This window comes from Pristiophorus japonicus, chromosome 8 (assembly GCF_044704955.1).
Source record: "Pristiophorus japonicus isolate sPriJap1 chromosome 8, sPriJap1.hap1, whole genome shotgun sequence".
NCBI lineage: Eukaryota > Metazoa > Chordata > Chondrichthyes > Pristiophoridae > Pristiophorus > Pristiophorus japonicus.
The window spans coordinates 106300626-106588983 of NC_091984.1; the positions used below are offsets into that span (position 1 = coordinate 106300626).

At 43.6% G+C, this 288358-nt stretch overlaps 6 protein-coding genes across 19 annotated transcripts in view; 3 read left to right on the forward strand and 3 right to left on the reverse strand.

Moving 5' to 3' along the window:
- Positions 1-18002: 18002 nt before the first annotated feature.
- Positions 18003-20613, forward strand: LOC139268141 (dynein light chain Tctex-type 5). Its single transcript, XM_070886176.1, has one exon. The coding sequence runs from the start codon at positions 18223-18225 to the stop codon at positions 18919-18921; it is 699 nt and encodes a 232-aa protein (XP_070742277.1). The 5' UTR covers positions 18003-18222; the 3' UTR covers positions 18922-20613.
- A 4968-nt stretch (positions 20614-25581) lies between these two features.
- On the forward strand, positions 25582-65377 carry lrrc39 (leucine rich repeat containing 39). 5 transcript variants are annotated; one of them, XR_011594087.1, is made up of 9 exons: positions 25582-26167; positions 26267-26372; positions 39525-39681; positions 49683-49819; positions 57132-57277; positions 62141-62293; positions 63548-63681; positions 64402-64633; positions 65133-65152. XR_011594087.1 is itself a non-coding variant. In XM_070887265.1 (9 exons), exons 1-9 carry the CDS (start codon positions 26040-26042, stop codon positions 65232-65234), a joined length of 1131 nt encoding a protein of 376 aa, XP_070743366.1. In that variant the 5' UTR covers positions 25582-26039; the 3' UTR covers positions 65235-65377. The 5 variants fall into 5 exon arrangements, 4 of the variants coding, with proteins under 4 accessions (XP_070743366.1, XP_070743367.1, XP_070743369.1 ...); XM_070887265.1 differs by having other exon boundaries at positions 64566-64633; positions 65133-65377; XM_070887267.1 differs by having other exon boundaries at positions 26085-26167; positions 26248-26372; positions 64566-64633; positions 65133-65377.
- trmt13 (tRNA methyltransferase 13 homolog) lies at positions 57312-97488 on the reverse strand. Of its 9 annotated transcripts, none has more exons than XR_011594086.1 (13): positions 96157-96580; positions 88233-88279; positions 81912-81978; positions 81612-81653; positions 81002-81064; positions 80825-80894; positions 79060-79166; positions 76834-77001; positions 76655-76727; positions 76468-76542; positions 66775-67189; positions 64887-65746; positions 57312-57797 (listed from the first exon to the last, which is right to left on the reverse strand). XR_011594086.1 is itself a non-coding variant. In XM_070887260.1 (13 exons), the coding sequence occupies exons 1-12, from the start codon at positions 97475-97477 to the stop codon at positions 65551-65553; spliced, it is 1362 nt and encodes a 453-aa protein (XP_070743361.1). In that variant the 5' UTR covers positions 97478-97488; the 3' UTR covers positions 57312-57797. The 9 variants fall into 9 exon arrangements, 8 of the variants coding, with proteins under 8 accessions (XP_070743361.1, XP_070743365.1, XP_070743359.1 ...); XM_070887260.1 differs by lacking the exon at positions 96157-96580 and adding an exon at positions 97439-97488 and having other exon boundaries at positions 65551-65746; XM_070887264.1 differs by lacking the exon at positions 96157-96580 and adding an exon at positions 97439-97473 and having other exon boundaries at positions 65551-65746; positions 81912-81973.
- Positions 96650-164714, forward strand: LOC139268694 (spindle assembly abnormal protein 6 homolog). Of its 2 annotated transcripts, XM_070887254.1 has the most exons (17): positions 96650-96782; positions 101233-101293; positions 108618-108697; positions 109593-109697; positions 110780-110951; positions 114968-115045; positions 120849-120968; positions 125760-125951; positions 126037-126231; positions 128711-128800; positions 140208-140387; positions 144432-144513; positions 160203-160336; positions 162128-162268; positions 162858-162961; positions 163124-163215; positions 163637-164714. In XM_070887254.1, the coding sequence occupies exons 1-17, from the start codon at positions 96718-96720 to the stop codon at positions 163738-163740; spliced, it is 1995 nt and encodes a 664-aa protein (XP_070743355.1). In that variant the 5' UTR covers positions 96650-96717; the 3' UTR covers positions 163741-164714. The 2 variants fall into 2 exon arrangements, with proteins under 2 accessions (XP_070743355.1, XP_070743356.1); XM_070887255.1 differs by lacking the exon at positions 101233-101293 and having other exon boundaries at positions 96685-96782.
- A 1926-nt stretch (positions 164715-166640) lies between these two features.
- On the reverse strand, positions 166641-219767 carry mfsd14a1 (major facilitator superfamily domain containing 14A 1). Its single transcript, XM_070887269.1, has 12 exons — positions 219625-219767; positions 207402-207497; positions 201702-201764; positions 199008-199135; positions 196888-197002; positions 192563-192781; positions 191866-191979; positions 188711-188782; positions 182582-182694; positions 181757-181854; positions 178590-178753; positions 166641-168366 (listed from the first exon to the last, which is right to left on the reverse strand). The coding sequence occupies exons 1-12, from the start codon at positions 219703-219705 to the stop codon at positions 168160-168162; spliced, it is 1470 nt and encodes a 489-aa protein (XP_070743370.1). The 5' UTR covers positions 219706-219767; the 3' UTR covers positions 166641-168159.
- A 19502-nt stretch (positions 219768-239269) lies between these two features.
- LOC139268142 (UDP-N-acetylglucosamine transporter-like) overlaps positions 239270-288358 on the reverse strand; it is a 69359-nt gene continuing 20270 nt past the window's right edge. Inside the window, exons 5-8 of the mRNA XM_070886177.1 lie at positions 267265-267436; positions 249217-249335; positions 243806-243939; positions 239270-241026 (exon numbers count right to left, since the gene is read on the reverse strand). Of these exons, the coding sequence (XP_070742278.1) occupies positions 240936-241026; positions 243806-243939; positions 249217-249335; positions 267265-267436 (516 nt within the window). The 3' untranslated portion in view covers positions 239270-240935. The remainder of the gene's footprint in view (positions 241027-243805; positions 243940-249216; positions 249336-267264; positions 267437-288358) is intronic.

Sequence of the window (288358 nt, forward strand, 5' to 3'; positions counted from 1 at the left end):
GGCGTTCCAAGTAGAGTGCTTGCTTTGAGAGTCTTGTGACTGGCATGCGAACTATGTGGCCTGCCCAGCAGAGCTGATCAACTGTGGTCAGTTCTTCAATGCTGGGGATGTTGGCCTGGACGAGGACGCTAATGTTGATGCGCCTGTCCTCCCAGGGGATTTGTAGGATCTTGCAGAGATATCGGTGGTATTTCTCCAGCGACTTGAGGTGCCTATTGTACATGGTCCATATCTCTGAGCCATACAGGAGGGCGGGTATTACTACAGCCCTGTAGACCATGAGCTTGGTGGCAGTTTTGAGGGCCTGGTCTTCAGTGCAGCCTTCGGCCGCCTGAGGAACAGTGTGTTTGAAGACCAGGCCCTCAAAACTGTCACCAAGCTCATGGCCTTGACCACAAGGGGGCTGGAAGACAAAGGGGAGGAAGTTAGGCTTCAGTTGTATAGGACAAGTTGCATTAACACTGCTTGTATTCCCTTGACTATAGAAGAATGAGGTTTGATCTGAAAAAAGTGTTTCAAATGTTAAAAGGATTGATCGGGTACATACTGAATAATTATTTCTTCTGGTGGGGGAATCAAGAACAATGGGTCATAATCTTAAAATTAGAACCAGGCCATTCAGGAATGAAATCAGGAAGCACTTTTTCCTCACAGAATAGAAGAAATCTGTGACTCTTCTGCAAAAATGCTCTGGATGCTAGGTCAATTAGAGCTTTGAAGACTGAAATAGATAGATTTTTGTTAGGTAAGGGCATCAAGTATGGAGTAAAGGCAAATAAATGGAGTTGAGATACAAATCAGCCATGATCTAACTAAATAGTGGAGCAGGCTTGAGGGGCTGAATGGTCTACTCCTGTTTCTAATGTTCCTATGGAAGATAAATAGCAAGAAGTACTTGTCGTCTGTGAGCTGACAAGTTGCCACTTTGATGAGTTTTACAGCATGGTTTGGTCTTTGCATCACCTCATTACAAGTGCTCAGCTAATTCTGAGCATGACCATTGGCTTTGGGGGTCAGTCTGTCCATTAATAATTGCTTCCTGGAGGACTGATGTCCATTCACCCACAGAATAGGTGATTAATGAGAGGATGTTTTTATCTTGATCAATGAAAGTTATGTATTAGCTGAAAAATAAAATCATCTTGAAAGTTTGTTGAGGAAAATTAAATGTTATATGCTTGGAAGTTCTGATTTGGGGATGTATAACAAAATATTGAAGTTGCAAATATCTATACAAATCTGGTTTTCCAGATATAATTTAGTCACTTATTGGACAAAGTCTTAACTGTGTTCCTTGCAAACATCTGCCCTGCAATTTTAAACATCTTTCCTCCCACTGAAACCCCAAATAATTGCGATCAGGCACCAAGTCTGGGTCTACAAGTCATAATGTTGTGAGTTCCCCTCAAGTCATGACAATTAGGGAGATGGGAGCAGTGTTACAATTCAGGTACACTTTAGAAACTTTCTCATGCCCAACACAAATCAAGCTTCCATAGGTTAGCTCCATGCTATCAACCTAAACCTGACTGTACGCACAAAGCAATCTGGGATAGCAGACTATGGAATGAATAATAAACCCTTCTACTGATGAAGTACATGCTATAAGCTCCTGATCTCACCAACGGATTGATAAATAATACTGACAAACTGTGCATCTGTCTTGGTAATAAATTTACAAAAGTTACATAAGTAAAATAAGATAAATCAAAGTAGTTCAATTAAAGTTTGTTACAAAATCAGAAACTCAATTCTGGCTGTTCTATAGTGTTATACTTTATATTTTGTTATACTTTGGACTAATGTCTGATGGGAAGGTTTTGAATATTAAGGGGATCAAGGAATAAGGGGATAGACATGCAAGTGGAGTTGAGGTAGATGATCAGCCATGATCTCATTGAATGACTGAGCAGGCTGGAGGGGCCAAATGGCCTACCCCTGCTCCTATTTCTTATGTTATGTTTACGTAAGACTGGGCCCCTTTGACGATTTTTATTCACCTCTAACCATGTAGCAGTAAAGCAAGAAGAAAATTGACAAACTAACACAGCTATTTTTTCTCTCAGCCGGGAGCTGGCAATCAATACCGGCATCAGGTATCCTGGCTGAAATATCTGTACAGTAGGTACTAGTGGTGGGTCAGCAATCATAAATGATGAGGGCCAACCTCCTTGTAGCTCAATGGTCAGGCTTTTAAGCCTTAGCAATCTAACAAAAGGTCTACATCTAAAACGTCAACTTGTCTGTTTACCACAGATACTGACTGATCACCTGAGTGTTGCCAGAATTTTGTGTTTCTGTTCTAACTATTGGCATCTTTCTTGACAGTGTGTGTAAATGGCTACTTTCAAGTACCAGACCAAAATAGCCTGACCTGTTCAGCAGCGGCATTGAGTTTCCCAATCTTGGGTCCCCCGCAGCCAGCTACAAACCAAATTGAAAACAGCTAGGACATGTCAAAATCGCCGATCTGCTAAAAATGGATCTTCCCTCCAGCTACTCTTAACCCATCCTGATAGTTTTACATTTGGCATTCAGTTGGCTGAATGAGACTCGTGCTCAGTAAACCTGCTGCCACCAACTCAATTTTAAAGTATCTCGCGAGATGAACAAGCTTCTGCTTACTATAAGTTTGTCTGTAGCCTTGCATTTTTTTCTGAAATGGAGTTAGACATCAGAACAAAAACTCAAGTCATACAGTAGACATAGCTCTGTGCTGTGGATTTTGGGAGTTTTGCAATACTACTGCTTCCACCTGTGTAGTAGCCAATTTAAAATGTCACAATACAGGCCAAAACATTGGCAAAAGATCTAGAGGGGAGATGCAAGATATTTTACTTGGAGTTGCCAGAATCTGGAACACTCTACCTGAAAAGCAGGTGGAAGCTAATTCCATAAATAATTTTAAAAAGGAGTTGGACTGGTACTTGAGGATGAAAGACAAGGACAAAAATCAGGGGAGTGGAACTAAGCACAACTGCTCTTTCAAAGGGACATGACGAGCCAAATGGTGGCCTTCAGTGCTGTAAGTTTCTATGATTCTAACAAAGCCTCATTACAAAAAATTATAGCACTTTATGATTCAAAATGCGCCAGATCTCTGATGTGTCACTAGTGGGTTGATCTTCATTTACTAACAGTGTAAAAAGAATTTTGCCAAGTAGTGTTTGACAACAAAATAGCCTGCATTGTAGGTAGCCACAGCCCAATTCAGTGCTATAACAAGTTTTAGAATAATTCACAAATTGATGGCTGTTTGAAATCTTTTGAAATGGACCTGGGCATTTTATCCCAAGTGAATCAAATGAAGCAAGTTCAACAAATATGATATCTTTGACTGGTATATATGCCAGTGGACTAAATGAATGATAATTTTCATGACACAGGACACTCTAGCCGTCAGAATGTCTAATTGTCCTCTATAGAGAGTGATGTAGCGGGGTGAGAGGAATTGAATAATGTTCATACTGAGGAACTATGTGAGAGGTATTTTATTTTACTCATCTTTGTTCTAACAGATATTTTACTTGTGTGCAGAAAATGATATACTGGCTTTTTCTGTACTTGTGAAACACAGTTGCAGGATCAAGGTCCATAAGTCCAGGACACCAACAAGTTTGGAAAGAAGCTATTAATTTGTTTTTCCATTTTAAATAACCCTCAATTTCTTTAAAGCCAATTTTCTTTCTGACCTACGGTAAGGCATTAACTTCTGCACGGGTACAGCTTCACAGGTGGTACTTCATGCAAGTGGTGTTTCTTCACGTGACCCTACTCACTGACACCAGCAGTGAGTTACTTATACAATATACGTTCCTGATGTTGAAACCAGGGGTTAGCCCGGTGGAGCACACTGTGGTGATGTCATGGGTGTGGGTGTGTACATCTCTGGACTCAATTTTAATCAGGAAAAAAATGACGGCTGTGCAGTTTGGATTTTTAAGGGGAACTGGATCATCTTTAGTGCTGCTGTGAGAACTATATTTTTTAAACTGCAGCAAACGTCAGTCTTTCATTCCTAGTTGGGTATGGAGCAAGGACAGCAGGCACTGACGCAGTTATGACACTGATAATCCCCTGGACACTAAGGTCATTCATCAAGGCTGACTCGGGTCATACGCCAAGGCATCGATTACTGAAAGCAAGTCTACAAGTTTTTAAAAAATTATTATCCCACCATCATAGTGGCTGAATCCACAACAATAAACATGAGTTCTTCAACTGTCTTCAACTTTACTTTTAATTTTTAAAAGCTATCTAAGGTTTAAGTGGGAGACTGATGGCATATCCCATTAAAAAAAAAAGTGTCTCTGTAAACTATAAATAATTGTAGGTTACCATTTAGTTTGACTCTGTCTTTCTTAAGTTCCTTGCTTCTTTTCTTGAATAGTAATGATGTTCAAAATAAAAACATTTTGTGTGATTTTTCTCTGAATTTGCCCAGGTTTTTAGGGTCCAATATTTCCCCACTAATTTTCTCACATTTTTACACTAAAAATAAAACCAGAAAGAAATTGAAAAACCCTAGGTTTTTAAATTGGCAAAAAGGTGACATTAAAGACCATTTTTAATGAGCAGAAATTAATTAGTCTTCTGAATTAAAAATAGAAATTAAATTGGTGCTGTCATTGTGCATTACATCTTACACAGTTTCTAATAACTATTGAAAAGTTAATCTAAATTTTCTTTTATGTCAAAAATAGTTGAGTCCAAATTACTTTTCCACTCTCACACAGATCCCACAATTATGTTTGGTGCCCCTTCTCAAGGGCAATTAGGGATGGGCAATAAATGCTGGCCTTGCCAGTGATGCCCACATCCCATGAACAAATTAAAAATGTTTTAGTTTTAATGAGGCAAAACTTGAGTGTGCAATGTCAGAGATACTGCTGTTGAGCAAATGAATTTGACATGCTCAGTGTGAAACCACACTGAAACATACAAATGTGTCAGAAAACTCTCACTACATTGTAAGTAAATGGGACATGGCAATTCCCCTTCTTTCCACATGGAGATTCAAGCAACAACTAAGAAATTACAAATTTAAGGTTGTTATTTGAAAACATTCTACTGGTTTCTGAAATATGTCCTTACAATGTTCTTATATGCATCTTATGTTATTAAATTATTGCACTTCCTGTCCACAACCCATAATTTTGGCCACATAATAGGCTTCCCAGCAAAGTTGAAGCCCATGGAATAAAAGGGACAGTGGCAGCATGGATACAAAATTGGCTAAGTGACAGGAAATAAAGAGTAGTGGTGAATGGTTGTTTTTCGGACTGGGGGAAGGTAGACAGTGGTGTTCCCCAGGGGTTGGTACTAGGACCACTGCTTTTCTTGATATATATTAATGATTTAGACTTTGGTGTACAGAGCACAATTTTAAAATTTGCAGATGAGACAAAACTTGGAAGTATAGTGAACAGTGAGGAGGATAGTGAAAGACTTCAATAAGACATCTGGTGGCAAATGAAATTTAACACAGAAAAGTGCAAAGTGATACATTTTGTTAGGAAGAATGAGGAGAGACAATATAAACTAAAGGATACAATTCTAAAGGGGGTCCAGGAACAGAGAGACCTGAGGGTATATGTGCACAAATCATTGAAGGTGGCAGGGCAGGTTGAGAAAGTGGTCAAAAAAGCATACAGGATCCTGGATTCATAAATAGAGGCATACAGTACAAAAGCAAGGAAGTTATGATGAACCTTTATAAAACATTGGTTCGGCTTCAACTGGAGTATTGTGTGCAATTCTGGGCACTGCGCTTTAGGAAGGATGTGAAGGCCTTAGAGAGGGTGCAGAAAAGATTTACAAGAATGGTTCCAGGGATGAGGGACTTCAGTTACGTGGATAGACTGGAGAAGCTGGGGTTGTTCTCCTTACAGCAACGAAGGTTGAGAGGAGATTTGATAGAGGTATTCAAAATCATGAGGGGTCAAGACAGAATAGATAGAGAGAACCTGTTCTCATTGGCAGAAGTAAATTTCTGTGATTCTAAGGGTCGAGAACCAGAAGACACAGATTTAAAGTGATTGGCAGAAGAACCAAAGGCGACATGAGGAAAAATCTTGTTTGCAGCAAATGGTTAGGATCTGAAATTCACTGCCTGAAAGGGTGGTGGGGGCAGATTCAAACATGGTTTTCAAAAGGGAATTGGATAAGTACCTGAAGGAAAAATAATTGTAGGGCTATGGGGAAAGGACAAATTACCTCCTTCTGTGCAGTAACCATTCTATTATTCTATGAATGGCCTCTTTTGCCTCAAGATTTACCATTATTTCCATTTTGGTTTATTATGTCAACTGTCACTAGGTGTCTCTGTGGAGAAGATTTCTGCAGTCTATTGCCAACTTATTTGCCATCTTATATATATTTAAAAGAAACCACTTCGATCAACTGACTGTAGGCAAAGTCATGAGCAATAAGAACATAATAGGAACAAGAGTAGGCCATACAGCCCCTCGAGCCTGCTCCACCATTCAATACGATCATGGCTGATCCGATCATGGACTCAGGTCCATTTCCTTGTCTGCTCCTCATAACCCCTTATTCTCTCTGTCTTAAATGTATTCAATGACCCAGATTCCACAGCTCTCTGAGGCAGTGAATTCCACAGATTTACAACCCTCAGAGAAGTAATTCGTCCTCATCTCAGTTTTAAATGGGCGGCCCCTTATTCTAAGATTATGCCCTCTAGTTCTAGTCTTCCCTATCAGTGGAAACATCCTCTCTGCATCCACCTTGTCAAGCCCCCTCATATCTTATACGTTTCGATAAGATCACCCCTCATTCTTCTGAATTACAATGAGTAGAAGCCCAAACTTCTCAACCTTTCCTCATAAGTCATCACCCTCATCTCCGGAATCAACCTAGTGAACCTTCTCTGAACTGCCTCCAAAGCAAGTATATCCTTTCTTAAACATGAAAATCAAAACTGTATGCAGTATTCCAGGTGTGGCCTCACCAATACCCTGTATAACTGTAGCAAGACTTCCCTGTTTTTATACTCCATCCCCTTTGCAATAAAGGCCAATATTCCATTGGCCTTCCTGATCACTTGCTGTACCTGCATACTAACCTTTTATGTTTCATGCACCAGGACCCCCAGGTCCTGCTGTACTGCAGCACTATGCAATTTTCTCCATTTAAATAATAAATTGTTCTTCAATTTTTTTTCTGCCAAAGTGCATAACCTCACACTTTCTAACATTATACTCCATCTGCAAAAATTTGCCCACTCACTTAGCCTGTCTCTGTCCTTTTGCAGGTTTTTTATGTCCTCCTCACACATTGCTTTTCCTCCCATCTTTGTATCATCAGCAAACTTGGCTACATTACACTCAGTCTCTTCCAAGTCGTTTATATAGATTGTAAATAGTTGGGGTCCCAGTATTGATCCCTGTGGCACCCGACTAGTTACTGATTGCCAACCCGAGAATTAACCATTTACCCCGACTCTCTGTTTTCTGTTGGTTAGCAAATCCTCTATCCATGCTATTAGGGTTAACTTCAAACCACCACTTGGAGTCTGTTAGCCTTAAAGTAAATGCAGTTTCTATTAATAAAATATACAAGCCGGCAGGGGAGCTATCCTTGAAGGAATGCTCAAAGAAACTGCCAGAGACATCTTATTTTGTACAGTTTCAGATTATAGCATTACGTAATTACGCAAGTTACAATTAATACGTGCTGATTGATTAACACATGATTGATTGGCAGGGTGTTTCCTCCAATCTGGCTTCTATATGCCTTAATTGGTAATTCTGGATACATGTTGTTATGATTCTTTTTATTTAACTCTTATCTTGTTATACAATTCAAATTCTATGTTATCTGTGTCGGTGCCTGGCTCCCAAGGCCTTTGGTCTATGAATTGGAACAGTTGCTCCTCTGTGGAAGGCATTTCCCACATGCTTCCCACAGTCTGAAAAACAGGCTGTGGGATCAATTTTAAAAACCTGTTGACTCCATTTTAAAACATCCCAATTATTATTATGAATTGTAATTACGATTTGTAATCTGCCCTTTCAGTTCCTCCTGTTGGTCCCTGATTATTTATAAATAATCAGCTGACCACATGTATGTTCTGAGCCATCTGCTGGGAATGGTGATATCAAGTCCATATCCTTGGAATCGCTCATAATTCCGTCTTTTGCGGAGTCTTTACATACTACCCCTGACCATTTCCCTGGGATATTGGCACGCCACTTATATTTGTTTTAGTACATACAGAGCATAAGCTCAGGGGTCTTACTTTGTAACGCATTAGGGAGGCGAATTAGTTGTTTCCCTATCATGCCTACATTACATAGTTAACAAGGCTGTTTGCTGTTCGGCTAGAACCATGCGGTTGTATATCCCTCTGATCTTACACATCAGATACAGTTGGATCACGATACATATCCCTACCACTACCATTATTACCACAATTGGATGCCACATCAATATGAGGACCGCGTAGGCTTTAAGTGACCAGCCCTTAAAAATGTCCCACCATGAACAACTATTTTCCTTTCCCTGTCTTATCCTCTCTTGATTCGTGTGTCTCCCGCCTCAGTTTCATTGATCAGGCGATAGGATTAGGACACTCACGACTCATATCAGGTATTCATGCCATCTTTGTGTTTGATTACCCCTCTTTGGATCTAGCAAAGGCTGTCTGCGTTCCTGGTTATGGGCTTTGGCCAACTTCTTCATTCTGCGTCTCTTGTATCTGCCTGCACATTCTCCCAGGTGCATCAGCACCACTATCAGCTGCACTAGGACTAACACATGGGATATAATTCTAATCCCTATCTTGTAACTTTACTCGGGTATGCCTCGCCTGTCTTTGTACTTGTTACATAACATCACCAACCAGCTCAAGGCTATTACTATCTGTACTGCCACTAGGGTATGTGCAAGGATCCTTATCCACAGATGTATAATCTCAAGTACCAAGGCGGGTTTTTCAGCTTATCTTTTATTTCAGTGTCCAGTTCTTTTGCTTTATCCTTTAGTTCATAATATCTTTTAATGTTATTTCTTAATAGTCCTTTGAGCTCAGTTAAATCTTGATATTGATGTTTACATGTAACAGGGGAATTGGTGGTGCTTGCTCTTTCATGTAAACATCAATATCTTACTTAATCCCATCACTTATGTTTAATGTCATTTTCTTCCTGGCATGTATTTACATCATGCGTGCTCTTCCCACTGCCACCGACAGTCTGGGAGTAAAGCAAAAGTTAGGCATTGTAATGTTTCAAGTCAAGCCTCTGTAATCGTAAGTTCCCAGGCTAGTTACCACACAATATTCTCCTCATCCGGTTCGGGCAGGGCTTATTCCAATGACATATCCTTCCGTAGTATTGTCCAACCCGCAGCTATCCTTGCTCCCGTCTCCCACTGGGTGAGGGCATATAGTTAGGCTTCCTTCTCTCTGGCACCCGGATAAAGATATTCCCCTTGTATTTCCATTCTTTTTGATCTCATACTGGTCCATCGCGGATGTACTCTTCCCCTCGTATTATGTTTGTTTCCCCTCACATCCTCCTGTAACTGCATACACCCTAGTCATTCCTTTCAGTGTGCAGACGTCTAATGGCCCAGTGTGCCGTCCATATCTTTCAACTGGGTGCTATTTATTCAATCTGGAACTTGCCCGGTTTGTGTCTGATCCATATTGTGTCTCACCTGATCGATCATCCATCTCCCATAGGCATGTCATGTGTCTCTTTTCCTGTCCTCTGCATTGTCCTCTCATTCCTGCTTATTTAGCTCGTTAATTGTTCATGCATGGCCTTCCAATACGGATATATCTTCTAGCAGGTTTTTTTTAGATCCTAACTCTGAAGATTCTATCCCTATCCCGGCCTGTTTCCTCATTAGTATCTCATCGTTCCCCTCAAATTATCTACTCCTGCTTGGATCGCCTGTGTATCTACAAGAGAGGTTGCTGTACTTACTCCAGTTAATATGTAATTCCCTGTAGATCTCCTCTGTCTTCCTACTTTGCGTCTAAGCTGCTTGTGATACTCCCTTGCTCCTGATGTGACACTAGTTTTTCTCAGGATTGTGTCTAGCAATCGTGTGTACAACGCTTAGTCTTGGGGCTAAACTTTTCTGGCAGGTATTGGGCTGTTAAATTTATGCTCACTGGTAACATTTCATGCTGCACATTGTCAAATAACAACATTACTTCTGTTCCAGGTTTAACTATCACGCGCTTTCCCAAGGTTAATTCCCCTGGTTTACAATATTCAGGTAACATTTTGTTACCCACTTATCTTGTGGCTTCAAGATAAACTCTCCTGACACTCGGATGCCACCCCCTAGGGGCTGCTTTATGTAGTTGTTGCATCCTCCGGTGTGGGTAAATGCTTCTGGGCCCCCTGGGGGCAGCCTTGTAGCTTGTCCTTGTAGAATCGGAAGGGCGGTGATGATGACGTTTATATTCTGTTGATAAAACACTTCCTGGATATTCCAGGTTTTTAGTTAGAGTCTTACCATTTCTATTTCAACTGGATTGTTTGCACCATTTTTCTGATTGTTTGCACTGTTTCTCCGGGCATGTGCCCTTTTGCAGATCCATTTTATTATAGCCAGTACTCCTAATATTGCAAATATCCATCCTAATCCTCTAAAAAGTCCATCTGTCATACCTTTATATTCTTTCAGCTGGAACCAGTGCTTCCACCGGCCCCTACCTTTCATATTCATGCAAGCACACATATCTCCACTAACTAATACCTCATATGGTCTGCTTCCACCTAGGTGCAAACCCTGGTTTCATTGCATCTCCTCAACCATTACCTTTGTCCCCACCTCGGGGATTATAGCCGAGGCGGTTATCACACCACCTTCGCCCTCCTTCTGCCTTTCCCAGATCTCCTGTCGCATACCTTGCAACTGCTCACCCAATTCCCTCACATACTTTCTGATTCTGTCCCATAGGGGGCCTAAGTCGGCTCCTCCTGTCACTATTCCTTCTGGTAACCTCATTGCCTCACTCAAGGCAGTTTTAAGGATCCGATTCATTCTCTCTCCCACCCCTGAACTCTAGGGGTGATATGGGATGTGAAATTTCTGCTTAATGCCGAATATTCTACAAGTTTCTTTCATCACTTGACCCATGAAATGAGTTCCTTGATCCGAGTCAATCATGTGGTAATAGGACTGCCTCCCATTTAGCATTTCCACCAGTGTGTGTTTTGTGTGCAGTATTATTTCTCCTGTCATTATGACAGGCTCGCTAATTTTGACTGCCCAAGTGGCACAATCCAGTGCGGCCACGCACCTGGACTGACCGGCAACCACTGGTGATTGCTGTGTCGAGTAGTAAGCTACGGGTCTCATCCTATTCCCATGCATTTGTGTCACCACGGCTCCATAGAAGCCTCCCTGGTTCTCACAATATACATGGAACGGGAGATCCATGTTCTGGAGTCCTAGCCCTGGAGCTGACATTAGGGCTTCCTTCAGATTACCGTATGCTGTTTCTTGTTCGGGGCCCCACTCTATAGTTTCTAAGGATGGTCTTCCCCCTTTCACTAGCCGCTGTATTGGTTCTGCAATTGCCGCGGTTAGGTACAAAATTCCTGCAATAGTTAAAGAGCCCCAGTACCTTACACACCCCTCGGACGGTTTTTGGTTGGGGCATAATCCTAAAGGCCTCCTTCCTGTCCTTGGACATGGTCCTAGTTCCTTGGGATATTTCGTGTCTCAGGTACTGTACCACGGCTTGTCCGATTTGTGCCTTTTTGGGATTTACTTTAAATCCTGCTTTCCGTTATCTCAAATATATTTTGCATAACTAGAACAGAGTCTAGCACGTAGGCTTTGAAAGCTGCTTTCCATTATCTCAAATGTTCCAGTTTCAAGGCCTTTACATCTCACTTTCTGTGGTTCTTCAACCCCGTATCTGAAGTCAGAAGTTCAACTTATATTGTCCTTTGTTCTAAACTGCTAAAGCCTGCCGTTTTAACATTTTAATTTTTCAAAAGTCCCTTTTACACTTTCGCAGATAGCTCCCCACTTGCCCAGGAATTTGACCTGATCCCTGAAGGTATTTCTAGATTGTTTCCAAACCTTTTTGTTTTATTTCTTTTTTTTTTAAAGAGATCAGATTTAACCTTTTATTTTAAATGTTTCTCATTTTGTTGTGCCTTTTCTTAACCAGTGGTACTTGAAACCTTCACAACAAAATTAACTCTTCACTGTTCCCATCCACATTTCTGCTCCCCTTTTGTAGTATTTGTATTTATTGTTGGATTACAAAATGTCAAATATGGTAATACTGTTTTTTTTTTATCTGACTTCTCATTTATGCTTATAGTGATTCACAGATCACAGAATGCAAAGTGCTTGTTTTATAATTATGTGCCTAATTTCTGTTTCAGAAGCTGAACATCAAAAACTCTAATCTTTTGCTCTGTAACTTCAATTTTATGATACAGTATCTCATAAATTACATATTTTTAAGCTTCAGCTTTTGACGCAGTAGTTGTGTAATTTTATTAAAAAGGTTTCCAAACCCAAGATTTTCCAATTCAACCAAAATGTTTATCAAGGAGAATCACCTGAAATATCTCAAAATCCCAATTCAAATATTGTACTGCCAATCTTTTATTTAAAACTCTTTTTACTGAGCTAGAAGCTTTCATGTCAAGGTTTTATACAAAGGAAAATGGGGGCGCACTTCCCCAGCCCGCAGCCTTGAGAGACCCACGCAAGCCTTTTTTTAAAGCATTACAATTTCCCTTCTCCGTTTTTTATCTCATTCCGAGACAAAATTTATTGTCTTTCAACCCAATGTAATCAATGATTGCGTGTTTTCTTTTGACAAGTGAACGTGTCGAAAAAATTTTAAAAACCAACAGGACCACGCATTTTTTATCTTTTGCTCAACAAACCTATCCTTTGCGCATTTTCTAGCTCCGTAACTTATCATCCGAGTAAATCCACACCTGCGTTTCTAACTTAAAATGTAATTCAATTCTAGGTTCACACTGTCTTAAAACTTCCCACATACAGGACAACACTGCAAAGGGTTAAAAAAAAAACTTTCACTCTGTCTGAAAAAGTGGTTGGAGCCAAAACAAACAGACAGCTCCAAAACTTTCTCAAACAGGCTTTCAGACACATGAAAAATTCATTAATTCCCACCTCAAATATTCCGCAGTCAAAAATCACACAAGCACTTCCATTCAAAGACAGACATTCACAAAAGTCTCTCTTCATTCAACAGAGTTTATTGTTTGGCCGGCTCTATTTTTGAATCTATACATCACTTAAGATAGTCATTATCAGGTTATTTTATGGTCGTCCGAAAAATATCTACTAAGCGAGCCGTCCGGCCCCCAATCAATTATTTAGTTTCCTCGGGTCCTAATCCTAACCCTGTTAGTGGGGGATACAAATGTGGGCCAAATTCCTCTGTCCATTCCTTTTTGTCATCTATATATATTTTTATACTTATATCCTCTTGCCTTTTGTCACTTTCTCTGACCATCTCACCTTCAGGTATCTTTCTATTCGTCTGTACGGCTGCTAAAATTATCTTTTTCCCTTCATCATATCCTGCCTTAACCGTCTTCTTAACCTTTTCAAATTTATCTCTCAGAAAGTCTTCTGATAGTTTATACCTCACCCTTCCAAGGGCCTTGGCAGTTTCCTTTGCCATTTCTTACACTGGGCCTTTTTCCCCAGTTCCCGTTTTTCCGCCTTTACTTATGCGGAGCTTTTTCCACCTTTTACTTATGTGGAACTTTTCTTACACCTGGGGCTTATTCCCCAGTTCCCGTTTTTCCACCTTTACTTATACGGAGCTTTTTACACCAGGGCTTTTTTACCAGTACTGTTCCTCCGCCTTTACTTATGCGGAACTTTTTACACCGAGGCTTTTCCCCCGATATCCCGTATACGCACTTATTCTCCCAACACACGTATTTACTTAGTGTTCTGATGCGCCCCTCAACTGGATTTACCGGCTGCATGGACTCCGCTTCAGATTTGTTGGCTCTCTGGCCGGCACTTTGGGAGAATTTCTCAAGGTAATTCTCTACTCACTCGGTTTTAGTTTGGTTCGGCTTTTTGAGTCGAATCTGCCCGTCCAGTAAATCCTACCGACTACGCCAAGTTGTTAGGGTTAACATCAAACCACCACTTGGAGCCCGTTAGCCGTAAAGTAAATGCAGTTTTTATTAATAAAAGATACAAGCTGGCAGGGGAGCTATTCTTGAAGGAATGCTCAAAGAAACTGCCAGAGACATCTTATTTTATACAGTTTCAGATTATAGCATTACGTAATTACGCAAGTTACAATTAATACGTGCTGATTGATATATGATTGATTGGTAGGGTGCTTCCTCCAATCTGGCTTCTATATGCTTTAATTGGTAATTCCAGATACATGTTGTTATGATTCTTTTTTTATTTAACTCTTATCTTATTATACAATTCAAATTCTATGTTATCTGTGTCAGTGCCCGGCTCCCAAGGCCTTTGGTCTATGAATTGGAACAGTTGCTCCTCTGTGGAAGGCATTCCACACATGCTTCCCACAGTCTGAAAAACAGGCTGTGGGATCCATTTTAAAAATCTGTTGACTCCATTTTAAAACATCCCAATTATTATTATGAATTGTAATTAGATTTGTAATCTGCCCTTTCACATGCTCATATATTACCCCCAACCCCGTAAACTTTTATCTTGTGCAGTAATCTTTCATGTGGCACCTTGTCAAATGCCTTCTGGAAATCCAAATACACCACATCCACTGGTTCCCCTTTATCCACTCTGTTTGTTACATCCTCAAAGAATTTCAGCAAATTGTCAAACATTATTTCCCCTTCATAAATCCATGCTGACTCTGCCTGACTGAATTGTGCTTTTCCAAATGTCCTGCTACTGCTTCTTTAATAACGGACTCCAACATTTTCTCAACCACAGATGTTAGGCTAACTGGTCTATAGACTGCCTCCTTTTTTAAATAGGGGCATTACATTTGCAGTTTTCCAAACTGCTGGGTCCTCCCCAGAATCCAGAGAATTTTGGTGAATTACAACTAATGCATCCACTATCCCTGCCACTAGTTCTCTTAAGACCCTAGGATGCAAACCATCAGGTCCAGGGGATTTATCTGCTTTTAGTCCCATTGTCCTACTGAGTACCACCTCCTTCGTGATTGTGATTGTGGTAAGTTCCTCCCCCCCCCCCCCACCCCCCCATAGCCCCTTGACTATCCACTATTGGGATATTTTTAGTGACCTCTACCATAAAGACTAATACAAAATATTTATTCAGAGTTTCTTCCATCTCCATGCTCCCCATCATTAATTCCCCGGTTTCGTCCTCTAAGAAATCAACATTTACTTTAGCAATTCTTTTCGTTTTTATATTTCATGCTAGTTTACTTTCATAGTCCATCTTCCCTTTCTTAATCATTTTTTTAGTCATTCTTTGCTGGCTTTTAAAAGCTTCCCAATCTTCTATCCTCCTGCTAGTTTTGACCACTTTGTATGCCCTTGTTTTTAATTGGATACCATTCTTTATTTCTTTAGTTAGCCACGGATGGCTATCTTTTCTTTTACATCCTTTCTTCCTCACTAGAATATATTTTTCTTGAGAGTTATGAAATATCTCCTTAAATGTATGCCACTGTTCATCAACCGTCCTACACTTTAATCTATTTTCCCTATCCACTTTAGCCAACCCTGCCCTCATACCTTTGTAGTCTCCTTTATTTAAGCTTAGAATGCTGGTTTGAGATCCAACTTTCTCGTCCTCCATCTGAATTTGAAATTCAACCATGCTATGATCACTCATTCCAAGGGGATCCTTTGCTAGGAGATTGTTTATTAATCCTGTCTCATTACACAGGACCAGATCTAAGAAAGCCTCAAGGCTACCCTGACCAAATTGATTTGTCCAATCAATATGGAGGTTATAATTACCCATGATTATTGCTGTTCTCTTTTTACAAGCCCCCACTATTTCTTGGTTTATACTCCGACCAACAGAGTTGCTACTGTTAGGGGGCCTATAGACTACAGTCACCATCGATTTTTCCCCTTATTATTCCTTATCTCCACCCAAACTGTTTCAACATCCTGATCATTTGAGCCAATATCATTTCTCACTATTGCATTGATTCTATCCTTTATCAACAGAGCTACCCCACCTCCTTTTCCTTTCTGTCTGTCCTTCTGAATTGTCAAATACCCCATAATATTTAGTTCCCAGTCTTGGTCACCTTGCAATCACGTCTCTGTAATGACTATCAGATCTTACCCATTTGTATCTATTTGTGCTGTCAACTCATCTATTTTGTTACAAATGCTACGTGCATTTAGACAAAGAGCTTTTAAATTTTTTTTTTTTACCCTTTTTCCTGCTTGTTTCCTCTGTCCTTCAAACTGACTTTCTTCATTTTTGCTTTCTAATTCCAGCTTTACTCTCCTCCCTACTGTATCTATTCTCAGGTTCCCATCCTTCTGCCAAGCTAGTTTAAACCCTCCCCAACAGCACTAGCAACCCCCCCACGAGGACATTGGTCCCGGCTCTATTGAGTTGCAGCCCATCCGGCTTGTATAGGTCCCACCTCCCCCAGAAGTGGTCCCAATGCCTCAGAAAACCAAAGCCCTCCCTACTACACCAACTCTCCAGTCACACATTCATCTGCTCTATCCTCCTATTTCTATGCTCACTAGCTTGTGGCATGGAGTAATCCGGAGATTACTACCTTTGAGGTCCTGCTTTTTAATCTCTCTCCTAGCTCCCTAGACTCTGCCTGCAGGACCCCATCCCTCTTTCTACCTATGTCATTGGTCCCAATATGGACCACGACCTCTGGCTGTTTACCCTCTCCCCCCAGAATGCCCTGCAGCCGCTCGGTGACATCCTTGACCCTGGCACCAGGGAGGCAACATACCATCCTGGAGTCACGTCTGCGGCCGCAGAAACGCCTGTCTGTCCCCCTGACTATTGAATCCCCTAACACTATAGCTCTTCCATTCTTCTTTCTCCCCCCTCCCCCCGTGCAGCTGAGCTACTGGTTAAAATAAAAGATATCTAGTACTTTTTACGCAGACCCATTCAGTTTATCCGACAAGTGGTTGAGCCACACAGACTTGGGAAGTCACAAATTTGATCTGTGCTCTCATGGTGATTTAACTGATCTTAGCCCAGGAAATGGCAGCACCAAGCAAGATTGCTGCGATTGAACTCAGCTTGCTCCTTCTCACTATCCAATCACCCCTGCTGGAACTATGTGTGTGTAGTATTCAGGTTTAAACAGGGCTGGCTTCAGCTGTGATGCCACCTGTGATCCAATAGCCAGCCACAATCAAGACTCGTGTATGAATAATGGTATAAAAACAGAAAATGCTGGAAATCTCAGTGGGTCAGGCAGCATCTGTGGCGAGAAAAACAGAGTTAACGGTTGACGACTCTATCAGAACTGGCGAATGTTCAAAAAGAACAGATCTTAAAGAGTACTGAAAGGGGGAGGGGAAGAAAGAATAAAATGGAAGGTTTGTGATAGGGTGGAACGCAGGAGAAATTAGAGCGACAAAAGGGATAATGGGCCGAATTGAAATGGTAATGTTAGAAGTTAGTGGGAATTTGTAAGTAACTATTTGAAGGGGCTGAGTGGTTGACATGGATAGAGGATAGGATCACGAGGTAATTACAGATGAGGACCGCCATTCGAGCCGATATTAGTTGGTTCATCCACACAGCCCGGTCAAACAGGAGTTGTTTCCCATCCAACACTTAGCTGAAGGAAGGGAAACACAAAGCGGGAGATGTGCAATAAATGATCTGCACAGTTAGATATACATTCGCCCTCACATTAACATTGTGAAATAGTACTCTAGCAATGTTTGATGGATGGGTCCGTCTGAATTTAATTCTCTGCACTATTTAGACAGGCAGTAACCGGGTTTAAGGCAGTGGCGAGAGTGACTTCAGTCCAACACATCGCCAGTAGGTCTGTACACGGTGTGATCTGAGGGCCAGGTTGTTGAAAGGAAGAAATTATAAATGAACTTTCGCAGCCCGCCCCCAGACCAGCCCCTGTCAGGTGCTCCTTCTAAATACAGACTGAATTGAAATATTTCTCCCTCCTGACTGGGCTCCCGCACTCGCGGTTATTTCAGGAAGGCTCGATCCAGCTCACGCCTGCCCGATCGGCACCGGCTGAGGCTCCGGACATTGCCGAAGGGTTAACACTAAATGTACCCAGCAACAAAAATATGCATCAGCCCAAATAATCATCTCAGCCAGCGCTTTCCCCGGGACTCCGCCACAGTCCGCCCGCTTGTCGGCGGAACAATAGGAAGCCGCGGCTTCGGCGAGGTGGAAAGGTTGAAGACATGCAGGAGCTTCCAGGGAGTCGGATTCCCCAAGATCTGGAGCGGGCAGACCTCCAAAGGATGGGGTTCGGCGGGTGCAGGCAACGAGGTGCAACGGCAGCAAACCAGAGCCCTGGCCAAAAGGGAGAAGAAGAGACGAGAGAAAGAGCGCTGGGGGATACAGAGCCAAGGGTCCAAGGCCGGCGCCAGCGGCTCCAGGTTCAGCAGTGCGCCTGACATCTATCAACCGCACCCCGCCAGGACCTTCTCGGCTGCACAGGCTCGGGCGGCGATTCGCTCGGTGCTGGAGAGCAGGCTGAAAGATGCCAAGTACGAGCCCCAGCGCTCGGCTGTGGAGGCGGTGGAGCTGGCCGAGTGTGTGAAGAAGGCGGTGAAAGCCCTGGGCTACGAGAGGTACAAGATCGTGTGCTACTTGGCGTTAGGGGCGACCAGAGCCTCCGATCTGTCGTGCTCCAGCAGAGCCGTGTGGAGTCCGAACGCGGACACCTACGCAGAATTTTGCTTCCAAAACGATTCGCTCTTCGCCCTCTGCCTGGTTTTTGCTGTGTATCATGAATAGTGTACAACAGAGCCGCGCAGATCGACCGGGAAACCTGTCACACAACATGAGAACCCCGTTTAATCTCGGCACAACCCAGCGAGCATCTCGCACAGCCAACACCGGATTCCCGGCTCCCCAATACCTGGGAATGTTAGGGGTCGGGGAAACTTCACATCTCAACACTGAAAACCAGGTTCACGTTTCGGCCAGAGACTTTCTCGCTGTATTGCAGCTTTCCAGCATTTGAAGTGTTTTCTTTTAATTACCTCGGTTCCCAAAGTTCGTTAATTCGACTTTCCCATAATCTCCGGCTAGTGTAAGGGTTAACAGCAATATATGTCCAAGTCTGTGTGTTATTGAATAGAAAATCAGCTTATACTGAAATTGAAGACACTCGGGCACCCGGCGCCTGATTTGATCACAGAACTTGCAGGAGTTTTTGAAGGGACCAACATTGTTACACTTTGGTCCAAGATCAGGAAGGAAGGCTGTACATGTCTTTCAAAACTGATCATTGTTTTTGTATTTTCTTTTTATTATCCCGTTTGCTGTTACAATGGGCATTGCTTGAGTATACCCTGCAATGTTCCTGATTTATATATGAACCACATTTAAGGGCGTAATTCATCTCAACCTTTTAGTTCCTCTCACCGGCCCAAGGGTTCCGTTGCACCAAACGGGGTTTTGACCATCGTTTCGTAATCATCGGACCTCTGACTGCCGCAGCCTGGCTTTTTTTTAAACAATAAATATTAATAAAAATAGGCCAATGTGAATCGTGTACATTACACGCTTTTCTTGAAAAAAATGGAAAAGGTCATTGCTATTTGATTTGCTGTTTAATTTCTCCTATTCTCAGATTGGAGATGGGATGGTAGCATAGTGGTTATGTTACTGGACTCATCATCCAGAGGCCCAGACTAATGATCCGGAGATGTGAGTTCAAACTCCACCACTGCAGCTGGGGCATTTAAATTCAGTTGAATACATTTGGAATCAAAAGCTAGTATCAGTAATGGTGACCATGGAACCCATCTGGTTCACTAATGTTCTTTAGTGAAGGAAATCTGCCGTCCTTGCCTGGTCTGGCCTATATGTGACTCCAGACACACAGCAATGTGGTTGACTCTTAACTGCTCTCTGAAATGGCCAACAAACCCCTCAAGGGCAATGAAGGATGGGCAATAAATGCTAGCCTTGCCAGCGACGCCCACATCCGGTGGATGGATTAAAAAATAATCTATCCAACATCACAGTTTCCCAGACCCGAAAGGAGCCTGTTCCCTTCTGCCCCAGGGGAAAGCTTCTGCACGGCAAGTTAGCTGCTGCTTGGGCTCTTATGCCCCGTACCTGGAGCACGGACCAGGCTGCTGCTGCTGCCAGCTGTTATATTAGTGACCAAGCGCAGATTCACGGCAAAGGCATTCTCAGCATTCACAGTTCCCCGCTGTGAAACCATACACAGCCTTCAGTGACCAAGAGAACCAACGTTTGACACTGAAGAATAGGCTTCGCAGAGCAGCTCCCGAGCTACTCGCCCTCCGATTTGCTAATGGTTTTACTTAAGTTGTAACGCTATTTTAACTAAAGTTATAAATTATAATTTCTATCTAGGCTTTTTAAATGAAAAACGAATTCATGTTGTGTCTTAAATGGAAATTGTAATGTTTAAAAAAGAGAATTCTTCAAATTAAAAGCTAATTAATCAATGATTTTGGTGGTTCTTAGGTTTTTTTCAATTGACGTATTAGCCACACTTTCTGTTTAGTTTTGTTAATTTTCTCTGTATCCCTTCCAGTTGTTGTTGCCTTTCTTCCTGTCTTCCCACCAGGCACATTGCACGTTGAAATAAACAAATCTTTAAAACTTCTAACCCACCCTCTTTAACACATTTCTTTCAGACTGGGACTTTATTGCGCTACGATTGACAAAGAGGGGTTATTTGAAGAAGCTATCGGACAGATTACAGTTTCGAGCAGAAAAACTGGCAAATGTTCAACAATTGATTTTCAAGATATAAACATTAATCAAATGAGTGATTTGCACATTAGTGAGTCGGGTTATACAGCATTTCCAGGAGGGCACAATGACAGCGCCATTCTCTGTATTTGTTGGGTAGGTTAACGAGTTTCAGCACCGGGACAGACATCGAGTGCGGGCGCTACAGCCCGACAACGGCGCATAGGGGCTAATAGCTTTTTAAAATATATAATTAGAATTAAAGTACATTAACAGCAGATTCTGAATCGCTAGCGCCAATTCTACACTACCGCCAGTTTCCATTTTTTAAAATGTGTTTTTGTATTTATACTTCCATTTTATCCTTTTTCTTTCTCTCCTCCGGTTATCTTTCCTTTCCTAAAGCGGTTGACTCACCCTGGGATACCGACGCACGGGTACTGGGCATCCTCTTGCACCTGCTCATGCGTGAGTCCAATACAGTGAGTATTGGCAGGTTATTCTACCATATAATGCCAGAGCGGAGCCAGATCCTGTATTCACCTGATGATCACACATAAGCTTTCCCGCAGGAGTCATTGGGCAACAATCAAGATCTTCCTCTTCCTTGCACCGAGTCCAATTGTAGGGCGTCTGGTGGCAAAGCTGAGCTAACTGAGCACAGACTAGGAATGGAATCTGGCCCTTATACTTCAGCTACTCACCGCCTTAACCAGATGAGTTGTGTAATTATCTTATTTTTAAATAACCCTCCAATTTGTTCCCATCCCTTTCCTTGATGCTGTCTCATGTTGTGATGTAGGGTCCCCTGGGTGTTACCCATCTTCGAGTGCCTCCGATGCTTATGGGTGAGACTAAGTAATGAGTGGCATCAAACTACTCTCCCACAAAAGCAATCACAGTGAAATCTGATTATATTCTGAGCCAACATTCATACACAATATACACATACCTTGCAGCAAGTCACTTGTAAACACCTTTAATTGTTTCTAAATTTGTAATGGATAAAGGAAAGAAAAAAAAGACTTGCATCTATATAGCACCTTTCACGACCTCAGGATGTCCCAAAGTGCTTTACAGCAAATGAAGTACTTTTGAAGTGTAGTCACTATTGCACACTGCAAACTCCCACAAACAGCAATGTGATAATGACCAGGTAATCTGTTTTTAGTGATGTTAATTGAGGCATAAATATTGGCCACGACATGGGCATAACTCCCCTACTCTTTAAAATAGCACCATTGAGTCTTTTATGTCCACCTGAGAGAGCAGACAGAGCCTTGGTTTAACATCTGATCTGAAAGAAGGCACCTCCAACAGTGCAGCACTCTCTCAGTATTCCACTGGAATGTCAGCCTAGATTTTTGTCCTCAAGTCTCTGGAGTGGGACTTGAACATACTGACTAAGAGTCACTGTTCAGCACCATCATCATAGGCAGTCCCTTGGAATCGAGGAAGATTTGCTTCCACTTTTAAAATGAATCCTTAGGTGGCTGAACAGTCCAATACAAGAATCACAGTCCCTGTCACAAGTGGGGCAGATAGTCATTGAGAGAAAGGGTGGGTGGGACTGGTTTGCCGCATGCTCTTTCCGCTGCCTGCGTTTGATTTCAGCATGCTCTCGTCGATGAGACTTGAGGTGCTCAACGCCGTCCTGGATGCACTTCCTCCACTTAGGGCGGTCTTTGGCCAGGGACTCCCAGGTATCAGTGGGGATGTTGCACTTTATCAGGGAAGTTTTGAGGGTGTCCTTGTAACGTTTCCTCTGCCCACCTTTGGCTCATTTGCCGTGAAGGAGTTCTGAGTAGAGTGCTTGCTTTCAGAGTCTCATATCTGGCATGTGAACAATGTGGCCTGCCCAGCGGAGCTGATCAAGTGTGGTCAGTGCTTCAATGCTGGGGATGTTAGCCTGGTCGAGGATGCTAATGTTGGTGCCTCTGTCCTCCCAAGGGATTTGTAGGATCTTACGGAGATATCGTTGGTGTCTACTGTACATAGTCCATGTCTCTGAGCCATACAGGAGGGTGGGTATTACTACAGCCCTGTAGACCATGAGCTTGGTGGCAGTTTTGAGGGCCTGGTCTTCAAACACTCTTTTCTTCAGGTGGCCAAAGGCTGCACTGGTGCATTGGAGGCGGTGTTGAATCTCATCGTCAATGTCTGCTTGTCAATGTCAATGCACCATTGAACCATTCACATTACACAGCCAGTAAGTTGAATAGATTTAAATAAAGACATAAAATGCAGGACACACTCAGCAAGTCAGGCACCATCTGTGGCGAGAGAAACAGAGTTAATGTGTCAGGTCGATGGCCTTTTGTCAAACACATTCAAGCACTGACTTTCTATTGTGGCCCAATATAAACAGCAACAACTAATAGAATATTACAACTAAATAGCAGTGTTTTCAGTCAAAATGACAATTGGATAAAGACATTCCTGGATTTTTTCTTATGGATTGGGTGAATACTGTTTTGAATTCAAGTGACTGAACTTTCCTAGTTAGTGTTTCCTTGTTAAAATATCCACCCCCTCCATCACCAGCTGTGTACTATCTACAGGATGAGCTATAGTAACAGGCCAAAGCTTCTTTGACAGCACCTCCCAAACCCACGACTGCCAACAATTAGAAAGACAAGAGTGGCAACAACAACTTACATTTCTATAGCCACTTTAACGTAGTAAAATGTCCCAAGGCACTTCACAGGAGCATTATCAAACAAATTTGACAGTGAGCCACATAAAAAGATATTAGGACAGGTGACAAGAGGTAGATTTTAAGGAGTGTCTTAAGGGAGGATAGAGAGGTAGAGAGGTGGAGAAGTTTAGGGAGGGAATTGCAGAGCAATTCATGAAGCTGAAGGCATAGCCACCAATGGTGGCGCATTATAATCAGGGATGCGCAAGAGGCCAGAATTGGAGGAGTGCAGCGATCCTGGAAGTTTGTAGAGCTGGAGGAGGTTACAGAGCTAGGAAAGAGCAAAGCCATGGAGGGATTTGGAAACAAGGATGGGAATTTTAAAAACCCAGCGTTGCTAGACCAATAGCCAGCGAGCACAGGGGTGATGACTGAATGGGGCTTGGTGAGAGTTAGGATGTAGGAAGCAGCATTTTGGATGAGCTCAAAGTTTGTGGAGGGTGGAAGATGGGAGGCATCCAGGAGAGCATTGGAATAGTTGAGTCTACAAGTAACAAAGGCATGGATGAAGGTTTTAGCAACAAATGAGTTGAGGCAGGGCCAGAGATGGACAATGTTAGGGAGGTGGAAATAGTCGGTCTTGATGTGGAGTGAATATCATCTCAGAAGATCAACTCAGGATCAAATAGAAAGTTTGCGAACAGTCTGGTTAAGCCTCAGACAGTAACCAGGGAGAAGGATGGAGTCGGTGGCTAGGGAATGGAGTTTGCAGCGGGGACCAAAGACAATGGCTTTGGTCTTCCCAATGTTTAGTTGGAGGAAATTTCTGCTCATCCAGAACTGGATGTCAGAGAAGCAACGTGACAAATCAGAGACTGCGGAGAGGTACATATGGAAGCTGTGTTTTCAGATGATGTCGCCAAAGGACAGTATGTAGATGAGAAATAGGAAGGGGACAAGGATAGATCTTGAGAGACACCAAAGGAACGATGTAAGAGCGGGAAGGGAAGTCATTGCAGATGCTTCTCTGGCTACAGTTAGATAGATAAGAATGGAACCAGGCGAGTGAAGTCCCACTCAGCTGGATGACGGCGGAGAGGCATTGGAGGATGATGCCGTGGTCAACGGTGTCAAAGTCAGCAGACAAGTCGAGAAGGACGAGGTGGGATAGTTTAACTTTGTCACAGTCATATAGGATGTCATTTGTGACTTTGATGAGAGCTGTTTCGGTACTGTGGCAGGGTCGGAAGCCTGATTGGAGGGATTCAAACATCGAATTGCAGGAAAGATGTACACTGAGGCGACAAAACGTTCAAGGACTTTGAAGAGGAAAGGGAGTTTGGAGATGGGGCGGGAATTTGCAAGGGCGGAGGTGGTTGCGGGTTGTTTTTTTGAGGCGAGGGGTGATGATGGCAGATTTGAGGGAGAGGGGGACAGTACCTGAGGAGAGAGAACCGTTAACAATGTCGGCTAACATAGGAGCTGGAAAAGGAAGTTGGGTGGTCAGCAGTTTAGTGGGAATAGGGTCGTCCCATTGGCTGGTCTCGCATGTCATTCCGATTATCTTTTCACCAGCTCTTGAAAACGGTGTAAAATATAAATACCACATAATAGCAGCCACCGATTTATTTCCTAAGTCAATTTACTTCTGCTAATTTTTAAACATTTTAAGGACATTTAAAGTCAATTTGTATTACCAATTAAAAAACCCAGGGGTTTTCCTCCATTACAACAATGACTACACTTCAAAAGTACTGCATTGTATATAAAGCGCTGTGGGATGCCATAAAATCGAGAAAGGCGCTAAATAAATGCGAGTCTTTATTTTCTTTTTCTTTCTTTAAGGTTTTATTTTATTGTACAAATGGGAGAAAATCAGTGGAAAATGGACCCTAAAAACCTTGGTAAATTTAGAGAAAATCACAAAAAAAAAATCAGTGATCAGTAACATCCCAGTGGCTCGCCCCGGGTGTAAATGTCAAACTCTGCCTCCCAGGAGGCGTTCGGTCGGTTGGCCGTCTCTATATTTATGTCATTGGTTAAATTTAGCCTGGCATCACATTTCACCCCTGGATCACAGCGTAGAGCCGTTCGAATGAAGGACAAGTAGGTCTCTGGGAGCCTCGATGGCCGAGGCGCCGGGGAGACTGTGGGATTTCACTCCAGCCTCGACCTGTCTGCTCGGGACTGAGAGCAGTACCTGCGGCGTTTAATCAAACCCAACCTGTTCAGAGACAAGTTGGTCTGCTTTCAATATCGCTGCAAAAGCGGACAATTGGAGAGACTGATTGGTAGCAGCAGAGCAACAAAGGACATTACCGAACCGGATTCGGGGCAGGGCCGGGGTTCGGGGGTCGAGAAGCGCTGTGTAGTGTCCACTTGTGGGCTGAAAATAGAGTTCCGTGCATTCCCGCCTGACTGTGTGTGTGTGTGTGCTGGGGGAAGGCGGCGCTCCTGCGGCCGTCTCTCGGGATTGTATTTTCTGGGCTGGTTTGCAGCCCCCCTCCGCCCTGAGCTCCGCCCAGTCCATGCGCTGACCATGACGGGGGTGGCGGTGTGTGCCGGCTCGGTTTGCACTGTTAAAGCACTTTGGGAAGGAAGGATTCAAAAGCTGAAAGAAGACCGCGAGAAGGAAAAGGAGCGCTGGAAGAGGAAGCCGCTGAGGGGGTGAGTGAGCGCTGGCAGCTCCCGCGGGTTTAATATCAGTGCATTTCTGGCGAAGTGATGCTGAAAGTGTCGACTCTCAGTCATTTCTTCTCTGTTCAGGATAACGATGGTGTGGCAGGACCGAATAAATCTGGCCAGGCTTAAAGAGAAAGTGATTACTGAAGAGGGAAGAATTGTGCTGAGGATTGAGAAGGAGGGATGGAAGGTCGGTAACTTTGATCTAAAGTATGAACGCGCTTTGGGACGTCCTGTGGGACGTTGGATAAACACCAGTGAGAAAGGAATTGGATGATCTACCGATAGGGTGAGTTGGAGAGGTTGGGAGGAGCCTCGTCTGGAGCATAACACCAGCACGGACCAGTGGGGCCGAATGGCCTGCCTCGTGCTGTGGAGTCTGTGTAATTCTATGCAGTGAGTTTGAATGAATATATTCCGACCAAAAAGTCGCAGTGACGGGCACTAGTGTGACATGGCTAATCGAACCCCTGCCCCCCCCCCGTGAGAGAATCTCAATCAATCCATCCACGAAAGAGCCAAAATATTCCTGAAAATCAAGATTTCGCTAAGCGGTTGTTTAAAGCAGCTCTCAAACAAGCAGTAAAAAAATCACGGGTTCTCTCGGTGGCCAATTCATTGGTTGGAAGCTGGCTTTCGCCTCTTGTCATAACAAGGGCAACCAATGGTGCCGTCTGTGCCTGGAGTACAGCCTATTAAATATAAATCTGCTCTGCTGCCTATATACTCTGTCAATGTGAGAGCGCAGACTCAGCGATCACCTGTATTCTGATCAGGAATAGGTGCATATTCTGAAATGTGTTATAATAACTGTTTACTACTGAATGTGCAGAGAAGATTTACGATTTACGATTTACGAAGATGTTGCCTGGACTGGAGAATGTTAGCTGTGAGGAAAGATTGGACTGGCTTGGTTTGTTTTCTTTGGCATAGAGGAGGCTGAGGGGAGACTTTATTGAGGTGTATAAATGATGAGGGGCCTAGAGTAGCTAGGACGGACCTATTTCCCTTAGCAGAGGGGTCAACAATCAGTGGGCAATTAAAGTAATTGGTAGGAGGGGATTTGAGAGGAAATGTCTTCATCCAGTGGGTGTTGGGGGTCTGGAACTCACTGCCTGAAATGGTGGTAGAGGCAGAAACCTTCACCACATTTAAAAAGTACTTGGATGTGCACTTGAAGTGTTGTAACCTACGGGGCTACAGACCAAGATTTGGAAAGTGGGATTAGGCTGGATAGCTCTTTGTCGGCCGGTGTGGACACGATGGGCTGAAATGGCCTCCTTCTGTGCTGTAAATTTCTCTGATTCTATAATTGTATGTCCCAGTACACAAATAAAGGCAGGAATCCTAAACTGGAGGTTCACCTATCTGAAAAGTTAGTTTTTTCATTTTATGACGAATCTTGTAGTTTTTGGAATCAGGTTTTAAGCATTGAATGTTAATCTGGATTAAGTAGGTTTTTTATTGCTAAGAGTTTAGTGTATTAATTACAATATCTTACATCCGATACCAGCACTCATATTTAAGTTCAGCATTTAAATTGCTCCAACTACTTGTAGATTGTAGAAAGTTAAATGAGTCTTTTGAGTTGATTTATTTTCTGAAGGAAAAGTTAATAAATATGATTTATGTTTTATTCTAACCAAACTATAGTTTTGGAATTGAGAGAAGAATGAGAGAAAGACAGAAGAGGAATGAGAATGAAAATGAGAGAGAGAGGAATGAGAGAAGGAATGAGTTATAACGGATGGCAGAAAGAATGAGAGCAGAAATGAGAAAGTACAATCCAGATTTCAAGTAGATAATGAGAAAGGAAGCAAGACATCAGTCACACTGGTGGGCTAGGTTTCAAAAGTGGTTGCATGTAGTTAGAGAGAGAATATTATTGAACATACTGATAATTTAAGATGTGTGGCTCTTTGCCCCAATACAATTATTTCTTTTAGTTTTTGAGCTTTGCACTGGGTAGTCAACCTTTCAATGTTGACTCTTGACAGCCAAGCACAACAGTGAGTTCCTTCACACCCTGGTATTTCATAGAATCATAGCAAAAATTACAACACAGAAGGAGGCCATTCACCCCATTCTGTCCATGCCGGTCAAAAAAGAGCTACCCAGCCTCATCCCACCTTCCAGCACTAGGTCCGTAGCCCTTCCGTTGGTTGTTGCACATAAACCAATGAGCGTTACAGAGTAGAGTTTGCTTGATGGCTCCTGCACAAGGATGACACGCAAATTCATTACACGTTCACCAAAACAAAAGAGTTGTAGGTCATGGCGCTTTAAGTGTACATCCAACTACTTTTCAAATGTGATGAGAGTTTCTGCCTCTACCAGCCTTTCAGAACATAAAAACATAAGAAATAGGAGCAGGAGTAGGCCATTTGGTCCCATGAGCCTGCTCCGACATTCAATAAGATCATGGCTGATCTGATCTTGGCCTCAACCCCACTTCCCTGCCCGCTCCCCATAACTCCCTTATCGTTCAAAAATCTGTCTATCTCCACCTTAACTATATTCAATGACCCAGCCTCCCCAGCTCTCTGGGGCAGATAATTCTAAAGATTCACAACCCTCTGAGGCAGTGAGTTTGCTGACCCTCACCACCCTGTGGGTGAATTTTTGCCCCCTCATTGCCTATGCCCCCTGGTTATTGACCCTTCTGCTAAGGGAAATAGGTCCTTTCTATCCACTCTATCTAGGTCCCCCATAATTTTATCCACCTTGCTTAAATCACCCCTCAACCTCCTCTGTTCCAAAGAAGACAACCCCAGCCTATCCAATCTTTCCTCATAGCTAAAATTTTCCAGTCCTGGCAAATCTCCGCTGTACCCTCTCTAGTGCAATCACATCTTTCCTGTAATGTTGTGACCAGATCTGTATGCAGTACTCCAGCTGTGGCCTAACTTGTGTTGTATATACAGTTCTAGCATAACTTCCCTGCTCTTATATTCCATGCATCGGCTAATAAAGGAAAGCATTCCGTGTGCCTTTTTAACTACCTTATCGATCTGTCCTGCTACCTTTTAAAGATCTATGGACATACACCCCAAGGTGCCTCTGTTCCTCCACACCTCTCAGGATATTCCCATTTATTGGTATTCCTTTGCCTTGTTGCACCTCCCCAAATGCATTACCTCACAATTCTCCAGATTGAATTCCATTTTCCACTTTTCTACCCAACTGACCAGTCCATCGATATCTTCCTGCAGTCTAAAGCTTTCATCCTCACTGTCAACCACTTGGCCAATTTTTGTTTCATCTGCAAATTTCTTTATCATGCCCCCTACATTTAAGTCTAAATCATTTATACTGCAAAAAGCAAGGGACTGAGCACTGAGCCCTGTGAAACCCTACTGGAAACAGCCTTCCAGTTGCAAAACACCCGTCAACCCTTTGCTTCCTGCCACTGAGCCAATTTTGGATCCAATTTGCCACTCTCCCTTGGATCCCATGGGCTTTGACTTTTTGATCAGCCTTCCATGTGGGACCTTGTTAAAAGCCTTGCTAAAATCCATGTAGACTGCATCAAACACACTACCCTCAACAACCCTCAATGTTACCTCCTCAAAAAATTCAATCGTTAGTCAGACACAACCTTCCTTTAACAAATCCATGCTGATTGTCCTTGATTAATCTGTATCTTTCTAAATGAAAATTTATACTGTCCCTTAGAATTGATTATAATAATTTGCCTACCACTGAGGTTAAACTAACTGGCCTGTAATTATTCGGTTTATCCCTTCCTCCCTTTTTAAATAATGGTACAATGTTAGCAGTTCTCCAATCCTCTGGCACAACTCCTGTAGCCAGGGAGGATTGGAAAATGATGGTCAGAACTTCCGCAATTTCCTCCTTTGCTTCTTTTAATAGCCTAGGATATATTTCATCCGGTCCTGGTGATTTATCTACTTTCAAATATGCTAAATTCCTTAATATTTCCTCTCTTACTATGTTTAACCCATCCAATATTTCACTCTCTTCCTGCTTAACTTCAATGTCAGCATCGTCCCCCTCTTTTGTGAAGACAGCCACAAAGTACTTTACCCACATCCTCCGCCTCCACTCATAGGTTACCATTTTGGTCCCTAATAGGCCCTACTCTTTTCTTAGTTATCCTCTTGCTCTTTATGTATTTATAAAACATCTTTGGGTTTTCATTGATTCTACTTGCCAGTATTTTTTCATGCCCTCTCTTTGCTTTCCTAATTTCCTTTTTAAGTTCACCCTACACTTTTTGTACTCTTCTAGGCTTTCTGCAGTATTGAGCTCTCGCTGTCTGATATTAGCTTCCTTTTTTGCCTTTATCTTACCCTGTATGCACTTTGTCATCCAGGGGGTTCTAAATTTGGTAGTTCTACCCTTTTTCTTTGTGGAAACATGTTTACCCTGAACCTTTTGAATGCCTCCCACTGCTCTGACACTGATTTATGTTCGAGTAGCTGTTTCCAGTCCACTTTTGCTAAATCACTTTTCAACCTAGAAAAATTGGCCTTCTCCCCAATTTAGAACCTTTATACCTGTTTTATCTTTGTCCTTATCCATAACTATGCTAATACGAATTGAATTATGATTGTAATGTCCTTGCTCAATGGCATAAAACCCACACGAGGCACATTCTATGGACAGGGTCAGTCTACGACCCGAACCTTTATTCACAGGACCAAGAAGTGATGCCCCTGCATGGGACCTCCCTTTATATACCTGGATGACAAGGTAAGGAGTGTCTCCCACAAGTTCACCCCCTGTGCATATACAGTATTGCAGTGGTGTTACATTGAGGTTACATACATGACATCACCTCCCCTCCAAAGTCTTATTGGGATCATAGGTTACGTCTTTCAGGTGGTCTACACTCCCTCGTGGAGCGCTGCAGTTTGGGGCTCTGGTTGTTGAGCCTTGGCGTGAGTGTCTGTCACCTGTGGTGATTACGGCCTGACCGGGCTGACCGCCGGGACTGTGCATGCTGCTGAATGTTCTTGTTGCTCATTCACTGGCGGTATATACTTAAGCAATGCACACCTTGACCACAGGGGGTGAACTTGTGGGAGACACTCCTTACCTGGTCATCCAGGTATATAAAGGGAGGTCCCATGCAGGATCATCACTTCTTGGTCCTGTGAATAAAGGTTCAGGTCGTAGAGTGACCTTGTCCATAGAATGTGTCTCGTGTGGGTTTTGTGCCATTGAGCAAGGACATTACAATCATAATTCAGTTCGTATTAGCACAGTTATAGATACGGACAAAGATAAAACAGGAATAAAGGTTCTAAATTGGGGAGAAGGGTGAGCACCATCTCATGATCTTCCTCGGGTTCCTCAGTGTCCATGCTGAACCTTTTTTTTTACTTGGTCCAGATGCTTATGGCATATCTGCCCATTGTTAAGTTTAACCACGTTGACCCTGTTCCCCTCTTTGTCTATTACAGTAACCTCAAGCCATTTGGGCCCCATGGCATGATTGAGGACAAGTACAGGATCATTTATTTCTATACATCTCCCCCTTGAATTTCGGTCATGGTACTCGTTTTGGGACTGGCGCTTGCCCTCAACTATGTCGGTCAGGACTGGGTGAATGAGGGACAACCGAGTTTTGAGTGTTCATATCATAAGTAGCTCAGCGGGCGGGACCCCCGTGAGCGAGTGCGGTCAGGACCTATAGACCAGTAGGAGGCGCGATAGGCGGCATTGAAGGGAAGGTTCTTGAATCCTGAGCATGCCTTGTTCAATGATTTGGACCGCACATTCCGCCTGGCCATTGGAGGCCGGCTTTGAACACTGCTGTCCTGACATGGTTGATGCCATTGCCCGGCATGAACTCTCGGAATTCGTAGCTCGTGAAACATGGGCCATTATCGCTAACAAGGATGTCCGGCAAGCCGTGGGTTGCAAAGACTGCACGTAGACTCTCCACAGTGGTGGATGTCGTGCACGAATTCAAAATGATGCACTCGATCCATTTCGAGTACGCATCTACCACAATGAAAAACATTTTTCCCATGAACGGGCCCACGTAGTCTACATGAATACGTGACCATGGCCTGGTGGACCAGGGCCACGGGCTGAGCGGGGCCTCCCAGCATTACCCAGCTGGGCACACGTCGTGCACCTGCGAACACAGTGTTCCAGGTCTGAATCAATTCCCGGCCACCAAACATGTGACCGGGCAATGGCCTTCATCAGCACGATGCCTGGATGCTCGCTGTGGAGTTTCCTGATGAATGCCTCTCTGCCCCTCTGGGTCATGACTACCCGGCTGCCCATAGTAGGTAGTCAGCTTGGATGGAGAGCTCATCCATCCGCCTGTGAAACGGTCTGACCTCCTCAGGCATGCTCCGTGTGCGGGCGCCTAATCCCCAGTCAGGACACATTTCTTAATCAGAGATAGGAGGGGATCTCTGTCCAGATTTTGATCTGGCGGGCTGTGATGGGGGAGCCTGCGCTGTCAAAGGCATCAACGGCCATGACCATCTCAGTGCTTTGTTCCGCTGCTCCCTCGGTGGTGGCCAGTGGAAGCCTGCTGAGCGCGTCAGTGCAATTTTCAGTGCCAGGTCGGTGCCGGATGGAGTAGTCATAAGCAGCCAGCGTAAGAACAGATCGCTGTATGCGAGCTGATGCGTTGGCATTGACAGCCTTGCTGTCTGACAACAGGGATGTTAACGGCTTGTGGTCCGTTTCTAATTCGAACTTCCTGCCAAAAAGGTACTGATGCATTTTTTTTACACCATAGACACATTCGAGTGCTCCTTTCTCAACCATCCCATATCCGCGTTCTGCTTGAGAGAGCGACCTGGAAGCATAAGCCACAGGTTGTAGTTGGCCCTCGGCGATACTCTGCTGCAACACGCACACAACCCCATAGGACGATGCATCACATGTCAGAACCAATTTCTTACAGGGGTCGTATAAGGTCAATAACTTATTTGAACAAAGTAGATTCCGCACCCGATTGAAAGCCCGTTATTGACAGTCCCCCCAAAACCAATCACAACCCTTACGCAGGAGCACGTGAAGCGGCTCCAACAACATGCTTAAGTTCGGCAGAAAGTTCCCAAAATAGTTCAAGAGTCCCAGAAATGAATGCAACGCCGATGTGTTGCCGGGCCTGGACACTCGTCGAATCGCCTCTGTTTTGAATTCGGTGGGCCAAATCCCATCTGCAGCAACCCTCCTGCCCAGGAACTCAACCTCAGGAGCCAAAAACACACATTTAGACCCGGTCCAGTCAGCGTAGCACCTCCTCCAGGTTGTGGTGGTGTTCCTCGGTGTCACGACCCGTGATGAGGATGTCGTCCTGAAATACAATTGTTCCAGGAATGGATTTGAGCAGGCTTTCCATGTTTCTTTGAAAAACCGCGGCCACTGATCGAATGCCAAACGGGCACCTGTTGTAAACGAACAGTACCTTGTGCGTAGTGATGGTGGTCAGTAGTTTAAATTCGTCGACCAGTTCTTGGGTCATGTAGGCTGAAGTGAGATCCAACTTGGTAAACAGCTTGCCGCCTGCCAGCGTGGCGAAAAGATCCTCCGCTCTCGGGAGCGAGTATTGGTCTTGTAGGGACACCTGATTGATCGTGGCCTTGTAGTCGCCACAGATCCTGACAGAACCATCCACTTTTAGGACAGGAACGATGGGGCTCGCCCAGTCGCTGAATTCAACGGGCGAGATGATGCCCTCTCTCAGCAAACGGTCCAATTCGCTCTCAATTTTCTCCTGCATCACATACGGCACCGCTCTGGCTTTGTGGTGCACTGGTCTGGCGTCTGGGGTGATGCGTATCACTACTTTGGTACCTTTTGAATGTCCCGACGCCAGGTTGGAATCGTGACTCAAATTGTTGTAGGACTTGTGAGCACGAACTTCGCTTCACAGATGACATTGCGTGCACATCCCCCCCATTTCCAGTTCATCTCAGCTAACCAGCTCCTCCCTAACAGTGTGGGACCATTGCCCGGGACAATCCAGAGCGGCAGCTGGTTCACTGATCCATTGTGTGTGGTCGCCACCTTTGCACTGCCTAGTACTGGAATGATTTCTTTGGTATACGTCTGTAGTTGTGTCTCAATGCATTATAGTTTGGTCTACTGGCTTTGAGTGGCCTTAGCTTTTCGAATTGTTGAACGCTTATGAGTGACTGGCTGGCCCCCGTGTCCAGCTTCATGTCTACAGGGATGCCGTTTAATAAAACCTTCATCATCATTGGTGGCGCTTTGGTATATGAGCTGTGAATGTTTGCCACATGAACCCGCTGAACTTCAGTGTCCATTGATTTGCCCCAAGAGTCATCCTGCGTCACAGACCCCTCTTCTGGTCCATCCGCTTCGTAAATTAGCCTGGTTACAGGCTTCCTGCCCATTCGAGCTAAATGGCCACTGAGGTTGCAATTTCTGCAGACAAATTGTTGAAACCTGCAAGTCCTGGCAAAGTGTTTGCCCCCACACCTCCAACATGAGCTGAGATTCCCATTGTTGTGAACAAAGGAGCTATGACCCGGCATTCCTCGCTGATTGTCTCTTTGACTGCTCTTGAGTATCCTGTTAGTGGGTGTCAATGGCCCCATCCCAGACCGCATTGTCCACCGTGATGGCATAAATGTCCGTTCAGCCTGCCATTGTCTCTGTTGAAAACCTACTCTGGGGTTTATTGCTGCCTGGGGTGTGTCAAACTGCCCTTGTCTGCCTGTGGGACTCTGAGTCGCGTTTATGGGATTGACTCCCTGATCCCCCGCCGTGTTGGAGGCAGAATTGCGCGCGTATATTATTTTGGTTTCGTCCTCCCCCGCCATGAAAGTCTGAGCCATCAACGCCGCCGCTTCCAAAGTCAAGTCCTTGGTCTCAATTAACTTTCGGAAAATCCCCGCATGACCGATGCCCTCAATAAAGAAGTCCCTTAACATCTCCCCCCCCCCCCCCCCCCCCCGCAGGCGTCTGTGAACTTACAGAGGCTGGCCAAACGCCGGAGGTTCGCAACGAAGTCTGGTATGCTCTGTCCTTCACGATATCGGTGGGTATAGAATCTCTGTCGGGCCATGTGTATGCTGTTCGCCGGTTTGAGGTGCTCACCGATTAGTTTGCTGAGCTCTTCAAAGGTTTTGTCCGCCGGTTTTTTGGGTGCTAGTAGGTCTTTCATGAGTGCGTAAGTCTTAGGTCCGCAGCTGGTCAGCAGATGGGCCCTTCGCTTGTCGGCCGCTGCATCTCTCAGCCATTCTTTCGTGACAAAGCTTTGCTGGAGCCTCTCAATGAAATTGTCCCCGTCCTCACCAACACAGTACTGTTCCTCTCTGCGACCAGTGGCCATTCTCATGGATCGTTGATTCCCGTTTCTCGTCGCCAATGTAATGTCCTTGCTCAATGGCACAAAACCCACACGAGGCACATTCTATGGAAAAGGTCATTCTACGACCTGAACCTTTATTCACAGGACCAAGAAGTAGTGATCCTGCGTTGGATCTCCCTTTATATACCTGGATGACCAGGTAAGGAGTGTCTCCCACAAGTTCACCCCCTGTGGTCAAGGTGTGCATTGCTTAAGTATATACAGTATTGCAGTGGTGTTACATACATGACAATGATCACTACCACAAAAATGCTCTCCCACTGATACTCCTTCCACCTGCCCAGCTTCATTCCCGAAAATTAAATCCAGAACTGCCCCCCGCCCCCGCCCTGTTGGGCTTGCTACGTACTGGCTGAAAAAGTTCTCCTGAATGCAATTTAGGAATTATGTCCCCTCTATACCTTTTACATTGATTGTATCCCAGCTAATATTAAAGTAATTGAAATCCCCCACTATTACTGCCCTATTGTTTTTGCACTTGTTGGAAATTTGCCTACAAATTTGCTCTTCTATCTCCCTCAGACTGTTTGGGGGTTTGAATTCCCCTTTTTTTGTTCTTTAGTTCAACCCATATAGCTTCATTTGATGATCCTTCTAACATATCATTCCTTCTCACAGCTGTAATTGTTTCTTTAATTTTGCCACCCCCTCCTTTTTTAACCCCCTCTGTATTTCATTTGAAAACCCTGTAACCAGGAACGTTGAGCTGCCGTTCCTGCTCCTCTTTAAGCCATGTGTCAGTAATTGCAAAGATATCATACTTCCACGTGTCTATCTGTGCCCTCAGCTCATCTGCCTTATTCACTCCACTTGCATTTAGAGATATACCATTAAGCACAGCCAAACTACTTTTTTGTCTATTTTTCAACCTTTGTTTGCTCTGCCTTCCAAACACTCTTGCTACTCTTCTACCTTCCATCTCTAGCTCTGCTTTTCTCCCTTCTGAATCTATGCTCAGCTTCCTATCCCCCTGCCAAGCTAGGTCACTTTAAGATTATCAATAAATTTAAACCATCTAATACTTACTAGAAGCACTCAAAAAGTATGATGAGAAACACAACAGGACAATAAATTGATTCTGATGCTTCTCCTCCTGTCAGAACATTGATGGATCTTCCAAAGTGTTCAAGTCCAGACACTGTTCAAGATCCACAATCGGATGGCAGATGCAATATAGCTGCTCAATGTGAAGAATAGTAAACAGGATTTAGTCTTAAACTGACCTTCAGAGAGCATCTGAGCCTTGAGCCTTTGCTTAATGGTAGTACTCTCACGTCTAAGTCAGTTGGTTGTGGGTTCAAGTTCTGCTCCATAGACTGGAGCACATAGGTAAACACTTCAGTGCAGTACTGAGAGGGTGCGATACTGTTAAAGATGCTGTCTTTTGTGGATGAGACATTAAACTGATGCTCCATCTACTCTCTTCGGTGGACATAAAAGATTCCATTGCAGTATTCAAAGAAGAGCAGGAGAGTTCTCTTCAGCATCCTGGCCAACATTTATCACTCAACCAACATCACTAAAACATATAATCTGATTATAATCTCATTGCTGGTTTTGGGACCTTGTTGACAAATTGGTTAGGGCATTTCACTATTTTACAACAGTGACTACGCTTCAAAAGTTTGTAATTGGCTGTAAAGTGCTTTGGGAACTGTTGAAATCATGAAAGGTGCTACATAAATACAAGTTCTTTTTTACCCCAAGTCATGCAATTATTGGTCCTCATTTTTATGGGTTGGTGTAATAATCCATTCCACTGATCCTCATGATGAATATGATTATTATGCATATAATGCAGAAACTCAAATATCCTTTTATTAAAATGAGGGTATTGTGGGACCAATTTTCTTTCACCTCAAAATTAAAATCTATCATCAGATTTAAAATCTTTTTCATAAACAAGAATCTCATATGAAACAAATTGAATAATTAATACTATAAGGGTTAAGAAAATTTGTGTCTTCTACATCTCAAACACCTTTCATCGTGTTTTTTTTTTTACCCCTTTCTCTTCTGAAAGCATTGATTCTTACTGAGACAGGCATTGGCTGCACCCAAATAGTTCACCTAAATGACTATTGTTTGTGTGGCATATTGAAGTTAGGTAGCTCAGTCCATTTAGTGTAGGATCCACCATTGGAAGGTCCTAGGTTTAAATTCTAGGGGTGCGTGAAACAGGGAGAAAGTGGCCAGGAGACACTTCAATGTGCTTCACAGGATATTTTCAAACAACATTTACATAAGAAGATATTAGGATCGGTGGCCAAAGAAGTAGGCTTTAAGGAACATCTTAAAGGAGGAGAGAGTGGTAGAGAGGCAGAGAGGCTTGAAGAAGGAATGATTAAATGGGGAGGATCCTGCCTGATCAACCTTCTTGATATGAAGTGGCAACTCAAGTTGACTAGTAAACCCTACAATATTGTATAGTTAGATCTTAAAAATTTAGATTTGATAAAGTTCTGCATGAAATGTGACTAATTAAGCTCAAGGCTTTGGGGATTCAGGGCAAAACTTGGAAATGGACAAGAAATTGGTTGAAAGGTAGAAAAAAAGAAGTACTTTTTAGAGGGGGTGACATCAGGGTGGGGCGGGGCAGTAGTACCAAAGCGTAGAGTTGGGATCCTTATTTTTCGAATTTACATCAAGGACTTTGATGCAGAAATACAATGAAAATTGATCAAATTTACAGACAATACTAAACTGGCGGCAGGATGGAAATTACAGAATGAGTTAAACAAAATATGTGAGTGAGCAGATTAAATTTAATGCAGACAAGTATAAAATATGGCACATAGGCAATTTGCATACTTCCATGATAGTATTGAATGAAATAGCATAAGATGAAGTTGAAAGAGACCTAAGAGTCTTAGTAGACTCGACGCCCAAGCTGTGTAACAAGCTGTGTATTAGAATGTTGAATTATCTAGCCAAAATGGTAGAATATCAATCAGCGGGAGTTGTGATCAAGCTGTACAGTGTTCTGGTCAGGATGTACCTCAAGTACTGTGTCCAGTTCTGGTTGTTAAGAAACAAGAGCCACATTCAAGGGTAGGAGACAGTGCAGAGAAGAGCCACAAGCCACACTAGATCCCGAGTGTTAGGTGTCTGAGTTATGTTGAGACTTCAGCCTGCTCAGGATATGCCTGAGAGATGATCATGAAGACGTATGCAAGAGTAAAGGGTAGGGTAAAAGTTAATTTAGAATATTTTAAATTAAACCGTTTAGGACAAGGGGATACATGTTCAAACTAGTTAGAGGTAATTTAGGGCTGATGTGACTACACTTCAAAAGTACTTAATTGGCTGTAAGCGCTTTGAGTTGTTCTGAGGTTGTGGAAGGCGCTATATAAATGCAAGTCTTTCTTTTGTAACTTTATATCAGGAGGTTGTTCTTCATGCAGAGCATGATCAGCATTTGGAATGAACTTTCAGGCAGAAAGGTGGAGGCGAAAACTCTGAAATCATTTTTAAAAAGAGATGCATCAGTGGGAAGAGTATAGGCTTGTTCTGGTTGGCTGAATTGCATTCCTCATCCGTAATTACCTTGTGAAAATCAGGACCTTCTTGTCTGTTTAACTCAGTACCGATCCAATGGTAAATTTACCACACTGGGCCTTTAGGGGACCTCCTGGGTTTCTTTAAACTTCCAGCGCATAGGAACAATGAGTTGGAGAAGTAGAGGGAGAAAACTGGAAGAGATGAAAAAAATCTCGTTCATTTGTTAGATCATTCTGTACCACATTTTGAATCAGGGATAGAAACCAGCAATTAGTTCCAAAGCCTCTGCTCGTGTTATTCTAGAAGATGTATGAAAGTAGCCTAGTTTTCATCTCCTAATTTTTGCTTTTCTCTTTTTCCAGTTGACTGAACGGCTACATTGTGTGAGATAGTACAGATGTCATCTTGTGACATCTAGTCTAGCTTGTTACAGCTACGCCAGCAGAGCTCTTTTAATTTGTAAACTTTACAATGCTGGATGTTAACATTTTACTTATTTTTCAGTCACTACCAGATGCATTACAAGAAATTATATATTTACAAGAGTGGCAGATCCACAGAACTGGCTTGGAAACTATTCCTCGATTTGTTGGAAAATTCGATAATCTTCTTGTGCTGGATTTGTCACGAAATTCGGTCAAAGAGATTCCAAAGGAAATAGGTTTGCATTCATTTTAAGTGAACTTTGGCCAGTTATGGCGAGATGGGGCTGTTCCCCTATACTGTTTGGTGTATTTATATTCAGGAGATGCATCTTGATTATTTTACATTTTTCATCTTGGACACTTACAGCTCAGAATGAGGCCATTCGGCCCATCGTGCCTCTGCTGGCTCCTTGACAAAGCAGTTATGCTTAGTCCCTCACCCTTGCCCTTTGTCATTAACCCTGTAAGTTCCTCATCCTCAAGTACCTGTCCAACTCACTTTTAAAAATAATTATGGAATCTACTTCCACCAACTTTTCAGGTCGAGCGTTCCAGATCCCAACAACTCTCTGAGTGAAAACATTTCTCTCATCTCCGCACTGGATCGTTTGCCAATGATTTTAAATCTATGACATCTGGTTATTGACAAGCTCACCAGATGGAATAGTTTTTCACTATCTACTCTATCAAAACCTCTTATCTTGAAAACCTCTTCAGTCCTAACTTTTTCAACCTCTCCTCATAACTGAAGTCCCTCATCCCTGCTAACATCCTGGTAAATCACCTGTGTACCCTTTTTAATGCCTTTACATCTTTCCTCAAGTGTGGTGCCCTAAATTGTCCACAATACTCCAGCTGAGGTCTAACCAATGATTATAAAGTTCTGGCACCATCTGTTTGCTTTTATATTCCATGCCTCTATTTATAAATCCAAGTAACCCATATGCATTTTTAACCACCTTATCAACTTGCCCTGCTACATTTAAGGATTTACGTATTGATATGTAGTCTCGTAAAGGAAGGAATAACTATTGTATCATTGAATAAAGCCAGCTCTGGCACCTGTATAATAGATAATAGCTGTCGGTCATCAAGGACACTAGCACGCGTATCTTGCATGTTTCATCTTACTTTTAAAATTAGAAATTTGACATACATAGAAACATAGAAAATAGGTGCAGGAGTAGGCCATTCGGCCCTTCTAGCCTGCACCACCATTCAATTAGTTCATGGCTGAACATGCAACTTCAGTATCCCATTCCTGCTTTCTCGCCATACCCCTTGATCCCCCTAGTAGTAAGGACTACATCTAACTCCTTTTTGAATATATTTAGTGAATTGGCCTCAACAACTTTCTGTGGTAGAGAATTCCACAGGTTCACCACTCTCTGGGTGAAGAAGTTTCTCCTCATCTCGGTCCTAAATGGCTTACCCCTTATCCTTAGACTGTGGCCCCTGGTTCTGGACTTCCCCAACATTGGGAACATTCTTCCTGCATCTAACCTGTCTAAACCCGTCAGAATTTTAAATGTTTCTATGAGATCCCCTCTCATTCTTCTGAACTCCAGTGAATACAAGCCCAGTTGATCCAGTTTTTCTTGATATGTCAGTCCCACCATCCTGGAAATCAGTCTGGTGAACCTTCGCTGCACTCCCTCAATAGCAAGAATGTCCTTCCTCAAGTTAGTAGATCAAAACTGTACACAATACTCCAGGTGTGGCCTCACCAATGCCCTGTGCAACTGTAGTAACACCTCCCTGCCCCTGTACTCATCCCTGCGCTATGAAGGCCAACATGCATTTGCTTTCTTAACCGCCTGCTGTACCTGCATACCAACCTTCAATGACTGATATACCATGACACCCAGGTCTCGTTGCACCTCCCCTTTTCCTAATCTGTCACCATTCAGATAATAGTCTGTCTCTCTGTTTTTACCACCAAAGTGGATAACCTCACATTTATCCACATTATACTTCATCTGCCATGCATTTGCCCACTCACCTAACCTATCCAAGTCACTCTGCAGCCTCATAGCATCCTCCTCGCAGCTCAACTTAGTGTCATCCTCAAATTTGGAGATACTACATTTAATCCCCTCATCTAAATCATTAATGTACAATGTAAACAGCTGGGGCCCCAGCACAGAACCTTGCGGTACCCCACTAGTCACTGCTTGCCATTCTGAAAAGTACCCATTTACTCCTACTCTTTGCTTCCTGTCTGCCAACCAGTTCTCAATCCACGTCAGCACACTACCCCCAATCCCATATGCTTTAACTTTGCACATTAATCTCTTGTGTGGGACCTTGTCGAAAGCCTTCTGATGTCCAAATACACCACATCAACTGGTTCTCCCTTGTTCACTCTACTGGAAACATCCTCAAAAAATTCCAGAAGCTGTGTCAAGCATGATTTTCCTTTCACAAATCCATGCTGACTTGGACCTATCATGTCACCTCTTTCCAAATGCGCTGCTATGACATCCTTAATAATTGATTCCATCATTTTACCCACTACTGATGTCAGGCTGACCGGTCTATAATTCCCTGTTTTCTCTCTCCCTCCTTTTTTAAAAAGTGGGGTTACATTGGCTACCCTCCACTCCATAGAAACTGATCCAGAGTCTATGGAATGTTGGAAAATGACTGTCAGTGCATCCGCTATTTCCAAGGCCACCTCCTTACGTACTCTGGGATGCAGTCCATCAGGCCCTGGGCATTTATCGGCCTTCAATCCCAACACAATTTCCCGACTAATAAGGATTTCCCTCAGTTCCTCCTTCTTACTAGACCCTCTGACCCCTTTTATATCCGGAAGGTTGTTTGTGTCCTCCTTAGTGAATACCGAACCAAAGTACTTGTTCAATTGGTCTGCCGTTTCTTTGTTCCCCGTTATCACTTCCCCTGATTCTGACTGCAGGGGACCTTTTCCTCTTTACATATCTATCGAAGCTTTTGCAGTCCATCTTAATGTTCCCTGCAAGCTTCCTCTCGTACTCTATTTTCCCTGCCCTAATCAAACCCTTTGTCCTCCTCTGCTGAGTTCTAAATTTCTCACAGTCCCTGGGTTCACTGCTATTTCTGGCCAATTTGTATGCCACTTCCTTGGTTTAATACTATCCTTGATTTCCCTTGATAGCCACAGTTGAGCCACCTTCCCTTTTTTATTTTTACGCCAGACAGGGATGTACAATTGTTGTAGTTCATCCATGCGGTCTCTAAATGTCTGCCATTGCCCATTCACTGTCAACCCCTTAAGTATCATTCGCCAATCTATCCTAGCCAATTCACGCTTCATACCTTCAAAGTTACCCTTCTTTAAGTTCTGGACCATGGTCTCTGAATTAACCAGTACATAAACAGAACTATTTGTTCGTCAAACCCCTTTGTACGAAGCTGATGCCACTTTAATTTACCATTTTGCCCAGGTTAGAGATTTAGCAGACTGTAAAAAGACCCATTTGATGGATCAGGTGACCTTGTCTCCTTTCAGGCTTTCTCACACTCTCGGCAGACCCCAGAGCGGGCCACGTTTATCTACAGATTGCAGTCACAGGCAGACAGAGGAATTCAGGCTAATGCTGAGAGTTTGGCCTTGATGACCGACAGCTGTTATCCATTGTACAGGTGCCAGAGCTGGCTTTATTCATTGATACAGTAGTTAGTTCTTCCTTTATGAGACTACACATCAATTTACAGTTTTTGAGATATGCTCAACATACTGAATCCATTTTACATTAAAATATTCTCCCTCCCAATTTTCTCCCTCCCCAGTCCGAAAGGCACTGTACTCTGGACGGGGTGCAGCACAAGTGCTAGCTGCTCCTCGCTACCTCATCCAAGTGATAGTGTGAAGTACTCAGTGAGTGTTGGCAGGTTATTAAACTGTGGAGGTATTCTAGCCAGGTCTGGTGCTGCTACTTATTCAACTTCCACATACACTCCCTAACACTGATTTTTAATTCTCCCCTCTTCCATTGTTAGCCATGGCGATGACAGCCCAACCCAACTAAGATTAGTTCGTTCAGTACAGACTGCAACATAATATTTTCCCTAGAGTGCAGGTTCTTATTTGCTATAGTTCTATGGCACTGTTGTACAGTACTTTCATGACAATATGTTAATGCTTTTGACACTATCGTACAGTGTACATAGGATTTCTGGAAAACAAAGGTATTGACATTTAATGCTACACTGAGCTGTTTAAGGAGACCACTTCTACTCATCATTAAAAGTAGTAAATATGAGTAACGTGACTTAATGGGTCCTAACTACCTCAGCGAGACAGAGCAGGGAACAGTTACAGCTATTTGAATCATTTTGCCAATAAATTGATTGAACCATATTGGACAAATCTGAACATAATTACATTGCTGGGCCAAATCAAAATATAGAGGCACTGGAAAGAGTGCAGAGAAGATTTACAAGGATGATACCAGAAATGCGAAGGAAAGGATGCACAGGCTGGGTCTTTTTTCTCTTGGAAAAAAGGCTGAGGGGTGATGCAATAAAGGTCTTTAAAATTATGAAAGGTTTTGATAGAGTGGATACAGAGAGAATGTGGGGAAGGGTATAACTAGAGGCCATCAATATAAGATAGTCACCAAGAAATCCAATAGGGAATTCAGAAGTAAATTCTTTACCCAAAGAGTGGTGAGAATGTGGAACTCGCTACCACAGGGAGTGGTTGAAGCGAATAGTATAGATGCATTTAAGGGGAGGCTAGACAAGCATATGAGGGAGAAGGGAATAGAGGGTTATACTGATAGATTTAGGTGAGGAAAGACAGGAGGAGGCTCGAGTTGAGCATAAACACCAACATGGACTGGTTGGACCGAATGGCATGTTTCTGTGCCTTATATCCAAAGAGTCCATTTCTGAATACAATGGGAGTGGTGCTAACATTTTCCAAAATTATAACAGTGACTACACTTCAAAATTACTTCATTGGCTGTAAATCGCTTTGGGATGTCCAGAGGTGATGATATAGAATCACAGAATGGTTACGTAAGAACATAAGAAATAGGAACAGGAGTAGGCCATACGGCCCCTCAAGCTTGCTCCGCCATTCAATAAGATCATGGCTGATCTGATCATGGACTCAGCTCCACTTCCCCGCCTGCTCCCCATAAACTCTTATCGTTTAAGAAACTGTCTATTTCTGTCTTAAATTTATTTAATGTTCCAGCTTCCACAGCTCTCTGAGGCAGCGAATTCCACAGATTTACAACCCTCTGAGAGAAGAAATTTCTCCTCATCTCTGTTTTAAATGGGCGGCTCCTTATTCTAAGATTGTGTCCCCTAGTTCTAGTCTCCCCATCAGTGGAAACATCCTCTCTGCATCCACCCTGTCAAGCTCCCTTATAATGTTATACGTTTCGATAAGATCACCTCTCATTCTTCTGAATTCCAATGAGTAGAGGCCCAACCTACTCAACCTTTCCTCATACGTCAACCCCTCATCCCCGGAATCAACCTAGTGAACCTTCTCTGAACTGCCTCCAAAGCAAGTATATCCCTTCGTAAATATGGAAACCAAAACTGCATGCAGTATTCCAGGTGGCCTCACCAATACCTTATATAGCTGTAGTAAGACTTCCCTGCTTTAATACTCCATCCCCTTTGCAATAAAGGCCAAGATTCCATTGGGCTTCCTGATCACTTGCTGTACCTGCATACTATCCTTTTGTGTTTCATGCACAAGTACCCCCAGGTCCCGCTGTACTGCGGCACTTTGCAATCTTTCTCCATTCAAATAATAACTTGCTCTTTGATTTTTTTCTGCCAAAGTGCATGATCTCATACTTTCCAACATTATACTCCATCTGACAAATTTTTGCCCACTCACTTAGCCTGTCTGTGTCCTTTTGCAGATTTTTTGTGTCCCCTCACATTGCTTTTCCTCCCATCTTTGTATCGTCAGCAAACTTGGCTACGTTACACTTAGTTTTTTCCTCCAAGTTGTTAATATAGATTGTAAATAGTTGGGGTCCCAGCACTGATCCCTGCAGCACCCACTGGTTACTGGTTGCCAACCAGAGAATGAACCATTTATCCTGACTCTCTCTTCTCTGTTAGTTAGCCAATCCTCTATCCATGCTGATATATTACCCCCAAACCCGTGAACTTTTATCTTGTTCAGTAACCTTTTATGTGGCACCTTGTCAAATGCCTTCTGGAAGTCCAAATACACCACATCCACTGGTTCCCCTTTATCCACCCTGTTCGTTACATCCTCAAAGAACTCCAGCAAATTTGTCAAACATGACTTCCCCTTCATAAATCCATGCTGACTCTGCCTGACCGAATTTTGGTTTTCCAAATGTCCTGCTACTGTTTCTTTAATAATGGACTTCAACATTTTCCCAACCACAGATGTTAGGCTAACTGGTCTATAGTTTCCTGCTTTTTGTCTGCCTCCTTTTTTAAATAGGGGCGTTACATTTGCAGTTTTCCAATCTGCTGGGACCTCCTCAGAATCCAGGGAATTTTGGTAAATTACAACTAATGCATCCACAATCCCTGCCGCTACTTCTCTTAAGACTCTAGATGCAAGCCATCAGGTCCAGGGGATTTATCTGCCTTTAGTCCCATTATCGTACAGCACAGAAGGAGACCATTTGGCCCATCGAGTCCATGCCAGCTCTCTGCAAGAGCAATATAAAGAGGCGCTATATAAATGTAAGTCCTTTTTATTTACTTGCAAACCACAATTTTTTGAAGAATATATATTTTTTTACATTATAGAATCGTGTGAGATTTTATGGATGGGACCTTGCAGCAATTTATGTGTCACACCACCTTTGCCTCTGTGCACATTTCTTCGGCCAGGAGTCTTCCCCCTGCACAGCTGACCCTTTCTCATGCTCTCAGAATTCTCGGTTTACCTAAATCCCTCCCTCTGGCCTCTTACCCTTTCTAGATCTTTTCATTGCCAACTGCCGATGGGACATTGGCCGTCTCAATTTCTCTGCTCCCCTCACTCACTCCAGCCTACCTCCCTCTGAACTTGCATCACTCCGCTCGCTCAGATCCAACCCCAATCTTGTCATTAAACCTGCTGATAAGGGTGGCGCTGTTGTTATTTGACAAACCGACCTCTATCTTGCAGAGGCTGATCGGCAACTCTCTGACACCTCCTCCTACCTCCCCCTGGATCATGACCCCAGCACTGAACATCAAGCCATCATTTCCCAGACCGTCACTGACCTCCTCTCCTCTGGAGATCTTTCCTCCACAGCCACCAACCTCACAGTTCCCCAACCTCGCATAGCCCGTTTCTACCTCCTACCAAAGATCCACAAACAGGATTACCCCGGTAGACCCATTGTTTCAACCTGTTCTTGCTCCACATAATTTATTTCTTCCTATCTTGACTCTTTTTTTTTCTCCCCTTGTCCACTGTCTTCCCACCTGCATCCGTGACTCCTCCGATGCCCTCCCTCACTTTAACAGTTTCCAATTTCCCGGCCCCGTCTCCTTTTCACCACAGATGTCCAATCCCTCTACACTTCCATCCCCCACCAGGATGGCCCGAGGGCGCTCCGCTTCTTCCTCGAGCAGAGGCCCAACCAGTCCCCATCCACTACCACGCTCCTCTGCCTGGCTGAACTTGTTCTCACATTGAACAACTTCTCCTTTAATTCCACTCACTTCCTCCAAATTAAAGGTGTTGCTATGAGAACCTGCATGGGTCCCAGCTATGCCTGCCTTTTCCGGCACATTGATGACTGTATCGGTGCCGTTTCCTGCTCTCATCCTGAACTTGAAAATTTCATTCACTTTGCATCCAGTTTCTACCCTTCCCTCACTTTTACATGGTCCATCTCCAACTCTTCCCTTCCCTTCCTCGACTTCTCTGTCTCCATTTCTGGGGATAGACTTTCGACCAGTATCCACTATAAGCCCACTGACTCCCATAGCTACCTGGACTACACTTCCTCCCACCCCCATCCTGTAAGGACTCCATTCCATTCTCCCAGTTTCTCCGTCTCCATCACATCTGCTCTGACAATGCCACCTTTCACACTAGTACTTCTGATATGTCTTCCCTTTTCCTCAACCGAGGATTCCCCTCCACCGTGGTTAACATGGCCCTCGACCATATCCGTTCTATTTCCCGCACCTCTACCCTCACCCCTTCCCCTCCCTCTCAGAACCACGACAGGATTCCCCTTGTCCTCACCTTTCACCCCACCATCCTCCGCCATTTCCGCCACCTCCAGCGTAATCCCACCATCAATCACATCTTCCCCTTCCCTCCCCTCTCAGCATTCTGAAGGGACCGCTTCCTCTGCGATACCCTGGTCCATTCCGCAGACACCCCCAGCACCACATCCCTTTCCGTGCAAGCGCAGGAGATGCGACACTTGCCCTTTTACCTCCTCCCTTCCCACTATCCAGGGCCTCAAATACTCCTTCCAGGTGAAACAGCAATTTACTTGTACTTCTTTCAATTTAGTATACTGTATTCGCTGCTCACAATGTGGTGGTCTCGACTTTGGGGAGACCAAGCGTAGATTGGATGACCGCTTTGCTGAACACCTCTGTTCAGTCCATAAGTGTGATCCTGAGCTTCCAGTCGCCTGTCACTTTAATTCTCCACTCCCACTCTGATATTTCCATCCTCGCACTCCTCCACTGATCTAATTAAGCTCGAGGAACAGCAACTCATCTTTCGTTTAGGCACTTTACAGCTTTCTGGACTCAGAGTTCAACAATTTCAGAGCATAACCTCTGGCCATCTTTGGCTCCCTTTCCCTTTCCCCCATCTTATGTTTTTTTTTCTGCTCTTTTTTTTCGGAGTAACTATTTGTACTAAGTCTCCCTTCTGCGATTGCGTCTCCCGACACATGGGCAGAAGCGAGAGTTAGGACAAATATCACCGACTCCACGCCCCCCTCCCCCCAGCGCAATTCCTACTAACCCTTTTCTGCGCATGCGTCCAATACCATGTTGCCTCCACTGAGCAGCCGAACACAGAGTGGGCTGCGGGCACTGAGCCGGGCACTGAGCCAAGTCCCGAGCCTCCACGTCGAACTCTGAGCTTGGGGTGGGGTGGCAAAGAGAGAGAGAGGTTGTGTGGGGGGGGGAGAGAGAGAGAGCGCTTGGGCGGGGGAAGAGAGGAAGTCTGGGGGGGGGGTGCGGGGGATCGGAGGAGAGAGAGGGAACTCAGAGAAGATGGATCACGTTCTTCTTATCCCCTGGTGCGCGAAAGCTCGGTGTGTGTATTACAAGGGACATTGTTGGGGTGAATGAAATCCAGAAGTCACGACACTGTCACTATTCACTTCAGTATACATGTTAACAATCCGCACACAATGCCCCATCTATGGGGGCGAGGTGGTGTAAGGTAAGGGTCTTCATCTGGCGGAGGGATTGCTGGGGTTGAGGTCTTCAGCTGGTGGAGAGATGCACTTACGCTGGGGTTATGGACTTGGGCTGTGGGAGGCAGCACACGTGCTGGGGTAAGGTCTTCAGCTGGGGGAGGGATGCATTTACACTGGGGTAATGGATTTAGGCTGGAACTTAGTGACTTTTAGGGAGATCTATCCTCTGTGGCTTCTGAAGTCAAAATGGATCGAATTACAAATTGGAAATTCACTCAGAACTTGGGCTGGGCACTTCCAGTTACACATTCCAGAGGAACTTCAGACTTTGGCTTACCCTCCAAGGCGACCAATCAGCAATAGGTCTGGAGAGTCAATCAGAGAAACGGCTGCATTTCAGTTAGTACAAATAGACACATCCTTTTTATTTCTCTTCGTCTACAATGGCAGCTGGCCATTACAATGCCATTCACACCCTATCCAGATGAACCTTTTTCTAACTTCCAACATTACCATTTTAATTCGGCCCATCATCCCATTTGTCTCTCTAATCTTCCACCCTATCACAGAAGTCCCCTTTTGTTCTTTCTTCCCCTTCCCCTTTCAGTGCTTAAGAATGTACTCTTTTCGAACATTCGGCAGTTCTGACGAAGGGTCGTTGACCCAAAATGTTAACACTTTTTTTTCTCCACAGATGCTGCCTGACCTGCTGAGATTTCCAGCATTCACTGTTTTTATTTCAGATTCCAGCATCCGCAGTATTTTGCTTTTGCAAGAAAATAAATGCTCAGTTGTGGAATCTGAACAAATAACTTGAGCAATGTTCTGTTGCTTAACGATAAAATAATAAAGATTAATGCTTGCAGCGGACAGTGAGCCTCAGACCTTCACCTTTCGCCCCCCTGCAGGACAACTGACCAAACTGCGGGAGCTCTACGTCAGTTACAACAGACTGCGGGAAGTGCCTGCGGAGCTCGGTGGCTGCGAAAATCTGGAGAAACTTGATCTAGCTGTAAACAGGGATCTCTGTGATTTACCTGAACAGGCATGTGTATATTATTTTATCCAGCTTCTTGTCACTGGGAAAAAATAATTCGAGAATTCTCCACGTTGTTTAAACACACATTCATATGAGGCAGTATAAAGGTCTTTGTACCTTTCGTTGCTGGAAAGCGTAGTGTCAGCTTTAGATCGTGGACAACTGGGATATGTGTTCAAGGTCTAAGACCTATGATGAAAAATATAATTGAGTGCTGTTACACTGTAACTTTAGCATCACTGTAAAGTGACATCCTTGGAGGAGGCAGTCTCACATCTCGAGGCTTTGACAGTGCATGCAGCATATATCCAGTGCAATGTTGAACCGGTGTTCGTTGAATGTCCTGGGCACTTTAGAATGTTGATTTAAATGTTCCAAGTGTGCGCAATTCCCAAATGGGCTCTCAACATATTTGAAATGTAACCTCTGGGAAGAGAATACCGCATATACAAGTGAGCATGCATACACATAGCTATCGCCTGACCAGCCCGTATAAATGATAAATTAAGTATTGTATATACTAGTCTGGACTGGCATATTTGGATAAAATTGGCCTAAAATATATCGAATACAAACGGAAAATGCTGGAAACAGTCAGTCGGCCAGGCAGCATCTGTGAAGAAAAGATGGTAGGGTTGGATCGACCAGAAACGTTATCCCTACTTTCCTCTCCACAGATGCTGCCTGACCTGCTGAGTGCATCCAGCATTTTCTATTTTTATTTCAGATTTCTAGCATCTGCAGTGTTTTGCTTTAAATATGTGGAGAATAATTTCCCGCAATGTAAAAGTCAGCATCGTTTTGGAAGGCTCGGCAACTTTCAGACTGCCAAACTGGAATAGATATCTCTCCTTGTCTGAGGAACAGGTTGGTGCACTCTCACCTGGTTCCCACTTCACAATTATGTGTATAAACAGTTTCAAGGACACTCTCAAAGTTTCCTTGATAAAGTGCAACATCCCCCACTGGCACCTGGGAATTCCTGGCCAGACCGCCCTAAGTGGAGGAAGAGCATCTGGGAGGGTATTGAGCACCTCGAGTCTCGTCGCCGAGAGCATGCAGAAACCAAGCGCAGACAGCGGAAGAAGCGTGCGGCAAACCAGACTCCCCACCCACCCTTTCCTTCAACCACTGTCCCACTTGTGACAGAGACTGTAATTCCTATATTGGACTGTACAGTCACTTGAGAACTCACTTTGAGTGGAAGCAAATCTTCCTTGATTTCGAGGGTGTTATGTATAATGAAAGAGTCAGACTGAACACTGAGCGCTCAAAGTAAAGTGTGACCGTAGTCTTTTATTGCAGGTCTCCAGAGTGCATCTCCAACCTGTGAGGCCTCCTTAAATACCTGTGCTCCATAGGGATTATGGGATCCCTTGGGACTCCAGGGGATGAGCCCTCTGGTGGCTGTACAGAGTAAATACAAGTTTACATATATAACAACACTCCACCTCTCCCCCCACCCCTCCAAAGTCAATAGTGTAACTATTTACAATGTGAGTCAATCTGGGGCCCTTCTTGCCCTGGTTGATCGTCGCGGTGTGAAAGCTGGTATTGTTGAATCATTTGTTGGGCCCTCGCTGGGCTGCTGTGCAGCTGGCCTTACTAGGCTGCCTGGTGTGGTGGATCCTGCTGGGCTGCTGTGGATAATGGGTTCAGCTTCGTGGCCAACCGTGGTGCCAGTTGCCACTGGTGTGTATGTTGGGGGGGGGGGGGTCAAAGAAGGTAGGGTTCAAGGTGGGTTGCTCAGGATAGTCCGTAAATCTGAGTTTGATTTGGTCCAAGTGTTTCCGGTGAATGAGTCCATTAGAAAGTTTGACCCGAAACATCCTGCTCCCCTCTTTGGCCACCACAGTGCCGGGAAGCCACTTGGAACCTTGCCCATAATTCAATACAGGATCATTGATTTCAATCTCGCGTGACACATTTGCGCTATCATGGTATGTACTTTGTTGAAGCCGCCTGCTCGCTACCTGTTCATGTAGATCAGGGTGAACTAACGAGAGCCTTGTCTTAAGTGCTCTTTTCATGAGCAGTTCAGCAGGTGGGATCCCAGTGAGCGAGTGGGGTCTCGTGCGGTAGCTAAGCAGGACTTGGGATAGGCGAGTCTGCAGTGAGCCTTCAGTTACCCTCTTCAAGCCTTGCTTGATGGTTTGCACTGCTCTCTCTGCCAGACCATTGGATGCTGGTTTAAACAGGGCAGATGTGACATGTTTGATCCCGTTACAGGTCATGAATTCTTTGAACTCAGCACTGGTAAAACATGACCCATTGTCATTCACCAGGATATCGGGTAGGCCATGAGTGGCAATAGCCGACATTATCTCACATTCAAATCCACTTGGAGTACGCCTCTACAACCACAAAGAACATTTTACCCAACAACGGGCCTGCATAGTCGATGTGTACCCTACACCACGGTTTGGAGGGCCAAGACCATAAACTTAGTGGCGCCTCCCTGGGTACATTGCTTAACTGCGAGCATGTATTATATCTGTGAATGCAGGACACGCATTTCGCATCGATACCGGGCCACCACACGTGGGATCTGGCTATCACTTTCATCATTACGATACCTGGGTGGGTACTGTGGAGGTCATTGATGAAGGTGTCTCTGCCCTTCTTGGGAACCACTACTCGATTGCCTCACAGAAGGCAGTCTGCCAGTATAGACATTTCATCTTTGCGCCGCTGGAACGGCTTTATCTCTTCCTGCATTTCCACTGGGACACTGGACCAGTTCCCGTGAAGCACACAGCTTTTGACTAGGGATAATAAGGGCTCCTGGCTCATCCAGGTTTTGATCTGCCAGGCAGTGACGGGTGATTGTGTACAGTTTTGGTCTCCTAACTTGAGGAAGGACATACTTGCTGTTGAGGGAGTGCAGCGAAGATTCACCAGACTGATTCCCGGGATGGTGGGACTGACCTATCAAGAAAGACTGAATCAACTGGGCTTGTATTCACTGGAGTTCAGAAGAGTGAGAGGGGACCTCATAGAAACGTTTAAAATTCTGACGGGTTTGGACAGGTTGGATGCAGGAAGAATGTTCCCAATGTTGGGGAAGTCCAGAACCAGGGGTCACAGTCTAAGGATAAGGGGTAAGCCATTTAGGACCGAGATAAGGAGAAACTTCTTCACCCAGAGAGTGGTGAACCTGTGGAATTCTCTACCACAGGAAGTAGTTCAGGCCAATTCACTAAATATATTCAAAAGGGAGTTAGATGAAGTCCTTACTACTCGGGGGATCAAGGGGTATGGCGTGAAAGCAGGAAGTGGGTACTGAAGTTTCATGTTCAGCCATGAACTCGTTGAATGGCGGTGCAGGCTAGAAGGGCTGAATGGCCTGCTCCTGCACCTATTTTCTATGTTTCTATGTTTCTATGATTGCTCACACTCAAATGCTTCCATAACCATGGCTAAATCTGCAGGCTGTGCCATTTCCAACCCCGTGGTGGGCAATGGCAGCCTACTGAGAGCATCGGCGCAGTTTTCTGTGCCTGGCCTGTGGCGGATGGCGTAGTTGTATGCGGACAATGTGAGCGCCCATCTCTGGATGCAGGCCGATGTGTTGGTGTTTATCCCTTTACTTTCGGAAAACAGGCATATTAGTGGCTTACAGTCAGTTTCCAATTCGAATTTTAGCCCAAACAGGTATTGATGCATTTTCTTTACCCCATAGACATACGCTAGCGCTTCTTTCTCAATCATGCTGTAGGCTCTCTCAGCCTTAGACAGACTCCTGGATGCATAAGCAACCGTTTCCAGTTTCCCGAAATCATTAGCTTGTTGCAATACACACCCGACGCCATATGACGGCGCATCACATGCTAGTACCAAACATGGATCATACAACACAAGCAATTTTTTTGAGCATAACAATTTTTTCGCTTTAACAAAGGCATTTTCTTGGCTTTTTCCCCAAACCCATTTGTCCCCTTTTCATAGTAAGACATGCCGTGGTTCTAACAGCGTGCTGAGACCCGGTAAGAAGTTACCAAAGTAGTTCAGGAGTCCTAGAAATGACCGCAGCTCCGTCACGTTCTGTGGCGTCGGTGCATTCTTGATTGCCTCCGTCTTCGCGTTGGTGGGCCTGATGCCGTCTGCCGCAATCTTCTTTCCCAAGAACTCCACTTCAGGCGCTAGGAAAACGCACTTCGAGCACGTTATCCTGACCCCACGCGGTTGAGTCGACTAAGAACCTCCTCCAGGTTCTGCAGATACTCGACTGTGTTCCGACCTGTGACCAAGATGTCGTCCTGGAAGACCACGGTGTGCAGGACTGACTTCAGTAAGCTTTCCGTGTTTCTCTGGAATATCACCGTCACTGATCGAATTTCAAACCAGCATCTGTCATAAATAAAAAGACCTTTGTGCGTGTTGATGCAGGTGAGGGCCTTCGATGATTCTTCCAGTTCTTACATCATGTAGGCTGAAGTCAGCTCCAGCTTCGTGAACATCTTTCCTCCTGCCAGTGTTGCAAAGAGGTCGTCTGCCTTTGGTAGTGGATATTGGTCCTGCAGGGAGAAATTATTGATAATTACTTTGTAATTGCCACAGATTCTGACGATGCCATCTCCCTTGAGGACTGGGACAATAGGACTGGCCCACTCATTGAACTCAATCGGTGAAATGATGCCCTCTCTTTGCAGCCGGTCTAGCTTGATCTCTACCCTTTCTCTCATCATGTATGGTACTGCTCTTGCCTTGTGATGGATGGGTCGCGCCCCCGGAATTAGGTGGATCTGCACTTTTGCTCCTGGAATTTTACGATGTCTGGTTCGAACAGCGAAGGAAATTTGTTTAAGACCTGGGCACACGAAATGTCGTCAGCGGGCAATAAGCGCTCGGACGTCGCCCCAGTTCCAGCATATCTTTCCCAGCCAGCTCCTGCCGAGCACCCAGTAGCACCCAGAGTGGTAGCTTGTGCACCGCTCCGTCGTAGGAAACCTTTACAGTAACTCTGCCGATTACGGGAATCAGTTCTTTTATATAAGTTCTTAGTTTCGTGCGAACTGGCGTTAAAATTGGCCTTGAGGTCTTTTTGCCCATGATGGACCGGTTCGCGCCCGTGTCCAGATCCATTGACACCGGGAGTCCATTGACTTCAACATTCAGCATTATCAGGGACAATTCATGGTGAATGTGTGCACCCCAAGTACCTCTACCTCCTCGGTCCGAGGCTCTAGTTTGTCGTGATCCTCCGTGGGTCTGTCCTTCTCTGCAACATGGTGGTTTGCAGATTTAGCAGGATTTGCAGCTCGCCTGCACATACGTTGGAGGTGTCCCATTGTTCCACAGCCCTTGCAAACGTACCCTTTGAATCGGTATGAATGGAAACGATGATCCCCCCCCCCCCCCCGCAGCGGCAACAAGGTGTTAATGGCCTTGCATTCATCACCCTTGATGGTGGACTCCGATATCTGCGGATGTGCAGCTGCAGGCATATACGTTACGATTCGAAAACATCACTTTGTTCACAGTACTTGTAGCAGCACTTGTGTGCTGAGAGATTTGCTTAGTATTGTCACTGGTGGCAATGAACGCCTGGGCTATCGCTATAGCCGTACTCAAGGTTGCAGTCTCTACAGTCAAAAATTTGGGAAGTACGGTTTCGTGGCCAATGCCAAGCACGAAAAAGTCTCTGAGCACGTGCTCCAAATTCGTAATGTTCTGCAAGGCGTCTTATAGCTCAGTGCCACAACTCGCCACTTCTTGGCCTTCAGACCTTTTGTAGGTGTAGAACCGGTACCTCGCCATCAGAACGCTTTTCTTCGGGTTCAAATGCTCTCGGACCAGTATGCACAAATCATCGTACGATTTCTCTGTGGGTTTCGCTGGAGTGAGCAGATTCTTCATGAGGCCATACATTGGTGCCCCACAGACGGTGAGGAGGATCGCCCTTCGTTTGGCAGCGTTCTCTTCCCCAGCTGGCTCGTTGGCCACGAAGTATTGGTTGAGTCGCTCCACAAAAGTTTCTCAATCATCTCCCTCCGAGAATTTCTCCAGGATGCCCACTGTTCTCTGCATCTTTGGGTTCGCTATCTGTATCTCGTCGCCAGTTGTTATGTATGGAGAGTCAGTCTGAACACTGAGCTCAAAGTAAAGTGTGACCTTTTATTGCAGGTCTCCAGTGTGCCTCTCCAACCTGCGAGGCCTCCTTAAATAACTGTGCTCCCAAGGGATTATGGGAGCCCTTGGGACTCCAGGGGATGAACCCTCTGGTAGCTGTACAGGGTAAATACAAGTTTACATATATAACAGAGGGACTGCCTATGATAATGATAAACTGAATGGTTGACAGATGGAGTCGAGCTCCAAACTTGACGGTTTATCTCAAGCACTTGCTGGATTCAGACCTGGTACTTAGACTATGGTCAAAACACTATCTGCTGCAGTTCAGACTCCACAAGGGAAAGTTTAGCATGGCCAGGAAGAGGGGAAATATCACCAATTTTACATCTTCCTTGGAATAATTAACAAATGATTTTAAATTTTAAAAAAATAACTGGGTCCCGGTCCCGGTCCCAGCGATTGGAGGAATCACCATGAGCTACTATTTTGTTTTGGAGGTGCCAGTGTGAATGAGGCCATTAGAGAGCGATTGGAGAATTCCATCGAAGAGTAAGTGCATCTTTAAATTAATTTTATTCAATGCAAGGACACTTTTACAGCACTAATCTCAGGACAATTATCTAGCTTGTTTCTGCTTTCTCCTCCGCCCTCCAAATGTATCTCTGGGACTGTGGTTCAATCACATTCCTCCTGTGCTCACCATTTCTGTTTGGTCATTTGGTTATAAGCCCCTTTATGAAGTATTTAAAGAGAGACACATCTATATAAACGCCGATGGCTAAAGACAGTTACTATTTTACAAAATATTTTAAAATTTGTGTGCAAATGTAAATATTTTAAGTAAAATCCCGTAACCCACAGCGGGGTATAGTCGCCTAGTACTGCATATGGTACTGCACTAGCAATTCAGATCGTGAGTTCAAATCACTCCATTGGAAGTTTATGATAATTGAATTAAAAAATCAACAGCACCAGAAAATGACCATGAAAACTACTGAATCTAGTTGGTCCAATGATGTGTATCAGAGACGGGAACCTGCCACTCCTACCCATTTTAGCTTCCATGTAACTTTTATTCCACACTATGTGGTTTATGCTGACTCTTAATGACCTTAGGACACTTATGGATAGGCAATATGCCAGTGTTGATCACATCCTGGGAATAAATATTTGAAAACAATTATTTAATATCTATGGTGGAGAATTGAACATGTTTAATTGCAAATGACCTTCACTTCTTTAGCTGTCCCATCTGCAGAGGCTCTACCACCTCGACCTGTCCATGAACTGTTTCACCACCATCCCCTCGGCTGTTCTGAACATGCCCGCACTGGAATGGTTAGATATGGGCAGCAACAAACTACAGGAGCTGCCGGATGATGTAACCAGGTAACAAACAGGATTTTAATATAATCCAGTTTCTTTATTTCCTGCTCTTACAAAGATTTGAAATTAAAATCTCCCAAGACCTGCATTATTACAATCTTTTAAAAATGTTATAATATTGCATTTCCTTCAGCCATTTCTACCGATACTGTGTTACTAAAAATGATTATCATTCATTTTTTTAATGTCTTTGATTTCTTACATCATCCTTTGAGTGCTGAATACATGCACACACCTTTCATAAAGGACCTGATAAAATCTTAACAAAAACTGTACATACTCTTTATATTTTTTAGCTGCTAAGGTCAACACACAACCAAGTGGATGCTGGAGAATGTGCTTTCTTAAGATGCATCAAACATATTTAATTATAAATGTAATCAAAAAAAATGTAACCAAGATGGGATAATGTTCTAACTGATGTTATGGCTCATGTTCACATTATGTAAGCTAACATTCACTTTTTGTTGTTTTATTGCATGTAGTTCATCATCCCCCATCTCAGATTTTATTTCTTTGATCTCTATTGAAAATAAAAAGAAAACAGTGAATTATTTTTACCTTCAATGTGGAGAGGTACAAAGCCAAGCTACAAACATCCAATTCTTACTATACCCGGTCTCATTTCTTCCATGGTGAATCCTACGTTTTAGAAACATTTATTGTTTTAAAGTGTTACTGTAACATTGCCACAAATTTACACCCCTGAACACTCTCGGTCCATTAATACACAGAATTATATCTGCAGATCATTTTGAATATTATAAGGACCATTACAAGGAATCGTATATGCAAGTATATAAACACATACTAAATTATATCTCCATCTAATAAATATATGTAGAACATGAGAGCAATTTTTATATTTATTATTTGCTGAAAAAGTCTAGTTGTTCCCCCTGTATTAACATGATAAATGTTAATTACTGTCAGTCAACATCTCTGACACTGGAAATTAACTATTACAAGTGTGGAGTCTCATTCCTTCAGGTTTTAAATGCTGTCAGAGATATCAGAAATGTGACATTTTAAAATATTTCTTTCCCTTCCTTTATTTCTCTTTCTACAACTGATTTGACATTGAATTCATCCACTCTCATTTACACTTCCTTCTCAGTACTGGTGCTGTTAATTTTGCAATCTTTCAATCAAATTGGTAAGGAGATACTCAGTTGCTTTCCCTGTCCACTCAGGTCCCAGATACCATTTCCCGCACTACTCCATTATCAGCTCGCACTTTTAACAAATGACTGCACAAAAAATTAACCTAAAAGCGGTCGGATGTCCTGCCATAGAAAATGATGACCAAATATAGTTATTAATGCAGCTGCATTGCACAAAGAAAATGCTATATATTTTGCAAGAAATTGGGACACTTGCGGCATGTATACGAAATTGGCTAAATGACAGGAAAGAGTAGTGGTGAATGGTTGTTTTTCAGATTGGAGGAAGATTTACAGTGGTGTTCCCCAAGGGTTGGTACTCGGATCACTGCTTTTCTTGACATATATATTAATAACTTGGATGTAAAGGGCGCAATTTCAAAATTTGCAGATGACTCAAAACTTGGAAGTATAATGAACAGTGAGGAGGATGTCAAGAGGACATAGATAGGCTGGTAGAATTAGCAGACACATGGCAGATGAAATTTAACACAGAAAAATGCGAAGTGATACATTTTGTTAGGAAGAACAAGGGGAGGCAATATAAACTAAAGGATACAATTTTAAAAGGTGTGCATGAACAGAGACACTTGAGGGTATATGTGCACAAATCGTTGAAGGTGGCAGGGCAGATTGAGAAAGCAGTTTTAAAAACCATACGGGATCTTGGGTTTCATAAGTAGAGGTATAGAGTACAAAAGTGTGGAAGTTATGATGAACCTTTATAAAACACTGGTTCGGCCTCGACTGGAGTAGTGTGTCCAATTCTAGGCAATGCACTTTCGGAAGAATGTGGCCTTAGAGAGGGTGCAGAAAAGATGTCCAAGAATGGTTCCAGAGATCAAGGACTTCAGTTATGTGGATATATACAGGAGACGCTGGGGTTATTCTCCTCAGAGCAAAGAAGGTTGCGAGGAGATTTGATAGAGGTATTCAAAATCATGAGGGGTCCAGACACGAGTAGAGAGAAACTGTTCCTATTGGCGGAAAGGTCAAGAACCAGAGGACACAGATTTAAGGTGACTGGCAAAAGAACCAAAGACAACATGAGGGAAAATGTTTTTACGTAGCGAATGGTTAGGATCCTGGAATGCACTGCCTGAAAAGGTGTTGGAGGCAGATTCAATTGTGGCTTTCAAAAGGGATTTGGCTAAGTACTTTGTACCTGAAAGAAAAAAAATTTGCAGGGCTACGGGGAAAGGGTAGGGGAATGGGACTAGCTGAAGTGTTCTTGCAGAGAGCCTGCACGGGTTCGATGGGCCAAATGGCATCCTTCTGTACTGTAACCATTCTATGATTCTAAGAAACAATCAAAAAACACTGCACTGTCTAGATAAACTTCTTTGTAAATTCTTAGATTGCAGCTGTCCACTGTGTCTATCCACAGCCATTGGATTTATTTTACCACAGGTGATCTTTAATATATTAAAAATGGTATGTCAATGCACAATGTCTGTTACAGTTGAGATGTTGTATTCTGGCATCACACTCTAAAGTCATACTTTGTTGATTGGCTCAATTTCATATTCCTAAAACAGCAAGACATCAGAACTCTAACTCTGAGAAGTGATAAAATAAAATCTACCAATAAAAAGAAACTGAACCAATCAAATTGCTCAAATTATTTTTCCAAAATCCTTTCATCTGCCAATTTTCTATTCCTCCAAACTCAAATACCCAGTGTTCAAAAAAGGCATTTGAAACATAATAAAACATTAACAAATGTAAAAATCAAATTTTCACAATAACATGGTTAAAGATACCTTTGTGTAGTTTCATTAGTACCAGTTGATCTCACGTGGTGTTGCCTATAGGGAGGCAAAACTAAATGTCGTTTTCAGGTGAAGTGAGTTGGACAGAGGGGCATAATTACACCAGGGTTGAGGGCGGACTGTGATATTGAAGGCCAGAAGAGGCTGTGGAGGAAAGTATGAAGGGGTGGGGAGAGGGGAAGGACGAGCAGATTAGAGGAGTAGCCTGTGCAGGGAGATGGGTGGTAGTGCAGAATTACAGGCTTAGAGGACATACTGGGGGAATGGGGAGGTGAGGATGAAGGGGACTTGGTAAGGCTGAAGGAGGAAAGCCACAGAGGGGGAAGCAGGCGGGAGAGAGGCAACATATAAAGGTAAAAGTGCTATCTGAGAGTAAAGAAAAGTGTTTTTTGAAAAAAATCAGTTTCCCATGCTCAAAAAAAGACAAGACTGCTGGGACCAGGCTGACAGACCTGCAGGGGGGAGTTCCGGGGTGTAAGTTAAAGGCAAGCAACTTTAGATTGGGTGTAATGGTCAGTGCTTATTGAGTATTGGTGGACGGCTTCTTTGCAGAAGCAGCCATACTGGGAGCCATGGGGTGGAACTTCAACTGGAGTGGTAGATATTGGCTCAGGGATTGAAGAGACAGTGGAGACAGGGCAGCAGTAGAGCTCTGGAGGATGTGACATAACAGAAATTAACAGAATTCACAACTTGACATGTTGCTTTAAGGTCACTGCTCTAAGCAAATCCAAGTAATTGTAGCTGTTTGTAAAGTTGCTGAAAATATTTGCAGGTCAAGTGTAACAACTGGCTGTAAATGTCTGAGATTAAACCCCACTCCAGGACATAAGTACAAGTGATTTAGAAACATTCTAAAACACATATGGGGGAAAAAATGTTCGAATAATTCTCTGCAACTTTGGATTCTTTTCCCTAGTGAATTTTTTCACTATCCTAAATGAATTGAATCCTTGCTGGTGTTTGGTTCCACAGGGATTGGGCACGACAGGCAACCTGTAGAACCTCGACTAAGTGGTCAATCAAGAATGTCAGTTTGGCTCAGTTGGCAGCACTCTCATCTTGGAGTCAGAAGATTGTGGGTTCAAGCTTCATTCCAGTATCTGAGCACATAGTTGGACTGTACTGTTGGAGTGCTGTACTGTATATCTAGAGGTGTTACATGTAGAATGTTCTGTTAATCTGAGGCACCATCTGCATGTTTTGGTGGATGGTAAAAGATCCCTTGGTATTATTGGAAAAACAGGGTCTATATCTTGTATCCCGGAAAACAGTCCTGCCAGATTAGTCGGTCATTCATCTCATTTGTGCCCGAGGACACTTGCTGCTACATACCCCAACTGTATATGAATGGTTATATAAGCATTTCTTCATATATGTCATGACAGTGAGTACTGGTTGGCTACTCCACTTCAGGGAGCATCACAGCAGAGAATCATCCTCGCATCATCTGGTGTCCACATAAGTGCATGTTCAATAGGAGCCATCGTACAGTGATCAGGAGCAGCAAATCTGGCTGATTTTCTTGTACCTAACTTGTTGAGGCTTAATTTTAATATCTTGACTGAGATCAGTTAACTCAGCAGAGACCAGAACTCAAACCTGGAGTTTTCCTGGTCTGTTTGGTCCAGCTACTCACCAGGTAAACTTGCTGAGCCATCAGAAAGCTACAGCTTTGGATATCTAAAAGGGGATGGGGGACGGGGACAGCATTAAGGCAAAATACTCTCTGTAATTGGTCAGTATTGATGTATCTATATTATATTGGGCATCTAACAATAGTAGAGAGAGAATGTAACATTTATTTAGCAAAAACCTGAATACCAAGGACAGATGAAGAATTTGCAAAACATCCCTGTGAAACAGAATTGCAAGGAGTATAAATGTATTTATTACTTTTTTACTAAAACATATCTGTTATATTCTGACAGAATGGAAAACCTGCACACAATTTGGCTACAGAGGAATGAAATCACTCACCTGCCGGAAGCTATCAGTAAAATGACAAATCTCAGCACTCTAGTTCTAACCAGCAATAAGCTGCAGCAAATCCCAGTTTGTATGGAAGAAATGATTAATTTGAGGTAATCAAGCACTGGAAACTAATCAACCCATGTGCACATAGTGACCAGTGGTTTTCTGCTTATTCATTTTAACAGGTGGAAAATTGCTGGCTAGTGAGTGCAGAAACAGAAAACCGAGCCAGTAAGTTCTTCACAAGGACATTCACAATGTGTGAATCTAGAGAATTGTGGAAAATTATGAGTATCGCATCGATAATTTTCCTCATCAATTTCTTATAATACCCTGGAGTGGAACCCATCAGGTCCTGGCGAATTGTCTATCTTATGTCCTATTATTTTCTCCATTACCATTTTAAATTCCTCCCCTTGAATTTTTACATTGTCCTCTTCCTCCATTGTGGAAACAGATACAAAATACTCATTAAGAAGTCTGCCATTTTCTTATTGTCCATTATAATCTCACCTGCATTTGCAGCTAATGGGCCAATTACCACTCTTGCTCTTAAAATATTTATTAAAACCTTTTGTTCGGTATATCACTTTTACTGTTAGGTTTGATGTCCCATGCAAGTTTTTCGTATTCCTTTTTGCACCACTTATTACTTTCTTTGCATCCCTTTGTTGCTTTTTATAGCTCTTCCAGCCGGCTGGTTTCCCATTTCTCCTTGTATTTGTGTAATCTCTCTCTTTTTAGCTTGATACTGCCCCATACCAATTATCTTAATTGGCTGCCACATTTCCTACATTACAACAGTGACTACACTCCAAAAGTAGTACATCATCTGTAAAGCGCTTTGAGACATCCGGTGGTCGTGAAAGGCGCTATATAAATCGAAGTCTTTCTTTCTTTACCTCATTTGTTGATCGTGGTTGCTTAACTAAACAAGTGGAGCTTTTAGGGGTATGTACTACATATTTTGTGGAGTAAGCCTATGATGTAGTGTAGCAATCCCGCCTGAGTCAGAAGATGAAGGGTTTGCTACCCACTTCAGACAGCCCAGCGAGCTGAGACTGGAATATGATTTCTAAATACTGTATGGAAATCCAGCGAGATATTCGTGTCCAGACAGAGTGACCACTGCCTCAGTGGTAGTATTCCCACCGCTGAGTCAGAAGGGTTGGGTTCTGGACCCATTCCAGACAGCCCCGACAAGTGGAGACCAGCGTGATGGCTCAGAATACTGGATTGGGGCCCAGCGGGGAATATTTGCATTGTCAGATCTTAGATGTACACTTTAGTTGGAGTATTGTCATACTTTCACTGATCACTGAAAGCATTACAAAGGATTTCCTTATGGTTGATGTATTTGAAAGGTTTGTGAATCTGAGGGACAACCCCTTTCAGCTACAAGTAACTCTACCCCAGTGTGTAAACTCAGAGGAAGAGGAAGACCGTGAACTATTTGGAATAGAATTTATGCAAGCCTACATTCAGGAATTAAAAAATAGTGAGTAAAAGGACATTTTATTTTCAAGTTACGTTTATTTTGTGAATTAAAAAAAAATATATCAGCGCGAGTTATACAGCTGTGCCAAGAAAAACATCACAGGAGACTGACCCCATGTAGTAAAATAAACTTCGGTTACGTCCCCTGCAGCATCCTGTTGTTCGGGAGGCCGGCAGCTTCGGAGGCGCAAGTAAAAGCTGATGTTGGCGTGGGTAGGAGAAAAATGTTAACGACACAGTGAATGTTTCGATTGCTCCTGGGCTATGATCGATCAGTCCGGCACTCTGCTGGAGTGCATGGGGCTGATCGGGACGGATTGCAGCTGCCGTCGGGGACCAGCTAACTGGTCCCAATGCAGAACCTGCAGCGATGGCCGTCCCTTTTAAGGGAAGGAAGGAGCCTTGGGTCGCGGCTGCTCTGCACGGGACATCGTGCAGCGCTGCACCACTACCGCCCTGCCGCCGTCCTTTAGCGCTCCATGAAGGAAGTGGAGCGCTTGATTTAACGCTCCACTTCCTTCCTGGAGCGCAAACACCGAATTTAGAAAAAGCTGGGAATCATTAGCACCTGGCGCTAAATTTTCTAGCTTTCAAAAGTTAGCACCCCAAACGGGGGACGATACTGAATTTCTCCCCCAATATCTTTAAAAGCTTGTAGATTTTTGGCAATGGATCATAATGTAGTTAGATGATGTATAGAAAATCTCCTTTTCTCTGACAGGCATGTGATTTTGACCAGTGCCTCTTACTATTGATCAAGTCTTCGACACAGACATATTTACAATATCACTGACTGGATACAGATAGCCTTCCCATCCTATGTACAGAACAACCTAAAGAAGGAACAGGTCAATTTGCTGAAATTTCTCTCCTTCTCATTCCAAGTTTCCACATTTAAGCTACAGCACTTCCCTGAAGGATCATATGAATGCTTAGATACCAACATCCTTCAGGTAACTGTGGCATGCAATTGAAGGCGAGAGAGACACAGTAACTTTACCAGACTGCAACAAGGACATGCGTGGCCGTATTAAACATTTAAGTACCTGAGGAATAAAATGGACTTACTTGATTAATGGATACATTGCCATATAGTCTACATGGATTAATTATGGAATTTTTCCACAAAATAGTATTGGTATAACACTGGCACTAGCTGCACTTTACAATTAATTATATCACTGACTAAATAATTTTGTGACTCACCGCTCATTAACAAAAAGAGGATATTGTAACTTTACCAAGTTACAGCCAGTGAGAATCATTCACTTAAGAATTCGTCTGTGCACAATTTGTAGAAAAGCTGTAAATACGTTTATAAATAACATGTTTACAATTTCATTACAAGTAGAGAACAGAGGAAATATCTTGTTTAGTTCTTAAAGAAATTCATTGTCTATAAAGTAGCAAATCATAAATTGTAACAAAATAACATTTCTATTTGTTTTCCAGGCAAAACTAAAACTTGTACCTCAGTTTTGTCAGTTACAATTGAGGCTGAAATGTCCTACTGAAATTAAGCTGCCTTCTGTTGCAAAGCAAATGCTGGATTAAAAGAACACAATGAACAGCTAAATATTCATCATTAACGTAAACTTGTGTGGATTCTTCAAAATTGTTGTGAAATTATGACCTGAAGATGTTTCCCTGGTGTGAACACAGATTTAAAAAAAAATCTAATAAATTAAAATTGCATAGCTGAATGTTATTCTGCTCACTATGTTCAGTATAATAGAAATGTGCTATAAGTCAAGGAAAATCCAGGAAGGGTTAATGAGTGAACACATTGCTCAACAGTTAATGTTACAAGGAATTTATCAGCAAAATGTGTTTAGCAGTTTATAATACATCAACGGCTGTTAAAACTCACTTAAGAGTTACCACTTTGCTGAATCTTTGGAAGAGGAACAGCTGTAAGCAGGACATTTTCCAGGGAGATGCTGGAACTAGTGTAATACTGCAAAGCTGAATCAAACCCTCGCTGCTTCAAATACCAGATCCGCCCCTGGTCTATCAACCGTTTGCACAGGCGACCCAAATGTTCTCTTTCTTCTACAGACAGTGTCCTGATAAGGAATTAAAATAAAAAAAACTAAACAGTTGAAGAATTAAGCATTTTTAGTGTGCAGTTCGAGTGGAATCACCTAGATTCTTACCTGTATTTACCTCCTCCCCTTGCATTATGCAATACCCCCCAAAAATGTTCTATATTCTGTGACACCATAACCTGCTAGCACCGAACGTCTCTTTCATAGCTAAGATATCCATCCAATCAGGTAACTGGGTTTTTAGATCTGTGTATTTTTGAATTTAAAACATTTATTAATTCATGGAATGGGAGTGTCGCTGGCAAGGCCAACATTTATTGCCCATCCCTAATTGCCCTGAAGATGATGATAGTGAGCTGCTGCCTTGAACCGTTGCAGTCCGTGTGGTGAATGTACTCCCACAGTGCTGTTAGGGAGGAAGTTCCAGGATTTTGACCCAGCGATGATGAAGGATCGGCAATATATTTCCAAGCCAGGAAGGTGTGTGACTTGGAGGTGGTGGTGTTCCCATGCACCTGCTGCCCTTGTCCTTCTAGGCGGTAGAGGTCATTATTGGGAGATGTTGTTGAAGAAGCCTTGGCAATTGGGTGGGTGGGTTGTGGGTGGGTTAGGGTGAGGTTGTGGGTGGGTGAGGGTGGGGGTCTCCGATTTAGGGGTGTGGATTAGGCAGCGACCCTGGTTTCAGGAGGTAAGTGTAAAGGTACTTACCTCCTAGATGCAGCAGTTTACGCCTTGCTGTAACCGCCGGGTTTTACAACGTGTGTAAAACCCGACCAGCTACAGCTTAAAACAAAATGGAGGTTAAAGAGGCTTCCAGCCTCATTAAAATATTTAAATTAACATCCCAACTCCTGGCAGCTGGTTGGCTGCCTGCCTCCATTAAAACCATAGATAGATTGTATATAGATCTCAACCTTCCAGATCAGTATTGGTAGAATCACAGCACTAGCAATTCTAATGCAGAAAAGACATTCCTAAAGTATACTACTACTTTAAAACTCGCTAAAATATAACTGTAGCAATATATTAGACAATTAAATGCATACCCCTCATAAGCAGAGCTTTCCTCTTCAAAGTCATGCTCGTCCAGCTGCACTTTCTGATCTGCGTTGTTAAATTCTGCTTCACCCCCATCAATGGAATGCCGTTTCATTCCACAGGTGGCCCAGCTTGACATACGTTGAAAGATCTTAAAATCTTCTGCACCAAGTCCTTGTGAGGAGAAAAATTCTTTGCCTACATAGTGCTTCCATTCACACCTGTGATGACAACAAAGTGCAACAGCAATTCCCAGGACTGACTGTCTATTTGCAGCACTCTGTACTGTACAGTTCGAAAGACTCATCGGGTGCTCTCCTATAGTTTCCATCTCATCAATCTTCAATCTTTTTTCCAGCGGTTCCTTGCCAGCATCTTCCTGTTTTGTTTTGTAGCTTCCTATCATACACCTCAGAGCAAGATCTGTGCAATTAAAAAAAAAATACTATGACAAACTTTCAATAACTTGCATAGAATTACAACCTCTCAGCACATTTCTAATATTTAGGCTGTTTGTGCTTTTGTGGTATCGCATCTAGAAATTTAAGCAACTTTCTGCCTGATGAAAATATTACACGTGCCATCAAGTAATCCAGCGCTGCAGATCAGTCCAAAATCTACTCATAACCAAACACATTTCATTTTTGAAGCTTTGTTTTTTTCCCCACTACTTACATATTTCCACATGTAAAATAAACTGTGGTGAAATTAACATATTTACTGAAAACAAACTAGCAGGCGACACACAATCTCTACATGGGGATCCCCAGCCACTGACTGCAGAATTAGGAGCAGGTTGGTGACCATATACATCCGTATCAAGAGACTTGACTCTTTCTATTCATAAACTAGATTCAGGGAGGTGTCTGATTGGCCAGTGAAGACTTAAAAAAGAATTGAAAGCATTTTCTTGGCGACCCGCTAACCCTGCTAAAACATGGCAACATGTGCAGATTTATTTTATACTAAAAGATGTATATGAAAAAGCACAGAATAAGGATTGGCCATTTAGTTCCTTTATGCTGCTCATTAAGAAATCATGGATTGGAAGAAATAATATTCTGTTATGGGTTCCCATGCTCAGCAGTTTGCCTGAGTTGATGACACAGAAGGATTCCAGTCATGTCAGAAAAAGAGTTGTAGAGAGCTGAGTTACAAGGTCAGAACATAAAAACAGGCCTTCAAGGTATAGCTATGCTGATAAGTCATTTAGCAAGGAGCCTTAAAGATAAACAAGCTGTCTCTTGAAAGGGCAACAAGACATTCAGGCAGAAATAAGGAAGAAAATGACCTCATGAGACTGGGAGGGGCCTGCCATAGGTACCTACTCATCTGTAATTGGATAATTGAATGGGCAAAAATGATTGACACAAGGTATCCACCGGCCCACCAAAATATGGCATATAAATGGGCAGCCGAAAGCCAGAAACAGGCAGATAGGGGGTGAGTTTCCTCTGGGGTGGACCTCATGCTGGCTTTGGCCTAACACCTCCGCTAGCTCAGAAGACGACCAAACAAAAGAGACCGTAGACGCACGCTGCAGGGATCCGTTCCGAGATCATCGTTCTGCCTCAACATCCGTCTGTACGTTCTGTTCCAGGGCCAGTAAATCGTTCACATCCGTGACAGGTTGTATGTCTACTATGTCTATCCTAATTGCATATTGTCTATTATATTTAAAACTGCCGATCCTTAATAAAACACCTTATAACTTCTAAGACCCTTTGGGTAATGTGTGTGTGACCTGTGATCCAAATCTTACATCACTCCGTAGACCATTTTCAATTAGCCATGTTATAAAGTCCAACTTAATTAACCGCATATGGGAATGAACTACATAATGATTATTGCCCCTCCCCTCCAAATTACATGAATGAAACTCCAGAATATCTGTCCAAGTTTACAGGTGTTAGCCATGGCTCAGTGGTAGCAATGATGAAGGTGGTCATTTGATAACTGCCCCAAGTGGTTAATAATCATTTGTGAACCTGGACAGTGGGTATTCAATCGAGGGGTACATCGCATTCTAGCCTAATTTCTAATGCATTGCACATTTCCAGTAAGGAGGGAGTCACTAGAACCCCGGCTGACCTTTTACCTGCCTACCCTAAATATGCTTAAGCCAACAGTAATGTGCCCACTGCCATGACACGCCAATTTTAACCGCATTTTCCTTTTGTTTTAAAGCTGATTTCTTAAAGTCTTTAGTTTGCAGATTGTTCTTTTTAAATACTAGTAGATCTCCCATGGCATTGAGGAGGCAGCTAGGCCGTGTGTCTGGCAGACTCTGGTGTTGCAAGGCAGGTCTGAGTAGGGGCTAGCGAGGAGGCTTAGGTTGAGAGTGGGTGTGCAAACAGGTATTGGGGAGGCAAGTTGATTTACAGAACAAAGAAAATTAAATAGAAACTTAGGCCAGGAGTGGAGCACAGGCAAGCCTGGAAGGGGAGCACAAGGTGGAGGCAGGTGTGGGACTGGAGAAAGGCACAAGCTCTTTAAATCAAATCTGAGGCTTGCGGGTGTCTCCGTGTCAGTTTGTTATGAATGGAAATACATGCTTGTACAGGTAAGCTCATTGTTATTTTATTCTTTGAAGCATACGACAACCCACTTGCCTTAGGATTCACAATATTTAAAGTAACAATATTATCAAAAACTTTTCTCTCATTCTGAACTGGGGTGGCTGTACCTTGGAGAAACTATGGCGAGTTTTTTGCTGCAATGTGAGTGGGCACAGTTTTTATTTTGTAGCAATATTGTTGGATTGAATATGATGGCGAAGTGCGTGCGACTGGAGAACATACTGAAATCGGGAGTGAAAAACTTTGTGAATAATAAAAATGGAAAATAACCAATTAGAAAGGAGAGACTTAACACCAAAACAGAAAAGATACTTAGCCAACGAGGAAGAAAAAAATGTATACACAGATTCGATGTACCAGAATTGTATAGGGCTTTGGTGAGACCACATCTGAAATACTGTGCACAGTTTTGGTCTCCTTATCTGAGGAAGGACATACTTGCCTTAGAAGTGGTGCACAAAGGGATTCCTGGGATGAGAGGGCTGTCCTATGAGAAGAGATTAAGTAGATTGGGCCTATACACTCTGGAGTTTAAAAGAATGAGAGGTGATCTTATTGAAACATATAAGATTCTGAGGGGGTTTGACAGGGTAGATGCCAATAGGTTGTTTCCCCTCAGGAGGCTGCAGAGTCGAAAATATGGGGCATAGTCGCGGGTTATGGGATCAGCCATTTGAGACTGAGATGAGGAGGAATTTCTTCACTCAGAGGGTTGTGAATTTTGGAATTCTCTATCCCAAAGGGCTGTGGATGTTGAGTCATTGAGTATATTCAATATGGGGATTGGGCAGTAAAGTGGCGTTGAGGTCGAAGATCAGCCATGATCTTATTGAATGGTGGAGCAGGCTCGAGGGGCCATATTGCCTACACCGGCTCCTAATTCTTACGGATACCAAAATAGATGACAAATACAGGAAATTTTATTATAGGGATATGCTTGGCACAAAAGTACTTTTTATTTTAATAAATAAAAAATATTTTAAACTGCCCATATATTTTAATTTTGCAAATTATTATTGCATTTTGTAATACAGTGCCATGCAACTGTAAATCAAAGCTGGTTAAGATTTCATGTGGAGACAAAAGAAAATTGTCATTTTGGTGTAAAGTACTCTCTATCTGTTTAATGTAAATCATATACTTGTCATCTGACTCCATGGAAAACTTGCATTTTGACTCTCTATTTGTGCCTGGTGCCAGCCTAATGATGAAGGTGAAGACTCATTCTAAGAGTGGTTCCACTTACTAACTCAGACTTAAGCATTTGAATTAGTTTGCTTGCCAATGAAGGGCACCCGATTCATTAAATTTTCGTACCTGGACCAGTTAAGCATTCAAGTATTGCACTTGGGATGGATCTTTTACAAAACGCCTAATGTGAAGTGGGCATGTTTTCCAAATTACGTGCAACCTCAGACAGAAGCTTAGTGTGTGCTGATTTCTCTTGGCTCACAGACTATTCTATTTTAAGGTGATTTTGCCAACAGAGTTTTGGACGTCAGGAAAATTATATTCAGAAGTGTTCATTAGAATTCCTTATTTGGGAGTAAGTCGGACTTTTAGGGCCCAAGTTTCGGCCTCAGTTGCTCCTGATTTTTTTGGAGCAACTGGTGTAGAACGGAGTATCTTAGAAATTCAAATTCTCTGCATTTAGTTTGCTCCAGTTCTAGTCAGTTAGAACAGTTTCACTTTGGAACAGAATTTATTTTCAAAAGGGGGCGTGTCCGGCCACTTACGCCTGTTTTCAAAGTTTCGGCAGTGAAAACTTACTCCAAACTAACTTAGAATGGAGTAAGTGAAAATTTTTGTACGCTCGAAAAAACCTTGTCTGCACTTCAGAAAATCAGGCATAGGTTACAAATCCGGCGTAGGGAATTGGGGGGGGGTGTTTTAAGGGAAATTTACAAACATTAAACACTTCAGTTTTACAAATAAAGAGCCATCATCAATAATAAATGATAAAAACATCAATAGATCAACCAATAAATCAACCCAAAAAAATGAATAAGAAATAATTTTTTTTTTAAATCAATAAATAAAACATTTTCTACTTATCGACTGCAGCACCGGGAGCGGGAGTCGAGTCGGGTCGGGAGGAAGCAGGAGCTGGGCATGGGAGGCAGCCTTATGCACGCAGCCCCAGTGAGGCCATTCGGCCAGGGCTAGGGGCTGCGTGCTTCGGGCCCCTCCCACTGTAGCGCACATGTGCAGAGATCCCAGCACTGTTTTCAGCGCAGGGACCTGGCTCCGCCCCCTACAGCTCCTGCTGTGCCGCGCCCGGATCCAGAGGACCAGCAGGGAGCCGGAGAATCTAAGTTTTTTTTAGGCGCACTTTGTGGCGTGAAAAACGGGCGTCCAGATCGGGGCTGCGCCGTTCGAGGCACGGCCCGAAACTTGGGCCCTCAGAATCTGTGATACAAACTTATGATATCAAATTGATCTTGTCTTTTTATAACATTATAAGAAAGTATTCAGCATCATAAGGGATAACAGTTTCTGCTGACTCATTTTAAATTAGCTATAGATTATCACTTATTAATTCTAAAAGGACAAAGAGTGTTAAAAAAACAAACCTGTAGGCTCTGTGTCTCAATGCGAGGAGTAGTCGTAATGAGGTGGATGAATTAACTGCACAGATAGCTGTTAACGGATGTGATGTAATTGGGATTATGGAGACATGCCTCCGGGGTGACCAAGGCTGGGAACTCAACATCCAGGGGTATTCAATATTCAGGAAGGATGGACAGAAAGGAAAAGGAGGTGGGGTCGTGTTGCTGGTTAAAGAGGAGATTAACGCAATAGTAAGGAAGGACATTAGCTTGGATGATGTGGAATCTGTATGAGTAGAGCTGCGGAACACCAAAGGGCAGAAAACGCTAGTGGGAGTTGTGTACAGACCACCAAACAGTGGTAGTGAGGTTGGGGATGGCATCAAACAGGAAATTAGGGATGCGTGCAATAAAGGTACAGCAGTTATCGTGGGTGACTTTAATCTACATATAGATTGGGCTAACCAAACTGGTAGCAATACGGGGGAGGAGGATTTCCTGGAGTGTATAAGGGATAGTTTTCAAGACCAGTATGTCGAGGAACCAACTAGAGAGCAGGCCATCCTAGACTGGTCTTGTGTAATGAGGGAGGATTAATTGCCAATCTTGTTGTGCGAGGCCTCTTGGGGAAGAGTGACCATAATATGGTAAAATTCTTCATTAAGATGGAGAGTGACACAGTTAATTCAGAGACTAGGGTCCTGAACTTAAAGAAAGGTAACTTCGATGGTATGAGACATCAACTGGCTAGGATAAACTGGCGAATGATACTTAAAGGGTTGACGGTGGATAGGCAATGGCAGACATTTAAAGATCACATGGATGAACTTCAACTATTGTATATCCCTGTCTGGCGTAAAAATAAAACGGGGAAGGTGGCTCAACCGTGGCTAACAAGGGAAATTAGGGATAGTGTTAAATCCAAGGAAGAGGCATATAAATTGGACTGAAAAAGCAGCAAACCTGAGGACTGGGAGAAATTTAGAATTCAGCAGAGGAGGACAAAGGGTTTAATTAGGAGGGGGAAAATAGAGTATGAGAGTAAGCTTGCAGGGAACATAAAAACTGACTGCAAAAGCTTCTATAGATATGTGAAGAGAAAAGATTAGTGAAGGCAAATGTAGGTCCCTTGCAGTCAGAATCAGGTGAATTTATAATGGCGAACAAAGAAATGGCAGACCAATTGAACAAATACTTTGGTTCTGTCTTCATTAAAGAAGACACAAATAACCTTCCAGAAATACTAGGAGGACCCCTGAGGGTTTAGCGAGAAGGAGGAACTGAAGGAAATCCTTATTAGTCAGGAAATTGTGTTAGGGAAATTGATGGGACTGAAGGCCGATAAGTCCCCAGGGCCTGATAGTCTGCATCCCAGAGTACTTAAGGAAGTGGCCCTAGAAATAGTGGATGCATTGGTGGTCATTTTCCAACATTCTATAGACTCTGGATCAGTTCCTATGGATTGGAGGGTAGCTAATGTAACCCCACTTTTTAAAAAAGGAGGGAGAGAGAAAACAGGGAATTACAGACCGCATGGCCTGACATTGGTAGTGGGTAAAATGTTGGAATCAATTATTAAAGACGTAATAGCAGCGCATTTGGAAAGCAATGACAAGATCGGTTCAAGTCAGCATGGATTTATGAATGGGAAATCATAGAAACATAGAAACATAGAAAATAGGTGCAGGAGCAGGCCATTCAGCCCTTCTAGCCTGCACCGCCATTCAATGAGTTCATGGCTGAACATGAAACTTTAGTACCCCCTTCCTGCTTTCTCGCCATACCCCTTGATCCCCCGAGTAGTAAGGACTTCATCTAACTCCCTTTTGAATATATTTAGTGAATTGGCCTCAACTACTTTCTGTGGTAGAGAATTCCACAGGTTCACCACTCTCTGGGTGAAGAAGTTTCTCCTCATCTCGGTCCTAAATGGCTTACCCCTTATCCTTAGACTGTGACCCCTGGTTCTGGACTTCCCCAACATTGGGAACATTCTTCCAGCATCCAACCTGTCCAAACCCGTCAGAATTTTAAACGTTTCTATGAGGTCCCCTCTCACTCTTCTGAACTCCAGTGAATACAAGCCCAGTTGATCCAGTCTTTCTTGATAGGTCAGTCCCACCATCCCGGGAATCAGTCTGGTGAATCTTCGCTGCACTCCCTCAATAGCAAGAATGTCCTTCCTCAAGTTAGGAGACCAAAACTGTACACAATACTCCAGGTGTGGCCTCACCAAGGCTTGACAAATCTTCTAGAGTTTTTTGAGGATGTAACTAGTAGAGTGGACAAGGGAGAACTCGTGGATGTGGTGCATTTAGACTTTCAAAAGGCTTTGACAAGGTCCCACACAACAAATTAGTGTGCAAAATTAAAGCACATGGTATTGAGAGTAATGCATTGATGTGGATAGAGACTTGGTTGGCAGACAGGAAGCAAAGAGTAGGAATAATCGGGTTCTTTTCAGAATGGCAGGCAGTGACTTGTGGGGTACCGCAAGGTTCAGTGCTGGGCCCCCAGCTATTTAGAATATACATTAATGATTTGGACGAAGGAATTGAATGTAATATCTCCAAGTTTGCAGATGACACTAAGCTGGGTGGCAGTGTGAGCTGTGAGGAGGATGCTAAGAGGCTGCAGGGTGACTTGGACAGGTTAGGTGAGCGGGCAAATGCATGGCAGATGCAGTATAATGTAGATAAATGTGAGGTTATCCGCTTTGGTGGCAAAATCATGGAGGCGGAATATTATCTGAATGGTGACAGATTAGGAAAAGGGGAGGTGCAATGAGACCTGGGTGTCATGGTACATCAGTCATTGAAAGTTGGCATGCAGATACAGCAGGTGATGAAGAAGGCAAATGGCATGTTGGCCTTCATAGCGAGAGGATGAGAGTATTGGAGCAGGGAGGTCTTACTGCAGTTGTACAGGGCCTTGGTGAGGCCACACCTTGAATATTGTGTACAGTTTTGGTCTCCTAATCTGAGGAAGGACATTCTTGCTATTGAGGGAGTGCAGCGAAGATTCACCAGACTGTTTCCCGGGATGGCAGGACTGACATATGAAGAAAGACTGGATCGACTAGGCTTATATTCACACTGGAATTTAGAAGAATAAGAGGGGATTTCATAGAAACATATAAAATTCTGACAGGATTGGACAGGTTAGATGCAGGAAGAGTGTTCCCGATGTTGGGGAAGTCCAGAACCAGGGGTCACAGTCTAAGGACAAGGGGTAAGCCATTTAGGACTGAGATGAGGAGAAACTTCTTCACTTGGAGAATTGTGAATGTGTGGAATTCTCTACCACAGAAAGTTGTTGAGGCCAGTTCGTTAGATATATTTAAAAGGGAGTTAGATGTGGCCCTTACGGCTAAAGGGATCAAGGAGTATGGAGAGAAAGCAGAAATGGGAAGTTGCATGATTAGCCATGATCATATTGAATGGTGGTGCAGGCTCGAAGGGCCAAATGGCCTACTCCGGCACCTATTTTCTATGTTTCTATAACTTCACAGTTGTTAATCTTTGGACATCAACTGCACATAGCATTGTGCTCTCACCCTCAAAAAAACCCCCAAATAAAGCTGTGCCCACTTGCTCCACAGATTATATACACTATATTAAAATAAGCAGTAGATACATGTCTGTGATCACATTGCTGTTCTCTTATCGTGAATTTATCAATGAGATTACCACCTTGTAACTTCATTTGTATCCATTATGGTCCATGCAGTGGCAATAATGGATCTATTTGCATCCAGCAACAGCTATCATCAGGCCAAGAGTCAGTACTGTAGATGCACTACTCAGTCATTTTCATTCCCACCTGTCATCTCTCAGTAACAATCTGCATCACCACTGTATTTCTATCAATCTCCAGCAGCTGTTATTCTGAAATTCAGCGGGGCCCAGAAGAGGCGAGGGTTCGGGGCCCAGAAGAGACAAGGGCTCAGGGGCAGCACTGCGGTCTATGGACAGTAGGAATATGTGGGCGCACTTGGTCCGTGCAACAGAGTTTGGTCTCCAGTCGTCTTGGTTAACTCTTGCCACTGGATCAAGACCATGCTCTGTCAAACCCATGTGGTGGCTGGTGTGCAAAGGCCACCCCACGTTAAAAGAATCCACGCACCGGCATCTTCCACCCTTCAATATTTAGTTCGGGACCTGGAATATCAGGTCCCACATTGAAATACTTGCAAACTCATCCCTTTTTGGCGTGGAAGCAGGTCATTCTCGATACGAGGGACAGCCTAATACTACTTTCATTCCTCCAAGATTATTCAGACTATACTTCCTTTAACAACTTAAATGATGCACTTCTTAGTGGGAGTGCCGGCAACAGAAAGATATAACTGTATTTACTGCAAAAAACAATGGAACTCAAATTTATGTACACATCAGAATCTGAGTAAGGAGAAGCATTGTCAAACAAGGCTTGCATTCGATAAAGTGTGTTAACTTCTGTGGTACTCAAAAGAATATGAGATTTGCAAAGGGATACCTGAAACTGCTGAATGACAAATATGAAGATTTACTTCTTAATTTTCACAAGCAGATTTCATTAAACTGAATCATACCTGTAGCAGCTCCACACAAATGCTTGCCAATTCCAACAACAGGCAGTCTTTCTCGTACAAGAAGAGGCACCTTATCTGCAACAATATCATACTAATTATTTTCTATTCAGAAAAAAACAACAAATCTTTAAAAGAATGAAAATATCCTTATTATGGAAGCTTACAAAATTTAAATGGCATCACTTGCCTAGGCTGAGATCTTCTATGTCGATCTGAAGCCGCTCAAACATTGAGCCTCGACTTCTGTGTTTACCATCTACCTGCAAAAGATAACGTTACATTTGCCCGGTTAATTTACAGAGATTTCTAGAATATTATTCCAGGTGGATAATTGATATTTGTCACATAATTGCAGCAAACTATTACCTTGAAACGAGTAGTGGCTCTCTCCACAAGGAGGAAGTGAACATTCTTGGCATCTTGTAAAGCAAGATCTATCCAATGGGACAACTTCCCCCGGCCAGCACCAAACTCCACAAAACATCGGTTCGATCCAAGCAAGTCCAATCTTTCCAAATTACCAGCAAGTGAAGCCTGGAACATTACAAATTAATCCTATATGGGTTAACAGCATTAGATGTCAACTAAATCAGAAAAAATATATACTTTTATGATTCCTCCTCCTGGAATGGCTCAGATTTTTAAATTAGTAAGCAGCTTAGCCAGCCAGATTAAGAAGGTTCCAGGTTAAATCCCCAGTCTCTGATGATTTAGCTGTAGCTCTACCAGAAATGACCACAGGGTTGCTACCGTTGGCCTCACTGCTCTGAGTCAGGGAGTGGCAAAGTAATTGAGGGAGGCCGCAATTAAAATTACACAAATGACAGCCGAGTAGAAACCAACTGAGGATTTATTTTTTCCAGCCGAGGAACAAGGTGGATCAACAAAGGCTGAAATAACCCTAATACTAAGAAGACTAAGGGTTTGCTGAGTACATAAAGTTCACACTTTTATAGAAATAAGAACATAAGAAATAGGAACAGGAGTAGGCCATATGGCCCCTTGAGCCTGCTCCGCCATTCAATAAGATCATGGCTGATCTGATCATGGACTCAGCTCCACTTCCCCACCCGCTCCCCATAACCCCTTATCGTTTAAGAAACTGTCTATTTCTGTCTTAAATGTATTCAATGTCCCAGCCTCCACAGCTCTCTGAGGCAGCGAATTCCACAGATGTACAACCCTCAGAGAAGAAATTTCTCCTCATCTCTGTTTTAAATGGGCGGCCCCTTATTCTAAGATCATGCCCTCTAGTTCTAGTCTCCCCCATCAGTGGAAACATCCTCTCTGCATCCACCTTGTCAAGCCCCCTCATAATCTTATACATTTCAATAAGATCACCTCTCATTCTTCTGAATTCCAATGAGTAGAGGCCCAACCTACTCAACCTTTTCTCATAGATCAATCCCCTCATCTCTGGAATAAACCTAGTGAACTTTCTCTGAACTGCCTCCAAAGCAAGTATATCCTTTCGTAAATATGGAAACCAAAACTGCACGTAGTATTCCAGGTGTAGCCTCACCAATACCTTATATAGCTGTAGTAAGACTTCTCTGATTTTATACTCCATCCCCTTTGCAATAAAGGCCAAGATATCATTAGCTTTCCTGATCACTTGCTGTACCTGCATATTATCCTTTTGTGTTTCATGCACAAGTACTCCCAGGTCCCGCTGTACTGCGGCACTTTGCAATCTTTCTCCATTTAAATAATAACTTGCTCTTTGATTTTTTCTGCCAAAGTGCATGACCTCACACTTTCCAACATTATACTCCATCTGCCTAATTTTTGCCCACTCACTTAGCCTGTCTATGTCCTTTCGCAGAATTTTTGTGTCCTCCTCACACATTGCTTTTCCTCCCATCTTTGTATCGTCAGCAAACTTGGCGACGTTACACTCAGTCCCTTCTTCCAAGTCGTTAATATAGATTGTAAATAGTTGGGGACCCAGCATTGATCCCTGCGGCACCCCACCAGTTCTACCTCAGCACCACCTGTCTCGACCCCTCCATTGTGTCTGGGTGTCAGCCTACTTGTCCGAAATCAAGTCCTGCACGAGCCGTAATCTCCTCCAATTAAATATTGGTAAGACTGAAGTCACTGTTTTTGGCCCGCGCCAAAAATTCTGTTCCCTTGCCACCGATTCCACCCCCTTCTCTGACCTCATTCCCTTAGCCAGCCAGATTAAGAAGGTCCCAGGTTCAATCCCCAGTCTCTCATGATTTAGCTGTATCTCTACCAGAAATGTCCAAAGGGGTGCTACCATTGGCCTCACTGCTCTGAGTCAGAGAGTGGCAAAGTAATTCCCTATATGACCTGTTTCTAACAGTAAATTAATGGATTTCTTAAAACGTGAATGTTAGTTTTATTGAAAACAACTTCCCTGTAATCAGAACCATGTGTATAGAAAAGGGAGCAGAGACATCTCCCACACCTGCATCTCTTGCTGTTTTTATTTAGAAGCAATAGATAAATAATTACTGTATCTCACGCAGGAATACAATTATCCCTTCCGCTGGCTGAAGTAATAAATTACATATTAAACACACAAGCAAGTTTTATAATTCAAATCACACATATACCATTTCCTACCTGCTGTTTCAGATGCTTAAACGCAAACTCTCCATTTTTTGGATCATTCAGAGCTTCCTGCAGTGCTATGTGGGTTAATGTTTGGTCTGTCAGCTTAGAATTCAAACCTGCAGATAATTAATAATAGATATTTTGAAAATAACACCCTCAATGAATTCATTTCAGTTTTAAAATTGCTTTGGGTGAGAGTCCCTCATTAAAAAACTTGAACGTGTTTCCTGCCACATCTGTGCCTATCTTTCCTGAAACTCCACGTTTGAATCCCTCCAATCAGATTTTCACCTTTTCCACAGCACTGAAACGGCCCTAAGTAAAATCACAAATGACATCCTCGGTGATTGTGACCATAGTGCATTATCCCTTCTTGACCTCTCTGCAGCCTGATAGTTGACCACGCCCTCCTCCAATGCCTCTCCTCCGTTATCCAGCTGAGTGGGACTTCCTTATTTTGGGTTTCACTTTTGCATATTTGATCGTAGCCAGAGAATCTCCTGCAATGGTTTCTCTTCCCCTACACCGTTACCTCTGGAGTGCCTCCAAGCACCTATCCTTGGCCCTCTTCTATTCCTCATGCAAATGCTGCCCCTTGACAAGGTGCCACATGTACGCTGACGTCACCCAGCTTCGACCTCAGCACTACCTGTCTCGACCCCTCCACTGTGTCTGGGTGTCAGCCTGCTTGTCCGAAATCAAGTCCAGCACGAGCCGCAGTCTCCTCCAATTAAACACTAAGACAGAAGTCACTGTTTTCGGCCCTTGCCAAAAATTCTATTCCCTTGCCACCAATTCCACCCCCTTCTCCGACCACTGTCTCAGGGTGAACCAGACTGTTCACAATCTGGGTATCCTATTTGACCCTGAGCCGACTGCATTGCTTCTCCATCACAAAAAAATCGACTCCCATCTCCGTAACATCACGGGTCTCCACCCCTGCTTCAGACCATATGTTGCTGAAACCCTCAACCATGCTATTGTTACCTCCAGACTCGCATCCTCAATCTTCCATAAACTTCTCATCCAAAACTCTGCTGCACTATGTCCCACTCACCCATCACCCTGTGCACACTGGCTTGTGGTCCCCAACGCCTCAAATTTCAAATTCTCATCCTTGTGTTCAAATCCTTCCATGGCCATGCCTATCTCTGTAGCATCCTCCAGGCCTACAACCCTCCAACAACGCTGTGTTCCTCCAACTCTGGCCTCTTGTGCTTCCTCCACACCCTTCGCCCCACCATTGGCAGCCGTGCCTTCAGATTTCTAGGCCATAAACTCTGAAATTTCCTCCCTTAACCTCCCCATCTCTCTCCTCCCACAAGACCCTCTGTAAAACTTACCCCTGACCAAGCTTTTAGGCACCCCTCCTAATATCTCCCTTGTTACTGATTCTCTTTGCTCTGTTTGCACTGCAAGTAGTGGAGGGAGACATTACAATAAATTCACCGATCCTGTGCTCTCTCAGCATCTAGCAAACTGGCTGAAAACTGACTATACTTATCCAACTGAATGGATTGACAAACACCTTCAGCTTGGGTGAGGGGGAGGCGGGATGGGGGAGGGGTGGGGCAGCGATAATTTCTCCTATGAATAGAACTATTGCACACTTTCCTACTTTCAAAGGACTGATTCGCTGGGACTGTATGCACTACATTCCTGATGGTTTTTCTTAAACATAATCCCAATCTGCATAGTATGCAAATTATATATGATTTTCTTTCATTTATACCACATTCCTTTAAACTCTGTATATGCGTGGCATAATACTCACTGCTGGTTGCCTTTCGGAGCTTTTTGATCATTTTCTCCAGTTCTTCTTTGGACAAATCAGAAATAGAAACCTTGAATATATTTAAGAGATAGAATAATAAGTTGATTTACTGAAGAGAAACAAAATGGTTATCATTAAAGAACATTTTGCTGATTTTCACCAAACGGGAAGCTGTACCTGTTGTCTGGATATCTCCATTCCATCTTCGTAACCCCCATTGATACCTTTAATATAGTAAATCTGAAATGAGAAAAACAAAGTAGTAGTAACAAGGATGAAAAAAAAATTGAAGAAATTTAATATAATGCATTTCATTTTAAGATTGAGTATGTGGTCTTTGTAGGTTTAAAAGAAACAAAATATGTCATTCGAAACTTCAAAAGAACTTATCTTTTTGATAGGAACATTAGGAACAGGAGTAGGCCATTCAGTCACTTGAACCAGTTCTACCATTCTATTAGATCTTGTCTGATCTCAAACCCATTTACCTGTTTTTTCTCCATATCCCTGGATACCCTTACCTAACAAAAATCCATAAATCTCAGCCTTGAAATATTCACTTGACCCAATGTGTACCTTGTTGGTTACTACAGTAGTAAATTCTGTTTCAATTCATCCTTGATTCTGGTGAGAACCTACTTAATAATGATGATGCGTATACAAAATTTTGGGTTTTCCATGTCTTTTATGGTTGATATTATAGAAAGGGTGGTACATGTACTCTGGAACTCTCTTTCTCATGTCATCCGCCTTTCGAAACTTTCTCCTCAGCCAAGCCTTTAGTCACCTTTCTTAACTCTTCCAACTCCTGCTTGGTATCCAGTCCGCTCTGCTAAATTAAAGGCTGAATTTAAGTGCAAGTTGTTTCAGTGTGATGGTGCTCCAATCTCTTATTAGCTCATGACTAGATTGACTAGTTCACCACATGTGGATCCTTTACATGATTCTGACTAGCATTTGCTGAATATTTCACAAATATTGGCACATAAATGAAAGCCAAACTTTCTATATTTGAATAAAATCAAAGTTCACAGGAGTACTTTATATAGACAAAAAGAAAAATATATCTGACATCTTTAAGACTTACAGGTTTGGGTTTTTCCCTTGAATTACACTTTTTCAGATGCTTTTCTAGTTTATCTTCATCAACTGTGCTGGAAAAAATAATTATATTTTATATGTTGTGGCTTCTTAGTGGCTAGACACTGAGTCATTTAAGACTCTAATCACTTAAACACAAGCAGATCAACAGGATCAGTTGTCTTTTGCTGATATTTATGTTTTAGTGCTGTGTAGTATTTCCAAAGTGCAATAACCAAAATCAATGTGGAAAATCTATACCCCATAATCTCATCGAATCCCACATAATACATTTTTCTCTGGCAAACAGCCATTAAATGTAAAACACTAACATGGGACGATATCTCCCCAATACAATTTCTACGGTTGAAAAAAGTCCTGAAAAATTACTTTAAAAAATCTGAACCAGTAAATGCCACAAGTTTTAGTAGAGTCAAGGGAAAAAAGGAATACATGAAAAGCACGGTGAAATTGACAACTGTGAAGCAGTTCAAATTACTAGAACAGTTAGAAATCAAGGCTCCAGAAGCACTGGCCTTATTGAGAGCTCTAGAATCACTGGAAAGAGCAAGGACCTGCAATGATACAGTGCTTCTAATGTAGTGAAGTTCCCAAGATACTTCACAGGAGGAACTGACAAGGAAATGCCAGAAGTTTAGGGGAGATAACTGAATGTGTGTGGTGGTGGTTTTGAGGAAGCATTTACAGGTGGAAAGAGATGAAGCAAGACAATGAGATTTAGGTTGAAAATTCAAGAGTTTAGGGATGTGATGACTGAAAGCTCTGCCAATAATGGTAGAATGGTGGCGGTGGGGCGGGTTGAATAGTCAGTATACCAGAGTCAGAAGAGTCGAGGGTGAAGGCTAGGATATCATAGGCAGTCCCTCAGAACCGAGGGTGACTTGCTTCCACTCTAAAAGTGAGTTCTCAGGTGGCTGAAGAGTCCAATGCGGGACCTGCAGTCTCTGTCACAGGTGGGGCAGACAGCGGCTAACGGAAAGGGGGGGGTGGGGAGCCTGGGTTGACGCACGCTCCTTTCGCTGTCTGCGCTTGGTCTCTGCTTGCTCTTGGCGATGAAACATAGAAAATAGGTGCAGGAGTAGGCCATTCAGCCATGAGACTCAAGGTGCTCAGCGCCCTCCCGGATGCTCTTCCTCCACTTTGGGCGGTCTTGGGCCAGAGATTCCCAGGAGATGATGAGAATGTTGAACTTTGTCATGGCGGCTTTGAGGGCGTCCTTGAAGCATTTCCTCTGCCCACCTGGGCTCACTTGCCGTGACGAAGCTCCAAGTAGAGCGTTTGCTTTGGTAGTCTCGTGTCGGGCTTGCGGACGATGTGGCCCATCCAATGGAGTTGATCGAGTGTGGTCAGTGCTTCGATGCTGGCCTGAGCAAGAACACAGATGTTGATGCGTCTGTCCTCCCAATGGATTTGCAGAATCTTGCGGAGGCAGCGCTGGTGGTACTTTCTCCAGCGTTTTGAGATGTCTGCTGTATATAGTCCATGTCTCTGAGCCTTATAGGAAGGTGGGTATCACTACTGCCCTATAGACCATAAGCTTGGTGCCAGATTGGAGGTTCTGGTCTTCAAACACTCTTTTCCTCAGGCGACCGAAGGCTGTGCTGGCGCACTGGAGATGGCGTCATTGATGTCTGCCCTTGCTGACAGTAGGCTCCCGAGGTATGGAAAATGGTCCACGTTGTCTAAGGCCTTGCCGTGGATTTTGATGACCGGGGGGGGGGGGGGGGCGGGGGCAGTGCTGTGTGGCGGGGTCAGCTTGATGGAGGACCTTTGTCTTACGGATGTTTAGTGTATGGCCTATGCTTTCGTACACCTCGGTGAAGGTGTTGACGATGGCTTGTTCGGTCTCCGAGTGTATGCAGGCGCAAGCGTCGTCTGCGTACTGTAGTTCAATGATAGAGGATGGGACGACCTTGGATCTAGCTTGGAGGCAGCGAAGGTTGAACAGATTCCCATTAGTTCTATAGTTTAGTTCCACTCAAGCAGGGAGCTTCCCGAGGGTGAGATGAAGCATTGCAGCAAAGAAGATCGAGAAGAGCGTTGGTGCTATGACACAGCCTTGCTTGACCCCGGTCCAGGCATGTCATCGTGAAGCAGGCGAAGGATGGTGACAAACTTTTGAGGGCAGCCGAAACGGAGGAGGATGCTCCATAATCCCTCATGGTTGACAGTGTCAAAGGCCTTTGTGAGGTCAAAGAAGGCCATGTACAAGGGTTGGCGCTGTTCCCTGGATTCTAACTGAAGGACAAGATATCAGGAGTAGATGAAGTTCCCCGCTGAGGCACTAAAGCATGGCGGAGAAGCACTACTGGCACAAATGCATGACCTCATCTCTCTTATCTGGCGAGCATGCCAGGAGATCTCAGCGACGCCGTAATCGTGACAAGTCCGACTGCGGTAACTAGAGGAATTGCCCTGCTGTTGGCCACAGGGAAAGTCATCGCAAGAATCCTCCTCAATCGCCTTCTCCCTGTGGCTGAAGAGCTCCTCCCAGAGTCGCAATGCGGATTCCATCCACTAAGGGGTACAACGGACATGATCTTCACTGTGCAACAACTACAAGAGAAATGCTAGGATACAGGGCTAGAGGAATTCACAAAAGTAGGGGAAAGACGATGTCGGGATTTATAGATGAGGATAACCATGTAGGGAGTTATAGATGAGGATGTGAATTTTTAAATCAAAGCACTAGGTGAAAGAGAATTAGTGGAGATTTTTAAGGGCAGGACTGAAAAGCAAGTAAGATTACCTTAAGGATATGAAAGGAACAGTAAAGTTATGGATAAATTAGTGTGCTGAGGATTGTGTTAGAGGGACTGTTGAAATCATTGTAGAAATGGAGCCTGAAGGTGGACAAAGGCCTGGATAAGAATTTCAGCGGCAGTGTGAATGGATTAAAGTGGACAAGATTACAGAAGTAGAATTGGCTGGTCTTCACAATGAATAGGATGTCAGCCTTGAAGGCCAGTTCAGGGTCAAATTGGACACTGAGGATACATTCTATCTGAAGTAAGTAGCCTGAGTGAGTAGCCAGGAGGAGAATGAAATTGGAGGCTAGTGTGCAGAGGTATTTGCAGGAGTTGAACAGAGTAGCTTCAATTCTGACAGTATTTAACTGAAGAAACTTCTGGCTCATATCACTTGATGTCAGACAGCACACTAATAATTGTGAAGAGTGATGGCAAAACTGGATGTTGTTCAGTATTCATGCAGAGCTGACTCATGCTTAAGGATGATGTAATTGCTGAAAGATAATGTGTAGCGGAGGAAAAAGAAGTGGCTAAAGAGGTGAGCCTAGGCACGCCCTACAAAGACATGAATCTGTTGTAACAAATAGGAAAATTTCTCTGCTGATTTCATAGCTTTTAAAAATACCTCGAGTTAAAATGGAAGCTATCCTTTGTCACACAGATGATTGGTTAACTTCAAACAGCATGCCTATGGGAAAGCAGTGAATCCCTGCGGTCAGAAATTATTTAGGTCAAAGTTACCTTGATAGCGATAACAGCTTACTTGAAATATTATTACATGTGGATTGGAAGTGATGTAAATAATTCTATTCTCGCAGAGTAGTGAACCATCAGAGGAATCCATTATAAAGGGTGAAACCCAATCCGGGGAAGTGCATGAAAAAAATGGCGATGCACCAAGAAGGATAAACTGGTGTCATGCTCAAGAGTCCATCCAGACATGAACGCTACTTAAGACTAGCAAAGAGGAATAAAAAGACAACACTGGCGACGTAAATGAAAAAAATCAATTTATTTAAACCAAAAAAAGTTACTGTAAGTAAATACAGCATTGACATAAAAGTATTAATTGTAATTATTTCCATTACAATCTGAGGTAATAAGCTTGAAATGACTAAAGAATACAAAGAACACTTTGCCATTGCAATGTTTACAATATGCTTTTAATTTTGTGCAAGAATTCAAATTACATATGCCAAAAGATAAAAGATCTGATAAAACAGTAATAGTCTCGCATCAATATCTATGATGCGTTTGTATGACTATTTGATTTTGCTTTTGGCTATAGAATTACAAAAACCTAGCTGTCAAGCTTTGACAAGACCCACAGTATTTGGATGGGAGTGGCATCACAACCTGAAAGAATGATGAGCAGACTGACTGACCATTTGCTCTGCCAACTGCAAATTTACTACATCAGTGTGCATAGGAATGTTCCTTGATTGTACACTAGTGTGAACATGGTCAATAACCTATTAAAGCTGGTGCACACGCACCTCCTAAGACTTGGATTTTTTTCTGGAAGTTGGATAGAGGCAAGGGTTTAAAACATTGCTGAAGGGTCAGCATCTATTGCCCATGGCCTACATGTCCTCACTGCTACTGTTGCAGTACCTCTTGCATATCTACAATATTTCCAGAAATGTCCCAAGAAGATTAGTTTACAAGTGACAGCGCTCCTAATGCTTTGCACTGCAATGTGGACAACTCTACCTAATCACTGGTTTCCTTGCTGTCCCACACCTTATCAGTATTTGCCAAGACAGAATGCCTTTTTGCCTCTCCTAGGAGATTACATGGGGCTGTGAGGGGAGGCGGTAGGTAGTTTCTAGTCATGATGCTCCAGTGTGGGCTGGGGGGGGGGGGGGGGGGCAGGCTTGATGGATCAGCTGGTCTTTTACTGCCTGCCATTTTCATATGTTCCTAATGGACGAGGTGGATACATCTATGGAGACAAAGACAACAATATGTAATATACACCAACTTAATATGTAAACAGGTGGCTATAGATACTACAAAGGCAAAAAAAGATTTATGCAGGTAAAGTGCAACTTTAGAGTACTAAAAAAACATTCTACATACGTATTGGAGACTTTATAGCCTTATGCTGATGTTATTTAAATTGCAATTTATGCACAATGTCTTCCAACTAGACAGTAACAGGAAAATTGCTTAAAACCTAATTACATTGTTTACACTTACCAGACCACTGGTACTCTGGAGATGGGATTTCTTCCTCAGTGACTAACTTCAACAGCTTCACTCTTGTTTCCTCTGGTCACAGATTATTTCTTCTCCAAGTGAAACCAAGCCTTCCCAATGTGCTTTCGAACCATCATATATTCTTTATTGCCATCCTTTTGATATTATATAAAAAGGGATTTATGCAGTCCTACGGCGTCAACAAATTTTTAAGGTTTTATATAGTTTTCCCTCTTATTTTTAACGATTCATACACAAGTCTGCTCTTTTGGAGTAGGTAATTTTAATTACATCATGAAGAACATATCATTACATTTTATGAACTATTTGACTAAAAAGTTACTTCTAAGATATCTAGTCATCTCTGCCTCTTCCTGAACTCTATTTTGTGCCTTTTACTGCCTCTATTGTTGCTACGGTGCAATTACATATTCAATATATTTGCACACTTAACATGACTTGTTAAGATAATCGATTCAGTAATCCCATCAAGCTAGTGATAGGGTGCCATCTGTTTATAGAAAATTGCATGAAGGGAATTTACTGCCAAATAACCGTTACAAATTGGGGGTAGGGCAAAGAGAGAAAAATCATCCCTTCTGTGTTAAATATAATTACTGTTGACAGAACAACTATGTAATTAGCCATCACATTATAAACCCCTTCTCCTGCCTGTTTTAAATATTCAAATCAAGTTCCTCCTAAAAGCCTTTTCTTGTAGCTCTTTGTACACGTTTTCTTCCAATATTTCCTGTTTAAATAAAAATTATGTTTTGAAATATAAGGTAATGCCCCATGATCTAAGGTTGATAATGAATTCCAATGGGTATGCAAGATCAGAGTTTCATGGACAGAGGGAAGAAAAGAAGGAATTGCATCTAAAGGGCACCTTGTCACATGTCTAAGGAAAGGCCCAAACATTTACATACAACGAATCACTTAAAATGTGGCAACTTCTATTATACAGTCAAACATAATAATCATTTTGAACAAAGCAAGAACCCACAAAGAGCAAAGAGATGAATGGTCAGTTAATCTGTTCTTGGGGTGGTGGCTATGAACAAAGCATATTGGCTAGGATTTCCTTCCCTTTTTCCTAATATTGCCATGAGGTTTTTAATATTCACTTAAAACAGTGATCAGGCAGATAACATCTCATCCAAAAGGACTGCACTCCCTCAGTACTATATTGGAGCATCAGCCTAAATTGCATGTTCAAATCCTGGAGTGAAGCTTGAATCCACAGCCTTCTGACTCAGAGTGAGTGGGTCAACTGGGTCAAGCAGATACTTTAATTCATCTTTAACATGGTTAAAACATACACACAGTAATTAATTTATGCTTCTTGTACTTACTGTTTTGGGTCAAGGGGACATGGAATTCTTCTTCTTTGGTTTTCATCCTGCAAGAAAATGTAAAAAAAATTAACTTGAACACGTGAATTGATGAAACTTCTGTTATTTAGGAAATTGATAATTAACAGTTAGATCTCCAGTTGTCACTTAATGATCCACATCACTCTTACATTTCAGAATGATTTTCAGAGTTCAACTTTAGAACGAGTATAAAATAGCTCAATTTTCTGTGCATTAACAAGATTAATTTATGGAAGAGACATTTATTGTTCACTTGTCCTGGTTATTCATAATATATGATGTAACATATCCATAATACTCCCACAAATACTGTCACCAGCATGATCATGCATAGTGCCATCTTATAAAAGTGAATGCTGTGGAAACTTGGACCAACACTAAAAGTTAAACGATGAAGGTTAAATATTGGCCATTTACACCAACAACAGCCAGTTCAACCTCTCCACCAATTCCCTCGACCTCACAACCATTTTGGTGCTGTCAGATTGCTCACCTCATAGTTGTGGATGAGCTAGAACATCCTACAAATGAACATCAAGACAACCAAATGCGTAATTTCTGATGCCCACCAGAAATGCTGCAACTTTTTGCTATTGACTGCATTTCTTTCCCAGGCTGCTTAATCAAATGTAACCAATCTGCATGCAACTTCTGCGTTATTTTTCACAAAGCAGAGCTTCAAACCCCATATCCTATTCACTACCAAAGATTCTCTTGCTTCCACCTGTGCAGCATTGCTCATCTCCAATCTTATCTTACTCCTACTGCTGCCAAAACTCTTATTCACAGTCGTCAATTCTAGACTATATTTCTCCTTGCGAGCCTCCCGACACTCCAAATTGTCCAAAATTACATTACTCGCACCCTGTCCTGCATTAAGTTCACTCATCCATTACCTTCATACTTATTGATCTATATTGGCACCCCATTCCTACAATTAAAAAAAAATCTGTGTTTACAAATTCTTCCACTGTACATCTGTAACCTCGTAAATCTTGCCTTTCCTCCGATGTCTTCGGTCCTCCATTCCACATCCCATCTTTAGTGAAACCTCCTTCAGCCATTTTGGTCATACTCTGTGCAATTCTCTCCCCAAACACCTTTGTCTGTCTACCTCGACCTACCTTTAAAAGCCTTCTTAAAACACATCTCTAAATAAAGCTTTTGGTCAGCTCTCAAACAAAAGCTCTGCACCCACTCCTCTTCGAAGCACCTTTGTATTTTTCTACATTAATCACAGAATTGAATGTTACAGGAGAGCAACAGGCCATCTAAACCATCAACCCTGCACTGGTATTATTCTCCGCATGAACCAACTAGTCCAACAGTCCTCTTTTTCAAGCAGCTACTTTTAAAAGTACTTGTGGACTCTGGTTCATCAACAACTTGAATTTATAAGGTGTCTTTAACGTGGAAAAACATTTCCAAAGGTGACTTAGAGGTCAAAGAGATGGATTTCAAGGAGTCTTAAAAAAGGGAGGGGGAAGAGAGAGAGGGAGATGGAGAGGGAAAAAGGGAGACAGAGCGGGTTACAAACTGAGGGCCTAGGCGGCTGAAGACACAGGCAACAATGGTGGGTGAAAGGGCGGGGATGCACAAGAGGCCAGAGTTAGAGAAATGGTGAGTTTGGGGTGAGGGCTGCAAGGCTGGAGGAGGTTACAGAGATAGGGAGGGGCAAGGTCATGAAGCAATTTAAACACAATGATGAGAATTTTAAATTGGGGGACCAGGAGCCAATCTAGATCAGCAAGGACAGGGGTTATAGGGAGAAGAATCAAATACAGGCATCAGCATTTCAGATGAGCTGAAGTTTATGGAGGATGAGAGGCACTGGAATAGCTGAGTCTGGAGGTTACAAAAACATGGATCAGGGTTCAACTGCTTATGATAGAGAATTCCAAATTCTAACAACCTTCTATATAAAGAATTTTTTTCTAACTCCTCCTTAATTCTTATCTTAAATTTGGGCCCTCCCGTTATCATCTCATCAACCACTGAAAACAATCGACAACATCATCATCATAGGCAGTCCCTTGAAATCAAGGAAGACTTGCTTCCATTCTAAAAGTGAGTTTTCAGGTGACTGTACAGTCCAATGCAGGAATTACAGTCTCTGTAACAAGTGGGGCAGATAGTGGTTGAAGGAAAGGGTGGGTGGGGAGTCTGGTTTGCCGTACACTCCTTCCGGTGTCTGTGCTTGATTTCTGCATGCTCTCGGCGACGAGACTCAAGGTGCTCAACGTCCTCCCGGATGCTCTTCCTCTACTTTGGGTGGTCTTGGGCCAGGGATTCCCAGGTGCCGGTGGGGATGTTGCACTTTATCAAGGAGGCACAACTATTTATCCTATCATAACCATTCATAATCTTGAAGGCCTCAATCAAGTCAATCCCCATCTTCTTTGCACTAGTCCAACAAAGGAGGATTCGCTACTGGATCTAGTAATGGGGAATGAACCAGAGCAGATGAGAGAAATAAAGGTTGAGGAATCTCTAGGCAATAGTGACCATAATATAATATGGTATAAGATAATAATTGAGAAGGACATAAGCATGACAAAGACCAGGGTAATAGATTGTGGAAAAGCTGATTTTGATGGGCTGAGAATAGAATTTGGGGAAATAAAATGAGCAAACTATGATGTAGAACAGCAATGGGAAACATTTAAAACGGTGTTCAAAAGAGCCCAGGAAAAATATATACCGCTAAAAAACAAGAACAAACTAAACATTAATGAGGCACCATGAATGAATAAAGACACAAGGGAAAATTGAGGGCAAGCAAGGAAAGAGGCATACACAAAGTACATCCCTTCTTCTTAGGCAGATCCCCGGAATGAAGGATAACTTGCTTCCACACTAAGATGAGATCTAAGGTGACTGATGAGACCAATGTGGGATCTACAGTCTCTGTCACAGGTGGGGCAGATGGTGGTTGGAGGGACGGGTGGGTTTGTTTTGTTGTACACTCCTTCCGCTGTTTGTGCTTGGCTTCCGTGTGCTCCTGGCGAAGAGACTCCAAGTGTTTGGCGCCTTCTCAGATGCTTCTCCTCTACTTTGAGCGGTCTTGGACCAGGGATTCCCAAGAGTTGGTGGGGATGTTACATTTTTAAAAGGAGGCCTTGAGGGTATCCTTGAAGCGTTTTTTCTGCCTCCTGGGGCTCGCCTGCCGTGACATAGCTCGGAGTTTTGGGAGTCTAGTATCGGGCACGCAGACAATGTGGCCGCCTGTCCACCGGAACTGGTCGAGCGTGGTCAATGCCTCAATGCTGGGGATGTTGGCCTGAGAGAAAACGCAGACGTTGGTGCACATATCCTGCCAATGAATTTGCAGGATTTTGCGGAGGCAGCGTTTGGGCTACTTCTCCAGTGCTTTGAGGTGCCTACTGTATATAGTCCATGTCTCTGAAGCATATAGGAGGGCGGGTATCACTATTGCTCTGTAGACCATGAGCTTGGTGCCGGGTTTGAGATCCTGGTCTTCAAACACTCTTTTCCTCAGGCAGCCGAACGCTGGCACACTGAAGGCGGTGTTGGACTGTCTGCCACAGGGAAAATCATCCTCAATCGTCTCCTCCCAGTGGCTGAAGAGCTCCTCCCAGAGTCGCAATGCGGATTCCGCCCACTAAGGGGCACAACGGATATGATCTTCACCGCGCAACATATCCAAGAAAAAGGAGCAGCATCAACCTCTGTACAAGGCTTTCTTTGACCTCACAAAGGCCTTCGACTCTGTCAACCATGAGGGATTATGGAGTGTCCTTCTCAAATTCAGCTGTCATCAAAAATTTGTCACCATCCTCCGCCTGCTTCATGATGACATGCAAGCCGTGATTCTTACCAACGGATCCACCACAGACCCAATACAAGTGCAGACCGGAGTCAATTAAGGCTGTGTCATCGTACCAACGCTCTTCTCAATCTTCTTCGCTGCAATGCTTCATCTCACCTTTAACAAGCTCCCCGCTGGAGTGGAGTTAATCTACAGGACAAGCGGTAAATCTTGCTACAGCTATACAAGGTATTGGTGAGGCCACACCTGGAATACTGCATGCAGTTTTGGTTTCCATATTTACGGAAGGATATACTTGCTTTGGAGGCAGTTCAGAGAAGGTTCACTAGGTTGATTCCAGAGATGAGGTGGTTGACTTATGAGGAAAGGTTGAGTAGGTTGGGCCTCTACTCATTGGAATTCGGAAGAATGAGAGGTGATCTTGTCGAAATGTATAAGATTATGAGGGGGCTTGATAAGGTGGATGCAGAGAGAATGTTTCCACTGATGGGGGAGACTAGAACTAGAGGGCATGATCTTAGAATAAGGGGCCGCCCATTTAAAACAGAGATGAGGAGGAATTTCTTCTCTCAGAGGGTTGTAAATCTGTGGAATTCGCTGCCTCAGAGAGCTGTGGAAGCTGAGACATTGAATAAATTTAAGACAGAAATAGACCGTTTCTTAAATGATAAGGGGATAAGGGGTAACGGGGAGCGGGCAGGGAAGTGGAGCTGAGTCCATGATCAGATCAACCATGATCTTATTGAATGGCGGAGCAGTCTCGAGCGGCTGCATGGTCTACTCCTGTTCCTATTTCTTATGCCCTTATGTAAATTGTTCAACCTCTGACGCCGCCTGTCCAGATCCAAGGTTGTTCCAATTTCTGTCACTGAATTACAATATGCAGATGACAGAGATTGGAACAACCTTGTGTTTGTGTACACTCGGAGTCCGAACTCCAAACCATCGTTGACACCTTCACTGAAGCGTGCGAGTCTGGGCCTTACGTTAAACATTAGTAAGTCAAAGGTTCTCTACCAACCTGTCCCTGCCACACAGTACTGCTCCCTGACTTTCAAGATCTATGACGAGACCTTGGACAATATGGACCACTTCCCATACCTTGGGAGCCTACTATCAGCAAGGACAGACATCGATGACGACATAGTACATAGATAGCAGGGGCAAGCATGACAAGGGAGAATATGAAGAGATTAGGAGAGAAGTCAAAAACAATTAGGAAGGCAAAGAGGAACTATGAAATTAAATTATCAAGCAACATTAAACAAAATAGTAAAATATTCTACCGGCACAAAGATAAAAAAAAGGAAAGTCAGGATGGGAATAGGGCTTTTGAAGGACAGGATAAAATCACAGGCAGTGATTGCAAAATCGCAGAAATATTAAATCATTATTTTGCTTCAGTATTTTCTAGGGAAACGGATCAGATAGAAATAACATTGGAAGATGCTATTAGAAATGATATAGTCACATTAAATTAAAAAGGATAAATATTAAATAAACTAAATCAAATTCAAAGAGGATAAAACTTCTGGTCCAGACAGATTGCATCCGTGCGTTTTAAAAGAATCTGAGGAAAAGATAGCAGATTACACATATTTAATAATTTGTTAGAAAAAGGTGTAGTGCCAGACTGCAGATACCTATATTTAAGAAAGGAGATAGAACATATACAGGGAACTTTAGACCACCCAGCTTAACATCGGTGGTGGGAAAGATAATGAAATCTGTTAAAGGAAAAATACACAAACATCTAGAAAACAGAAATATAGTAATGAATAGTCAGCATGGATTTCAAAAGGGAAAGTCTTGCTTGACCAACCTCATTGAATTCTTTGAAGAAGGAACAGAGTAGACAAGGGTAATGTAGTAGATGTAATACATCTAGATTTCCAAAACACCTTTTGATGAGGTAACAGAGAGGGTTGATGAGGGTAATGCGGTTGACGTAGTGTACATTGATTTCCCAAAGGCATTCGACGAAGTGCCACATAATAGGCATGCCAGCAAAGTTGAAGCCCATGGAATAAAAGGGACAGTGGTAGCACGGATACGGAATTGGCTAAGTGACAGGAAACAAAGAGTAGTGGTGAATGGTTGTTTTTCACACTGGAGGAAGGTAATACAGTGGTGTTCCCCAAGGGTTGGTTCTAGGACCACTGCTTTTCTTGATATATATTAATGACTTGGACATGGATGTACAGGGCATAATTTCAAAATTTGCAGATGACACAAAACTTGGAAGTATAGTGAACAGTGAGGAGGAGAGTGATCGACTTCAGGAAGACAAAGGCAGGTTAGTGAACTGGGCGGACACGTGGCAATTGAAAACTAACGCAGAAAAGTGAAGTGATACATTTTGGCAGAAAGAATGAGGAGAGGACATATAAACAAAATGGTACAATCTTGAAGGGTGTGCACAAACAGAGACCTGGGGGTATGTATGCACAAATCGTTGAAGGTGGCAGGGAAGATTGAGAAAGCAATTAAAAGAGGCTTACGGGATCCTGGGCTTCATAAATAGAGGTATAGAATACAAAAGTGTGGAAATTATTAATCTGTATAAAACAACTGGAGTACGGTGTCCAATTTTGAGCACCACACTTTAGGAAGGATGTGAAGCCCTCAGAGAAAATTTACGAGAATGATTCCCGGAAGGAGGGACTTCAGTTACGTTGATAGACTGGAGAAGCTGGGGTTGTTCTCCTTGGAGCAGAGAAGATTGAGGGGAGATTTGACAGAGGTGTTCAAAATCATGCGGGGTTTGGACAGAGTAGAGGGAAACTGCTCCCATTGGCAGAAGGGTCGAGAACCAGAGCACACAAATTTATGATTGGCAAAAGAACCAAAGGCAGCGTAAGGAAAACATTTTTTATGTAGCGAGTGGTTAAGATCTGGAATGCACTGCCTGAAAGGGTGGTGGAGGCTGACTCAATCTTATCTTTCAAAAGGGAGTTGGATAAGTTACTGAAGGAAAAAGATTTGCAGGGCTATGGGGAAAGGGCATGGGAGTAGGACTAGCTGAGAGCTAGCACGAGTTCGATGGGCCAAATTGCCTTCTTCCGTGCTGTAACCATTCTATGATTCTGTGATAAGATAGCACATAATAGACTAATGAATAAGGTCAGGGGACAGGTAGCAGAATGGAAAGCTAGCAGGTGGCAAGATAGAAAGCAGAGAGTAAAGGGTAGCTATTTCAGAGTGGCTGAAGGTGGGAAGTGGGGCCCCACAAGGATCAGTGCTGGAACCAATGTTGTTCACAATATATATTAACGATTTAGACTTTGGAATCAAATTCACGGCGACACCAAATTTGCGTGGAATAGTCAATATTGAGGAGAACTCTAACAAATTACAAGAGGACATTAAGGAACTTTTAATGATGTGTCTCTGCACCACAAGAACCTTTTGCTCCATTACCCCATTTAGACTCTTATTTTCCAGAGTACATGGTCTCCTTAATCTTCCTGCCAAAATGCACCACCTCACACTTATCTGTATTGAAATTAATTTGCCAATTACACACCTGTTCACGCAAATTTATTAATGTTTATCAATAGTTTAAAAAAAAGTTGGACAGATACTTGAGAATTAGGAACTTGCAGAACAAAAAGCAGGGGTGGGACTAAGCACGACTGCTCTTTCAAAGAGCCAGCACAGGGCCGAATGGCCTGTTTATATGTAAGTTTCTATGATTCAATTAATGTCTTCTTGTCATTTGTTGCAGTCTTCCTCAGTATTGACTATTATACCTCCCAACCTAAGGTTAAATACATTTGTGTGACATACAGAATGGATTCCTTATAAAGGACCCCATGGTACAACCTGAAGGAGCAAACCTTCCTCGCAAACAGTGGACAATCATCAATCACCTCAGAACTGGTCATGGTAAATGCTGCCACCTTCTCCATAGATAGAAGATTAAAGTGGTTATACCGGAAGCTTTGCGCTGGATATCTGACTTAGATATTGAACATTTGATTTGCTTTGCTACTACCATACAAAAGAATACATATTTATAGCAATCCTAACGTTCAGGCTCTTTTGAGGCCAGATATTGAAGTGACTACCAAGGACACCTGTCCTCTTATAATTACTGAGTAGTTGCCATACTTCACTATTTGGTGCTGTATTCGCATGTTCCCCACAGAAACGCTTGCCTTCTGCAGCAATCATTTTGCAATATCTCTTCTTCTTTTCCACAAAGTACCCGCATTTTCCTGGCAGGGGCGCCTGGATGCTATTTGTAGCCGTCTCGCCGGCCATGCTGGCACCGAGCGGGGCAGCAGCAACGACTGTACGAGTATGCCCCAAAACGGAGGCCTATGCCACGGGCTGCCGTTTTCCAGATCGATCCCCGCACAAAGTCGGTTGGAAGGACGAGCGAAATAACGTGTTCTACCTCGAGAGATGCCTAGCGGCCGCTCAGTATACAAGGGTTTACCAAGCAAGTTTAAAAGTAGCGCGCTTTGCAGCCGCCGCTTCTAAACTATCCGGTGTGAACGGTCACCTGAGCCAGGCAGCCCTTTGCCAAGGACCAGAGGTCAAAGATCAGAGGGTTGCGAGGCCCCGCCCCCCGGACACCAACGGCCGTGCGCGAGGCCGCGGCGCCAAGTTTTGAATCCGGAGGATGGCAGCGGGAGCGGCCTAGGCCGCGATTAGGGTGAACTCACAATGAGCCGGCAACTCTTCAGCCAGATCGTGGGGGTGACCGTTAAATGCAAAGACTGCGAGGAGAGGTAAAACCGCCGCTGATTCAGGGAGCCGCGGCCCTCCCGGGGGTGGGTGGGACGTGATTGAATACAACCTGGCTGCTGCAGGAAGGTTGGCGGCTCGATGTCTGCCGATTGGGACAGCGGACTGGCGGGCAGCTGGTGTAGGTGCTGTGCTCTGTTGTGCTGTTTACGTTCTAGATCCCAGATTATTCAATTAGGTTTTATGTTTTTTTTCAAATGAAGCTTGTCTCACTCCCAATGGACTGAGGCTCCCATCCACCCATGCTATTATGCTTTAAAAATGTCGCCTATTTTGATGTATATCACTCTTTAAATTTGCTTGTGATCAGTCTCATCCTTTTTTCTTCTAAATCCAGATCCTGACAGTTGCCTGACATTGACAACTGTGCTATAAATGGTAATAGAGTCTGCACTGTTCCATGATCATAGAAACATTAAAGTATGCAAAATCATAGTCTCAATCTCACCACTTCAGGTAGGTTTCCTGGAGGAGGCACTCGCCTGCACTGGATCTATTACTTGGCTGTACCCAGGGCTATCTTTCCATCTTTCTGTGTGCCAGTAAGCACTGGGAAAGATTTGTGAGACATATGACCTTGTTATAAGCTCCTCCGCCACAAAAACACTCACTGCACCTCCGCCACGATCTCGCGCCGCACCTCCACACCAAACATTCGCCGAACCTCCGTCACGATCATCCATCAAATCTCGGCCATGATCCCTCATCACTCCTCCGCCCCAATCAGTTGCCACACTTTCATCACGACCTTCCCACTCCTCTGCTGAACCTGGGCCCAGCCGATGTTCTTGCCCATGCTCCAAACGGCGAGGGTCCTGATGATGTCCCCCAGTTGCCGATCTCGAAGCCGTCGCAATTTGTGTCAGCTCGCACTGGAAGCTGCAATGGCATGCTCCAGCTCTTTTTATAGCCCCGACTTGTGGAGATATTCTCTTGCAGGTTGGGGTGGCCCACAATGTCCCAGGACCTGGTGCTCCAGCTCTTTTTATAGCCCCGACCTGCAAGAGAACCTGTGGAGATGTTCTCTCGCAGGTCGGAGTGGCCCAAGATGTCCCAAAGCCCGGCGCTCCAGCTCTTTGAAGCATCTGTGAACTCGTGGAAGCAAGTCATCCTCGTTCGAGGGACCGCCTATGATGATGATGATGATGATGTTATAAGTGTTGTGGTTTGCACCTATATAGTATACAAAAAATGTAAGTGATGCTTGGGTAAGTGATACACAAGAAAAGTAGAAGAACTAATTGTGATCTAGTGCTAATCACTTACTAGCAATTGTTTAAGGAACCGTATTGGCATAAGAACTCCATGCAAGACTGCAGTCTGCTCTTTGCTGAGGAGACTTTGAAGGGAATGAAAAATAAATAAAAAAAAGGCACCCTTTTATGATGTCTGAGGTAACATTTTGGGAAAGATCCACATTCAGTCTGTTGTCAGCTCATTTGGGGTTAATGCTTCTGATTGCTATACAATGAACTCTGCTGGAAGAGAGAGTGTGTTTGTATGTGGCTTTAGTTACACTGTATGTATACACACAAGTACTCAAAGGTTATCTCAGTAAGGGATGTAAGGCCATTGGGAGGGGAGGGTATAGATGAAAAGAAAATTCAAGAAAACATGAAAGAAGCTCAGCCTTTGAAGCAGCACACTTCATTCCATACTATTTTGTTATGTAACCTGGTGCATGTAATTCAAGTTGCTATCCCTTTTAAAACAGCTGTCATCACTCCCCTTTTCAAAAATCACACTCTCAACCCTCTGCCTGCAAACTACTGCCCTATTTCAACTTTCCTTTCCTCTCTAAAGACCTTGAACATGTTGTCGCCTCCCAAATCCGTGCCTGGCACAGCACCAAAATGTCCCTAACCAAAATCACTAATAACATTCCCTGTGACTGCTGCAATAGCCCTCCTCATCGTCTATGACTTTATGCAGCCTTTCACATAATTGACCACACCATCCTTCTCCAGTGCCTCTTCTCCCTGGTCCAGTTCAGTTGGACTGCCCTTGCTTAGTTCCACATCTCCACACCATTACTTCTAGGGTACCTCAAGGGTCTATTCTTACCCATCTCTTCCTCATTTACATCTTCCTCATCTGTCCCTTGGTGACATCATCCAAAGAAAGTGGGTCAGCTTCCACATGTATGCTGAAGAAACCCAGTTCTATCTCTCCAGCAACTCTCTTGATCCCACCACTATCTCTGTGTTGTCAGACTGCGTGCCTGACATCCAGTCTTGGAGAAGCCACCATTTCCTCCAGTTAACCATTGGGAAGACTGAAGCCACTGTCTTCAGCATTCGTCATTGCCATGGATTCCATCCCCCTCCTTGACTATTGTCTCAGGTTGAACCTGACTGTTCACAACCTCAGTGTTCTATTTAACTCTGAACAGAGCTTCTGACCCCATATCCTCTTCATCACAAAGATTGTCTGCTGCTACCTTTGTAACATAGCCTGTCTTCGCCCCTTCATCAGCACAGCTGTGGCTGAAACCTTCACCTATGCCTGTCACCTCCAGACTTAACTATTCCAATATCCTCCTGGCCAGCTACCCATCTTCTGTTCTTCATAAACTTCAGCTCATCCAAAGCTTTTAAGAGCGTGGGAGTGGGACTAACTGGATTGTTCTTCAAAAGAGCTGGCGCTGACTCAATGAGCCGAATGACCTCCTTCTGTGCTGTACTATACTATGATTCTATCGTATTCCACATCAAATCCCACTCGACTATTACCAGTGTCTTTGCCGAAAGGAATTTCAGGTGTGGCTGAGATACCTGTACTAACATATTGAGAGCTTTGTGCCTGGCTGTTAAATTTTAACTGCTGTGAGACCATGCGTTCTTAGTCTCTAAAAATTTGAATCAACTCAGTAAATTTAGGATCTTGCAGCTTAACCTGCAGCATGAACAGACCCAAAGATCTTACTGACATAGTGCATGAGGAAACTACTGCTACTCGATAACTAGCTTTTCAGAAAACTTCCTAATTGAAAATAACAGGCAAGAGACATGGAATAGTGGGTACAGCTGGATGGGAAATTGGATTAAAAGCAGAAAACGGAGCCATAAATGGGAACTTTTCAAACTGCAAAGAAGTTACAAGTGATGTATGCTAGGATCCAGTCTTTGGGTCTTTGTTTTTATCCCCTTTTGAACTTTTATTTATATAAAATTCTTAAGGAATAACTAATGAAACATGCAGTGAAAATGTGGATTCAGAGTAGAATCAGGTGACTGGTTCGCTTAGCAATAACCATTTCTTTCAATAAGAGTCATCAATAAAGATTCCATCAAATATATTATAGACTAATCTCATTGAGGAGATGAAAAACAGAATGCCCAGCACCAATCCCAGGAACATCTTGGATGAGGACTGGGATCTGTGCACATCTTGCATCAAAATTGTAGAAAAGGAATTGAAACCCTCAAAAGCACAAGAGGGGACAATTAAAGATAGATTCAAACTGGACAATCCTCCAAGGTTCATCAGTTTAAATGGAGAGTGGAGCCAATTAGAATGATGCCAAGGATGACGTGTTGGAATTCATGCCAATAGGAGGCCAGCAGAGAGCGTATTAGAGTAGTCAAGTCAACTATAAGGGTTTTAGCACTGGAGGGTCTGACATGGGGCAGAGGCGGGCAATATTGCGGAGGTGAAGTAAGCAGTTGATAATGGACGGTATGTAGGGTTTAATGCTCAGATTAGGGTTGAACAGGACTCCCAAGATTTCAATCTATCTGGTTCAGCCTGAGGTGGTGGCTGGGGAGTGGGATAGAGTTTGTGGCAAAGATGCAGAGTTTGTGGCAAAGATGCAGAGTTTGTGGCAAAGATGCAGAGTTAGTGGCATAGGTCTTCCTGCCAGAGAACCAGTCTGACAGCACAGAGGCAGTCGAGGGGTCACCAGTGATGGTGGAGTGATGGAACTGGGTGTCACCAGTGCATGTGTGAAAGCTGATCCCAAGTCTGGATGATGTTGCTAAGGGGTTGCATAAGATAAGGAGACGATGTGGCAAAAGATAGATCGTTAGGGGACTCTGAAGGTGACAGTGTAGGAGAGGAAAGAGAAGCCAATGTTGGGGATGCACGGCTACAATTGAATAGTTAGAAATGAAACCATGCAATGGAAGCCTCGTAGAGGTGGACGATGGAGAGGCGGCTTTGGAGAAGGATGGCTTCCTGCTGCTTGTCCATCTGAGACCATCTACTGCTCCAGGTCCCATTAATGAGCCTGATAAGTCATCAACAATGCCCTGATATAATATGGCCTGCTTAGCTCAGGTATCAGATTACTAAGTCTGCTACAGAATTGGTTTCAATCTTCTGTCACCAAGCATGTCATCATGGAGGCACCTTGACTCCAAAAAGACTCAATCCTCCCCAAAAAGGAGAGCTTTTTGCATTTGGTTACATTTTTTAAAAAACATTTATTTGCAGGAGAACAAGTATTCGAGTGACTGTTGAGCTGCATTGTGCTTCTAACCCCGTTTATAAAAAGGTCAGTGTTTTTTTCATCTTTTAGAACAAAATTTGGTTCTCATGTATGTTTAAAAAGTCTTGGAGCTAGAATTTCCACAAAATCCGCCACTGCCGGTTTGCCGCCCAAAAAACCGTTAAGCTTATTAAATTAACACCGGCGAAAATTTGATCAAAAAAAGGAAAAAATTCTGCCTGGCGGGAAAAATGGGTCTTGCAGGCGGATTCTCGGTGGAAACCCCGATCCTGGGCAAATTAGGCAGTACTTACTCAAATTTAGTCTGCGGCTGTGGGTTGGGCCTAGGGAGGGCGGTGGGGGGGGGGGGTGGGTGGGAAACAAAAAAATATTTTTCTAAAACAAAATCAGAAAACATTCGCTGGACCCTTTTCCACTTAATCAATGTAAAAGAATTAAAAAAAAAATGTAACTTGCCTTTTTTTGCAGGGCTTCATACCTACCGCCCAGCTCCGGCTGGTTTCTCGTTGGCGTTTTTTTTCTACTCACCTACGGGTCACTGCTGTGACCAAACTTGGGCGGTAGCGTTTTTTTCGGCGGTGCACGCTGGCGGTCCGCTTCCCAGCGGTATTTTGAGACCGCGGGCAGAACTCTTTGAAGAAATTCCTGTCGGGGGTGGTTTTCTGTTGAAAACGAAGAATACCACTGAAAAACCGGGCGGAAATGGTGCTGAATTTCTAGCCCTTAGAATATATTTGAGATCTGTTATGTTGCTTCAATTACTTCAGTTTGCTGTGTAAGCGTACGTGCCATAAAATGTTCTATCCAGTAAGAACAGAAGAAATGGGAGCAGGAGTAGGCCATTCGGCGCTTCAAGCCTGCTCCGCCATTTAATAAGATCATGGCTGATCTTTCACCTCAACTCCACCTTCTCGCACTATCCCCATATTTCTTGATTCCCTTAGAATCCAAAATTCTATCGATCTCTGTCTTGAATATACTCAATGACTGGGCATCCACAGCTCTCTGGGGTAGATTCACAACCCTTTGAGTGAAGACATTTCTTTTCATCTCAGTCCTAAATGGCTGAGCCATTAATCTGAGACAGTAACCCCTAGTTCCAGACTCCCCAGCCAGGGGAACATCCTCCTAGCATCCATCCTGTCAAACCTTGTAAGAATTTTATATGTTTCACTTAGATTACCTCTCACTCTTCTAAACTCTAGGGGATATAGGCCTAGTCTACTCAATCTTCCCTCATAGGACAATTCCCTCATTCCAGGGATCAGTCTGGTGAACCTTCGTTGCACTGCCTTATGTAAAGAGACCAAAACTGTACACAGTACACCAGGTGTGGTCTCACCAAGGCCCGATATAATTGTAGTAGACTTTTTTTCCTGTCATATTCCAATCCCTTTGTAATAAAGGATAACATACCATTTGCTTACCTAATTGCCTGCTATACCTGCATGTTAACTTTCTGTGATTCATGTACAAGGACACCCAGGTCCCTCTGAATACCAACATTTGCCAATCTTTCACTATTTAAAAAATATTCTGCCTGTCTATTTTTCCTATCAAAGTGGATAACTTCACACTTCTGCACATTATATTCCATCTGCTATGTTCTTGCCCACTCACTTAATCTGTCTATATCCCTTTGCAGCCTCTTTGCGTCCTCCTCACAGCTTACATTTCCACTTAAATTTATATTGTCAGTAAACTTGGAAAAATTACACTCAGTTCCCTCATCTAAGTCATTGATGTAGATTGTAAATAGCCAAGCACTGATCCTTGTAGTACCCCACTGGTTACAGCCTGCCAACCTGATAATGACCCGTTAATTCCAACTCTCTGTTTTTTGTCCGTTAACCAATCCCCAGTCCATGCTTTTACATTAACCCCAATCCCATGAGCCCAATTTTGTGTAATAATATTATCGAATGCTTTTTGAAAATCCAAATACACTGCATCTACTGGTCCCACCTTATCTACCCTGCTAGTTACAACCTCAAAAACCTCTAACAGATATGTCATACACGATTTCCCTTTCATAAATCCGTGTTGACTCTGCCCAATCATATTATGATTTTCTAAGTTCCTTGTTACTGCGTCCCTAATAATAGATTCTAGCATTTTCCCCACTACTGATGTTAGGCTAACTGGTCTAGAGTTCCCTGTTTTCTCTCTTCCTATCTTGAATAGTGGGGTTACGTTTGCTACTTTCCAATCTACGAGGACCATTCTAGAAACTAGGGAATTCTGGAAGATCAAAACCAATGCATCCACTATTTGTGTACCTACCTCTTTTAAAATCTTAGGATGTAGGCAATTATGTCCAGGGGATTTGTCGACTTTTAATCCGATTAATTTATCCAGTACTATTTCTTTACTAATACTAAGTTCCTTATTCTCGCTAGACCCTTGGCTACCCACTATTTACGGAATGTTATTTGTGTCGTCTACCGTGAAAGGAGATACAAAGTATGTGTTTATTGTCCTTGCCATTTTCTTATTTCCCATTATAATTTCTCCTGTCTCTGTCTCTAAGGGACTCACGTTTACTTTTGCTAATTGCTTCCTTTTTACGGGCCCAAGTTTCCACACGCGCCTAGAACGGCGCAGTCCCGACCTGGACGCCTGTTTTTCGCGCCACAAAGTGCGCCTAAAAAAAATCCTCGGTATTCTCCACCTACTTGCAGGTCCTCTGGCCCTCGGCGCAGCCAGCACGAGCTGTGGGGGGGCGGAGCCAGGTCCCTGCGCTGAAAACAGTGCCGGGACCTCTGCACATGCGCGCTAAAGTGGGCACGCAAGTGCAGTAGCTCCAGGTGCCGAACTGTGTGGGAGGGGCCCGAAGCACGCAGCCCCTAACCCTGGCTGAATGGCCTCACTGGGCCTGCGTGAATAAGGCTCCTCCCGCGGCCAGCTCCTGCTCTCCCGCCCCCTCGACAAGACCCGACACCCACTCTCCCCCCCCCCCCCCCCCCTCCGCACCAGACCAGACCCGACACCCGCTCTCTCACCCCCCCCTCCCCCGCCTCCGGACCCGACCCGACACCTGCTACCCCCCCACCCCGCCTCTGGACCAGACCCGCCCCCCCCCCCCCAACTGACCCGTCTCGACCCGCGCTCCTGTTCCCGCTCCCCGCCCCCCCGACTGGACCCGACCCGACCCTACCCGCGCTCCTGTTCCCGCTCCCCGACTGGACCCGACCCGACCCGACCCGCGCTCCCGCCCCCCGACCTGACCCGACTCCCGCTCCCGGACTGGATCCGACCTGACCTCCCTCCCTCTCTCTCTCTCCCTCCCTCCCTCCCTCTCCCTCTCTCTCTCTCTCTCTCTCTCCTCTCTCTCTCCCTCCCCCCCTCCCCCCCTCCCTCTCTCTCTCTCCCTCCGCCCCCCTCCCTCTCTCTCCCTCCGCCCCCCCCTCCCTCCCTCCGCCCCCACCCCCCCCTCCCTCCCTCTCTCCCTCTCTCTTCCCCCCCCTCTCTCTCCTCCCCCCTCTCTCTCCCCCCCCTCTCTCTCCCCCCCCCCCGACCAGAACCGAACCTCCCCTCCCCGACCCGAGCCAACCCAACGCCACCTACCTGTAAATCTGGTGCTGGGGACGGGCCCTGCCCGAAGTCTCGGGCCGGCCCGTTCAGCCTTCGGTCCCGAAAGGCCTGCCTGAAGCACTTTCACACAGGTAGGAAGATGGTTTATTTAATCTTTTCTTTGCTTATAAATGTTTATTCAGGTTGGATTTATTTGTATAATATTTGTATAAGTATAAATAAGGATTTATTATAGAATTTAATGACTTCCCTTCTCCCCCCCCCCCCCCCCACCTCGTTCTGGACGCCTAATTTGTAACCTGCGCTTGATTTTTTAATGTGTAGAACAGGTTTTTTCAGTTCTACAAAAATCTTCACTTGCTCCATTCTACTTTAGTTTGGAGTACGTTTTCACTGTGGAAACTTTGAAATCAGGCGTCAGTGGCCGGACACGCCCCCTTTGAAGAAAAAATTCTGTCCAAAGTAGAACTGTTCTACCTGACTAGAACTGCAGAAAAAAAAATGAGGAGAATTGCAATTTCTAAGATAGTCCGTTCTCCACCAGTTGCTCCTAAAAATCAGGCGCAAATCATGTGGAAACTTGGGCCCTACATATCTATAGAAGCTTTTACAATCTGTTTTTATGTCCCTTGCTAGTTTAATCTCAAGTTATCTTTTCTCTTTCTTTATCAATTTCTTGGTCATCCATTGCTGAATTCTCTAATCCTCCCAATCCTCCGGACTCCTCTTTTTGGCAACATTATAAGTCTCTTCCTTTAATCTAATACTATTTTTAACTTCTCTTGTTAGCCATGGTTGGACTACTAATCCCATGGGGTTTTTATTCCTTAGGGGAATGTATTTTTGCTGTGAATTATGAATGCATTCCTTAAATCTTTGCCATTGCTTATCGACCGTCATATCTTTCAATCTAGTTCCCCAATCTACCTTAGCCAACTCGCCTCTCATTCCTATGTAGTTTGCTTTGTTCAGATTTAAGACCCTAATTTGGGACTCAACTAAATCACTCTCAAACTCAATATAAAATTCTGTCATATTATGATCACTCTTCCCCAGAAGCTCCTTTACAACAAGGTAATTAATTAACCCTTTCTCATTGTACAATACTAGATCTAAAATAGCCTGTTCCTAAGTTGGTTCCGTGACATACTGGTTGAGGAATCTATCTTGAATGTATTCCATGAACTTGTCCTCTACACTATTACTGCAAATTTGGTTTGCCCAGTCTATATGAAGATTAAAGTCCTCCATGATTACTGTATTACCCTTGTTACATGCAACTCTAATTTCCTGATTTATACTCTGCCCGACACTACAACTATTGTTAGGGGGCATATAAACTACTCCCACCAGTGTTTTCTGCTCCTTATTTCTTAGTTCCACCCAAATGGATTCTAATAATTCATTTTCCGAGCTAAGATCCTTTCTTTCTACTGTCTTTATTATCATCCTTTATTATCAGGGCTACCCCTCTTTTCCATTTTGCCTATCTCTTCTAAAAGTCAAGTATCCTGGAATATTTAGTTCCCAACTGCAACCATGTCTCCGTAATGGCTACTAGATCAAATTAATTTATTTCTAATTGTGCTATTAATTAATCCTATTTTTGCAAATGTTTCACCTACTCAGATATAGGGCTGGATTTTCGGCTCATTTGCTCCTCGATTAGCACCCCGGTGGAGCGTTAAATGCTGTTTTTGGCCATTATGCCAGGCGTCCGGGATTTACTGTCCGGCCGGAAGATTTGGCTATTGGTTTGCGCCGGCACAAAAACTTACCACCCCGCCCTCCGTTTTTAGCGTGATGATGACGTCAATCGTTGTGCAATGCTGCGCCAGCACCCCGGATGGAACATTCAGCCTTAACGCCTCATTTAACTTCCTCCCCAGGAAATGCCTGAAAAAAACAGGCGGTCCCAGGGTGTGGCATGCGGTATTGGCAGCATTTTTAAATGGAGGGATGAGGATCCTACATTGCAGGTCATATTGACTACAATGGTTGCACACATTGTGTGAAGCTCCAACTTGCAATCTTCATTTTTATCTGCCATTACAGTGCCCTTACAACTTCAGTGAGAAAACTTAATGGGGTCATTACTAGTTTGCCAGCGTATCATGCTCCATGCTGTTGCCAGGCGGTGTCAAGCTAGAGGAAGGACTATTGGTCATGTTGGCCCATGAATGATAGAAGGCCGAAGACGTCCGAGGAGGCACGGGTTTACAGACACCAACGCTCAGACCTCTAATTCTCTGAGGAGCAGTTTGTGAGAAGACTGCGCTTCCGAAAGGAAGTACTGACAGAGATATGCTATCTCCTATTGGCAGACCAATGCCTGGACTGCTCTGGAGGCAGCCTTCAATACTCCCCTCAACAGGTATCCGAATTCATTGTAGTGTGCTGCATCTTGCACAGCTTGGCCATCATGAGGGGCCAGGCATTGTCAGTGGGGATTTCATGCCCACCTCAGGAGGAGGAGGAGGAGAACGATGACGACAAAGAGCCTGGCGAGGCCCCTATTGGATAGCCACCCCATCCACGGGGGAGGCAGTATGGAGATGCCGGACCAACATTCGCACGTCGCTAGCTTGTAATGGACTGGCTCTCCTGAATGGAGGAAACTGAGGGATGAAACTGAGGGACACGCTATGTGCCCCCATAAAGGCACATCTCCGGTGAACGTTGGAATGATGCATAAGACACCAAAGACAAATGATGAGTCATAAATTTTATTGCAACAAATTCACAAAAACACTCCCCAGCAAAATAAAACCATACAATATACTACGTTATGTTGCAGGGCACTAAACAACAATTAAACTTCTTTACCGCCGCAAGTTTCGGCTTGGGCGCACAAAGTCCGTTGTATAACGCCTGACTTAACGCCAACGCTCCTCCAATTTACATTTTCGCTGAAACTTGCAGTCGGAGGCGCAACCTATTTTCAGGTGCTAACTTTTAACATCCCGCCGCGATTAACGCCTCAAAATCCAAAAACCCCAAAATCCAACCCATAGAACCTTTAGCTTTAACTGTTTTCTATTTTTCCCTGATGACGCCTTAGTCTCTAATGCTCTATATCCTTTGTTAAGCTCTCTGTCCCTTCCTGATCCAATCTGCTTATTTTTACCCAAATCGCTACTCTGCTCTACAGCTTTGACATTTCTCTTAATGCTTTTGAAATTACCCTTTCCTGAATCCTCCCCCCCCCCCCCCCCCGCCCCCATTCGTTTAAAGCCCTAGTTATTCAATTTGCCAGGACACTGGCTCTAGCCTGGTTTAAGTGGAGTCCGTCCACTTAAAGGTATTAATTCCTTACTAGGGTGAGAATCACCTTTATTCATATATGAGCCTTGACAGTTTCAAACTTTTTATAAGGGCGGGCATCACAGCCCAATTTTTGTCTCCACTTGAGACCCACACGTATGCTTTCATCACTTTCTAGGGTCACACATGAATGATCGCTTGGGTGAGGTACCAGAGGATGACTGGCATTTAAGAACCATACTTAAGCAGGAGTGGTATTGAAGTGATAAGAGGCCAACAATTTGAGAATGTTATTATTGAAATACTGTTTGTATTGTAGTGCATAACGGCAAATATAAATAACCAATTGGCCTGGGCAGGTCTAATGTTTAAATTTCCAAATAGATTTAAAAAGTGACTTTAAAAATATTTGTGATGGAAGGACTTGTTGGAAAGTACAATGGTATTTATGATCAGATTTGTCCTAGTGGAATTAAATGTAAGTCATTTTTGCAAGTTTAGTGTACTAATTGTACCGCTAGCACTTCTAACCAGCGAAACAACTTCAGTAAATTAGTTTTTTTAATTGCAGGATTTGGTAGTCCGGTTAACAGACGATATAGATCCATTTTTCCTTTATAACTTGATAATTACAGAAGAAGATTTTCAGAGGTAAGCAATAGTTTACATACATATTTACTATATTTAGTGATGCTCTTATTTTGATATAGTGCAGTTTGTTTAAAGATTATATTTTTCAGCTTGACTGTAGTTTAATGCCAAGAAAAGCATGCTACACAAATTACAATGTGCTATGAGGGAGCACTTCCTCACTTGTTCAGATTCCAAATAGAAATAAGAATTGCTGTTAATCGTAGCATAAAGTCACATAGAAACACTGTCTCTCTCTAAAACCTTACACTTCGGTGGTGCTGCTTAGATATCTTCATTTACTCTTTTGTATAGAAGGCTTTATTTTGAATCCTGTTCATCATTCTTTTTCTCCTGAAGCAGCCTCGACTGTTTACTGTTTTTTGGTATCTCCGTGTTGTAAAACAGTGTAGTTTGCAATGTATAGTTCTTAGTGCCGTAAATGTTTTTTTAAAAGGTTAATAACTGTTTTTTTAAATTTCAATCAACTTTGGAAAAGTTGTTTTGGCTGCTGATCTACTTTTTTTATTAGCACCTCAATATTTGACTGCAATTCAATCAACCTAACATTGGCTAATGGCAGCTCCTCGTTTCATGATGTGTGCCAAATGCTATAGAAGGTTTCCAGTGATATGCTCAAGATATATTGCCTTCCAATAGTGCTAAAACCAGAATTGTGCAGCCTGCTTCAAACTCAGCAAAAGTGTTGGGTATTACATTTCCAGTAAACAAGAACGTTCAGGCTCAATTCTTTTAACTGCAAAGAGAACTTGAATAGCATTGTAAGAAATGGCAGATTAATGTTTCATCTTTTAGATTGCTGAACATTTATGATTGTTGTAAATATTTGAGGTAACTTAAATGTAGTCTGCAGTATTTAATTGATAATTTTGATTTATCATGTCTCCATTCATAGCTTAAAACATCAGCAGGGGCTCTTAATAGATTTTTCTGCATTTCCACAAAAATTTATAGACCTTCTACAGCAGTGTATCCAAGAGCAGAGCAAAGATGTTCCGAGGTGAGTGGTGTTTTGAAATGTGCAGTATAGCTGCAAGGTTTGACTTTTTTCAAAGAATAAAAGATTGATGTTGCAATATAAATTTCATTTAATACCAGAATTAGTCTAAAGAATGTTCACAAGCAATACAATGTGTAAAATATATATGTTTTTAAATGTGTGTGTTGAGATGGTAAAAGACAGAACTTATGTTAACAGACAGAAAGAAGGTAAAAGAATAAGTGTAACATTAAGAATAACTATAATAAAGAACCATACCATGAAAATGTATAAGCAAAGTATAAGATGAAGTAAAATAAAGGTATCTTCAATAAGCAATTAGGAAGGGGAGGAAACCAGATATATGTCGTTGTACTGCTGGCATGGCGTCTGGCGGGCGAGCCTAAATACCCCCACCGGAGCTGTGCATGCGCACCCAATGTTGCAGCTGTGCATGCATCCAGCCTGAACCACATTTCCTCCAATCAGAAATCTGGTCCAGCCCACTAGTGTTGCAAATCGACACAGCCTTCGGTTACTCCGGACACTGCTTACAAAAGGAATATAGATGAAACCTGAGGCAGAACATCATATTTGGCAATGTTTGTCCAGTACACACTGCAACAGTCTGCAGAGTTTAGCAATAAATAACAAAAACCTTAATAGTCAGCCATTTCAAAGAGTCCAATGGTAATGATTAGGATTCAACTGAACTTCATGGTGTCTGTAATACATTAAAAAAGTCCAATATGTCCAGACTATTTGGCAAGATCAAAAGACATGGAGTAGCGTACCCACATTCCTGCTAGCAGCCCCTTGGCTATTGAGGATCTTGAGCTAATCCTCTTGTCAGCAACTACAAATTATCGCCTTAAAGGCTATTGCACAGGTATCCTTCAACTAAGTTCTGTCTTCAGATCTCTTTCTCGGGTCTAAGAGAAGTTTTTTTTTTGTTTTGTTTCATTTACTTTGTGAGTATCATTAACAACCCAGAGTTACTGAGCTGTAATGTGCTGGAACTATATCTGAATGTTATTTCTTTACTCCTTTTTTTGTAAATTAAATTTAGGCAAATGTAGTATAAACACTTGTGTGTCTTCCAGATTCCTGCTGCAGTTAGTTTCTTCAGCACCAGTATTTGACTATACACCTGCCTACTTAAATGTTGTGGAGACCAATGCTTTCAAACACTTGAATCACCTTTCTCTAAAATTACTACATGGAACAGATGTGGAAATAAAGAAATACTTAGCTACCTGTTTAAAATGTATAAAGGTAAGATGTGTTTTGTATGTGCTCATACAAAGAAATGAACATTTTTCACAAAGGTAAATACAAATGAGGGAGGTCACCTGGACATCAATTATTTCAGAGTATTTGTCCCCACTACCGGAAGACCTTTCCAGGTATTCATCACCGTTTGCATAAAAAATTGCTTCTTGAAATCAGTTCTGAACTTGCCCCTTACCTGTTCGTTTGTTTAATTCATTCTTGAGATGTGGGTGTCACTAGCATGGCCGGCATTTATTGCCCATTATTAGTTGCCCTGAGAAGGTGATGGTGGACTTTCTTCTTTGAGCGGTTTGATACAACTGAGTGGCTTGCTAGGCCACTTCAGAGGGTGGTTAAGAGTCTCGTTGGTGTGGACTGGCATCATAGGGCCCAATTTTTCCCAACCCCTTTTTTCGGCGCACATACCCTAAATGCGGCGACTTTGTGCGCTGGAAACGGCACCGAAAGAAAGTGGCCCCATCCTGCCCGCTCTGCCAAGTCTCTGGTGTACCTGCGTGGCGTACAAAGTGCAGTGGGGGGGGGGGGGGGGCGGAGCAACAGCCCAGCGCAGAAAACATTGCCGGCAGCTGCGTGCATGCGCAGTGGAGTCTGCGCGCATGCTCCTCGTCCTCCCAGCATGTCCTGCGGGCTGTGAGCAGGACCCTATCCCTGGCCAAGTGGCCTCCCGCACAGGCCGACCGGCCCGCTGACTTCCCGGGCCGAGGTAGGACTTGAGTTTTATTTTTTATTTATTGATGGTTGTGCTTTGTTTAATGAGGAGAGTTTTGATTCGAGGGAGGGGGAGGAGGAGAGTTTTGATGGGGCGGGGCGGGGGGCAACTTAAAAGAAATCTTGTTTCTGGCATAAAGGTAGGACTTCTATTTTTTATTATTGATTGCTTATTACTTTTTGTGGTTTGTTTAGTGCTTTGTAAGTCTTGGTGCAGGTCCTCTCAGCTTCCTTGCATTTTTTATTATTGAATGCTTATTTTTGTGCTTTTGTTTATTGCTTTGTAAGTCTTGGTGCTTTAAATGTACTAACCTGCGCCAAATTCTTAACTGCCCGCAATGTTTTTCAGAGCTGGCCACATATGCTGACCTAAGTCGATTTGGAGTAAGTTTTAGCTGGCCAAAGTGGCATAAATTGCCAAAACTGATGTAAATGGCTGGGAATGCCCCCTTTTGGAAAAAAAACTCAACTAAAAAAAATCGGACCCAACTGAGTTACTCTGGAGCAAGTTTATTGAGAAAAATGGCGTTTTTTAACTTACACCAGAAAAACCAACTTGCTCCAAAAAAATTGGAGCAAGTCATGGCCAAAATTAGGTCCATATATAGGCCAGGATGTCAGGTTTCCTTCCCTAAAGGACATTCGTGAACGAGTTTGATTTATACAACAATTCGACAGCTTCGTGGTCAATTTTTCTGATACCAGCTTTTTATTTTCAGATTTCCTTTTTGAATTTAAATTCTCAAAATTCTATTGAACTTGCATTCTCTGGAGTATTACTCCAGGTCTCTGGATTGCTCATCATCATAGGCAGTCCCTCGGAATTGACTTGCTTCCATTCTAAAAATGAGTCCTTCGGTGGCTGAACAGTCCAATACGAGTACCGCAGTCCCTGTCACAGGTGGGACAGATAGTCGTTGAGGGAAAGGGAGGGGTGGGACTGGTTTTCCGCATGCTCTTTCCGCTGCGTTTAGTTTCTGCATGCTCTTGGCGATGAGACTCGAGGTGCTCGCGCCCTCCCGGATGCACTTCCTCCACTTGAGGTGGTCTTTGGTCAGGGACTCTCAGGTGTCAGTGGGGATGTTGTACTTTATCAGGGAGACTTTGAGGGTGTCCTTGTAACGTTTCCTTTGCCCACCTTTGGCTCGTTTGCCGTGAAGGAGTTCTGAGTAGAGCGCTTGCTTTGGGAGTCTCGTGTCTGGCATGCGAACTCTGTGGCCTGCCCAGCGGAGCTGATCAGATGTGGTCAGTGCTTCAATGTTGGGGATGTTGGTCTGGTCGAGGACACTAACATTGGTGCGTCTGTCCTCCCAGGGGATTTGCAAGATCTTGCGGAGACATCATAGGTGGTATTTCTTCAGCGACTTGAGGTGTCTACTGTACATGTACTGGATTGCTAGTCCAGTACTGAACCCCTAGGTATGACTCCAGCCAGTGGAGAGATTTCTCCCTGATTTCTATTGACCTCAATTTTACGAGGGCTCCTTGATGCTACACTCAGTCAAATGCTGCCTTTATGTTAAGGGCAGTAACTCTTGCCTCACCTCTGGAATTCAGCTCTTTTGTCCATGTTTGGACCAAGGCTGTAATGAGGTGTGGAGCCAAGTAGTTCTGGCGGAACCCAAACTGAGCATCGGTGAGCAGATTATTGGTCATCATCATCATCATGGGCAGTCCCTCAGAATCCACTCCTGAAGTGAGTTCTTTGGTGGCTGAACAGTCCAATACGAGAGCCACAGACTCTGTCACAGGTGGAACAGATAGTTGTTGAGGGAAGGGGTGGGTGGGACTGGTTTGCCGCATGCTCTTTTCGCTGTCTGCGCTTGATTTCTGCACACTCTCGGCGTTGAGACTCGAGGTGCTCAGCGCCCTCTCTGATGCATTTCCTCCACTTAGGGCGGTCTTGTGCCAGGGACTCCCAGGTGTCAGTGGGGATGTGGCACTTTATCAGGGAGGTTTTGAGGGTGTCCTTGTAGTGTTTCCGCTGCCCACTTTTGGCTTGTTTGCTGTGAAGGAGATCTGAGCATTTGCTTTGGGAGTCTCGTGTCTGGCATGTGGACTATGGTTATTGGTAAGTGCCATTTGATCGCACTGTCAGTGACACTTTCCATCACTTTGCTGATGATTAAAAGTAGGCTGATGGGGCAGAATTGGCCAGATTGGATTTGTCCTGTGGATGGACATAATCTTAACCATGTGTGTATTGTAACTAACAAAAAATGAAACACTTTTGTGAAAGATGGATTATGTTATTAACCGTTGCTGGTCAGAATGCATACAGGGCTAAAATTAGATTCACTTTGCTGAATCTGTAGCTGCTAATGTTCCTTTATAGCCTATGCTGAGCACCATAAAGTCTAGATTTTGTGCAAAAGGAATAGCATTAATTCCTATTCTGACCATGCTCTACTGAACATTCTGGGCAATACTGAACGTTTCTATTTCTATAGCAAGATCTAAATATTGCAAGTTTTCCACTATTGACTTAATAGAAAAACCTGTTGAACTCTTTAAATAGTATGTTTAAGATAGAAACAAATAAATTAGGTGCAGGTGTAGGCCATTCGGCCCTTTGAGCCTGCACCACCATTCAATAAGATCATGGCTGATCATTCCCTCGGTACCCTTTTCCTGCTTTCTCTCCACACCCCTTGATCCCTTTAGCCGTAAGGGCCATATCTAACTCCCTCTTGAATATATCCAATGAACTGGCATATTGATCTATATGTTTGTCTTTGACGTGTTTATGGTTCTATAAGATTTTTATATAAATGTAATCTGATTTGTTACAAACTCTTCCAGGAAAATATCTATGCTGGTTTTGTCAATACCATGAAATTGGTCTTTAAGCATTACTTTAGACTGCCATTCTAAAATTATACTGCACAGTTTGATGCTAGTTGTATTGCTTACCAAATGCATGTAAAATGATTACTGCCATAAAATAAATTTTAAAAAAAAATCTTATTCAGCCTGTTAGGTTTGACAGAGTTTTTTCTACCCATTAACCCGCCTTTTGTTTAGCCATTGTCCTTAATTTCTATAAAAGTATTAGAGGTGTCGGGGAAAGAAAGAGACAGACAATCAGCTTGCTTCACCTGAATTGTGCTTTGTGCCAGCTGTTCACATAATGGTGTTGATGGTACATGAACAGTTCTACTATCGGGCACTGTTGCTTGGAGGACACATTTGAGTCCAGGGAATAGTGGAAAAGAATGAACAGGCATCTCTCTGTTTGCTTTTATCACATATCCAAGTCCCAATTCACTTACTATTTCCTCTGTTTGTAGGATGAAAAGTTGTTGTTGGAACAAAAGTTTAGAAAAACTGAAGAAGACCTTACCAGGCAATTAAATTGCGCACAACAGGTACATTGAACTTTCACCAATTAGATAGTGGTCAGTTTTCAGAATCTTACTGAATTTTCACTTAACGTCTTTGACATATATTGCAGAAGACTTTTGCGTGATTTATTTAGCCTTGTGTACATTAATCATTTCCTTCAATTCCCCAACTTCAAAAATCTCTGGAATGTAATATAATTTTGCATAATTCAGTTTAGCAGAATTGTAAGTTAAAAATAAACTAATCAGTAAAATCGCATAGTTTATAATTTAGAATGTGTGTTTATTGGTAACTGCAATGAATTCCTTCGAGGGTATGTTATTCTTTAATCGCCTTCCCTGTTTTTCTGACTTCTTCTGTTTATTAGGTGGCAATAAGACAGCAGTAATAAGGTTTTTCATGAAACTTATCCCAGTCGCTAGAATAAAGAAAGACTTACAGAAGTTGTACTTCTGATCCCTCCAGGCATACGTGACTTTGGTTGCGAGCGAGTGGATGAGCTGCTTCCAAGCTTCTTCTCTACTACTCTTGAGCTGGTCACTAGGAGTTAAATGAAAGTGGTCTGGTAATAACGACCCTTCCATTTTTTTCTCCTTCCCTCTGGGTAAGTACCTGGGCTGTGCTCTCTATAACAGCATAGGCTAGACTTTCGGCACATCATTGTCCATTTAACGCCCATATAAGTACTGAGATTCAGGCTATCGCCCATATTTGATGATAAATGGAAACTAGAGCCCGATTATTGCCCATTTATCACCGGTGCAACTTTCAGCATACAGGAATGAGCTGCATCGCCCGGCCTATTTATAAAAAAAAAAATGACCCCATCCTCGTGCAAGGCACAGAATGGAATTTATAATGGAAATGAGCACCCGATTATTGCCGAGCACTGCTTTTGACATTTCACCCATAATTCGCCCAAATGATCGCTAGCTCAAAAAGACGCTCAAGAAAAGCTGCACTCACCTGACCTTAACTCAGTAGTATGGACGTCATTTTGTAACTCGGAGAATCTTTAATAAAAAGCTGCTTGAAGTGGTTGGGAGGAGAAGTAATTCATGAGTGATTTTAAGGGCGTTTTTGAATCTTGCCAATCATCTAATCACATTGTATTTGTTGAGGACAATTTAAGAAGACAGATTAGGGCATTTATAGTGATGGGACCTGTCATTTCTCAACCAGTATTTGATGACTACACACATGCTGCAGATTAGAGATGGGAGAAGGTTCATTGAAGAGCATTATGTGCCCAATCCAAGAGGTGGCAGACTGCTGAGGAGGAGCAGATGTTACACCCAACACATTTATAGGGATAAGTAATCATACCTGTACTTGTCCGATAACACATGCATTAGAATGCTGCGATTCTGAAAGGATGTCATCAGTGAGATATGCCAGTTAATTAAGGGAGATCTGCAGCCTACCAGCACCATCAGGATCACACTGCCCGTTGAGGTTACGATTACTGCAGCGCTTTCCTTCTACGCATCGGGCTCCTTTCAGGCCTCAGCTGGCGACATTTGCGGTATCTCTCAGCACGCCACACATTGCTGCATTTGACAGGTGACTGAAGCCCTTTACGCATGCAGGATGGACTTTATAAACTTCCCTATGACCAGGGAGGCACAGAGTGAGAGTGCTTTGGGTTTCTCGAAAATAGCAAACTTCCCCAAGGTGCAGGGAGCAATAAACTGTACACACATCATCCTGCGCGCACCTTTACAGGATGCAGAGGTGTTTCGGAACCGAAAGGGATTCCACTCCTTGAATGTGCAGTTCGTTGTCGACTACAAGCAAATAATCATGGCAGTAAATGCAAATTTTCCAGGGAGCTAACATGATGCGCACATCTTGCATGAGAGCACTGTCTCTGATCTGTTTAAGAGCCAGCCACAAGGTTACGGTTGGATGCTGGGGATAAAGGTGATGGCTTTGCCAGCTGGCTCATGACCCCCCCTGCATAAGCCCCAGACAGAAGCTGAGAAACGCTACAACGAAAGCCATACAGCCACACGCAATATCTTTGAAAAGACAATTGGAGTTCTGAAGCAGCGCTTCAGATGCCTGGACCACTCAGGAGGCAACCTACAATACCACCCTGAGCAGGTCGCTGAATTCATTGTGGTGTGCTGCATGTTGCAAAACCTAGCTATCAGGTGAGGACAACAATTGCCAATTAGGACTGCCGGTCCACCTCAGGAGAGAGGGGAGGAGGACGAGGACCTCGGGGAGGGCAATCAGCCTGGCGATGAACCCATGCCCCCACGCACGCCCACACCACTGGAAAAGCCCCATGGTAGTTACGCAGCTGTAAAACTGGTGCATCAGCAACTCATAAATGAACACTTTGCATGAAGTTATGTTGGTGGCAGTTACAGTTGCTTACGTTTCATCCTTGCCTGGCCTGACCATGGCCATTGTTTGCAACCCTTGTATTGATGTTTTACCTTATGTTATTAGAAGACACTTCACAACAATTGTAAAGTTAAATAAAATTTTTTAATAATTTAACAAACTGATTTAAAATATTTTAAAACAAACTATAGCACCCCCCCCCCCCCAACCCCAACAGTGACAACATTTTTTCAACAATATAACAATAGCACTCTCCCACCATCCCCAACAATCAACAAATTTCTAAAAATAATAATATAACAATAATATACGCCCTCTCCCCTCCCTACCTGCGGCCACATTTCCCTCCTCTAACTTGACACCGCCCCCCCCCGCGTCGTAACTCCCCTTTTCCCACTTAATCCCCTAGTAACGGGACCAAAATGTCTTGTAGCAGAGCACCTCAAGGGCTGTTTGGGGGGGGGGGTGGTGGTGGGGGTGACGTTGGCAGAATGACCTCAGTGGATCAAGGAGAAACGTTTGCGAAGAAACATCTTCCGAGTCAGAAGGAACTTCTTCCTCCTATCTCGTATCTGTCGTGCGTGCTGGATGGTGGTACCGCACCTTGGGGTGCAGTGCCATATCCCGAAACTATCGCATGCCGCAAGGCATCGACATAGAGTCGGTAGTTCGCCCCATTGCCGTAGCCCTTTATCCTATATCCTCTGATATTCTGGAAGATAGTGTGGCAATGTTGCCAGTCAACCCACCAATCGCCTGGAGGAGCTCTCGACCTATGTCGATGCTTGCCTTCAACAGTGACACCATGTCCTCGTTGACATCTGCCCGTCGCAGCGTGTGCCTACCTCACAAACCCAACCTCCGTGGGGTCGGCGTAGACACTGGACAACTCGGCGTGCCTTGCTGCAAGCTGCTTGGCCTTGCTACTTCATCTGTTGAAGATGACGTGGCCGCAGGTACCACAGATGAACCTTCTGGCTCATCATCCTCCTCCTCGGTCGTATCTTGTTCTTCTTCTTCCCCCGTGGTGAGCACGGCCTGCAGCGGTAGGGGTGATGTCCAGGGGCTTCCCTGTGGAGTTGGAAAACATAATTGAGGTTCGTAAGAAGAGAAGGGGAGACATGAGAATGCTTGCACTGTGCTGGCATATGTACGAGGAGCAACACTACTGCAATAAATGTGAACGAGAGATGTTACATATGATTAACATGAGAGTACAGAAGAGTACAGAAGCTGCATGCATAACATGACATAATTCATATATTATAATCAAATTACATTAAATTACTTTAAATTACCACTGGTTTACACATTACTCCTGTGGCGCAACAACGGGATCTGCACCACCACGGGTGGCAGAACGATTATGCGTGCCACTAAGGCTGCGGCACGCTCTTCCAGATCATCGGTCATTGGGTATAGGGTACAGGTCAGCGGGCCCTCCTCCAGTTCGCCTGCGCTCCGCCTGTTTCTTAGATATCTTCCTCTGCAAACGTGACAAGAGCATGGCATAAGCTAATTGCCTAGTTACTATTATGGAAACACAACAGATATTGTAATCCACAATTAGTCACCCCACATGCTATTCATTGTTAACGTTAACGTTATATGCTAATACGGTTTATATCCAATGGATGCATGGTTATAACATCTACGTTCAGGGAAAATATTTAATAAGATCATGTTTAGGAACTAATGCTTGACACCAACCCTCACGTACAATCTCCAGGAAAGGCCCCATCCACGGGCCGTGCCATTCAGCGGCTGAGGGGAGTGAGGCGGTTTATTGGAATCGAGGTCCCCGAGGGGGGGAATCAGGACCGCTTTTGAGCTGGTGAGCTCGGCAATGACAGGACCGTAATGGGAGGGGGCACCGTGTCCCTGGGCTGTGCTTGAAGACCTCTGTGTGGCTGGAGCTAATGTCCCAAAGTGTCCCGGAGCATAAAGTGAGCCAGGGCAGCTCTCCCCAGTCCAGGCTGGGTCATTCTGTAACTGACAGCATCCGGAGAGACTCACACAGTTTGGGAAAAGCTGACTGAACCCCTCATTGCTCAGTCGTGTCCCATCCACCAACCTAACCAAGAAGGAGAAGGTGCCCAAGTTAAAGAGTTGCTCACAGCACACAAGCAGCGATATAATAATTCTTCTTCGAAACTAAAGTGGTAGAAATGCTGAGTGTTTGTGTTCTGTCTGTTTCCAGTCATTCCTTTGGCCCCAATTTTCGATCAAAGTATTTAAATAATAATTAATACTGTTGATTAAGTTTAAGGCATCTCAGCAACATCAGAGTAAAAGGGCGTAGGTTCCGACCCCAGTCCAAATCTTACTAGGGAAGCTACCCAAGATTACCCAGCTTAATTACAATCCAGCAGATTTACATTCTAATTAATGAGTCAGTGCATCATTACAATTATAAATTGAATAATTTAATACTTACTCTTGCCGATGAAACAAGACTGTTCCAGCGCTTGCGGCACTGGTCTGCCTCTCGCCTATCGTGGGCCACAGATGACACAATAGCAGTGATATCCGCCCATATTCTCTGGTATATCCGGGGCGGGGAGGTTTCCCATTCCCGCCTCGGGTTAATTGGCCCCACCGAGTCTCCACCTTGTGGACTAAGGCCTCATTCGCCTCTTCAGAGAAGGCTTTTGCCCTCCTTCTTCCTGCAACCTCCTCAACACTCTCTTCTGACTCCTCGTGCTCCATCTCCATCTTATCCGTTTATCAATTCCTTCAAAAAAATGCCTCGACACAAACCTTCCTTCTCTCTCTCCCTCTCTTTGCCTTCTGAGCATGTGCAGATGATCCCTGACCTCCCGAATCTTGGGAAAGTACTTTGCCTGAAAAGAAATGCGGATGTGCAGAACGGCCGTTGCTATGGACACCAGCCTTGCACGACTGAATACATCGCTATCGCCCATTTCACATCGCTAAGGCTATCGCCCAAACTAAAAAGGCGAAACCAGCGGTTTTTAAAATGGGCGATATTCCAGCGATCCTGAAAAATAAAAAAAGCACGAAGGCTGGAAATATCGCCCATTTTTGGGCAATAGTGATCATAGTGGAAGGTCTAGCCCCAGTTGGGCTTTGGAGCAGGGCATTGAAATTGCATTCCATCTGTTGGCTGTGCTTGTTACTTCAATGCATAATACGCCCTGTTGTTGGATTCTGTGCAATGCAAGTCCAATAAAAATATTCAACTGCAGATCATTTGTATAACCTGCTAATTTGCATTTATTTGCATATATCCCATTTTGGATTTATTTACATATAGTTTAAAGTAAACTCTGGGTGTTGCTTTAGTGTAACACATGAAAATGCAGGAAAGACATAATTTAAATTCTTGATTTAACTTTTTCCAGTTGCTAAAAAATTTCCGATCTGATTACTGTGTACCAAACTACTGTCACCTTTTTGTTACATAATTTGTAACTGAGTATAATTTGATCCTTGTGAAATTTTATTTAGGCTTTGTCAGAAAAGAGTAGTGAACTAGACAGGTTGCGAAATGAATGGACAACACATACAGCAACAATAAATGACCGGTATTCTCAAGAACTAACAACCGAGAGAAAAAAATCATACCAGGTAAGACACCTTTTTCTGGGGCGAGGGGTGGTGACAGTATGTTGCTATGATCAGGGAGGTATGTCAGTTCTGACAATCATGAGTGCAACCATCAGCACATTTATGGTAGGAAAGCTGTCCATTAAGTCCCACTCCCATGGATGACACCCTGTAACTTTTCATGTCATATTACTGTCCGGGTAATAAGTTACTGATGAGTGTTAATTCAAGCCACAGTCATTTGCAGTAGAAATACTCTGCCACTACAATTGTTTTGGTTATCTGACACGCACACACCCCAGCTAGGACCATTCTACCCTTCAGGGCATTAGTTTGCATGGTTATATGGAGCTCGGTGGAAAGAAGCCCAGTGTCCAATAACTGTTTTCCCTTTTTGTTACAAATCTACCGCATAGCTTGGTCCTTCATTCCACATATGGCCAAAGGGAACCCTTTAATAAACAATCTCCGAGTAAAGGATCCCCTTGGAATGAGTGACCATAGCATGGTTGAACTTCAAATTCAGATGGAGGGTGAAAAAGTTGGATCTCAAACCAGCGTACTAAGCTTAAATAAAGGAGACTACAAAGGTATGAGGGCAGAGTTGGCTAAAGTGGACTGGGAAAATAGATTAAAGTGTAGGATGGTTGATGAACAGTGGCGCACATTTAAGGAGATATTTCATAACTCTCAAGAAAAATATATTCCAGTGAGGAGGAAAGGGTGTGAATAAAAGTTAGCCATCCGTGGCTAACTAAAGAAATAAAGGATGGTATCCAATTAAAAACAAGGACATATAAAGTGGCCAAAACTAGTGGGAGGACTGAAGATTGGGAAGCTTTTAAAAACCAGCAAAGAATGACTAAAAAAATGATTAAGAAAGGGAAGATAGTCTATGAAAGTAAACTAGCACGAAATATAAAAACAGATAGCAAGAGTTTCTACAGGTATATAAAAAGGAAAAAAGTGGCTAAAGTAAATGTTGGTCCCTTAGAGGACGAGAGCGAGGAATTAGTGATGGGGAACATGGAGATGGCAGAAACATGAACAAATATTTTGTATCAGTCTTTACAGTAGAGGACACTAAAAATATCCCAACAGTGGATAGTTATGGGGCGGCGGGGTGGGGGGGGGGGAGGAACTTAACACAATCACAATCACTAAGGAGGTGGTACTCAGTAAGATAATGGGACTAAAGGCAGATAAATCCCCTGGACCTGATGGCTTGCATCCTAGGGTCTTAAGAGAAGTAGCGGCAAGGATTGTGGATGCATTGGTTATAATTTACCAAAATTCCCTGGATTCTGGGGAGGTCCCAGCACATTTACAAAATAAATAGTGTGCAATTTTTGAAACTTTTAAAAACAATACCCCGGAACGATGCACTTAATGCACGTCACATGGGCCTTAAAAAAACATGCACTTTTTTTTGGTGTACAATGTCAACAATCATTTAAAATTTTGTAAAAAAAAAAGGAGGCATACAAAAAGCAGGAAACTATAGACCAGTTAGCCTGACATCTGTGGTTGGGAAAATGTTGGAGTCCATTATTAAAGAAGCAGTAGCGGGACATTTGGAAAAGCATAATTCAGTCAGGCAGAATCAGCATGGATTTATGAAGGGGAAGTCATGTTTGACAAATTTGCTGGAATTCTTTGAGGATGTAACAAACAGGGTGGATAAAGGCCAACCAGTGGATGTGGTATATTTGGACTTCCAGAAGGCATTTGACAAGGTGCCACATGAAAGGTTACTGCACAAGATAAAAGTTCACAGGGTTGGGGGTAATATTATTAGTTTGGCTAGAGGATTGGCTAACTAACAGAAAACAGAGAGTTGGGATAAATGGTTCATTCTCAGGTTGGCAACCAGTAACTAGTGGGGTGCCACACGGATCAGTGCTGGGACCCTAACTATTTACAATCTATATTAATAATTTGGATGAAGGAACTGAGGGTAACATAGCCAAGTTTGCTGACGATACAAAGATGGGAGGAAAAGCAATGTGTGAGGAGGACACAAGAAACCTGTAAAAGGACATAAACAGGCTAAGTGAGTGGGCAAAAATTTGGCAGATGGAGTATAATGTTGGAAAGTGTGAGGTTGTGCACTTTGGCAGAAAAAATCAAAGAGCAAGTGCAATGGAGAAAAATTACAAAGTACAGCCGGACCTGGGGGTCCTGGTGCACGAAACATAAAAGGTTAATATGCAGGTACAGCAAGTGATCATTGGCCTTTATTGCAAAGGGGATGGAGCAGGGAAGTCTTGCTACAGTTATACATGATATTGGTGAGGCCACACAGAATACTGCGTACAGTTTTAGTTTCCATGTTTAAGAAAGGATATACTTGCTTTGGAGGCAGTTCAGAGAAGGTTCACTAGGTTGATTCCGGAGATGAGGGGGTTGACTTATGAGGAAAGCTTGAGTAGATTGGGCCTCTACTCATTGGAATTCAGAAGAATGAGCGGTGATCTTATCGAAATATATAAGATCATGAGGGGGCTTGACAAGGTGGATGCAGAGAAGATGTTTCCACTGATAGGGGAGACTAGAACTAGGGGGCATAATCTTAGAACAAGGGGCCGTCCATTTAAAACAGGGATGAGAAGGAATTTCTTCTCTGAGGGTTGTAAATCTATGGAATTCGCTGCCTCAGAGAACTCTGAAAGCTGGGTCATTGAATAAATTTAAGACATAGATAGTTTCTTAGCCGATAAAGGAATAAGGGGTTATGGGGAGCGGGCAGGGAAGTAGATCTGAGTCCATGATCGGATCAGCCATAATCGTATTAAATGGCGGAACAGGCTCGAGGGGCTGTATGGCCTACTCCTGCTCCTATTTCTTATGTTCTATTAGATGCTTAGGTGTTCAAATCATGGTGTTGAACAATTTGGGCATGTCTTATACACTACAAACTTAATCTGCATTCTGCTTCATTCATTCTCAAAGAGACCCACAGTGGTCCAACAGTGTAAGCTGGATGATTGGGGATATCTAGACTATCACTTCAGCATCAAGAGATTCTGAGCAGCCAAGCCGGTATCTTGCATCTGGTGTCTCCACTTCCCTCTTCAAAAAACAAATTCCCAACTTACTCATTGAAAAGAGTAGAACTGATTTACAGCCATGGATGATTGAGAGAAAAGGAACATGTCATTACAGACGGAATTGGCCAGCCAGTCTTGCGTAGGAGGTTTTACCTCCAAATAAATTCTCATTGTTTTGGTGAAAAGAATAGGACTGTTTCACACTGTGAGGCCATTACAACATCTTGAAGAAACTGAACGTAAGGATTCCCCCCAAATTTTCATGGTATCGAGGAAAATAAGATGCAGGTTTATCTTTCATGACATTGGACACTCCTCCTTAGTGCGTATGGCCAGAGGCCTCCTTATCCTCAACCCGTTTCCTCCTCTTCCTTTCTGTTTCCCTTGAAGAAACTTTGTTTGCTTTGAAAATTTCAATTATAATGAAGAAAAACACACTCTGCTTTCTCTCTAGCAATCTCTCTTTCATAGGTATTAGCAAACAGAATCTCTGCCTCATAGCTGTAATCAATTACAGCATTTGCCTTCTACTTGTCAAGAAAAGATTGGTGAATTAATCAGTTGGCTTCCAAATTCAACTATTTTTTGAAAGAAATATTAGCATGAGCAAAGACTCTCTTCCCCCCCCTCTTCCCTTGTGGTATAATTCTGTTATTTTTCAGCCAGTAGAAAGGAGAAAGTCTTAAATGCTTGGAACTGCTTTCCAAAATGACTAGGTGACCTAAATTCAATCATGTCAAGCTTACTCATCATCATCATCATCATCATCATCATCATCATCATCACAGGCGGTCCCTCGACCGAGAATGACTTGGTTCCACGAGAGTTCACAGATATTTCAATGAAGGTCCTGATGTTCCAGTCCTGAACTCCAGTTGAATGGGTGGAAGATGCCCGTGCGTGAATTTTTTTTTAACATGTGACCGTTCCACATCAGCCACCACACGGGCTTGACAGAGTTAGGCCTTTATCCAGTGACAAGGATTAACCAGGATGACTGGAGACCTGCTCTACTGCACGGACCTAGTGCGCACACATCGCAGTGTGGGCAGGTCCGTGCTGCCCCTGGGCTCTCGGCTCTTTTTTGAGCCCTGTACCCTCATTTGCCGCACCTCTGCCACGATGTTCCAGGGCCCGGCGCTCCAGCTCTATTTATAGCCCTGACCTGCGGTGGTGTTCTACACAGGTCGGGCGGTCCGCGAGCTTACTCAAGGCTGTACCTGATGTATGGTTGTAGATTTCAGAACAATAATTTGATATATATGTTTCTTTTATTCTTGTTATGAACTTGCTTTCTGATTCCCAATTAGAGTTGTACAGGTTGAACCTCCCTCATCCAGAACCATTCCCGGCCACCGGATGGCACATGTGCAGAACTCCGACATGAACAAATTGAAGTCCTTCCTCACTGCCGATTCCCGCAATTGCTGGCCTGTCCCCGCGATCCCCTGCACCACCACCACCGCCCCCCCCACCATGATCTCTCTCCCGCACTTCCAGCCCCTTGCTCAGTACCTGTACCATCCAATTTAACGTGACTACCCCTCATCCAGAAAAATCCCTTATCCAGATCAGGCCAGGTCTCGAGGGTTCTGGATAAGGGAGGTTCAACCAGTACTGGCAAGATTTGCCTTTCAGATGAAAATGGCTTTGTGGAGCAAGCAGATGAGAGAAAAGGTATAAAGCAAGAGATTTTCTGTTTGCTCGACCATGGAATCAAGCTACTGAACATCTTTTAAGCACTGTTTCTGTTTTTATTCAGGCTCAGACACAATGGCAACAGCAGTTTGAACAGCAGAGGAAGGAGTTGGAAACTGGTCACAGGAGAAGTCTTCAGCAATTACAGACCAGCCTAGCAGAGCTAGAGACTGTAAACAAAGATCTTACTGAAAGGCGATACAAAGCAGAATGTATCATCCAAGAAATTAAAGCAAAACTCTCAGGGTTGGAAGATGTAAGGATTATTCAATTCTATGTTAAGAAAAGTGAGAAATGTAATCATTGTTATAATAAACTCTCCATGCAATTTTTGTTAATAGGAATGTCACAGAGCAAAACAAGAAGTCCAGTCGTTGCGTCGGGAGAATTCAATGCTTGATGCAGAATGCCATGAAAAGGACAAGTTGATTAATCAGCTGCAAACTCGTGTTGCTGTTTTAGAGCAAGAGATCAAAGACAAGGACCAGTTGGTTTCTAGAACTAAGGAAGTATTGGAAGCTACTCAGGAACAAAAGGTATATGCATATTTTGCAACATTCCAATGGTACTTTTGTATTTGAACATTTTAAAGTAAGCAGTTGGTAAGACTTTCATAGAGATGTGTACAACAGTTCTGGGGGCTCCCCAACAAGAAAAAGCCGTTTCCATAAGTAGATCCGCGTTTCCTCGTAAAAGGAAATTTGCTTCCTTACATGTGATTGAACAGGATAGCGCGACACAGGCTTAAACATTATCCTTGTCAGATTATACAACAGAGACCACATGGGCTGCATACTGCTTTATATCCTGTTAACTTTAAAAGGGCATAAATATGTCAGACCGAGTGCAGGTTAAGTTTAAAAGTCCATTTTATTTATATATAAATAAGATAATTAGTGAAGCAAAATACAATAAGTATACAGCAGCGCAGTGCTTTATTTTCACTGTTTTCAAAACAATAGAATCCAAAACCTTAGAAGTCATTTTCAGTAACTTCTGAATCTGATAACAAATTTACATGGGCAATGTCTCCACGGAGTCCCTCTTTGGCCAAAACCAATGGAAATAGGCAGTGGGAAACTAAAGACCTCAGGAACTGCTGAGTTCTGTTCTGTTTTCCTGTTTTTTCTTTAACGTCCAGCAGGCACACTTAAAGATAAAACAGATTCTTCACAATTGTCAAGCAATGAAGATCTTAACCATTTTTACCTCTACAGCAGATAAGGTGTGATCAGTAGACTCCTGATAGGTCAAACTAGAGATTTAACTATACCTACTTCCCCTAGTTTATGAACTCAAATGCATTAACATCTCAAAAGGGATATAGACCCTGGCGTTATGTAATCTTCTAACACAATTAGTTTACAACAATGGGCAACAACATCATGGGCCCAAGTTTCCACGTGATTTGCACCTGATTTTTAGGAGCAACTGGTGGAGAACGGACTATCTTAGAAATCGCAATTCTCCACTTTTTTTTCTGCAGTTCTAGTCAGGTAGAACAGTTCTACTTTGGAACAGAATTTTTTCTTCAAAAGGGGGCGTGTCCGGCCACTGACGCCTGATTTCAAAGTTTCCACAGTGAAAACGTACTCCAAACTAACTTAGAATGGAGCAAGTGAAGATTTTTGTAGAACTGAAAAAACCTGTTCTACACATTTAAAAAATCAGGCGCAGGTTACAAATTAGGCGTCCAGAACGAGGTGGGGTGGGGGGAAGGGAAGTCATTAAATTCTACAATAAATCCTTATTTATACTTCTACAAATATTATACAAATAAATCCAACCTGAATAAACATTTATAAGCAAAGAAAAGATTAAATAAACCATCTTCCTACCTGTGTGAAAGTGCTTCAGCCACGGAGAATGCTGCAGTCAGCCTCACAAGTTGAGGCACCCGTTCGTTCCCGCGGGGGGGAGGTGGTGGGGAGGAGGCGCCCGTTCGTTCCCGTGGGGGGGGGGGGGGGGAGGAGGCGCCCGTTCGTTCCCGTGGGGGGGGGGAGGAGGCGCCCGTTCGTTCCCGTGGGGGGGGGGAGGAGGCGCCCGTTCGTTCCCGTGGGGGGGGGGGGGGGGAGGAGGCGCCCGTTCGTTCCCGTGGGGGGGGGGAGGAGGCGCCCGTTCGTTCCCGTGGGGGGGGGGGGAGGAGGCGCCCGTTCGTTCCCGTGGGGGGGGGGAGGAGGCGCCCGTTCGTTCCCGCGGGGGGGGGAGGAGGCGCCCGTTCGTTCCCGTGGGGGGGGGGGGGGAGGAGGCGCCCGTTCGTTCCCGCGGGGGGGGGGGGGGGAAGGAGACAGTGAGAAGGCTGCAAGAAGCCTCAGTGCTGATGTGCTGATGGCAATGTGCTTTTATTAAAAAATGTTCAAAAATTAAACAGCTACAAAGAACTACAGAAATGGCTGAGTGCCAATGTTTCCTTCACACTGCGCGTGCGCGAACGCTCCAACGCGCACGCGCAGCGTTGCTGGCAGGAAAAAAACTAACTTAAATGGTACTCGCCCCCTCCCACTTACAAAATCGGCGCGAGTGTAGGATCCGCCCCCCTTAGGCGCCGCGCCAAACAGACAAGGAACTGCAAAGCGCTCCAGAATCGCGCGTTTTTTTTCCGGCGCCGTTTTAGGCGCGAAAAACGGGCACCCAGCTCGGAGGGGCGCTCGTTTTTTATCGTGTGGAAACTTGGGCCCATAATGAGGTAAACAAGCTACATCATATGAAATAGATATTGCTAGATAATTCTCTGTATTGGTTTTGTCCTGCTCAGCAAGACAAAATAATTTTCTTTCAAAGATATAACTAAGCTGAAGCCAAACTTAAACTCACATTATTTTGTGTGCCTAAAGTCATTTTAAAAATCCTGTTGAAGGCATGATGGAGTTCTGCTTCTGTCAGAATGTACATGAAACAGCATATGTAGTAAAATCTAAAATCCATTTAGCACTGAAATTTGAGTCTCGTTTTGCCTAGAAATGAAATAAAACTCAACTTGACCATAGCATTTCAGTTCCTTTATAATTGTTTCAGCTAACATTTGAAGAAAACTCAGAGAAGAATCAAGTTCAAGTGGAAAAACTGGAATCCACTGTGAAGTCTTTGTCAGAAGAGCTGCTCAAGGTGTGTAGTTTATGTGTGTGTGGAAACACTTGTAAGCATTAAGATTTAGCATACGAGAATCTTTTTTTCTAACTGGTTTGTATTCTTGATTTCTTAGCTTGTTACAATGTACTAAATATAACATATTGGGGAAGAAGGAGAATTCCTAAACATGTACGAGAGTCAGATATGGGAGTGGCTGATAATTATACATACTTAAGACTTTTACTTAAATATTAATAAACTCAGATCTTTGAAGATTCTCTTAAGTCAGCCTGTTCTATATAGTGCTTCCCACCAATCCAAGTGCATTATGTTATTGTGTGAAATGGATTTTACCTCATTCTTATGACTCACCTGACTGTCACCCCATGGGTTGAGGAGTAGTTCAGGAATTTTGCCTCCTCCCTTATGGGTTTCTGCCTTAAATCTAGGTTGAGTGTAATTGAATTATGTAATTATAAGGATGTGATATATTTAGTGCAGTTTCTTGAACTGGCCCTCTCTTGTATATTTTTGTAATACTGAACCAGGCAATGGATATACTGATAGATTTAAAATTCTCTGGTTATTTGAGGTTGCCTTCTGCTCCTACTTCTTTTCCCCTTTTTTCTCTGAAAATCTTAACTAATGCCCATTCAATGAATAGACATTAATTAGGATTGACCTTTGTGATTGTTAACACCATATCTATTAAATTTAAAGTTTTGTGTCTAGCGTGCATTTATGGTTTCGCACTTCAAAGTAAGGCATGCTAAAAGTGTGACACATTTGTCAGGCAAAAACAAACTACAGTTGGCTTAAATAACCACTACCCTGTTAAGTTAACCATGTTGTTAGCTTCATAATTAATTAATATTACCCTATCAAAAAAACATTCAATTTAATAGACAGATCAGCAACAAGTAAACATCACAAAACCAACCAATCAATTTACTTAATTATTTTCAAAATTCAGCAATCTGGAACATGCAATTATAGTACTACAAAACAAAGCAATCAACTGCTTAAATAATTTCTTCATACTATTTTCCATTGTTGTTTTCCTCCTTCATTCAAGTAAGTACACACAGTTTTGAAAATAAAATCATTAACCTGCCTCTAAAATTGGTCAGCTAAATGTTAGAAATGCCCACAAGAAGTTTCCTCCAAATAGACCTGCCTTTCTGTCTGCAGGTTTGAGCTGCAAATTTCACCTGTGGCTTGGTTCTTGGTTTTACCAATTGTGTGTGTGTGTGTGTGTGTGTGTGTGTATATGTGATGCTTTTATGTGATGCTTTTTACAATTTTTACCTCTTCCTGTAGAATACAATACTGTGTGTACTGTGACAGCTCCTATTACATGTCAATCTGGTAGAAAATTTACAGATGACTGAGGTGTGTATGGCAGGGGAAAGCAACAAATATAAAAATATTTAATATTCTTGCAGTGTTTCATACGGTTTGTCTTTATTAAATAAACATTTGGAGCTAAAAATGTCATTTGTGATGAGGGTTATGTTTGTTGCTGATGGAATAATGTTTGTGCTGAACCCAGAGGAGGTTGTTTGAAGTATCTGCGAATGGACTTTGTGGTCAGAGTCAGTCAGCCAGCATCTATGGCAAATGACTAACTGTTCAAGGTGCTGGTCATTGGAGACGAGACAGTGGAAACATATCTGGTACTGTGTTTTACCAATAGCAACTTTAACAAGCTCTCTAAATGTAGCATATAAGGAGAGTAAATATATATTTTTTAATCACGAGAAAAAGAAGTAAGGTTTTGGGAAGGGAGGAGGGAAGAATAAATAATCTACCTTAATCTACCTATATATTAAGCATGTAAATCCACCACAGGAGTGAAGCAAAAAAAACATTTCTGAATGTTAATAATTAAGAGGTTTAGGGAAAGAAAAACAAAGTTACTTAACCAAATTTTGTAATGTGGTAACTGGTATGTAAATAATGAGATTGATATCTTTTGGTATCAGCACAGTCTGTAATGTTTTTATCCAGTCAGTCAAGTGATAAGTTGCTTCTGTAAATTTACATTGCACTGAAGGGCAAATTGCTATTGTAGGACAACAACAACTACTTGTATTTTTATAGCACCTTTAATGCAGTAAATCATCCTAAGGAGCGTTATCAAACAAAACTTATCGAATCATAGAATGGTTACAGCACAGAAAAAGGACATTCGGCCCGTTGAACTTGTGCCGACTCTCAGTTAGTCTCGCTCCCTTATCCTTTCCCTGAGCTCTGCAAATCTTTTTCCTTCAAATACTTATCCAACTCCCTTTTGAAAGATAAGATTGACTCTGCCTCTGCCGTCCTTTCAGGCAGTGCATTCCAGTTCCCAACCACTTGCTGCACAATAAAATTTTTCTTATATTGCCTTTGGTTCTTTTGCCAATCACTTTAAATCTGTGTCCTCTGGTTCTCGACCCTTCTGCCAATGGGAATAGTTCATCTCTACTCTGTCCAAACATTCATGATTTTGAACACCTCTATCAAATCTCCTCTCATTCTTCTCTGCTCCAAGTAGAATAACCCCAATTTCTCCAGTCTATCAACGTAACACTAAGCTGGGTGGCAGTGCGAACTGCGAGGAGGATGCTTGGAGGCTGCAGGAGATCTTGGACAGGTTAGGTGAATGGGCAAATGCATGGCAGATGCAGTATAATGTGGATAAGTGTGAGGTTATCCACTTTGGTGGCAAAAACAGGAAGGCAGATTATTATCTGAATGGTAACAGATTAGTAAAAGCGGAGGTGCAACGAGACCTGAGTGTCATGGTACATCAGTCATTGAAGGTAGGCATGCAGGTACAGCAGGCAGTAAAGAAAGCAAATGGCATGCTGGCCTTCATAGCGAGGGGATTTGAATATAAGAGCAGGGAGGTCTTACTGCAGTTGTACAGGGCCTTGGTGAGACCACACCTTGAGTATTGTGTGCAGTTTTGGCCTCCTAATCTGAGGAAGGACATTCTTGCTATTGAGGGAGTGCAGCGAAGGTTCACCAGACTGATGGCAGGACAGACATATGAAGAAAGACTGGATCGACTAGGCTTATATTCACTGGAATTTAGAAGAATGAGAGGGGATCTCATAGAAACACATAAAATTATGATGGGTTAGATGCAGGAAGAATGTTCCCAATGTTGGGGAAGTCCAGAACCAGGGGCTCACAGTCCAAGGATAAGGGGTAAGCCATTTGGGACCGAGATGAGGAGAAACTTCTTCACTCAGAGAATTGTGAACCTGTGGAATTCTCTACCACAGAAAGTTGTTGAGGCCAGTTCGTTAGATTTATTCAAAAGGCAGTTAGATGTGGCCCTTATGGTTAAAGGGATCAAGGGGTATGGCGAGAAAGCAGGAATAGGGTACTGAAGTTGCATGATTAGCCATGATCATATTGAATGATAGTGCAGACTCGAAGGGCCGAATGGCCTACTCCTGCACCTACTTTCTATGTTTCTATATAACTGAAGTCCCTCATTCCTGGAATCATTCTTGTAAATCTTTTCTAAAGTGTGGTGCCCAGAATTGGACACAGTACTTCAGTTGGGGCCGCACCAGTGTTTTATATAGGTTCATCATAATTTCTATACTATTGTACTCTATATCCCTATTTATGAAGCCCAGGATCCTGTAAGCCTTTTTAACTGCTTTCTCAACCTGCCCTGCCACCTTCAACGATTTGTCCATTCATATTCCCAGGTCTCTCTGCTTGTGCGCTTCCTTTAAGATTGTACCATTTTGTTTATATATCCTCTCTGTCTTCCTAAAGTTTATCACTCTTCTCACTGTTCACTATACAGGTGTCCGAAATCCGGAAACCTCGGGATCGAGGCCATTAATGATTCTGGGTATTTCCGGATTTCAGAACGTCTTTCTGACGTCCTGAACCCGGAAACGCGCGAGTCGAGGTTCGGGTATTTACGGATTTCGGAACGACTTTCCGGCATGCAAGGTTGGGGGTGCCGTGGTCGCTATGCTTTGCAGTTTTGGCGTACCCGTGTGCTGGCCGAGGGAAGATGCTGGGGGGGAGGTGGGGAAACCTGCGTTGCGGCCCCAGGAGCAGCGGTGTCTGTGGGTGTGAAGACCTGCAAGAAGAGATGGGTTGGAGTTTTTATTTTTTGATTCTTGTGAGTGTTCTGAGAATTTTTGTTTTTTGGATTTTCCCTAGGCCCGGCTCGCAGTGGTAATCGGTTTAGCAGGGTGACCAGATTCCATAACATTTTCCGGATTCCAGACAACCCCGCCACAGATCGGCCTGGTGTCCGGATTCCGGAACATTCCGAATTTCGGAACTCCGTATTTCGGATGTTCAACCTGTACTGCCAAGTTTTGTGTCTTCTGCAAATTTTGAAATTGCGTCCTGTACACCCACGCCCTAGTCATTAATATATATCAAGAAAAGCAGTGGTCCTAGAGCTAAGCCTTGGGGAACAGCATTGTATATGTCGCTCCAGTCCGAACAACAACCGTTCACCACAACTCTCTCTTTCCTGTCACTTAGCCAATTTTGTATCCATGCTGCAACTGACCCTTTTATTCCGTGGGCTTGACACCGAGCCACCTAAGGAGATATTAGGGCAGATGAGAGGTACGTTTTAAGGACCATCTTAAAGGAGGATAGAGAGATGGAGAGCTTTAGAGAGGGAATGCCAGTGCTTAGGGCCTTGGCAGCTGAAGGCACGGCCGCCAATGGTGGAGCGATTAAAATTGGGGATGCTCAATAACCAGAATTGGAGGAGCACAGATATCTCGGAGAGTTGTAGGGCTGGAGGGGATTGCAGAGATAGGGTGGGGCGAGGCCATGGTGGGATTTGAAAATAAGGATCAGAATTTTAAAATCGAGGCGTTGCTTAACTGACCATGGTAAACATTAGAAACTGCATCCAGGTCCAGGGTTTCTTGTGAGCAATGTCATGGGAGATCTTTAAGTATATAGTAGATTTTATTATGACAGTGAATTGGTAAATGTACCATTGCTGGTTCAACTTGCTCCAGTTATGTCTCATGCTATTTTTCTATTGCATTTGAAATAAAAACATAAAGCACAGTCGAAAGAAAAGCTCCTAGCTTCCATAGACCATGTACAATCTACTTTACCATGAATACTATCCATACATTTACTCTTTCCCAGACATTTCACTTCTGGAATTTATTCCTGCTACTCAGAAAGCAAATAAAATGAAGCTCCAAAATAACTGCAAAACTTTGCACTATCTATCCACCCCTGACTTGTTGCCTTTCATGGTCTGATGTTTGGCATTCCAGCAAGTCCAGAACACCATGTTCCTCTGTACATTTTGATTATTTATATCTGTACATGTCCTTATGACTCCCAACCCTGTTTCGAATCATTAATTTGAACAACCTTTTTCTTTTAATTGTTAGTGGATGCAGCATTAGCTTCTTTTACTAGGATTATCCTCCACATATCCACTATTGCTTGGGGGGAGGGACGGTGGTGTGGGGACTGAAAATAAAATCCTCCTAAACTTAACCCATGCCTGAGGCTTGTGTTGTCTAATTCTGTTCTTCCGGTCAAATTTAAATAACTTGCTTCATTTATATCAGAGACACTTAGTCAATTTTGTTGAGGTTTAAGGAGTAAATTGCTTAGGGGCTGCTTTACAGACCCACCAAAAGGTTTATTTTTAATAATCATATTTGCTATATACCCTGTATCACATTTTTCTAGCATTGAATCAATGCACTGAATTTGTTTAACCACTTTTATTAACTAGATTGCCACGTTTGTTTCCACAAACTAGTTGTGTAAAGACTACTGCAAGTCTCAACCCCCTGTACTGTGCACTTTCTCCACCTAAGCGTCGAGGACAGGCAAAAGGCCAGCCTCCAGAGAACCATAACTCAGTCTGTGGAACTCCGGAAGAACAGGCTTCCTTAAGTGTCTATGCTGCCTGGCGTGCAGTGGTTCTTCAGTGATTCTGTACTTGCTCTGTGTTCAGAAGAATGAGAGGGGATCTCATAGAAATGTTTAAAATTCTGATGGGTTTAGACAGGTTAGATGCAGGAAGAATGTTCCCAATGTTGGGAAAGTCCAGAACCAGGGGTCACAGTCTAAGGATAAGGGGTAAGCCATTTAGGACCGAGATGAGGAGAAACTTCTTTACCCAGAGAGTGGTGAACCTGTGGAATTCTCTACCACAGAAAGTTGTTGAGGCCAATTCACTAAATATATTCAAAAAGGAGTTCGATGTAGTCCTTACTACTAGGGGGATCAAGGGGTATGGCGAGAAAGCAGGAATGGGGTACTGAAGTTGCATGTTTAGCCATGAACTCATTGAATGGCGGTGCAGGCTCGAAGGGCCGAGTGGCCTATTCCTGCACCTATTTTCTATATTTCTATAGACACTGGGGGTGAAATTGGACCTTGTTACGCCTGTTTTCCAGGCAAAAACGGATGCAAAGAGATGCATATTAGGGTGACAACTACCCGTGCCCGAACAATGTTGGAAACACGCCATATTTGTTCGGGTGTTACAGAAGTATCCCTGACAGTCAGCTAACACAGGCATTAAGCCCCTTGAATATGCTAAGGAGCCTGAAGGGTGCGCCTCTCAGCGCCACATTAAAACAGCGGGCCTCTACCGGCCAATTCTCGCCCTACTCCCAGTTACCCCCTCCCCCCCCCACTCTCCTAAATCCACCCCCCAGACTCACATTAGGCCCTTGTTAACCTCCCTCACCAGTACTCTACTAATGAAGTCAGTAGATCAATTTGCCGTGGTCCTGTCGCTGACCTCATTAGGCACTTGCAGCATGCTCTGCACCCGAATCGTGCCCAATTCTGGTGAAATCAATTTTCTAGGCCACTACATTATAAATGCCTGAAACAAAGTATCATATTTCTCTAGAAATCTACATGAATTTATAAACATTTATTTGTTTTATAACAGATTTGGTGAATTAAATAATGTTCTGTAATAGTGAAATCTGCTATGATGATCTTTTGTTACTGTAAGTTTTACTTTTAATGTCTGATTGTTAGATTATAGACTAAATCATATGGTCTAATAGGGTGGTAATTATTCCTTTATCCGAAAAACTAGGAGCACATGAGAGGACTTGTAATTTCCAGTGAGCAAATTACACTGTGTTCTGTTTGACCCTGGACAATGCTACAACATCAGATATACAGGGCTAAAAATGTGGGTGCCCCACGTTTGTGGGCGGTGACATTCGCAAGGCGCGAGACTTCGCAGCAGGCGCGGAAGTCTCGTCTCTCGCAAGAAATTGTGGTTACTGCCCCCAAAATGAAGTGGAGCGCTAAATCAAGGGTGGACGCCTCGGGAGTGGGGTGCATGGCTCAGCCAGCGTTGTTACCGCCGCAGCTAAACTCCCGCCGAATTTAGCTGGAGTCGTTAGCGGCATCGCGCCCAGTCGCAAAGTTGTTTACTCCCTGTTAGAATCCCCCCTGGGGGCGCTAACGGGAGGTGCAAATGACCCGAATTTCTCCCACTGTGTGTATAAGATCACACTTCAGTTCATTGTCATTGTATAGTCTTTTTGGTTTCTTTAGCCCATCCATTTTCAGTATGAGAAGTGCACTGTTTTTTTCAGCTGTATGCACAGTTGTTTGCAGGTTTTGTAGAAAATGTTACAGGTCATTCTGTTAGATAATCATCCTATGTGAATGGCCAAATTAATGGAGAGATCACTTTGCTTTTCAAACACCTGGCTGTATTAGTGTACAGAATTGTGGCCACATTTGTGCTATACCATATTTGTTCCAACCCATTTTTGACTCGTCCATTACCTCCAACATCAGCCCCAATTTCCAACCTACCTTTCGAATCCATGATTCTTGAACTTGTCTGCCTACAACTCTGTATCCATCTCTCCCAAAACTCCTTGTTTGAATAGCTCTGGCTCTGCTCTACTCATATCATCAACACAGCCCTAGTCAAGTCAGAATGACAATATCTAGGGACTCTGACCATGGTATATTGTTATTCTTCCTAATCCTCTTCCACCTTTCTGGAGCTTTTGATAAAATAACCACTCACATTCATTGCCTTGCCTCCATTGTCTAGCTCTGGAATTGCCCATCCCTAGTTCTACCAATATAAACATAACCAGTGCATTTTTAGCAATGGCTTCCACTTTCCTCAATGATCTATCCTGAACCCCTTTTCCTTACTCATCTATATGCTGCCCTCAGTGACATCTGTAGACATGGGACCAGTTTCCATATGTATGCTGATGACTCCTAACTCTCTCTTTCCATCAACTCTCTTGATTGCTCAATCACATGAGCCTGACCAACTATATGCAGTAATGCCAACTCTCGCGAATCCATTGTGAGCGTCGCGATTTTGGAGTGAAATAAAGCATCATGTGATGGAACGCCTAAATCTTGAGGGGGTTTTTGGGGGGAAAAAAACGCCGATTTGTTCATTCGGGGGAAAAAATTGCCCATTTGGAACACTTTTGAATTCTGAAGAGTCAGCCATCTTGATGTTTTTTAGGTTAAAAATTAAGAATTTGTTACTTAAAAAAAAATTAAGACAGCAATGACGCTTCCTGGCAAACTGAACTGTACAAATAAATAAAAGTTAAATTTCACCACCAGACGATTGATAAATAGCTCCACAGGATGATTAAATCAACTCCCACAAAATCTCTAATCAACCTTTACAAAGTATCAGCTGTGGCTCAGTTAGTATCATCCTCGCTTCTGATTCAGAAGGTTGAGAGTTCCAGTCCCACTCCAGAAACTTGAGTACAAAAAACTAGGCTGACACTCCAGTGCTGCACTGTCGGAGGTGCCGTCTTTCAGATGAGACTTTAAACTGAGTTATCCCCGGTGTGCTGGCCGATATTTATCCCTCAATTAACATCACTAAAACAGATTATCTGGTCATTATCACGTTGCTGTTTGTGGGAACTTGCTGTGCACAAATTGGCTGTCGTGTTTCCCACATTACAACAGTGACTACACTTCAAAAGTACTTCATTGGCTGTAGAACGCTTTTAGACATCCGGTGGTCATGAAAGGCGCTTATATAAATGTAAGTCTTTCTAATCTTGAGTTTGATCCGAACTAACAGGCCAGAGTTTTAGCCTGCTGAATGGCTACTTGCTTGCCTGCTGGTGGTGCTGTCAAATAACTGCACACTCTTTCGCTGGGAGCGGCCCATCTGAGGTGACCAATTCTTGTTGTTAATAAAGGGTGAGGAATTAAAAGTTACCTAGCAAGGACGTGTGGGAAAATTGCTTGTTGCAGAAAATTAGAATGTAGACCTGGAAAAGATATTGTTGTCAGAACTTTATATACACAGCAATCATATTCCCAGGCTCGAGCCCAGGGCACACAGCTTCTGCACGTAAACATTAATATTTAAATTTAATTTTTTTTTAAATCTTGCTCATTTGGGATGCACCTAATTGCTTTATTGGATCCCCTTGTCATTCAATGTACCGAGGCGGTGCTACAATTTAGTGGGGCTTGATTTTTTTCTAATTTTCCTTGTTAAGTGTGATCCTTTCCCCCTAGTCATTTACTAACAGTTTGTAATAAAGTCTGTCCTGACTTAAAAAAATATTTATATATCAGTGCAAAAATGTGCAGATACACTGTTGTAAGATACAATTATAAAAAAATAAGCCATCCACTAGGATGCATGCAGAAAGGTTACAATGTATAAAACTTAAGATCTGCTTCCTGTTACTCTCTATGCGCCCAAATTTGCCCAGGAGTTGCTCCATTTTTTTTTGCAGCAACTTGATTTTTCTGGAGTATCTTAAAAATCCCTATTCTGCACATTTAATTTGCCCCAGTGTAAGTGAGTTAGTTAGGATTTTTTTTAGTTTAGTTTTTTTTTCAGCCATCTACGCTAATAGTTGCTCCAAACTAACTTAGGCAAGTGTATGTGGCCACTTGTGGCTGCACAGAAAACCCTTGGGGAGAGTTAAGAAATCAGTGCAGGTAGCCAGAAGTGGGGGGGGCGGGGGTGGAAGGGAAGCGGAGAGGACCTTGCAAAGCACTAAACACCTTCACAACAACATTCAAGAAGCATAAAATCCATCAGTAATAAATAAAACTTAAGTGCTACCTTCCTAACTCGGCCCGGGAAGGCAGCGGGCCGACTCCGACTCCGACTCTCTCTCTTGAGGACTCTCTGAGGACATCTCTCCGACAACTTCCAGAACTTCCATCCGACGACTTCCAGGACTTCTCTCCGTGGACTGACTGCTCTCTCCGTGGACTGACTGCTGTCTCCGAGACCTCTCCGGCTGGGGGCAGGAGCTACTGTACATGGACGAAACCTCCAGTGCGCATGCGTTGAGCTGCCGGCACTTTTCTTCGCGCAGGGCCCTAGCTCCGCTCCCTAATAGACAGACCACACCGCGCATGGAACAGGCCACAGAGCGGCCAGAATCCGAGGAGATCTTTTCGCCGCCGTTTTTACCCTAGGAAGTCGGCGCATCTCTGCTGAAAAAACGGGTGGGCCAAATTTGGGCCCCATGAAACTATTTGTCACAGATGTGAATTAACTTGACAAATCATTTACAATTAAAGATTTTTCCTTATTAAACTGGTGTTTGAGACTCTAAGTGAATCAAGGAATATGAGGATCGGGAGGGAAAGTGAAGTTGAGGTTGAAGATCAGCCATGATCTTATTGAATGACTGAGCAGGCTCCAGGGGTCGTATTGCCGACTCCTGCCCCTATTTCTTATGTTCTTATGTCAGTAATTGTTTGGTGATGACTGAATGAATGTGCTTCCTGTCCGGGAATAAATGTTGCAGAATTAGCTTCCTGTCGGAAAACAAAGGACAGCGAGGGGTCGGGACGGGCAAAAATGGCAAATCATAATTTCTATACCAAATCTCATGATTTTTAAGAGTTTGTCTCCTGATTTATGAGGTGATGGGGTTGGCAATATTGTATCTGGCATTTTCATGGGTGAGTCGCAATTTCCTCCAACTGAGCATTGGGAATACCAAAGCCATTGTTTTCAGCACACGCCATAAATTTTCCCTTTTTGTCCCTTCCTTCATCCTCCTCCATGGCTACTTGCTCAGACTGAGCCAAACCATGTAAAAACTTGGTGTCATGTTCAACTCAGGGCTCAGCTCTAAAACCCAATAACTATCCCATCACCAAGATTGCTAATTTCCACCTCTACAACATTGCCCACCTCAGGGCCGCCACAGCTGAAATCTTCATCCTAATCTGTGGGCATGCTTCCTTCCTTCCCTTTCGAAGAGCTGGAAATACAGAACATGAAACTTACCAAATTCCAGTAGCCATTGGGCCCCAAACAGATGTGTACTAGAGTATCATACTATCTTTGTTTTGTTAATTTTGAGCCAAATTGTAATTTTTTAAAAAAGTATTATAATTGTCTTTGCCTTGCTAAATGCTGAACTCTGCCCATTATATGCCTTCTACCATCTTTCAACAGGCTAATGAAATTATTAAAAAGTTACATGGGGATATTAAAACACTAATGGGGAAGCTGAAACGTAAAAATACTGTCACAATACAACAAGAAAAGCTGATATCAGAGAAAGAAAAACAATCACAGAAAGAGCAGAGGGAGCTACAGGAAGCTCGGCAGACATTACAACTCAAAGGAGAAGAGGTAAAGCTCCAACTGCAACTTGAAGTTTGTGTGTGTGTATTGCTAAACTATAGGGATTTTAACATACTGGAAATGTGCTTTTATTTGATAAGATAAATTTAAATTTCAGAATGCAACTGATTTGCTAAAGTTGTAGCATTTGCCATCTGACCAGGTGTCAATGCACTAGTCACAAGAAAATCTTACTTGAGTCCACCTGACTCTGGAAAGTAAATTTAGTTAACAGTAGCAGATCTTTCAAGGCATTGTTTAAGATGAGTGGAGGTAAGGGGAAGAAAATAAGTTTGTAAGAAATGGTAAAGAAAATTATTTTGATCAGTTGCTGGAAATAAAAAATATTATCAACTTCAGGTGGGTAAATAAGTTCTGTTTCCTCACATACCACATTTGTATTAAATAATTGTCTGCATTAGTATGTGAGCAGCTTTTTAACTTTGCTGTTATAGCAAAAGCCAAAAAAATAGACATGCTAAGTAACTTCTAGGGAAACCCTTTTAAGAAATCTCTCCTATCCAGAGTGTATCTGTCCACCCTGAGCATCTACCTTCCCCTCCCCTCAGTCCCTCCTGCTGCCTCTTGCCTTCCTCTGCAATGAACATCTCCATTATTGTGCATTTATTAGCACCATGGAACCCTCTCCTCAGTGCTTCCACATCCAGCAACCCCATTCCCAATGCTTACATGCCCTGCCACAGCCATCCCAGCCTGACCACATGCAGCTTCCCACTGCTGTCACATCTTACACACCCCACTCAGTTCTCCCATCTCCAAAAAAACACCATTGCCCTTAGTGCTGCCATAGCCCCACACCCATCTCCACTCGTAACAAACCCTGGCATCCCCTTCCCATTGCTGTCAAACACCATGATACCTACTCTCACACCTCACAACCACCTTCCCAGTGCTTTCAACCCACACGGCTCCCCCAACTTTCCACTACTGCTAAACATAGTTGTTACAATCCGCCTTCCTATCTATGTTCAACTTGGAACATTTTTCCTACCATCATGAAGGGTTTAGTTAAATAAAGAGTGCCTGTTTCCAATGGCTGAAGGGTTGATAACCAGAGGGCACAGATTTAAAGTGATTGGCAAAAGAACCACAGGCAACATGAGGAAAAACTTTTTTACGCAACGTGTGGTTAGGATTTGGAATGCATTGCCTGATAGGGTGGTGGATACTGATTCAGTCGCAACCTTCAAAAGGGAATTGGATAAATACTTGAAGGAAGAAAAATTGCAGGGATATGAGGAAAGCGCGGGGGAATGGGACTAACTGGATTGCTCTTTGAAAGAGCCGACGCAGAGGATGGGCCGAATGGTCTCCTTCTATGCTGTATTATTCCATGATTCTATCTTCCTCTGTATCTTGTGCTTTAAAATAAAAAGTGGGGAATAAAATGAACTACAGCAACAACTTGCATTTGTATAGCGCATTTCTCTAGCACTTGCTCTCTTTCCACCTGCCTTCCCTTTGCGACCTCTAGCTGCCCCAACTGCCAACCGGAGCCTCAGTTCCTATCCCTTCACTAATAAAGTCATGTCCAACACTGGGCTTAAGTTGGTTAATTACTTTGAGCACCGTATAAAAGTTTTTTGTTCTGGTTTAAAAAGCACTTAAATCTGGCACTGGTCATTTCCAAGAATACATCTTTTCTTATTATGGAGGTAGAATTTCTTAAAGGGGTTCCCACTAACTCCACACTACTTCCAGACTCTAGAATCCTAATCCTTCTACTCTGATACCCCAGCACCACTTCAGCACTCTCAGACCCCATGACCTCCCTGCCACCCCGTGCCTCACCCTGACTACCACATCCTAGTGTTCACACACCCTAGGACTCCCCACTTCTCTACCCCTTACCCAACCCTGATACCCAGTGCCAGTGCTCCCAAAGCCAGGAACATGGGAACAGGAGCAAACCATTCAACCTCCTTGAGCCTGTTCAACCTTTCCAGCAGATTATGGCTGATCTGTACCTCAGCTCCATTTACCAGTCTTTGATCCATATCCCTTGATACCCTTAATGAACAAAAATCTATCAATCTCAGTCTTGAAAATTTCAGCTGGTGAAGAAAGTGTTCCAGATTTCCACTACCCTTTGTATGAAAAATGCTTCCTGATTTCACTCTAAATGGCTTAGCTCTAATTTTAAAATTGTGCCACCTTGTTCTGAATTCCACCACCAGAGGAAATAGTTTCTCTGCATCTTCCCTATCAAATTGCTTTATAATTTTAAACACCTCAATTAGATCAGCCCTCAATATTCTAAACTCCAAGGAATACAAGCCGAGTTTATGCAACCTGTCCTCATAATTTAACTCTTTCAGCCCAAGTATAATTCTGGTGCACCTAAGCTGTACCTTGTCCAAGGCCAATACATTCTTCCTGAGGTGCAGTATCCAAACCAAATGCAATACTCCAGTTGGGGTCTGACCAAGGCTCTGTACAACTAAAGCATAACTTCCTTCCTTTTGTATTCCAGCCCTCTTGAGATAAAGGTCAACATCCCCAATAGCCTTTTTTGATTGCTTTGTGCATTTGCAATAGGTTTTAATGATTTCATGCTCGGGTTGGCAATCAGTAACCAGTGGGGTGTCGCAGGGATCAGTGCTGGGACCCCAACTATTTACAATCTGTATTAATAACTTGGAGGAAGGGACTGAGTGTAACGTACCCAAGTTTGCCGACGATACAAAGATGGGAGGAAAAGCAATGTGTGAGGAGGAGACACAAAATCTGCAAAAGGACAAAGACAGGCTAAGTGAGTGGGCAAAAATTTGGCAGATGGAGTATAATGTTGGAAAGTGTGAGGTCATGCACTTTGGCAGAAAAAATCAAAGAGCAAGTTATTATTTAAATGGAGAAAGATTGCAAAGTGCCGCAGTACAGCGGGACCTGGGGGTATTAGTGCATGAAACACAAAAGGTTAGTACGCAGATACAGCAAGTGATCAGGATGGCCAATGGAATCTTGGCCTTTATTGCAAAGGGGATGGAGTATAAAAGTAGGGAAGTCTTGCTACAGTTGTACAGGGTATTGGTGAGGCCACACCTGGAATACTGTGTGCAGTTTTGGTTTCCATATTTACGAAAGGATATACTTGGTTTGGAGGCAGTTCAGAGAAGGTTCACTAGGTTGATTCCGGAGATGAGGGAGTTGACCTATGAGGAAAGGTTGAGTAGGTTGGGCCTCTACTCATTGGAATTCAGAAGAATGAGAGGTGATCTTATCGAAACGTATAAGATTATGAGGGGGCTTGACAAGGTGGATGCGGAGAGGATGTTTCCACTGATAGGGAAGACTAGAACTAGAGGGCATAATCTTAGACTAAGGGGCTGCCCATTTAAAACTCAGATGAGGAGAAATTTCTTCTGAGGGTTGTGGATCTATGGAATTAGCTGCCTCAGAGAGCTGTGGAAGCTGGGACATTGAATAAATTTAAGACAGAATAGACATTTTCTTAAACAATAAGGGAATAAGGGTTATGGAGAGCGGGCAGGGAAGTGGACTTAAGTCCATGATCGGATCAGCCATGATCGTATTAAATGACGGAGCAGGCTCGAGGGGCCACATGGCCTACTCCTGCTCCTATTTCTTATGTTCTTATTTATGTACACTGACATCCAAATTCCTTTGCTCTTCCAACCCCCAGATTGCCAAGCTGACTAGAGACATTTTTGTCTTCCTTAGCTCACTAGTTTTACCAGTTTTCAGCTTGTGCACTGTGATTTTAAAGCAATAAATAGCCTATTCCACTTGGAGTGTAGCATAAATAAATACAAAATATACTTTTTGCGGGACCATTTGTAAATAACCAGAAAATTATAAATTGTGATTCTACCTAGTTGATTATTTTTGAAATAGGACTTAATCTTAAGTTGTTTTTATTAAGTGATTATATCTTCATGGACTGGATAAGTGTCTGAAAGTTGGAGCAATGTAGCATTTCAAGGTGCTTTACAAAGGTGTTGCATAGATTAATCGTTGAATATTACACTTTTGCTTACCAGGCTCGGTTTCAGTCTTTTCTTCTTGCTGTAGGTATCAAAATTGCAAGAGCAATTAGAAGGAACTATGGAGAAATTGGAGGAAAGCAAACAGCTCCTCAAAACAAATGAAAATGGTAAGTATGCTGCAAGAATATTCTCTCGTACTGCAATTCGGCAGTGGCAGCGGGATTAGACCTACTTGCCTTAGAGGGAGTGCAACGAAGGTTCACTAAACTGGTTCCTGGGATGAGGGGATTGCCCTGTGAGGAGAGATTGAGTAGACTAGGCCTATATTCCCTAGAGTTTAGAAGAATGCGAGGTGATCAAATTGAAACATATAAAATGCTTAAGGAGCTTGACAGGGTTAATGCTGAGAAAATGTTTCCCTTAGCTGGTGAATCTAGAACATGGGGTCACAGTCTCAGAATAAAGGGTTGGCCATTTAAGACTGAGATAAGGAGAAATTTCTTCACTGAATGGGTTGTGAATAGCTTCCATATGTACGCTAATGACACCCAGCTCTACCTCACCACCACTTCTCTCGACCCCTCCACGGTTTCAAAATTGTCAGACTGCTTGTCCGACATCCAGTTCTGGATGAGCAGAAATTTTAATATAATCATAGACATTTATAGCACAGAAGAAAGCCATTCGACCCATCGTGTCCATGCCAGCCGACAAAGAGCTATCCAGACTAATTGCACTTTCCAGCTCTTGGTCCGTAGCCTTGTAGGTTGCAGCCCTTCAAGAGCATATCTAACTACTTTTTAAATGTGGTGAGGGTTTCTGCCTCTACTACCCTTTCAGGCAGTGAGTTCCAGACCCCCACCAACCTCTGGGTGAAGAAATTTCCCCTCATATCTCCTCTAAACCTCCCCCCAATTGCCTTAAATCTATGCCCCCTGGTTGTTGACTCCTCTGCCAAGGGAAACAGGTCCTTCCTATCTACGCTATACAGGCCCTCATAATTTTATACACCTTAATCAGGTCTCCCCTTCACCTCCTCTGTTCCAAAGAAAACAGATCCAGCATCTCCAATCTTTCCTCAGACAAAATTCTCCAGTCCAGGCAACATTCTTGTAAATCTCCTCTGCACCCTTTCCAGTGCAGTCACATCTTTCCTGTAATGTGGTGACCAGAACTGCACGCAGTACTCCAACTGCGGCTTAAACAGTGTCTTATATAGTTCCAGCATAACCTCCGTGCTCTTGTATTCCATGCCTCGAGTAATAAAGTATTCCATATGCCTTCTTAACTACCGTATCTACGTGGCCTGCTACCTTCAGGGATCTATGGACCTGCACTCCAAGGTTCCTTTGTTCCTCTACATTTTTCAGTGTCGTACCATTTAATGTATACTCCCTTACCTTGTTGGACCTCCCCAAATGCATTCCCTCACACTTATCCGGATTGAATTCCATTTGTCACTGTTCTGCCCACCTGACCAATACATTGATATTTTTCTGCGTCCACAGCTTTCTTCTTCATTATCAACCACACAGCCTATTTTAGTGTCATCTGCAAACTTCTTGATCATACCCCCAACATTCAAGTTCAGGTCATTGATATATACCACAAAAAGCAGGGGACCCAGCACTGAGGCCTGTGGAACCCCATTGGATACAGCCTTCCAATCATAAAAACACCCATCAACCATTACCCTTTGCTTCATGACTCGGAGCCAATTTTGGATCCAACTTGCCACTTTGCTCTCGATCCCATGGGCTATTGCTTTCATGACCAGTCTGCCATGTGGGACCTTATCAAAAGCTTTATTAAAATCCATATACATTACATCATATGCATTGCCCTCATCAACCCCAATCCTTGCTGACTATCCTTGATTAATCCATGTCTTTCCAAATGAAGATTTATCCTGTCCCTCAGGACTTTTTCCAATAATTTTCCCACCACCGAGGTTAGGCTGACTGGCCTGTAATTACTCGGTCTAACCCTTTCTCCCTTTTTAAACAAAGGTACAACATTAGCAGTTCTCTGACACACCTGTAGCCAGAGAGGATTGGGAAATGAAGGTCAGAGTCTCTGCTATTTCCTCTTTTGCTTCGCTTAACAGCCTGGGATATTTTTCATCCGGGCCTGTGGATTTATCCACTTTCAAAGCTGTTAAGCACCTGAATACTTCCTCTCTTGCTACGTTTATCTCGTCTAAAATTTCACACTCCGTCTCCCTGATTGCAAAGTCTGCATCGCCACAGATGCAAAGAATCATACCCATGTCTTCTGCCTCCACACACACATTTCCTTCATGATCCCCAATAGGTCCCACTCTTTCTCTAGTTATCCTCTTGCTCTTAATGAATTTATAAAACATATTTTGGTTTTCCTCTTTGGTTTCTTGATATCTTTTTTAATTGCACCCCTGCAGTTTTTATACTCCTCTAGAGTTTCTGCAGTATTGAGTTCTCGGTATCTGTCATAGCTTCCCTTTTTTTCTTTCTCTTACCCTGTATGTCCAGCGACATCCAGGGGGCTCTAGATTTGTTAGCCCCACCTTTTTTTAATATAAAAGGGAACATACTTGTTCTGTACCCCCAGGATCTCCTCCTTGAATGCCTCCCACTGCTCTTACACTGATTTACCATCAAAGTAGCCATTGCCAGTCCACTTAGGCCAAATTCCATCTCAGCTCAGCAAAATTGGCTTTACCCCAGTTGAAAACTTTTATTCCTGGTCCACCTTTGTCCATATCCATAATTACCCTAAATCTTACTGAATTATGATCACTAGCACCAAAATGCTCTCCCACTGATACCCCTTCCACCTGCCCCTCTTCATCCCCCAAAACCAAGTTCAGAACTGCCTTCTCCCTTGTTGAGCTTGTTACACACTAGCTAAAGAAGTTCTCCTGAATGCATTTTAGGAATTCTGCATTCTCTATCATTTACACTACTTTTTTCCCAGTTAATATTAGGGTAGTTGAAATCCTTCAGTATTACAGCTCAATAGTTTTTGCACTTCGCAGCAAATTTGCACACACATTCTTTTATCTCCCTCTGACTGTTTGGGGGTCTATAGTACACTCCCAGTAGTGTGATTGCCCCATTTTTGTTCTTCAATTCAACCCATAGGGCCTCGTTTGATGACCTCTCTAACATAGGCAGTCCCTCGAAATCAAGGAAGACTTGCTTCCATTCTAAAAGTGAGCTCTCGGGTGACTATACAGTCCCAATACAGGAATTACACAGTCTCTATCACAGGTGGGACAGACAGTCGTTGCAGGAATGGGTAGATTGGGAGTCTAGTTTGCTGCACGCTCCTTCTGCTGCCTGTGCTTGTTTTCTGCATGCTCTCGGCGACGAGACTCGAGGTGCATAGTGCCCTCCCGGATGTTCTTCCTCCACTTAGGGTGACCTTGGGCCAGGGATTCCCAGGTATCGGTGGGGTGTTGCACTTTATTAAGGAGGCTTTGAGGGTGTCCTTGAAATGTTTCCTCTACGCACCTGGGGATCGCTTGCCGTGTACGAGTTCTGAATAGAGCGCTTGCTTTGGGAGTGGTGTGTCGGGCATGAGGACGATGTGGCCCGCCCAACGGAGCTGGTCGAGTGTAGTCAGTGCTTCGATGCTGGGGATGTTGGCCTGATCGGGATGCATGACCTCACCTCTCTCATCTGGAAGGAGGAGTGCATGCCTGGAGATCTCAGAGATGCCGTAATCGTGACCATCTTTAAAAAAAGGGACAAGTCCGACTGCGGCAACTACAGAGGAATCTCCCTGTTGTCGGCCACTGGGAAAGTTATCGCTAGAATCATCCTCAACCGTCTTCTCCCTGTGACTGAAGAGTTCCTCCCAAAGTCACAATGCATATTCCGTCCACTAAGAGGTACAGTGGACATGATTTTAAATGGCGTGACAATTGCAAGAGAAATGCAGGGAGCATGGCCTTCTTTGACCTCATAAAGGCCTTTGACACTATTAGCCGCGAGGTACTATGGAGCGTCCTCCTCTATTTCGTCCAACCCCAAAAGTTTGTTGCCATTTTCCGCCTGCTCCACGACGACATGCAAGCCCTGATCCTGACCAATGGATCCACCACAGACCCAATCCACATCCAATATATCATCCCTTCTCACAGCTGCAATGAGTGATTATAATCCAGTAACATCCAAGATGGCGGACGAGATGGCAGCTCCCTAGGAAGCTCTCCCTGAACAAATATCCCCCTGGCCATCTGCTGCCATCCTTCACTCTTCTCTTCCCCCAATCTACCCCCTCCACTGTTTAAGCTCCCCCTGGCCCTAATAGTGGGTACATTTCCTACCCCTAAAACCCATGCTGCAAGGGCAGCTCCTTCGGTCCACTGCCCATCCCCCAACCACGACTGCTCACCATCATTGAGCGCTGAACTTACCTTCCAGATCGACATTCCTGCTGCCAAGACTTTCCACCTGGACCTTCCTGTTACCAAGACTTTCGCTCCCCACTGGATGTGGCCGACTCAGCTGCTTCATCCGATCCCCGACGGCGTCCAGTGAGGGTTTGGGCCCTACCTTCTCTCTCCGTCCTCACGTTCAGGCCTCCCTCCCTCCGGCGACGTTCAGGCCTCCCTCCCTCCGGCGACGTTCAGGCCTCTCTCCCTCCGGCGACGTTCAGGCCTCCCTCCCTCCGGCGACGTTCAGGCCTCTCTCCCTCCGGCGACGTTCAGGCCTCTCTCCCTCCGGCGACGTTCAGGCCTCCCTCCCTCCGGCGACATTTGCGCCTCCCTCCCTCCCTCCCTCCAGCGACGTTTGCGCCTCCCTCCCTCCCTCCGGCGACGTTTGCGCCTCCCTCCCTCCCTCCGGCGACGTTTGCGCCTCCCTCCCTCCCTCCGGCGACGTTTGCGCCTCCCTCCCTCCCTCCGGCGACGTTTGCGCCTTCCTCCCTCCCTCCGGCGACGTTTGCGCCTCCCTCCCTCCCTCCGGCGACGTTTGCGCCTCCCTCCCTCCCTCCCTCCAGCGACGTTTGCGCCTCCCTCCCTCCCTCCGGCGACGTTTGCGCCTCCCTCCCTCCCTTCGGCGACGTTTGCGCCTCCCTCCCTCCCTCCGGCGACGTTTGCGCCTCCCTCCCTCCCTCCGGCGACGTTTGCGCCTCCCTCCCTCCGGTGACGTTTGCGCCTCCCTCCCTCCGCCGACGTTCGGGCCTCCCTCCCTCTGGCGACGCCCTAGCCTTCCTCCCTCCGGCCGCTGGTCCCACTCAACTGCGGAGCCCCTGGCGAGCACGTGGTGCGCACAATGGCAGCAACCATTCTGACCTCTCCTCCTTCCACGAAGTGCACCTCTGGCCATCCCAATGCCTGCCCTCAATCAGGAGCTAATACTTGGGAGAGGGAAGCATTATCTCAAATCTCTCTTCCCCCACTTTCCATGCCTCGGATCTCTCACCATCTCATCAAAGGGCGCTGCTCAGAGCCAAGCTTATGGCTCGTATTCCACCGTAGACAACTAGGCCCATATAGTAGAGCCTGGTCTGTAGTCGTCTTAAATCCGCTTGCCACTGGACCAAGACCTTGCTCTGCTAAGCCCGTGTGGTCGCCGGCGTGCAACGGCCACCTCACATTAAAAGAATTCACGCACCGGCATCTTCCACCCTTCAAAATGAAGTTCGGGACCTGGAACGTCAAGACCTTCATGGACAACCCCAACAATGACAGACTGGAACGTCGCACCGCCATTGTTGCCCGGAAACTCAGACGCTTCGACGTCGACATTGCCATCCTAAGTGAGACCCGCCGGGCAGGGGAAGGCCAGCTCAAAGAACAAGGTGATGGTTACACCACCTTCTTCTGGAAAGGCAAACCTGAAGAAGAACGCCGCCTCCATGGAGTTGGCTTTGCCATCAAGAATGAGTTGGTCGGCCGCCTCAGAGACTCCCCCTGCAGGATAAGCGAATGTCTCATGACTCTCCGGCTCACCCTAGCCCAGAACCAGTGCGCCACAGTTATCAGCACGTACTCCCCAACACTCAACGCAACAGATGAGACAAAAGAGGAATTCTACTCCAGCCTCGAACAATCCCTGTCCTGAGTCCCTACGGACGACAAACTGATCCGCCTCGGCGACTTCTACGCCAGAGTCGGTAAGGACACAGACCTCTGGGGCAGCGTGATCGACAGAGAGGGGGTAAAAAAAACAACTTCAGCGGTACCCTGCTCCTGACAAAATGCCAACAACATGACCTAGTCATCACCAACACCTTGTTCCATCAGAGAGACAAGTACAAGGCATCGTGGCTACTCCATCGCTCCAAGCACTGGCACCTGCTCGACTGTCATCGTCTGAGCGAGGGACCGCAAGGACGTGCACATTACCCACACCATGATAGGAGCCGATGACGGCTGGACGGATCACCACCTAACCCGCTCCGTCATCAACATCAATATAGCCCCAAAGCAGCGATGGCAATAGAAACAATGCCGCAGAAAAATCAACGCCATGGTATTCAAAGACCCAGTTAAGAAAGCCCTATACAGCCAGTGCCTCAGTGCCAACCTAGCAACCCTCGATGACCCCGAGACGCAGAATGCCCACAGCGCCTGGTCTGCCCTCAAGGCCACCATAACTAGTGCCTGCGAAGAGACGCTCGGTCACTCAACCAGGAAACTCCAAGATTGGTTTGACGAGAACGACCAGGCGATCCAGGAGCTAATAAGCCACAAGCGCAAGGCATTTCTGAACTTAAAGCAGCAACCCAACTCGGGAGCAGCAAAGCAGCTCTACAGACGGCTGAAGGCCAAGGTCCAACAAAAAACCCGCGACTTAAAGAATAGATGGTGGGTGGAGAAAGCACAGGAGATCCAGCAGTTGGCGTGCAAGGATTCTTCACCGCAGTTAAGACCACCGACAGCCCAAGCACCCAAAGCCCCACCCCACTGCTGGCCAAGAACGGGGAGGCACTCATTAAGAACACTGAGGCAGTCAGGGCCCGCTGGAAGGAGCACTTTGAAGATCTCCTCGACTTTATCCCACAGCATGCTGCCCGCCACCATCTCAGCAAAACCCCATCCCTGCACGAGGTAGAAAAGGCCATCCGTCAGTTCAAGAACAACAAGGCATCAGGAGCCGATGCAATCCCTGCTGAGGCACTAAAGTATGGCGGAGAAGCACTATTGGTACAAATGCATGGCCTCCTCTCTCTTATCTGGAAGGAGGAGAGCACGCCGAGAGATCTCAGACGCTGTAATCGTGACCATCTTCAAGAAAGGGGACAGGTTCGACTGCGGTAACTGCAGAGGAATCTCCCTGCTGTCGGTCACTGGGAAAGTCATCGCAAGAATCCTCCTCAACTGTCTTCTCCCTGTGGCTGAAGAGCTCCTGCCAGTGTCACAATGCGAATTTTGTCCACTAAGGGGTACAATAGACATGATCTTCACCGTGCGACAACTACAAGACAAATGCAGGGAACAGCATCAACCCTTGTACATGGCCGCCTTTGACCTCATCAAGACCTTTGACACTGTCAACCATGAGGCACTATGGTGCGTCCTCCTCCGTTTCGGCAGCTCCAAAGGTTTGACACCATCCTTCGCCTGCTCCACGACAACATGCTAGCCGTGATCCTGATCAACGGATCCACCACAGACCCAATCCACGTCCAGACCGGGGTCAAGCAGGGCTGCGTCATCGCGCCAACACTCTTCTCGATCTTCCTTGCTGTAATGCTCCATCTCTCTCTCAACAGGTTCTCCGCTGGAGTGGAACTAAACTATAGAACCAAGGCTAGATCCAAGGTCGTCCCATCCTCTGTCATCGAACTACAGTATGCGGACGACGCTTGCATCTGCGCACATTCAGAGACCGAACTCCAAGCTATCGTCAGCATCTTCACCGAAGCGTACGAAAGCATGGGCCTTACACTAAACATCTGTAAGACAAGATCCTGACCCCGCCGCACAGCACTGCCCCCCCCCCCCCCCCCCCCCCCGTTCATCAAAATTCACGGCGTGGCCTTGGACAACGTGGACCATTTTCCTTACCTCAGGAGCCTACTATCAGCAAGGGCAGACATCTACGACGAGGTCCAACAATGCCTCCAGTGTGCCAGCGCAGCCTTCGGTCGCCTGAGGAAGAGAGTGTTTAAAGACCAGGACCTCAAATCTGGCACCAAGCTTATGGTCTACAGGGCAGTAGTGATATCCGCCCTCCTATATGACCCAGAGACATGGACCATATACAGTAGACACCTCAAAGCGTTGAAAAAGTACCATCAATGCTGCCTCTGCATGATCCTGCAAATCCACTAGAAGGATAGACGCACCAACGTCAGTGTTCTCGCTCAGGCCAACATCTCCAACATTGAAGCACTGACCACCCATGACCGGCTCCGTTGGGTGGGCCACATTGTCTGAATGCCTGAAACGAGACTTCCAAAGCAAGCGCTGTACTCGGAACTCATACACGGCAAGTGATCCCTAGGTGGGCATAAGAACATAAGAACATAAGAATTAGGAACAGGAGTAGGCCATCTAGCCCCTCGAGTCTGCTCCGCCATTCAACAAGATCATGGCTGATCTGACCGTGGACTCAGCTCCACTTACCCGCCCGCTCCCCGTAACCCTTAATTCCCTTATTGGTTAAAAATCGATCTATCTGTGACTTGAATACATTCAATGAGCTAGCCTCAACTGCTTCCTTGGGCAGAGAATTCCACAGATTCACAACCCTCTAGGAGAAGAAATTCCTTCTCAACTCGGTTTTAAATTGGCTCCCCCGTATTTTGAGGCTGTGCCCCCTAGTTCTAGTCTCTCCGACCAGAGGAAACAATCTCTCTGCCTCTATCTTGTCTATCCCTTTCATGATTTTAAATGTTTCTATAAGATCACCCCTCATCCTTCTGAACTCCCAACGAGTAAAGACCCAGTCTACTCAATCTATCATCATAAGGTAACCCCCTCATCTCCGGAATCAGCCTAGTGAATCGTCTCTGTACCCCCTCCAAAGCTAGTATATCCTTCCTTAAGTAAGGCGACCAAAACTGCAAGCAGTACTCCAGGTGCGGCCTCACCAATTCCCTATACAGTTGCAGCAGGACCTCCCTGCTTTTGTACTCCACCCCTCTCACAATGAAGGCCAACGTTCCATTCGCCTTCCTGATTACCTGCTGCACCTGCAAACTAACTTTTTGGGATTCATGCACAAGGAAGAAGGCCGCGCTGAAGGACCTGCAGCTCGTCGGGTCCCGAGGCGCGTTCGTGAGGTCGCGGATCCGGTTCCTGCGAGATCTGGACCGCGGCTCCCCCTTCTTCTACTCGCTGGAAAAAAGACAGGGTGTCCGTAAGCAGCTCTTGACGCTGCTGGCCGACGACGGCTCTCTCGTCTCGGATCCGGAGGGCGTCAACAACAGGGCCCATGAATATTACGGGGCCTGTTGTCTCCGGAGCCGTCCAGCGAGGAAGCGCGTAGAGTTTTGTGGGAGGACCTGCCGAAGGTCAGCTCGGAGGGCGCCGAAAATCTGGAAGCTCCGCTAAGCCTGGCGGAGCTGAGCGGCGCCCTCGACTGGCTCTCGAGGGGAAAAGTCCCGGGGCTGGACGGGCTGACCGTGGAGTTCCACAGGGCGTTCTGGGACGTCCTGGGGGGCGACTACGCGCGGGTCCTGGGGAAAAGTCTGGCGACCGGGGAGATGCCCCTCTCTTGGCGCAGGGCAGTCATCGTCCTGCTGCCTAAGAAGGGCGATCTCCGCCTCCTTAAGAACTGGCGCCCGGTTTCCCTCCTCAGCACGGACTACAAAATCTTCGCCAGGGCGATGTCTGCTCGCCTTGGCACCGTGCTGGACCACATGATCCACCCCGACCAGTCCTACACGGTCCCGGGCCGGACAATCCACGATAACATCCATCTGGTCCGGGACCTCATCCATTACTCCCAGGAGGCTGGTCTGTCGGTCGCCTTCCTATCCCTCGACCAAGAGAAGGCGTTCGACAGGGTGGATCACGACTATCTGTTCGGAACTCTGCGCGCTTTCGGGTTCGGGACGCATTTCGTCGCCCGGATCCGACTTTTGTACGCCGCCGCGGAGTGTCTGATTAAGGTTAACGGGTCCTTGACGGCGCCCCTTCGCTTTGGGAGAGGGGTGCGCCAGGGATGCCCCATGTCCGGCCAGTTATATGCCGTCTGCGTGGACGAGGTTGACGGGACTGGCTCTGCAAGGTACCGGGCGTGGAGGTCGTCCTCGCGGCTTACGCCGATGACGTGCTCCTCGCGGTAGAGGATCCCGCTGACCTGCGGAGGATGCGTGAGTGCCAGGAGATTTACTCGGCCGCAACCTCCGCCAGAATCAACTGGGAGAAATGTTCCGGACTCTTGGTGGGTCAGTGGCGGGTGGACTCCCTGCCGGAGGAGCTCAGGCCTTTTGCCTGGAGCACGACCCATCTCCTCTATCTGGGAGTCTACCTTAGCCCCGACGAGGAAGCCTGGCCGGCGAACTGGCAGGAGCTGGAGGCCAAGGTCGCCGCACGCCTAGGGCGCTGGACAGGACTGCTCCTACAGGGGTCGAGCGCTAGTCATAAACCAGCTGGTGGCCGCCATGTTGTGGTAACGGCTGGTCACTTTGACCCCTCCCCCTGCGTTTGTCACCAAGATACAGAAGAAGCTGGTGGACTTCTTCTGGAACAACAGGAAGCACTGGGTCTCTGCCGCGGTCTTGAGTCTCCCGCTTGAGGAGGGCGGTCAGTCATTGGTGTGCGTCAGCGCCCAGCTCGCGACTTTCCGTCTTCAGACCTTGCTGAGATACCTTTACGTTGAGCCCCCTCCTAGGTGGCGTGCTCTGGCGATGTATTTCTTCCGCCAGCAGCACGGCCTGAACTACGACACGCAGCTCCTGTTTGTGAGTGTGGGGGGCGTCAGGACCGCCCTCCGGGAGCTGCCTGTCTTTCACAAGGAACTCATCAGGGTCTGGAACAAAGTCTCCACCAAGCGCAGCTCTCCACCGGCTGGAGTGGCGGCCGTCCTGCAGGAGCCGCTGCTCGGGAATCCGTACCTCCACAACCGAGGTTTTGGGTGGCGGTTGGACGAGAGGGCTGTGGCTGGTGAGGCGACCAAGGTCAGGGACCTGCTCGATGGCGGAGGAGCGGGCTGGATGGCGCCAGACACGCTGGCGCGGCGCCTAAATTCTGCCAACGTCCGCTGCGCGGCCGATGCCATCGAGTCGCTAAAAAGAGCTCTGGGCCCCGACTCCGTTAGGTGCATCGAGGAGGCTCAAGCACGTGGGGAGATCCCGTCCGAACTGACCCCCGTCCGGACGGAATTCCTCATCGGTGCCAAACCCCGGAACCACCCTCGGGGGCCGGCGCCTCACAACTTGAGCCACCTCGGGGAAATCCCCTCCGTGCCTTTCAGTTCCGTGCGGAGGGGTTTCCTGTACGGGCTGCTCCTGCACACTCTCAACTTTGCCATCCTCGCCTGCCGTCCGGACACGCCATGGCGTACCATCTTGCCGTCCGGAGGAGGCGGAGGTCCCCGATGGAAGGCACTCTACGCGGGGGTCCTCCCACTATTTATCGGGGACTTGGCCTGGAGGGTGGTGCACGGAGCAGTGCCGTGCAATAAATTTTTAAGCCAGTTCACGGGCTCCCAGGCCGCCTGCAAATTTCTGCGGTCTGGAAGAGTCCGTGTTCCATGTTTTTATTGAGTGCACGAGGTTGCAGCCCCTGTTTTGTTATTTAAAGGGGCTGCTCCTGAAATTCTGGCTGCATTTCAGTCCCATACTCCTGATCTTCGGGCACCCTGTGCGGAGGGGAGCGGGTAGGTCCGAGGGCCTCCTCGTGGGACTGCTCCTAGGCACGGCCACGGGTGCTATCAGCCGGTCCAGGCAGTGGGCGGTCGAGGGGGTCGTTCAGCCAGACTGCCTGCCTCTCTTCCGCGCCTACATCCGGTCCAGGGTGTCCTTGGAGATGGAGCACGCGGTGTCCACCGGTACGCTCGCGGCCTTCCGCGAGAGGTGGGCACCGGAGGGACCGGAGTGCATCATCACGCCCGGCAACCAAATTTTAATTTGATTTTATGTTTTTAAGTTAATTTGTTTTAATTGCCGGTGCTTTTAGTGTCCCCCTTCCCTTTTATAGGGGCCACTTGGAGGAAAATATGATTCTGTGCCCAAAAAAAAAAAAAAAAGGGCCTTGTAAATGGTTGGTGTTTCCCCCAGATCGGGGGGGGGGCACGGTTTAACGTTTTTTTTGTTCGCTCCCAAAAGAGTTCATGCACAAGGACCCCCAGGTCCCTCTGCACCACAGCATGTTGTAATTTCTCCCTATTCAAATAATATTCCCTTTTACTTTTTTTTTCCCAAGGTGGATGACCTCACACTTTCCGACATTGTATTCCATCTGCCAAACCTTAGCCCATTCGCTTAACCTATCCAAATCTCTTTGCAGCCTCTCTGTGTCCTCTACACAACCCGCATTCCCACTAATCTTTGTGTCATCTGTAAATTTTGTTGCACTAAACTCTGTCCCCTCTTCCAGGTCATCTATGTATATTGTAAACAGTTGTGGTCCCAGCACCGATCCCTGTGGCACACCACTAACCACCGATTTCCAACCCGAAAAGGACCCATTTATCCCAACTCTCTGCTTTCTGTTAGCCAGCCAATTCTCTATCCATGCTCATACATTTCCTCTGACTCCGCATACCTTTATCTTCTGCAGTAACCTTTTGTGTGGCACCTTATCGAATGCCTTTTGGAAATCTAAATACACCACATCCATCAGTACACCTCTATCCACCGTGCTCGTTATATCCTCAAAGAATTCCAGTAAAATAGTTAAACATGATTTCCCCTTCATGAATCCATGCTGCGTCTACTTGATTGCACTATTCCTATTTGGATATCCCACTATTTCTTCCTTAATGATAGTTTCAAGCATTTTCCCCACTGCAGATGTTAAACTAACTGGCCTATAGTTACCTGCCTTTTGTCTGCCCCCTTTTTTAAACAGGCGTTACATTAGCTGCTTTCCAATCCGCTGGTACCTCCCCAGAGTCCAGAGAATTTTGGTAGATTATAACGAATGCATCTGCTATAACTTCCGCATCTCTTTTAATACCCTGGGATGCATTTCATCAGGGCCAGGGGACTTGTCTACCTTGAGTCCCATTAGCCTGACCAGCACTACCCCCCTAGTGATAGTGATTGTCTCAAGGCCCTCCCTTCCCACATTCCTGTGACCAGCAATTTATGGCATGGTTTTTGTGTCTTCCACTGTGAAGACCGAAGCAAAATAATTGTTTAAGGTCTCAGCCATTTCCACATTTCCCATTATTAAATCCCCCTTCTCATCTTCTAAGGGACCAACATTTACTTTAGTCACTCTTTTCCGTTTTATATATCTGTAAAAGCTTTTATGTTTTGCACAAGTTTACCTTCGTAATATATCTTTCCTTTCTTTATTGCTTTCTTAGTCATTCTTTGCTGTCGTTTAAAATTTTCCCAATCTTCTAGTTTCCCACTAACCTTGGCCACCTTCTAGTTTCCCACTAACCTTGGCCACCTTATAAGCATTGGTTTTTAATTTGACACTCTCCTTTATTTCCTTGGTTATCCACGGCTGGTTATCCGTTCTCTTACTGCCCTTCTTTTTCACTGGAATATATTTTTGTTGAGCACTATGAAAGAGCTCCTTAAAAGTCCTCCACTGTTCCTCAATTGTGCCACTGTTTAGTCTGTGTTTCCAGTTTACTTTAGCCAACTCTGCCCTCATCCCACTGTAGTCCCCTTTGTTTAAGCATAGTACGCTCGTTTGAGACACTACTTCCTCACCCTCAATCTGTATTACAAATTCAACCATACTGTGATCACTCATTCCGAGAGGATCTTTTACTAGGAGATCGTTTATTATTCCTGTCTCATTACACAGGACCAGATCTAAGATAGCTTGCTCCCTTGTAGGTTCTGTAACATACTGTTCTAAGAAACAATCCCGTATGCATTCTATGAATTCCTCCTCCAGGCTATCCTGTGCGATTTGATTTGACCAATCGATATGTAGGTTAAAATCCCCCATGATTACTGCCGTTCCTTTTTCACATGCCTCCATTATTCCCTTGATTATTGCCCGCAGAGGAAGCACTTCAAGGAAGGGGGTACTGAAGTTTCATGTTCAGGCATGAACTCATTGAATGGCGGTGCAGGCTAGAAGGGCTGAATGGCCTGCTCCTGCACCTATTTTCTATGTTTCTATGAAACCCTCAAAACCTCCTTGATAAAGTGCAACATCCCTACCAGCACCTGGAAATCCCTGGTCCTGTTTTGTGACCCTTTGCCGTTCTTTGTATCTTTCCCATTTGCCAGGACCTGTGTTATTTTTTTGCATTTTTGTATGCTTTTTCTTTAAGTTTTAGGCTGTCTCTTGCCTCTTTAGTTGTATATGGCTGTTTTTTTGGCAAGTAGAGCTCTTGTCCCTCAAGGTTATAAACTGATTCTGTATCACATTAAACTCTTTTTGAACATCTCCCACTGATCATCTGTCATTTTTCCCAGTAACAGATTTGCCCAGTTTACTGTGGGCAGTCTCTGTCTCATCCCTTTGAAGTCGGCCTTTCCCAAATCTAGAATCTAAGTAGCTGTTTCTCGTTTCTCTCTTTCAAACACGATGTTGAACTCAATCATGATATGATCGCTATTTGATAAATGTTCACGAAGTTAAGCTGTTAACTAAATCTGGCTCATTGCTCATTACTAAATCTAATATAGCATGCCCCCTTGTTGCCTCTAGGACTTATTGTTGTAGAAAACTATCCCAGACACACTTAAAACATTCACTACCTTTCTGACAGGTGCTAGTCTGCTTATCTCAATCCAAAGTTAAAATCCCTCATTAAAAGCACTTTGCCTTTGCTACATGCTTGTCTAATCTCTGCATTTATACAATCTAGCACTTCACAGCTGTTACCAGGATTCTATACACAACTCCCACTACAGTCTTAAATCCTTTCCTATTTCTTAATTTACCCATCAAGTCTCCACTGCCTGCTTACCTCTCGTTATATCCTCTCTTATCATTAAAGTGATTTAATCCTTAATCACTAAGGCGACTCCTCCCCTGCTACCATTTTCCCTATCCTTCCAGTTAGAACCTGGTATATTTAGTTCCCAGTCCTGACCGTCTTGCTGCCATGTCTCAGGAATGGCTATTATGTCATACCCTCCAAGTTGAATTTATTCCTTATACTCTGCGTTTGCGTAAAGAATTCTTATTTGTCCCACACACCCGAACCTGTTCTTCAGCTCTAATGTTTTACTCACATGTTTCTTATTTCTCTCTCCTGGTTTAATCACTTTACATCTTTTACTTTCCCCTTTACCTGTCGTGCCTAAAGCACAATATCTGACTGTTACTCTACTCAAGAAAGATATAGTTTGGGCAGGCAATAAAGGATAGCAAGATCAGGGTTTTAAAATAAGGCTGCAAGACAAATTGCGGTTTCACTGTTGTGTTGTGTGATTATTTGCACTAGATTTAGTTGCCAATTATTAATATTGGCCCAATATGTTTTATGTAGCCAGTTGCAAGGTGGCACAGGGAGAGGCTGAAAGGGGAGGATAGAGGACAGGAGAAGAGAGAGGGAGGAGATAAAGTTAATGGGGTGTCTTGCACATTCTGTAGGATCAAGTAGCTGAGTCAGGAAGCAGCATTGTCTGCGGTCTGAGACTGCGTTGCTTCTTAGCTAGGAGGAGTGTACATGTGTGTGCATGTATGCACACGGGAGACTCATGACAGAAGAAAGACAAATACATTTTGGGCAGGCAGTAAAGGATTTCATTTTCCTTGTGTGAAATTAACAGTTTACAGAAACTTTTTTTGGGGTATCTAACTTACTTTTTTCTCGTCCATTAGTGATTACATGGCTCAACAAACAACTTAATGAAAACCAAATGATGAGGAAGAAAGAGATAATGGGAACATCTGGGATAGATTGTGCTTCTGGAAGTAATGGGATCTACAAGAGAGAAACTGTACATCACAATATGGTAAGGACAATGATTCTTTTAATGTACCACTTATGATCTAAAGATGCATGCTTCTAATTGAGGCATCATTGAAAAGCATTCTTGCGTATTTAGCGTTGAAGTGTGAGGATTACAAAGCAATGTGATTTCAGCAGTCAATGTTTCTTATTTGTGTTATAGGGGTAATGGAAAATGATTTTGCACAAGGATTTAATAGTTTTAATGCTGGAATCATAGTAAATTGTTTTTTCCCTGTTTTTCTGGCCAAATTTCTCCTCTCCATTCCTGAAGGCATTGATTCCTTATTAGAAGACAGTTCCATTGATTCCCAATAATGTCCTGCCCCACGACCATTATTCCTGTGTAGTTCTTGATGGTGTCACCATGGGGCATAACATTCAGCCTCCATCCTGCTCCAACATTGCACTTTCCATCAGGGGTCACTACCAGCTTCATAAGATACATAACTCTTGCATTTCTATTCCCTTCCATTGCCCAGGGATGCTCAAGGCAATAATAGTGCACCTAATGCTACTGAGCAGAGGTCAGCTGCTTCAGCACAAACTGGGAAATAAACCTGGGAATTTCTGGATTTTCCTTCTATTTGCTTGTTGCAAATGGGACTTCTGCCCACTATTTGATCCTATCCCAATTTCCTGGATCAGGGTTAATTAAGTATTGACTGGGAACTCCCAGTGCTCTTTAATGAGACTCTGCCTCTGTGCAGGAGGGATAGCCTTGGGTTTTTATAGCTCACGCATTGCAGCGACTGAAATGGACAGGGCAGAATTTAAAGGGAGCAACAACCTCTAAAATATGATGGGTTCAAACTCGTCATTGTCTCTGTATGAGGCCAGCCACACATTAAGGGAAGTTGGAGGAGTGGGAAGAAGGAGGAGTGGCCAGAATGCTTCCAGTCGCCCTAAGGAAGCACATCCGGGAGGGCGCTGAGCACCTTGAGTCTCGTCGCCGAGAGCATGCAGCAAACCAGTCCCACCAACCCTTTCCCTCAATGACTATCTGTCCCACCTGTGACAGAGACTATGGTTCTCGTATTGGACTGTACAGCCACCTAAGAACTCATGTTAAGAGTGGAAGCAAGTCTTCCTCGATTCCGAGGGATTGCCTATGATGATGATGATGAAAAGTCTATTCCACCTGATTGCCACTGCCTCGTTTATGCAGATCAGTGGAGTAGAAACCGAGGGAAATCCATTGGTAGCCCAAGTCCTGCCCACTTAATGTCATTTAAATGTGGCAGGAATGGCAATAGAAGGATGGCTGCAGTTATCATCCAAGAGGCGGAGGAAAATATTGGTGGTCATTTTTTAATGGGCACGGATTTGATGCAATGCTCCCCACCCATCCCATTTTCCTTCATTCTTTACAGAGGAAAATGTAGGTTCTGGTCTATATGGCTTTTATATGCTGCCTTTAGCAACTGAGTTTTGAGGAACAAAAAGGGACGCTTTTGTTTAAAAGTCTTAAAACTTCAAATCAGAAAAGAACTACTTTTGTTTTGTGTTTTACCAAAAAGAAACCTATTATTCAGGAACCCTTGTATTATTTCAGGGTTTTTTTTTGAAGCACCTAACATAATTGCTTATAAGCAAAACTCCAGTGATGCCTTTACTGTAATGAATAGAGAATCCAGTGTTGTAGTTATACTATTGGTTTTGAACCTGCTGCACTATATCATGTACAGTATTTCAAAGTTTTAGATTGCACAATTCAGCATGTTTTGAACATTTGTGAGTTGGTATGGATATTTGAAATAGTTAATGTGACACTTTGTTCCTTCATTTATTGCAGTCGGAGAAAAATCCTTTTTTAATTGTTTCTGGAACCAACTATCCAGTTACCTCTGTGATGTCATCTTTTCCACAACAGTTTACAGCCAATAGTATGAAGCCACACTATGTTGTGTCAAATGAGCACAGCTTGGGACCAAAGGCAGGCATCTGTGCTTTTTTTCAGTTTTTAGTTGATGTGTCACTTATACTGTGCGGCAGAATCCAAGAAAATGCACACAGTTTACGGAACCATTTTAATCTTAAGTTTCTTGTTGAAATGCATTAAACTTAGAATTAGATTCAGTGTAAAGAAAATTATATTGTGGATTAATGTATCTTAAATAAATCAAACCTTTCTTTATTAAGGTGCTGTTATGTTAAGAATAAATAAATCAAATATATGGCACATTTGAATTTTGTTTGCTCTAGTTGTGCGAGGGTAAATTTCTGTAGGCTTTCTCCCAATCATCCTACATAACTTCAGCGGAAGAGCCACGGAATCCCTGGACAAACAACGTAAACAGCAATTACACGGTTTTTCTGATGTTTCCATGGCTTTTTCGGTGGGTGAGTGGGAGAACCTTTGTGGAAACAAAGCCCATTCTGTATCATAAATTATTCTTGACCTCCAAATAACTGATTTTATTTTAGTCTAAAATTCTGTATTAAATTGTGGCCTTAACTGCATTATTGTTTTATTTGTGATCATTACATCTGCAACAATCTAAAATATTTTTCATTTTTGACAGGTTCAGTTTAACTCACAATTTTCAAAAACAAATACACCATTAATGACTTCACAATCAAGACTTCCAGTGGCATTATGCACAGCTTCTTCATCAGACAAAGAAAAGTGCGTTGGTGTGCAATGCCATTTATTGACATTTATGATTACATCTTAGTAATAAAATAACCATATTTACATTTTGGTCAATGTGTTAATAATGTGTCAATAACCCTGTTATTTTTTAATGATGAGCAGCCTTCAAATTGATTTTTCTCCTTTTCTTTATAGCAAAGTTAGTGGTTTAGAATCGAAGTATTTTAAGCAGCGACAAGACAGCATTCCTCTGCGAGGACTCTCTATTCACAATACATTCAGTTCAGGTAGGAACAGTATTTCATGGCAGACATAACATGATGTGATCAGTGTTCTTACTTAAATATTTGAATCTAAATCCTTACGTTTCTGGGCCTTCTAAAGCTTTCTCAGTTAAATTGATAAAGTCATTCATAATGGCTTTGACTTTAATAATATGTTTTATTGATCTTACTTTTGTGTAATTTGGGAGGCCAGTATTAAGGTTGACTAGATAAAGCACTACGTGCATTATAAACGGGGGGGGGGGGGGGAAACTAAAACATTTGATAGCGGCTAATAAAAATGGCTCATATTCACAATAGTAAAATTATTTTAGATCCATGCATGAGTTTCTAGTAACACAGTGAAAGCCATTATGTAGAAGTATTTACAGATAGTATTAAATGTTCTTAGTTCAATTTATCAAGTATATTTTTATTTTATTAGAACGCCAGAAATCCCTATCTACAATAGGAGCACAAACGACTAAATCTGGACAACTTCCTCTAGCATCTGCCTACTTCTGTGGACAAGAATTAGAACCATCCTAATTATGAAGTAATTTTTGGTGGTAGGTTCATCAGCTCCCACCACACCATAAATATACAGTTTTTGTGAACTGCACTAACAAGTATTGAGACAACATTTTGGGCAATCTAATATTTGGACTGATTGAAGAAATTGTAGTGATCAATTGATCAATTTCTTCAAAGCTAGTGGTTTTAGCTATTGCTGAAAGCTATAGCTGTTTGTTTTGCACATTCGATTTAAAAAAAAATGTATTTGGCAATTATGGAAAAACCCACAAGGACTATGTTGGCTCACAGTAAGGCAAGGTATGTAGTGTGTGTGTTTTGTAAACTCTATCATTTTTCCTTTGTGGTCATTCTAATTCAAACTAAGGATGAGGTAATGTGCAGTGAGTCCTATTTACTAATAGATTAACCTCCGAATGAGAAGGATAAAACCATTTGCGACAGCAGATCTATAGTGCCATGAGATGTCAATATTTAACATAGTGACCACAGGTTGCACAAGTCCTCACCAGCACTTGTTTCTCTGTCTATTCTCTCTCTCTGCTGATCGTTGGCTCTCTTTCCTTCTCCGCTGATTGTTGGCTCTCTTTCCTTCTCCCTGCTCCCTCCAAGCAATTGGAGTCAGCTTACAGGTTCTAAAATATATATATTTTGATAGTGGAGAAAGCTGGAGGGATGAGATGGCCTTAAACTGCACATGAAAACCCTGATTTTGAATAGAAATTAAATTAACTTTATAATCAATCAGGGTCAAATAAGGGATAATCTACACACCTCAGCTCAATAAAGGAGAAATTCTAGAAATAGGACTTTTGACCAAAAGATGTTATCAAAAATGTAGTGTTTCACTTTTGATGGAGATCTGTCATGTATGTACAGTTTATAATCAGAGTGAAGTTTAACATTGCTGGTATGAAATACAAATGTATGCCACTATGAAAATATATAAAGAATGTAAATATTTTAAGCAAAAAGATATTTTTTTACAAAAAGCATTGAATTCATTGTATCCAATAAGGCCCGATAAGAACTGTTAAATAAATACTGTTTATACTAGTACTGACTTGGTTCTTTTACCATTATATTATTAGCTCTGCATACATGAAAGTGTGTAGCTGGGGCAATGGCACAAATTAGCATTTCCTTTATGTTGTGTAATTCAGTTTACATTTTAGTATTGAAAGTTTAGGTTTCTTGCATTGTTGTGCTTAGATGCTTTACCCATGTTTGGCATGGAAGGTGACATCCTATTGCAGAGAGACTTGAGGTTACCTGCACCTAGAACTGTTTGTTTCGTGGTCTGTAAAAGAAAGACTTGCATTTATTATAGCGCCTTTCACAATCACTGGATGTCCCAAAGTGCTTTACAGCCAATGAAGTATTTTTTGAAGTGTTGTCACACTTGTAATGCAGAAAACGCAGCAGCCAATTTGCGCACAGCAAGCTCCCACAAACACCAATGTGATAATCTGTTTTAGTGATGTTGATTGAGGGATAAATATTGGCCAGGATATCAGGGATAACTCCCCTGCTCCTCTTCGAAATAGTGCCATGAGATCTTTTACGTGCACCTGAGAGCGCAGACGGGGCTTCAGTTTAATGTCTCATCTGAAAGATGGCACCTCGGACAGTGCTGCATTCCCTCAGTATTGCACTGGAGTGTCAGCCTAGATTTTGTGCTCAAGTCTCTGGAGTGGGACGTGAACCCACAAACTTGACTCAGGCGAGAGTGCTACCAACTGAGCCACAGCTGAAGAAAGAATGTGCATTTATATAGTATCTTTGGGATTAAAGTGCTTTAGTGAATTACTTTTGAAATGTAAGCAGACAGAGCAGCAAATGGCATACAGCGAAGTCCTACAATGACAAGTTGATCTGTTTTTGGTTCTGTTGCTTGAGGAATAAATATTGGCTGGGACACCAGGAGCACTCTCCTGCTCTGTGAATAGGGCCCTGGGATCTTTTACATCTGCCTGAGAAAGTTGATGGGATCATCTGAAAGACAGCACCTCAGACAGCGCAGCACTCCTTCTACAGCACTGAAGTGTCAGCCTAGATTATGTGCTAGAGTGGGACTTGAACCCACAACCTTCTGGCTGAGAGTACTACCAGGAGGGGATTGAAAACCAAGAAAAGCTATTGAGACCTTGAGCTGTCTGAATGAAAAGGTGTACTAATGCATCCAAAGTGCATACCAACATACTTTATTTAGCCAGTTTTACAGGTGGTGTATGTTCAGTGCATGTCTGAATTTTCTTTTTCATATTCTGCATATAAAAGTGGTGATGGGTTAATTTTCACTGTTGGCTCGCAGCCTAATTGTTATGCCCAGGTATTCAAAGTTATATGCTAACATTGTGTGTGGGGTATAGTAGGGTATAGTAAGAGGTGGTTGCTGTTGGCGAGAGTTTCAAAAGACCTGAAACAGTTTTCAAAGAATGCAGCAAGGGAATGTCCAATGTAAATTATACGTGAATCAAAGTGTTCCAGAACGGAGTTCCGGGTGTGCAACATAGGTATAATCAATAAACAGCAACTTCTGGAACTTTTAGAAAGTACAGATATAAGGGCAATCACTGAAAAGTTATAGGATAGGGGTGAGTTCTGAGGCACAAATCTCAAGTCAGAGCAGTAACACCATCACCAGACATCTCTCTGATGAGCACAGCCTTAAATTTAAACATTGATAAAACAATGCCTAAATGGTAGAGCATGATGGAGCAGCGAACCAGTGGTTTAGGAGATAGTTCTCTTGCTATGAAACTTTAGAAAAGATTCACAAGTTTTGAACTAGCTTTGGTGAGCGACCAGCAGTTGATGATGCTTTTTTTAAAAAAAATGACCTTGAACAGCTCATAACAGTAGACATAGTTAGAAACAATGACAAATGCTTAACTTAAAATATTTAGCTTTATTAAACTAAACGACGACATATTTACATTGTTTGAGTTTATTTATCTTATGGTCATCAGATCCAAGTAAAACAAGGCATTAAGCAAAATAACAGACACCACAGAATGAAATGTACATTTTCAGGAGTTACTTTATAGATGTTTGACATTATTTTACACAAAGCAATAATGTTTTGTTACATTTCAAATAACCGCACAGGCAATTTAAGAAAGTCAGTATCTGCCATTGAATGTTGCAAATTTGGTACTGTGATTAACTTTTTCTATTTACCACAAAATGGATCATATTGCTAAAAAGGCCACTATATTAAGAGGACATTCTAACATACAAAATAATGACATTTTCAAGGCTGTAGGTTTGAAGTTACATGTTTTGATCAGTACAACTTGGTTTGAAGTTAAATAAATACCACTCATTACAACAGCTATAAAAGTATAGAAAACAAAACTTAAAAAGGCATAGAAAGGGTGGCATTAAAAATGTTTGATTTAAATGGCAAAACCCATTACTAACAATGCTCCTAGTAAACATTCAAACTACTAGCATTTTCAAGACAATTGCCTTTTAGACTAGCTTGCTGAAGCAAATTGAAATGGAGTACACATTTCACCCAGTCTACCACAGTAAGGCATTCCAGCACCAATCTCAGTCTGAAATATTCTCATTAACATGATACTCAAGATGAAGTGGCTGAATGAAATAGCTGAACTCTCAAAGCTAGTTTAAAAGTTTGTTTGTGACATATTCTGAGTAAATACTGGAAAGAAAAGGAATACTACATGCAGTGTTTTAATTTCATATCTAATTGTCATGCTGCCTTGAATACTTTTTCTTGCAGATAAACTGAAACAACCAGCTTTCAATTTGTGATCAAGTGCTTCTACAACATTAAGGCTCAAGTATCTAACCACCCTGGCTTCCACAGTAATGCTCAAAATGGATGTTGCACAAATTCTCCTTACCCGTCCCACTGGGACATAGGATACGAGTCTAGAGCCATATACAGCAAAACACCTCCAGCATAGGGGTGTGGACTGACCACAGTTTTATATCTAGGTCAGTCACTAATATTCATTACACCTTTAAATAAAGCAGAGCTACACTAACACACTGTGTTTAATGATATTTTTTTTTTTTACATGGCACAAAATACACTTTCAGCCATGTCATGTGGACTGGGAGTAGCATCAAGTCATAAATCCTCACCAATAAATTAAGCCTCCCAGGGCTTATTTTAGTAAATACTTTAGTCACTTTGCTTCTTGAAGGCTTGTTCAGTTCTAATGTGTAGACCTGATATCAAAACTGCACTCCTGCAACAAGTTTGTCTTCTTAAAGGGATCAATACAATCCTGAGTTGCAATGCCCACTTTACTGGATTCAGAAAATCCTGTATTGTTTTATAGGTCAACACCACAATCGGAGATGTTTTTTAAAAAAAAAGACTGTACCCAGTACATTTTCCGTTTTCAGTGTTCATCAGAAGTCACTGTGGGTACTGGAACAAACTGCATCCTGTCATCATACACTAGTGTCCTGAAGTAGAGGTTCTTTGGCTTCAGCAGGGACTTGTGGACTGTGTGGATGGCCATGGCTACCAGCATGTTTCTTCCAGTTGCTGGATCTTAAAGAATTGTTTCTATACTCTGGGATGAACAAGGCAACAAGCAAAGCCAGCAACACTGAGCATGCTCCAAATAAGAATGGTGGTCCAGGAATTATTGAACTCTGTTTAAAAGAAAATTGTGTTAACACCACAATAGAAACATCACTACATTAATAAAGCTACTCAAACACTAGGAATGACTTTATTACTATAACAGTAACCCTTGAAAACATAAAATAGCTTTAGTCTCCACATGGCTCAGCTATTTAAGTCAGACTGGCTGAGTCACAGTGACTTGGCAGATTCCAGAATTAATTCATATTCTGTGGAATTAGTTAACAGATGGGACAGTGGGAAGTGCACTACAATTATGCTCAGATTTAGGGTAGGAAGGGGGGGCGGCGAAGAAATCAGCATGGGTTCACTCATCAGAATCTGACAACACCTGGAATGCCTTTTGTGGACAGCAACTGGTGACAAGATCCAACTTTGCTGCCATTCTGCCCACTCTTTACCCTCTCCCGTAGTCAAATAGCCTGTTTACGCACATTGCCGGTCTTAAAAGTGTGACTGGCACTTTATGGAACTGCAACCAAGCATCTTCAGAAAGGGAGAAAATTGGCAGTGAAAACAAAATTAAACACCTCCTTCTCCCATTCTCATTCACCTAGTTTACTTTTTCCTCCACCTAATCCAATGATTTTGAAACATAGAAAATAGGTGCAGGAGTAGGCCATTCTGCCCTTCAAGCCTGCACCACCATTCAATAAGATCGTGGCTGATCATTCACCTCGTACCCATTTCCTGCTTTCTCTCCATACCCCTTGATCCCCTTAGCTGTAAGGGCCATATCTAACTCCCTTTTGAATATATCTAATGAACTGGCATCAACAACTCTCTGCGGCAGGGAATTCCACAGGTTAACAACTCTCTGATTGAAGAAGTTTATCCTCATCTCAGTCCTAAATGGCCTACCCCTTATCCTTAGACTGTGTCCCCTGGTTCTGGACTTCCCCAACATCGGGAACATTCTTGCCGCATCCAACCTGTCCTGTCCAGTCCAGTCCCATCAGAATCTTATATGTTTCTATGAGATCCCCTCTCATCCTTCTAAACTCTAGTGTATAAAGGCCCAGTCGATCCAGTCTCTCCTCATATGTCAGTCCAGCCATCCCGGGAATCAGTCTGGTGAACCTTCGCTGCACTCTCTCAATAGCAAGAATGTCCTTCCTCAGATTAGGAGACCAAAACTGTACACAATATTCCAGGTGAGGACTTACCAAGGCCCTGTACAACTGCAGTAAGACCTCCCTGCTCCTATACTCAAATCCCCTAGCTATGAAGGCCAACATACCATTTGCCTTCTTCGCCTGCTGTACCTGCATGCCAACTTTCACTGACTGATGAACCATAACACCCAGGTCTCGTTGCACCTCCCCTTTTCCTAATCTGCCCCATTCAGATAATATTCTGCCTTCGTGTTTTTGCCCCCAAAGTGGATAACCTCACATTTATCCACATTATACTGCATCTGCCATGCATTTGCCCACTTGCCTAACCTGTCCAAGTCACCCTGCAGCCTCTTAGCGTCCTCCTCACAGCTCACACCGCCACCCAGTTTCGTGTCATCTGCAAACTTGGAGATATTACACTCAATTCCTTCATTAATGTATATTGTAAAGAGCTGGGGTCCTAGCACTGAGCCCTGCAGCACCCCACTAGTTACTGCCTGCCATTCTGAAAAGGATCCGTTTATCCCGACTCTCTGCTTCCTGCCTGCTAACCAGTTCTCTATCCACATCAGTACATTACCCCCAATACCATGTGCTTTGATTTTGCACACCAATCTCTTGTGTGGGACCTTGTCAAAAGCCCCACACAAGAGGCCACCACATCCACTGGTTCTCCCTTGTCCACTCTACTAGTTACATCCTCAAAAAATTCCAGAAGATTTTCAAGCATGATTTCCCTTTCATAAATCCACACTGACTTGGACCGATCCTGTCACTGCTTTCCAAATGCGCTGCTATTTCATCTTTAATAATTGATTCCAACATTTTCCCCACCACTGATGTCAGGCTAACCGGTATATAATTACCCGTTTTCTCTCTCCCTCCTTTTTTAAAAATGTTGTTACATTAGCTACCCTCCAGTCCATAGGAACTGATCCAGAGTCAATAGACTGTTGGAAAATGATGACCAATGCATCCACTATTTCTAGGGCCACTTTCTTAAGTACTTCGGGATGCAGACTATCAGGCCCCGGGGATTTATCGGCCTTTAATCCCATCAAATTCCCTAACGCAATTTCCCGCCGAATAAGGATATCCTTCAGTTCCTCCTCACTAGACCCTCGGGCCCCCTAGTACTTCCGGAAAGTTATTTGTGTCTCCCTTCGTGAAGACAGAACCAAAGTATTTGTTCAACTGGTCTGCCATTTCTTTATTCCCCATTATAAATTCATCTGAATCTGACTGCAAGTGACCTACGTTTGTCTTCACTAATCTTTTTCTCTTCACATATCTATAGAAGCTTTTGCAGTCAATTTTTATGTTCCCGACAAACTTCCTCTCATATTCCATTTTCCCCCTCCTAATTAAACCCTTTGTCCTCCTCTGCTGAATTCTAAATTTCTCCCAGTCCTCAGGTTTGCTGCTTTTTCTGGCCAATTCATATGCCTCTTCCTTGGATTTAACACTATCCTTAATTTCCCTTGTTAGCCACGGTTGAGCCACCTTCCCCATTTTATTTTAACTCCAGACTCCCTGGAAACTGTGTCAGTGTGGAGGACAATGTTCCCTCTAATTTCTTTTTCCGTGCATATGCGTCTTTTCTATTGAAAAACCAGCTCACCAGCTCGCGGGACCTGCAGAGAGTTGTGTGACCCAGCGAACATTGGTGCCGACCCCTGTAAATACTGACACTCCCAGGGACTTCCTGTCCTAACTTCCAACAGATACAGGGCTCAATTTTCCCCACTGATTTGCGCCATTTTTTTTGAGCAGGCTGCTTTTTTTGGCCTAAGTTTAAAAAATCAGTTTCCCCAATCAATTTGCATGAGTTAGTTACGATTTTTTTAGGTTTTTTTTTTCAGCCAAAGGGGGCGTAACCTGCCACCCGCGCCAATTCTGGCGATTTAAGCAAGTTTGGTCAGCTGAGAGTTACTCCAGTTCTGCTTAGGCCAGCGTATGTGGCCTCTGCAGAAAAACCTTCTGGAGAGTTAAAGAAAGCGGCACAGGTAAGTGCAGCAGATGTACAGGGGAGGGAGGGAGGGAGAGCGAGAGAGAACCGGGAGGTGGCCATTCGGCCTGGGAGGTCGAGCAGGGGGGCGGACCGGCAAGCCTTTCAACCAGGGCGGGGGTAGCAGGACCGGCTTTAATAATTGGAGGTAAGTTACTGCAATATATTTTAAATTGATGCAATGTGTTTTAATATGTTGGGAACTGGCTGTATGTTTCGCATTGTGTCCCTGGTTACCATGGCAGCCTGATCTTTTTGGTGCAGATCCAGGCTCCACCCTCAAAACTAAAGGACAGGTTAGGCCATGCCAAAATGAAGAAATCCAACAGGGAAACTTAGAACATTTTTTTTGGCGTACTTGGGGCCCCCAAAAAACGGGCGTAACTCTTCAAGTATGCCAAAAAAAGCTTTGGGGAAAATTGAACCCACAGAGTCAGCTAGCTAAAAGAAAACTGCTGGAATTTAAATGTTTTTTTTAAAAAGTACATAGCAACAGAAATAACACACTATCCAGCCAAATACAGAAATCAGAGGATCTCTGGGATCACCTGGAACCCTCTCATCATTATTATCTCTTTTTAAAAAAAAACCTCTGAACAGGTGTTCTGCTTTAGGATTCCTACTTTGAAAGTGGAATAAAATGCTGGGTTCTCCATCAGATACAAATCAGCACCACACACAAAGCTAGTAAGCAAGATGAAAGGGCTGCTGCTAGATGAATAAACGTGGCAGCAGCCCCCTAATTCTTGACAAGTAAACTCATCTGTGGTGTGGCAAAGGTTAAAAACCTGAGGTTTTTTGCTTTGTGTGTAAAAACCTGAGGTTTTTTGCTTTGTGTGTAAAAATAACAAGTTCCCCTAATTCATACAATGGTCATTCAAAAACGCAAATTGAAAAGCCTAGTGGACTTCACACTTGACCCAATATAGCAAATACAATCTCCAATTACCACCGCCACTGACAGATCTCTAAATTAAACTCACCGCAGATCGGCACATTTAAAGGCAGTGAAGTGCAAGGGTAAATCTCTCTTACCTGGTGTACATTAAATAAATGCATTTGAAGTGTTTATATTCACATGCTGTGCATGTACATAAAACAAAAATAAAAAATTACATCTATAGGACACACAAGAACATCAGAAATAGGAGCAGGAGTAGGCCATACAGCCCATTGAGCCTGCTCCGCCATTTAATACGATCATGGCTGATCCGATCATGGACTCAGGTCCATTTCCCTGCCCGCTCCCTATAACCCCTTATTCCCTTATCGGTTAAGAATCTGTCTACCTCTGTCTTAAATTTATTCAATGACCCAGCTTCCACAGCTATCTGGCAGTGAATTCCACAGATTTACAACCCTCAGAAGAAATTCCTTCTCATCTCAATTTTAAATGGGCGGCCCCTTATTCAAAGATTATGCCCCCTAGTACTAGTCTCCCCATTAGTGGAAACATCCTCTCCGCATCCACCTTGTCAAGTCCCCTCATAATCTTATACGTTTCGATAAGATCACCTCTCATTCATCTGAATTCCAATGAGTAGAGGCCCAACCTACTCAACATTTCCTCATAAGTCAACCCCCTCATCTCTGGAATCAACCTGGTGAACCTTCTCTGAATAGCCTCTAAAGCAAGTATATCCTTTCTTAAATATGGAAACCAAAACTGTATGCAGTATTCTAGGTGTGGCCTCACCAATACCCTGTATAACTGTAGCAATACTTCCCTGCTTTTATACTCCATACTCTTTGCAATAAAGGCCAAGATTCCATTGGCCTTCCTGATCACTTGCTGTACCTGCATACTAAGCTTTTGTGCTTAATGCAACAGGACCCCCAGGTCCCGCTATATTGCAACCCCCTTTCTCCATTTAAATAATAATTTGCTCCTAGATTTTTTTCTGCAAAAGTGCATAACTTCATACTTTCCAACATTATACTCCATCTGCCAAATTTTTGCCCACTCACGTAGTCTGTCTATGTCCTTTTAGAAACATAGAAAAAAGGTGCAGGAGTAGGCCATTCAATAAGATCATGGCTGATCATTCCCTCAGTACCCCTTTCCTGCTTTCTCTCCATACCCTTTGATCCCCTTAGCCGTAAGGGCCATATCTAACTCCCTCTTGAATATATCCAATGAACTGGCATCAACAACTCTCTGCGGCAGGAAATTCCATAGGTTAACAACTCTCTGAGTGAAGAAGTTTCTCATCGCAGTCCTAAATGGCCTACCCCTTATCCTAAGACTATGTCCCTGGTTCTGGACGTCCCAAACATCGGTAACATTCTTCCCGCATCTAATCTGTCCAGTCCCGTCAGAATCTTATACGTTTCTATGAAATCCCCTCTCACCCTTCTAAACTCCAGTGAATAAAGGCCCAGTTGATCCAGTCTCTCCTCATATGACAATCCAGCTATCCCTGGAATCATCTGGTGAACCTTCGCTGCACTCCCTCAATAGCAGAAACATCCTTCCTCAGATTAGGAGACCAAAACTGAACACAATATTCCAGGCGAGGCCTCACTAAGGCTCTGTACAACTGCAGTAAGACCTCTCTGCTCCTATACTCAAATCCCCTAGCTATGAAGGCCAACTTACCATTTGCCTTCTTCACCACCTGCTGTACCTGCATGCCAACCTTCAATGACTAATGAACCATGACATCCAAGTCTCGTTGCACCTCCCCTTTTCCTAATCTGCCGCCATTCAGATTATATTCTGCCTTTGTGTTTTTGCCCCCAAAATGGATAACCTCACATTTATCCACATTATACTGCATCTGCCATGCATTTGCCCACTCACCTAACTTGTCCAAGTCACCCTGCAGCCTCTTAGCGTCCTCCTCACAGCTCACACCACCACCCAGCTTAGTGTCATCTGCAAACTCGGAGATATTACACTCAATTCCTTCTTCCAAATCGTTAATGTATATTGTAAAGAACTGGGGTCCCAGCACTGAGCCCTGCGGCACTCCACTAGTCACTGCCTGCCATTCTGAAAAGGACCCATTTATCCCCACTCTCTGCTTCCTGTCTGCCAACCAGTACTCTATCCACATCAGTACATTAACCCCAGTACCAAGCGCTTTGATTTTGCACACCAATCTCTTGTGAGGGACCTTGTCAAAAGCCTTTTGAAAGTCTAAATACACCACATCCAATGTTGGACCCTTGTCCACTCTGCTAGTTACATCCTCAAAAAATTCCAGAAGATTTGTCAAGCATGATTTCCCTTTCATAAATCCATGCTGACTTGGACTGATCCTGTCACTGCTTTCCAAATGCGCTGCTATTTCATTCTTAATGACTGATTGCAACATTTTCCCCACTACTGATGTCAAGCTAACCGGTCTATAATTCTCCCTCCTTTTTTAAAAAGTGGTGTTACATTAGCTACCCTCCAGTCCATAGGAACTGACCTAGAGTCGATAGACTGTTGGAAAATGATCACCAATGCATCCACTATTTCTAGGGCCACTTCCTTCAGTACTCTGGGATGCAGACTATCAGGCCCCGGGGATTTATCCCATCAATTTCCCTAACACAATTTCCCACCTAATAAGGATATCCTTCAGTTCCTCCTTCTCACTAGACCCACTGTCCCCTCGTACATTCGGAAGGTTATTTGTGTCTTCCTTCGTGAAGACAGAACCAAAGTATTTGTTCAATTGGTCTGCCATTTCTTTGCAGGTTTTTTGTGTCCTCCTCACACATTGCTTTTCCTCCCATCTTTGTATCAGCAACAAACCTGGCTACATTACACTCGGTCCCTTCATCCAAGTCGTTAATAGAAGATTGTAAATAGTTGGCGTCCCAGCATTGATCGCTGCGGCATCCCACTAGTCACTGGTTGCCAACCTGAGAATGAACCATTTATCCCGACTCTCTGTTTTCTGTTCGACAGCCAATCCTCTATCCATGTTAATATATTATCCCCAACCCCGTGAACTTTTATCTTGTGCAGTAATCTTTTATGTGGCACCTTGTCAAATGCCTTCTGGAAATCCAAAAACACCACATCCACTGGTTCCCCTTTATCTACCCTGTCCGTTACATCCTCAAAGAACTCCAACAAATTTGTCAAACATAACTTCCCCTTCATAAATCCATGCTGACTCTGCCTGACTGAATTATGCTTTTCCAAATGTCCTGCTACTGCTTCTTTAATAATGGACTCCAACATTTTCCCAACCACAGATGTTAGGCTAACTGGTCCATAGTTTCCTGCTTTTTGTCTGCCTCCTTTTTTAAATAGGAGCGTTACATTTGCAGTTTTCCAATCTGCTGGGACCTCCCCAGAATCCAGGGAATTTTGGTAAATTACAACCAATGCATCCACAATCCCTGCCGCTACTTCTCTTAAGACCCTTGGATCAGGTCCAGGGGATTTATCCGCCTTTAGTCCCATTATCTTACTGAGTACCAATTCCTTAGTGATTGTGATTGTGTTAAGTTCCTTCCCTCTTTATAGCCCCTTGACTATCCACTGTTGGGATATTTTTAGTGTCCTCTACCATAAAGACTGATAAAAAAATATTTAATCAGAGTTTCTCCATGTTCCCCATAACTAATTCCCCGGTCTCGTCCTCTAAGGGACCAACATTTACTTTAGCCACGTGAACCAGGCTGGGACTAGTGTCCTGGCAAATCAAATAACTAGGGCTGCAGAGAGCACTTTAAACGAATTAGTGGGGTGGGGTTCAGGTAAGCAGAAACCTTAAAGCTCAAAAAACAAGGTGAAGGCAATAGAGCAGGGTAGCATTGGAAGAAGCGAAAACCAGAGCGTGACAGGAAGGGACAGAATCTATAAACATAAGAGTGTATCAGAAACAGGGGTCATAACAGGAGAAAATGGTAAGAAAATACATTTAAACGCCCTCTATCTGAATGCACGCAACATTTGTAACAAATTAGATGAGCTGTCGGCACAAAGAGTTACAAATGGGTATGATCTGATAGCCATATCAGAGATTTGGTTGCAAAGTGACCAAGACTGGGAACTAAACATTCAGGAATACTTGACAATTCGGAAGGACAGACAGAAGGATGGAATCACTGCAATAGTGAGAAACGATATTGGCTCAACTGATCAGGATGTTGAAACAGTTTGGGTGGAGATAAGGAATAATAAGGGGAAAAAGTCCATTGGTGAGCGTAGTCTATACGCCCCCTAACAGTAGCAACTCTGTTGGTCGCAGTATAAACCAAGAAATAGTGGGGGCTTGTAAAAAGGGATCAGCAATAATCGTGGGTGATTTTAACCTCCATATTGATTGGACAAATCAAATTGGTCAGGGTAACCTTGAGGAGGAGTTCATAGAGTGCGTAAAGGACGGGTTCCTTGAGCAGTATGAAACGGAATCAACCAGGGAGCAGGCTATCTTAGATCTGGTCCTGTGTAATGAGACAGGATTAATAAACAATCTCCTAGTAAAGGATCCCCTTGGAACAAATGACCATAGCATAGCTGAATTTCAAATTCAGATGGAGGACGAGAAAGTTGGATCTCAAACCAGCGTACTAAGCTTAAATAAAGGAGACTACAAAGGTATGAGGGCAGGGTTGGCTAAAGTGGACTGGGAAAACAGATTAAAGTGTAGAATGGTTGATGAACAGTGGTGTACATTTAAGGAGATATTTCATAACTCGCAAGAAAAATATATTCCAGTGAGGAGGAAATGGTGTAAAAGAAAAGATAGCCATCCGTGGCTGGCTAACTAAATAAATAAAGGATGGTATCCAATTAAAAACAAGGGCATACAAAATGGCCAAAACTAGTGGGAGGACAGAAGATTGGGAAGCTTGGGAAGAATGGCAGGCAGTGACTAGTGGAGTGCCACAGGGCTCAGTGCTGGGACCCCAGCTCTTTACAATATACATTAACGATTTAGATGAAGGAATTGAGTGTAATATCTCCAAGTTTGCGGATGACACTAAACTGGGTGGCGGTGTGAGCTGTGAGGAGGATGCTAAGAGGCTGCAGGGTGACTTGGACAGGTTAGGTGAGTGGGCAAATGCATGGCAGATGCAGTATAATGAGGTTATCCATTTTGGGGACAAAAACACAAAGGCAGAATATTATCTGAATGGCAGATTAGGAAAAGGGGAGGTGCAACGAGATTTGTCATGGTTCATCAGTCACTGAAAGTGGGCATGCAGGTACAGCAGGCGGTGAAGAAGGCAAATGGTATGTTGGCCTTCATAGCTAGGGGATTTGAGTATAGGAGTAGGGAGGTCTTACTGCAGTTGTACAGGGCCTTAGTGAGGCCTCACCTGGAATATTGTGTTCAGTTTTGGTCTCCTAATCTGAGGAAGGACGTTCTTGCTATTGAGGGAGTGCAGCGAAGGTTCACCAAACTGATTCTAGGGATAGCTGGACTGTCATAAGAGGAGAGACTGGATCAACTGGGCTTTTATTCACTGGAGTTTAGAAGGATGAGAGGGGATCTCATAGAAACGTATAAGATTCTGACGGGTCTGGACAGGTTAGATGCGGGAAGAATGTTCCCGATGTTGGGGAAGTCCAGAACCAGGGGACATAGTCTTAGGATAAGGGGTAGGCCATTTAGGACTGAGATGAGGAGAAACTTCTTCACTCAGAGAGTTGTTAACCTGTGGAATTCCCTGCCGCAGAGAGTTGTTGATGCCAGTTCATTGGATATATTCAAGAGGGAGTTAGCTATGGCCCTTATGGCTAAGGGGATCAAGGGGTATGGAGAGAAAGCAGGAAAGGGGTACTGAGGGAATGATCAGCCATGATCTTATTGAATGGTGATGCAGGCTCGAAGGGCCGAATAGCCTATTCCTGCACCTATTTTCTATGTTTCTATGTTTAAAAGCCAGCAAAGAATGACTAAAAGAATGCTTAAGAAAGGGAAGATAGACTATGAAAGTAAACTAGCTCGAAATATAAAAACAGATAGCAACAGTTTCTACACTCACCAGTGTAAATAAGGGAGAGGCAGGAATCTGTATTAGTCAACATTGTTTAATGGGTCTGAATGCAGGGACTAACAATACAGATGAACACTGTTTTAGCATAACAGATTTAGTACTGTAAAGCAAGTTGCCAAGTAAATATCTGGTACAAACACTCACACCCTACCTGCTGAGAATGGCTGTCTGCCTTCCTACTGTCAAGTGATCCGGCATCATTCTCTGGTAATTCATTTAATTCCACATGAAAAATATAGAATATAAATCCATATAGAGCTGGCCCCAGGCCATTACACAGCCCTCGAATGCCTGTGACCATTCCTTGAACAACACCTACAAACAATTGTAACTCTGAGTTAGTGTTCAAACTTAGTAGCTCAAAAGAAACATTGGCCCCAAGTTTCCACATGATTTGCTCCTGATTTTTAGGAGCAAATGGTGTAGAACGGAGTATCTTAGAAATCGGAATTCTCGTAATTTAGTTTGCTCCAGTTCTAGTCAGTTAGAACAGTTTCACTTTGGAACAGAATTTTCTTTTCAAAAGGGGGCGTGTCCGGCCACTTACGCCTGATTTCAAAGTTTCGTGAGTGAAAACTTACTCCAAACTAACTTAGAATGGAGTAAGTGAAGATTTTTGTACGCTCGAAAAAACCTTGTCTACACTTTAGAAAATCAGGCGTAGGTTATAAATCAGGCGTAGGGAATGGGGGGGGGGGGGGGGGTGTTTAAAGGGAAGTTTATAAACATTAAACACTTCAGTTTTACAAATAAAGAGCCATCATCAATAATAAATGACAAATACATCAATAAATCAACCAATAAATCAATCAAAAAAAATTAATAAGAAATAATTGTTTTTTTTAAATCAATAAATAAAAAAATTTCTACTTACCGACTGCAGCACCGGGAGCCCTCCAACAGCATGCTGGGATGCCCCCCCCCCCCCAGTGTGTCTCTGTCAGTGTCTCTATCTCTCTGTCTGTCTGTCTCTCATTCTCTGTCTGTCAGTGTCTGTGTTTCTGACAGCGAGGAGGGGGGTAGAGGGAGAGGGAGGGTAGAGGGAGAGGGGGGGAGCAGGGGGAGGGAAGGGGGGAGGGATGGGGTGAGAAGGGGGGAGGGATGGGGGGAGAAGGGGGAGGGATGGGGGGAGAAGGGGGGAGGGATAGGGGGAGAAGGGGGGAGGGATGGGGGGAGAAGGGGGGAGGGATGGGGGGAGAAAGGAGATGGGGGGGAGAAAGGAGATGGGGGGGGGGGAGAGAAGGAGATTGGGGGGGGGGAGAAAAGAAGATTGGGGGTGGGGGGGAGAAGGAGATTGGGGGGGAGAAGGAGATCGGGGGGGGAGAAGGAGATCGGGGGGGGGAGAAGGAGATCGGGGGGGGGAGAAGGAGATCGGGGGGGGGGGGGGAGAAGGAGATCGGGGGGGGGGGGGGGAGAAGGAGATCGGGGGGGGGGGGGAGAAGGAGATCGGGGGGGGGGGGAGAAGGAGATTGGGGGGGGGGAAGGAGATTGGGGGGGATGGAAGGAGATTGGGGGGGATGGAAGGAGATGGGGGGGGTGGGGGGAAGGAGATTGGGGGGGGGGAAGGAGATTGGGGGGGGGGTGGGGGAAGGAGATTGGGGGGGGGTGGGGGGAAGGAGATTGGGGGGGGAAGGAGATTGGGAGGGGTGGGGGGAAGGAGATTGGGGGGTGGGGGGAAGGAGATTGGGGGGGTGGGGGGAAGGAGATTGGGGGGGTGGGGGGAAGGAGATTGGGGGGGTGGGGGGAAGGAGATTGGGGGGGTGGGGGGGAAGGAGATTGGGGGCGGGTGGGTGGAAGGAGATTGGGGGGGGTGGGGGGAAGGAGATTGGGGGGGGTGGGGGGAAGGAAAAGGGGGAGGGAGGCTGAATGGGCCGGGCCCGAGACTTCGGGCAAAGTCCGTCCCCAGCACCAGATTTACAGGTAGGTGGCATTGGGTCGGGTCGGGGGGGTGGTGGGAGGGAGGTCGGTTCGGTTCGGGTCGGGGGGAGGGAGGGAGGTCAGGTCGGATCCGGTCCAGGGGCGGGGGGGGGGGGGGGAAGGGGAGCGGGAGTCGAGTCGGGTCGGGAGGAAGCAGGAGCTGGCCGTGGGAGGAGCCTTATGCACGCAGCCCCAGTGAGGCCATTCGGCCAGGGCTAGGGTCTGCGTGCTTCGGCCCCTCCCACACAGTTTTGGGCGCCTGGAGCTACTGAACTTGCGTGCCCACTGTAACGCATGTGCACAGGTCCTGGCACTGTTTTCAGCGCAGGGACCTGGCTCCGCCCCCTACAGCTCCTGCTGCGCTGCGCCGAGGGCCAGAGGACCTGCAGGGAGGTGGAGAATCTGGAGGGTTTTTTTAGGCGCACTTTGTGGCGCGAAAAACGGGCGTCCAGGTCGGGACTGCGCCGTTCTAGGCGCGGCTCGAAACTTGGGCCCATTATCTCTATTTTAAATGAAATGTGACTGTTTTGCTCAACAGCTATCATATTAGATTAACTCAAGCCACATTTTATTGACAGTGCTGAATTATTCTCTATGGAAATCCAGATAAATGTAGCTGCTTGTAATCTGAGCCGAGATCAATTAGAGGTCATTAAATTGCAGGTTCCTTTTCTTTTAAGAAAAACAATGTTTTGCATTGGTGACAAAATATGACATTTTGGAGCATGATGCAAAAGGGAGTGTGCGTGAGAGAGATGTGATACATTACAGAGCACATCCCTTATTAATGAAATATAAACCAAGCAAAAGACTACTAGGAAAATAATTCTCATTAATTTTTTTTTACATGGCTTCCAAAAGTTTGCCACTAGACTTTGGGCAACCATGTTTTGTCCTGCCTCTGACTGCAGTTTTCAGAACCCATGATAGACTGAAGGCATAAAATTCACTTCCTTTAAAATTGTCAATGTAAAAAGCAATAGCTAGCATTACATGGAAGTTATAAACCTAATGTAGATCAAAATCTAGAATTTACATGAGAAGCATCCTACACCATTGGTAACAGAAATCCACATTTCTGGCACAGTGGCACCTACAAACACTTTGGGGGTGTGGGGGGGGGAAAGAAAGATTGTTCCTCTAATGGAAAGGTAAATACCCCTGGCAAAGTGAAATTAAAATTTCTGCACACTTTAGAAGGTGGCATTCTGAATTTTAAAACTTATTACAAATAGTCTGATGAATGAAAAAGACGATGAAAGTTATTTCATGTTTTCTAAAAGTATCCTGGATTGATAAAAAGGAGCCCATATTAAAAGCAAACTGGAACTGTCGGCAGCAACACAATTTGTATTTACTCTAACTCCACAGCACCGATTCGGACAGAAGGAAAGACTTTACCTTGTTGATCTAGATCAGCATTCCTTGACACCAATGCACTCACTGCTGGGAAAGTAATGCTGGACATGGCTGCCACTGCTCCTGCTGCCCACATCATCCTACAGTCAATGCACATTAATGTTACGTAGTTAGGCCCCACAATATTAAAGGATAGGGAATAAAAGGATATGGGTAAAGGGAGGGCATATGACATTTGGACCATTTCTTGGTGGAGAATAAACAACACGGACTAGGTTGAAGAGGCTATTTTTGATGTAATTTCGATGTTGAAAAAGATGCAATTCTACTGCAAAAATAACACTGTCTCTCATCTCTATCATTTTAAACAATTTGCTCATCTAGTACAGGGTATCTCAGGTCTAGATCAACTAAAAAGTGAAGCATTAACCTTAAGAGGCAACAATAATAACAACTTTTATTCATATAGCGCCTTTAACATAGTAAAATGTCCCAAGGCGCTTCACAACAATTTTACAACACGTTAGATATTGACCATTGAGGGAAAGAGAGAAAAAGCGTGAGAAGGAATAAGGAGTATACAATAGGAAAATTGTATACAATGGTACAGGACACAACAGAAAGTAAATACAATTTGTATTGTCACAATACAAATGACAACATATTTCATACATACAAAAATAGTATAACTTTAAGATGGACTTTAGATGGAAAAAGTTATATTTTCATAATCACAATGGATTTCCAATTTAACATTGTGATGAGAAAAATACAAATATGGGATCATTCTAAACACAGTATGCAGGTCTATTTAAAGGGTATAATGGTTATTAAAATCTCTCAAGAGAAAAGATTCAAATTACATACCAAGGCTCAGAGCCAAAGCCATACCAGGCCAACTGCAACATCTGGAATCCCAACCCAAGCAGAATAGTGTTTTTGTTCCCAATGGATCTCATCAGCAAACTCAAAACCGCTGTCTGAAAAAGAAATGCAGTTAACTTTGAAGCACTATTTTTAGGTCAACCGTTTCAACAAATTATATTTCTTGAGTGCTCCTCACACACAGGAAAACATTGACAAATACCATTCAGGAGGGGAAAGGAAAAGGTGGGGGAGGGAGCAAAGACATGTTGGAGAAGTGTTTTTCAGAGGTTCTGAAAGTAGAGAGGTGGCAAGACAAAGATATCGAAGCGAGAGTTCCAGAGGGCAAGGGTGTAGTTACTGAAAAAGTGGCCATCAATGGTAGAGCAGAAGGATAAGGAAACGAGGAGTATCTTAATAACAGAGGATCAGAACATGCGTACTGGAATAAAAACAGAAAATGCTGGAAATACTCAGCAGATCAGGCAGCATCTGTGGAAAGAGAAACTGAGTTAACATTTCAGGTCAATGACCTTTTGTCAGAACTGGAAAAAGTTAAGAGATAGAACAGTGTTTTAAGCAAGTACAGAAGCAGGGAAAGGGGAGGGGAAGAAAGATTTAAAAAGGTCTGACATGGTGGAAGGCCCTGGAGAGATTAAATGACAAAATGTGTACTGGAAGATGAGGCTGCAGCAGATTGTAATGATAGGATGGGGTGAGGTTAGGCAAGGCATAGGGTGATTTGAAAACAAGGACAAGGATATTGAAGTCAATTTGCCATGGCATAGGGAACCAGTAGAGGTTGGAAAGCACAGGGATGACCTATGTGCATAACTTTTACATGCAAGAGTGTGGACTTCAGCATTTCAAATGACATGGTACCTAGAAATATTAAATGCCAAAGGTGGCTTAATGATGCAGATTGGAAATGTAGCGCCCCTATTTAAAAAAGGAGGCAGACAAAAATCAGGAAACTATAGACCAGTTAGCCTAACATCTGTGGTTGGAAAAATGTTGGAGTCCATTATCAAAGAAGCAGTAGCAGGACATTTGGATAAGCAAAATTCGGTCAGGCAGAGTCAGCATGGATTTATGAAGGGGAAGTCATGTTTGACAAATTTGCTGGAGTTCCTTGAGGATCTAATGAACAGGGTGGATAAAGGGGAACCAGTGGATGTGGTGTATTTGGACTTCCAGAAGACATTTGACAAGGTGCCACATTAAGGGCCCATGTTTCCACATGATTTGCGCCTGATTTTTAGGATCAACTGTTGGAGAACGGACTATCTTAGAAATCGCAATTCTCCACATTTTTTTTTCTGCAGTTCTAGTGAGGTAGAACAGTTCTACTTTAGAACAGAATTTTTTCTTCAAAAGGGACATGTCCGGCCACTGACGCCTTATTTCAAAGTTTCCACAGTGAAAATGTACTCCAAACTAAAGTAGAATGGAGCAAGTGAAGATTTTTGTAGAACTGAAAAAACCTGTTCTACACATTAAAAAATCAGGCGCAGGTTACAAATTAGGCGTCCAGAACGAGGTGGTGGGGGGGCGAGGGGAAGTCATTAAATTCTACAATCAATCCTTATTTATACTTCTACAAATATTATACAAATAAATCCAACCTGAATAAACATTTATAAGCAAAGAAAAGATTAAATAAACCATATTTCTACCTGTGTGAAAGTGCTTCAGCCATCGTTCGAAGGAAACCGCCGTTTGTTGCCGCGCAGGGGAGGGAGGGGAAGGAGACAGCGGTTTGTTGCCGCGCAGGGGAGGGAGGGGAAGGAGACAGCGGCTTGTTGCCGCGCAGGGGAGGGAGGGGAAGGAGACAGCGGCTTGTTGCCGCGCAGGGGAGGGAGGGGAAGGAGACAGCGGCTTGTTGCCGCGCAGGGGAGGGAGGGGAAGGAGACAGCGGCTTGTTGCCGCGCAGGGGAGGGAGGGGAAGGAGACAGCGGCTTGTTGCCGCGCAGGGGAGGGAGAGGAAGGAGACAGCGGCTTGTTGCTGCGCAGGGGAGGGAGGGGAAGGAGACAGCGGCTTGTTGCCGCGCAGGGGAGGGAGAGGAAGGAGACAGCGGCTTGTTGCCGTGGAGTGAGGGGAAGGAGACAGCGGCTTGTTGCCGCGCAGGGGAGGGAGGGGAAGGAGACAGCGGCTTGTTGCCGCGCAGGGGAGGGAGGGGAAGGAGACAGCGGCTTGTTGCCGCGCAGGGGAGGGAGGGGAAGGAGACAGCGGCTTGTTGCCGCGCAGGGGAGGGAGGGGAAGGAGACAGTGAGAAGGGAACTCAGTGCTGATGTGCTGATGGCAATGTGATTTTATTTTAAAATGTTCAAAAATTAAACAGCTACAAAGAACTACAAAAATGGCCGAGTGCCAATGTTATTTTTCCACAGAGCATGCGCGAACGCTCCAACGCGCAGCGTTGCCGGCAGGAAAAAACAAATTTAAATAGTACCCGCCCCCTCCCACTTACAAAATCGGCGCGAGTGTAGGCTCCGCCCCCCTGGGCGCCGCGCCAAACAGACAAGGAGCTGCAAAGCGCTCGAGAATAACGCATTTTTTTTCTGGCGCCGTTTTAGGCGCGAAAAACGGGCGCCCAGCTCGGAGGGGCGCCCGTTTTTTATCCTGTGGAAACTTGGGCCCAAAAGATTACTGCACAAGATAAAAGTTCACGGGGTTGGAGGTAATATATTAGCATGGATAGAGGATTGGCTAACTAACAGCGAACAGAGAGTCAGGATAAATGGTTCATTCTCTGATTGGCAACCAGTAACTATTGGGGTGCCGCAGGGATCAGTGCTGGGACCCCAACTATTTACAATCTACATTAACGACTTGGAAGAAGGGACTGAGTGTAACGTAGTCAAGTTTGCTGACGATACAAAGATGGGAAGAAAAGTAATGTGTGAGGACACAAAAAATCTGCAAAAGCACATAAACAGGCTAAGTGAGTGGGCAAAAATTTGGCAGATGGAGTATAATGTTGGAAAGTGTGAGGTCATGCACTTTGGCAGAAAAAAATCAAAGAGCAAGTTATTATTTAAATGGAGAAAGATTGCAAAGTGCCGCAGTACAGCGGGACCTGGGGGTACTTGTGCATGAAACACAAAATGATAGTATGCAGGTACAGCAAGTGATCAGGAAGGCCAATGGTATCTTGGCCTTTATTGCAAAGGGGATGGAGTATAAAAGCAGAGAAGTCTTGCTAGAGCTATACAAGGTATTGGTGAGGCCACACCTGGAATAGTGCATGCAGTTTTGGTTTCCATATTTAAGAAAGGATATACTTGCTTTGGAGGCAGCTCAGAGAAGGTTCACTAGGTTGATTCCGGGGATGAGGGGGTTGACATGAGGAAAGGTTGAGTAGGTTGGGCCTCTACTCATTGGAATTCAGAAGAATGAGAAGTGATCTTATTGAAACGTCTAAGATTATGAGGAGGTTTGACAAAGTGGATGCAGAGATAATGTTTCCACTGATGGGGAGACTAGAACTAAAGGGCATGATCTTAGAATAAGGGGCCGCCCATTTAAAAGAGATGAGGAGGAATTTCTTCTCTCAGAGGGTTGTAAATCTGTGGAATTCACTGCCTCAGAGAGCTGTAGAAGCTGGGACATTGAATAAATTTAAGACAGAAATAGACAGTTTCTTAAACGATAAGGGGATAAGGGATTATGGGGAGCGGGCGGGGAAGTGGAGCTGAGTCCATGATCAGATCAGCCATGATCTTATTGAATGGCGGAGCAGGCTCGCGGGACCGTATGGCCTACTCCTGTTCCTATTTCTTATGTTCTTATGTAGACACACCATGCCACAAGTGTGAGAATAAAATCTAGTACCCAAGATTCCCAACAGGTTGAGTTTTCAATCCCAGACAAAGCATCCAAAGGAGGTTCCTTCGAGTAGGGATAGGAAAGGAAATTAGGCAAATTTGACCTCCGCTCTTATCCATCTCCGAGGGACTACCTCATTAATAGCAGAGGCTGGGGGCTGGGGGTGAGGGAAGCAGGTTCACTGCTTGACCAGGAAGCTGCTGTATTCCCTACTAGATACTAACATAGGGAAAATATATGACGATAGAAAAATGGCAGAAGAAAAATTCAGTCTTATTCATCATTAAATAGTTTTAAATGACATTTTAGACCGTTCAGCATATTATGAATTGAAAATGAACTTCTGCTAGCTGGATTCTTAAAATATATTTTTTTTAAATCTGTGAAAAGGAAAGACATTATACAAATATTATCTGGAAATAGCTGTCAACTACAAGGAAGGCCGTTAATGGCACTGTCTGAGCAGAATCTAATCAAATCACGATTGGTTGGGATAGTAGCTTAGGTCTTTCAAATGTTGAACACCTGTGAAACTGGCAGATGCCAATCAAACACTCTGGAGTTGCACATAGACCAACCAAGCGTCAAAAGAAATTGAAATCGACTAGCCAAGGGCTGCTGATCACATTTTGAACAATGAAATTAATAAATAATATAATTTCCTGCCAAATGGAGAGAACTCCTTTAATCTTGTGTGCTGTATTGTGCCCTGGATGCATTGTATGAGATGTTTGGTATGTCGTCATTTCAGTTTTCATTGGTGTCCAACTTGATAGCTGGACTCTCGGTGGCCAAGTCAGGTCTATTTCTTACATGAGCATGACATCAGGATGTTTATGGAAGTTCGTGTCCTCCAAAAGCCTTGCAGATTATTACATATAGTAAGAAATATTGGCCCTGAATTTGTAGTCAGCGGCAAAGCGAAGATGTTCGCTGATGGTCCCAAAATAGGCTTCGCACAAGGATCTTGCAATCCCTGTGTCGAGAACTTCGGGTATTCCGACCTTGAATTCAATGGAACTTAATAGGGATCCCCTTGTTCGAACTGCTGTGATGTCAATAGACTGCTAAGCAGCCAATCAAAAGGCAGAATTTTCACAAAGTGAGCAAGCAACAGATTCGGGTTCTTACATGGAGAAAAGGCAAACCTAAAATAAAGATGCACAAACTTAAAAAGTTAACATTTTTTGAAAGTTTCTTAATTTTAATTTTTATTAAAATGGACAAATTTCATACTGCACAAAATTAAAATTAGTTTTCCAGGCCTTTAATCTTTGTTTAGCAGCCAAAACGTTGTTGAAAACCCAGTTACACCTAATCCCTTTAGGTCTAACTTTTAGTGGGGAATTTAACAGCGTACTTACTGTGGAAGAGCCGAAGTTCTCGTCAGTTTCAACGATATATGAGATTTTACTGATTGCCAGCTCTGTTGGGTGAGGAGGGGGCGCACGGTTTCGGAGTTGACATTGACAGACTGCAAGTTTGGGATTTCCACAAGCCCATGTGGCAAATCCCAAAGTTGTGGTCAGTTTTTAAAGCCAGTTTGCTGCCTTACACCGTCATACCGACCTCATATTCAGGGCCATTCTCTGAAAGAATGATATTTAAACCATTGTGCTCCGACTGATTCTTTATTGTTTTAGGATTGAGATGAGGAGAAACTTCTTCACTCAGAGAGTTGTTAACCTGTGGAATTCCCTGCCACAGAGAGTTGTTGATACCAGTTCATTGGATATATTCAAGAGGGAGTTAGATATGGCCCTTACGGCTAAAGAGATCAAGGGGTATGGAGAGAAAGCAGGAAAGGGGTACTGAGGGAATGATCAGCCATGATCTTATTGAATGGCGGTGCAGGCTCGAAGGGCCGAATAGCCTACTCCTGCACTTATTTTCTATGTTTCTAAATATTTGCATTGATAGTCTCCCGCTATATTGTTTTGCTCCTCTGTAATTGTAATTTTTGTAAATAAATTTGATTACTAGTTTTAGCCAGAATGGACTGGAAAGCATGGTGGGAGGCGAGTGCAATGTCCTGCATTAAATATTTTGGGAAATGTTTTTAATTATAGGGTGTGCTACTCCCAATTATGGCATGTACGAAGGTGTATGTTTCAGATCATAGGAGCCATGGGTGTGCTTATGTAAACTTAGTTTCACTGTGAACATGGAAGGAAATTGTATCAGAATCTTACAAGAGCCAGTCTAGCAAGATTCAGTAATGGTTACCGATAGTGTGTGAAATAGAACAGTAAAGGGGGTTTTCTTAAAGTAAGTACCATATGAGGCTTTAACTGGATACTTACTTGTGCAATAATGGACAGGATTCCAAGGACAGCTATAAAGGCTGTCACACTTTCTGATGAAAATCTCATGACCTATCAGGACAACAAAAAAAATATTAAATGCGCTGTAATTTTTAATCTATTAAATCTAAATGCTATATTATCATTTTATTTTAATTAAATAAAACCATTCTCCAATTCCTGTACAATTTTATGCATATTCATTTATCAAAAATAAATCCCAGCAATAAATTGATCATAATGGACCGAGACAACAAATACTAAGAAAGGACTTACAATTATATAGCAACTTTTTCAACCACTGGACGTCTCAAAGCACTTTACAGCCAATGAAGTACTTTTGAAGTGTAGTCACTGTTGTAATGTGGGAAACTCAACAGCCAATATACGGGCAGCAAGCTCCCACAAACAGCAATGTGATAATGACCAAATAACCTGTTTTTGTTATGCTGATTGAGGGATAAATATTGCCCAGGACACCAGGGATAATTCACCTGCTCTTCTTCGAAATACTGCCATGGGATCTTTTATGTCCAGCTGAGAGAGCAGACGGGGCCTTGGATTAACGTTTCATCTGAAAGATGGCACTTCCGACAGTGTAGCACTCCCTCAGCACTGCACTGCACTTGAGTGTCAGCTTAGATTTTTATGCTCTAGTTCCTGGAGTGCTACTTGAAGCCACAACTTACTGCCTCAGAGATGAGCGTGCTACCCACTGAGCCACAGCTGACACCACCAACAACCAATACTATTTGAAGAATTCTACATTCTAGTTAATTGTAAAACATAAATATGCTAGGAACATAGGAACAGGAGTAGGCCTTTGAGCCCCTCGAGCCTGCTCTGCCATGCAATGAGATTATGGCTGATCTATGATTTTATTGTATATACCCGCCTTTAGTCCATATCCCTCAATACCTGTGGTTAACAAAAAGCAATCAATCTCCGATTTAAAATTAACAATTGATCTAGCAACAATTGCTATTTGCAGGAGAGAGTTCCAAACTTCTACCACCCTTTGTGTGTAGAAGTGTTTCCGAATTTCACTCCCGAAAGGTCTGGCTCTAATTTTTAGACAATACCCCCTAGTCCTAGACTCCCCAACCATCGGAAATAGTTTCTCTCGATCTACCCTATCTGTTCCCCTTAATATCTTGAAAACTTTGATCAGACCACCCCTTAACTGTCTAAATTCTAGGGAATACAACCCTCATTTGTGTAATCTCTCCTTGTAACTTAAACCTTGAAGTCCAGATATCATTCTGGTAAACCTAAACTGCACTCCCTCCAAGGCCAATATATCCTTCCTTAGGTGTGCTGTCCAGAACTGCTCACAGTGCTCCAGGTGTGGTCTAACCAAGGTGTTGTATGGCTGTAGCATAACTTCTACCCCCTTGTATTCTAGTCCTCTAGATATAAAGGCCAGCATTGCATTAGTCTTTTAAATTATTTTCTGTACCTGTTCATGACATTTTAATGGTCTATGTACCTGAATCCCCCAGTCTCTTTGAATATTCACTATTTTTAGCTTTTCACTATTTAGAAAGTACCTTGTTCTATCCTTTTTTGGACCAAAGTGGATGACCTCACATGTGCCTACTTTGAAATCCATTTGCCACAGTTTTGCCCATTCACTTAATCTGTCGATATCCCTTTGTAAATTTATGCTTTCATCTGCCGACAATGCCGCCTATCTTTGTGTCATCGGCAAATTTGGATATATGACTTTCTATGCCATCATCCAAGTTGTTCATAAATACTGTGAATAGTTGAGGCCCCAACACACATCCCTGTGGGACACCACTAGTCACATCCTGCCAACCCTACTGTCTGTCTCCAGCCGCTCAGCCGATTTCCAAACCAGGTCAATAATTTGCCATCAATTCCATGAGCTTCTATCTTAGTTAACAGGCTCTTATGTGGAATTTTATCAAAAGCCGTCTGGAAGTCCACATATATAACATCCATAGACATTCCCCTGAACGCTACTTTAGTCACCTCATAAAAAAATGTAATCAGGTTTGTCGAATCCACGCACAGGCATCTTCCACCCTTCAATATGTTGTTTGGGACCTTGAATATCAGGTCCCTCACTGAAACACTTATGAAATCATCTCTTTTTGGTGTGGAAGTGGGTTATCCTCGATTCGAGGGACTGCCTAATACTATACTGTATCTTTCACAAATCCATGCTGGCTCTCCCTGATCAATTGAAAATGATCAAGGTGTTCAGTCACCATATCCTTAATTATAGACTCTAGCAATTTCCCCGACAACAGATGTCTATAATTCCCTGGTTTCCCTCTCTCGCCATTTCTTAAATAGCAGAGTGACATAGCAATGACCGGTGCTAGTCTGCTTATTCCAATCTATATGAAAGTTAAAATCCCCCATTAAAACCACTTTGTCTTTGCTACATGCTTGCCTAATCTCTGCATGTATACAATTGTATCTGAATCTTGCAAGAGCCAGTCTAGCTGCTACCAGGGGATCTATACACAACTCCCACTACAGTCTTAAATCCTTTTCTATTTCTTAATTCTACACATAAGGTCTACACTGCCAACGTACTTCTCATTATATCCTCTCTTATCATTGAAGTACACGCAATAAATGGCAATTAAAGAATCAACTTTGTTTTAATAAACTACAGCAGCAAAGAAGCAAGTAGGTAATCACATGGCATCACATCTATTTTGTGTGTCAACTTGATCTTTCTTATTGTATTGTATCTGAGCTCCCATTAAGCAGAAACCAATTGAAGCACCTACCCAATTTTGAAAGTAAGCACAAAGTGTAAATTTATTTCGAACACAGTGATGGCTGCTTGAATAATGTAAACACTTTGAGGTAGTGTGTTCAGTTCCACTGGCATTTGCACTTGAAGCTTAACTGGAACATCCTGGATAGCTGATCACTTATTAAATTGAAGGTATATTTCAAAAACCTGGCACTACACATTCAGCAGAAACTTGGGAGGAATTATCTATGATTTTTATGGAAGTAATTTTCAACTGGTTAGCCATCTGTCTGCTCTGAATATAGGATGCATAAAATAGCCTTAATGAAGTTATTACCAAACCTATTGTACTGTGATTTACCAACATTTTCTGAAATTTGTGAAAGCTAAGAGATTTCCCAAATGCTATTCCTACCTGTCTGAGGTAAAGAAAAAAACTGGAATACTGGCCCGCCTCTGGCAGGTAGGAGAGGAAAACTGTAATGCAGATAAGTAGAACTGTTGAATCTTGGCCAACCTTCTTGAGGGACTGGGGATAAAAAAAATATTTACATGCATAAATGTCAACCAGTATATTCACATCAAAGAAGCCAAGTTTTTTTAATGCTGCTGTCTCTGAAAACTAAATAACTTTAATAATACATGCAGCTAAAGCGGAGCAAAACATAATCACCTTTTTAAATGTATAATATAATGTCAAGTGAAGCAAACAAGAGCATGACTTCAATATTGCAGAAACTCAACAACATTCTATATTTTTGGTTTACAATTTCAGGTACTTGTAAAGCCCAGAAAGACTCTATCCAATGAGCAGAACTGTCTTCCTCAACAGCTCAATTACAGGTCTGAAGATGGCCAAAATAGCATTAGTGAATTTTCTAATTTCCAGCAGATATTCAACACTTGTGAGAAAAGTGTAATAAATATCCGAATGGTTCAACACGTAAACTGAAGTGGTTCCAGTTAAAGCCGTATTTGTGAACATAATCAAGAAACCCATTAGAAATTTAAATTGGGAGAAGCTGAAGGTTCAATATTAAAATGTATTTGCATTTTTCACAGATAGAATATAACACCTTCAATTTCTAATTCAAAGTCCATGTCACACTTACCGCAAATGGGTCAGCTTGCTCCCAAGAAATGGGAGCTCCCCAAGAGGCTGGACGCATCTTTTCAGGGAGAGATTCTGGTACAGCCACCAATATAAAGCAAATATCCAGCAGAGCAATTGCCGTAGCAAGAATAACCACAAGATTGTCTCCATAAATTCGGCCAAGATATGCACCGATGGCTGGGCTGGTAACTAAGCTTGCAGCAAATGTGGCCGAAACCTAGTAATTGTGAAGATAAGAATAACTACTGCAGTCCAAAGATGAATATATTGCAAGAGAAAGACACAATACACAGAGCAGCAAATGGGTTATTCAGCAAACCTTGGACTTTTAAAAAGTTATTCTAGTCTTAGCATAAAACTAAACTGGAAGATTATTTTCCTTAGTTTGTAATCAATTCTTCGGATTAAATAAAACAAGACACTGCTTTTTGGAAATTACACAATTGGATATTGAATCATAGAAATTTACAGCACAGGAGGCGGCCATTTGGCCCATTGTGCCCGTGCCGACCAACAAAGAGCTATCCAGCCTAACCCACTTTCCAGCTCTTGGTCCGTAGCCTTGTAGGTTACAGCACTTCAAGTGCATATTCAATTACTTTTTAAATGTTATGAGGGTTTCTACCTCTACCACCCTTTCAGGCAGTGAGTTCCAGACTCTCACCACCCCGAGTGAAATAATTTCTTCTCAAATCTCCTCTAAACCTCCTACCAATTACTTTAAATCTATGGTTATTGACCCCTCTGCTAAGGGTCCTTCCTATCCACTCTATCTCGGCTCCTCATAATTTTATACACCTCAATTAGGTCTCCCCTCAGCCTCCCCTATTCCAAAAAAAACAACCCCAACTTATCCAGTCTTTCCTCATAGCTAAAATTCTCCAGTCCAGGCAACAGCCTCGTAAATCTCCTCTGTACGTTCTCTTGTGCAATCACATTTTCCTGTAATGTGGTGACCAGAACTGCACGCAGTACTCCAGCTGTGGCCTAACTAGTGTTTTATACAGTTCAAGCATAATCTCCCAGCTCTTATATTCTATGCCTCGGCTAATAAAAAGAAAAGACTTGGATTTATATAGCGCCTTTCACGACCACTGGACATCTCAAAGCGCTTTACAGCCAATTAAATACTTTTGGAGTGCAGTCACTGTTGTAATGTGGGAAAATAATAAAGGCAAGTATCCCGTATTCCTTCTTAATCACCTTATCTACCTGTCCTGCTACCTTGAGGGATCTGTGGACATGCACTCTAAGGTCCCTCTGTTCCTCTACACTTCTCAGTGTCCTACCATTTAATGTGTATTCCCTTGCCTTGTTAGCCCTTCCCAAATGCATTACCTCACACTTCTTCGGGTTGAATTCCATTTGCCACTGTTCTACCCACCTGACCAGTTCATTGATATCTTCCTGTAGTCTACAGCTTTCTTCTTCATGCTCAACCACACGGCCAATGCTTGTATCATCTGCAAACTTCTTAATCATACCCCCTACATTGAAATCTAAATCATTGATATATACCACAAAAGGAAGGGACCTAGTACTGAGCCCTGCGGAACCCCACTGGAAACACTGTTCTAAAGTAAAACATCTGAAAGCATTTCTTACCCTTGTAATAAAGAAAATATGGGATCAGAAACTCAACTCAGGGTGAACAGGATGCCAATCTTGTGAATAGTCTAGGGGATGGAGTTGGTGGCGAGGGTAAAACATTTGTGCAGGTGCTGAAGATGGTAGCTTCAGTCTTCTCAAAGTTTAGCTGTAGGAAATTACGGCTTATCCAAGACTGGATGTCAAATAAGCAGTGGATGTGTCGAGAGACATAACGGCGAAGTAGAGGTGGGTGTCATCAGTGCACCTTGTAGAAACCGACCCTATGTCAATGGATGATGTCACAAAGCGGGAGCAAGTAGGTGAGGAAAAGGAAAGGGCCAAGGATGGATCAATGGGCGACGGTGTGGGAGTGAGAAGAGAAACCATTGCTAGAGATACTCTGGCCATGATCAAATAAGAATGAATGGAACCAAACAAGGGAGTCCCAATGAGCTGCACAGCAGAGATGGTATTGCAGGGGACAGTGTGGTGGGCCATAATGATGGCTGCATACAGGTTGAGGATCACAGAAGGGAGGAATAATGCATGATAGTCACTGTTACAGAGGATGTCATATGTGATATGTGGTTAAAGCAATTTTGGTTCTGTGTGACAGGCTGAAACCTGATTGGAGCGATTCAAACAGTGACTTGTAGAAGAGATGGGCATGGATTTAGAAGGCAACAACACACCATTTTTTTTGGGTGCAACTTGATTTTTCTGGTGTACCTTTTTAGTTGCAAATATGGCCATTTAATTTGCGCCAGTGTAAGTGAGTTAGTTAGCTTTTTTGTTAGGTCAGTTTTTTTTTCCCAAAAGGGGGCGTTCCCATTTATGCCAATTTGGCCAAGTTGTACCAAACTAACTTAGGGCAGCATATGTGTCCACTTTTGTCCGCACAGAAAGACCTTATTTACAGTTAAGGAATCGGCGCAAGAAACTACATATAAAGCACTACCAAGTACCAAAGCACAAAAAGTAATAAGCAATAAATTAATAAAATAAAGGAACCCTGTCCCTAAAGCACCAAGACCAAAGTAATAAGCAATCAATAAATAACAAATAAAAAAATAGAAGGAACCCTGCACCTAAAGCACCAAAATCAATCAGTAAATAATAAATAAAAAATAGAAGTCCTACATAGAAACATAGAAAATAGGTGCAGGAGTAGGCCATTCGGCCCTTCTAGCCTGCACCGCCATTCAATGAGTTTATGGCTGAACATGCAACTTCAGTACCCCATTCCTGCTTTCTCGCCATACCCCTTGATCCCCCTAGTAGTAAGGACTTCATCGAACTCCTTTTTGAATATATTTAGTGAATTGGCCTCAACAACTTTCTGTGGTAGAGAATTCCACAGATTCACCACTCTCTGGGTGAAGAAGTTTCTCCTCATCTCGGTCCTAAATGGCTTACCCCTTATCCTTAGACTGTGACCCCTGGTTCTGGACTTCCCCAACATTGGGAACATTCTTCCTGCATCTAACCTGTCTAAACCCATCAGAATTTTAAACATTTCTATGAGGTCCCCTCTCATTCTTCTGAACTCCAGTGAATACAAGCCCAGTTGATCCAGTCTTTCTTGATAGGTCAGTCCCACCATCCCAGGAATCAGTCTGGTGAACCTTCGCTGCACTCCCTCAATAACAAGAATGTCCTTCCTCAGGTTAGGAGACCAAAACTGTACACAATACTCCAGGTGTGGCCTCACCAAGGCCCTGTACAACTGTAGCAACACCTCCCTGCCCCTGTACTCAAATCCCCTCGCTATGAAGGTCAACATGCCATTTGCTTTCTTAACCGCCTGCTGTACCTACATGCCAACCTTCAATGACTGATGTACCATGACACCCAGGTCTCGTTGCACCTCCCCTTTTCCTAATCTGTCACCATTCAGATAATATTCTTCCTTCCTGTTTTTGCCACCAAAGTGGATAACCTCACATTTATCCACATTATACTTCATCTGCCATACATTTGCCCACTCACCTAACCTATCCAAGTCACTCTGCAGCCTCATAGCATCCTCCTCGCAGCTCACACTGCCACCCAACTTAGTGTCATCTGCAAATTTGGAGATACTACATTTAATCCCCTTGCCTAAATCATTAATGTACAGTGTAAACAGCTATCTTAGGGAACGCAGCGGGCCGCCGATGAGGGAGCCCATTTGGCCACAGCTAGGGACGGCATGGTTTGGCCCCTCCCACACAGCCTGCAGCGTGCGTTTACAGAAATGGCCTGCCAGGAGCTACTGCACATGCGCGCAGGCTCTAGCGTGCATGTGCAGAGATCACGGCACTGTTTTCAGCGCCGGGACCTAGTTCCGCCCCCCTCTTTTTGTTCTGCGCCACGCAGGTCCACAGACAGCCCGAGAATCGGCCATGATCACAACTATTTTTTTTGAAGCTGCTTCTGATCTAAAATGTCGGCGGGGGCTCGGAAGTGCGGCGAAAAAAACGGAGGGCCAAATTTGGGCCCAATGTAACTAATTTATTGAAACAACAGATCACATGACTGATGGTGGAAGAGACCATGAGTAATACCAGAAGTGGAAATGTTTTGTCACATAAGTGCAAGTCATCACAGACCTTCAATGTACATCACACGAATATTATAAATAGAATTTTCAGTTTTTCCATCAAATAGTATTTTTAGATCACTTTTCCAGCTGTCAAAGTGTCCTGAATTAAATTAGCTTGGGACAGTGCAAAACAGCATGGTTTCACTTACCAGTCCATAGGCCATACTTCTTTCATGTTCCTGGGTTATGTCAGCCACATAAGCAAATACCACAGAGAAGGTCACAGCAAACACACCAGACACAGAGATAACTGCAAAATACCACCTAAGAGGGAAAATATACAATCAAAAAAAATAATGATTTGCAATTTTTGGAAGAGTTTTGAAGTCACAAGGAATTTTAAACAAAGGAAGAGGAAGTCATAAGAAATATAATTCATGCAGAGGATATAGAAGAAGGACGTTCTTGCTATTGAGGGAGTGCAGCGAAGGTTCACCAGACTGATTCCCGGGATGGCGGGACTGACATATGAGGAGAGACTGGAGCAACTGGACTTTTATACACTGGAGTTTAGAAGGATGAGAGGGGTTCTCATAGAAACATATAAGATTCTGATGGGACTGGACAGGTTAGATGTGGAAAGAATGTTCCCGATGATGGGGAAATCCAGAACCAGGAGACACAGTCTTAGGATAAGGGGTAGGCCATTTAGGACTGAAATGAGGAGAAACTTCTTCACTCAGAGAGTTGTTAATCTGTGGAATTCCCTACCACAGAGAGTTGTTGATGCCAGTTCATTGGATATATTCAAGAGGGAGTTAGATATGGCCCTTACAGCTAAAGGGATCAAGGGGTATGGAGAGAAAGCAGGAAAGGGGTACTGAGGGAATGATCAGCCATGATCTTATTGAATGGTGGTACAAGCTCGAAAGGCCGAATGGCCTATTCCTGCACTTATTTTCTATGTTTACCACAAGTGGCCAGTGAGACAGAGACTAAAGCATTGTTTAAAAAGGAATTGGATAAATATTTGAAAAAAAGGATATAGGGCAATGGCAGGAGAGTGGATAGCTTCAGTTGAAGAGCTAGCACTGACCCAAGTGGGCTGAAAGGCCTCCTTTTGTGCTCTAGCTTCTATGATTCTATGAAATTATGCCATGGACCTATTCACCCATCAAACACATCTTCCAACAAACCATGAAGGAGTCTAGATTTGTCTGGCAGAGGTGAATAACCAGATAAGTGTTCAATACTACTGTTTAGGAGCTTTAGAACCAGTCTGGGTTCCAGTGCTAATTCCTTCTCCACATTATTAATGAAAAACTCCCATTACAAATAATTTCTTGGAAGTACTTAGAACATCTTTCAGGACATCCTAATCATTATCAGTAAACTACAAATGCATGATCGCTTCCCAAATCTCTCAAAGCTATTTTTTGTTCGTTTCAGAAGATGTGGGCATCACTGCTAAGGCCAGCATTTATTACCTATCCCTAATTTCCCTTGAGAAGGTGGTGGTGAACTCCCTTCTTGAACCACTATTCTTTGTAGCAGTTTGGTACAACTGAGTGGCTTGCTAGGCCATTTCAGAGAGCAGTTAAGAGTCAACCACATTGCTGTGAGTCTGGAATCACATATAGGCCAGACCAGGCAAGGACAGCAGATTTCCTTCATTAAAGGACATTAGTGAACCAGATGGGTTTTTAACGACAATCTAGTAGTTTCATGATCAACATTACTGATACTAGCTTTTAATTCCAGATTTATTTAATTAACTGAATTTAAATTCTACAGCTTGTTGTGGTGGGATTTGAATTTGCGCCTCCGGATCATTAGTCCAGGCCTCTGGATTACTAGTCCAATAACATAACCACTATGCTACCGTTCCCGTATTATAAATGACAAGTCTTTATAAAGTGAAAGTCTTGGATATTAATAAGTATTTATGCTTTTTCAGGTTAAATGCTCGTTCCTTCATCCTGAGCACCATGCTGAGTAGGGAAAATATGCAGAAATAAATAATTGAGGCTTGTTTTTGTTTGTAAATATTTTGATCGAGATAATCTGTTAGGAAAAAAAAAAGCACAAAAGTGGTATTGACATTAAGATAAGTGGGTTGTGTTGTAAATATTTACTTGATGTTACTTCATATAGAAATCAAATCAAAATTAACCCTCCTCCGATTCAGAATCTCCAACAGCCTTTCCTTAACTTGAAAAGGAAAAGTACCTTCAATTACAAGAACTTTGAACTAGTTACTTTCAAAATCAGCTATTATTTCCACAGTACATAAACAAGTAAATATATATATATATATATATATACTTACCATGGACTAATCTTCATTAAAGGAATAGGAGCACAAGTGAAAAAGACAGTTAGCAGCAGAAAAGACTTTCGCCCCCACACATCTGAAAGTGCACCTATCAACGGTGCGCTCAGGAATGACAGCAATCCCTGTAGAAAAAAACCCACATTGATAGAAAGTTCTTGTTCAACTTTATTCCATCCAAATATATACATTATGCAAATTAAATTGGACCCAACAAATGCAACACTCTTTCCTCCACTTGAAATTATTATTGCAACAGTAAATAATGCTAACCAACAATAAGAAAAAACTTGCATTTACAATTGCTGACATGGTATAGCCAAAGGAGTGAATTGTTACATTACTTATGGTATGACTTCAATCTTGGAATGCAGTTCAACCTCCACATGGAAATAAATACCGCTGGCTGAGAAATGTAGGTGGGTATGGGTGAGGTGGGGCGGGGGGGTGGGGAAGGGAATGAGTGTAAGGAACCCAACGAGGAAATATCCTTGTTAGAGCCGGGTAGCATGCAGGTGCTACATAGGCTAGCTGTATGTACTGCAACTATCAAAAATAGACCAACTGGTTATTCATCATGCTGCTGCTTCTGGGGTCTTTCTAGCTGCTGTGTTTTCCGACATAACAACAGTCACTGCGATTCGAAATAATTTATTGTATGTGAAGTGATTTGAGAAGTTTCTAAGTTGTGAAAAGATACTTTTTAAACTGCAATTCTCTAAGTTGTTCTGATACGTACATCACTGGAGGAGACAGCCAAGAGTTACTTCAAAGAACTTTAAACACAGAACCAAAATATAAAGCTTCAAGCTCATCAGACCTAATGACGGGGAACTCTGTGGAGTTAAACTAAATTTGAAGAATATAGGTGACTTAATGTTCCTCATTTGTTTAACTTCCATATACAGTTGTGCATCAAAGTGAAGAGGGGAGGGAGAGAATTGACTCTTGCCTGTATCTTAAATAGTCAATTACAGTCAGGGATTAGTTCCCTTAGACTGGAAGTTAGCTCATATAATTCCTATTTTCAAAAAAGGGGATAAACCAGGGATCTACAAGACCTATCACGCTAACATCCATTATTGGGAAGATGCTGGAAGGGATCACAAGAGATGCCATTTATGATCTGGGAAAGGGAAGGGGCCATTAAAAATATACAACATGACTTCTGGAAAAATAGGTCATGCCATACAAATTTGATAGAGTTTTTTGAGAAATCACTAGGGTAGTGGATGAGGGAAATCCAGTAGACATTGTCAACTTGGGACTTTCAGAAAGTCTTTGATAAGATACCTCACACTAGGTTCCTCCACAAGATATAATTTTATGTTATCAGTTGGAAGTTGATGCACTGGATTAGGAATTAGCTCCAATATCACAGCTAGAAAGTTGGAGTCAACTGAAGTGGTTCAACCTAGAGGCATGTTACTACTGGTGTCCTCCAGGGATAGATCCCAGGCCCGTTACTGTTCACTGTCTTTATTAATGACCTGGATAGTGAAGTTGGGAGTATGGCCAGTAAGTTTGCAGATGATATCAAAATCCATTTAAGGATTAAGACAGTAAATGAGTGTAATCAAATGCAAAAATATTTAGGTGCGCTAGGGGAGTGGGCCAAACAATGGCAAATGGCATTTAACTTAGATAAATATAGTGGAAAAAAATGTTGGTAGGGCCAACACATATCATTTGCAGGGAACAATACTGAAAGTGGTTGAGAGAGAAAAAGAACTAGGTACTATTATGCACAAATCACGACCAATGTAGAGATGCTGTAGCTAAAGCTAATAGGGTATTGTATTAGTGGCACTACTCAGTATCAAAGGACACCATTCTGTCTCTATACAGGTTACTGGTCAGACTGCATCTAGAGTACTGCATCCAGTTTTGGTCCCCCACATAGTGGGCCTTGGAAAAGGTCCAGAGGAAAGCTGCAAGAACGATTTCTAGTTTAAAGAATCTCAGCTACTAAATAGACTCAAGGACCTTGGTCTAGTTACTTTAGAGCAGCGTGGACCTAGAGGAGACCCAATAGAGGTCTATAAAATAATTAAAGGACTGGATAGAGTCCCCATATACAGATTATTCCAGTTTAACAGATTGGGGAGAACCAGGGTACAAGAGTTTAAACTATGCAAGAGTAAGAATAGACTGTATTTTAGGCAGTTCTTCTTTTCCCAGAGATTAATGAGCCTCTGGAATACATTGCTGGCTGATGTGGTGGATGCTGACTCTCTGCATGCCTTTAAGAGGAACCCAGTTCTTGACCGGGGTAGAGATTGCATCATATAGGTGGTAAGTATTTTTATAGATAGCACGGGGCAGGGCCAGTGTCTCCTGGACTGGTTTCAATCGCCTCGGGGGTGGGGGTCAGAGAGCAATGTTCCACAGTATTTTTTTCCTATTTGACCTGGGTTTATTCTCTGCTTCTTGCCTCTCCCATGAGCTTGCATGGCTGCAGGGGACAGGGACAGGAGGGAGCAAATGTCTAGTTATGATGCAACAGCCATCGGGGTGTGGGGCAGGTTTGATAGACCATCTGGTCTTTTGTGAGTTTCAGCTCATATGAAACATGAAGATGGAAGAAAAATGAAGAGTACAACTATGGTTTTAAAAACATTTAATTTAAACTTATTAAAAATTTAACATTTTAACCAGTGATTGACAAATCTGCAGGAATTCCAGACTTACCTTTACTCCCTGAATTAAACCATTCATCAAAAATGTATGTTTGGGAAATGTCTCGTGCAAGACCTGGGAATATATGAAAGGTAAGCGAACAAGGTGATTATTTTATCATTAGAAAAATTAACAACCACGTCAAGCAGTTTTGTCTACCATCAGCATTACTCAAAATGATATAAATTTATATTCTGTTACTATAGGAACTTGAAATAAAATAAAACCCCTATGCAATAATTGAAGTCCAAAATTTGCAGATTTATTTTAATCCGGAGGTTATAAACCTTCAAACTACATTAGGAGAATCTTTCTTCTTTGTTTTTCCTTATTGGCTACGTGCATGAATATACATCAGAAAAGTTCCGAGTTCAATCCCTTGTATGTGTTGAGTTAATAAACCCAGGGCTTAGGTGCACTACAACTGGCCCCAGCGCCCGAAGCAGTGTAAATAAAAACAGATCTTTGAGTCAAACTTCACTAATACCTGTACATATATTTTTATCCCTCGCATGACAGCGATATGACAACTTGTTCTGTCAAACAGTCCACTAGAGATGAATTTGATGCCACTAATTGAAAATCATAACTAACTATTGTGCAATGGTTGTAGACCAATCTAGTCCAAAGTGCAGTCCTGATATGAAATTCAGCAAATCAATTTAACAGAAATGAAATCCTGATGGCAGCTACTTCAAAAATACTTTTTTTTTAAAAACGGAGAACTGGGGGGGACAGTAGGTTTATGCCCGCTTTCAGCACTGGGACCTTGGTTTAAATAGAGCTTAGACAGATGGGATGAAAGTCTCCATTATCTACAACAGTCCTACACAAAATGAATTTGAGCAGTTTCAATCCAATACATGGACTCCTAATTTGGTACCCGTTGGTAATGTCACTTAGACCGGCCCAAGGATGATGGATGGTGTGGGAATTGTAACAAATGCCACACTAGTGCTCTTGAGTTTGTGGCTGCATAGGGGTAGCTTTATTCTGCAACTAGCAGTTTTTTTTAACCTGGCCGAGGAGTGCTTGATACTGACAAGGAATATCTGAAATGAAAAGTGTTCTATTATCAAGCACGAATATCCTTCACCTTGAGCACAATTTAAAAATGTGTTTTGTCCCTCACCATGCACCTCAAGGATGGCAGACTCGCCAGTTGTTGTGGTGCACATTGGTACCAACGATATAGGTAAAAAAAGGGATGAGGTCCTACAAGACGAACTTAAGGAGCTAGGAGCTAAATTAAAACGTAGAACCTCAAAAGTAGTAGTCTCAGGATTGCTACCAGTGCCACGTGCTAGTCAGAGTAGGAATCGCAGGATAGCTCAGATGAATACGTGGCTTGAGCAGTGGTGCAGCAGGGAGGAATTCAAATTCCTGGGGCATTGGAACCGGTTCTGGGGGAGGTGGGACCAGTACAAACCGGATGGTCTGCACCTGGGCAGGACCGGAACCAATGTCCTAGGGGGAGTGTTTGCTAGTGCTGTTGGGGAGGAGTTAAACTAATATGGCAGGGGGATGGGAACCAATGCAGGGAGACAGAGGGAAACAAAAAGGAGACAAAAGCAAAAGACAGAAAGGAGATGAGTAAAAGTGGAGGGCAGAGAAACCCAAGGCAAAAAACAAAAAGGGCCACTGAATATAAAGGGGCTGCAGGAGGGGTCAAAACTAAAAATCATGGTTTAAAAACTAGTATTAAAACACTACCTAAACGCACGCAGCATTCAAAATAAGGTAAATGAGTTGACGGCACAAATCATTACAAATGGGTATGATTTGGTGGCCATTACAGAAACGTGGTTGCAGGGTGGCCAAGACTGGGAATTAAACATACAGGGATATCTAACGATTCGGAAAGATAGACAAGAAGGGAAAGGAGGTGGGGTAGCTCTGTTAATAAAGGATGATGTCAGGGCAGTTGTGAGAGATGATATTGGCTCTAATGAACAAAATGTTGAATCATTGTGGGTGGAGATTAGAGGTAGTAAGGGGAAAAAGTCACTGGTGGGTGCAGTTTATAGGCCCCCAAATAATAACTTCACGGTGGGGAGGGCAATAATCAAGGGAATAATGGTGGCATGTGAAAAAGGAACGGCAGTAATCATGGGGGATTTTAACCTACATATCGATTGGTCAAATCAAATCGCACAGGGTAGCCTGGAGGAGGAATTCATAGAATGCATACAGGATTGTTTCTTAGAACAGTATGTTACAGAACCTACAAGGGAGCAAGCTATCTTAGATCTGGTCCTGTGAAATGAGACAGAAATAATAAACGATCTCCTAGTAAAAGATCCTCTCGGAATGAGTGATCACAGTATGGTTGAATTTGTAATACAGATTGAGGATGAGGAAGTAGTGTCTCAAATGAGCGTACTATGCTTAAACAAAGGGGACTACAGTGGGATGAGGGCAGAGTTGGCTAAAGTAGACTGGAAACACAGACTAAACGGTGGCACAATTGAGGAACAGTGGAGGACTTTTAAGGAGCTCTTTCATAGTGCTCAACAAAAATATATTCCAGTGAAAAAGAAGGGCGGTAAGAGAAGGGATAACCAGTCGTGGATAACCAAGGAAATAAAGGAGAGTATCAAATTAAAAACCAATGCGTATAAGGTGGCCAAGGTTAGTGGGAAAATAGAAGATTGGGAAAAGTTTAAACGACAGCAAAGAATGACTAAGAAAGCAATAAAGAAAGGAAAGATAGATTACGAAGGTAAACTTGCGCAAAACATAAAAACGGATCGTAAAGGCTTTTACAGATATATAAAATGGAAAAGGGTGACTAAAGTAAATGTTGGTCCCTTAGAAGATGAGAAGGGAGATTTAATAATGGGAAATGTGGAAATGGCTGAGACCTTAAACAATTATTTTGCTTCGGTCTTCACAGTGGAAGACACAAAAACCATGCCAAAAATTGCTGGTCACAGGAATGTGGGAAGGGAGGGCCTTGAGACAATCACTATCACTAGTGGGGTAGTGCTGGACAGGCTAATGGGACTCAAGGTAGACAAGTCCCCTGGTCCTGATGAAATGCATCCCAGGGTATTAAAAGAGATGGCGGAAGTTATAGCCGATGCATTCGTTATAATCTACCAAAATTCTCTGGACTCTGGGGAGGTACTAGCGGATTGGAATGCAGCTAATGTAACGCCTCTGTTTAAAAAAGGGGGCAGACAAAAGGCAGGTAACTATAGGCTGGTTAGTTTAACATCTGTAGTAGGGAAAATGCTTGAAACTATCATTAAGGAAGAAATAGCGGGACATCTAGATAGGAATAGTGCAATCAGGCAGACGCAGCATGAATGCATGAAGGGGAAATCATGTTTAACTAATTTACTGGAATTCTTTGAGGATATAACGAGCATGGTGGATGGAGGTGTACCGATGGATGTGGTGTATTTAGATTTCCAAAAGGCATTCGATAAGGTGCCACACAAAAGGTTACTGCAGAAGATAAAGGTACGCGGAGTCAGAGGAAATGTATTAGCATGGATAGAGAATTGGCTGGCTAACAGAAAGCAGAGAGTTGGGATAAATGGGTCCTTTTCGGGTTGGAAATCGGTGGGTAGTGGTGTGCCACAGGGATCGGTGCTGGGACCACAACTGTTTACAATATACATAGGTGACCTGGAAGAGGGGACAGAGTGTAGTGTAACAAAATTTGCAGATGACACAAAGATTAGTGGGAAAGCGGGTTGTGTAGAGGACACAGAAAGGCTGCAAAGAGATTTAGATAGGTTAAGCGAATGGGCTAAGGTTTGGCAGATGGAATACAATGTCAGAAAGTGTGACCTTGGGAAAAAAACAGTAAAAGGGAATATTATTTGAATGGGGAGAAATTACAACATGCTGCGGTGCAGAGGGACCTGGGGCATGAATCCCAAAAAGTTAGTTTGCAGGTGCAGCAGGTAATCAGGAAGGCGAATGGAATGTTGGCCTTCATTGCGAGAGGGATGGAATACAAAAGCAGGGAGGTCCTTCTGCAACTGTATAGGGTATTGGTGAGGCCGCACCTGGAGTACTGCGTGCAGTTTTGGTCACCTTACTTAAGGAAGGATATACTAGCTTTGGAAGGGGTACAGAGACGATTCACGAGGCTGATTCCGGAGATGAGGGGGTTACCTTATGATGATAGATTGAGTAGATTGGGTCTTTACTCGTTGGAGTTCAGAAGGATGAGGGGTGATCTTATAGAAACATTTAAAATAATGAAAGGGATAGACAATAGAGGCAGAGAGGTTGTTTCCACTGGTCGGGGAGACTAGAACTAGGGGGCACAACCTCAAAATACGGGGGAGCCAATTTAAAACCGAGTTGAGAAGGAATTTCTTCTCCCAGAGGGTTGTGAATCTGTGGAATTCTCTGCCCAAGGAAGCAGTTGAGACTAGCTCATTGAATGTATTCAAGTCACAGATAGATAGATTTTTAACCAATAAGGGAATTAAGGGTAATGGGGAGCGGGCGGGTAAGTGGAGCTGAGTCCACGGCCAGATCAGCCATGATCTTGTTGAATGGCGGAGCAGGCTCGAGGGGGCTAGATGGCCTACTCCTGTTCCTAATTCTTATGTTATGATGTTCTTACAGGGCAGTAATCAATCAAACTTCAACAGTAAAGCTTGAGTGACATGTCAATGGATCTCAAGATTAGATTTTTGCATTGTAATTCACTATACAAAAATCTGTTTTATTACATATTTTTCAGTCGTCTGCTTCCTTTGAGATTAGGAGTTCATTTCATGATTTTGGGTGATTTTGAATGAAAATTACAGAAGATTTCCCACCTCCATATAACATTTAGCAATTATTTTTACTTCCTTGTGTTCAAGGTTATCTTTACATTCCATGATGAATCTATAACTTAAGCCCTCTAAAGTCTGGGCGCATCAAAAAAATAACAAAAAAAAGAAGTACAGGTTGAATCTCCCTTATCCGACACCACCCCTCGTCCGGCACGATTCCCGGCCACGGGGTGGCGCATGCACAGAACTCAGACATGAAAAAATTGAACTCCTTCCTCGCTGCCAACTCCCGCAATCGCTGGCCTGACCCCGCAAATCCACCGACCCACCCCCTCGATCTATCTGCCACACTCCCAGTCCCAAGCCAGCCAGCCCCGATATCTCCTTGCTCAGTACCTGTACCATCCACTTTAGTGTGACCTCCCCATGTCCGGCAAAATCCCTTATCTGGCACAGGCCAGGTCCCGAAGGTGCCAGATAAGAGAGGTTTAACCTGTATAGTGACATTAATAAAGGGGGTCAAGGCCAATCGGTTACTGTCCAGCATGGATATGAATGTTGGCAGTCTGTTTTTACATCAGGACTGATCTCATCTTGTGGCACGAGCAGGCTGTACTTAATTAATAATATAGAACAATGCACACTATAACATTGGTGTGGAAGCAGACCAACTATTTGTCATATGAGCTTGGTGGGGATCCTCACTCCATCCTGTCGTCAAAGCGCATTCCTTCTCACTTTCCAATCAATAAACCGATAAATCAGACACTTTTAATGATGGACTTTTCATGGACAAATTATACTTGTGAAGTAGTTTAAAAAATGAATTGTAATCTGTAACCTCATTACGATACTACTAGCTGGATACCAACAAGGCTGATCAACTGGCTGTAAGTGTAGCAATCGATTATCTTTCATTTTTAGCTTTCCCTCTGATGGGGCATGATGGGACATAATAACTTACCCCCAGTGTTGGTGCAGTCAGCAGACCCCAAGCAAAGAACTCCAGAAATATTACTATTACAGCATGGTATACACTTGGTGCACCTATTCCTTGAGGCTGTAAAAAAAAAATCATGCAGTAATTAAATATGAGCTTTCATTAAATCACTGGCATCTACTTGCTGCTTTGGAACGAACTGACCCACTCAACAATCAAACACACAATCATTTGTGTAATGGAAAATAATGATGTGGAGTGGTGGATTCCAGTCTGGAGATATTTATTGCATCCATTTTCACTGGGTCCTCTCTGAAGTTTCCAAATTGTTTTCAAGTACCGCCACTTCCATTCTTCAACATTATTTCCATAAACAGGATTATATCAGAGTTGATTAATTGCTCCAGTATTTTGCCAATATGTCAGAAGCTAAAAATTATTATTGTATTTAGAGATCTCCCCTTTGCTGTGAAGAGTGGGAGCTTCCGATTATGATTTGATATGGACCGTAAACACTCACCACAGATCGAGGAAAATATCCTCACATCCTCAGCACTTGCCTCAAGGCTTCTGCCTAATTAAAGATAATCAGCCCCTTCTTAAATCTCTTTTGAATGTGATCCCTATTACTACTTGCCAAATTTTTCAGAGGTTTCCTCTGAATGTCCTTACAGGAAAACGTTGATAGACATCTTGCTACTTACTGTGCTTGCATTCTATAGAGGATGGCCGAGAGGTGTGTGTGCTCCCCCACATGTTTCAAGGAATGCTAATCCTGATCAACGAGGTAAAGCCTTGTCTTGTATAGGAATAGTTTTGTCAAAATGGACTAAAAAATGGTTACTGCTGAGAATGTAATTCTATATTTAGCATATCCTTTTTTTTTAGCATATATTTATTTAGCATATAGAATGTAATTCTATATTTAGCATATCCTTACCAGCGGATCTGTTACAGACCGATTCCACGTCCGAACCAGGGTCAAACAGGGCTGCGTCATCGCTCCAACCCTCTTTTTAATCTTCCTCGCTGCCATGCTCCACCTCACTGTCAACAAGCTCCCTGCCGGAGTAGAACTAAACTACAGAACCAAGTTTAACCTACGCCGCCTCCAGGCCAGATCCAAGACCACCCAAACCTCTGTCGTTGAACTGCAGTACGCGGACGATGTCTGTGTCTGCGCACATTTGGAGACTGAACTCCAGGATATAGTCAATGTATTCAGAGGCATATGAAAGCATGGGCCTTACGCTTAACATCCGTAAGACAAAGGTTCTACACCAGTGCTGTCCTCGCCGCACAGCACTGCCCCCCAGCCATCAAGATTCACGGCGCGGCTCTCGACAACATGGACCACTTCCCATACCTCGGGAGCCTCGTCAACAAAGGCAGACATCGATGCGGAGATTCAACATCGCCTCCAGTGCGCCAGTGCAGCCTTCGACTGCCTGAAGAAAAGAGTGTTCAAAGACCAAGCCCTCAAACCTACCACCAAGCTCATGGTCTATAGGGCTGTAGTAATTCCCGCCCTCCTATATGGGTCAGAGACATGGACAACTTACAGAAGACACATCAAGTCGCTGGAGATATATCACCAACGATGTCTCCGCAAGATCCTGCAAATCCCCTGGGAGGACAGATGCACCAACATCAGTGTCCTCGTCCAAGCTAACATCCCCAACATTGAAACACTGACCACGCTAGATCAGCTTCATTGGGCAGGCCACTTAATTTGCATGCCAGACACGAGACCCCCTAAGCAACTGCTATATGCGGAGCTCTTTCATGGCAAACGAGCCAAAGGTAGGCAGCGGAAACGGTACAAGGATACCTTCAAAGCCTCCCTGGTGAAGTGCGACATTACCACTGACGCCTGGGAGACCCTGGCCGAAGACCGCCCTAGGTGGAGAAAGTGCATCCGGGAGGGCATTGAGCTCTTCGAATCTCAATGCTGCAAGCGTGAAGTGATCAGGCGCAGGCAGCGAAAGGAGCATGGGGTAAATCAGTGCCACCCCCCCCTTCCCCCGACGAATATATATCCTGTGACAGGGTCTGTGGCTCTCGTGTTGGACTGTTCAATCACCAAAGAACTCACTCTAGGAGTGGAAGCAAATCTTCCTCGATTTCGAGGGACTGCCTATGATGATATTTAGCATAGGCTCCTTTTTATTGATCTATGATACTTTTAGAAAATGTGGATTAATTTTCTTAGGGCTAGACTTTCCACTTTGCTGGTTATCGCCTAAAAAATGGGCAATCTTCCAACGATGGTCGATGTGTCAGCCTCACCGATCGCTGGAACATCGCCCACTTTTTGGATGGCGATTTTCCACTCGGCGATAGGCCAGCGATGTGAAATGGGTGATGCAAAAGGTCAGCGCTGTAACGTGCACCTAGCAAACGGCCAGTGATATAGAACGCAAAAGCTTCCCTAACAACGGCCTTTTGCATATGCGATTTTTTTTTTCTTAATGACTGGTTTTCCTGCGTTTCGGAGGTCAGGGGTCATCCACACATGCGCAGAAGGCAAAGGGAGGGACTGCGAGAGGGGGAGAGGATACTGAGAGAGGAGGAAGGCAGTTAATTAGAGGAGAGAAGAGAGAAAATAAATTTACAGATTAGAGAGAAGAGAGATTTATACAAGATTTATACAGATACAGATCAGATCAGATCATAGAAATTATGTCGGAATGCGAGCATGATGTTGAGGGGGGGGAGAAAGAGGGCGAAACCCTTCAGCGATGAAGCAAATGAGGCCCACGTCGATGAGGTGCAGTGCCGGTGGGGCCAATTAACGAGGGGTGCTCATGGGAAACCCCCACCCCGTGTGTATCAGAAGATTTGGGCAGAGATCACGAACGTGGTGTCCTCGACTTCCCATGAGGCGAGGGGGTCCGACCAGTGCCGGAAGCGCTGGAACAGTTTAGTAGCTGCGGCAAGAGTAAGTAGCATTTTATATTGTACTGATGCAAATTGTAATTATAATAATAATTATAATGAATCTCCTGGATTGAATTTAAGCTCGTTATTCATACATGTATTACATAAACTCCCTGTGACGATCCGGACAGAGCTCTGAACCTGGGATTATGTGGAGGGTATTTTACTCTGTAACTAACCCCATGCTGTAGCTGCCCTGGGAGTGTTTGATGGGACATTGTAGAGGAAGTGTTAATCTGTATCGAACCCGTGCTGCACTTGCTCTGGGAGTGTTTGATGGGATGGAAGTCTCTCTGGCTGCTGCAGTATAGAGAGATGTATGTGTGTCAAGCTGTAGCTCCTAAGCAACACTGCATGATCCTATTTGAATGTAACGTTTTAAACTGTTCTGTTTCCATGATACTAGTCAATTAGTTTATGCTATGCTCTTTTCTCGTTTGCAGAAGGATATATCTAACAACCGCGCGGAGCAGAGGAGCACCGGAGGGGACTCTGCTCAGGTACAGTCGCTGACGGACCTCGAGGAGCGTGCAGCCGCGCTGGTGGGCCATGAAAGCCGTTCGGCCACCACCCGCATGCAATATACGAATGATGTCAGGTCATGTCATGCATGCATGCAGCCTTTGTGCATAAGAAGCAATAAGAGTAGGGGATGCAGCCGCTAGCTTTCTGGGGTAGTGATATGTAACGCCTCTCGTTAATGTGTACAGTTATGTTCTATTAAGCTCTGTAATAAGCTCAAATATGCTTTTAAGGTCAACCTGAGACGCTCGTTGAGGTGGCACCTGCACCTGGGTGAGGAGGAACAGGAGGAGGCGGAGCACGACAGCACCACCACCACTGAACCCAAGGAGGAGGAGGAGGAGGAGGAGGAGAAGGAGCAGCAGCAGCTGCCAATTATGGAGGGGGATGAACCTGTGGTCTTCTCAACTGAGATGGAAGAGGCACCAGGACCAAGCGGCGTGCAGCCGGCAACGCCAAGGCACATTATATTGCGCACGCCGACCCCATGGAGGCCGGGTCAGCGAGGTCAGCAATCGCCTCCCTCGGACGATCAGTTGGAGGGCTTGATCTCCATGTGCTCAGAGACGGTTGCGATAGGTCGCGAGCTTCTCCAGGGGTTTACTCAGTTGGCGCGTGACTTTTCACAGGTGTCTGCTGTGAAAGTCGAGCTACTGGAGGTAGCACGGCAGATCCTGGAGGGGATGCGTGAGCAGACCGCTGCTGGCTGAACATAGCGCTGCATCCCAAGGTGTCGTGTTGGGTCGGAGTATCACCCCGAGCACTCAAGCGAGTACGGAGGAATCACTTCCTCCTGACTCGAAAGACGAACCACCAGCTTTGTCTTCCACTCCAACACCCCCACCACAGCAGGAAGTTTTTCCGTTGCCCGCCAGCTTCGTCTCGGTCTCTGGGGACCAAATCGGGCGGGTGGGCCTAAGATACGGCTGGGGAGGGGGGGGGGGGGGGGGGAGGAGGAGGATCTGGAGGGAAACGTGGCCGCAGGTCCAGGTAGGGAAGGGGGGGGGGGTGTTTTTGCTGTTATCTTATTCTGTTACTGTTAATGTTAAATTCTGTTACTATTTGTTTATAGTGGGGGTGGGGGGGGGGGGAGGAGGGAGTGTGTGTTGATAAAAAAAAGTTTAAATTCTTTGTTAAAATCATTTTTTTATTGAATTTAACAATCGTTGTGCATTGTCTTATAATAACATAAGTTTAGTCAAGTTAAGCATTAATGCAAATGTTGTACAACAATGGCCAGGCCAGGGCAGTGCAGGCAAGGCTAAAACATAATGCAATGCAAATGCAACTTTTGTTTAACCGTAACTGTCCCCAATGTAAGTTCATGCAAAGCGTTCATTTATGAGCTGCTGACGCAACAGCTTTGCAGCTGCCCAACTCCCACAGGGTCTTCGGGGGAGGGGGGGGGGGGGGGGGGGGGAGGTGGGACCATTAGCTTCATCGCCAGGCTGAATATCCTCCGAAGTCCTCACCAGCCTCCTCCTCCTCTTGCCCCTCGCCTTCTGCCTCTCCTCCCCCTGGAGGTGGACCTGCAGCCCCATCTGGCATTTGTTGTCCTCTCCTTAGAGCTAGGTTATGCAACATGCAACACACCACAATAAACTCAGCGACCTGGTTAGGGTAGTACTGCAGGCTGCCACCGGAGTGGTCCTGAAGGCTGCTACCAGAGTTGTCCAGGCATCTGAAGCGCTGCTTTAGGACTTCAATTGTCTTTTCGACGATGTTGCGTATAGCTATGTGGCTTTCGTTGTAACGTTTCTCGGCTTCAGTAACGCAGTGGGGTCATCAGCAGCTGGCAAGGCCATATCCTTTAGCCCCCAGCATCTAACCGTGACCTTCTGGCTGATTGACAAACAGGTCAGGGATAGCACTCTCACGCAGGATGTGCGCATCATGGATGCTGCCAAGAAATGTAGCATTTACAGTCATGATAATTTGGTTGTGGTCGACAACGAGCTGCACATTCTGGGACTGGAATCCCTTTCTGTTACGAAACAACTCCGGGTTCAGTAAAGGGGCTTTCAGGGCGATGTGCGTGCAGTCTATTGCTCCCTGCACCTTGGGGAAGTTTGCTATTCTTTGGAAACCCAAAGCTCTCCTGGTCTGTGCCTCCGTGGTCATAGAGAAGTTTATAAAGTCCATCCTACGAGCGTAAAGGGCTTCAGTCACCTGTCGAATGCAGCAGTGTGTGGCGTGCTGAGAGATACCACAGATGTCGCCAGTTGAAGGCTGAAAGGATCCAGATGCGTAGAAGGATAATGCTACAGTAACTTTTACCTCAACGGGCAGTGCGATTCTAATGGTGCTGGAAGGCTGCAGATCCCCCCCGATGACCTGGCATATGAGATGACCTCGTTCCGGGAATTGCAGCCTCCTACGACACGCATTTTCAGACAAGTTGAGGTAAGATTGCTTTTCCTTGTACCTTCATTGGCTGTCCGCTCACTTCCTCTGTCTCTGCATTACTCTGCCACCTCTTCGATTGATCTTTTCAGAAACCAGCGTGTGAGCAGTTACGAGTAATGGCTATCAATATTATTTTCACTTGCTACAAATGAACTTTTTAGTAAAAAAATGCCTAATCTACTAAGCTATTAGTATAATTAAATAAGTATAAATGTGAGTGGATCTATCAGTAAAAGACCCTTAAATAACTCACAATATATAAGCTTGAGTATTTTAGCTGCGTCCTCTCTTCCTCCGAAATTCAAAATGGCGTCTGTAGTGCCCAGTTCTATGAGGAAGGCCCGGGAAAAGCAATTATTCTCCAGCGATGTTCTCGGCAAGCGATCAGCCCGGCGATGTGCTGAAAGTTCCACTCAGCAATGTGCAGGCGATCACCTCAGCGATGTGAGCCGAAACTTGGGGGGTTAATTTTCCAGCGATGTTCCAGCCAGAATTTCCACTTCTTGGTCAAAATGGGCGATAGAGGCCGTTCTGGGCGATATATGGGCGGTGAAGTGGAAAGTCTGCCCCTTTGTTTTTTTTTTATTTATTAGGTTATTTTTAATGTGTTTTGAAAATTCAGAACATCACAGGAATGAGGTTGATGTATAGTTAATCGAATTTAAATGAAGTAACTCTTATACTTTCTAAAGTGTGTGCAGAGATTTTAATTTGACTTTGCTGCCGGGGGAATTTACCTTCCAATTAGGGACACGGCCCTCACTCTCTTTATCCCCCTCCAAGTGTTTGCAGGTGCCACCATGATAGAAATGTGGATTTCTGTTACCAATGAACGATGCAGGGTTCTTCTCAAAAGGTACATGTAATTACTAGATTTTTATCTGCAGTGTGATCTAGAATAGGTTTTTAACTTCCATGTAATGCTAGCTATTGCTTTTACATTGGGAATGTGCCGTTGACAACAGATGCCCGATACTCCCACATCATCTGCTTTAAAGGTGAATTCTATGCCTTTGATAGCATTCAGGACCTCACTTATCATGGGTTCTGAAAGCTGCAGTCAGAGGCAACTCAAAACATGGACCTCAATTTTAATGGCCACCCAAGTAAAGAAATAACTTGCATTTATACACCGTCTTTCACATCCTCAGGACTTTTGCGTCAGCCAATTTCCACACAATAAGGTTTCACAAACAGCAACATGTTAAATAAACAGATAATCTGTTTTAGTACTGTTAGTTGAGGGACACATGTTGACCGGGACACTGGGAGAACTTCACTGCTCTTTTTCCAATGCTTGTGAGGGCAGATGGAGCCTCAGTTCAAATCTTGTGTGAAAGATGGCACTACTGACAGTGCAAAACACTCTCAGCACTGCAGCATCCATCCTGGATTATGTGCTCAAGTTTCTGGAGCGAGTCTTGAAACTACTCTCCCCTGACTAAGAGGCTAGAGTGCTATCACTAAGCCAGGGCTCAGTTATAATCTAAGCAGTTTCCACATTACGGAACATTAACTCAAATCTCCTGAAAGAACCATCCTAATCCAAGAGATGCTGTTTGCTCCCAAATTTTAGCCAGTCCAATTTTGAATTTCAGAGATAAAAGAGAGGCATTAGTTGCCATGTCAAGCTCTCACTACAATGTTATACAACACAGAAAAGGGGAGCTTGCATCTGAGATACTCAGCAGATTTAAAGAAGAGCCTAGCTGGATGACGTCTCTTCCCCATAGAAGAAATTACCCTAATCAGGAGGATCTTCCAATTAATCATAGCTGCAGCAAAGTGGGGAATGGGCAAAAAAAAATCAGGAGCACACAAATTATTCTATTATATCTGGAAAAGATGCCACGTTTCAAATTAATCAAGTTTAAAATTATCGTGCGATCGGTCTTGTAATGCTGCTGGTTCCATTTTATTTCAATGCAAAGTCACGTTCTGTGCCACACACTGCCTTAGAAAACAGTGCACTGCACAGCGCATGTGAACGTAGACGGAGTTCCAGTCCACCAACATGCAAATTGGCAGTCCTGACAAAATAGTGAGTGTGCTCTATTTTTAATTTCTTTTCATGCTACAAGTTGCTTGTGGCGGAACTATGAGCAGCACTGTCACTATCATTAATACATGAGACCATACAGTTCCTTGCAACATTTCTTCACAAGCAAAAAGTTTTAAAATAGGCAAATGAAGATAAAACGGATTTAAAAATATAAAAATCAGCAAACAGATGATGAGTAAAACAGCTCCTTTGATGCACTCCTTTCTTCAATGTGGAGGTGGCACTATTAAAACTAAAGCAGGACACCACGTTTTATTTCTCATGACTACTCCACTAAGTTAGTAATGCACTAAATTCAACCAAGCACCACTTATTATTCAGGGCAAAGATAACTACAGAAGCATTGCTTATAAACAAGCCAAGCCACTGAGCTTCCTGGGCTCCAACTACCAGTTTTAAACTACCAGCCTGATGCACATGCTTCACTTTCTATGCTGCAAAAATCTTCAAATCTTTCACATTCAATGTTTACAAAGGCCTGATGTGAACCTCACATCCCTTATGCAGAAAACTACAAATGATAGGAACATAGGAACAGGAATAGGCCATTCAGCCCTTTGAACCTGTTCCATCATTCAATGAGATTATAGCTGATCTGTGACCTAACTCCATATTCCGTAATACCTTTGCTTATCAAAAAGTTAGCAATCTCTGATTTAAAATGAACAAATGATCTAGCATCAATTGCCGTTTGTGGAAGAGAGTTCCAAACTTCTACCACCCTTTGTGTGTAGAAGTGTTTCCTAATTTCATTCCTGAAAGGTCTGTCTCTAATTTTTAGACTATGCCCCCAGTCCAAGGATTTCTTTCCATCTACCCGATCTGTTCTCCTTAATATCATGAAAACTTCAATCAGATCACCCCTTAAACATCTAAATTCTAGGGAATACAACCCAAATTTGTGTAATCTCTCCTTGTAATTTAACCTTTGGAGCCCAGGTATCATTCTGGTAAATCTACACTGCACTCCCTCCAAGGCCAACATATCCTTCCCACGGTGTGGTGCCCAAAACTGCTCACAGTACTCCAGGTGTGTTATAACCAGGGTTTTGTATAGCTGCAGTATAACTTCTACCTCCTTGTATTCTATCTAATCCTCTAAATATAAAGGCCAGCATTCCATTAGACTTTTTGATTATTTTCTGTTCATTACATTTTAATGGTCTATGTATCTGGACCCCCCAAATCTCTTTGGATATCCACTGTGTTTTTTTTAGCTTTTTACCAGTTAGAAAGTACTCTGTTCTATCTTTTTAGGTTCAAAGTGGATGACCTCACATTTACTTATATTGAAATCCATTTGCCATGGTTTTGCCCATTCACTTAATCTATCAATATCCCTTTGTAATGTTATGCTTTCACCTGCCCTAGAATGTTGCCTATCTTTATGTCATCGGTAAATGTGGATATATGACTTTCTATGCCATCATCTAAGTTGTTAATAAATAGTGAATAGTTGAGGCCCCAACACGGATCCCTGCGGGACACCACTACTCACATCCTGCCAGTTTGAGTACTTACCCATTATCCCTACTCTCTGTCTCCTGCTGCTCAGCTAATTTCCTAACCAGGTCAATAATTTGCCCTCAATTCTGCGGGCTTCTACCTTAGATAACAGTCTCTTATTTGGACTTTATCAAATGCCTTCTGGAAGTCCATATAAGTAACATCCATAGACATTCCCCTGTCCACCACTTTAGTCACTTCTTCAAAAAATTCAATCAGGCATGACCTACCTTTCACAAATCCATGCTGGCTCTCTTTGATCAACATGAAAATTTGCATGGTGTTCCCTCACCCTATCCTTAATTATAGACCCTAGAAATTTCCTGACAACAGATGTTAGGCTAACTGGTCTATAATTCCCTGATTTCTCTCTCTCGCCATTCTTAAATAGCAGCGAATCCTTTCTCCCTCAGACAATCTAAAATCCAGTATCTAGATGTTTGAACTTTTACTGTGGAGAAAACAAAAGATGTCTTGACTAAACAACATCTTTTCTTTTTAAACAGATGCCTTGTGGTATGCCAGCAACTTTACCTCAAAGACCATAAAAAAAGCATTTGCACATCTGATCAGAAGATGTACAGGAAAATCTGTAAATGCCTTCTCATAAAATGCTAGTAGTTTTAAACTTGGTAAAACAGCATACATGAATAAAGATACAAGTTTTACTAAATTTATTAACAAGGGTAAAACAATCAACCATATAAAAAAAAACTCAGCTCTATCAATTCCCTTCAAATTTTTTACTGCCAATCAACTGCAAATTCATCAGAAATATTAATTTTGTTGTTGGAAATCTATTGTAAACAGTCATGGGTCAGCAACTCTGCCCTATGCATTCAAGCATTAGATCCCACGCAAACAACATCTGCCATTAAAAAAGAGAATTGTAGGGCAAGACAATAAATCTGAAAAGAGCAAAGCTGCAGGGAACTTTTCGAATGCACTTACTTGACTACATATAGTGATGTCCAGATGGTCCATTCAGCTGAGAACACAACATAACCACCACACACTTCCTCCCCTACCATTTCAAATGCTACTACTTTGTTTTCTGTTCAGGCAATAGATTGCTGCCTATTACTCAATATTTTACAACTACATTCCTTCCCTCAGAGAAAAGAAAATCACATACAAACTAAAACAGCTGATCCTATTCAGACCAAAGGCTAGTGTATTTAAAGCACAACTTCTTACAATTATTCTTGCCCCCATACTGACATTTATCTCCCACACAAGCTTTCCTAATGCCTTCATTACAAACTACCCAACCACGCAAATGAAATTGAAATGAAGCAAAAATGTCAAAAACCATCAGCTAATCACATGCAGTTGCTGATATATACTTGGGGTACCTCTGCACCCAAAAGGCACATGGATAGTTCATTCAAACAATCCTGTGCAATCAATAACCTTTCTGACTTGTGAATGTAGCAGATATTGCATCGAAAGACAGGAAGGAGAACTTGTGTCATGTCCTTAGAATGCTACAAAGTGCTTCATAGCCAGCAAGGTACTTTTGAATTGTAATCATTGTTCCAAACTCAGCTTTTCTTCCAATAATGCCATAGGATCGTTTACATCCACCTGAACAGACAGACTGGGTCTCAGTTTAACATCTCATCATAAAGAAAATGTGATGATTTTCTGATGCAGCAGTACTCTCAGCACTGCACTGGTATCAGCCCAGATTAAATGGGGCTTTAACCATAACCTTATGACTCAGAAGCGAAAGTACTACCTCAGAGCGTAAAATGAAACTCTAGAAAATATTAAAGGAAGTATTTTTAAGAACGTAGTAACTGTTTTACACCATCTAATTTACTGTTAGATTTCTTGTGACATTGCTCAAAATGAGTCCTGTATTTAGACGTGTCTTTCATTCGGTCCCTCTGATCTTTGCGTATTTCTCTCCTAGCTGTTTCTCTCTCATCTGATTTCTGTTTCTTTCTCCCCAATCATGCCTCGATCGCTTCTCATCATGATGTGTCACTGGATCTGTTGCCTCCATCTCTCACCTTCAACCTCTTGTCCCCACCTGCCTGATGTGTGCGTCTGCCACACAGATCTCTCTTTTGGTCTCTTCTCAGTCTATCAGCCATAATCCTGAAGAATTTCTCAATCTGATGCTCACAGAAAATCGGATTTTTTATATATACTAACAGCAGTTTTTTTATACTAACAGTATTATTCTGTTCTTAAACTTTAGTGAATGAACTTGCTTGTCTGTATAAAGCTCCAAAGTCTAATTGTAAATATAGACGTGGTGAGATTCGGATTAAATGTTTTTTGTGTGTGAAATTTGCAGATTGGAATGTGCTTCTTAATTTCTAGCTTCAGATCAGAAGGAACTGCAATGAGATTGTGTTTCTTTCCCTTTTATTTATACTTCTGATACTTTGAAGTCTGTGACATGGGTGCATGCTGACGTATTCTTTTTGATATATTAACAGTTCATGTAGTACTGCATGGCAACTTGAAAGTAACAACCTATGGCAGATGTTGTTTGCATGGGAGCCGAGTGTGGGTCTCGGTCCGGCTCCAGCAGAAGCTGTTGCAATGATCAATAAGCAGATTCGCACCAGTTTGCGGCAGAGGATTACTCACTCACCGAACCGGATTTACACCCTTCCCCGCTAAATGCTGACAGCTCGGGCCCTTCCCCCGGTGCATGGCAGCCGGGAGCCCGGCGGTTAATGTCACTGCAGCGAGGCCCAGGCCTTGCCTCGGCCTATCCGACCAGGCTTTCCCCACAAATCTGTCGGACGGAGCGCACGGAAAGACAGGGCCCGAGCACCGCTCGCCACTCACCGTGCCTCCATCTTTAATGATGATCTTCTTGGCCAGCATAATACTGCGGTGAAGCCGCTTCTTCTTCTTGCTTGGCATCATGGCGCCATCCTGGGGCCGCGCGCCGCCGCCATGGTGACAACATCACCCCCGCAACCGCACTGACATCATATCGCACGATCTCGCCATTGGCCCCAGCGCGGGCACGTAACCAACGCCGCCCCACCTCCTCCGCCCAGCGCGGCTCCATGACGTAACGAGGGTTACCCGAGTTCATTCAAATGAGGGAAGAGCAGTTCTGACGCAGGATCATCGACCTGAAACGTTAACTTTGTTTCTCTCTCCCGGCTGCTGCCTGACCTGCTGAGTATTTCCAGAATAACATAAGAAATAGGAGCAGGAGTTGGCCATTTGGCGCCTCAAGTCTGCTCCGCCATTCACAAGATCCTGGCTGATCTGACAGATTTTTGTTTTTATTTCATTCACTGAGACCGGCTCACGCTTTGGCATCGATATCTGATGCTTTTTCTTAAATAAAGTGATCAGGAGACTGTCATGTATGTATATAACCACAATGTAACACCACTGTATGACTGTATATACTCAACCTAGACCCACACCTTGACCACAAGGGGTGAACTTGTGGGAGACACTCCTTACCTGATCACACAGGTATAAAAAGGGAGGTCCCATGCAGGGTCATCGTCTTTGGAGTCCTGTGAATAAAGAGTTAAGGTCACAGAGTGACCTTGTCCCCAGAATGTGCCTCGTGTGGTTTCATACTGTAGAGTAAGGACTTTACATTGGCGACAAGAAACGGGAATTCACGACCCACGGGAATGGCCACCAGTAGCACAGAGGAACGGTACTGTGTTGGGGAAGACCAGGACGATTTTGTCGAGAGGCTTCAGCAAAGCTTTGTTACGAAAGAATGGCCGGGGGATGCTGCGGCCGACAAGTGAAGGGCTCATCTTTTGACCAACAGAGGACCAAAGACTTACGCGCTCATGAAGGACTTACTAGCACCCGAAAAGCTGGCGGAAAAAACCTTTGAAGAACTTAGCAAATTGATCGGGGAGCACCTCAAACCGGCGAGTAGCATATATATGGCACAACACAGATTCTACGCCCACCGACGCCGTGAAGGACAGAGCATACAGGACTTCGTAGCAGACCTCCGGCATTTGGCCAGCCTCTAAGTTAACAGGCGCCTGCAGGGAGGAGATGCTTAGGGACTTCTTTATCGAGGGCATCGGTCATGCGGGAATTTTCCGCAAATTAATTGAGAACAAGGATTTGACCTTGGAAACGGCGGCGTTGATAGCCCAAACTTTCATGGCGGGGGAGGAAGAGACGAAAATAATATACGCGCGCAATTCTGCCTCTAACGCGGCGAAGGATCAGGGAGTCAACATCATCGATGCGACTCAGAGCCCCGCAGGCAGACAGGGGCAGTCTGACACTCCCCAGGCAGCAATAGGAGTTAGATGTAATCCTTACTACTAGGGGGATCAAGGGGTTTGGCAAGAAAGCAGGAATGGGGTACTGAAGTTGCATGTTCAGCCATGAACTCATTGAATGGCGGTGCAGGCTAGAAGGGCCGAATGGCCTACTTCTGCACCTATTTTCTATGTTTCTAGACTCCAGAGTAGGACTTCAACAGAGACAATGGCAGGCTGAACGGACATTCACGTCATCACAGTGGACAATGCGGCCCGGGATGGGGCCATTGACACCCACTAATAGGGTACTTAAGAGCAGTCAAAGGGACAATCAGCGCGGAATGCCTGGCCATAGTCCCTTTGTTCCCAACAATGGAAACTTTAACTCATGCTGGAGGTGTGGGAGAAAACACTCAGCTAGATAGTGCAGATTTCAACAGTTTGTCTGCAGGAACTGCAATCTCAGTGGCTACTTAGCTCGAATGTGCAGGAAGCTTGCTACCAGACTAATATGAGGTGGATGGATCAGAAGAGGGTTCTTTGAGGCAGGATGACTTTTGGGGCAAATCGATGGGACGCCGAGGTTCAGCTGGTCGATGTGGCAAATATTCACAGTTCATATACCAAAACACCACCAATGACGATGAGGGTTTTATTAAACAGTATCCCAGTACGCATAGAGCTGGACACTGGGGCCAGCCAGTCACTCATGGGCGTTCAGCAATTTGAGAAGCTATGGCCACTTAAAGCCAGTAGACCCAAATTAACACGTATTGAGACACAATTACGGACCTACACTAAAAAAATCATTCCGGTGCTAGGCAGTGCAATGTTGGCTGTCACACACAATGGGTTAGTGAATCGGCTGCCGCTCTGGATTGTCCCGGGCAATGGTCCCGCACTGTTGGGGAGGAGCTGGTTAGCCGAGATGAACTGGAAATGGGGTGATGTTCACGCAATGTCATCTGTGGAACAAAGTTTGTGCTCACAAGTCCTACAACAATTCGATTCACTATTCCAACCTGGTGTCAGGACTTTCAAATGCACTAAAGTAGTGATACACATCACCCCGGACGCCAGGCCAGTGCACCACAAAGTCAGAGCGGTGCCGTATGTGATGCGGGAAAAGATCGAGAGCGAAATGGACCGGCTGTTGAGAGAGGGCATCATCTCGCCTATTGAATTCAGCGACTGAGCGAGCCCCATTGTTCCCGTCCTAAAAGCGGATGGCTCTTTCAGGATCTGTGGCGACTACAAGGCCACCATCATTCGGGTGTCCCTACAAGATCAATACCCGCTCCCAAGAGCGGAGGACCTCTTCACCACGCTGGCAAGCGGCAAGCTGTTCACCAAGTTGGACCTCACTTTAACCTATATGACCCAGGAACTGGCCGATGAATCTAAACTACTGACCACCATCACCACGCACAAGGGACCGTTTGGCATTTGATCAGCGGCTGCGATTTTTCAACGAAACATGGAAAGCCTGCTTAAATCCATTCCTGGAATGATCGTATTCCAGGACGACATCCTCATCATGGGTCGAGACACTGAGGAACACCTCCACAACCTGGAGGAGGTGTTATGCCAACTGGACCGGGTAGGCCTACGACTCAAGAAGTCTAAATGTGTGTTCTTAGCTCCTGAGGTTGATTTTCTGGGCAGGAGGATTGCTGCAGATGTGATTCGACCCACCGAATCCAAAATAGAGATCCCCCCTATCCCTGATTAAGAAATGTGTCCTGACTGGAGATTGGGCGCCCATACACGGAGCATGCCGTGAGGAGGTCAGACTGTTCCACAGACGGATGGATGAGCTCTACATCCAAGCCAACTGCCTACTATGGGGCAGCCGGATAGTTATGCCCCAGAAGGGCAGGGAGGCCTTCATCAGGGAACTCCACAGCGAGCACCCAGGCATTGTGCTGATGAAGGCCATTGCCCGGTCACACGTTTGGTGGCCTGGAATCGATTCAGACCTGGAACACTGTGTTCGCAGGTGCACGACATGTGCCCAGCTGGGTAATGCCCCCAGGGAGGCCCCGCTCAGCCCGTGGCCCTGGCCCACCAGGCCATGATCACACATTCATGTTGACTACGCGGACCTGTTCATGGATAAGATGTTCCTTATTGTGGTAGATGCGTACTCGAAATGGATCGAGTGCATCATTCTGAATTCATGCACGTCATCCACCACCGTGCAAAGCCTACGTGCGATCTTTGCAACCCACGGCTTGCCGGACATCCTGGTTAGTGATAATGGCCCATGTTTCACAAGCTACGAATTCCGAGAGTTTATGTCGGGAAATGGCATCAACTACGTTAGGACTGCACCGTTCAAGCCGGCCTCCAATGGCTAGGCGGAATGTGCGGTCCAAATCATTAAGCAAGGTATGCTCAGGATTCAAGGACCCTCCCTACAATGCCGCCTATCGCGTCTCCTGCTGGCCTATAGATCCCGAACGCACTCGCTCACGAGGGTCCCACACGCAGAGCTACTAATGAAATGGACTCTCAAAACTCAGTTGTCCCTCATTCACCCAGTCCTGACTGACATAGTTGAGGGCAAACGCAAGTCACAAAACGAGTACCATGACCATAATTCGAGGGGGAGATGTATAGAAATAAATGATCCTATATTCGTCCTCAATCACGCCATGGGGCCCAAATGGCTTGAGGGCACTGTAATTGACAAAGAGGGGAATAGGGTCATCGTGGTAAAACTCAACAATGGTCAGATATGCTGTAAGCATCTGGACCAAGTAAAAAAAAAAGGTTCAGCATCGACACGGAGGAACCTGAAGAAGACCATGAGATGGAGCTCACAACACCGCCAGTGAATGAGCAACAAGAGCAATCAGAAGAATGCACAGTCCCTGCGGTCAGCCCAGACAGGCTGTATTCATCACAGGTGACAGACACTCACGTCAGTGTCCAACAACCAGAGCCCCAACTGCGGCGCTCCATGAGGGAGTGTAGACCTCCTGAAAAACTAAACCTATGATCTCAATAAGACTTTGGGGAGGGGAGGAGGTGATATCATGTATGTAACCACAATGTAACACCACTGTATTACTGTATACACTCAACCTAAATGCACACCTTGACCACAAGGGGTGAACTTGTGGGAGACACTCCTTACCTGATCACACAGATATAAAAAGGGAGGTCCCACACAGTATCATCGTCTTTGGAATCCTGCAAATAAAGAGTTAAGGTCACAGAGTGACCCTGTCTGCAGAATGTGCCTCGTGTGGTTTCATACTGTAGAGTAAGGACTTTACAGAGACACTGCGTTGCTCCGGTGCCATCAAAACAAAAGTGCCCCCTTTTTAGATTTTTAACCAATAAGGGAATTAAGGGTTATGGGGAGCGGGCGGGTAAGTGGAGCTGAGTCCACGGCCAGATCAGCCATGATCTAGTTGAATGGCGGAGCAGGCTCGAGGGGCTAGATGGCCTACTCCTGTTCCTAATTCTTATGTTCTTATGTAAAAGTGCACAACTAATAGAAAACAAAATAATAAAACAACACAAATACTTTGGTTCTGTCTTCACGAAGGAAGACACAAATAATCTTCCGGAAGTACTAGGGGACCGAGGGTCTAGTGAGAAGGAGGAACTGAAGGATATCCTTATTAGGCGGGAAATTGTGTTCGGGAAATTGATGGGATTGAAGGCCAATAAATCCCCGGGGCCTGATAGTCTGCATCCCAGAGTACTTAAGGAAGTGGTTCTAGAAATAGTGGATGCATTGGTGATCATTTTCCAATAGTCTATCGACTCTGGATCAGTTTCTATAGACTGGAGGGTAGCTAATGCAACACCACTTTTTAAAAAGGGAGGGAGAGAGAAAGTAGGCAATTATAGACCTGTTAGCCTGACATCAGAAGTGGGGAAAATGTTGGAATCAATTATTAAGGATGAAATAGCAGCGCATTTGGAAAGCAGTGACAGGATCGGTCCAACTCAGCATGGATTTATGAAGGGGAAAATCATGCTTGACAAATCTTCTAGTTACACCCTCAAAAAATTCCAGTAGAGTGGACAAGGGAGAACCAGTGGATGTGGTGTATTTGGACTTTCAAAAGGCTTTTGACAAGGTCCCACACAAGAGATTGGTGTGCAAAATCAAAGCACATGATATTAGGGGTAGTATACTGACGTGGATAGAGAACTGATTGGCAGACAGGAAGCAGAGAGTCGGGATAAAGGGGTCCTTTTCAGAATGGCAGGCAGTGACTAGTGGAGTGCCGCAGGGCTCAGTGCTGGGACCCCAGCTCTTTACAATATACATCAATGATTTAGATGAAGGAATTGAGTGTAATATCTCCAAGTTTGCAAATGACACTAAATTGGGTGGCGGTGTGAGTGTGAGGGGGAACGCTAAGAGGCTGCAGGGTGACTGGGACAGGTTAGGTGAGTGGGCAAATGCATGGCAGATGCAGTATAATGTGGATAAATGAGAGGTTATCCACTTTAGGGGCAAAAACGCGAAAACAGAATATTATCTGAATGGCGGCAGATTAGGAAAAGGGAAGCTGCAACGAGACCTGGGTGTCATGGTTCATCAGTCATTGAAAGTTGGCATACAGGTACAGCAGGCGGTGAAGAAGCCAAATGGTATGTTGGCCTTCATAGCTAGGGGATTTGAGTATAGGAGCAAGGAGATCTTACTGCAGTTGTACAGGGCCTTGGTGAGGCCTCACCTGGAATATTGTGTTCAGTTTTGGTCTCCTAATCTGAGGAAGAACGTTCTTGCTATTGAGGGAGTGCAGCGAAGGTTCACCAGACTGATTCCTGGGATGGCAAGACTGACATATGAGGAGAGACTGGATCTACTGGGCCTTTATACATTGGAGTTTAGAAAGATGAGAGGGGATCTCATAGAAACATATAAGATTCTGACGGGACAGGACAGGTTAGATGCGGGTAGAATGTTCCCAATGTTGGGGAAGTCCAGACCCAGGGGACACAGTCTTAGGATAAGGGGTAGGCCATTTAGGACGGAGATGAGAAACTTCTTCACTCAGAGTTATTAACCTGTGGAATTCCCTGCCGCAGAGTTGTTGATGCCAGTTCATTGGATATATTCAAGAGGGAGTTAGATATGGCCCTTATGGCTAAGGGGATCAAGGGGTATGGAGAGAAAGCAGGAAAGGGGTACTGAGGGAATGATTAGCCATGATCTTATTGAATGGTGGTGCAGGCTCGAAGGACAGAATGGCCTACTCCTGCACCTATTTTCTATGTTTCAATGAAACTTAGAAAATTTAGTATCACCTGTGTCAGCATTGCACTCCAGTCCATGCACTGCCCACCGGGCAAGTACCAGCAGACACTGGGTGCTTCTGCATTTGGTGCTTTGTGGACAGAGTGTTGTCCAATATATATCGCTGACTACCAAGAAGCATTTTTAAAAATTAGTTCTGGGATGTGGTCGGCGCTGGTAAGGCCAGCATTTATTGTCCATTCCCCTAATTACCCTCGAGAAGGTGATGGTGAGCCACCTTCTTCAACTGCTGCAGTTCTTGTGGTGAAGGTACTCCCACAGTGCCGTTAGGGAGGGAGAGACTATTAAGGAATAACAATATATGATCAAGTCAGGAAGGTGTGTAACTTGAGCAACTTGCAGGTGATGGTGTTCCTATGCGCCTGCTACCCTTGTCTTTCCAGGTGATCGAGGTCACGGATTTGGGAGGTGCTGCGGAAGCCTTGGTGAATTGCTGCAGTGCATCTTGTAGATCGTGCAGATGGTGCGCTGGTAGTGGAGGTAGTGAATGTTAAAGGTAGTGGACGGGGTGCCAATCAAGCAGGCTGCTTTATCCTGGATGGTGTTGAGTTCTTGAGTGTTGTTGGAGCTGCACTTATCCAGGCAAGTGGAGAGTATTCCATCATACTCCTGATTTGTGCCTTATAAATGGTTGAAAGCTTTGGGGAGTCAGGAGGGGAGACACGCACCGCAGAATACCCAGCCTCTGACCTGCTCGTGGTGCCACAGTATTTATATGGCTGGTGCAGTTAAGTTTCTGGTCAATGGTGACCCCCCAAGATGTTGATAGTGGGGAATTTGGTGATGTTAATACCATTGAATATCAAGGGGAGGTGGTTAATGCCTGGCACTTGTGTGACACGAATGTTACTTGCCACTTTTTAAGCATAAGCCTGAATATCATCCAAGTCTTGCTGAATGTGGGCATGGACTGCTTCATTTTCTGAGGAGTTGCAAATGGAACTGAACACTGCAATCATCAGCTAACATTCCCACTTCTGACATGATGGATTTAGGTCATTGATGAAGCAGCTGAAGATGGTTGGGCCTCGAACACTAGCCTGAGGAACTCCTGCAGTGATGTCCTGGGGCTGGAATGATTGATCTCAAAGAACCACAACCATCATCTTTTGTGCTCAGTATGACTCCAGCCAGTGGAGTTTCTCCCCCCGCCCCCGATTCCCACTGACTTCATTTTTACTGGGGTTTCTTGATGCCACACTCGGTCAAATGCTGCCTTAATGACAAGGGCAATCACATGGTCACGGTGACACAGTTTTAGCCACATGCACTAACTTTTGTAGAAAACACCTTACTGTAATTGATGTGTATATTTAACACATTGGTCACCATTGAGTGCAAAACTTTCCAGTCTTTTTAACCTGGGTTTGGAATTCTGGCATGTATTTCTGACATCGCACATCTTAGTGCAGCTTCTAGGTTTGTATACAGCATTTAACCCATAACCAATATGCAATGAAGTAAAGCATTAAAAAACAGGAGCACACGCTGCTTTTTTTCTTACAATTTTACCAACAAACACGCAGAGGTTAAACTATACATGTATATGCCTTGCAAATATGAGGCCACATGTCCAATGACTGCCATAACTGCATTTATCCAAATCTGGATTCCCACTTAGCCACATGTGGCTAGTGGCTAACGTATTAGATAACACTGCTTTAACTACATCCAAAATTGGACATAGTTTGAATCAGTGGCAAATTACTTTAACATTAGTTTTCCGCCAATTTAATAACTAAAAAAAATTGTTCCCGCTTCCAAATTGCACAAGCATAGCCAGGCAGATGATAGATGAAAATTTCAACTTAAAAGGTCAAAAAATGTTGGAATAGGTGAAATATACATTAATTAGTTATGAAGTGTGAAATTAAACAGTAGGAAGTAAAGGAAAAGACAATGTGCACACAAGTGTTTATATTTTAAAACATATGTAAATAATGCTTTCATGTTTACAACACCATCCTTTGTGACTGCAAATCTAATGGCATTGCTGTGACTATGAGTTCCAACTTTTATCTTTCCCAACACAGCCAGTATAACCCTTGCAGTGGCTTCTCCTGTACCTGATCATCTCTGGTGTGTCCTAAGATTCCATTACTCGCCCCTCCTTTTCCTTATCTGCATGCTGCCCCATAGTGACATTTTTCACCAACATGGAGCTGTGCAGAGTTAATTAATCTGAACTGGAACACCAGTTATAAATGGTCTTCGTATCCTTGAAGCACTAAAGAACCATTGCTGAGACTAGTTCAGAAATAAGATTTACATTTATATCACGCCTTTTATGACCATCGGACGTCTCAAAGTGCTTTACAGCCAATGAAATACTTTTGAAGTGTGGTCACTGTTGTAATGTAGGAAACACGGCAGCCAATTTGCCCACAGCAAGCTCCCACAAACAGTAATGAGATAATGACCAGATAATGTTTTTTTGTTATGTTGATTGAGGGATAAATATTGGCCAAGACACCGGGGAGAACTCCCCTACTCTTCTTCGAAATAGTACGATGGGATCTTTTATGTCCATCTTAGAGCGCAGACGGTGCCTCGGTTTAATGTCTCACCCGAAAGACAGGCTGAAGTCAGATATTTTCCATTGTTCATTTATTTTCTTATGGCAAAAACAAACTCACCAGTATCGTGGTTATTTGTCAATTTTATTTTGCAATCACAACCCGGAACATACACCATTACCAATAATCCAAAAGGCCCTTGCACAGCAAGAAACTTAATTCACTAATAGTTCCCAAGTATACACAATCTCTGACTACAAATCATTGAACATATACATTTATTACACTGTGCATCAACTACAAATTACATAAGGTCAAAGTAGAAATTACATGTAGAAGGCAATCTCATAGTTTGACAGATCTGAGGCTACAATAGCAGCTAACAATATTGTAAAAGGCTCCAAGTTCTGGTGATAATTGTGCTTTCATATTTACAATTGAGTTTACAAAAGGTTAATATGTACCATTAGTTTTGCCCAAAAGTTGGGAGCTCAGTAAGAGACTGATGGAGAATGTGATAAGATATTCACAGGCAAAGGTGTTTTTTTTAGACAACAGTGTGTTACTGCTTTCAGCATGAAACATCCATAGCTCACATTGGAACTCTCTACAACATTCCTGAAAATTAAGTGACAATTACACAAACAATGGATGCTAGGAAATCATCCAAGAGCAGTGTTGGGATGCTCAATGTTAAATAAACTCACAATAGTCAAAAACTAAATATATATAAGTGTAGGAAGCAAATATATATTCAATGTTTCTATTTCTAATGTATGATGGTAACAGAAAATGACCTGCTTTATTTAAATAGGCAAGGGCATAATCCAATAAAAGATGAACAGGATTGCTCAAGCTTGTGTGGATGTAAAATAATACCAGGCCTAGAGGAGGAACTGTGTATGGAGGTAAAAAGGATCATATGTAAACAGAAGCAGAGCACAGCTATGATTAGGATCCAGAGTCTGTTTCATCGGATCAACTGCATCTCAGGAAGTTGCACTATAAAATTTGAAGCAATTCAGGGTTGGCAAATTATACTACTCTCACTCTAACAACAACAAAAACTTGCATTTATATAGTGCCTTTAATGTAGTAAAACATCCCAAAGTGCTTCACAGGAGCATTATCAAACAAAATTTGACATCATTCTCTGGTCAGAGATAAGGGAGTTTCACTTTTCTCACTGTCTTCCAAATGCTGGTTAAATTTAAAGCCAAGGAGCCACAGGAATATTAAAATAATGAATAAAGCTCAAGATATTCCAATGGACTTCCAGTTATTGTTATAATGTAGCCAGTGTGAAGATTAAGTCATGAGAGACTACCTCAAAGTGATCGCACATAACTTGCCTAAATACAACTTGGGCAACCTTACACCTGAATTACATTACACAGTTTGTGCCAATGAAAGTTGAACCAACTTTATAATAATGCAAAATATGTGGCATAACTTGCTTATTAACAAAGACAGAAATGAAATAAAACATTTGTATGGTCATAAAATCTAACCCCCATGTTTACAGTGTAGTATCTATCTACACACTGTCTCCAGGCTACGAAACTACTAATATTATGGCTCTCATTATTTTTAAAGGACAAGACTGGAATCAGTGTTGTGAAACACCCAAAATGGAGAGATGAGAAAAACTAAGATTACACTTTTAAACTGCTGAATACACAGCCTTTCTCGGAAAGTGAAGAAAAACAATAAAAGTTACATCATTTGCAACATTTTAGCTATTCTGTTTGTCTTTTAAACTCTTGAAATGACATTAACTGATATTACTTTTAATGATTCTGTGGTTGGAATCCTGGTGAAATTAGGTACAATTTATCTTCACTCTACACAGTGGAAGTATCAGCAGTACTGTGACATCACCATGCCCAAAGTTCATGTCAGATCATAAGAAATGTTATTGTCGAACATCACACATACAAAAAAGTACTAATTCATTTCACAAGACAATATTGAACTTTAGTTTACTCAAAAATAGCTGTGGAGCATAAGAACATAAGAAATAGAAGCAGGAGTAGGCCATTTGGGCCCTCAAGCCTGCTCCGCCATTCAATACGATCATGGCTGATCTGATCTTGGCCTCAACTCCATTTCCCTGCCCGCTCCCCATAACCCTGGTAACTCCCTTATCATTCAAAAATCTATCTATCGCCACCTTAAATATATTCAATGACCCAGCCTCCACAGCTCTCTGGAGTAGAGAATTCCAAAGATTAAAAGATAGCAAAAACATACAGGTGCAGCGTCCCAAATCCAGAATCCTCGGGGCCGAGGCCATTCCGGATTTTGCGTTTTGCCGGATTTTGGAACGTCTTTCTGACGTCACGAATCCGGAAACACCCGAGCCGAGGTTCGAGTATTTCCAGATTTCGGAAGGTCAGAAAGTGGGAGGCGTGCTCGTCGATGAGCTGTTGGGAGTATTCGGGCGGGGCCTTCACGCGGACCCCGCTGAAGAGGAGATGTTCGCGCGGGGCCCCGCCGCCGAGATGTTTGCGGGGCGAAGAGGACCTGATCGGGCGGGGTCCGCCACAGTGGAGGAGTTCCTTGTCTGGCCCGAGGTAGGTGGGGTAGGGCAGCCGAGGTAAAGGGGGGGGAGGGAGGGGGTCCGGGGAGAGGTCGGGCCGTGTGAAGTCAGGGTGGCCGAAGTCAGGGTGAGGTCGGGGTCGGGCCGGGGCGAGGTTGGGCCGGGCAAAATCATGGTGGACAAAGTTGTGGCGAAGTCGAGCCAGAGCGAAGTCGGTTCACCAAGGTGGAGGCAGTCCAGATATCGGAACATTTCCGGTTTTCGGACGACCCCAGCACGGATCGGCCCGGATTCCGGAACATTCTGGATTCCGGAACTCCAGATTTTGGAGGGCGAACCTGTATTGAACTGATGTATGAAGTCAGGCCAAATAGCAGGACAAAGTTTTGACTGGGAAAGAGAGGGGGTTGGGGGGTGGTGAGAAAGTTATTCTGTGCTGCTCTTGTATGTCTCTTGGTGGTTAATTCAACACCATTGATATAGGCATGGCAGCACAATCCTGCTCATACATTTCACCAGTAAATTACACTTGGCACGTTATAAAATATAAACAGATACTTTATTGTCCCTCCAATTTGTAGCATCTTTCTACTGGTAAATTAAAAAAAACACATCAGGATAACACTGCTAATTATGTCACCATTCATATTAATTTCACCCTAGGATATATTGTGAATTTTCCAAAATGCCCATTAATCATTACGTGCTACTGCAACAAGAAAATTGAATTACTGCACTTATGGCTAAATAAGTATTTTCATTACTCCATAAAAATATGACAAGATTGTCTCAAACAGAATACTGAACATTCCATATGTTTGTTTTTAAAAAAGCATAGCTCGCTGCTTCCACACATTAGGATTGTAATAAATTTTTCATACCAGATAAAACCCTAAATAAAATATCCAAAGAAAGATTTTTATTTATAAAATGTGCATCTTAAAAACTGGCAGGTTTACAGTAAATCGTTAATTAAAATATCATAATTAAAGACTACAAACCCAATCTTTGCCATTGCTGAATAATCACATATTATATAGAACATTAATCATATTAACAGAATGAAAAGGAGAATGTTTTGAATTTTTGCATTAGATTTTCCCAACAAGAATCCTCTCCAAAGATTGTAATTTGACACCTATACTGCCAACTCTTCTGGATTTTATTTTTGTTGGGATATTGCATTGATAAAGCATCCACCTGTAACAAATGTACATACTCAAATGCTTCTTGGAATGTGAGTGAATTGCCATTAACAAATATGGGAAACAAACACGTAAGGAACTACAAATTATGAATCAAAATGATCTTTCAAACAGATTAGCTACTCCAAAAGAAAAAGAAAGATTTTATACACTACTATCTCGTCAAAACTATGAAGCTGAAATGTTTCATTGGAAAACTGAAGGAATCATAGTTCAGTATTTGCTCACAATCCTCAGCCAATTCCATCACTCTTCTCCACCACTATATTTTTAAACTTGTAGAATTAACGGTTTGTTGTGAATCAGCTTCCCAGCCAACATGTAATGTTTATGGCAATTTAAATCTCAGATGGCTCAATACAATTTCCCTTTATTGTTCACGCTGATATCAGCTATATAAAGCTGAATGCTCCCTAATAACTATTCCATTACCTGGTCTTGAATTTTTAGAAGACAGATGGTTTATACAACACAGGTGCCATTATCAGCCATGTACTGGGAATTGGAAAGTAGCTGGAAAATCAGTTAATAGAAATATCTCCTCTTGGGGCTCCCCTGATGGCTCAGTGAGTGCATCCAAGTGAGACGACCTGGAAAATTGCCAATCAGTACTGAGTCAGCAGATCTTAGCCAGCCCAGTAGTTTTGGGACTGTAATAGGTCTCAGTGCGGAGAATTAGGGAGGGGAAAATCCATGGACGATCCTGTTCCTAATTGCGTTCCAATGACCCTTGCACATGTTTGTGGACATGAGGTGAAGGCAGAATAAAGAACAATTAAGGATAGAAGCTCAACTGCAACCCCTCATGGTTGCGTGGCCACCCAATGTTTGTTGTCAAGCCTCACATGAAAAATTGCCACTTTCCTAAGGTACCAAAAAGCATCCAGTACCCATGTAACCATACTGTAGCAAAGAATAATGCCTTCAGGAGAGGAGCAAAAGGGAGAAAATCGGCTCGGGAATTAAAAAAAAACTCTATCTACTTCTCCTCTAACAAGACCAGATTTATAAAATCATCTGCACATAAATGAAACCTATCAGCTTATAGGAATGTATAGCTGTAACATAATTCTTAGGCATAACCAACAAATTAATTGACAACTTGGAAAAATACCAATTTAATTAAAACCTGAACACATATTAAAATTTGTAAGCTTATACCAAAGAGGCAATAAATATTGAAATCCAAGATATCTTCTAGTTCATAAAACCATACCCTTCATCATCTATTTTGTTGCATGAAACACAAATTAAACACACTTTTGTGCCTAGTATAATGAAAGTTTAGAAATTATCTCTATGGCCCCCCCCCAAAAAAACCCACAATTTTTGTTCAAGGACCATTTTGTAAAATAAAAAAGTGTTATCATTTTCATTGTGTAAAAGTACAGAACAAGACAATCTATTGTGGGGGTGGGGGGTGGCGGATCAGAAAAGGCCTAAACACATACTATATAAACAACTAACATGATACTTTTTCCATTTAGATCTGTATGCAAGAGGACTGCATTTTACCTTCGGTTGAATCTATAAAAATGTTTAAGTGTTCAAAAAAATAATATCCAAAAAGTATGCACTGTATTTTCTGTTCTGGAGGTAGTCATAAATTTTAAGAGAGTTCATTATCCTATGCATGACAGTTTATTAAAAGCTTAGACTGCAAAGCCAGGTATATCTAAAGCATATGGGGTAATAGTTTCAATAAGGATTAGAGCCTTTGAAGACTATGCAATTTAAAATGTGCTCATATTGCATGATGATATACAACACTGTATAAATTCTTAGCAAAAAAAAGCAACATTTGTTCCAAGACCAAAGCTGCCAAGAGGAAGTTACTTACTTGTTTTGGAGTCTGAAACATTATCTACACATCCCCTGTACTTGTCTGATAGTCCCTAACTTGTTACTCAATTTCATGCAAGAATTAATCTATGGTTCTCCTCGCATTGTCCAGGGAGGGTAATACGTCCGCTTAGTTCTTTGCCTCTTGCTTAAAATAGTAAACTTATAACAGTGGGTGTAAGTAACATTTGTCTTTTTTTTTAAAAATAACCTGCACTTGTGTGTGATTATTAAACATCTTATAGGAAATTCTATATAGATATACAGTCTGCAATTTATTTAAGATAGTCATACTGTGCATAAAAAACTGGAATGCTAATTTATAATGCATTAAAGGCTAGAAATTATTGTTAACGGTATTACTGGTTTAACTCATGTTCATATTATAATCCTCTTTTTGAATGGAAGCAGCAGCTCACCAACAGTAATTTGTAGCCTTAAATCATTCAAACAGGATTATCATTTTGATTATCTTTAAGTAAGGAATATAACCCAACTATTCTAGATGATGAGTCACTCTTGCAAACTAGAGTTGAAAAACACAAAAATTGAACTTCTTTCTACTACATGCCTCAAAAGGAAAATGTATTAATATTTCTAAAGAGCATGTCTCAGCTCAAAATATTTCATAATATGTGGGGGTAGGGGCAGGGGAGATGGTAGAGGGTAAAGAGAAGAGAAAAGCGAACCACTTTTAAAAATGGAAAGCATACACAAAAAATATGGAAGTTTCTGCACTGCCCAATGCCAAATCTTGTTTCTGGCTGCAACAAAATGGCATCCAATTATAATCACATCTGCTCCCCCCAACAAATAATTTTCTCTCCTGTCCTGAACACGCTGCTCTTGCTAGGGTAGGTTAAGGATGCATCTGAGGCATTTCACACACCTATCCCCATCTGCCTGCTGCCAAAGAGGCTGGAGAGTTTTGAGGAAGAGTTTCCTAGTGGGCTCTCTGTAGCGAGACCACAGCTGCAGTACCAGGTGAGGCAGTTGGGCAGTTAAAGCAACAGAAGCACCCCAATAGTGGAATGATTGGCTTCCAGTTAGGTAGGGGCCATAAAAGGAGCGCCAAGTGGCGGCCATGGGCAGCGTGACCGTGTATCACTGCAAGGTACAGCACGAGCTGGTGCAGGAGGGCGGCAGCAGCGAAGAGGGACGTCATCAAGGTCTAAGTCGCTGATTGGAGCGTGGGCAGGTACAGCAGGAGCGGCGAGATCGGCGTGAAGGAGCGGCTAGAGACTGTAGATGGACGTGATCGGGGCTCACGAGAGGCGTGAGTTCGGGGCCAGAAGAGGCGTGGGCCCATGGGCCAGCCCACAGTGTGATATGTGTGCGCACTAGGTCTGTGCATCAGAGCAGGTTTCCAGTTGTCTTGGTTAATCCTTGCTACTGGACCAAGACCGAGCTCTGTCAAGCCCGTGTGGTGGCTGGTGTGCAACGGCCACCACACATTAAAAAAATCCACGCACAGGCATCTTCCACCCTACACTATGTAGTTCAGGAACTGGAATATTAGGTCCTTCATTGAAATACCTGTGAACTCATCCTTTTTTGGCGTCGAAGCAAGTCATCCTCGTTTCGAGGGACTGCCTATGATGGTAATGATGATGATTCCATATGAATCACTGAGTGGCCATTTTCTCAAATGTGGGCTGGTTGACGATCAATCGCAAGCCTGCATTTACCTTATATCCATAAATAGGATTACATAGGATAGACAGCAGAGAAACAGGCCATTTGGCCCAACAAGTTCATGCCGTCATTTATGCTCCACTCGAGCCACTTCCCCTTTTTCCTCATCTAAGTCTATCAGCATAACCCTCTATTCCCTTCTCCCTCATATACTTGACTAGCCTCCCCTTAAATAAGAACATAAGATATAGGAACAGGAGTAGGCCATATGGCCCCTCGAGCCTGCTCCGCCATTCAATAAGATCATGGCTGATTTGATCATGGACTCAGCTCCACTTCCCCGCCAGCTCCCCATAACCTATCATTTAAGAAACTGTCTATTTCTGTCTTAAATTTATTCAATGTCCCAGCTTCCACAGCTCTCAGGCAGCAAATTCCACAGATTTACAACCCAGAGAGGGGAAATTTCTGTTTTAAATGGGTGGCCCCTTATTCTAAAATCGTGCCCTCTAGTTCTAGTCTCCCCCATCAGTGGAAACATCCTTTCTGTATCCACCTTGTCAAGCCCCCTCATAATCTTATACATTTCAATAAGATCACCTTTCATTCTTCTGAATTACAATGAGTAAAGGCCCAACCTACTCAACCTTTCCTCATAAATCAACCCCCTCATCCCCAGAATCAACCCAGTGAACCTTCTCTGAACTGCCTCCAAAGCAAGTACATCCTTTCGTAATATGAAAACCAAACCTGCACGCAGTATGCCAGGTGTGGCCTCACCAATACCTTATATAGCTGTAGCAAGACTGCCCTTGCTTTTATACTCCATTCCCTTTGTAATAAAGGCCAAGATACCATTGACCTTCCTAATCACTTGCTGTACCTGCAAAGTATAGTATAGTATGCATCTACACTATTCGCTTCAACCACTCCCTGTGGTAGCGAGTTCCACATTCTCACCACTCTTTGGTTAAAGAAGTTTCTTCTGAATTCTCTATTGGATTTCTTGGTGACTATCTTATATTGATGGCCTCTAGTATGCTCTTCCCCACAAGTGGAAGCATTCTCTCTGTATCCACTCTATCAAAACCTTTCACAATTTTAAAGATCTCTATGAGGTCACCCCTCAGCCTTCATTTTTCAAGAGAAAAGAAACCCAGTCTGTTCATCCTTTCCTGAAATGTATACCCTCATATTTCTGGTATCATCCTTTGTAAATCATCTCTACACTCTCTCCAGTGTCTCTATATCCTTATTATAATATGGCAACCAGAACTGTATGCAATACTCTAAGTGTGGTTGGACCAAAGTTCGATACAGGTTTAGCATAACTTCACTACTTTTCAATTCTATATCTCTAGAAATAAACCCGTGTGCTTGGTTTGCTTTTTTTTTTTAAAATGGTCCTGCTAACCTGTGTCACAACTTTTATTTGTACTCAGAGATCCCTTTGTTCCTCTACCCCACCTAGACTCGCATCCTTCCAAGTAATACGACCTCCCTATTCTTTCTACCAAAATGCAATACCTCACATTTATCTGTGTTGAACTTCATTTGCCAATTATATGCCCATTCTGCAAGTTTATTAAAGTCCTCCTGTAATTTGTTGCAGTCTTCTTCAGTATTGACTATCCCCCCGCCACCCCCCCCACAAATTTGGTGTAATCCGCAAATTTAGAAATTGTGTTTTGATTCCAAAATCTAAATTGTTAATATAAATTATGAACAACAGTGGTCACAGCACTGATCCTGGTGGAACACCACTACACATCATCTGCCACCTTTTACCCCTACTCTCTGCTTTCTGTCTTGAAGCCAGCTAGCTATCCATTCTGCTACTTGTCCCCTGACTCCACTTTCTCAGACCTTGTTCATCAGTCTATTATGGGGTACGTCATCAAAGGCCTTTTGAAAGTCTAAGCATACATAAGCAGGAGTCCAGATAATGATCATCAACGAAACACTGAGGTCTATTGTACTGCCCTCATTACTGGCTTTACTGAAATCAGCTAACTTACCACAGAAAAAGTATTCACATGCTTAGTATCCCAGCAGGGAGTGCATTTTACCAATGAACCACTTTGGTGCCAGTTATAGTTTTGGAATGAAGTAGACTATTACGATCACACTTGGGCCATATTTTCCAGCAAGCTGTTTCATTCTTTAAAGCGTATTGGGAACACGGTACTCTGGAGCTCACTGAGCTGAGTGGTAAGAACAGGGGTTTGTGCCTACAATTCTATCCATGCTGAAATCCCAATCTGAGGCCTGCTGCTGTGGGGAGGTGTGAAGCAGAAGCCAAGTATCTTCTGACAGGAAATCAAAGTAAATAAAAAGTTGGCCCCTCTGCCTCTTTGTAGCCAGACATTAGGAGGGTCTCAAGAAATTTTCCAATTTCCCCAGCCTCCTGATTATACTTGGTGCCTTCTGCCACAGAGCAGCATCTTAACCACTCCATGGCACCACGTAACAGCAAACTGCACTGCCTATAGCTCCATTTCTAAACAATACTAAAACAAAGATGACAGATACAGAAAATTCAGTGGATGTGGTTATGATGATGTTTTATGTGATTTCAAAAAGTAGTTGATAAGGTACCACATCAGAGACTTATGGTAAAGATAATGGCACGTGGAATTAAGAGGAATTTGGCTATATTGACAGAGATGCATGGAGGGCAGAAGGCAGATTTCTGATACTGGGAAGATTGCAAGCAGTGTTCTACAATGTGTGTTGAGGCCGATCTTAGTTACACTATTTGTAAATGATCTGGAATTGAGGGAACAATATCAAAATTTGCTGATGATACTGATTTAGGAGATGCAGCAAATTGTGGTAAGTATTATGTAAGAGTGCAGAGGACATAGATGGCTAGCAGGATGGGCAGAAAGGAGGAAGAAGCCTTTGAATGCATGAAAATGTAAAAATACAAGAATTAGAAAGGAAATAAATCTCAAATGAAAGGATTTTAAATGGTGTAGAGAAGCAGGAATACACAAGTCATTAAAAGATTCTAACCCACAGTTGAGGTATTGTGTACAGTTTTAGGAGCTGCATTATAAAAAGGATATAAAAACAACAGAAAAAGGTGAAACATTGATTAACTATATTACTGCCAGAGATAAGAAGTTACAGTTATGAAGAGACTCGAGATAAGTTAGGTTCCCCCCCCCCCCCCCCCATTAAGTTAGAGGTCTTTAGGATTAGTTAGGATTATGATAAGTAGTGATGGATTATTTCCATTGGTCGGTGGTGATAAGGGGCACAAATTTAATATCACAATAATAATGGAAAGGAAGATTTTTTATTTTTTTTCCCCCACACACAGATGGTTAGAATATGGAATTCTTGTGACAAACCAAATTTGAGGCAGCGTCCATAAATTTGTTTAAAATGTAATTTGATAGTTTCTGGAATATTCAAGGGATGGAGTGAGCAGGAGAGTGGAAACACCTCGTCACAGATTTGATAGGCTAAATGACCGTTCCTGTGCTTAGAATATTCTATCAAAGTTAGACCAGACAAGAAATGAGCGAGTTTCCTTGTACAATTCTTATAAACCCCTATATTAAAGTATAATACTCAGGTAGTCAAATATAATCCTTAAACTGCATGGTCAGATTTTATGTATAAAACTCAAGACAAAAGTGATATGAATAGAAGAAAAACAATGTGATGTGGAGAATACAGTTGAAAGGTTCCAGTGTTTTTTGTGATATCAAATGTTAACTGTGATCACACTTTGTTAAATATGTCAGTGCTGTTTGCCTTTTCCAGGTTTCTATTAACATATTAATCAGGTAGTACCGGTTATTTCACAGCAGGGGAATACAGAAAGTTTAAAAAGGTACAGATTTAGGAGGGTTTTTTTCTTGAAAATAAGTTTAAGATAAAAATTTTCAAAAGGAGTCTATTCATTGTCAGAAAAACAACAATTGAGTCAGTTCGTCAGACTAACCATTCTCCAATGATTTTATCACTACAAATTATCCAGACAAAAAAATTATTTTCCCACATCAATAAAACCATTAAAGACTGTTGATGCAATATTACTTGTCTCCATGGCCACTGGTTTATGGTGACTAAATAAAGTCAATTTCAGTTCATCATATGCAATTCTGGAATTTTAAACCGGTGTTTTGGGATCAGATTCCATAACTTGGTCCATTTAAATCTCAACACAGAAATGTGTGCTCAGCAGCACAGAAGTAAAATGGCCACTTGGCTTTGAATGATTGCAAAGGAAAGCTTGGCTTACAGCAACATATGGGATTTTCTTCATCTAATCCTTCACAAAGAAGCAGTTTATATTTTAAAAAAAAACAGATTTGGGACTAAATTATTAACTTTAGGTGAAGGGCAGATATAGGACATCAGTCATATGTGCACACTTAAAAATAAACATACTTAATCTTGTCAAACTTTTCTTCAATTTGATTCAAAATATCTTGTTTGTCAAAGAAACCCACAATTGCCAGTAAACCCCGTTAATTTATAAACCTTGGTTGCACATTGCATAGGTCTATTTCTGCCACCAAGCTCAAGCATGATCCTTTCAACTACTTATCTGTCTACATATATGCGTGATGCTTTGTATTCAACTATTGACATTTCAAAGATTGAGAGCGCCATTATTCTGTACACTCATTGCGATCCTATGAAATTACATAAAATTTCTCACTTTTCTTCATTTAATATTATAATGCCAACAATTTCCTTAATATCAACTCTCTAAGTTAATGAACACATTTTGGATGATTATCTCCAACTGGTTAAGTGCCCCCCAGATGCCAGCGTTTAGACTCTTCAACAAGTTTTGCACCTGCACATGAATGGATTGTTCTGCTGACTGACACTGCATCATACTTTGCTTGGATCAGAGGTGTTCTTGGGTTCATATCCATATAGAAATGTTGCAATTATCACCAGGATGGCCCCGAAGAAAAAGACACTAAAAAAGACAAACACAGATTTACAGATGAAGTTTTCCACCCAAAAAAGCTTTGACTTAAAATGAAGGAAAATTAATCTGACATCTTCTTTACTAATATAGGTTTAAATTCATTATGGGATTAGTGATTAGATGATACAAGATTGGGTTTTAAAAGTCCGATGAAACATACAAGGTTACAGTACAGGAGACCATTTGGCCCATTATCTCTATGCCAACTCTTTGCTAGAGCAAGCCAAAACTAATCCCACTACCTCAATCCCCATAATATCGCATCTTACTGTGCTTCAAATATTTATTCAAATTTTCCATTAAAAGGGGAAATGGTCTCTGCATCAACCATTCCCTGTGGCAAAACATTCCATGCGGCAAAACATTCCATGCACCCACAACCCTGTGTAAAGTAATCTGTCCCAATCTTTTCTCACTCTCAAGTGTTAATTTGGAATGATGATCCTTTTTTACTGACTCCCCAATCAGAGGAAATAGTCTTTCCCTGTTCACTAACAAAACTCTTCATAATTTTATAAATCCCTATTAAAAAAAACCCTGTTATCGTTCTCTGCTCCATTATCTCAAGTCTTCCTATTCCCATCCCGGTCATCATCCTAGTGAATTTATGCAGAACACTTTCTTTTGCTTTAATGTCCTTTTTTATAATGGGGGAGGGGCTAAAACGACAGTATTTTAACTGTGGCCCAATAAATGTTTTGTATAAATTACTTCTTTACTCTTATGCTCGGCCCCGATTTATAAAATCTAAAATTCTATTGGCTTTTTTTGGCTAAACCACCTACACTTGCACTTTCATGAAATTATGCATTTGAACGGCTAGGAGTCTCTGGTCATCCACACCCTTCAGTGTCTTTGCATTAAGTATACTCCTATGCCTTGTTTATTTTTCTCTCAAAATGTATTACCTCACATTTATCTATATTAAATTGCATCTGCCACATGCCTACCCATTAGATGATCAGAACACATAACAACACAACCTTTATGATTTGTTCTCTGTCTCACAAGCAATGTAATTCAATACCTTGGGGTCGAGTTTCTACAAGGTATAGCAGTGAAATCTGGGCAGAATCAGCAGAACCAGTGCAAAAGATTGGGATTTTTAAAAAAAACTTGAGTTTCACCCCAAACCACATGTTTTTTACACTGGTAAAATTGCAAGATTCCACCGATTGCGCTGGTCTGGGAAGGCTCATTTAAAAAGTTTTTTCCTCTCAAAACATATTTAATTTACTATGAAACTAACTAGTGTGCACCAATGAAAGTATTAAATGGTTCATTATAGTTTTTTTTTTAAGTCATTTTCAGTGATTTAAATTGGGTTACTCACAGGTAGAGGACTGGATTTACTGATTAAAATTGCTTATTTTTGTGATAAACCCATTTTCAGCTACATTAATAAAATTGCACCAGGTTACCATTCTTAAATACATCAAGGAATATTTTTTAATATAAAGTGAAAAAAAATAACCACATTCTATTACGCTGTTTAACTACGCTGGTTCATGGAAGATTTTACATTTGTGATTATGCAAATTAATTTTAGTGGAAACTTGAAGCCTAGCCTAGCCTAACCAATGCAATATCAAGCACATTTGGGGCATCCAAAGCGGAAACTCTACCCCCTTTTTCTTTACTGCAGTTGTATACTGGGTTGACTAGTTTGTAGATCTGTCCACCACAATTCCTAATTTTTTTTTGGTCAGTGCACTGTAGGACTGTTTTATTTAGCATGTATATTCTTTACTCCGATATTGATTATTTTTATACAATGAACTGCATCCGCCAGCTATCCAAAATATCTAAACCCTTGAGTGTGGCCGTATTGCATCTTGTTATTTGAAAACTTGAAGATTTTGCTTATGATAACATTGTCGAAGTGTGCAACCATATTTTTATTTAAAAAAAATTGTCATGTATTTAATAATAAATGCTATGCTGTTCATTAGTCCAGTTCTAGGTTTCGATACAGCTCTGATCTAAATCATCTCCCCATAGCATCTCATTTTCTCTCTGAACAAAAGGCACTGCATTTACAATAGACTCAATAATATAAACAAATATGATTAACAAAAAGGATCCCATAGATATTTTCTGGGAATTACACTGGTCAAAGTCAACATATTTAAGTTTGCGCAAGTATAATTATCAGACATTTAAATATAACATCATAGGACAATAATTCTGATCACTGTTCGAAGACCTCTGGAACCTGGTAAGTAACTTATGTTTGGAATAGGTTCTAAGCACTGAACGCCAGAAGGTTTTAAATCGGTTTGTGATTAGGGGGCACCTAGTATCTGCTCCTATCTCACACCAGCTGTATTAGACAAGAGTGCTTAGGATAAAGCTGCTTTCAGAACAGACATACAATAATAATTTTTACACCAGACTTTGGTGACATAACCTAGAACACTTTCAATAATATAACATTACATGTGGGAAAAGGCTTTAATAAATAAGACATGATTGGGACAATGAGGGTAACTTCAAATACCTGTTGTTGCAATACCCTTTAGAAACAACATGTCAGACTTATAAAAGTAAGTACTAAAATTTACAGAAACAAATAATGTTGTTGATACTGAATGGCCTTTTAAGACTCCCCAAAATAAAGAATTTAAAACCTGTAATGCAGAACATCATTTTCAACTTTACACGGGTGTTTGACAGGTTATTTTGTTTAAAACAAAAATAGAACAAAGTAAAAGGACAAAAACAGCACAAGGAATCAAGAAAACAAATCCTTCCTTGTTCTCAATACCTGGTAGGCACAAAATCTTGTAACCAAAAATAAGAGATCAATGTTGAAAGAATAATAGATAAAGATGTGGCGAATCCTTTCAAGATGTTGTCTGCATATTTGATGACCGCTGCTATTACTAGACCGCCAAGAGCCTGGTCAAAAAACAATAAAGCAGTATAAATATAAGGGTATTATGAATAAATAATTGTATATTTAGAGTTATAGTAATCCTTTTTAACCAAGTAACTTTATAAAAAAGATTACTATACCTCAATACAGTCTGACATCACGACCAAAATCAAAGAAAAACACTAAAGCACTGACTTCATAAGTTAGCAATTCATTTTTCTTTCAATTTAAAAATTATATGTAGTATTTTATCAGAACTCATCTATGAATTATGATCCTGAGCAGCCCGGACACCAGAGAACTGCTGGTTATGGGTACTGCTATATACTTCGCCACTGCGGCATTTTCCAGGGTTGCTCCAAGGGGAGTTCAAAATGTTGCTGCCACTGAAGTCAATGGAGCTTATCTGGGTCACACATTGCCTCGCCCTGCAATTGATGCCACTATAGCAGTTTAGGAGAAAAGACCCAAAACAGTAGATTCTTGAGGCGGCATATTTGATCATATTTTACAGTTGGTGACAACTATATTTACTTTTTTTTCCCCAGTGTTTGTGGGAAATACTTTGAGCACGGAGTACTTCCTATGACCTTTCCTTGTGTTTTAATGTAGGATGAAATTAATACCAAAGGGACGGCCTATGCATGACTCCAGTCCTACACCAATGTGGTCGACTCTTAACTGCCTTCTGAAGTAGCCTAGAAAGCCATTCAGTTCCATCAGGGCAATTGGGGATAGGCAATAAATGCTGGCTTTGCCAACGTGGCTCACATCCCGAGAACATTATGTTTAAAACCTTGTTCTCCTTTCACAGTTTAAGTTAAATACCTTGAGCAATGCTCCCGGTCAAACTTTTATTTTTTTAATTCTGACTTAATGATGAAGGGAAGGTCATTGATGAAGCTGCTGAAGATAGTTAGGCCTAGGACATTCCCCTGAGGAACTTCTGCAGCGATGATTGGCCTCCAACAATCACAGCCATTTTCCTTTGTGCTCGGTATGACTCCAGCCACTGGAGAGTTTTCCCCTTGATCCCCACGGACTTCAGTTTTACTAGGGTTACTGGTGCCACACTCAGTTGAATGCCACTTTGAGATCAAGAGCAGTCACTCTCACCGCACCTCAGGAATTCACCACGTGTCCGTGAGGTCTAAAACCGAGTGGTCCTGGCACAATCGAAACTGAGGGTCAGTGAGAAGGATAGGGCTCTTGAAAACACTTTTGAGTACTTTCCAGTACAGCGTTATTCCCCCAGATACCAATGGGGAGGTCCAAGGAGCCCCGGATATTGGGCCCAAGTTTCGGCCTCAGTTGCTCCTGATTTTTTGGAGCAACTGGTGTAGAACAGAGTATCTTAGAAATTCAAATTCTCGGCATTTAGTTTGCTCCAGTTCTAGTCAGTTAGAACAGTTTCACTTTGGAACAGAATTTTTTTTTCAAAAGGGGGCGTGTCCGGCCACTTATGCCTGTTTTCAAAGATTCGGCAGTGAAAACTTACTCCAAACTAACTTAGAATGGAGTAAGTGAAGATTTTTGTTCGCTCGAAAAAACCTTGTCTACACTTTAGAAAATCAGGCGTAGGTTACAAATCAGGCGTAGGGAATGGGGGGGGGGGTTTAAAGGGAAGTTTATAAACATTAAACAATTCAGTTTTACAAATAAAGAGCCATCATCAATAATAAATCAACCAATAAATCAATCAAAAAAAATTAAAAAGAAATAATTAAAAAAAAAAATATCAATAAAACAAAACATTTTCTACTTACCGACTGCAGCACCGGGAGCCCTCCAACAGCGTGCTGGGCTGCCCCCCCCCCCACCCCCAGTGTGTCTCTGTCAGTGTCTCTATCTCTCTGTCTGTCTGTCTGTGTGTGTCTCTCACTCTCTGTCTGTCAGTGTCTGTGTTTCTGACAGCGAGGGGAGGGGGGCAGGGGGAGGGGAGGGAGGGAGGGAGGGAAGGGGGAAAGAGGAGGAGAAGGGGGGGGAAGCTGAGGGGAGGGGCGGGGGGGGAAGGAGAGGGGCGGGGGGAGAAGGAGAGGGGCGGGGGGGGGAAGGAGAGGGGCGGGGGGGGAAGGAGAGGAGCGGGGGGGGAAGGAGAGGGGCGGGGGGGGAAGGAGAGGGGCGGGGGGGGAAGGAGAGGGGCGGGGGGGGAAGGAGAGGGGCGGGGGGGGAAGGAGAGGGGCGGGGGGGAAGGAGAGGGGCGGGGGGGAAGGAGAGGGGCGGGGGGGAAGGAGAGGGGCGGGGGGGAAGGAGAGGGGCGGGGGGGGGAAGGAGAGGGGCGGGGGTGGGGGGAAGGAGAGGGGCGGGGGGGGGGGGAAGGAGAGGGGCGGGGGGGGGAAGGAAAGGGGCGGGGATGGGGAAGGAGAGGGGCGGGGATGGGGAAGGAGAGGGGCGGGGATGGGGAAGGAGAGGGGCGGGGATGGGGAAGGAGAGGGGCGGGGATGGGGAAGGAGAGGGGCGGGGATGGGGAAGGAGAGGGGCGGGGATGGGGAAGGAGAGGGGCGGGGATGGGGAAGGAGAGGGGCGGGGATGGGGAAGGAGAGGGGCGGGGATGGGGAAGGAGAGGGGCGGGGGGGGAGGGGAAGGAGAGGGGCGGGGATGGGGAAGGAGAGGGGCGGGGGGGGGAAGGAGAGGGGCGGGGGGGGAAGGAGAGGGGCGGGGGGGGGAAGGAGAGGGGCGGGGGGGGGAAGGAGAGGGGCGGGGGGGGGAAGGAGAGGGGCGGGGGGGGGGAAGGAGAGGGGCGGGGGGGGGGAAGGAGAGGGGCGGGGGGGGGGAAGGAGAGGGGCGGGGGGGGGAAGGAGAGGGGCGGGGGGGGGAAGGAGAGGGGCGGGGGGGGAAGGAGAGGGGCGGGGGGGGGAAGGAGAGGGGCGGAGGGGGGGAAGGAGAGGGGCGGGGGGGGAAGGAGAGGGGCGGGGGGGGGAAGGAGAGGGGCGGGAAGGAGAGAGGCGGGGGGGAAGGAGGTGGGGCGGGGGGCGGGGGGGGGGAGGGTGAACGGACCGGGCCCGGCCCAAGACTTCGGGCAGGGCCCGTCCCCAGCACCAGATTTACAGGTAGGTGGCGTTGGGTCGGGTCGGGTCCGGGGTCGGGAGCGCAGGTCTGGTCGGGGGGAGCGCGGGTCGGGATCGGGAGCCCGGGTCGGGGTTGGAGGGGGAGGGAGTTCAGGTTGGGTCCGTCCGGGGGGAGGGTCGGGAGCGCGAGTCGGGTCGGGGGGATGGTGGGAGGGAGGTTGGTTCGGTTCGGGTTGGGGGGCGGGAGAGGGAGGTCAGGTCGCGTGGGGGGAGCGCGGGTCGGGTCCAGTCCGGGGGATCGGGTCCGGTCCGGGGGCGGCGGGGGAAGCGGGAGTCAGGTCGGTGTCGGGGTCGGGGGCGGGGGGGGGGGGGGAGAAGCGGGAGTCGAGTCGGGTCGGGAGGAAGCAGGAGCTGGACGTGGGAGGAGCCTTATGCACGCAGTCCCAGTGAGGCCATTCGGCCAGGGCTAGGGGCTGCGTGCTTGGTGCAGAGGTCCCGGCACTGTTTTCAGCCCCCTACAGCTCGTGCTGCGCCGTGCCCGGCTCAAGAGGACCAGCAGGGAGCCGGAGAATCTGGAAGTTTTTTTTAGGCGCACTTAGTGGCGCGAAAAACGGGCGTCCAGGTCGGGGCTGCGCCGTTCTCGGCATGGCCTGAAACTTGGGCCCATTGAACCTCATCATAATGAAGATGGAGCTGCAGGAGGAAGCTGCATCAGGCAAGTAGATCAGGGGCCTTGGGATTGCTGTCGGGGAAGGAGATTGTCGGCCTCGGGATTGCTGACCAAGTTTGGGCAGCAAAGTTGGAGGAGGGGCCTGGACATCGGTGATCTTAGCACCTGAAGCGGCGCCGACTGTGGGGATGACTTAACTTTAAAAAAAAAATAGGGCTGATTTTCCCTGAGGTAGCTGGCGTCTCAGGCATGGGTAAAGGACTCCGCTGGTTTGTCCTCATCCAATATGGTTGACTGCACACTTCCATGCTTCCTGCCCACCATTTTGGGGCCTTAGGAGGCCACTTAGCACCTGAAAAAACAGGTACTATGTGACCCAATTTAACCCCCAAGGAAGGAAAAACTTTTTTCACCAGTCAATGAACTGATAACTAAAGGGCATAAATTTCAGATCATAATCAACAGCATGAGGGGAGAAGTTAGGGAAGAAAATGTTTTTTTTTTTTTAAACACAAAGGGTTGTTGGGACAAGCAGAATCAGTGGTAGAAACATAATCCATAATAGCTTTTTTAAGTGGGTTAATATTTGAAGAAAAAATTAACAAGGGTACAAGGAAAGGGCATGGAAATGGAACTAAATGGACTGTTCCTACGGCGAGCAGCTAAAGGACTGATGGGCCAAAAAGCATCCTTCTATGCTGCAAAATTCTATGATTCTATGAATTGAAGGAGAGAATCTTATTCGCTGCATTACCACCTACAGGGGATGCAGTATCTTTCACTATCACTAGAGGTCATGTATGAGCTTGGCAAATAATGGCAATTCGATCAGATTACATATTAAAGAGAAGTTACTGAGGTAATACTTCAGGGCATTAAGCATCAAGAGGTGACAATCAGCTACCAACTACAAACACATTATATATTTTTCAACAAAATGAAGACAATAGAGTTATTTTAAATATAGAAAGAGAAAAATTAATTTAAAATAGAGCATAGATTAGGTTCAGACAAAATTCATCCTTATTAAGTTTTTACCACCCCTCTGTTATTTTCCCTCAACAGTCTCATGACTCACCCCATTACCTATATTTAAAATAAAATAGTCTGTGCCCTTTACTATTTCACAGCTAAATTTTCAGATTCCACAGATTCCAGTCAGCAATTCTTAACTAGTTCCTTGAAGAGATTATTCGATGCAAGTACTAGAACACTGGACAGAAGCAAAAACATTCTCATGTGACTTCCATTTCTGGCTGAATGGAACAAACTGAAAACCTACTCAAAAGGACAGCTACAAGATAAATTCAGATCAATACAAAGTTATTTCAACAATGTAAAAGTAATCCAAAACAACATTTAAAAGAAATCTCAACTTGGTGCTGCTCCCTGGATATTTTTCTTTCTTCATATCTACTGAAGACCTACTTCGGAATTTGGGGTATATTCCTCTTCAGCACTGGACTGTAAGCCCTTACTGCACAAGTGTCTTCATGGTTTTCCGTCCATTCATTTTAAACTGTGAGCAGCTTGTGCCCTGTTTTGCAGTAAGGGTTTTCGCCCCACCAAACTTTTACCCATACATTTCAATATTTACATCTGCTGTAAAATTAAATTCATACCTGCAGAACAACAACAATCCAAGTGAATTTGTTGTAACCCTGGAAGACTCCATGTTCTTTTATTCGCTGCCCATCATATACATATACACCCATCATTCCGAAAATGCTTCCAAACAAACCTATAGGAAACACAGAAAGCATATTAATATATTAATGCAGCATGATATTCCTTTTAGTTATTTCAGACCTCTAGTGTTTTCATTGCATCACATAATATGTAGAAGCATAGTTTCATTTTTCTTCTTGATTTTCCTGAATAATTTGAATCAATTCAGTTGCAATCATGATCATCCTTCTGACTTAGTTTTGAATGGAACACTTGGAAGGTCAAATTCAGCTGAATGATCACAAGTAATTTTTTTAATTAAAAGACGAAATGAATAAGAACATAAGAAATAGGAGCAGTAAGAGGCCATTCCACCATTCAATGAGATCATGGCTAATCTTCAACCTCAACTCCACTTGCTTGCACTATCCGCATATGCCTCGATTCCCTTCATATCCAAAAATCTATTGATCTCTGCCTTAAATATACTCAATGACCGAGCTTCCACAGCCCTCTGGGGTAGAGAATTCCAAAGATTCCCAACCCTCAGCGTGAAGCTTTTCCTCATCGCAGTCCTAAATGGCCAACCCCTTATTCTGAGACTGTGACCCCCTGGTTCTAGACTCCTCAGCCAGGGGAAACATCCTCCCTGCATCTACTCTGTCAAGCCCTGTAAGAATTCAGTATGTTGCAATGAGATCACCTCTCATTCTTCTGAGCTCCAGTGAATATAGGCCTAGTCTACTCAATCTCTCATAGAATAATCCGCCCATCTCAGGAATCAGTCTGTTGAACCTTCATTGCACTCCCTCAATGGCAAGTATATCCTTCCTTAGGTAAGGAGACCAAAACTGTACACAATACTCCAGGTGTGGTCTCACCAGGGCCCTATATAATTGCAGTAAGACATCTTTACTCTTATACTCAAATTCTCTTGTAATAATGACCAACATACCATTTGCTTTCTTAATTGCTCGCTTTACCTGCATGTTAACTTTAAGTGATTCGTGTACAAGGATACCCAGGTTCCTCTGAACACCAACATTTCCCAATCTCTCACCTTTTTAAAAAATACTCTACTTTTCTATTTTTCCTACCAAAGTGGATAACATCACATTTCACATTATATTCCATTTGTCATGTTCTTGCCCACTCACTTAGCCAGTCTATATCCCCTTGAAGCCTCTTGGCATCCTCCTCACAATTTACATTCCCACCTAGCTTTAGATATGTTACATTTGGTCCCCTCATCCAAATCTTTGATATATATATATTGTGAATAGCTGAGGCCCAAGCATCAATCCTTGTAGTACCCCATTAGCTACAGCCTATCAACCCGAAAATTACCTATTTATTCCTGCTCTCTGTTTTCTGTCCGTTAACCAATCTTCAATGCATGCTAGTATATTACTCCCAATTGCATGAGCCCTAATTTTGTTCAATAATCTCTTGTGTGGCATCTTATCGAATGCCTTCTGAAAATTCAAATACATCACATCCACTGGTTCACCCTTATCTAGTCTGCTAGTTACAACAGATTTGTCAAACATGATTTACCTTTCATAAATCCATGTTAACTCTGCCCAGTCCCATTATTCTTTTCTATGTGCCCTGTTACCACATCCTTAATAATAGATTCTAGCATTTTCCCTCCTACTGATGTCAGGCTAACTGGCCTGTAGTTCCCCGTTTTCTCTCTCCCTCCTTTCTTAAATAGCGGGGTTACATTTGCTACCTTCCAATCGGCCGGAACCGTTCTAGAATCTATGGAATTTTGGAAGATGACAGCCAATGCATCCACAATTTCTCTTGCCACCTCTTACCATCTGGCTTTTTAAAGCCTTTAAACCATTCTTGGCATTAGCTCATAACTTTCCTTCAATTACATACCCAATTTAAGTACAGATCTATCATTTCCTGAAGTTTATAAAAGGTAAAACCAAACAAAGCCTTTGATCTAAACATGAACATACAAGTACAATAAAAATGCTTATAGGCTATTAGATTTAGATATTATATTATCACTACCAACACCTTTCTTATTTATTCTATTACCTGTGTAGAAATCGCAGAACCTGACCAGATGATCTCAGAGCAGGTTGGGTGCATCTACTATTGTTGAAGCAAATTCTTGAAGCTCTGGAGCAAATTTTTATTTTATTGTTCTATTTTAGAAGACTCATGGCTCATTTCCATGACACATCCATCTTGAAAATAAATATGACCAAAACTGTGGTCATAGTTTACATTCCAAACATGTACAAGAGATTGAGAGAGAAGAGAAACAAATGAATGTTTCTTTTTTTTTTAAGTGGGTCAAATTAAATTGCCTCAGACTTATCCAAATATATGAACATGTTTAATGTATTATATTTTATGTTGAAGATTTAGAATTTAATTAAAATGCAAAAACTGATCTGAATTTTGGCTACTTTCATTTTGTTGTGCAATGCCATACAACCACTACTTTTATGCAAGTGGGAGTTTCAGTACTACTTGAGCTGCCATGATTTTTTTTTCTTTTAATCTGGCCCTATTTCCCTTTCTCAGACAGTCATTACAACTTCATTGTTCCCAGCAACTTCAGACATATCCACATAGAACGGTCTTCCTAATTGGTGGATGTGAGTGGGAGCGGCAGCAGCAGCAGAATGAGAGCACCGGAGAAGGCCCAGGACACAGCGCGGCCCTGAGCAGGAGCGGCGGCACCAGAGGCAGCAGCATAAAGGGAGCACTGGAGAAGGCTCAAGACACAGCGTGGACCTGAGTGGGAGTGGAGGCGACATAAAAAAACCAAAAAAAACAAGGAGTGACGTCACAGGACAGCAGGTAGGTAATTGGTTGGTGGGTATTACAGCACTTTTGCTCTCCAGGCTACGTAAGTGGATTAAATTAACTAGGAGAGTATTAACTACTATAACTTTATTGAACTAATAACAAACTAAATTAACTAACTAAAAATTAAATGTAAAGATAATCATTTGAATAAAAACTGTAACTAATTATATAAATAAAATAAGGTTAGATAGTGATGGCAGTGCAGGTGGTGTGTCGTAACTGCAGCATGATCATGGAGACCAATGAGATACCGAGCAACCGCATCTGCAATAAGTGCCTGCAGCTCGAGGAACTTCGGCTCAGAGTTGTTGAGCTGGAGTCCGAGCTGCAGCCATTGTGATGCATCAGGGAAGGGGAGAGTTACCTAGACACTGTTCCAGGAGGCAGTCACACCACTTGGGTTAAGCAGTTAAGAGTTTAAAGTTAGTCAATGATCAGGGACAGGAGGGTGTGACTGCAAGTCAGGAAGGTATGGGGACCCAGGATAAAGTGAAGGAGGAGCCTCAGCCCTTGACCTTGTCCAACAGGTACGAGGTACTTGCTGCCTGTATGGATGAGAACAAGGATGTAAGGAGGATGGGCCAACTGACCATAACACTGTGGTACAGGAGGCCATTCAAGCTGGGGGGGTGGGGGTGGAAAGAGTAAAAAGGAATGTGGTAATGGTAGGCGACAGTATAGTCAGGGTAAAGATACTGTTCTCTGCAGCTGCGACAGGGAGTACTGATGGTTAAGGATCGCCCCTCGCGGCTGGAGAAGAACTTGGAGTGGGAGGGGGAGGATCCAGTTGTCGTGGTCTAATTAGGAACTAACGGCATAGGAAGAAATAGGAATGAGGTTCTGCGGAGGGGGTTTGAGGAGCTAGGATCCAAATGAAAAAACAGAACCTCAAAGGTAATAATTGTTACCCAAGCCATGCGTAAATTGGCATAGGGCCAAATAGATTAGAGATTTGAATGCATAGCTCAAAGAGTGGTGTGTGTGTGTGTGTGGGGGGGGGGTGGGCGGTGGAAGGAGAAAGAGGTTTCAGTTCATGGGACACTGGCACCAGTTCTGGGGAAAGTGGGAGCTGTCCCAATGGGACGGGCTCCACTTAAACCGGGCTGGGACCAGTGTGCTGGTGAATCAAATAACTAGGGCAGCCGCGAGAGGATATCCTTAACCATCAGTACTCCCTGCAGAGAACAGGGAAAGTGCAGAGACTTTGAACAAATATTTTGTATCGGTCTTCACGGTAGAAGACACTAAAAATTTCCCAATAGTGGATAATCAAGGCGCTATGGGGAGGGAGGAACTAAAAACAATCACTATCACTAAAGTACTCGGTAAAATAACAGGACTAAGGGTAGACAAGTCCCCTGGACCTGATAGATTGCATCCTAGGGTCTTAAAAGAAGTGGCTGCAGAGATAGTGGATGCATTGGTTGTAATCTACCAAAATTCCCTGGATTCTGGAGAGGTCCCAGCGGATTGGAAAACCGCAAATGTAACACCCCTATTTAAAAAAGGAGGCAGACAGAAAGCAGGAAACTATAGACCAGTTAGCCTAACGTCTATACCACAAAGCTACTTGGGAAAACTAACTGTACCATTTACTTTCTTGTATACCTTTACAAGATCTATTTTAAAGGCTGAAAACCCGAAGTTTTTCCAGTTTTTCATCATAACTAGCTCTTCTGACACTGAAAAGCTCATATCCTGAACATAACTTTTGTGATTTGATTTCCAAAACTGGACACAGGACTCTGGCTGATCTGACTAGAACACTGCACAGTTTTAGCATAATAGTGCTGTAACCATTCTATGATTCTAACTTCCTGTGACTTGTATGTTACAGTTTTGGCAATGATTCTTGGTTTGTTGATTGCTGCTCTGCATTGACTGGTCATGAACAAAGAATCCATTCATTTATGTTGAAACTGATAATCTACTTGGATTATCACCAATTATGGAGGGCATGATGCTCATGTCTGCACTAAACCAATTGGAGGATGTTAACTATCTTATATAAATCTAGTTTTGGCTCCATTACCATCCATTTTCATCTTGTTTGACTGCTCCCTTACTGTTATTGGTACTGAGAGAATTTCTTAATTATGTTTCCTATCTACAGCTAATACTGGATAGGTTTGGATGGGGGTTAAATTATGCAAGCATTAAACGAAGTTAGATGTCAGGAGGTTTTTCTTTTCACAGTGAGTCCACCATCTTTGGAGCCAGTTGCTGGTTTGTGCAGATACCCCGAAATCAGGAGTCAAGGTACAAGTCAGGCGTGCGATGGAATACTCTCCACTTGCCTGGATGAGTGCAGCTCCAACAACACAAGAAGCTCAACACCATCCAGGACAAAGCAGCCCGCTTAAAACCCATCCACCACCTTCAACATTCACTCCCTTCACCACCTGTGCACCATGGCTGCAGTGTGTACCATCTAAAAGATGCACTGCAACAACATGCCACGGCTTCGTCGGCAGCACCTCCCAAACCTGCGACCTCTACCACCTAGAAGGACAAGGGCAGCAGGCGCATGGGAGCACCATCACCTGTAAGTTCCCCTCCAAACTACAGACCTTGGAAATATATTGCCATTCCTTCATTGTCGGTCAAAATCCTGGAACTCCCTCCCCAACAGCACTATGGCAGTACCTTCACCACAAGGACTGCAGCGCTTCAAGGCGGCGGCTCACCACAACCTTCTCAAGTGCAATTAGGGATGGGCAGTAAATGTTGGCCTTGCATTTTTTTTTGCTGCAAGCATTCAAAGGAAGTTGGACGAGTTCCCAACTGTGGCTGGTATCACAGTAAGCAAAGTTTAAGTGGGGTGTTGGGTGATGTGATTCCCAGTCACCTGAAACCTGTTTGATTGCTTTTGGGTTGGAGAGGAATGTCTTAGATTTTAATTGCTGAATTGGCCTAGCATCTTTTCTCTACTCGTTTGCCTCTCTTTTTAAAAAAGGAGGGAGAGAGAAAACAGGTAATTATAGATCGGTTAGCCTGACATCAGTAGTGGGGAAAATGTTGGAACCAATCATTAAGGATGAAATAGCAGCGCATTTGGAAAGCAGTGACAGGATCGGACCAAGTCAGCATGGATTTATGAAAGGGAAATCATGCTTGACGAATCTTCTGGAATTTTTTGAGGATGTAACTAGCAGAGTGGACAAGGGAGAACCAGTGGATGTGGTGTATTTGGACTTTCAAAAGGCTTTTGACAAGGTCCCGTACAAGAGATTGGTGTGCAAAATCAAAGCATAAGGTATTGGGGGTAATGTACTGACGTGGATAGGGAACTGGTTGGCAGACAGGAAGCAGAGAGTGGGGATAAACGGGTCATTTTCAGAATGGCAGGCAGTGACTATTGGGGTGCCGCAGGGCTCAGTGCTGGGATCCCAGCTATTTACTATATACATTAATGATTTAGATGAAGGAATTGAGTGTAATATCTCCAAGTTTGCAGATGACACTAAGCTGGGTGGCAGTGTGAACTGTGAGGAGGACGCTAAGAGGCTGCAGGGTGACTTGAGACAGGTTAGGTGAATGGGCAAATGCATGGCAGGTGCAGTATAATGTTGATAAATGTGAGGTTATCTACTTTGGTGGCAAAAACACGAAGGCAGCATATTATCTGAATGGCGGCAGATTAGGAAAAAGGGAGGTGCAACGAGACCTGGGTGTCATGGTACATCAGTCATTGAAAGTTGGCATGCAGGTACAGCAGGTGGTGAAGAAGGCAAATGTTATGTTGGCCTTCATAGCTAGGGGATTTGAGTATAGGAGCAAGGAGGTCTTACTGCAGTTGTACAGGGCCTTGGTGAGGCCTCACCTGGAATAGTGGTCAGCTTGATCTCCTAATCTGAGGAAGGACGTTCTTGCTATTGAGGGAGTGCAGCGAAGGTTCACCAGACTGATTCCTAGGATGGCAGGACTGACATATGAGGAGAGACTGGATCGACTGGGCCTGTATTCACTGGAGTTTAGAAGGATGAGAAGGGATCTCATAGAAACATATAAAATTCCGACGGGACTGGACAAGTTAGATGCAGGAAGAATGTTCCTGATGTTGGGGAAACATAGAAAATAGGTGCAGGAGTAGGCCATTCAGCCCTTCGAGCCTGCACCACTATTCAATAAGATCAGGGCTGATCATTCATCTCAGTACCTCTTTCCTGCTTTCTCTCCATACCCCTTGATCCCTTTAGCCGTAAGGGCCATATCTAACTCCCTCTTGAATATATCCATTGAACTGGCATCAACAACTCTCTGCGGTAGGGAATTCTACAGGTTAACAATGATCTGAGTGAAGAAGTTTCTCCTCATTTCAGTCCTAAATGGCTTACCCCTTATCCTTAGACCTATGTCCCCTGGTTCTGGACTTCCCCAACATCGGGAACATTCTACCTGCATCTAACCTGTCCAGTCCCGTCAGAATTTTATATGTTTCAATGAGATCCCCTCTCATCCGTCTAAACTCCAGTGAATACAGGCTCAGTCGATCCAGTCTCTCCTCATATGTCAGTCCTGCCATCCCGGGAATCAGTCTGGTGAACCTTCGCTGCACTCCCTCAATAGCAGAAACGTCCTTCCTCAGATTAGGAGATCAAAACTGAACACAATTTTCCAGGTGAGGCCTCACTAAGGCTCTGTACTCTGGGATGCAGACTATCAGGCCCCGGGGATTTATCGGCCTTCAATCCCATCAATTTCCCTAACACAATTTCCCACTTTATAAGGATTTCCTTTAGTTCCTCCTTCTCACTAGACCCAAGTATTTCCGGAATGTTATTTGTGTCTTCCTTCATGAAGACAGAACTAAAGTATTTGTTTAACTGGTCCGCCATTTTTTTGTTCCCCATTATAAATTCACCTGAATCTGACTGCAAGGGACCTACGTTGGTTTTCACTAATCTTTTTCTCTTCACATATCTATAGAAGCTTTTGCAGTCAGTTTTTATGTTCCCAGCAAGCTTCCTCTCATACTCTATTTTCCCCTTCCTGATTAAACCCTTTGTCCTCCTCTGCTGTATTATAAAATTCTCCCAATCCTCAGGTTTGCTGCTTTTTCTGGCCAATTTATATGTCTCTTCCTTGGATTTAACACTATCCTTAATTTCCCTCGTTAGCCACGGTTGAGCCACCTTCACCGTTTTATTTTTACTCCAGACAGGGATGTACAATTGTTGAAGTTCATCCATGTGATCTTTAAATGTTTGCCATTGCCTATCCACCGTCAACCCTTTAAGTACCACTCCCCAGCCATATCTAGCCAATTCACGTCTCATACCATCGAAGTTACCTTTCCTTTAATTCAGCGCCCTAGTCTCTGAATTAACTGTGTCACTCTCCATCTTAAGAAAGAATTCTACCACATTATGGTCACTCTTCTCCAAGGGGCCTCGCACAACAAGATTGTTAATTAGTCCTTTCTCATTACACATCACCCAGTCTAGGATGGGCAGCCCTCTTAGTTGGTTCCTCGACATATTGGTGTAGAAAACCATCCCTAATAGACTCCAGGAAATCTTCCTTCACCGCATTGCTACCAGTTTGGTTAGCCCAATCAATATGTAGATTAAAGTCGCCCATGGTAACTGCTGTACCTTTATTGCACGCATCCCTAATTTCTTGTTTGATACTATCCCCAACCTTACTATTACTGTTTGGTGGTCTGTACACAACTCCCACTAGCGTTTTCTGTCCTTTGGTATTGCGTAGCTCCACCCGCACAGATTCCACATCATCCAAGCTAATGTCCTTTCTTACTATTGCATTAATTTCCTCTTTAACCAGCAACGCCACCCCATCTCCTTTTCCTTTCTGTCTATCAGTCCTAAATGTTGAATACCCCTGGATGTTGAGGTCCCAGCCTTGGTCACCCTAGAGCCATGTCTCCGTGATGCCAATTACATCATATTCGTTAACTGCTATCTGCGCAGTTAATTCATCCACCTTATTCCGAATACTCCTCGCATTGAGGCACAGAGCCTTCAGGCTTGTCTTTTTAACACCCTTTGCCCCTTTAGAATTTTGCTGTAATGGGGTCCTTTTTGCTTTAGCCTTGGGTTTGTCTGCCCTCTACTTTTACTTTTCTTCTTTCTATCTTTTGCTTCTGCCCCCATTCTACTTCCCTCTGTCTCCCTGCATAGGTTCACATCCCCCTGCCATATTAGTTTAACCCAGAAGTCCAGAACCAGAGGACAAAGTCTAAGAATAAGGGGCAAGCCATTTAGGACTGAGATGAGGAGAAACTTCTTCACTCAGAGTGTTGTTAACCTGTGGAATTCTCTACTGCAGAGAGTTGTTGATGCCAGTTCTTTGGATATATTCAAGAGGGAGTTAGATATGACCCTTACAGCTAAAGGGATCAAGTGGTATGGAGAGAAAGCAGGAAAGGGGTACTGAGGTGAATGATCAGCCATGGTCTTATTGAATGATGGTGCAGGCTCGAAGGGCCGAATGGCCTACTCCTGCACCTATTTTCTATGTTACTATGAGTGAGGAAGGTATGGGACTCAAGATGCAATGATGGAGGAACCTCATCCTCCCTGCTCTTGTCCAATAGGTTCGAGGCTCTTACTCCCTGTGGATGAGAGCAGGGACTGCAGGGAGGATGAGCAAACTGACCACAGCACCATGGTACGGGGGGCCATAAAAGTGGGTGGAGTAAAAAGAAACGGTGTAGTGGTAGGGGACAGTATCATTCTGGGGATAGGTACGGTTCTCTGCAGCTGAGAGCATGAGTCCCGAAGGCTGTGTTGCCTACCCGGTACTAAGGTTAAGGACATCTCCACTGCTCTGGAGAGGAACTTGGAGTGGGAGGGGGATGATCCAGTTGTCATGTTCCACGTGGGTACCAACAACATAGGTAGGACAAACAAAGAGGTTCTGCTGAGGGATTATGAGCAACTAGGGACCAAACAGCAGGTAATCAGGAAGGCGAATGGAATGTTGGCCTTCATTGCGAGAGGGATGGGGTACAAAAGCAGGGAGGTCCTTCTGCAACTGTATAGGGTATTGGTGAGGCCGCACGTGGAGTACTGCGTGCAGTTTTGGTCACCTTACTTAAGGAAGGATATACTAGCTTTGGAGGGGGTACACGAGGCCGATTCCGGGGATGAGGGGGTTACCTTATGATGATAGATTGAGTAGACTGGGTCTTTATTCGTTGGAGTTCAGAAGGATGAGGGATGATCTTATAGAAACATTTAAAATAATGAAAGGGATAGACAAGATAGAGGCAGCGAGGTTGTTTCCACTGGTCGGGGAGACTCGAACTAGGGGGCACAACCTCAAAATACGGGGGAGCCAATTTAAAACCGAGTTGAGAAGAAATTTCTTCTCCCAGAGGGTTGTGAATCTGTGGAATTCTCTGCCCAAGGAAGCAGTTGAGGCTAGCTCATTGAATGTATTCAAGTCACAGATAGATAGATTTTTAACCAATAAGGGAATTAAGGGTTACGGGGAGCAGGCGGGTAAGTGGAGCGAGTCCACGGCCAGATCAGCCATGATCTTGTTGAATGGCGGAGCAGGCTTGAGGGGTTAAATGGCCTACTCCTGTTCCTAATTCTTATGTTCTTATATTAAATTAAAAAGCAGAACCGCAAAGGTAATAATCTCTGGATTACTACCTGAGCCACGAGCAAATTTGCATAGGGTAAAATAAGATCAGAGTGTTAAACACGTGGCTCAAAGACTGATGTGGGAGAAATGGATTTTAATTCGTGGGACACTGGCACCCATACTGGGGTAAGAGGGAGCTGTTCCATTGGGACGGGCTCCACTTACACCGTGCTGGGACTCGGGTCCTGGCGAAGCGAATAACTTGTGCTGTCGAGGGGGCTTTAAAATAATTAGTGGGGGGTGGGGGGAGGGTTCAGGTGAGCGGAAATTTAAAAAGTCAAAGAATAAGGAGAAGGCAATAGAACAGGGTAGCACTGGGGGAAATGAAAACCAGAGTGTGACAGGAAGGGACAGAATGTATAAACATAAAAGTGTATCAGAAAGTGGGGTCAAAACATGAAAAAGTGGGTATAATTTTTTTTAAAGCTCTTTATCTGAATGCACGCAGCATTCATAACAAAATAGATGAGTTGATGGCATAAATAGATACAAATGGGTCTGATCTGATAGCCATTACAGAGACATGGTTGTAAGGTGACCAAGGCTGGGAACTAAATATTCAGGGGTATTTGACAATTCGGAAGGACAGACAGAAAGGAAAAGGAGGTGGGGTAGCTCTGTTAATAAAGGATGAGATTAGTGCATTAGCGAAAAAAAACAATATTGGCTCAGAAGATCAAGATGTTGAATCTGTTTGGGTGGAGATAAGGAATAATAAGGGGAAAAAGTCGCTGATGGGCATAGTTTATAGGCCCCCCGAACAGTAGCTACAATGTTGGACAGAGTATAAATCAAGAAATAATGGAGACGAGCAAAAAAGGAACAGCAATAATCATGGGCGATTTTAACATTCATGTTGATTGGACAAAGCAAATTAGCCAGGGTAGCCTTGAGGAAGAGTTCATATCCAGGATAGTTTCCTTGAACACCATGTTGCAGAACCAACCAGGGAGCAGGCTATCTTAGATCTGGTACTGTGTAATGAGACAGGATTAATAAGCGATCTCCTAGTAAAGGATTCTCTAGGAACGAAGGACCATAGCATGGTTGAATTTCAAATTCAGTTGGAGGGTGAGAAAGTTGGATCTCAAACCAGTGTCCTAAGCTTAAACAAAGGAGACTACAAAGGTATGAAGGCAGAGGTGGCTAAAGTAGACTGGGAAAATGAAGTGTGGAACAGTTGATGAGCAGTGGCAGACATTTAAAGAGATATTTCATAACTCTCAACAAAAATATATTCCAATGAGAAGGAAAGAATGTAAGAGAAGGGATAACCATCCATGGCTAACTAAGGAAATAAGGGACAGTAGCAAATTGAAAACAAGGGCATACAAAATGGCCAAGACTAGTGGGAGGCCAGATGATTGGGAAACTTTTAAAAGCCAGCAAAGAACAATTAAAAAAAAATAAAGAGAGGGAAGATAGATTATGAAAGCAAACCAGCACGAAATATAAAAACAGATTTTGAGAGTTTCTACAGGTACATAAAAAGGAAAAAAAGAGTGACTAAAGTAAATGTTGGTCCCTTAGAGGATGAGACTGGGGAATTAATAATGGGGAACAGGGAAAAATGGCAGAGACTTTCAACAAATATTTTGTACCGGTCTTCACAGTAGAAGACACTAAAAACGTCCCAATAGTGAATAAACAAGGGGCTATAGGGAGGGAGGAACTTAATACAATCACGGTCACTAAAGTAGTAGTACTCAGTAAAATAACGGGAGTAAAGGTGGATAAGCCTCCTTGATCTGATGGCTTACATCCTAGGGTTTAAAAGAAGTGGCTGCAGAGACAGTGGATGCATTGGTTGTAATCTACCAAAATTCCTTGAATTCTGGGGAGGTCCCAGCCGTTGGATAACCGCAAATGTAACGCCCCTATTTAAAAAAAGGAGGCAGACAGAAAGCAGGAAACTATAGACCAGTTAGCCTAACATCTGTCGTTGAAAAAATGCTGGAGTCCATTATTAAGGAAACTGTAGCAGGACATTTGGAAAAGCATGATTCAATCAAGCAGAGTCAACATGGTTTTATGAAAGGGAAATCATGTTTGACAAATTTGCTGGAGTTCTTTGAGGATGTAACGAGCAGGGTGGATAAGGAACCAGTGGATGTGGTGTATTTGGATTTCCATAAGGCATTCTGATAAGGTGCCACAGAGGCGGCTACTGCACAAGATACAAGTTCACGGGGTTGGGGTAATATATTAGCATGGATAGAGGATTGGTTAATTAACAGAACAGAGAGTCGGGATAAATGGGTCATTTTTCAGATGGCAAACAGTAACTAGTGGGGTGCCACAGGGATCGGAGCTGGGGCCTCAACTATTTACAATCCATATTAATGACTTGGATGAAGGGACTGAGTGTAATGTAGCCAAGTTTGCTGATGATACAAAGATGGATGGGAGAGTAAATTGTGAGGAGAACACAAGAAATCTGCAAAGTGATATAGACAGGCTAAGTGAGTGGGCAAAAAATTGACAGATGGAGTATAATGTGGGAAAATGTGAGGTTATCTACTTTGGCAGAAATAATAGAAAAGCAAATTATAATTTAAATGGAGAAAAATTGCCAAGTGCTGCAGTACAGAGGGACCTGGGGGTCCTTGTGCATGAAACACAAAAAGTTAGTCTGCAGGTACAGCAAGTAATCAGGAAGGCAAATGGAATGTTGGCCTATACAGAAACATAAAATAGGTGCAGGAATAGGCCATTCGGCCCTTCGAGCCTGCACCACCATTCAATATGATCGTGGCTGATCATGCAACTTCAGAACCTCATTCCTGCTTTCTCTCCATACCCCTTGATCCCTTTAGCCATAAGGGCCACATCTAACTCCCTCTTGAATATATCCAACGAACTGGCCTCAACAACTCTCTGTGGTAGAGAATTCCACAGGTTCACAATTCTCCGAGTGAAGAAGTTTCTCCTCATCTCGGTCCTAAATGGCTTACCCCTTATCCTTAGACTGTGACCCCTGGTTCTGGACTTCCCCAACATCAGGAACATTCTTCCTGCATCTAACCTGTCCAATCCCGTCAGAATTTTATATGTTTCTATGAGATCCCCTCTCATTCTTCTAAATTCCAGTGAATATAAGACTAGTTGATCCAGTCTTTCTTCATATGTCAGTCCTGCCATCCTGGGAATCAGTCTGGTGAACCTTCACTGCACTCCCTCAATAGCAAGAATGTCCTTCCTCAGATTAGGAGACCAAAACTATACACATTATTAAGGTGTGGCCTCACCAAGGCCCTGTACAACTGCAGTAAGACCTCCCTGCTCCTATACTCTCATCCTCTCGCTTATTGCAAGGGGGATGGAGTATAAAAGCAGAGAAGTCCTGTTACAACTGTACAGGATATTGGTAAGGCCACACCTAGAGTACTACATACAGTTTTGGTCTCCGTATTTAAGGAAGGATATACTTGCATTGGAGACAGTTTAGAGAAGGTTCACTAGGTTGATTGCGGAGATGAGGGGGTTGACTTATGAAGATAGGTTGGGCCTATACTCATTGGAGTTCAGAGGAATGAGAGGTGATCTTATCGAAACATATAAGCTAATGAGGGGGCTTGACAAGGTGGATGCAGAGAGGCTATTTCCACTCATGGGGTCATAGTCTCAGAATAAGGGGCCACCCATTTAAAACTGAGATGAGGAGGAATTTCTTCTCTCAGACGGTTGTAAATCTGTGGAATTCTCTGCCCCAGAGAGCTGTGGAGGCTGGCTCCAATGAGTATAGGCCAAGAACTGGGAGATACTCACCAAGGACACCGAGGCAGTCAGGAGCTGCTGGAAGGAGCACTTCGAAGATCTCCTTAACCGAGACTCTGCCTTTGACTTGAGTGTCCTCGACTCCATCCTGCAGCATGCTACCCGCCACCATCTCAGCAAAACCCCAGTCCTGCACAAGACAGAAAAGACCATCTGCCAGCTCAAGAACAAGGCAACGGGAGCGGATGGAATCCCCGCTGAGGCACTAAAGTATGGTGGAGAGGCAATATTGGCACGAATGCATGACCTCATCTCTCTCATCTGGAAGGAGGAAAGCATGCCGGGAGATCTCAGAGATGCAGTAATCGTGACCATCTTTAATAAAGGGGACAAGTACGACTGCGGCAACTACAGAGAAATCTCCCTGTTATCAGCCACTGGGAAAGTCGTCGCTAGCATCCTCCTCAACCATCTTCTCCCTGTGGCTGAGAAGCTCCTCTCAGAATCAAGAGTGCGGATTTCGTCCACTACAGGGTACAACGTACATGATCTTTACGGCACGACGGCTGCAAGAAAAATGCAGGGAACAGCACCAACCCTTGTACATGGCCGCCTTTGACCTTACAAAGGCCTTTGACACTGTCAACCGCGGGGGACTATGGAGCATCCTCCTCCATTTCGGCTGCCCACAAAAGTTTGTCACCATCCTCCGCCTGCTCGACGACGACATGCAAGCCGTGATCCTGACCAACGAATCCATCACATACCCAATCCATGTCCAGACCAGGGTCAAGCAAGGCTGCGTCATCGCTGCAATGCTCCACCCTCACTCAACAAGCTCCCCGTTGGAATGGAACTAAACTACAGAACCAGTGGGAACCTGTTCAATCTTCGTCGTCTCCAGGCCAGATCTAAGACCGTCCCTACCTCTGTCATCGAACTACAGTACGCAGACAACGCTTGTATCTGCGCACATTCAGAGACTAAACTCCAAGTCATAGTAAACATCTTCACTGAGGCTTACGAAAGCACGGGCCTTACACTAAACATCCGTAATAAAGGTCCTCCATCAACTTGACCCCGCCATACAACGCTGCCCCCCAGTCTTCAAGATCCACGGCGTGGCTCTGGACAACGTGGACCACTTTTCAAACCTCGGGAGCCTATTATCAGCAAGGGCAGACATCGACGATGAGGTTCAACACCGCCTCCAGTGTGCCAGTGCAGCCTTGGGCTGCCTGAGGAAGAGTGTGTTCGAAGATCAGGCCCCCAAAGCTGCCACCAAGCTCATGGTCTACAGGGTTGTAGTGATACCCGCCCCCCTGTATGGCTCAGAGACGTGGACCATATACAGTAGACACCTCAGATTGCTGGAGAAATACCACCAACGATGTATCTGCAAGATCCTGCAAATCCCCTGGGAAGACAGATGCACCAACATTCGCATCCTCGATCAGGCCAACATCCCCAGCATCGAAGCACTGATCACACTCGATCAGCTCCGTTGGGCGGGCCACATTGTTTGCATGCCTGACACAAGACTCCCAAAGCAAGTGCTCTACTTGGAACTCCTACACGGCAAGTGAGCCCCAGGTGAGCAGAGAAAACGTTTCAAGGACACCCTCAAAGCTTCCTTCATAAAATGCAACATTACCACCGACACCTGGGAGTCCCTGGCCAAAGACTGCCCTAAGTGGAGGAAGTGCATCCGAGAGGGCGCTGAGCACCTAGAGTTTTGTTGCCGAGAACATGCAGAAAACAAGCACAGGCAGCAGAAGGAGCGTGCGGCAAACCAGTCCCACCCATTCTTTCCTTCAACGACTGTCTATCCCACCTGTGACAGAGACTGTAATTCCTGTATTGGACTGTTCAGTCACCTGAGAACTCACTTTTAGAGCGGAAGCAAGTTTTCCTTGATTTCGAGGGACTGCCTATGATGATGATGATGATAAAGATTGGTATGACCTGGTGCAAAGTGCATAACGTTTATGGAATGTACATGCAGTAATGTAGTTAGAAAGATATAAAAAGGGCAAGATTGAAATGCAAAGTTAGAAGCAGAAGAAAGAAGTTCAGAAAGTTGAGCTCAATGATTGTAACATGTGATCTTGTACAGAAACCATTGCCGTGTGTTCTGGGATGTTGTCTGCAAAAATGTTCCTTTAACCCTGAATAAACTTGCAAGTGTTTGACTCCTGCATCTAGAACTCTCATTTCTGGTACATAGACAAACAGCCTTAGTCTATCCCTGCCGACCCAATAGTCTGCAGCACAACCTTAGAGTTAGCTTCGGCCTATGATGTCCACCAGAGTTATCTAACTTCCCACCTCAACAACTTTGATCTCTCTGAAATATGGGGCTTCACCACCTCTAATCTGTCTATTCTATCTTTCCTGAACTAATGAACAGGATTAGTCATGTTTTAGAAATTATTATAGAATCATGAGGCCATTCCGCCCATCGTGAAGTCCCTCACCCCTGGTACCATTCTAGTAAATCTCTTCTGCAAATCTAAGGCCTTGACAGTGTGGTGCCCAAAATTCGACACAATACTCCAGCTGGGGCTTAACCAGTGTTTTATAAAAGTTTAGCCTGACTTCTGTGCTTTTGTACTCTGCCTCTGCTTATAAAGCCAAGGATCCCATTTGCTTTTTTAACCAGCCTTCTGAACTTGTCCTGCCACCTTCAAAGATTTGTGTACATGCTCATTGATAGATGTTTACTACAAGTCACATTATTTTATCTTTTATGGTCTTAGTTTTGCTATTTTTCTCAGAGATCTACTTCTATTTGTTTGGTACTGTACATACCACTATGACAGCAGCATTGTTCTCTGAAATTATACTTACTAGAATACAAAGCACTATTAATAAGGCCTCAAAAAATCAAACTAATCTTGCAGATCATCTTGTCTTTCCATCTGTTTAACTATGACAATGTCCTTAAACTTCTCATCGACCTCTCCCCTCATTTGCATAAATCTAAACACAAGTGACCAACAGGGCCAATTCATTGATCCCGGATTAAGTGATCACAAGGCCTGGGCTGCACGTCAGCGTAGTGAGGAATGGGCCTCCCAAGATGCTGCAAAAGTCGCTCATGAATCTCATGAGTGGGGCTTGTGAAGGAACAGTGATGGGGGGAGGGGGAGGCTGGGGGATGCCTTTTAAATGCAAGTTGTGTTGTTTGTATCTGAATTCTAACAGGAAGTTTCAAAATGAGATTTTATGATCTTAAATGCTAAAATGTACAGTTGCTTTCGCAAAGCATGCCTCTTTGCTGATTGTTGATTTGTGCCTTTTATCCTTTAAAAGCAGCAGCCAACATGTACTGTGTTTGAGGTATATCCAGGGTTAGATGAGAGAAGTCACCTAGGAGTTACAGCAACACGCACACACAGGTTGAAGACCAGATGTGAGTAGGGGGTTGGAAATAAGATGCACCTCTGTCCTGGGTCTGTTCTGTCATGCCAGATCTGAAGCTTCTATCCTGACATGTCTGGGAGTTGTTCCAAAGATGCAGGTCATAGAAAAACAGCAGGGGCAGAAGTTGGCCTCAAAGGGAGCATGGGGCTTAAGTTAAGAGGGAACAAGGAACTTGGGCAGCAATGGGCAAGGAGCACAAGGATTGGTCCCTGGTAAACACATCACGAATGATACATTAAGTCAATCAGATGTGACACAAATAACACAACTTTCTAATACATAGATATTTATTTATATATACAGAAAATGCCATGCAATACTGCTATAGTACATTTAAGTTAAATTTTAGGACTACAACTCTTGGTCAAAATAGAAATATCAAGATTGTGTCATATTTTACTCACCTAATTGAATGTTTCTAATCCAAACTGACTGTTTTGTCCCTTTTAAGATTTTCTCAAAGTAAACACCTGCAAATCCACTGGAAAAACAAGCACTGAGCACTGCTATCAAACCTACAAACTGAGAACCTGCAGAGAGCTCCTGCTTCAACTCCTCCGAGGTGTCCGTTGGCCACTAAAACAGATTAGACAATTTTACTTTAGCATGTGGAAACAATCCAAGATTGCCGTGAATGTATCAAGGGCCAATGTTTTATTCTCAAAAATATATTACAGCAAAGGATGAAAAAAGATGTTAGCATAGCTCCGTGGTAGCACTCTCACCTCAGTCAGAAGGTTGTGGATTCAAGCCCTAATGCATGACCTGAGCACACATTCTAGGTTGACACTTCAATACAATACTGAGGAAGGACTGCATTGCTGGAGGTGCTATCTTTTAGATGAAATGTTAAACAGAGGCTGATTCTTATGCTTATGTAAAAGCTCCAATTGTCCTGATAACTTTTATCCCTCGACCAAACACCACCAAAAATAGATTGCGTGGTCATTTATCTCGTTGCTCTTTGTAGGATGTTGCTGTGTTTAAATTGGCCATCCCATTCGTCTGCAAACTAGTGACTACACCTCAAAAGTACTTCGTTAACTGTGATATGGTTTGGGTGAGCCCGAGGATGCGAAAGGCATTATATAAATGTACATTCTTTCTTTAAGTATTAGTCCATTTAAAAATTAAAGTTGGAATCAGAGACAAGAAAATGAGAGTTATTATATAGTTATTCATGTCTGTCTTCACTCGAGAAAAAAAAGAAAAAATTGATTGGAGTTCCACAAATGGCAGAGAAGGAAAAAGATGCTTTAAAAATAAACAAAGTACCTGATCCAGGTAACCTACACCCATAAGTCTTAAAGAAGCTTTGTGAGATAATTTTCATAGATTCCTTAAATTTGGGAAGGCATTTGTTCAAAAAGTGGCTTACATAACTAGTTTTAAAAAGGGTCAAAAGACATGCCCAAAATCTATAGACCGATAAGATTAACATCAGTTGCATGGAAAGTATTTAAAACAATTTGGAGAGATTTCCTCAAACCCTTTTTTTGGCGCATTCTCCCGAGATGCGGCGACTTTGTGCGCTCAAAACGGCACCAAAAAACTTTGCAACGATTCTGGCCGCTCTGCTGTGTGTCCCGGACCCTAGCCCGGCATTTCTCGTGGAGTTGGGGGGGGGGCGGGGGGTGGCAGAGCTACAGCCCTGCGCCAAAAACAGTGCCAGCAGCTGCGCGCATGTGCAGTGGAATCTGCACGCATGTACAGTAGCTCTTCGCCCTCCAAACACGTCTGCAGGCTGTGAGCCGGACCGATGCTCGCCGCCCCTATCCCTGGCTGAAGGGACGACCCGATGATCGCTGCTCCTATTCCTGGGGGCTACAAGAAACAGGTTGGTGCGGGGAGACTTTTGAGCGCGGGGGGTGGGGGGGGGGGGTGCTGCAGGAAGAGAGAGGAGGAGAGCTTCTTTAAATGATTTAGAAAAAGTCTCTGTCAATGGCACAATGCAACTGGCTGTTAAGAGGTGAGAATGACCAGAGAAAACTTTCCTTAGGTTTGGTCTCTCAGTAGCAGCAAATATCTGGTCGTGACTTTTGTTTCAGTAGTAATCATGACTTTAGGTCAATTTTTTTTAAAATCCCACCAATTCTTAGTGAAGAACTGCATGGATGCCCGTAGATACCCTGTTGGGGACATTCCATCAGTGCCCACAGGTGCCTTATTGGGAGTAACTGCATGAGCACCCTCAGGTACCTTGCACAAGTGACCATCATTCATAGCCCTGATAGCAAAATATTTGATTCATAAATGGTTTTATGAAACCCTTTGTCTTCTGATATAAATGATATTAAAAAGTGCATATTTTATGATGCTTTATATAGTGGAATGTGTAAATCATGCAAAAGTTACAGTACAAGATCTGTATCAGTTGTTGTGAAGGTGTCCTCTCTGCTTCCCTTCCCCCCACCCCCGCCATCTCTGGCTACCTGTGCTGATTTCTTAACTCTCCACAAGGGTTTTCTGTGCGGCCACATATGCTGGCCTAAGTTAGTTTGGAGCAACTATTAGCTGTCCAAACTGGCTTAAATGGTCAAAACGGCTGGTAACGCCCCCTTTTGGAAAAAATACACTAAATTTAAAAAAATCCTAACTAACTCATTTACACTGGCGTAAATTAAATGTGCAGAATGGGGATTTTTAAGATACTCCAGAAAAATCAAGTTGCTCCAAAAAAAGCAGCAACTCCTGGGGAAATTAGGCCCCTAGCATTTGATATTCTATACCTGTACTTGAATTTCCATAAAGATTCTGACAAGATTAAGCTAAGCTAAGAGTCACAGAACAGAAAATACAGTATTGTGCTGAACAGATAATTAATGCGAAATAGGAAACAGGATGGCCATAATAGGGAACTTTTGAAATCGGACAGAAGCAATCAGCAGGAAAGCCCCGGGTTTGGCCTTGGGTCCATAATTATTTTTAAATGCATTAACTCAGCCAAGGCCATCAGAGGAGAAAAGTTTGTGGGTATGAATTTAAAATAGGAGGCAGTACACATAATGAACTATATTTAAGAAGGGGGATCGAACATTTCCAGGGAATTATAGACCAGTCAGCTTAACATCGGTGGTAGGAAAAATAATGGCATCCCTACATAAATAATACCCTACAGGTAAGACCTGCTTTGTGTTATTTGTCTAAGTATGGAAATGAAAAGAAGCAACATATGAATATACTTTGCTTTTAAAGTTGCTATGTAAATGAACATTGTACAGTGTCATCATACAGTGAATGATTACATTGCTGTGTAAACTTGGACTCAGCTCACCTGGGGTATAACTTTGTCTGGGCCTGTTTTTAGGCACTGTATAAATGCAGGTTGTTGTTGTTACACAAGTGGTTATTTACACAGGGGTCCTTTTCAGAATGGCAGGCAGTGACTAGTGGAGTGCCGCAGGGCTCAGTGCTGGGACCCCAGCTCTTTACAATATACATTAATGATTTGGATGAAGGAATTGAGTGTAAGATCTCAGAGTTTGCAGATGACACTAAACTGGGTGGCGGTGTGAGCTGTGAGGGGGACGCTAAGAGGCTGCAGCGTGACTTGGGCAGGTTAGGTGAGTGGGCAAATGCATGGCAGATGCAGTATAATGTGGATAAATATGAGGTTATCCATTTTGGAGGCAAAAACACAAAGGCAGAATATTATCTGAATGGCAGATTAGATAAAGGGGAGGTGCAACGACACCTGGGTGTCATGGTTCATCAGTCATTGAAGGTTGGCATGCAGGTACAACAGGCGGTGAAGAAGGCAAATGGTATGTTGGCCTTCATAGCTAAGGGATTTGAGTATAGGAGCAGGGAGGTCTTACTGCAATTGTACAGGGCCTTAGTGAGGCCTTACCTGGAGTATTGTGTTCAGTTTTGGTCTCCTAATCTGAGGAAGGATGTTCTTGCTATTGAGGGAGTGCAGCGAAGGTTCACCAGACTAATTCCAGGGATGGCTCGACTGTCATATGAGGAGAAACTGGGCCTTTATTCACTGGAGTTTAGAAGGATGAGAGGGGATCTCATAGAAACGTATGAGATTCTGACGGGACTGGACAGGTTAGATGCGGGAAGAATGTTTCTGATGTTGGGGAAGTCCAGAACCAGGGGGCATAGTCTTAAGATAAAGGGATAGGCCATTTAGGACGGAGATGAGGAGAAACTTCTTCACTCAGAGGGTTATTAACCTGTGGAATTCCCTGCCGCAGAGAGTTGTTGATGCCAGTTCGTTTGATATATTCAAGAGGGAGTTAGATATGGCGCTTACGACTAAGGGGATCAAGGGGTATGGAGAGAAAGAGGAAAGGGGTACTGAGGGAATGATCAGCCATGATCTTATTGAATGGCGGTGCAGGCTCGAAGGGCAGAATGGCCTACTCCTGCATCCATTTTCTATATTTCTATGTTTCTATGACTAAAGGAGAAAATAGAACATCTAGAATCCAAAAATATACTAATGAATAGTCAGCATGGATTTCAAAAGGGAAAGTCTTGCTTGACCAACCTCATTGAATTTTTTGAAGAGGTAATAGAGAGAGTCGACAATGATAATGCAGTAGACGTCATTTATCTACACTTTCAAAAGGCCTTCAATAAGGTACCCCATAATAGACTGATGAACAAGGTCAGAGAATGTGGAGTCAGGGACAAGTTGTAGAATGGATAGCTAGCTGGCTTCAAGACAGAATGCAGAGAGTAGGGGTAAAAGGTAGCTATTCACAGTGGAAGGTGGGTAGTAGTGTTCCACAAGGATCAGTGCTGGGACCACTGTTGTTCACAATTTATGTGAACGATTTAGACCTTGGAATCAAAAACACAATTTCTAAATTTGCGGATGATACCAATTGGGGCGGGGGAGGAGGGAGGAGAGAGGAGAAGGGGGAAATGTCAATACCGAGGAGGACTGCAACAAATTACAGGCGGGCATTAATAAACTTGCAGAATGGGCATATAATTGGCAAATGAAGTTCAACACTGATAAACGGGAGGCATTACATTTTGGTAGGAAGAATAGGGAGGTCACTTATTACTGGGAGAGTACGAATCTAGGTGGGATAGAGGAACAAAAGGGATCTCGCAGTACAAATACACAAATCACTAAAAGTTGCGACACAGGTTAGCAAGGCCATAAAAAGAGCAAACCAAGCACTAGGTTTTATTCATAGAAGTATAGAATTGAAAAGTAGGGAAATTATGCTAAACCTGTATCGAAACTTGGTTAAACCACACTGGAGTACTGCAGTAGTTCTGGTCGCCATATTATAAAAAGGATATCGAGGCACTGGAGAGGGTGCAGAGAAGATTTACATGGATGATACCAGAAATGCGAGGGTATTAGAGGCTGGGTCTCTTTTCTCTTGAAAAATGAAGGCCGAGGGGTGAGCAAATAGAGGTCTTCAACATTATGAAAGGTTTCGATTGAGTGAATAGAGAGAGAATGTTTCCACTCATGGGGAAGAGCATAATTAGAGGCCATCAATATAAGGTGGTCACCAAGAAATCCAATAGGGAATTCAGAAGAAACTTCTTTACCCAAAGAGTGGTGAGAATGTGGCACTCACTACCATGGGGAGTGGTTGAAGCGAATACGAAAGAGGCATTTAAGGGGAGGCTAGACAAGCATATGAGGGGGAAATGATTAGAGGGTTATGCTGATCGATTTAGATGAGGAAAGATGGGAGGAGGCTCGAGTGGAGCATAAACGCTGCATGGACTAGTTGGGCCGAATGGCCTATTTCTGTATCGTTTATCCGATGTAAAAACAATGCAACTGGATTGAGATAAAAAATCAATATGTGGCAGAAGCAGTTCATGTAAAATAATTAATATGGAAGGAACCGAAAGGGGCATATGTTAAGTCAAACAGTCATGCACTGCTCTGATCAAGAAATATATTTATTAACTATACATTGGATAAACCTATGAAACAATTAGCCCAGTGCTAAGCTGCAGTAAAAAAGTTAAAATATTAAGTTGCATTATTAGATGAAGAGAACAAGCCAAAAGTATTGCTTTTGTGCAAGGAATTGATTAGACCCCATTTAACATACTATTTACAATTTAGGACACAATAATTGCAAGGATATTACTGTGGTTTAGAGAGTAGAAAGTAAACAAAGATTATTCCAGGTACGAGTAATTTGAGATTCAAAAATCTGAGAAAAGTTTTTAAAAAGTTGAGCTCATTTTCTTCATAGAGATTTTGAGATGATCCAATTGAAGTTTATGATTGTAAATCCGGGGTTGATGAGAGGCTTGTGCAGCTACAGGGAGAAGGCAAAAAAGAAGTAAAAAGAAACAGAAAGGTGACGTCACAGCCAAACGGGTAAGTGATTGGTGAGTAGTTTTTCTTTCTTCTCTTTAACAGTGAGTAAACTTTATTACTGTTGCCTATCTAAAGGTTAAGTCATGGCAGAAAAGCTCGGTCGCGTGTTATGCTCCTCCTGTACCATGTGGGAACTCAGGGACGACTCCAGTGTCCCTGACGACTACGTGTGCAGGAAGTGTATCCACCTCCAGCTCCAGCTCCTGACGGTCCGCGTTGCGGAGTTGGAGCCGAGGGTGGATTCACTCTGGAGCATCCACGATGCTGAGAATGACGTGAGTAGCACGTGTAGCGAGTTGGTCACACCACAGGAGAAGGGTCCACAGCCAGACAGGGAATGGAAGACCAGCAGGAAGAGAAGTGCAAAGAAGGTAGTGCAAGGGTCCCCTGTGGTCATCCCCCTGCAAAACAGATACACTGCTTTGAGTACTGTTGAGAGAGATGACTCATCAGGGGAGGGCAGCAGCAGACAAGTTCATGGCACCGTGGCTGGCTCTGTTGCACAGGAGGGCAGGAAAAAGAGTGGGAGAGCGATAGTGATAGGGGATTCAATTGTTAGGGAATAGATAGGCGTTTCTGCGGCCGCAACCGAGACTCCAGGATCGTATGTTGCCTCCCTGGTGCAAAGGTCAAGGATGTCTCGGAGCGGGTGCAGGACATTCTAAAAAGGGAGGGAGAACAGCCAGTTGTAGTGGTGCACATTGGTACCAACGACATAGGTAAAAAAAAAGGGATGAGGTCCTACGAAACGAATTTAAGGAGCTAAGAGCTAAATTAAAAAGTAGGACCTCAAAAGTAGTAATCTCAGGATTGCTACCAGTACCACGTGCTAGTCAGAGTAGGAATCGCAGGATAGCGCAGATGAATACGTGGCTTGAGCAGTGGTGCAGCAGGGGGGGATGCAAATTCCTGGGGCATTGGAACTGGTTCTGCGGGAGGTGGGACCAGTACAAACCGGACGGTCTGCACCTGGGCAGGACCGGAACCAATGTCCTCGGGGGAGTGTTTGCTAGTGCTGTTGGGGAGGAGTTAAACTAATATGGCAGGGGAATGGGAACCAATGGAGGGACACAGAGGGAAACAAAAGCAAAAAACAGGAAGGAGATGAGAAAAAGTGGAGGGCAGAGAAGCACAAGACAAAGAACAAAAAGGGCCATTGTACAACAAAATTCTAAAAGGACAAAGGGCGTTAAAAAAACAAGCCTGAAGGCTTTGTGTCTTAATGCAAGGAGTATCCGTAATAAGGTGGATGAATTAACTGTGCAAATAGATGTTAACAAATATGATGTGATTGGGATTACGGAGACGTGGCTCCAGGATGATCAGGGCTGGGAACTCAACATCCAGGGGTATTCAACATTCAGGAAGGATAGAATAAAAGGAAAAGGAGGTGGGGTAGCATTGCTGGTTAAAGAGGAGATTAATACAATAGTTAGGAATGACATTAGCTTGAATGATGTGGAATCTATATGGGTAGAGCTGCAGAACACCAAAGGGCAAAAAACGTTAGTGGGAGTTGTGTACAGACCTCCAAACAGTAGTAGTGATGTTGGGGAGGGCATCAAACAAGAAATTATGGGTGCATGCAATAAGGGTGCAGCAGTTATAATGGGTGACTTTAATATGCACATAGATTGGGCTAACCAAACTGGAAGCAATACGGTGGAGGAGGATTTCCTGGAGTGCATAAGGGATGGTTTTCTAGACCAATATGTCGAGGAACCAACTAGGGGAGAGGCCATCTTAGACTGGGTGTTGTGTAAAGAGAGAGGATTAATTAGCAATCTCGTTGTGCGAGGCCCCTTGGGAAAGAGTGACCATAATATGGTGGAATTCTGCATTAGGATGGAGAATGAAACAGTTAATTCAGAGACCATAGTCCAGAACTTAAAGAAGGATAACTTTGAAGGTATGAGGCGTGAATTGGCTAGGATTGATTGGCGAATGATACTTGAGGGGTTGACTGTGGATGGGCAATGGCAGACATTTAGAGACCGCATGGATGAACTACAACAATTGTACATTCCTGTCTGGCATAAAAATAAAAAAGCGAAGGTGGGTCAACCGTGGCTATCAAGGGAAATCAGGGATAGTATTAAAGCCAAGGAAGTGGCATACAAATTGGCCAGAAATAGCAGCGAACCCGGAGACTGGGAGAAATTTAGAACTCAACAGAGGAGGACAAAGGGTTTGATTAGGGCAGGGAAAATGGAGTACGAGAAGAAGCTTGCAGGGAACATTAAGACGGATTGCAAAAGTTTCTATAGATATGTAAAGAGAAAAAGGTTAGTAAAGACAAACGTCGGTCCCCTGCAGTCAGAATCAGGAGAAGTCATAACGGGGAACAAACAAATGGCGGACCAATTGAACAAGTACTTTGATTCGGTATTCACTAAGGAGGACACTAACAACATTCCGGATATAAGAAGGGTCAGAGGGTCTAGTAAGGAGGAGGAACTGAGGGAAATCCTTATTAGTCAGGAAATTGTGTTGGGGAAATTGATGGGATTGAAGGCCGATAAATCTCCAGGGCCTGATGGACTGCATCCCAGTTCTTAAGGAAGTGGCCTTGGAAATAGCGGATGCATTGACAGTCATTTTCCAACATTCCATTGACTCTGGATCAGTTCCTATCGAGTGGAGGGTAGCCAATGTAACCCCACTTTTAAAAAAAGGAGGGAGAGAGAAAACAGGGAATTATAGACCAGTCAGCCTGACATCGGTAGTGGGTAAGATGATGGAATCAATTATTAAGGATGTCATAGCAGCGCATTTGGAAAGAGGTGACATGATAGGTCCAAGTCAGCATGGATTTGTGAAAGGGAAATCATGCTTGACAAATCTTCTGGAATTTTTTGAGGATGTTTCCAGTAGAGTGGACAAGGGAGAACCAGTTGATGTGGTATATTTGGACTTTCAGAAGGCTTTCCACAAGGTTCCAAACAAGAGATTAATGTGCAAAGTTAAAGCACATGGGATTGGGGGTAGTGTGCTGACATGGATTGAGAAATGGTTGTCAGACAGGAAGCAAAGAGTAGGAGTAAATGGGTACTTTTCAGAATGGCAGGCGGTGAGTAGTGGGGTACCGCAAGGTTCTGTGCTGGGGCCCCAGCTGTTTACACTGTATATTAATGATTTAGACGAGGACGTTAAATGTAGTATCTCCAAATTTGCGGATGACACTAAGTTAGGTGGCAGTGTGAGCTGCGAGGAGGATGCTATGAGGCTGCAGAGCGACTTAGATAGGTTAAGTGAGTGGGCAAATGAATGGCAGATGAAGTATAATGTGGATAAATGTGAGATTGTCCACTTTGGTGGTAAAAACAGAGACAGACTATTATCTGAATGGTGACAGATTAGGAAAAGGGGAGGTGCAACAAGACCTGGGTGTCATGGTACATCAGTCATTGAAGGTTGGCATGCAGGTACAGCAGGCGGTTAAGAAAGCAAATGGCATGTTGGCCTTCATAGTGAGGGGATTTGAGTACAGGGGCAGGGAGGTGTTGCTACAGTTGTACAGGGCCTTTGTGAGGCCACACCTGGAGTATTGTGTACAGTTTTGGTCTCCTAACCTGAGGAAGGACATTCTTGTTATTGAGGGAGTGCAGCGAAGGTTCACCAGACTGATTCCCGGGATGGCGGGACTGACCTATCAAGAAAGACTGGATCAACTGGGCTTGTATTCACTGGAGTTCAGAAGAATGAGAGTGGACCTTATAGAAACGTTTAAAATTCTGATGGATTTAGACAGGTTAGATGCAGGAAGAATGTTCACAATGTTGGGGAAATCCAGAACTAGGGGTCACTTTCTAAGGATAAGGGGTAAGCCATTTAGGACCGAGATGAGGAGAAACTTCTTCACCTAGAGAGTTGAGGCCAATTCACTAAATATATTCAAAAAGGAGTTAGATATAGTGCTTACTACTAGGGGGATCAAGGGGTATGGCAAGAAAGCAGGAATGGGGTACTGAAGTTGCATGTTCAACCATGAACTCACTGAATGGCGGTGCAGGCTTGAAGGGCCGAATGGCCTACTCCTGCACCTATTTTCTATGTTTCTATGTTTCTAAATGGAATTAACAAGATGAGTCCAGGAAAATTGTTCACTGTGGCGAAGTTCAAATACAGGGGGAAACAAAATGGCAATCAGGAAGTTAGGTCTAAGAAGGGAAGCTAGGGCGGACTTATTCAAATACAGCATTATACAGCATTCAATAGCCACCTATTGGGAACTGTTCCAGAATATATAAAGCACACACGGATATAACCCGGATAAAGGAAGCCGTTACAATAAATTGCTTCACCTAGTAAATGATTAATCTTGTTGCAGGCAAAGGTTAGCCAGTCCTAAATGCTTAAAACTGTAGGTCAAGTTCACTTTAAGCTGTTTTATTTTAATAGCTTGAAATGAAATTGACATACAGTTGTAAATGTTTAGGAATGACCACCATTGCTTATACCAAGTACAATAAAATAACTCAAACATACAACTCTTGAACCGTGATAGAGTCTAAAAACTGTCTGAAACCAAGAGAGATGGGGAGACAATTGGAGGAAATAACTCTCGATACAGAAAGATAGATGATTATTTTCTTGAAGGCATTACAGATAGGAGAAAATGGAAACGGAAAGAAAATCATTGCATCTTTGAATTTTAAGTACTTTTACCTTTTATTGGGCTTCATATAAGCCTGTATTGGACAGCGAGGTGTATATAAATGTTTTCATTATTGTAGTAATAATCATTGTATTAAAAATATTACATTTGCATGCACTTCCTGTTAACTTTTTCCATTATAAATTCCATTTATAATGGAAACTGCTATGTAAACTTACCACACTGTAACTGCACCCTCCGTGGTACTGCAATGCCACCACTGGAGGGAGGGTGTAATTACAGCGTGGCAAGTTTACAGAGAATCATCGGCAATTACCATTATAAATGTAGATGCAGGAATTTATAATGGAAATACAAAAATAAGGACAGAATGTATGACTCCAATGGGGCAACCTAATTACATACGTGTGATCTGGTCTATTTCTCTCTTGCCCAGATTCACCTGATAAACACATTCAATCTTAATCTCCTGTGTGCAATGCCACAAGAGATTGAAAAAAAGGTGATAATAGTTACTATGGTGGTTGCAACCCAAGATAATGTTCACAATTTGATGCGTCAGCAGTGGTCGTGTCATAAATGGCTTACATCTTAAGTACTGTAATAAAGATGATTACACAACAACAACTTGCATTTATACAGCACCTTCAACATAGTAAAACATCCCGTAGTCCTTCACAGGAGCAATATCAAACATTTGACAGCGAGCCACAGAAGGAGATATTAGGACAGATGAAAGAGGTAGGTTTTAAAGAATATCTTAAAGGAGGAGAGAGAGGTTGAGAGGTGGAGAGGCTGAGGGGGAGAGAATTCCAAAGTCTAGGGCCTAGACAGCTGAAGGCACGGCCGCTAATGGTGGCGTGATTAAATCGGGGATGCGCAAGAGGCCAGAATTGGAAGAGCGCAGAGATCTCGGAGGGTTGCAGGGCTGGTGACTTCCTTTGCAATTAGATTTCAGAAGAACCAGGTTTGCATTTGTCTAAATTCTGGAGACGCTAAACTGATACTTCGAATTGGAATCACTCTCGGTAATGTACAGTAAAGAGCTTCTTTCAAACAGTACTTTTGTGTATATTTAAAATGGGTTGTTAGGACAATCAAATCTTTTACTACTTTAACAGTACACCTGTATTAAATTGTCAAAACATTTCCCAGCTTTATCCATTTTAAAACATTTCATTTTCTGGAATGATATTCTTTCTTTAAAGAAATATAAATGCTATGTCATCTATTATGCATTTAATTTTATGGGCAGTTCCAACGGTTCCTTATTTGAAGTAAACATGTTGATTAAAACGTTCACAGTTGTAGGTTCATTTTGAACAACATATCCTTGAAGGTAATACAAATTGATTGCTTCCAAGGTTTGTATTAAGATGCGCACTGACTGTAAACACGCACCTTACAGTAAACTAGGTGTCCTATGTTACAATCCAAGCGTTCTCCCAACTCTTTTTTTTAATGTTCACAACAAAAAGGCATGGCATAAGCAGTACTGCCTTTCCTATCGTCCGAAACGTACAAATTTATGATTTGTGCATCTGGGACAGCGTGCTCCAAGACCAACAACCACCCTTTGCCAAACAGTATTAAGCACTAGAGACCCATGTGGGTTGCCCATCGTGTCCCCCTGTCTGTTTTGAAAGCTGGAAAGTACCATTCTGGCAGACTATTGTGTTTAGGCTCAAATTAACTGTCATATTTTTTCTTAAATAAATTTGACTAAGAAGCAAAAGAACATGGCAAGAGATCAACAGTACAAGTACTTCTAAAACAACAAAGATTAAACATTTGATGAAGTAACAGAGAGGGATGATGAGGATAGCACAGTCGACGTTGTATATGTGGACATTTGAAAGGCATTTGATAAAGTACCAAATAACAGACTTATTCAGAAAATAGTAACACATGGTATTAAAAGGGACAGTGGTAACTTGGATATGTAATTAGCTAAGAGATAGGAGGCAGATAGTAGTGTTGAAAATTTGCGGATGACACTAAGTTAGGTGGCAGTGTGAGCTGCAAGGAGGATTCTATGAGGCTGCAGAGCGACTTGGATAGGTTAGGTGAGTGGGCAAATGCATGGCAGATGAAGTATAATGTGGATAAATGTGAGGTTATCCACTTTGGTGGTAAAAACAGAGAAACAGACTATTATCTGAATGGTGACAGATTAGGAAAAGGGGAGGTGCAAAGAGACCTGGGTGTCATGGTACATCAGTCATTGAAGGGTGGCATGCAGGTACAGCAGGCGGTTAAGAAAACAAATGGCATGTTGGCCTTCATAGCGAGGGGATTTGAGTACAAGGGCAGGGAGGTGTTGCTACAATTGTACAGGGCCTTGGTGAGGCCACACCTGGAGTATTGTGTACAGTTTTGGTCTCCTAACCTGAGGAAGGACATTCTTGCTATTGAGGGAGTACAGCGAAGGTTCACCAGACTGATTCCCGGGATGGCGGGACTGACCTATCAAGAAAGACTGGATCAACTGGGCTTGTATTCACTGGAGTTCAGAAGAATGAGAGGGGACCTCATAGAAACGTTTAAAATTCTGACGGGGTTAGACAGGTTAGATGCAGGAAGAATGTTCCCAATGTTGGGGAAGTCCAGAACCAGGGGACACAGTCTAAGGATAAGGAGGAAGCCATTTAGGACCGAGATGAGGAGGAATTTCTTCACCCAGAGAGTGGTGAACCTGTGGAATTCTCTACCACAGAAAGTTGTTGAGGCCAATTCACTAAATATATTCAAAAAGGAGTTAGATGAAGTCCTTACTACTAGGGGAATCAAGGGGTATGGTGAGAAAGCAGGAATGGGGTACTGAAGTTGCATGTTCAGCCATGAACTCATTGAATGGCGGTGCAGGCTAGAAGGGCCGAATGGCCTACTCCTGCACCTATTTTCTATGTTTCTATGAAAAGATGTTTCCCCCCCCCCCCCTTCTCTCTATCTCCACCTCATCTCTCTTCCCCCCTCTCCCCCCCAACCCTTCGCCACACAGCTTAGACAGCCTGTTGACATCAGAACAGTTCAAACAAGAGAATCCTCATTAAGTTCCGTTGAATTGAATTCGGAGTCAGAAAACCAGAAGTTCGCGACACAGGGATTGAGAGATCCTTGTGCGGAGTGGACTTTGGAGCCAGCAGCCAACGCCTTCACTTCACTGCTGACTGCAAATTCCAGGCCAATATTTCTGCACATCACCGAGTCAAACTGTCATCTTAGCCACCACTAAAAATGGAGCACAAATTGCAGTAAAGCTCCAGTATATATCCTCCCACACCCCTGTCATTCCATGGTAATCAGCAATTTGTCATACATTTTCTGCTTTACCTAGGACTTGCTGATGCTTTACACAATGCACAACTCCATTACTCTTTTCAGCAAAGCTCATTTTAAGTGCTCAGTCATTAGAAATTGTGAATTTGTATGTGGGTTTGCATTATTAGTCAGTAATTGAAATCATTCCCGTCTGTCTTGAATCTACAAACAAGACCGGAACCAATGTCCTAGGGGGAGTGTTTGCTAGTGCTGTTGGGGAGGAGTTAAACTAATATGGCAGGGGAATGGGAACCAATGCAGGGAGACAGAGAGAAACAAAAAGGAGACAAAAGGAGAAAGGAGATGAGGAAAAGTGGAGGGCAGAGAAACCCAAGGCAAAGAACAAAAAGGGCCACTGTACAGCAAAATTCTAAAAGGACAAAGGGTGTTAAAAAAACAAACCTGAAGACTTTGTGTCTTAATGCAAGGAGTATCCGTAATAAGGTGGATGAATTAACTGTGCAAATAGATGTTAACAAATATGATGTGATTGGGATTACAGAGACGTGGCTCCAGGATGATCAGGGCTGGGAACTCAACATCGATGGGTATTCAACATTCAGGAAGGATAGAATAAAAGGAAAAGGAGGTAGGGTAGCATTGCTGGTTGTGGAGGAGATTAATGCAATAGTTAGGAAGGACATTAGCTTGGATGATGTGGAATCTATATGGGTAGAGCTGCAGAACACCAAAGGGCAAAAAACGTTAGTGGGAGTTGTGTACAGACCTCCAAACAGTAGTAGTGATATTAGGGAGGGCATCAAACAGGAAATTAGGGGTGCGTGCAATAAAGGTGCAGCAGTTATAATGGGTGACTTTAATATGCACACAGATTATCCTAACCAAACTGGAAGCAATACGATGGAGGAGGATTTCCTGGAGTGCATAAGGGATGGTTTTCTTGACCAATATGTCGAGGAACCAACTAGGGGGAGGCCATCTTAGACTGGGTGTTGTGTAATGAGAGAGGATTAATTAGCAATCTCGTTGTGCGAGGCCCCTTGGGGAAGAGTGACCATAATATGGTGGAATTCTACATTAGGATGGAGAATGAAACAGTTAATTCAGAGACCATGGTCCAGAACTTAAAGAAGGGTAACTTTGAAGGTATGAGGCGTGAATTGGCTAGGATAGATTGGCGAATGATACTTAAGGGATGACTGTAGATGGGCAATGGCAGACATTTAGAGGCTGCATGGATGAACTACAACAATTGTACATTCCTGTCTGGCGTAAAAATAAAAAAGGGAAGGTGGCTCAACCGTGGCTATCAAGGGAAATCAGGGATAGTATTAAAGCCAAGGAAGTGGCATACAAATTGGCCAGAAATAGCAGCGAACCCGGGGACTGGGAGAAATTTAGAACTCAGCAGAGGAGGACAAAGGGTTTGATTAGGGCAGGGAAAATGGAGTACGAGAAGAAGCTTGCAGGGAACATTAAGACGGATTGCAAAAGTTTCTACAGATATGTAAAGAGAAAAAGGTTAGTAAAGACAAACGTAGGTCCCCTGCAGTCAGAATCAGGGGAAGTCATAACGGGGAACAAAGAAATGGCAGACCAATTGAACAAGTACATTAGTTCGGTATTCACTAAGGAGGACACAAACAACCTTCCGGAAATAAAAGGGGTCAGAGGGTCTAGTAAGGAGGAGGAACTGAGGGAAATCCTTATTAGTTGGGAAATTGTGTTGGGGAAATTGATGGGATTGAAGGCCGATAAATCCCCAGGACCTGATGGACTGCATCCCAGAGTACTTAAGGAGGTGGCCTTGGAAATAGCGGATGTATTGACAGTCATTTTCCAACATTCCATTGACTCTGGATCAGTTCCTATCGAGTGGAGGGTAGCCAATGTAACCCCACTTTTTTAAAAAAAGGAGAGAGAAAACAGGGAATTATAGACCGGTCAGCCTGACCTCAGTAGTGGGTAAAATGATGGAATCAATTATTAAGGATGTCATAGCAGCACATTTGGAAAGAGGTGACATGATAGGACCAAGTCAGCATGGATTTGTGAAAGGGAAATCATGCTTGACAAATCTTCTGGAATTTTTTGAGGATGTAGAGTGGACAAGGGAGAACCATTTGATGTGGTATATTTGGAGTTTCAGAAGGCTTTCGACAAGGTCCCACACAAGAGATTAATGTGCAAAGTTAAAGCACATGGGATTGGGAGTAGTGTGCTGGCGTGGATTGAGAACTGGTTGTCAGACAGGAAGCAAAGAGTAGGAGTAAATGGGTACTTTTCAGAATGGCAGGCAGTGACAAGTGGGGTACCGCAAGGTTCTGTGCTGGGGCCCCAGCTGTTTACATTGTACATTAATGATTTGGACGAGGGGATTAAATGTAGTATCTCCAAATTTGCGGATAACACTAAGTTAGGTGGCAGTGAGAGCTGCGAGGAGGATGCTATGAGGCTGCAGAGTGACTGGGATAGGTTAGGTGAGTGGGCAAATGCATGGCAGATGAAGTATAATGTGGATAAATGTGAGGTTATCCACTTTGGTGGTAAAAATAGAGACACAGACTATTATCTGAATGGTGACAGATTAGGAAAAGGGGAGGTGCAACGAGACCTGGGTGTCATGGTACATCAGTCATTGAAGGTTGGCATGCAGGTACAGCAGGCGGTTAAGAAAGCAAATGGCATGTTGGCCTTCATTGCGAGGGGATTTGAGTACAGGGGCAGGGAGGTGTTGCTACAGTTGTACAGGGCCTTGGTGAGACCACACCTGGAGTATTGTGTTCAGTTTTGGTCTCCTAACTTGAGGAAGGACATTCTTGCTATTGAGGGAGTGCAGCGAAGGTTCACCAGACTGATTCCCGGGATGGCGGGACTGACCTATCAAGAAAGACTGGATCAACTGGGCTTATGTTCACTGGAATTCAGAAGAATGAGAGGGGACCTCATAGAAACGTTTAAAATTCTGACGGGTTTAGACAGGTTAGATGCAGGAAGAATGTTCCCAATGTTGGGGAAGTCCAGATCCAGGGGTCACAGTCTAAGGATAAGGGGTAAGCCATTTAGGACCGAGATGAAGAGAAACTTCTTCACCCAGAGAGTGGTGAACCTGTGGAATTCTCTACCACAGAAAGTTATTGAGGCCAATTTACTAAATATATTCAAAAAGGAGTTAGATGAAGTCCTTACTACTAGGGGGATCAGGGGGTATGGCGGGAAAGCAGGAATGGGGTACTGAAGTTGCATGTTGGCGAGAGGTGGGAGCAGCGTCGGAGCGGCCTATAAAGGCCCAGCGGGAGCTCGAGGGTCAGCGGCAGTTGGCGAGAGGCGGGAGCAGCGTCGGAGCGGCCTATAAAGGCCCAGCGGGAGCTTGAGGGTCAGCGGCAGTTGGCGAGAGCAGCCTTAAAGGCCCAGCGGGAGCTCGAGAGTCAGCGGCAGTTGGCGAGAGGTGGGAGCAGTGTCGGAGCGGCCTATAAAAGGCCCAGCGGGAGCTCGAGGGTCAGCGGCAGGTGGCGAGAGGCGGGAGCAGTGTCGGAGCGGCCTATAAAAGGCGTACCAGTGCAGCTACAGCGGGAGAGAAAGCAAAATAGAAGTAGAAAGGAATCAAAATGTGACGTCACAGCCAATGGGGTAAGTGATTGGCTGCTGATTGGTGAGTAGCTTTTCTTTTTGTTTTTTATATCAGTAAGTGAACTGTAACATTGTTATTACCAATTTAAGGGTATCTAAGGGTTAAGGCATGGCAGGAGAGATCGGTCACGTGATATGCTCCTCCTGTGCCATGTGGGAACTCAGGGACACTTCCGGTTTCCCTGACGACTACGTGTGTGTGAAGTGTGTCCGCCTCGAGCTCCTGATGGTCCGCGTTATGGAATTGGAGCCGAGGGTGGATTCACTCTGGAGCATCCACGATGCTGAGAATGACGTGAGTATCACGTGTAGTGAGTTGGTCTTACCGCAGGAGAAGGGTCCACAGCCAGATAGGGAATGGAAGACCAGCAGGAAGAGCAGTGCAAGGAAGGTAGTGCAGGGGTCCCCTGTGGTCATCCCCCTGCAAAACAGATACACCATTTTGAGTACTGTTGGGGGGGGATGACTCATCGGGGGAGGGCAGCAGCAGACAAGTTCATGGCACCGTGGCTGGCGCTGCTGCACAGGAGGGCAATAAAAAGAGTGGGAGCGCGATAGTGATAGGGGATTCAATTGTGATGGGAATAGATAGGCGTTTCTGCGGCCGCAACCGAGACTCCAGGATGCTTTGTTGCCTCCCTGGTGCAAGGGTCAAGGATGTCTCGGAGCGGGTGCAGGACATTCTGAAATGGGAGGGAGAACAGCCAGTTGTCGTGGTGCACATTGGTACCAACGACATAGGTAAAAAAAGGGATGAGTCCTACGAAACGAATTTAAGGAGCTAGGAGCTAAATTAAAAAGTAGGACCTCAAAAGTAGTAATCTCGGGATTGCTACCAGTGCCACGTGCTAGTCAGAGTAGGAATCGCAGGATAGCACAGATGAATACGTGGCTTGAGCAGTGGTGCAGCAGGGAGGGATTCAAATTCCTGGGGCATTGGAACCGGTTCTGGGGGAGGTGGGACCAGTACAAACAGGACGGTCTGCACCTGGGCAGGACCAGAACCAATGTCCTAGGGGGAGTGTTTGCTAGTGCTGTTGGGGAGGAGTTAAACTAATATGGCAGGGGGATGGGAACCAATGCAGGGAGACAGAGGGAGACAAAAGGGAGGCAGAGGCAGGAGACGGAGGGGAGATGGGGGGGGGTGGGGGGCGGAGAGGCCCGGGGCGGGTAACAGGAAGGGCCACTGTGCGGCAGAATTCTAAAAGGACAAAGGGTGTTAAAAAAACAAGCCTGAAGGCTTTGTGTCTTAATGCAAGGAGTATTCGCAATAAGGTGGATGAATTAACTGTGCAAATAGATGTTAACAAATATGATGTGATTGGGATTACGGAGACATGGCTCCAGGATGATCAGGGCTGGGAACTCAACATCCAGGGGTATTCAACATTCAGGAAGGATAGAATAAAAGGAAAAGGAGGTGGGGTAGCATTGCTGGTTAAAGAGGAGATTAATGCAATAGTTAGGAAAGACATTAGCTTGGATGATGTGGAATCTATATGGGTAGAGCTGCAGAACACCAAAGGGCAAAAAACGTTAGTGGGAGTTGTGTACAGACCTCCAAACAGTAGTAGTGATGTTGGGGAGGGCATCAAACAGGAAATTAGGGGTGCATGCAATAAAGGTGCAGCAGTTATAATGGGTGACTTTAATATGCACATAGATTGGGCTAACCAAACTGGAAGCAATACGGTGGAGGAGGATTTCCTGTAGTGCATAAGGGATGGTTTTCTTGACCAATATGTCGAGGAACCAACTAGGGGGGAGGCCATCTTAGACTGGGTGTTGTGTAATGAGAGAGGACTAATTAGCAATCTCATTGTGTGAGGCCCCTTGGGGAAGAGTGACCATAATATGGTGGAATTCTGCATTAGGATGGAGAATGATACAGTTAATTCAGAGGCCATGGTCCAGAACTTAAAGAAGGGTAACTTTGAAAGTATGCGGCGTTAATTGGCTAGGATAGATTGGCGAATGATACTTAAGGGGTTGACTGTGGATGGGCAATGGCAGACATTTAGAGACCGCATGGATGAATTACAACAATTGTACATTCCTGTCTGGCGTAAAAATAAAAAAGGGAAAGTGGCACAACCGTGGCTATCAAGGGAAATCAGGGATAGTATTAAAGCCAAGGAAGTGGCATACAAATTGGCCAGAAATAGCAGCGAACCTGGGGACTGGGAGAAATTTAGAACTCAGCAGAGGAGGACAAAGGGTTTGATTAGGGCAGGGAAAATGGAGTACGAGAAGAAGCTTGCAGGGAACATTAAGGCGGATTGCAAAAGTTTCTATAGGTATGTAAAGAGAAAAAGGTTAGTAAAGACAAACGTAGGTCCCCTGCAGTCAGAATCAGGGGAAGTCATAACGGGGAACAAAGAAATGGCAGACCAATTGAACAAGTACTTTGGTTCAGTATTCACTAAGGAGGACACAAACAACTTTCCGGATATAAAAGGGGTCAGAGGGTCTAGTAGGGAGGAGGAACTGAGGGAAATCTTTATTAGTCGGGAAATTGTGTTGGGGAAATTGATGGGATTGAAGGCCGATAAATCCCCAGGGCCTGATGGACTGCATCCCAGAGTACTTAAGGAGGTGGCCTTGGAAATAGCGGATGCATTGACAGTCATTTTCCAACATTCCATTGACTCTGGATCAGTTCCTATCGAGTGGAGGGTAGCCAATGTAACCCCACTTTTTAAAAAAAGAAGAGAGAAAACAGGGAATTATAGACCGGTCAGCCTGACCTCAGTAGTGGGTAAAATGATGGAATCAATTATTAAGGATGTCATAGCAGCACATTTGGAAAGAGGTGACATGATAGGACCAAGTCAGCATGGATTTGTGAAGGGGAAATCATGTTTGACAATTCTTCTGGAATTTTTTGAGGATGTTTCCAGTAAAGTGGACAAAGGAGAACCAGTTGATGTGGTATATTTGGACTTTCAGAAGGCTTTCGACAAGGTCCCACACAAGAGATTAATGTGCAAAGTTAATGCACATGGGATTGGGGGTAGTGTGTTGACGTGGATTGAGAACTGGTTGTCAGATAGGAAGCAAAGAGTAGGAGTAAATGGGTACTTTTCAGAATGGCAGGCAGTGACTAGTGGGGTACCGCAAGGTTCTGTGCTGGGGCCCCAGCTGTTTACATTGTACATTAATGATTTGGACGAGGGGATTAAATGTAGTATCTCCAAATTTGCGGATGACACTAAGTTGGGTGGCAGTGTGAGCTGCAAGGAGGATTCTATGAGGCTGCAGAGCGACTTGGATAGGTTAGGTGAGTGGGCAAATGCATGGCAGATGAAGTATAATGTGGATAAATGTGAGGTTATCCACTTTGGTGGTAAAAACAGAGAGACAGACTATTATCTGAATGGTGACAGATTAGGAAAAGGGAAGGTGCAACGAGACCTGAGTGTCATGGTACATCAGTCATTGAAGGTTGGCATGCAGGTACAGCAGGTGGTTAAGAAAGCAAATGGCATGTTGGCCTTCATAGCGAGGGGATTTGAGTACAGGAGCAAGGAGGTGTTGCTACAGTTGTACAGGGCCTTGGTGAGGCCACACCTGGAATATTGTGTACAATTTTGGTCTCCTAACTTGAGGAATGACATTCTTGCTATTGAGGGAGTGCAGCGAAGATTCA

Coding starts and splice junctions, on each gene's coding strand:
- LOC139268141 (XM_070886176.1), top strand. CDS start 18,223: ATGTACCCAGCAACAAAAATATGCATCAGCCCAAATAATCATCTCAGC.
- lrrc39 (XM_070887265.1), top strand. CDS start 26,040: ATGACGGGGGTGGCGGTGTGTGCCGGCTCGGTTTGCACTGTTAAAGCA. Junction 63,682..64,565: donor CATTCAGGAATTAAAAAATA/GTGAGTAAAAGG, acceptor TCTCATTCCAAG/TTTCCACATTTAAGCTACAG. Junction 64,634..65,132: donor TAGATACCAACATCCTTCAG/GTAACTGTGGCA, acceptor TTTGTTTTCCAG/GCAAAACTAAAACTTGTACC.
- trmt13 (XM_070887256.1), bottom strand. CDS start 96,309: ATGGCCGGCGAGACGGCTACAAATAGCATCCAGGCGCCCCTGCCAGGA. Junction 88,280..96,156: donor ATACAGCACCAAATAGTGAA/GTATGGCAACTA, acceptor ATTTTCTTGCAG/GATGAAAACCAAAGAAGAAG. Junction 80,895..81,001: donor TGGAGATATCCAGACAACAG/GTACAGCTTCCC, acceptor AATATATTCAAG/GTTTCTATTTCTGATTTGTC.
- LOC139268694 (XM_070887254.1), top strand. CDS start 96,718: ATGAGCCGGCAACTCTTCAGCCAGATCGTGGGGGTGACCGTTAAATGC. Junction 108,698..109,592: donor ACAGAAGAAGATTTTCAGAG/GTAAGCAATAGT, acceptor CTCCATTCATAG/CTTAAAACATCAGCAGGGGC. Junction 109,698..110,779: donor CAGAGCAAAGATGTTCCGAG/GTGAGTGGTGTT, acceptor TGTGTCTTCCAG/ATTCCTGCTGCAGTTAGTTT.
- mfsd14a1 (XM_070887269.1), bottom strand. CDS start 219,705: ATGATGCCAAGCAAGAAGAAGAAGCGGCTTCACCGCAGTATTATGCTG. Junction 197,003..199,007: donor TTAATGAAGATTAGTCCATG/GTAAGTATATAT, acceptor TTTCCCTCTTAG/GTGGTATTTTGCAGTTATCT. Junction 182,695..188,710: donor TCCTGTCCATTATTGCACAA/GTAAGTATCCAG, acceptor TTTCTTTTTCAG/ACAGCGGTTTTGAGTTTGCT.